General features: G+C 55.7%; 21 protein-coding genes and 1 long non-coding RNA gene across 29 annotated transcripts in view; 16 read left to right on the top strand and 6 right to left on the bottom strand.

Moving 5' to 3' along the window:
* Positions 1-13,231: 13,231 nt before the first annotated feature.
* On the bottom strand, positions 13,232-42,551 carry UBE2D2 (ubiquitin conjugating enzyme E2 D2). The gene is made up of 7 exons (XM_068417228.1): positions 42,260-42,551; positions 33,137-33,200; positions 28,816-28,847; positions 28,646-28,723; positions 28,452-28,557; positions 16,778-16,871; positions 13,232-14,885 (listed from the first exon to the last, which is right to left on the bottom strand). The coding sequence occupies exons 1-7, from the start codon at positions 42,281-42,283 to the stop codon at positions 14,840-14,842; spliced, it is 444 nt and encodes a 147-aa protein (XP_068273329.1). The 5' UTR covers positions 42,284-42,551; the 3' UTR covers positions 13,232-14,839.
* Positions 41,841-44,682, top strand: LOC137672809 (uncharacterized). Its single transcript, XR_011049649.1, has 3 exons — positions 41,841-41,964; positions 44,332-44,431; positions 44,550-44,682. It is a non-coding gene; the product is annotated as an uncharacterized lncRNA (long non-coding RNA).
* A 14,837-nt stretch (positions 44,683-59,519) lies between these two features.
* STING1 (stimulator of interferon response cGAMP interactor 1) lies at positions 59,520-65,991 on the top strand. The gene is made up of 7 exons (XM_068417236.1): positions 59,520-59,613; positions 59,926-60,170; positions 60,760-60,940; positions 61,825-61,933; positions 62,091-62,329; positions 64,024-64,210; positions 65,590-65,991. The coding sequence occupies exons 2-7, from the start codon at positions 59,926-59,928 to the stop codon at positions 65,781-65,783; spliced, it is 1,155 nt and encodes a 384-aa protein (XP_068273337.1). The 5' UTR covers positions 59,520-59,613; the 3' UTR covers positions 65,784-65,991.
* A 14,872-nt stretch (positions 65,992-80,863) lies between these two features.
* LOC137672821 (SLC35A4 upstream open reading frame protein) lies at positions 80,864-82,421 on the top strand. Its single transcript, XM_068417243.1, has 3 exons — positions 80,864-80,937; positions 81,036-81,134; positions 81,715-82,421. The coding sequence occupies exons 1-3, from the start codon at positions 80,923-80,925 to the stop codon at positions 81,910-81,912; spliced, it is 312 nt and encodes a 103-aa protein (XP_068273344.1). The 5' UTR covers positions 80,864-80,922; the 3' UTR covers positions 81,913-82,421.
* Positions 82,422-82,487: 66 nt separating this feature from the next.
* Positions 82,488-84,203, top strand: SLC35A4 (solute carrier family 35 member A4). The gene has a single exon (XM_068417241.1). The coding sequence runs from the start codon at positions 82,490-82,492 to the stop codon at positions 83,435-83,437; it is 948 nt and encodes a 315-aa protein (XP_068273342.1). The 5' UTR covers positions 82,488-82,489; the 3' UTR covers positions 83,438-84,203.
* A 7,916-nt stretch (positions 84,204-92,119) lies between these two features.
* Positions 92,120-94,471, bottom strand: CD14 (CD14 molecule). The gene is made up of 2 exons (XM_068417152.1): positions 94,405-94,471; positions 92,120-93,485 (listed from the first exon to the last, which is right to left on the bottom strand). Exon 2 carries the CDS (start codon positions 93,473-93,475, stop codon positions 92,120-92,122), a length of 1,356 nt encoding a protein of 451 aa, XP_068273253.1. The 5' UTR covers positions 93,476-93,485; positions 94,405-94,471.
* A 2,961-nt stretch (positions 94,472-97,432) lies between these two features.
* TMCO6 (transmembrane and coiled-coil domains 6) lies at positions 97,433-104,794 on the top strand. The gene is made up of 12 exons (XM_068417259.1): positions 97,433-97,517; positions 98,049-98,173; positions 98,418-98,527; positions 98,652-98,835; positions 100,283-100,387; positions 101,004-101,089; positions 101,661-101,777; positions 102,457-102,568; positions 102,657-102,831; positions 102,966-103,060; positions 103,618-103,785; positions 104,229-104,794. The coding sequence occupies exons 1-12, from the start codon at positions 97,433-97,435 to the stop codon at positions 104,391-104,393; spliced, it is 1,527 nt and encodes a 508-aa protein (XP_068273360.1). The 3' UTR covers positions 104,394-104,794.
* On the bottom strand, positions 104,746-106,442 carry NDUFA2 (NADH:ubiquinone oxidoreductase subunit A2). 2 transcript variants are annotated; one of them, XM_068417261.1, is made up of 3 exons: positions 106,311-106,442; positions 106,092-106,198; positions 104,746-104,911 (listed from the first exon to the last, which is right to left on the bottom strand). In XM_068417261.1, the coding sequence occupies exons 1-3, from the start codon at positions 106,415-106,417 to the stop codon at positions 104,820-104,822; spliced, it is 306 nt and encodes a 101-aa protein (XP_068273362.1). In that variant the 5' UTR covers positions 106,418-106,442; the 3' UTR covers positions 104,746-104,819. The 2 variants fall into 2 exon arrangements, with proteins under 2 accessions (XP_068273362.1, XP_068273361.1); XM_068417260.1 differs by having other exon boundaries at positions 106,097-106,198.
* A 116-nt stretch (positions 106,443-106,558) lies between these two features.
* On the top strand, positions 106,559-115,796 carry IK (IK cytokine). Its single transcript, XM_068417270.1, has 20 exons — positions 106,559-106,630; positions 107,277-107,343; positions 107,567-107,659; positions 108,134-108,193; positions 108,744-108,911; positions 108,996-109,110; positions 109,333-109,403; positions 109,516-109,562; positions 110,245-110,408; positions 110,513-110,621; positions 111,063-111,102; positions 111,505-111,724; positions 112,079-112,097; positions 112,588-112,668; positions 112,912-112,990; positions 113,525-113,582; positions 114,017-114,105; positions 114,413-114,521; positions 115,164-115,198; positions 115,557-115,796. The coding sequence occupies exons 1-20, from the start codon at positions 106,615-106,617 to the stop codon at positions 115,582-115,584; spliced, it is 1,668 nt and encodes a 555-aa protein (XP_068273371.1). The 5' UTR covers positions 106,559-106,614; the 3' UTR covers positions 115,585-115,796.
* Positions 115,797-117,299: 1,503 nt separating this feature from the next.
* WDR55 (WD repeat domain 55) lies at positions 117,300-119,342 on the top strand. 2 transcript variants are annotated; one of them, XM_068417238.1, is made up of 8 exons: positions 117,300-117,340; positions 117,413-117,555; positions 117,640-117,740; positions 117,808-117,895; positions 118,045-118,224; positions 118,338-118,437; positions 118,539-118,708; positions 118,873-119,342. In XM_068417238.1, exons 1-8 carry the CDS (start codon positions 117,323-117,325, stop codon positions 119,186-119,188), a joined length of 1,116 nt encoding a protein of 371 aa, XP_068273339.1. In that variant the 5' UTR covers positions 117,300-117,322; the 3' UTR covers positions 119,189-119,342. The 2 variants fall into 2 exon arrangements, with proteins under 2 accessions (XP_068273339.1, XP_068273338.1); XM_068417237.1 differs by lacking the exon at positions 117,300-117,340 and having other exon boundaries at positions 117,360-117,555.
* A 6,179-nt stretch (positions 119,343-125,521) lies between these two features.
* DND1 (DND microRNA-mediated repression inhibitor 1) lies at positions 125,522-129,550 on the bottom strand. 3 transcript variants are annotated; one of them, XM_068417226.1, is made up of 5 exons: positions 129,472-129,550; positions 127,982-128,099; positions 127,410-127,871; positions 126,303-126,701; positions 125,522-126,051 (listed from the first exon to the last, which is right to left on the bottom strand). In XM_068417226.1, the coding sequence occupies exons 1-5, from the start codon at positions 129,481-129,483 to the stop codon at positions 126,035-126,037; spliced, it is 1,008 nt and encodes a 335-aa protein (XP_068273327.1). In that variant the 5' UTR covers positions 129,484-129,550; the 3' UTR covers positions 125,522-126,034. The 3 variants fall into 3 exon arrangements, with proteins under 3 accessions (XP_068273327.1, XP_068273328.1, XP_068273326.1); XM_068417227.1 differs by having other exon boundaries at positions 125,522-126,701; positions 127,410-127,473; positions 127,570-127,871; XM_068417225.1 differs by having other exon boundaries at positions 125,522-126,701.
* A 382-nt stretch (positions 129,551-129,932) lies between these two features.
* LOC137672714 (histidine--tRNA ligase, cytoplasmic) lies at positions 129,933-144,516 on the bottom strand. 2 transcript variants are annotated; one of them, XM_068417115.1, is made up of 13 exons: positions 144,412-144,516; positions 143,500-143,589; positions 140,453-140,572; positions 140,172-140,267; positions 139,495-139,620; positions 137,337-137,444; positions 135,731-135,829; positions 133,746-133,839; positions 133,463-133,590; positions 133,119-133,361; positions 132,128-132,244; positions 131,319-131,465; positions 129,933-130,402 (listed from the first exon to the last, which is right to left on the bottom strand). In XM_068417115.1, the coding sequence occupies exons 1-13, from the start codon at positions 144,490-144,492 to the stop codon at positions 130,343-130,345; spliced, it is 1,509 nt and encodes a 502-aa protein (XP_068273216.1). In that variant the 5' UTR covers positions 144,493-144,516; the 3' UTR covers positions 129,933-130,342. The 2 variants fall into 2 exon arrangements, with proteins under 2 accessions (XP_068273216.1, XP_068273217.1); XM_068417116.1 differs by having other exon boundaries at positions 144,354-144,436.
* A 1,309-nt stretch (positions 144,517-145,825) lies between these two features.
* LOC137672770 (histidine--tRNA ligase, cytoplasmic-like) lies at positions 145,826-152,560 on the bottom strand. Of its 3 annotated transcripts, XM_068417161.1 has the most exons (12): positions 152,352-152,560; positions 152,136-152,255; positions 151,605-151,700; positions 149,895-150,020; positions 149,656-149,763; positions 149,399-149,497; positions 148,987-149,080; positions 148,704-148,831; positions 148,360-148,602; positions 147,447-147,563; positions 147,012-147,158; positions 145,826-146,622 (listed from the first exon to the last, which is right to left on the bottom strand). In XM_068417161.1, the coding sequence occupies exons 1-12, from the start codon at positions 152,547-152,549 to the stop codon at positions 146,566-146,568; spliced, it is 1,533 nt and encodes a 510-aa protein (XP_068273262.1). In that variant the 5' UTR covers positions 152,550-152,560; the 3' UTR covers positions 145,826-146,565. The 3 variants fall into 3 exon arrangements, with proteins under 3 accessions (XP_068273262.1, XP_068273263.1, XP_068273264.1); XM_068417162.1 differs by lacking the exon at positions 151,605-151,700; XM_068417163.1 differs by lacking the exons at positions 145,826-146,622; positions 147,012-147,158 and having other exon boundaries at positions 147,447-147,609.
* A 301-nt stretch (positions 152,561-152,861) lies between these two features.
* ZMAT2 (zinc finger matrin-type 2) lies at positions 152,862-163,765 on the top strand. The gene is made up of 6 exons (XM_068417251.1): positions 152,862-152,966; positions 156,597-156,690; positions 157,182-157,305; positions 159,052-159,125; positions 161,278-161,423; positions 162,944-163,765. Exons 1-6 carry the CDS (start codon positions 152,949-152,951, stop codon positions 163,085-163,087), a joined length of 600 nt encoding a protein of 199 aa, XP_068273352.1. The 5' UTR covers positions 152,862-152,948; the 3' UTR covers positions 163,088-163,765.
* A 10,025-nt stretch (positions 163,766-173,790) lies between these two features.
* LOC137672758 (protocadherin-10-like) lies at positions 173,791-178,198 on the top strand. The gene is made up of 4 exons (XM_068417151.1): positions 173,791-176,277; positions 177,453-177,511; positions 177,616-177,704; positions 177,948-178,198. Exons 1-4 carry the CDS (start codon positions 173,791-173,793, stop codon positions 178,196-178,198), a joined length of 2,886 nt encoding a protein of 961 aa, XP_068273252.1.
* An 18,888-nt stretch (positions 178,199-197,086) lies between these two features.
* On the top strand, positions 197,087-203,153 carry LOC137672757 (protocadherin alpha-3-like). Its single transcript, XM_068417150.1, has 5 exons — positions 197,087-197,128; positions 197,713-197,849; positions 197,904-198,017; positions 200,194-202,810; positions 203,112-203,153. Exons 1-5 carry the CDS (start codon positions 197,087-197,089, stop codon positions 203,151-203,153), a joined length of 2,952 nt encoding a protein of 983 aa, XP_068273251.1.
* A 4,795-nt stretch (positions 203,154-207,948) lies between these two features.
* LOC137672755 (protocadherin alpha-3-like) lies at positions 207,949-210,656 on the top strand. Its single transcript, XM_068417149.1, has one exon. The coding sequence runs from the start codon at positions 207,969-207,971 to the stop codon at positions 210,654-210,656; it is 2,688 nt and encodes an 895-aa protein (XP_068273250.1). The 5' UTR covers positions 207,949-207,968.
* Positions 210,657-216,228: 5,572 nt separating this feature from the next.
* Positions 216,229-218,828, top strand: LOC137672754 (protocadherin alpha-3-like). The gene has a single exon (XM_068417148.1). It carries the CDS (start codon positions 216,249-216,251, stop codon positions 218,826-218,828), a length of 2,580 nt encoding a protein of 859 aa, XP_068273249.1. The 5' UTR covers positions 216,229-216,248.
* A 2,588-nt stretch (positions 218,829-221,416) lies between these two features.
* Positions 221,417-227,970, top strand: LOC137672753 (protocadherin alpha-3-like). The gene is made up of 3 exons (XM_068417147.1): positions 221,417-221,866; positions 221,931-222,603; positions 227,909-227,970. Exons 1-3 carry the CDS (start codon positions 221,417-221,419, stop codon positions 227,968-227,970), a joined length of 1,185 nt encoding a protein of 394 aa, XP_068273248.1.
* Positions 227,971-228,477: 507 nt separating this feature from the next.
* On the top strand, positions 228,478-231,097 carry LOC137672752 (protocadherin alpha-2-like). Its single transcript, XM_068417146.1, is given in 3 exon segments — positions 228,478-229,991; positions 229,993-230,292; positions 230,294-231,097. Coding segments are annotated over 3 exon segments (2,595 nt in total). The 5' UTR covers positions 228,478-228,500.
* A 6,170-nt stretch (positions 231,098-237,267) lies between these two features.
* On the top strand, positions 237,268-239,940 carry LOC137672751 (protocadherin alpha-3-like). The gene has a single exon (XM_068417145.1). It carries the CDS (start codon positions 237,268-237,270, stop codon positions 239,938-239,940), a length of 2,673 nt encoding a protein of 890 aa, XP_068273246.1.
* A 5,751-nt stretch (positions 239,941-245,691) lies between these two features.
* LOC137672750 (protocadherin alpha-2-like) overlaps positions 245,692-247,042 on the top strand; it is a 2,670-nt gene continuing 1,319 nt past the window's right edge. The window contains exon 1 of the mRNA XM_068417144.1: positions 245,692-247,042. This exon is cut by the window's right edge and continues 1,319 nt beyond it. Coding sequence (XP_068273245.1) covers positions 245,692-247,042 — 1,351 coding nt within the window.

Genomic DNA, 247,042 nt, shown 5'->3' with positions numbered 1-247,042 from the left:
CATGCCCAGGCAGACAAGCCCATCTCCAGTCATCCAAAGGCAAGGCCCATCCCTGCTGCCCGTGCTGGGCCACCAGCGTGGCTAGCAGCTGTGCTCAGCACTGTGCAAAGCCCATGGGAGCATCCTAACCCTTCCCCTGCAGCTGCCCAGGGCGAGGGCTGGGTGGGACCACACAGGGACTATCATGCTGCCGGGGGAAGCGATGGTGGCTTCACCACAGGGTGGGCTGGAGCTCCAACAACTCCCTCCTTGTCCTAGATGGGGCCGGTGGCTGTTCCCCCTCCACTGGGCACAGAGCCCAGGGTGACGGCCCCCACACTGGGAGCCCCCACAGTCCCGCTCGCCTCTCCAGGAGGTCCCTGGCTGGGGGGACCTGCTCCCTGCCAGGGGACAAGGGCAGGCCCGGGGCTGGCGATGGGCAGCACCATCCACCCACGGCGTGGGGCCAGCCGTGCACACCCGCACCTGGGGACCCCGACTGAGGACGTGTGCTCTTGTCAGCAGATGCCTCTTTATTGGTTTTTTTCAGCCATGCCTGAAACTCAGCCCGGGCTATCAGGGAGATATTAAATTGCTGTTGGAAGCAACACCAGCGGGGCAGAAAAGCCGTGATGTGCTCTTCCCTCTTCCCACAAGGTCGAGCCAGCCAGCCCCGGGGGACGACGCGCTCGCCGCGTCCTTCCTGTAACGAGGATCACATGTCAGAGCCGAACGGAGCCTTGAGAAAATTAAACCCGTGAGCTCACCACCGGCCTGAGCGCAGGCGCCAGCCGTCCCTGTGGTCCCCGAGCCTGGCTTACCCGCGGTGCCAGCGCCGCGAAGGATGCCCACCTCCCCGGGGGACGGCAGCGGGCCCCACCGGTGTGCGTGCGGCTGGTGCGGGTGCGGGATGGAGGAGCTTTGAACCCCAGCATGCATCACTGGGGGATGGTGAAGGACCTTCCCATGGGAAGAAGCTGTCACCCCTGGCTGGCAAAGTCCCCTGAAGGCTTTCAGCCAGGTCTCCTGGAACCCAGGACTCTTGTCCTCTTGTCCTTGACTCCTGGACTCTTGTCCTTGCCAGAGCCATTCCCTACACCTGGAGATGTCCAAGCACATGGGTTGGGTTTCTTCCAGGGCAAGGTGAGTCCTGCTGCGTCATTCCTCTGTGACACAGGGGATGGATGCTGGACAGAGTCAGCAACACTGTCCCCAGCAGAGCTCGTGTGTGTGGGTGTCACTTGGAGAGTCCCCAGGGACCCCGAGCAAGGACCCTGAGCAACCCACACCTCTCAGTGATCTGGGACTGGCACCACAAGCAATGCTGGCTAGGGAAGCCAGGAGGGGCTGAGCCCGCGAGCATGGGAGCTGGGGATAGCCGGGCACCAGCCAAGCTGGTGAGAGGACCAAGGAGAGGACCAAGAGAGGACCACCCATGGGGCATGGCTGGAAAAAGCCCCGGGGCCCAGCTGGACCCGTTCCCAGGGCACCCTCCGCTCTCCCAGTGTTGCCCACACTCTCCAGCTTGGGGGAAGCTCAAACACAGCACAGTCCCGGTTTCCCCCTCCAGCCACTCGCTCCTTCATCACCCTCTTCCTCCTCACACCCACCCAGCTCTGCCCCATCCCAGACAGCCGGGAAGTGCCAGGGCTGGTGTTTCACGGCCACACTGGGCATCCCCAACGGGGAACAGGGCTTCACCGTACCCGTTGGCACAGCCCTGGGGACGCAGCCGGTCCCTGGCACATCCCACCCCAGCTTCACCAGTGGCCAGGGACCTGGCACCAGTGCACACACCCCCCCCCCCAAACCTCCTCTCCATGCCACCACAAGGACCCCCCACGTGCCCAGGCTCAGCAGCCGCCTCAGAGCCCTCGCCAGGGCCGCGGGGGCCACATCCAGCCCCAGCCCCTTGGCAGCCCCTGCCTGGGTCAGGGCTCAGCGCAGGGGGGGCCGTGGCGGGCAGGCTGTGGGCGGGCAGAGATGCTCCGGCAGCTGCCGCCGGCGCGGCTGGCAGATGCCCTTTGGCCAGGAGCAGCCAGGCTTTATTTCCAGCCCTGCCCAGAAAGAAAAAAAACCCCAAACCCCAAGGCCCATAACAAGCTGGCTGTAGCGAAGCGGCGCGGAGGCGGCAGATAAGAGGCTGGAGGCCTCACGGAGATGAAAGGCGATGGAAAGCGAGCTTCCCATCCCCTGCGGACAAAAGAGCTCCTAAAATATTAACGAGGCCCCCAAAGCCGGGTCCCCCGGCCCCCAACGCCGGCAGGAGCAGGCAGTACCCGCGCTGCTGGCCGAGGGGTCCCCGGGGGGACGGAGGTGCAGCGGGGAGCAGCGCAGGATGCTCGTTAATTACCTTCCGCGCTCGGCGCTGGCAAACGTGCCCCCCGCTTCCCTCGCCGCCCCGGGGGGCCACTGCGGCTCCGAGCCTGGGCGGGGGGACTGCTGCCTTCCCACTGGCTCGGCGTTTAAAGAGCACGTAGCAGGGGGCTGCGCTGGGGAAGGTGGCCCCTCGGTGCCATTTCGGTACCCTTGGGTACGGACACCTCGGGGGGAGCTGGGGGGAAATCTGGGGAGGGATTTACACACCGGCTCCATGGTGGGGAAAGGAGCAGGGGGACAGTGCTTGGTTCTGCTTTTTTTTTGTGTCTGTGAGTGGTTCGTGCAGACCCCAGGCTGGGGAGAGGGTCCCTGGGGTGGGGGAGTGGGGTGTCCTGTGGGAACAGCTCAGCCCTGAGTGCCACCCGCCCGCGCGGTGCTCATCCCACACCCGTGCTGCTCCTGGGGCTGTGCTCTCCTCCTGCCTGGTTCCCGGTGCCGGGACCCCGCTGCGCCGTTCAGCCCACGGACCCGGCCCCAGCGGCTGACTACGCCTCAGTCCCCACCGGTCCCCATCCTCCGGCCGAGCCACGCAGCCACGCACCCAGCTCCATCCCCAGGCGCTCACCCTGCTGCCCCTTGTCCCCAGCCCTGGCTCCAGCTCTGCTGCTGGAGGGGGACAGATGCTCGCAGGGTGCCACCATCCCGGCAGCCAGACCCAGCACCCCGGGGACTCGAGGTGACCCAGTGGCACAACGTCCCCCCAAGCCTCCCCCGGCCAACCCATCCCGTCCTGACTCCATGGCCCAGCCCAGGCAGAGCAAAGGCCTTTTGGCAAAGGATGTCAGGCTTCTCCCTGCAGGAAAGGGGGATATTTCTGCTGCTGGGTGCTGGCAGGGAGGAGGAGGGAGATAACACCAGCTCCCGTCGCTGGGTCCGGAAGCAGGTTCACACGCAGCCGTCAGATCGGGGGGGTTTGCATGGCACAGATGGCAGCCCAGGAATTTCAAAGCATCCCCCGTGTCACAGCAGCTGAACGGCTCGGCGGCCCCGGGCAGCTGCCGGAGGCGAGCTGAGCTGCCCCGGCATCCGGGACCAGGCTGCCAAGAGGAGGACACACGGCACAGCACGGCATGGCACAGCATCTCCGCACCGCACCCCAGGACCGCTGCCCGTGGTCCAGGGTGGGCAGCAGGCAGCCATGGGGGGGTAGCGGTGAGGCCATGGCAGCAGAGGGGGGACGTGGGGGCTCCGGCACCCACCAGCGAGAAGCCACGCACGCGGAAGGGCTCCCGCAAGGACTGGAGGGCACGACATGTGAGAGACAGCGGGAGCTAAATTTACACCGCCGCGAAGCGAGCTGCCTCCAAGGAGACGTGATCACGGGCTATAAATACCTGCGAGGAAACAACGGGGACAGGGGCGGTGAATTATTCACAGGCGCAAGATGGCAGGACACGGAGCGAGCCAGGCCAGGGAGGGGGAGGCAGGGCCATGGGGGCACCCCGGGCAGCAGCCCAGCCGCGGGGCGTCGGAGCAGCTGGGGCCAGGCCACCGCACGCGCCGGGAGCCGGCAGCTCCTCGGCAGAGGTGCAAGGGCCCTGGGAGGGTGTCCCATCCCCGGCTGCAGCCCAGCCCCGAGGTGGCTCCTGACAGCGGTGGCCACAGCAGATGGCCCGTGCCACGTCCTCGGCCCCAGGGTGCTGCGCTGGCTGCTGAGAGGAGGGGGGTGGACGGGCTGGGGGTGCTCCTGCCGGACAGGGGCTGGGGCCAGCATCCCCCATCCTGGCCTTGGGTCTGTCAGAGAGGACAGTGATAGGGTCACGGCCCAGCCCCCGTGCCAGGGGCACCCCCCGGTCTCCCCCGTGCCGCTCGGCGGGTCCCCCCGGTCACAGCAGCGGGACAAGCCCTCTGCATCTCCAGGAGACACCTGGGGGAGGATCTGGGGGCACTGGAGCATCACAGCACGCATCTGCTCTTCTGGGGGAGGGAAGGTCGCTTTTTATAATAATAATAAAAAATAATAACTAATTATAAAACTAATAATAACAGCAGCTTCCTCAATAAAAGGGGTTTCTGTGCCCTGCCCCGGGGCCGCCGGAGGGGACGGGGGGCGGACGGGCCGCGGGAGCCCCGCGGGTGCGGATGGGGATGGGGGGGGGTCCGGCTGGGCAGCGCTGCCTTCCCCGGGCCTTTGCTGCCCTCCCCCGGCAGCGCGGAGCATCGGTGCCCCGGTCCCGCCCGGGACAGCCCGGTCTCGCCGGCCGGGGAGGTGCGGGGGGTCCCGCTGCCCAGCCCTGCCCCGCTGCCGGGCGGAGGAGGGGGGAGGGATAACCCCCCCCCTCCTTGCTGGGGGGTATTGTCTAGTTTTGGCCCTGCTGGGGGGGTATTTCTTATTTTCAGCCGTATTTTTTATTTTATGCAACAGGCCCACGGGTGGGGTGGCCAGTCCCCAGCCGGGGCACCCCGCTGTCCCCCAGCCCCTTCCCCTCGTCCTCACCTTTCCCTGGCTCCCAGCATCCACACCCGTGGGAACCCCTGTGTACGCAGCTTCACAGCCTGGTTGGGGTGGGAAGGGACGTCTGGAGATCCCCCAGCCCAACCCCTGCCCAAGCAGGGTCACCCAGAGCACATTGCACAGGGTCGTGTCCAGGCGGGTTTGAATATCTCCAGAGAAGGAGACTCCCCCCCTCCCTGGGCAGCCTGTGCCAGGGCTCTGGCACCCTCACAGCAAAGAAGTTTCTCCTCATTTTCAGATGGAACTTCCCCTGTCTCAGTTTGTGCCCGTTGCCCCTTGTCCTGTCACTGGGCACCACTGAGAAGAGTTTGGCCCCATCCCCTTGACACCCCCCTGAGGTATCTGTAAGCATTGATCAGATCCCCCCTCAGGCTGCTCTTCTCCAGCTGAACAGCCCCAGCTCCCTCAGCCTCTCCTCGCAGCAGAGATGCTCCAGCCCTCTGACCATCTCCATACCCCTCCGCTGGACTCTCTCCAGTAGCTCCTGGTCTTTCTTGAACTGGGGGGCCCAGAACTGGACACAGTTACTCCAGGTGTGGCCTCACCAGGGCCGTGTAGAGGGGGAGGATAACCTCCCTCGACCTGTTGGCCACACTCTTCCTCACGCACCCCAGGACACCATTGGCGTTCCTGGCCACAAGGGCACATTGTTGGCTCATGGTGAACTTGTTGTCCACCAGATCTCCCAGGTCCTTCTCTGCAGAGCTGCTCTCCAGTAGATCAGCCCCAGCCTGTACTGGTGCATGGGGTTATTCCTCCCAAGGTGCAGGACTCTACACTTGCCGTTGCTGAACTTCACGAGGTTCCTCTCCGCCCAGCTCTCCAGCCTGTCCAGGTCACGCTGAATGACAGCACGGCCTGCTGGTGTATCGGCCACTCCTCCCAGTTTGGTGTCATCGGCAAACTTGCTGAGGGTAAGTTCCCTCGCAGCTGGAAAGCCCAAATCTGGCCCAACAAATCCCACCCAACTGACAAACACCCCTTCCCACCAGGGGCCAAGCTGCTTCCCCTCGTGTCCCCCCAGCCTCCCCTTCCTCCATCCTGCTTCCCCAGGGGCACTGCTGCAGGGGGAACTTTTGTCCCGCTACTCCCTGGCACTCATGGGGTTCCTCGGCCAAGGGTTCCTGGGGCCCTTGGCGAAGGTGTGACAGCCATCCAGCGTGTGACACCCCTGTTTGGAGCAGTATCCCTACTCTCCCCGCTGCAGGCAGCTGCCTAAGAGGTGCCCCAGCATCCTGCCTTCTCCTGGGCAAAGCCATGGGCAGCAAGGATGTGACACTCCTGCCTGGCCAGGGGCCGAGGGAGCTGTGAGCTCTGGGGCCAGCATGGGGCAGGGGCTTGTGCAACCCCAACCCCAGCCTGCTGAGCAGCTTGGCAAAGGCAGCACCAGCTCTGGCTCAGCCCCCCGGCCCTCGCAGGCTTCTTGGTCCTTCCTGGAGAAGCCCTCGAGCTTCCAGCAGCACCTGGGGACAGGCAGCCTCAGGGCAGGACGGATGGTTTCTCTTTGGAAGGAGTTTCTGGGTTGTGTTTTTCCTTGTGTGAAAGCTCAGTCTGGGCCATTTCGCTCCAGCTGGGAACCAGGGGCAGATGTGGTTTGGGGTCCAAGAAAGGAGCATGAATTCAGCAGATCCCCTATTTACACTGAGAGGTTCGAGGACTCCTGGTCTTGTCACTGGCTCCAACTCCTCTCCCAGCAAACAAAATGGCAACGAGTGTCACAGTCATGGGCTGATAGATGGGAATTTCAGACACTGCTAACGCAGCCAAGGGCTCGGGCAAGGGCTGGGACAAGCACAGCCCGGCAGAAAGTCAAGTTCACTGGGAGAAAAAGAGAAAAGAGACAGCAATAAAAAGGAGAAATGGGGCCAAACAGCCTGTAGGATTAACAATTTCATGCGGTTCATGGTAGGGCAACACAACTCACCTTGGTGGGGCAGGAGCACGTCACGACTGCCTGAAAGGAACCGGTCAAAGGAGGAGAGGTTCAAGTCCCACAGCGAAGCCCCTTTAGCTTTGCACCAACGGGGCCTCACCAACACCTCCCCGAGGCATGTCCTGTGTCACCTTCACACAGGCATGTGCCCTTAGCATGGGGCTCGAGGTGCTCCCAGGTCTGCCCCTCAATGGGGCTGAGCTGGGGCTGCATCAACTCCCAGACACCCAGCCAAGACCACCTCTCCTCTGGAGGAGGCACTGACATGGGGAAGTAGCACAAATAATCCTCTGGACGAGGAGTATGGTTTTCCTGATGGGTGTTTAGTCGTTTAGTGTAGCCAGCCAGTCCAGGGAAGTGATCGTCCCTCTGTACTCAGCACTGGTGAGGCCGCACCTTGAATCCTGTGTCCAGTTCTGGGCCCCGCACTTCAAGAAGGATGTTGAGGTGTTGGAGCGAGTCCAGAGGAGGGCAACCAAGCTGGGGAAGGGTCTGGAGGGTCTGACCTCCGAGGAACGGCTGAGGGAGCTGGGGGTGTTTAGCCTGGAGAAGAGGAGGCTCAGAGGTGACCTTAGTGCAGTCTACAACTACCTGAAGGGAGGTTGTAGTGCAGTGGGAGTCGGCCTCTTCTCCCAGGCAAACAGTGATAGGACAAGAGGACACAGCCTCAAGCTTCGCCAGGGGAGGTTCAGGTTGGACATTAGGAAGCATTTCTTCTCAGCAAGGGTCATTAGCCATTGGAAGGGGCTGCCCAAGGAGGTGGTGGAGTCACCATCTCTGGAGGGGTTTAAGAAAAGCCTGGACATGGCACTTAGTGCCCTGGTCTAGTTGCCATGGTGGTGTCAGGGCAATGGTTGGACTCCATGATCCCAGAGGGCTCTTCCAACCTCATTGACTCTGTGTGTCTTTTTGTTGAGTTGAGTCACTTGACCGAGGCAAGATTTGACGTGAGAAAAGATTTTAGCATTTCAACACAGAGGTAACAGCAGAGCGTCCGTGCTCACCTGCTGTGTGTCATCTCAGACTGCAGCATTCCAATGGTTACCCAACAAACCCAGTAACGTCCGCTTGTCAAAAGCCTGTCCTCCCATGAGGTGTCCAGCGTGAATGTGGAGAACTTCCTACAGCTTTTTCATCAGCATTTTCCAAGAAGGGTTTCCAAGTTGAAACACCGAGTGCTTTATGCTGGTATTTAGGGTTACAACAGGAAAAAAACTTACACGGAGCTTTATACAAGTGATAAATCCACCTGGGTCAGTCCAAGTCCCTAACTCAGCGAGATCAACACGCAGCACATGCTGCTCACAGCTCACCAGGGGCCACGGTGCCACGTCTGGGCGACACACGCGACCTTTATCTCGGTAGCCGAGTTGCTTTGCACCTGCTTAGTTACAGCAAACAGAGCGAGTATGTCCCAGCCGGCCGTCACTGCGCCGTCCTGCATCACCCACTCGCGCGTCTTCAACTGCTCTGCTCCGTTCCAGTTGTTTTCCTGAAAATCTGAGCTGTTATCCTGGTTCAGCCAAGGTGGGGTAAAGAAAAAAAGGGGCAAATCAAGGAAGCCATGCACGGAATTAACAGGAGGTCAGACAGAAAGGGTCATTAGCCATTGGAAGGGGCTGCCCAGGGAGGTGGTGGAGTCACCATCTCTGGAGGGGTTTAAGAAAAGCCTGGACATGGCACTTAGTGCCATGGTCTAGTTGCCATGGTGGTGTCAGGGCAATGGTTGGACTCGATGATCCCAGAGGGCTCTTCCAACCTGACTGATTCTGTGACACTTCAGAGCACCTCTCCATCCAGGCTGCTGAGCAGGAGGCAGATCAAAGTGAGGAAGCCATGGAACAGCCAAGGCACAGCCGTAAGGTACAACGATCATAGGATCATTGAGGTTGGAAAAGATGTTTTTCTTGAAGCTCTGGTGGCACCGAGTTATTTCTGTGCTCAACACAGCTCACACCAGGACCGCTGAATTTCCTGGTGCTGCTCCCAGGCACGGAGTGAGGGATGTGCACGGCTCCCTGCAGAAATGCAGGATTACTGAACCCCACGTTGAACCAGCAGTTCCCAGACCCCGCCAAAGAGCCACTGACAGCGTCACTGCATCAGCTCACAAAGCTCTAGGTCAAGATTAAGGAAAAAAATTGTACTCCCAAACTGCATGAGAGTTTTAATAAAACTTGCAGATACAAAGCAGGGAAATCAAATCTCCCAAGAACCACAGCTACTGGGGATGCCTCAGGAGGTGACCAGGGAGAGGATTTAGATACAAACCACCGCTTTTCTTTAAGGGAAAGGGCATCAGAAACCTCTGCAACGGTCCCTCCAGGTCCCCCTTTGCTCCATCAGACCAAGATCATCAAGTCCAACCATTAACGCAGCACTGCCCAGCCCACCACTAACCCATGTCCCTCAGCACCACATCTACACAGCTTTTAAATCCCTCCAGGGATGGGGACTCCACCACTGCCCTGGGCAGCCTGTTCATGAAAGGGCAAGAATTGTAAATGCATCTGATCCCCCCTCACCCCGAGATGCTTTGACCTAACTCCATGACAACAAAAACTAAATATTCTCACAGAGAGAAGAGGGACGCCGAGAGGTAGAAACCCAGCAAGAACGCAAAACCTGGGGATGCTAAATCGGAGGAAGAGTGACCCACAAGGGTAAGTCACGAGCTGTGGGAACCCCTGACCAGACAGCTCTGGTTTCCTCCGATGCCACACGTGCCTTGTGCTCTTGCACCAGAGCTGATCCCAGCTCTACAGAACAGCAAGCCCACCGAATCAAGGACACGGCTGTTCAAAGCACCAACCAGCTTGCTGTTACGTCACGGCTTCCAACAAGGAGGAGGACAGCGCCGGGCTTGGTGAGAGCAGATGCGTCTCTACCTCAAGAAGCAGGCAGAGGACCACCAAGGCTACCCAACATTGCCCACGAAGTACTGCCTGTGTTCAGCCAGCAAGCCAGGCTTCACGGGAAGTTAAAAAAGCCAAGATGAAGGTGACTGGAGATGGCTGAGCAGAGGACAGCACAGAACGGGATCATCGGGACGGAGGGAGAGAGTAGCCACAAGAGGAAAGAAAATAAAATGAGCCAAACAAAAAAAAAAATAGATAAAAGGCAGAGGGGAAGCAAAAAAGCAATCAAGGCACAGGAAGCTTGAGGGAATCATTTAATGGTGATCAACTTGCGACACGACAGCAGTACAGGTGGTGTTAGCACGGGTCTAGTCACACGCTCCCAGGCGAGGGCAGGGCGGCAACGGCTGCAGGAATCCCTCCCAAAGCCTCTGACCGCCCTTCCTCAGGCAGAGGTTGGTCTCCCCACATCCAGAAAGCTGGACAGCAGGTTTTTTTTCCTGCTTTTAACCTCCCCTCAGGTGCCCTCAACACATTTCTTATCCCTGCACATTCCCTGTAGGAAACAGCTTCTGCCAAACCCCAAAACAAGAAAGATTTCCAGCTTTGGTCACGACTTGCTCTAAGTCTACACAAAGGAGCCAAGGAATGGAAGGAAACAGTAATGGGGGGGGGATGTCAAACTCTTTTCTAGTGATCTGTAGGAGACAGAGGTAGGCTTCCCCAGTGTCGAAGGGATGAGAGCAAAGCTGCTCCAAGGATAAAGAGGACAGCCTTCCTTCTACTCAAATATACCATGGGGCTTTTATTCTTGCAGGAGGTGGCTTCCAAGCTCGGCCTGGGCAAGCTGGCATGCCTGGAGCCTAAGCCCAAGGGCTCCTCCCTCTGGAGTGGAAGCACTCAGCATGTTTTTTTGTGTTATCCTGGTTCTTCAGAGCAAGGTGACAGATGAAAAGCTTTAACTGCTTTGAGCAGTAGTTTTCTTCTGCACTTCCCACACGCTCAGGTGTTCTGCCACGTTCTCCCCAGCAAGAGCTGCTCGGGGCATGAGGAAAACTGTCTTTAACTGGGCAAAGTACTTCCCATCGTCCTTCCTTTAGGCTTCTGATCTTCCACCATACCTCAGACCTGGGAACAAGAACAGCTCTAGAGCCATTTTGCTGCTGTGAATAGCAAGAAGATGACTGAGACTGTCAGAAAACACAGCCAGGCATTTCTGTCAGCAGCTGCATCCAGCAGAAGCTCAGAAAGCCGCAGCAAGGGACAGGTTACAGTTTGCTTTACTGGGCACAGTAGGGACACAAGAGCATATCCAACTTAGTCCCACTTTTTTCTACATCATTCCATGTGTGCAGACTGACCAGAAGCGTCTGTAGATGCTTCAGTACGTAGCTTACTCGAAAGCATTGGCACAGCAAAGTAACCTCAACACAGAAAAACCTGAACCACCCTCACATGGCCAAAAGGCTTTTAAAAACATGCAGCAGCACATGCTACCGAAGGACAAGGTAGATATTTCGAGTACAGCAGAGAGGTCTCCAGTACTGCCCAGAACCAGCTCCATCCCAGTCCGTAGGTCCACAAAATGTTGGACTCTGAGCCACGGTAACGTCTAAGTGAACCAGCAGCTGCTGCACGCTGACAAGGGGCTACTCAGCGTTGAGCTGGAAGAGTTTCTGAAACACACCACATCGTGTTCTCTCGTATGTGTGCACAGCACACAAACAGCCCCTGGAAACTCCAGTTACGGACAAGAGACACTACAGCAGGTCCGTGTCCTGTCAAACAACGCCAGCTGCTCCACAGAGCCAGCGGCCGTAGAACATTGACACGCGGTACGGCTCGCTGAACGCAGAGTTACTCGTCCTCGTTTGCTCTGCTGCAGCGGACGGGCGCAGGTGAACACAAGCAATGCATCCAGGCACGGTGTTCCAGCTTTACGGCACTGCCAGAGCGGGAGGAATCTAAGCAGCCCAGCATTATTTTTTAATAAAATACATTTGCTTAGCACATGACAGGGGAAAAGGGAAATCGCACATACAGTCTGCATCCACAGAAGTCCCAGCGCAAAGCAAGCCATGCAAAGTGAAGCAGTTAACTTAAAACACTGAATCGATTAAAAAAATAAAAAGTTGGGGACTGAAAAAGTTCATGACATAAGCTCAGAGTTCCTAGAAAGGCAACAAGGAGAGCCCCCAGCTTCTTGTGCTGTTTTACATCAGAACACACAATACACAGCTTCAAAAGAGCAAGTCTCTAGTCCCATAAAAGGCTAAGCTGGATCAGGTTTTAAGATAAATCCTAGTGAAAAAGGCTCCTTCATCTAGTTCACTGTACAACCCTCAACAAATGGTCACTCCACACAGGGGACTGCACACGCACCCCCTAAGGACCACCAGATCAGCTTCTACTGTACCACTTTTGTCCTGCCATCAGCAACAAAGTCTGATCTGTTTGAACTCTTCATCACGAGTGTGAGGCAATCATCCCAACACAAGCAGATGTGTTAATGTAGTGTCTAAGCTCCAGTTGTTGGAACATTCAGGGCTCTGCTGTCTCTTACACGGCTGTATGTCACCTAGCATGTGGGACTTCTGCCCCATCAGAAAGGGAAACCATCATCCTCAGCTTCCACACTTGTTACTGCTCCCTTCTCTCTCCTGCCCAGGCCTGGGAGCTCGTCCAGTAACTGCCAACGCCAAAACCCAGCCAAATCTGCCACAAAAAACCTTCACAGGTGGCTCCCTCGTAAGCAGTTGATGGGAATCCCCAACAAGAGGATGCTGCAAGGGTTGCAGTCACTCCAACCCATCCTCGCTGTGCTTCTCAGAAAGTGACTATATGGTGACCTCACTGCAAAAACATGGGAGGACACCACCACCATCACAGAATCACAGAATCAACCAGGTTGGAAGAGCCCTCTGGGATCATCAGGTCCAACCATTGCCCTGACACCACCATGGCAACTAGACCAGGGCACTAAGTGCCATGTCCAGTCTTTTCTTAAACACATCCAGAGATGGTGACTCCACCACCTCCCTGGGCAGCCCCTGCCAATGGCTAATGACCCTTGCTGAGAACAAATGCTTCCTAATGTCCAACCTGAACCTCCCCTGGTGAAGCTTGAGGCTGTGTCCTCTTGTCCTATCGCTGGTTGCCCGGGAGAAGAGGCCGACTCCCACTTCACTACAACCTCCCTTCAGGTAGTTGTAGAATGCACTAAGGTCACCTCTGAGCCTCCTCTTCTCCAGGCTAAACACCCCCAGCTCCCTCAGCCGTTCCTCATAGGTCAGATGACCTACGACCCAACCCTACAACTGACCCAACAGCCAGTTCATATCCCTGCACACTGTATTTCTCCCCCTCCCAGCAGCTGCCAGCCCTACATTGTCACTCAGCCAGGAACCATCCTCCACTTCTTTCCCAGTGAAGCTCTGCTCCACCGCTTTGGAGCTGCCCCGTCCCCACACACCAGCACCACGTCGCTACTCTTCGTGCCTGCTGGAGGTGCACACGGATCCCAGTTTCACCTACAGCTCGCTGGAAGAGGACTCCAGAAACACTGCTAACATTTACATCCAGTGGTGCGGACACGAGGACACCGAGAGAGGAGACAAGCGGAACGGATTTAGACCAAAAGCAGTGGACATTTATTCCTCATTTGTGCAAGAGTGTAAAGATGCATTCGAAAAGGGATGGGACAGAGCTCTGCGGCTGCCGAGCTGGAGGCTACAGCCTCTCCTTCATAGTCGATGGCTTTGTTTACAGTTCTACTAAGAGGAGATAAACTTGCAGACTCACCTATTTCACACCAACGATGCTGGCAAATACACTTGTATACAAAGAAAAAGTTTCAAACTACATTTTTCCACTAGATTCAAGTGAAGACTTTGTTCAAAAAAAAAGACACATACAAGTACAATTTAAAACTGTATGAACATTTGCAAATGTTTAGTGCAAAGTAATTCTGTAAAAGCTACATTTTTATGAAAGTTTGTGCTGATGTGTTTGGTAGGGTGGGTTTGTTTTTTTTCCTTTTTACCCTTTTACATCCATTATTTTAGTTACATAAGGTTTCACTTACCTACAGTACATATGCATTGTGTTAGGTCCCATGCAAGTGGGAGTAATACTATTAGGCTTTGTAAAATGTCACTCAGATTCTCATTGAAGTAAACTGCTTATTTGGTTTAACAGTCAAGTTCCTGGCACACTACACATCCTGATTTCATGTAAGTGCTTAAGCTTACGTTTGTCCTGTTCAGGGGATGCAAATCAAACTCCTTCATCACTTCCAAATGCAACCAGTCGTGAATGCAAGAGTTGGAGAGAAATCCACCGTTAGTTTTAGCCTGTAACAAACTGCTCTGAAAATTAAAAGCCTATTCACACGAAGTTATATGTAATGACTGTAGTAATCAGTTTATTACACAGATTAATCATTCTTGAACGTACAAGCTCCAGGGGAGCAGTTGGGTCTTTAAATATACACAAGTTTTCTGTCAAATGGATTTTTACCCTTACATCCAGAAAGACCTAAGCAGTTAAAAAACTTAAGAAAATTAAGAGCTATTAGCTAGGTATTAACTGAGAAACCACATACAAACCAAAAAAAAAAAGTGTGAAGGAGGGGAGAGAGTTGAAACAAATCAACATCACTTGATGCACTAATAGCTCCAATCCATTTAAATGTTTACCAGTTAAACTTAGACCTTAAACACAGGATGCGGGTACAGTTTCTCTCATTGGTCATAACGTTTACCTAAGGTGTAGGTCCTTCAGAATAAAATGAATACAGAAACAGCTTCAAGTTCTTCACCTCGCTTTTCATAACTGTTATGAGTTTAAAAGGATTCCACTTAAAATCCTTCACGGATCAGCAACACTGTCCCTAGAAATACGAAATCCACCATGACTCTCCCATTCCCATTTTATTACCCAATTTAAACCAGCAAGGAATGCTTTTAGGCTCACAAAGTTATGACTGAAGAACCAGCTTTTCACACACACACTTCTCTGCTAGGAGTCAATGTTGGTACGGGGAAATACAGTATTTCTATTTTGTTGTTCCAAGTATGTACAACACGCAGCACTGCTGTATCAGGTAAACATGTGCACAGGGGAAGATGAGGCGTGGGCTCATAGAAAGCAGTCAAATGGAAATCAAAAGGACTTTCTCTTTCAGAGTTCCCCTATCTTTATTTGTAGAGGTTATCCATCCAATAATTTCTTTAATTACATCGCATACTTCTGAGTCCATTCCCGAGCTATTCTGTTGTACCTGTATGTAGAAAAAGAGGATTTACTTAACACAGCATCCAAAGAGTATTTCAACCCCAGCATTCTAGTCTACACATGGCACGAACTTACATTCTCTCCAGTAGTATGAATTTGTACAATTTAAGAGCAAACTGAAATATTAAGCAAACAGGGGAACCAAGAAAGCCCACAGTACTTCAGGGGAGAGAAATAACTAGTCATATTTCCAACAGGAATACAAGATCTTTGTGATTCAAGCCACAAAAGAGCTAGCACAGGTCTGCGGGGGAAGTATCGTCAGGAAGTCCTTACCTGCGCCTGCCCCAGCCCCAGCTGCTGCACCCCTGGGAAACTACTACTGCAGGGTTTGATTTTGGCATTCTGGAAAAAATAGATTGTGTCCCTCCCACCCCGTTCTTCTTCAGCCCTTAGGAAGTTCAGCCTGGTATCTGCCAGGCTGCCAAACCCTGACAGCCTTGTTTCACGCTACACATTGCATTTGGCTATTTCGATGACTATCAGAACACAAGGACTGGGCCACCAGAATTATTTTTTATCCTGAAGGCACAATATGCTCCTTTTTCCAAGCCACCTGTAGCTTCTGCATCCAAATACCCTCCACTGCTAGAGGAAGCTCAGGATACTTATGTAAAACAAAGCAGTCATTGCGATCAACAGTCCTGATTAAAGCTGTATTTCTGACAACAGAAGGCAAGCTGCTGTTCTACAGAATTTGTAGAAAAAGCGTAAGACTCTTAGAGCAAGAAGCTTCCTAGTTATGTACACCAACTAGGTCCTTGTGCTGGAATTTAGTCTGTAGACAATGTTCTTCACCTTAAAGAATCCGACAATCCACTCGTGAAGGCGAGAGCATTTGTTACTTCACTGTTCTGAGACTGCTCAAGAAGCAAGTCCAGTTATGTTTAAGCACAAAATTTATTTCCCTATTTTTGGAAAATATAGGAGAGTCCTGCACACATGAAGTGCAGTCACTGTCACCTGCATCTCCAAATACATACTGCTATTCTTGCAGCTCTCATTGCAAACAGGATGCATGAACTTCTCTAACACTGCTTCTCAAGTATGCAGTAGAGTAAGCAAGTTTGTGGATCATTTTCCCTTCCTTCCTATCTTGTTCTCACCAGCTGACCATGTAGCTTCAGAAATTAACACTACTGATCAGATCTGGAAGGGAACAGTGAGGTACGAAAGTGTTTACAATGGTCATTAAGCTGTTACTTTTAAAGAAAGCAATTTAAATCTTGTCATTACTGCTGGAGTTCTCTCCATTCTTGCTGTTTACTTCATAGAAGCTTGGAGTCCTCCCACCCCACCTCTACACCACTTGTTCTTCCCTTGCGTTGTCAAGTGAAGATGAAACAGGGTATTTTTGTCATTTCTTCACTTGTATGGCTCCATCAGCAACAGCTAGCACAGAAATGTTCTCCCATTAGAGTAACTTGTTCTCCCTCTGCTGGCTATCGAGAATTAAGGCAGGCAGCGAAGGCTCTCACAAGCTGGTCACATCCAACTTAAGGGCCGTAAGAAACAGATCTGCATTGTTCACATTTTCACCAGAACAAGAAAAATTTGTAACAGCTACAACACTAATGAAAGACCATTGTGGGGAATGAAAATGCAGTAACAAATCCACAAAAGCACCAGGCCTCTACACCCTTCACTTCTACTGGCATATGTACCTTTTTCCTACAGCAATGCAGTGCTGTTAAACCAGCTGTACTCTGTATCCCAGGAAAAAAACACCTCTAAGAAGACCCCAGTTAAATGAAACAGGCAAATCAAAGTTCACACTCTTTTCCAAGAAGGAGGTTCTCTCAGTTCCCCTTTACTATTCACGTGTGGATTCTGCTCTGTCAAGAATGTTACATGGTTTTTTTTGGCTTCCATACTCACTTTTCTCTATCTGTTTTGTAGATCCGTGCAATCTCAGGCACTAAAGGATCATCTGGATTGGGATCACACAACAGAGAACAAATGGACAAAAGTACTAGGGAGAGAAACAAAGACACTGAATTAGAGTTTAAGTGCAGCTGAAGACACCTGTAGAAGTCAGCCCACACATTCTTCCCCTCTAGCCATTAGTATTAGCATCAGTTTTTACAAATGCCCCAGAGCAGTAATCCCACATACTTCAGCCAAGTTATTTTGAACAAAACCTCTTACCATTTAACTACGCAACTCTGCATGACCACAAGTTTTTAAATACCACCACAACTGGTAACCTCCATGAACAGGTGTATCCAAGGCAGAAGTGTTTTATCTGAAACAATACCTGAAAGCCTTCTCAGAAAGCATCCCTGCTTTTGCACTTGAAATTCAGCTTTTCCCTAAACCAGACAGCGTCACTGTTAATGACTTGCAGAAGCACTGATCAAAAGTCAAACTGTAGACGGATCCAACTGAGATGAAGGAAGCATGAGCTGCTCACAGCTACTTAAGAGCTATTTTAAAAAAGTGCTTGTCTTGCAGAGAATTAAGGGGCTTTATCCAATTATTTTCTGAGCATGAGGAAGGTTGAGATGGATTAATTGTAGAATTGTATTCAAAATGAATCAACAAAGTGTAGCTTATTGCACTGATACCAGCCACAAAGCCCTGAACTTTCAAGTTTCACTATAAATACATGTTGTACGTATTCCAGAAGCCACATCTCACTCAGTGTAGTGTCAACCTTTATCCGTACAAGGAGTCAGGAGACGCCTGCAAAGCTACAAATAGCACGTGCATATTCCTACATTCACATCAAAGTAGAAGGGATGAGAAGTCAGTAATTTATAAGCAAAGCATATTGGGACAACACTACATGAGGCATGTCAAGGATGGCTTGCCCCCCCCCGCCCCAAGAAATGCCAAACATTCCTTGACATTGCTTACTCTCAGCCTGTTCTAATCAAACCACGCCACGCCGTATGTCCCTTCAGCAACAGCGGAGTTGTCACAGTGCAGCCTCCAAGCAAGCTGGAGATGACAGCAGTGAGAAGTTTGAAGGCACTAAACACAAATCTGTTCAAACTTCCATCAGTTGCTATTGTGTGTGGAGCAGGAGGCAGAGCTACCATGCTGAAAGACAGCAGCTGAACAGTGAAAGAGGAGAGCACGTGGTCCACTAGTGTTTGGTGGGGGGGAGGGGGGTGTTTGGTTGCTTGGGTTTGTTTAAGATAGTTTAAAACAGATCACAAAACAAAACAGCTGGATACAGCCAGAGAGAAAGAGGAAGACAGGTCTGATGTTTGATTTTGGTTGGAAAAGACCTTTAAGATCATCAAGTTCAACCGTTAGTCCAGCACTGCCAAGCCCACCACTAACCCATGTCCCTCAGCACCACATCTACTCATCTTTTCAATCCCTCCAGGGATGGTGACTCCACCACTGCCCTGGGCAGCCTGTTCCAATGCTTGAAAACCCTTTTGGGGAAGAAAGTGTTCCTGATCTCCAACCTAAACCTCCTCTGGCACAACTTGAGGCCATTTCCTCTCATCCTATTGCTTGTTACCTAGGAGAAGAGACCAACCCCCCCCTCACTACACCCTCCTTTCAGGCAGTTGTAGAGAGCGATCAGGTCTCCCCTCAGCCTCCTTTTCTCCAGGCTAAACACCCCCAGGTCCCTCAGCCGCTCCTCATCACACTTGTGCTCCAGACCCTTCACCAGCTCCGTCGCCCTTCTCTGGACTCACTCCAGCACCTCAAGGTCTTTCTTGTAGTGAGGGGCCCAGAACTGAACACAGGATTCGAGGTGCGGCCTCACCAGTGCTGAGTACAGGGGGACAATCCCTGCCCTAGTCCTGCTGGCCACACTAGTGCTGATACAAGCCAGGATGCTGGTGGCCTTCTTGGCCAATATTCATGTAAACTGGCAAAGATTTTTAAAGCAGGACAAAAGTGAAAGGTCTTAACTGAGCTACTTGCTCAGTGATGAGAACACCAAGCACGCAGAAACCCAATTAGTTCAGTTTTCCTACCTATTTCTGTAGACCCTTCACTAACAAATTATCATTTCAAGTTAAAAGCTTCTAGAACAAGTTTAGTAACAAACTGCTCCTGATTTAAGTGAACATATTTGTTGTTCTAGAATAAAGAACCATCTCTTCCTCCTGAACTGCTGTCCCTTAGCAAGGGACACAGCACTTGTAGTACCTGTAGCACTTTCCATCAGCTTCAGCACTGTTTCCACCCCACCATACACTGAGGAAAACTCACATTAGCATTCAGTAATGGGAATCTCTCTGCCACCTTACACCCAGCTGCTGCCGGCCAGTTTAGCTTCAAACACAGTCACCTCTCCAGTAGCTTCCTGTAGCTCATTCCTTTCTATTTGTCAGACCCCACTGCTCTGGCCACTGAAGTTTCTCCAGCTGGTAGGATGAGTAAAACAGCTAACATCTGTCCCCTCCCTTTAGCAGAAGCCACAGGAAATCCAATCCAAGTTTTCTGGTCAACTATTAAAACCACTCCCTCAAGTTTTATCTTACCACGGTCCTTTAATAGCCAAGGACTTGTTTTGAACAGGATGGCTCACCCTTCGTCAGCAGAACCAAGACACAAGTCTGTCCAGTCCTCTCTGCCTGCCTTCCCCAACCACCATAACACCCCAACACTCACGGTACAGGGTGGGAGTTCCTCCTCACACACCTCACCTCAGCCTTGCAAAAACCCCACCACCACCTGCTCCAAGCACCAGACAAAGGCAGGGTTCAGCTGTTGGTCAGCACGGGCACCAGGATAACCAGGGGGTTGCTTGGTGTCCTCCAGAGCAGCAGCAGCCCGACAGGCTGATGCTGCCCACAGGTCAGCTTTGGCTGGCAAGAAGCAAGTCTGCCTTGAACAGCACCTCCTTTGCTGAAAGGAAAGGGAGAGTTCACCCCATCCCAGTCTAGGAGTTCTAGTTCTAGGTTTAGAAGCTATCATCATGAGTGTATCATTGCTACTTGTTGGCCATTAAAAAAAAAAATCCCACACCACTAATACTCTTCAGTAAAGTGGTCTGTTAGAACACAATCAGTAGCTAAATGCTTCTCGTGATGAATTCTGGCAAATCTAGTCACTTCAAAAAAACAGTTCTAGATTTCATTCCTCAGCAGCTCATTTATCAGAAGTATTACTTCAAAAACCTTGAGTAAAATTGGACACAATTATTTAGCTTCAAGCTGCACCGCCACATTCAGCTGCTTTATTTTTGTAAGTCTTCATTAATCAAAACTATTCTCCATTATGTTTGCTCTTGCTGGCAACATCACATCTTTCGCCTTTATCTGTACAGCCTCAGCAAGAAAAACATTTTTAACTGAGTTATCTAAACCAGTTTAATTTTAATAGCCTGCTGAACCCAGCTATTAATTCAGGAAGTTTCTCTCAAGGTTTTCCATCAGAACACTGCATACATGCACATGTTACAGGCCAAAGTAAGCAGTCTCCAGACCACTACGAAAAACCTCTTGGAAAAATATACCTTCTTGAAGTTTAAGGAGCCAAGTGCAAGAGGAAAGAGGAAGTAATCCTTAAAAATGGCAGTTGTGTATAGGAGTTCTTTGATGCAGAGTAACTAATTAAACCAACACTGTGGAACAGAATCACCAGACCACCTTCTTCTGCAATCAAGTATTACTGCAACGAACTTCATAGCAAAGCCCTGAGATCTACTAGTCAAACAACTACAATTAGTAGAAGGCAATTAAAAGGTAGTTCACAAAATTCAAGTTTTGTAACCACAGAATCACGTTGAACAACTACACACGACAGGTAAGTGACATTGGTTTACACCCTGTCCTGCTCATCCTGCACGACCACAGGCAAAGCTGCTCCAGTGCTCTCATTCTCACAGCATTCCTTCTGGAGTCTTTCACTGACAGATACAGCAGTGGAAGTGTGCACTCCTCAGAATTTAAGTTTGGATTTTTGTCAGTAATAGCAAAAGGATAGATTTTACTTCCCGTTGATTCAAGGGGTTCAAATACGGAGTTACTTCTCATCCCTTCACTCTTAGCTCTCAAAGCAGTCCAGTCTGTAGCAAAACATTAAGCAGCTTAAAACAGTGTCAAGTTTAAAGCTCCCCTTCATTCAAAAACTGGCTTTGCTTCAGCTTGGTTTTATTCCACCAGCCACACAGTCTACTCAACTCCCATACTTCAACTGGGATCCCCATCTACTGCAGACAACAACAACTTACCCTTCAGTGGGCTTCCTACTGCTACGGACTAGCATGGACCAAGTACTTCACAACGACCAAGGCACTGGGAGAACCAAACTAACCAAGCAGAAAGACTGTTAACAAAGTGTTTCTAAAGAAGTAATGGGCCAAGCTTCCCTATAGAGCAGTGATACAAATGCACCCTCGTCAAGCAGAAGGATCACTTAGCATCACGAACGCTCCACCAGTGTGCTCTCTGAAGCAAAATGAGGTCTACTAGTGTAACACGGCACAACTCTGATCCAAGCTTCCACTGCAAGACCTCCCTTTACAGAGTACACAACACTCCAAAATTCAAGGACAATCTTTCTCCAGGCAGCTCCTCTGTGCAAAGGATCATGCCATCTACAGCTTGTCAACAAGTTTAGCTGCAGTTCATCACTGCATGACCCACCTCACCTTCTTGGCAGGTTTCTGTGCTGCGCTCTCACACCACTAAGTAGTTTGCCATTTCTGAGGAGCAATTTCATCTTCCTGGTTCTGCCACACCTCAGGTGGCAAGTGCAGGTATATGCTAATTCAATATGTAAACTCCACAGCTGGGCTTCTTCTGCTGTGAAGCAGCTCAGTCATTAGTCAGGACAATCCATGAAGTCAGCTCTCCACACATCCTTCCGGCACGAGCCAAATGAGCAACATGGACAACAACTTAAACCACCATCTGTCTGCTGGAGCATCTATTGGCCCACACAAATCTAAGAGGCATGTCAAGCTCCTGGAACTCAGGAGGTGAATAGACTCTTAAAAGCCACAAGCCCTCAGCTCCAGGAGGAGGGAATAAGCTCCACAGTCAGAAGAGAGACATCTTCCCTAGAGTGTAAACAGGAGAAGGAGAAGGTGCTACTAACTTACATATGGCAATTAGCTTCTGATGATGGTATAACAAAGTGCATCACGCAGCTATGACACAACCTTGCGTTTCCAGGGCATGCAGCTGTAGCTGAAAGTGGTCTTTAGGAGTCAGAAGCAGCTGTGTACGAGCCACAGTGTTTAACACACCTTTGCACACATTGTGTTCGTGTTCAAGTCAATGAGGCTAAGTTGATTTCTACACAAGCTCATCAGTCCAGGTCATCACTGAAAAACTCTATTTCACAGAATCACGGAATCAACCAGGTTGGAAGAGCCCTCTGGGATCATCGAGTCCAACCATTGCCCTGACACCACCATGGCAACTAGACCAGGGCACTAACTGCCATGTCCAGTCTTGTCTTAAACACATCCAGAGATGGTGACTTCACCACCTCCCTGGGCAGCCCCTTCCAATGGCTAATGACCCTTGCTGAGAAGAAATGCTTCCTAATGTCCAACCTGAACCTCCCCTGGCAAAGCTTGAGGCTGTGTCCTCTTGTCCTGTCGCTGGCTGCCTGGGAGAAGAGGCCGACTCCCACTTCACTACACCCTCCCTTCAGGTAGTTGTAGACTGCAATAAGGTCACCTCTGAGCCTCCTCTTCTCCAGGCTAAACACCCCCAGCTCCCTCAGCTGTTCCTCATAGGTCAGACCCTCCAGACCCTTCACCAGCTTGGTCGCCCTCCTCTGGACTCGCTCCAGCACCTCAACATCTTTCTTGAAGTGCGGGGCCCAGAACTGGACACAGCTTTTTTTTTTTTTAAGCCTTGTAAGGGCATGACATCAGACCCAAAAGCTACACCCTCTGGTTTCTTTAGATATCAGCACTGGAAAGGTTAGTACTAGTTCTGCCCTCTCACCCTGTACCAAGACAGTGATCTCAGTTACTCAAGAAGTGTAGATGCTTTTGATGCAGAAGCTGAGACACGCCAGGTAAGGCACTGACTTCCAAAAGCAGCTGGTTATCATCTCCACTTTCTCACTGCAGAAGTCACCTTCCAAACACAAAACTCAAAGCATTCCATTTGTTTACAAAGCCTGAATGGGTCTAATATCCATCACTTCCAGCTGTCCCCTTAACAGAGGGTACTAGCCACTACAGCTACTACTATTTTAAGTCTAGGTGGAACTGCAAAGAAAACTTGCTCCAGTAAAGCACTCACCTATGGGATACTTCAGGACAAGGAGAAACGACTGAGGAGCAAGGGAATCTCCAGTTGAATCACAGCAGGGAGATAAAAAGGTAATGAGCTACCCAAAAAAACCATCTTAACTGGTTGTGTTCTGATTCACCAGCTGTTTGGTGCAGTTACTGCTCTCTGAAGAGGATAGACAATTTAGAGTTCATCTAGGAGTAAAGGGTTTTCTTGGGCACCAAGCAGCTTAGGTCAAAAACAGATCACGAGTGAAAGCCTTAGCTCTCTCCTGCTATCTTAACCTTTGTAGTAAAGGCAAAGAGCACATTACTACATCAGTAGAATGAGGGGAATAGATAAGATGCCTTTTAAAGGAGAAGTTACACACAGTCAGATAAAACAGAGAAGCCTCAATTCTTGCACACCACGCCAGTATCATGAGCTCACAGCAATGGAAGCAGCCCATCCTGCCTGCTATGGCCCAGGTGAAGGACAAATATTATGCCAGCAAGTTCTTCCTATGGAAAGCAATTTGTCACCCTCCCGGAGCCCAGGCCACAGGCTTTGACAGTGCTGTGCTTTTTGATCCAGCTCATGCAGCCAAGTTTCTGAATATGAAAGTCAAATTTGTCAGCTCAGGCTTAATTCAGCTTGCTACTCTGGGGATTATGAAACATCTCTGCTAGCATAAATCTGAGCTTTGGACACATACCACTGCTGAGGAATTCTTAATTCCATTTCAGAGGCTTTATCCAGCTGTCCTGCTCCTCACACCAGCGAGGGCTCCTCCTTTGCTAATCATCAGCCTGATTGATAGCCAAAAGCCTCCACACTGAGGTCCATTACTACTTAGATCTCTATTCCTCAAAAACAGGAAGAAAGCTGACTCCTGGAAGGAGGGTTTGCCTATATAATCAACATGTTTGAGTTGCAGGCCCCAGACCCTTCAAGCTTTTGAGGCGCACAGTTGTCAGTAAGTTTTATCAGCACTGACAAACATTAAGCTTGTGGCATTAAAACACAACTGAAGACACTACTGCCCAGCAGGTTCGAGTGCTACCTTCCAACTGCCTGGCTTCTGACCTGTGTAAATTAAAGCAGCTCTGGACTATGCTCAAGTTAAATCCTGTTTCTTAACCATAGTCCCATTTCAAACCCTTCCAGCAATCTGACCTAGTCTCATGTACCTTTAAATCTGAGCAGTTTAAACTTCTTGCTTCAAAGCAACTTGAATTCCTGCTAAGTCAGTTCAACAATTTCTGGTGACAAAAGAAGAAAAGTTAAGTTTTGCCCAGTGTATCAGAGACTGGTTGAGGCTGGAAGGGAGCTCTGGAGATCATCCTGTCCAGCTGCCTTGCTCAGACAGGGCCACCTAGACCCATTGTCCACGACCACATCCAGGTGGCTTTTGAGTATCTCCAAGGATGAAGACTCCACAACCTCCCTGGGCAACCTGTGCCAGTGCTCAGCATTCTCACAGTAAAAAAAAAATGAGTTTTCTGACGTTCTCAGGGACCCTCCTGTGTTTCAGTTTGTACCCCTGGCCTCTTGTCCTCTCACTGGGAACCACTGAGAAGAGCCTGGCTCTGTCCTCTCTGCACCTTCCCTTCAGGTATTTATATCCACTGGTGAGATCCCCCTGAGCCTTCTCTTCTCCAGGCTGAAGAGTCCCAGCTATCTCAGCCTGTCCTCAGGAGATGCTCCAATCCCTTCATCATGTTCATGAACCTTCACTGGACTCTCTCCACTATGTCCATGCCTCTCTTGTTCTGGGGAGCCCAGCACTGGTCACAGTGCTCCACGTACAGCTGCACCAGTGCTGGGCAGAGGGGAAGGATCACCTTCCTGGACCTGCTGGCAACACTCCTCCTGGTGCAGCCTTCTTTGCAGCAAGGGCAACATCTGGGAAGTTACCCAAGTGGCTACATTCAAGTTGCCGAAGAGTTCAAATGCAAGAATGAAAGTTCCCCATCCAACCTTAACTCAGCACATAGGTAGAGACCGATCCACACTACATGATGAAGTCACATCCCTCCCACGTCGTTTGGTTAAGCACTACAACAGGCAAATTAAAAGCCCAGAGGATGATCAGAAACCAGCTTTATTCTCCCGTTTAAGACGACAGGGATTCTTATTTATGCAGACTTTGAGATAACGTTTTTAATTTAAGCCTGTGCATTCTGCCTGAGCTTTTGGAGTTTAAATTAACCACTAAGGTGTGTTTAAGACCGTATTTTGAGATTATTCTACAATATGTGTTCTTTAAGGAACACTTACTTCAGAATTACTAATACAAGCAAGTTAGCTCTTCTACTGAGACACTCAGTGTTGCTCTCTTAATTCTTCAGAACCTGTTTTAACAGGTCTAGGAGAGGCAAACATTTAGAAAGACAGAACACAAACCCAATATACTAGTCACCTCTACTATTGTAGACTTTACAAAGTTGCTTACAGAGGGAGAGAAACTTCCTTGTTTATTTAGTGGTCTGAAACAACACTGCTCCAACAGCCCCCACGCTCAGCCCTTCGCTATCTCACCCAGCAGAGAGGGCAGGCTCCCACACCAGATACTCCAGCTGCCCTCTGGAGCAGCCCACCATCATCCTCCAGAGTGCGAGGAGCCCAGACCCCCACCTTTGCAACTTAATTGGGATGACTAAGTAGCACTGACATGATTTTTCACAGTCTTTCCACCAAAAAGTGGCAGAAGGAAGTCACTGCACACCCCTTCACCCTTCCCCTTGCAGGGTAGGGTGAAAAATATGTTCATGTATCACCCATTAATTGCAACACAACATCCAGCTCATGTGAGCTGCTGACAATGTTGCCTACCAGATGCCTCGGGAGGAGGAAGCTGTGTATGATAAGCTGTTTCCTAGAAGAACTGCTTCTAGTCTTCCCTGATTTCACTATCAGTAAAGAAGTATACTTTATTATAGATGTGGTCTAGTCATCTGCTGACAGGTTTTAAAGTCAAACAGCTTGCTCTCAACAGCATCCCCTTTTAAAGGGTGGCACAATTTAGGGAATACTCTAAGAAACCTACACCACAAATATTACATTGCTGCTTTGGAAGGGACATAAGCTTCACGCTGAGTAACTTAACTCTTATTATCCACTTTTAATTACCTAACCCAACAGCTTTTCCTACAGCAACACATTTATTCTTTGAGAAGTCTATCAAAGAGTTACTAGAGAGCTGAAATAGCCCCAAAGTCTACAAAGACACAGTTCTAAACTGACTGAGAACAAGAGTTCCACCCTAAATGATTGAAGTTGCCTTTGTGGAATTTATTTCTACTGTTCAAGATGGGAATGTTTCTTTTAAGTATCAGCTCTTGCCTCTTACTAAGTTGAGCTCTGCTCTCTGACACGACATCCCTGCTATTTCCAAGGGAATTCTTCTGAATTTCTATGAAGTCACCTGTAAGAATTTCTTTTGCTGCCTTTAATTCCTTCATGAAATGAACACCAAGGGAACTCAGACAAGGTTGTTATCTCACTGGTTACATCTGTATGTGTTTCGTGCTGTATGTCAGAGTTTGTGCATTCATATGAACGCTTCTGTAATGAGTGAAAAGTAATTAGCCATACAAAGACACCTAATCTACAGCGTACTTTAAGAGGGAGATGGGGCGACAGAAGGGGTTGAGCAGCACAGAATGGCCACACTGATCCCATGGCTTACTCTAGCTAAGCCACAAAGATGCAGTTTGACGGGGATAAGAAAAAAGAAAAAAAAAGTTCAAGGTGGAGAACAGAAGGAGATGGAGATGTTAAGAGCATACCACAATTGTATTTGGGTTGCAAAATTAATGTTAAGATATACTTTGTGAGCAATGAGAGCTGACAGTCATTAATAAGCAGTCCACTGATGCCCTTAACTGGCCTCTTAAATTCTCTTCTTCATCTTTTTCCAACTGTCCTAATTCCAGTCTATCCTGCAGTATTTTCAAACCTGCCATCTATCACCCCACTGCCTATAGGGTCATTTTAGACTCTCTAAAACAAACAGAAGTAAAAGACCACGTCACATTATGCGTTCTCCCACTATAGTATTTTAACCAGTTACACAGCAATTTAATCAAAACACAATAGATGTCAGTCCTTAGCACTAACTTAGTACTTCCAACAGTAGCTAGCACTTGACTGAAAGCATTTGTAAGGAAAGCTGCATCAACCTGGCAATCATCTTCCCTTTACTGAATTAATTTCTTCAGTTCTTTCAACTCAGTGAGACTTTCAGCTTTGTGCACTTGCAGAGTCACTTCTGTCAAGGGACAAGCCAAGACACTGTTTTGCCTTTCCATTTGTTTCTAGATGCAGAAGCCTTTAGCTGGACAAAGGTAGGAACTTTTGTGAGTTCAGTAAAAGGGAGACAGTGATGATGTGCAAGGGAGAGGTACCAGGAGTCACCTGTCTGAACCAAAAGGTGTCTGGGAATATCCCATGCAGTTGGAGAGAAGAATTACAGGCAACTGGATGGCCTTATAGAGCTGGGACACAATGTGAAGGATGCTGTAGCTGAACAGGTGATATCTGCAGCATTTCACTACAAAGACAGTGTGAAGCTACAAAAATTGGATGGTCAGGACACAGTCCATGCACAGAAGAGACCAAAAATACTCTCAATTGCAATGGCTAGATCTACAAACCTTAGATCTACACTTTCAATAGCCAGAAAAATCAATAAAATTCAATCCTGGGTCTTCTTTCAAGGTGTTTAAAACATACTATTTGTATCACATAATATGAATACTGCTCTACCAAGCAAAGGACATATTCCAGTGGCCCACAAGCTAACACAGTTCACAGGGACCAAGATGTTTTTAGCTAAAAAGAAAAAAATTAAGATAGTGCAAGCTAGTTAAGTTTTAAAACACATTTTAGTAGTTAGTGTCATTGAGTTTTGTTAAAAAGTGACCAGCAGGGAGTTCTGATGTTCCCTTGAAAAAAGGACGACTTTTTTTTAAGGTTACAAAGAATCACAGCAGGTTTAACATTTTTTAAAGGCCACAGCTGTTTCCCTACATCTTTAATCGTTGTGCATCTTGAACATTGAAGTCTTCCATTGCCATGTACTAGGTTTAATTTTGTGGATTTTTTTTCTTTTGTACTAGAAGTGTTTAGACTCTGAGGTGAGGTGGCAAGACTTAAGTGTAGTAAGACTTATCTGATCCACTGGCAAAGCTGGACGGTCTCCCCGTGGTCACAGGGAAATGGGATGTCCAGAGCATCCTGTGCTCACAAACGGGCTGCGAGCCAGATGCAGAGACACAAGAGTGAAGCAGGGACCACAGAAATGGTTGACGCCAGGAATGCAGCAGTTTTTACATTCTAAATCCCAATCAGAAATTCATTTCAGCAGAGTAAAATTAAATGAGCATTGGAGGTACCTTTTGAAATAGTTAGTGCTGGGGACCACTGTGATCGTAGAATATCGAGACAAATGCTGCCATTACTGTTAATATTTGGATGATAGATTCTTGTTGTAAATGCAACCTGCAGAAGAAGGAAAATTTCAGTGTAGGCTCACAAATGTACATTACACCATCTGGTAATGAATAGATTTATGTTATAAGCCACTCACCTTAGGTGGTTTGAAGGGATAATCTGTTGGGAAGTGAATTGTCAAGAAAAATACTCCACCTTGATAGGGACTGTCATTCTGTTAATGAAAAAGAATCATTGCAGTTTGAGGAGTTATTACAGGACGACTAGTTATAAAAAGCTAGGAACATCAAATTCTCTCATACTTACTGGTCCCATTATTGTAGCTTGCCAGTGGAACACTGAAAAAAGAGAAAGATTTACTTCAGTTTGGAGAATTTCAAGTAATGAACTACTTACTTCCAGACAAAGCAGCACAGAAAAGCCTATTTTAAAAACAAAGCCTTCTGCAAGGCTGCAGGGAAGCAAGCCAAAAAATGAAACAGAGACAGAGCAAAGTACTCCGCACTCCACATCCACTTGGTCCCCACTTTGGGACTGCTGTGGTGCTGCACAGATGATGTGCCCTGCAAAAAATCCCATTACAGTAAAAATCCAGCTAGCTATAGTCAACATTTCAGACCCAACAAATGTATGAGCTCAATTTTGTAGTTTCCAATGAAGCACCTGAATCAAAGCCCAGGTTCCCATGACTGCCCTCTTAGAGCAAGGTACAGAATGAACTCATACCTTCCTTCCGTAGGATCTCGTCTACACAGTTAAATGGAGAGTAAGCCTAATGTATGTACCATATGTAAAGAGGTAACCTAAGCCAGTGCTATCTTGACTGAATGTTTAAGCTTAGTCTCCACAGAGGCCTCAAGATTTCATTAAAGCAGCAAAAAGCAATACAAGTCTTAAGAGAATGCAAGAATGACAGTCTGCTCAATACCTGGGAGCAGGAGGTGCTAGTACACACTTTAGGTTAAACAGACAAAAATCAAGTCTCACTCGTATGCGTCTGTCCAAGAAAACATCTTAATGTGGTAATGCAGAAAATTAGTGAAGAATGTCTTTATGCTGCAGAACGTAAGGAAAATTATCCAAGCTGTTAATCTGTATGATGCACATCAGGAAGTTGGAGGTTCCTGTGTTCTCCAAGGGCTGAACACCAGCCTGTGCAAAGAGCACCAGCTGAACAAATTATCTGTGAAACTACCATGGGAAGTTTCCCTCTGTGTAGGTGTCAGCTACGTCGTATCTTCAGAACTGGGAGCTGTACAGAAGACTCCAGTTGTGGCAAGGTAAGTCTTCAAAGACATAGAAGCTAAAGACACCTGCAGCTGCATACTTAAGTTGCAGCTTGTGCCTACAGCTTTCAAGACTACCTGTGCCAAAAGGAATTTGGCCCAGAGTGGCACTACCTCTTCTAACCTAGCGTGAGTAGTTTTTAATTACACATGGTACAGGCGTTACAGCTGGGACTGATCTCATACAAGGAGGAGAAAAAAAGCAAAGTGGGAGCAGCCCTGGCAAGGGGAGGTGAGGCAAGAAGAGTGTTTGGTTAGAGCAGCAGGTTTGTTACAAAGGGCATTACAGCTGGTAACACTAGATAGCACTTTGAGAAACTCTACACCCAGTGTAGAGTCAGGAAATCAAAGACAGTGGCTCCTGAGTCCATATGTAGTGTTCACCCATTTTCAGTTTCACAGAAGTCTGTATCGCCTGCAGTGGGACAGTGAAAACCCTCAAACAAGAGGACAAAGTGGCAGCAGAAACCCAGCAGTGAAGATGGCTAATCACAGAGAAACCATCAAGAATTTCACAGGAATCAGCAGATGCTGGTAAGAGTCACTGTGACTGCACTGGACCTTAACCTGCACACTGCCACACACTGAAAAGAGAAGCTGATACAACCAACCATTGCCTTAAACTCTACAGAAACCAGGAAGAAAAATGCTTTCACAGTGAATCTTAGCATTTTACAAACTAGAAGGGTGGGGTTTTTTTCTGGCTCCTACCCCAGCCCCAAGGAAAGTGCTTGTTTAACCTAAGCTTTAGATTCTCACAACATCCAGGACAAGTTTGATGAACTGAAAGATCTGTCACGCAGAGCTTACTTCAATTGATTCTTTACTTTGAAATCAGCCATTCAAAGTTATTTACTAAGCAGAGGAGCTGCTGACTTTCAGGTCGCTAAGCACAGGTAGCAACCAAGGCAGACCTGGAGCACAGGGACCTCAGAGAAGACACCTTTCTGTGACTGCCACTGCTATCCACTTACATACATCCAAAGTGTTGCTCTCAACAGTGGAAGTCTTCCATTAGAGGTCTTTCAGAAAGAAAGGTGGCATGAGGAGAAGGATTGAATATTACTGCTGAAGACAAAGCCTTAAAGTAACTTCTCATCATAACCATTCACGAACTTATGATACCACCTCCTCCACCAAACGACCTCCATCACCTCTGATATCCTTTGGAAACTATGAAGTAGTTTATCATGGCACAAATCACACTTGTAAATTTAAGGGCAGAAAAGCCTCAGACCGGCTCTACATCTTAGTAATTAATTTTCCATGAAACTACAAGCTTCTCTGAAATACTACTTTGAAAGCAGAAGTAAGTTGTGGAGTAACTAGAACAAGCTTGACACTACTGCTAAAAACCCTCAAACCAAGCACAGCTTTCACCTGTTTGAAAGCATTGCTCAACAGTAACATCTCCACTCATTTCTGTATTTCAATTCTCAGGTTTCAAGTGCTTTTTTAAATCTAGTCCTAGATTTCTATAGGAATGTGTAAGTTTCTACACACTTCAGTGCTTCTGAAGAGTTCAGAAATTACTCAGAAAGATCTTGGCAGCTAATTTTTTCCTTTTAGGAAGAATACCCAAGAGTTCTTAGCGCAGAGATGGAGGGTTTCCCTACTTCAATATCCCCTACCCACGAGCTTGGATGCTTCGCTGAACAGCACACTTAGAGAGCCCTCAGTGCACAGCAAGTTCAACAGGCATCCCAGCCAAAGCTTCCAAGTGCTCTTACGTAGCCTTTCCTACACGGCAGAGCTGCTACAAGAGAGTGTAAACACATTCCCTCATCTCAGGCATTTATGCATTAAATGGCAGTGCATTTAATGCACGCTGCAAGTACCTGAATTTACCCCAAGGCCCGTGGTAAAATTATAAAGCAAAACATGAACTTGCAAGTGTTCTTGTCTCATTGCAAACATCCTACTGCTCTTACTCACCTAAGCTATGACCAAGAGTTTAATGCTGCTATAAAAAAAAAGTGTAAAATCCTTTTTAATATGGAAAAGACTGTACAGCTTGCAAAACCACTGCAGTTTAAAGGCCTCTCACAGAAAACCACCATAAAGTACAGGGCAACAATTAAGTTGCCTTACTCACAGCTAATCAAAACAGACTGGGGACATTACCTAGAACTAAAATATAGAGGCACCTGTATAAACACCATTAAGTCAAGTCACATGATCTATCTTGCCCTCCTCGCTAGGTAAAAATACACGTGCTAGATGACAGCAGACCTTAGTGTAAAATGATGTTAAGACAAAAATTCAGGCTAGGACTTCAAAGAATAACTCCTTTTTCCCCTGCTTTAACACAGCTCCTTCAGCTTTGAAAAGGACAGAACAACAGCTCCAAATCACACACCAGGTGAACCACCTTGCACAGGAAAGATGGCCAGCTGATGTGTAGGCCAAAAAGATAGTCCTAGGCTATCCCCTGGCAGGGCCAACTGAAGTGAGAACAGTTTTTAAACATAACAGTACTGTGTGATTTAAGGATGCTCCACTGCACTTCTGCCCTCATACCTATGGCCAAATCAAGCGATGAGTTAGTCACGACAGCAGGATTCAGACATTCTGATTTTGCTTATTGAGAAAGCCACAAGTTAATATTCCAAACTGAGTGAAATCCTGCCTAAAAATAAAGAGCCAAACCTGGTTTTCAGTTCTTATACTCTGGTGTGCTCTATAATAGCACAAAACAGATTAAAGAACAACCACTGTTTCCAATGTTCCTATAACTCATTTGATAATAGTAACTATTAAACTTTTAACAAAATCTAACATTACTTCATGATTTAAGCTTTAATTTACCAACTAGTTTTCCTTCCATTCACATTTTAACCTCTTATCCCCAAGGACTACACGTAGCCCTCTTACAAAATGCAGTGTTAACCAACTCCTGTGTAAAATAGAGTTAACCCTGACCTTGCTGCACCAGCGCCTAGGATTAGGCATAGATTGTTTTACTTCTGCTGGACCATGTGACTACACTATATATAGTTTAGATATCTCAGTAGTTCAGAAAGCTTGTATGAAGCTGCTTGCTGCTTTGGCCACAGAGCTCCTGAAGTCTCCTAACTTCTGCAGACAGCACGCCCTACAAGAGGGCCAGAACAGTTACTTTGGAAGGTGTAACTTCAGGTGTCTTCAGTGCAGTCACCCAACCAACACAATGGGAGTGACAGATCTCCAGGGACACACAAGGAAAGTACTAAGGGACACAGAAGGGCAACAAATGGAAGAACCAAACGCAACAGAAGGGTTCTCGGTAAGGAACTGCATGTCCTGTTTTAGAAAGAAAAAAGTTAGAGAGTGCCAGTGTTTGCTGATAGCAGCATACTTACTGTCATCACCAACAGGCCCTGCTGAACACTGTGCTGGAGGATCACGTGCCAGATCGTTCAACTCCTAGAAAACAGGAACAGTTTATTTCATTTAACTTCAAATACAATCGTGTTATTGTTAAAAAAAGCTGCTAATAGCACTCTGGCTATCATTCTTGCTCATGAACACAACGCTCACAGCAGTGAAGTTTTCTGAAACCGCAAGAATGGCAACACCACAAAACTGATAGCCAGGACCCCAGAAAGCAAAGATGGATCTTAAATCCAGGTAACACGTATGGCACATGCACCAGTCACCTCTCCAGGTTTCCACACTCTCTTAGTCACAGCAATCCTCATCAAGTCATAGCATCTATCAGGGTTGCTTTCATTGATAGTAAAACTAAAGACATCCCAAGCATTACCAAGGCATTATACACTCCGCTCTCTCCAGGTCACAGCGAGATAAGATGGCCTCAATCCAACAACTCTCGGTATCAGCCTTATTTTATCCCCTGTATTGTAACAGCTCCCAGGTCGCTCCAGCTACAGTGATCTAGTTTATCACCTGAAGCCTGCAGTAGCCTTTCTGCAGTATACAAAACAATCATCTGTGGTTGTTTCACCTCCAGATGCACACACCAGTGACTACAAGTGGTTACATGGAATAAAACACAAGGCCTTCTGTACCTACAGAGCTGCTAGCCCATGAATGGAAATCCTCACTTTTCAAGTACCTCAGTCAAATTTTCCTCTGAAGAACTCCTCTTATGAGTGCCAGTTATGCTGGTTGAAGAGGGTGAGTGATTCAGAATACTTCTGAACGATATCAAGTTTCAATTTGAAACAGAATTTCAGCCCAGATCAGAAAGAGAGTCCACACTGTCAGCATGTGAGCAATCTGCTCAGGAAGTGGACATTGAGTGGGAAGGGCAAACAGAGTAAAACTTCAAGTCAAACTTTGCTATTTCTGGAGCAGCCGCTGACCTCCTTTGCATGACAGCCCCAAACACATTAACTTTTTCCTGTGCTAGCTCTGGTCTAGAAAGCTAAACATAAACACCAGACAACTGTTACGAGGACAACTAAATTGAGCGCTCAGGAAACCCTCCCATGCCGTCCCCAGCTCGCTGCACGTTCAGCTTTTCACCTCACAGCCTGCAACATTACCAGCAACAGTCCCCAGGGGACTTTCAGATACCAGATTTACCTGAAGCTTTTGATAGACAAAACATTTAAGGACAATGACCAAGACAAGCCGATTGCAGGAATGGAAAAGGTTGTCACTTAAGGGCCTTTTGTTATTTACAGGCAGTACATAAGCTCTCGGATAGATGATCTCTGGGAGTTCCAGCTTCTGCTTCTCATGAATTGGGAAGCCACCTCTAACTAAACCCTCTTCTGTTGCAACAGCAAAACGCTGCCTTCCACCAAACAAGCAAATCCCAGGATTCCTCCCTCGAGATGCAGTCCCCCAGAAGTCTTGCAGTGGAGGTACAAAGCTTCACATACCCTGGCTACTGTAAAGCATACACACATTTGGTTTTGCTCTCAGCAGCTCCCAACTTCTACAGAGCCCAGCTGAAAGCCTCCTGAGTCCACACCACAGACCACTGAAGCTTTCCTAGTGCTCCCACTGAGCTTCTTACAGTGCTGACCCAAGCAAACCTTCCTCCCACACTTTGTGCTTCCACATGGACTTGGACAGAGTAGCTATTGAGCACGCAGCACCTGCTGAAGAGCCTGCTCCCTCCTGAAGGTGGAGAGCACCTCCAGATATCCTCTGAAGGAGGAAAGCCCTTCAGAGTTGTCAGTTATGCACATCAGTTCAGAGTGGCCAACTTTACCAAGCGAGGACTCCCTCCTTACCTCCTGGTTGCAAGTATCAGCCAGCATGAAGGTCAGTAACACGCTCTCACTCCCCACCAGCACACATTAAATATGTGGGCTATCATCCCGAGCAACAGAATACTGCTCCACCCTAGAGAGCTGCCTGGACTGTACAAGTTTTCAGATAGCAACAGTCAAAAATACAGAGGGGCAGACAGCACCGTGCTCTGCTTCAGCATCAGCGAGCCAAGAGACACCCTGCGCAATCGGGGCGGCAAAGGAACGCGCAGCCACTTACACACAGCTTCATGGCACCCGAAGGCCCCGTGTGCTTCGTGGTCAGTCTAGTCACGGCTACAGAGAATGAGGTGAGACTCCACATGCACCAATTCAGAAAAACAGGAATACAGGTACTCTAAGGGTGTATAGAGGATGGTCCACCTGCAAATGCCATTTGACTCTAATCTTCTGGAAAAGACAACGCTACAGTACTCAAACCCCCAAACACACCTATTACAAAACCCCACATCTAAACCTTTCTTCCTTCTCATCCCCTTGCATAAATACGATGCAATCGCACTAGACTTGGAAGGAGTACAATGGGAAGAATCCACGGTTCCCATTAAGACCACAACCTACTATGGGTTATATTCAAGAACCTAGCGTGCACCTTCCCTACTACAGAGAGGAAATAGTTACAAACTATTGTTTGTAATAGTTACAAAGCTGCAGCTTGAGCACATGTTCTACCAGCTGGCAGAATGCACAGCTCCAGAGCTCTTCACCCTCCATCCCACTGCTCAAAAGTGCTGCTTCACCAAACGGGATAAAACCACACACCTTCAGGGATCCGAGGGAACACCACACACGAGGGAAGTCTCACAACAGGGGCAAAGGCAACAGTGAAGTTCAGTTAGTAGCAGCCCTGTTTCTCATCAAAATGCTACTTCTTTCTCTTCAATCTTCTGTTCCAGCTAGAAGGAATACTTTGGTTTTCTGAAGCCGTGTATAGTATCTCACTGGAAAGGGATGACTTATAATGAACCCTTATACCACTTGTCTCAGTGATGCAGCTGCCACCTAAGGCAGCGTTTCAGGTTCTGCTCTATAAATCCACAGATTGAAACATCCCAGATTAAAAGGCCCGTGTAAAAAGCAATGCACGAGCTCCTTGGGCTTGGAAAAACTTCACAACAGCTCTCAATTCAAGCCCCCACAAAACCTCCCAGCTTTTGTAGAACAGCAGCTCTGATAACGATGAGGAAGTTTAATCCCCACCAGGCACCTCTGGAGCACAGCCACTAGCTGCAGTAGTGTCGGTTGCCCCTGCACACTGGACAGGCTAACACACCACTGGATCTCTTGCAGGACACAGGTGATGGCTTTAACACACCACGCTCTTCAGGCTGCTGATACATTCGTGGGACTCCTGCTACTCACTGTCAGACCTGTAGACCCAAGTTTACAGACAGGAAGGGTAGCTACGTACGGCTGCATTTACCCAGGTACAAATGAGAGGAGCACGCGCTGCCGCAGCACAGGGCCAAGCTTCTGCACCTGTCCCAGAGGTTACTCTGCCTTTTGAAGGCTCCTGCACAGTTTCCAAGGTACTGCTAGCACAACACCAGACCTAGCGACGTCTTTGCTTCCAGACGTTGCTGAGGGAGACTGAGAAACAGCTGGTTTGTAACTCAGAACGAACAACTTGGGAGTTCACACAAAACTGGATTTTATAACACGTGGAGGATTCAATTACAGTTTGGTATCACCTACAAACCAGCCACTACTACACGTTCAGACCCCAAGCTGCAAGGCCTGCTGTACTCCCTTGTGATCTGGGGAGGCTTGGTGGTCAATGATCAAGTCTGATCTTGACAACACCGATTTTAAACCAAACCCTGAGGAAAGCTGTACCTGGTTACCATTTGAGACAGAAGGTTTTGCTTTAGGAACTTAGAAGTGAAGACTCGAGCAGCCTTGAGATGAAGTTCCAGTTTGAGTTACTCAGCTCCCAGGACGCTACCTCACCACAAACTGCCTTCAGCTGGAAAGCCAACGTACAGAACTTAAAAGTTTCTGCCATCTCCCCTACAGCAAAACACCCTTGGGGTTGGGCCCACTGCTGAGGATCACACCATTAACCTGACCCATCTTACAGCTGAAAGCATTAATTAGTTCCTCAGAACAAATGAGGAAGTGGAAGCATGACGCAAAGCAAGGTTCAAGGTGTCTTGCTTGCCCAAAGGCCAAGTTGTATGAAACTACTACTATTACATCCATGAACTAAAAAGTTTTGTAGCTTTCAGGATATCAAGTTTTACCTTCAAGTTTAACCCTGCACATGTATCAAGTTACAATTAGTTTTAATTGTAAACTCCAAAGACATTTGTTAGAGACGTTCAAATTTCTTCCTCTAGACAACAATTTCCTCCCCAGTCTAACATGTTCCTGGTAAAAACTGCTCTTGCCAGAAGATAAGACTAGTTGTAAGGATTAAGTTAATGCTAATACAGCCTTCAATAAGAATAACCAGCGTAACTGGCAACAGCAAGAAGCCAACCACGGGATTACACAGCCAGCGTCCTTTAGCAGTCAGTCCCAGCAGCCTGAACAAACCTCGGTACACAGCAGAGCTCCCCAAACACACTCTGACATCGATGTGTGCCCCCAAAGATTACCCCAAGCCCTTTCAGCCTGGACTCCAGGGTCTTTCCTCCCTACTGCAGTTTCAGCTTTAATTTACTCAGAGACCACACCATTACCTTCATTATAAGCCTAATGTTCACTTACAGCAGCAGCCGGACAGCATAACAAGCTGTTAATCTGACTTCAACAAGTTTCTTTGCCTGAAGCCCCGACCCCTTCTGTGACAGACAGTTCAGGGCTGTGTCACAAAATGGTGATTTAATCTGACCACAAAGGAACCTTCAGCCACTTCACCAAGAACTGTCAGCACCCTCAAACAGAGCAATACAGAACCAAGGCCCAAGTCACACAGACATCACCCTGCCCCACCTCAGCAGCAGGACCACAGCGCAGACGAGCAGAGGTCCAACGTGGGCATTAGGTTGGGCACAAGCCTGCGGCACGTTCCTTGGGCCAGCAGGTTCCACCTTCAGGGGTCACAGAAAGTCCTGCGTAGGGTGAGAGCCCACATCCACCACACATTTCACACAGCTCTGCTCTCTACTTGTCGAGCGGTCCCTCCGCAGGAGGTAGCACTCACATCTCCACACCAAGGGCAGCTCACCCATCCCCTATATCCATAGGTGCTCTCCTGTCTACAGGACTTTTGTGATTCCAGAGTATCTGTCATTCCAAAGCAACCTCTCCTTTAACAGGAGCACTTTAATCCTTTCCCTTTGACAGAATCTGCTTTTTTAATACTTGAAATGACTCAGATCCCCTGACTTTGACTTCTTACAAGACTCTGACAAAGTTAGAAGGCAAGGAGCTAAGTGAGTAGCATGGGAAAAGTCAAGCTGTAGGAGACACAGGAAGAACACCAAAACAAAGTGTAACTTCAGCAAGAACATCAAGGCCATGCGTAACCTCCTCCTGGTGTGCAATCTGAGTATCAGGAAAGCCCAGCGAGCAGGAGCTTAACCAGTGTCCTCCGTCCTGGTGCCACACAAGGTATTTCACACAGAGGGGCTGTGCTGGCAGCTCCACAACAGCAGCAAGAGGGACCAGAAGGACCGAGTCATTCCCACTGGCAGAACTGGTGGCACAGAAATATAACACAAGGTTTGCTCAGCACAGGTAGCACGGGTACAACTCTGAACAGCAATGCCACTCAAGGAGCCAGCAAGTCTAACGCATCCCACCGCAGGAGTGTTCATTTTGGCAGAAGCAATACTCGATCTCAGAAGGTCAAGCAGCTCTGGACTACAAGCAAGGCCATCATCTTCTGCAGCTGCCCAGGGACATCACTATGGAACACAGCTTAGTTCTGTGAAGTATTACCTGGTTTTTGGGCCTCTACATTCTAAGCAGTAGTAAGTCACCATCCCTCTGCTATAAGAAAATGTTTTACTTCAGGAGGGTTGAAGCGCAGCTTCCGTTTCCCTTCCCCCTCACTGTGGGCTCCATCAGGCAGTTCCTACAGGGGAACCCAAAAAAGACAACGAACTCACCTTCTACTTGCTCTCCCATTCAAAGCAACTCCACACAGCGTCCGACTTCCTCAGCTACAGGTAACGTATTTCCTAACACTAAGGGGCACAGATGGGGATGGGGCTGAATTCAAAGCGTTTCAGCTTAAACCTTACAATGGAAGCTGTTCATTATGGTCCTGCAGCATCACTCCTATCCTACCTCTGGATATCTTCACATTGCAGTTCTTATAATATATATGTGTATGATAAAATAGGTCATTGTTATATATATAAAAATAATAATTAAATTGTTATACTTCATTGTTACCCCTGTGCTTCACAGGGACTCTGGCTGGCACCACTGCCTACATCTAAACATTTCTCCCAAGAAGAGAGTTCCAAGCTTTGGACCCGCAAGCACCTAAGCACAACCGAAGAGCAGCACAGCCTGACAAGCTGCAGTGAATTACACAAGCAGCAATCTGATCGCAGCTCTCAAGTCTGAGCGTCTGCTCGAAGCCCAGCTGCTGCTTTGTGCGGACACGCTGCCCCGGCTCGAGGCGCCGGACAACCCCGAGAGCAGCCGTGTCACCAGAGACACGCCGGGACGGGCTGCGCAGGCTCTTGCGCTGCCTCACGCACCAGCAACAACTTACCCAGCTGCACACAACTTGTTCTGCCCCTCTTCCAGCCCAGAGGCCGTTTCAGGTAATGCTGTGACACTATCAAAGGTTTACTCTTGGGATTTTCTGCTTGTTTCCAAGTTCTCACCCCTGTGTTATCTCCAAAAAACTTTGGAGAAAACCTGGTGGTCGAGCATAAAACCCAAACTGCCCAACAGAGACCTGAACACTGATACAGAGAGCGATAATACCCTTTCAAAATGCCTCAGCAGCAGCTTTCCTTCCCATCGCTTCTTTGTACTCCACTCTGTTGGGATTATTTCTCCTTAATCCACGCTCCGCAGGCTTTTGTTCTTGCCACAAGGTGCAACAGCAAAGCTTGGAAACTTGCTGTTCTCCTCGTTATCCTGACAGGGATGGTCACTAAATGTAAGATGCTGCTGCTTTTCCCAGAGACCAGAATAAAAACAAGATGATATGAACCCTCTCCACAGGGCTTAGAATAGCTGCAGTGTAAACAACCAGTAATTCTTACTTAAGTAGTTGAGCGAGACAACCACAGTAACTCAAATTAAGAGTGCTCCTTTCTAGTCTGCAGCTTAACTCCCACCTAACTTTTAAACCCACTTTTTCTAGCAGTCCAGATGCTTTATTTCCCTTCACATACTTTGTTTCTGTTGGAAATGTTGCCTACAGTCCTGCCCTCTCCCTTCTCCTCAACAGCCACCACTCCTGCTCCACTGCAACCCTTGGTCCTTCGCAGAGCTCACCCACTCCACTGCTTTGGCGATGCTCTCGCTCCTTCCCAAGGCTTTAAAGCCTCCCGTAACCTTCCACAGCCCCCATTATCCCTCAGGATTCTTTATCTTTGAAAAGCAGCATGAAGAATCGCTCCGCAAGCACCCAGTGTTAACAAAGACTCGACACATCCAGCTCGTCTCCTGTTAAAAACCACACACTAGAAACACGAGGGCTCTGAAAGTGTAAAACCCTGAGCCTCGGCACTCACTAAACCACAACAACGCAGCGTTCCCCGAGCTCCCCGACAGAAGATACCCCCTCCCCACAAAAGCCACAGAACACGCCGTGGAACAGCCTTCACGTGGCATCGAGCATCACTAAAGTCACTGACAGGACGCTGCAGACAAGCGACGCTCGGCTGGAGCACAACTTTGTGTAACCCATCACCACACACTTATCTGTAAGTTTCAATACACTGAAGTTACAACCAAAATCCTTCCAAGCTCTACCTAATTCCACGAGCATACATAAGCCTTCAAGCTCTCTTCAATTTTCTTCTCCACCTTAGCTTTAATTTGATCAGTACGACACACGAAGCTTCGCAAAAACTTCAAGATAACCTACAACCAAAGCAAAGATGTTAACACGTAATCCAAACGACACTGCATGCATCACAAGACAGAGCCAGCAAACTCATCTTAAATGTTAGGCAGCAGGTTCACATCTGGTTCTAGACAAAAATTAGATGTACACAGTAATTGAGACCAGAAAGCCTCCGGGAGGACTGGCTTCTACACCTGGACCTTGCGTGGAGACTCCAAACTGACAGCTACGTGTTTTGCTGGGAAAAGGCTATAAATTCCCTGCCTGACTCACCAAGGTAATAAAAATGTACTTCAATAGTCCTCTCTTTCTTTTTCCTGGTAAAAGCTACTACGATGATCCAGCACAGGACGGTTTAAGACTCCAGGGGACTCAGCAGCGGCGTTTTGCTAAAGGCCAGGGCACCGAGTGCTGGGCTCCGGGAGCGGGGGGCACCTCGCGTGCCCTCCCCTACAAGCCCACCAGATGACTCGGGTCGCAGAGCGGCACCGGCTCCATTGAAACAACAAACCACGCTATTTTGGCTACTTGAAGGCGACAAGTTCGCCCCGCTGAGCGCTCCAGCGCCCGGCACCCAGCCCCTCGCTCCCCGAGGCTGGGGAAGAGCCTCCCCCCAGGAGGCTCCCAGCCGAGCCCCGCCACAGCCCCCAGCCCGGGCACCGTCCCCCCGGCGCGGGGCGTCCCCCGCTGCCCCCACGCCCCGAGCGGTTCCCGAGGGCGAGGACCACCCCCCCCCCCCCCCCCAAGGCCACAGCAGCTGCCGCCGGCTGCCGCCCGCCCCCGGGCCCGCCGCCCTGCCCCGCCGCCGGCGCCCCCTCGCGGTCCCCGGGCCCGGTCTCCGGGGCCACGTTGCCTCGGAGGGGCCCGGAGCCCCCGCGGGCCTCAGTCTCCCCCCACCGCGGGAACAACCCCCCGGGGACACGGGAGGTGCCCGCTGAGGAGGGACCTTCCCGGGGTGAGCGAACAAAGCGGCCCGGCACGCTGGGCCGCAGCCCCCGCTCCGGCAGCCGCGGCCCGGCCCGCACGGCCCAGGGAACTGCTGCTCCGCTCCCCAGGCCCGGCTGCCGCCGCTGCCTCGGCCCCTCAGCCGAGGCCGGCACCGGAGGGACCCCGCGGGGCCGGGGCCGGGCCCAGCGCGGCCCTTCCCTCCCTCCCGCCGGGCCCGGGGCGGCGGCGGCCCGCCCGGGTTACGTAAGGCGAGCGCGGCGGCGGGGCCGGGGCGGCGCGGGGCGGCGGGGCCCTGCCCTTACCTTGTGGATTCTCTTCAGCGCCATTGTGTGCGCGAGGGCGGCGAGGACGGGCGGGCGGGGAGGGGGCAGCCCGCGGGGGACTATTTTCCGAGGGGGTGGGGGGGGGGAAGGAGGAGCGCGGAGGTGGCGGCGCGCGGAAGCAGAGGGGAAGGGGGGAGGGGAAGGAGAGAGAGAGAAGGGGGGGAAGGGAAGGAGGAAGGGGAGGGGGCCCCCCCAGAAGGCGGCGGCGGAGGGGCGGGGGGGGCCTGCGGGCGGGCCGGGCTGGCGCGGGGCTGCCCTGCGGCGCCGCGGGGCTGGAGCTCTGGCTGCCGCTGCCGCAGCTCCTACCGCATCCCTCCGCCGCTTTATGCGCCGCCGCCTCCTCGCCGGCCTTCCGCGTATCACTCCGCCGCGTCTCCCTTTACCGCCGCCGTGCTCCCGGTGGGCCGCGGGGTTGGCGGGGCCGCGGCGGCTGCCGCGGCGCGGGCCGGAGCCGGGAGCGAAGCGGGGGGAGGCCCGGGCGAGGGAGAGGAGAAGCGGCGTGCGGCGGGGACTATTTGTGCTGCGGCCGCCGTGGAGAACTCTCCAGAAGGGGGAGGGGGAGAGCGCGGAAGGATACGGCAGCGGCCGTTGCGTGAGGGGCGGGCTGGCGGCCGGCGCGTGTGACGGCGGCTTCTCGCGAGAAGGCGGGACGCGAAGAAGTCCCGGCCGCGCCGCCGCTGTGGGGCCGGGCCGGGCCTCAGGCGGCACCGGTGGGCCCGGGGGGGCCCCGACGGCTCCTGTGCGGCGCTGCCAGCCCGGGGAGAGGGTGGCCGGCCCCCGGTGCCCGCGCTGAGGCCGCAGAAGCCCCGAAGCCCCTTCCCGGAGGAGGGCCGGGGCCTGTGGGGCTCCCCGGGGAGGCGGGGGCGGGCCCGGGACGGGCAGTGCCTGAGGGGACGCGTTAAGCGGCCTTGCGAGGGTGCCGGTGACACCCTGCACCTGCGGGGTGGCGCGGGGCTCTGCGTCCCTCACCGTGGGCAGCGGCACGGGGCTGGCGCATGGCAACCCCGCGTTAGGCCTGGGAGGGCTCAGGGACCAAGTTCACCGAGTAGATCACAGTGTGGCGGCGTAATAAAGGCTTGAACCATCGGTCAGACTTTATATAGCAAAAAAAACCCCTCAAATACCAGGGTCACGCAGCACAGCAAAACCACAGTGGCCAAGGGCTCCGGACCCGGCAGGCCAGCGGCGGCGTGGAGAGAGGCAAAGGCTCTCCAGCAGTGCCGGTGCCCACAGCCCCAGTGCCAGGGTCAGAAGAACAATTTATTTCCATCCAGCATCCCTATGGAGAGCACTGACAAAAGTACAGTTGTTCTCAGATGACTGAGCAGCTTGTATCAAAAAAAAATAAGTCATCAAATAATCCTTCTGATGGCTACCAAGCAGCTGAAGGGTTCTGCGGAGCTTCAGCGAACCTCCGAGCCCCGTAACCACGTCCTGTTTGTGTAGTGAACGATCACAGCGTGGATGGGCAATCGCTGTAAACAGCTCAGAAACGAAAGGGCAACCTCTCTTCAGGTCTGAATCATCAGAAACCGAGCAAACGAGGCCAGGAACGGGACACTGCCTGGGATGAGGGCTGCGTGCGCATGTTCAAACAAGGTAGCCATGCAGGGCAGTTCAGCCTAGCAACCAAACCACCCGCACGTACACAAACCCGTGGGACATCTTGTAAGACGTTTTAAAACCTACATCAAATTGGGAATCTCTTCTGTTGGTCCTGCTTCCCTTCCCATTGCCAGCTTTGGATCACGAATTGGGACTGGACGGTTGCCTCTCTGTCTTAGGCTTGTGGTGGCCAGTGCCCTGTGCTGTTTGCGTCCTTCCAAGTTGGCAGCCCTGCTACTGAGTCGAGTGAGAAAAATGCCAAAAGCATTTTTAATCAGGGTTGGAAGTCGTAAGACTTTTCAAGAAGGCATCAGGTTTTGTTCCTTTACAGGCACTCATACTTTCCTATGACGCCTGGTTTCCTATAGATTTCTCTCTTGTGTAATTAACATGTTTAGTGAATTATACTACAACTTTCTGTTATTGCCTGTGTTCTCCTCACCTAGTGCTGCAGCGGGGTTGTTTTCCACTGTTCTTGTCGATCCCACACCTCCTGTGCATCTCTTGGCAGAGAGGGATGAAAGGCTTGAACAGGAGACTTTAGAGGTAAGTAAAATACTCAACTCCAAGCAGCAAGCAGCAGCTCTGGCCTTGGAGCTCAGCTCCAAAACTTCCCCTGGGGTCACTGTGGTGATCTCCAGCAGCGCTTGCCCTGGCTTCTCAGGAGCCTGGGGACTGCTGCCTCTCAGCGACAGTTGTGGTCTCTTCTCATGCTGACTTTGCTGCCAGCCTTCCTGCAGCAACTCAAGATTCTGGTGGCTTTAGCATCGAGTGACTTTTGAATTAATCTCTCCTCCCTCCTCCACATTTGGTATAGAGAAAATAAATCACAGATTCATAAAAATGGTTTTCTGGCTTGTTTTTTTTTCAACTACTTTGGTTCATTTTGTAGCTTCTCGCTCTTTTCCCACTTTTCTGTTGCCTTGTGGGTTGCCAGACACCCCTTGATGGCAGGAGAGCAGACAACAACCCTACCCCTGCTCATGGCTCTGCCACCCCCAGCACAAGGGAGCCTGCTGTCCTTTGCCACACCAGTCTCCACCAGCATGGGGAGCAGGGAATGCTCAAATACTAATCCCAAGCTGTCCTGGTGGTAAGGTCCTCGCAGTCCTGGGTCAGAGGCAAAAATGCTTTTCATAGAATCATAGAATGTCAGGGGTTGGAAGGGATCTCTGGAGATCATCGAGTCCAACCCCCTGCCAGAGCAGGGCCAGTCTAGGGCAGGTTACACAGGAACGCATCCAGACGGGGCTTGAAAGTCTCCAGAGACGGAGACTCCACAACCTCTCTGGGGAGCCTGTGCCAGCGCTCTGTAACCCTCACAGTAAAGAAGTTCTTCCTCATGTTGAGGTTGAACTTCCTGGGCTCCAGCTTGCATCCATTGCCCCTGGTCCTATCGCAGGGCACAAGTGAGAAGAGGTTGCCCCTTTCCTCTTGACACCCAGCCCTCATATATTTATACACATTAATCAGATCCCCTCTCATTCTTCTCCAGGCTAAAAAGCCCCAGGTCTCTCAACCTGTCCTCATAAGGCAGGTGTTCCAGTCCCGTAATCATCCTTGTAGCCCTTTGTTGGACTCTGTCCAGCAGATCTCTGTCCCTCTTGAACTGGGGAGCCCAGAACTGAATGCAATGCTCCAGGTGAGGTCTCACCAGGGTAGAGTAGAGGGGGAGGAGGGCCTCCCTCGATCTGGGGACACACTCTTCTTAATGCACCCCAGGATACCATTGGCCTTCTTGGCCACAAGGGCACATTACTGTCCCATGGATAGCTTGTTGTCCACCAGGACTCCAAGGTCCTTCTCCACAGAGCTGCTCTCTAGCTTTTCTTCCACTCTTTTCTGCTTTCCTCTCCTGTTGCCCAGCCAACACCTGATCCCAGTCAGGCAGTCTGATTCCGCTTACTAGAAGTGACATCGCAAATTCCTCTTTACTAGATGCTCCCTTGGTCCAGTAGCTTTGCCCCTTGCCCAAACTTGGCCCATCTCTCGACAGGGCAAATGCCATGTCTGGAATTGCAATCATGGTGGTGACTGCTGGGCACAGGAGAGGCTCCTTCTCCTCGGCCATCTCTCTGGAAGAACCTTCTCTTGTTTCTGGGGCAGTTTTCAATATATCTTCAGGTCCTGTAAGGACTTCACTTCTCAGAGGTCTGCACATCAGCCAAGGCTAAAGTCATCTTTTCCCAGTATTCTCAGAAAAAAAAAAAGTGTTGGATTTTGTCCCCAAATTGGAAAATTATTTTTGGCTCACGGTAGCAACAGAAAGAGTCTGGATTGCTACTTTTTCCTTGTCAAGCTTCGAAAAGTCCTCTCTGAGTATTAAAGCCTTGTAAGGCTCAGTCCAGGGAATAAACGATTTTGAAAAGAGACAGGAAAGCAGTTTTGTTGTGGTTTTAATACCAGGGATAACTGTGATCTGCTGTTTCTTACCAGATGGATGTGAACTTCTCTAAGAGACAAGAAATGGAAGTAGAAGAGTAATTTTCATCACTGTTATTCACAAAGTCAGTCTCCTCAGAGCTGCTGAAAGGAAAATCTCAGCTGCAGCCTCTGAGGTTTGGCCTGTAGCTGTAAGTGGATGGGTGTTAACTTGCTGTAGGCTGTGGGGAATTGAAGACTGGGCCATGTCTTGTCCAGAAGGTATTTTCCTCAACATTCACAGTTAGGTCTTTGTCTGATGTGGCAATATTAAACACTTCCCACTGGAGCTCGGACATGTCTAAAAACGCCATGAGATGCAAGAAAAATCAGGCACAAATAAACCTAAGATGACAGGGAGCAGAGCCAGGGAACACCTGGCCCTGTTGAGCTTGAGGTCAGGGTTTCCCCTCCTGGCTTTTCGCCCCATCGCACTATGGTTTTTATGTCCTTTGTCTTCTCTTCCCCTTTGCTTTCTCTCTTTGCTGAGGTTTGTTGTTTAGATTTCTCCTTCCTGGTCCTCTCTGCAGCACTTTCTCACTGCCCGTCTCCCTGCGGTCTCTTGATTTCTACTTTCTCTTGTCAGGATTTCCTCATCCCACCTGCTGGCTTTCTCCCTTGCTTCTCTTCCACCTCGCCTGCGACTTTTGCAGGTGTCCTCTTGCATTTCTCAGTCTCTTCCCACCCCTGCACTGAACACGAAGACAGTGGGATTGACCCATATGCACTTTCCTGTATCCCATATCAGATTGTGTCCTGGTCCTCTTCTCCAAAATGATGACTTCTGGTCACCAGCACTGGAGAAGATGCTTTGGGCTGCATCTGCTCTGAAAATTTGCGGCTGTTCCCCATCCGCAGCAGCCCCTGCTGCAGAGAAAGTGTTGTTGTTAGGTAGATGCTGTCTCCCCATGCCAGCTGCTGCTGGCCCCTGATGCAGCACCCCACCACGGCATTTTAGATGTTCAACCTGCAGCTTTCTGCCTTCTCTTGGGGAGACAGCTGGTCCTGCAGACCCGGGGCGCTGGGGGATACTGTGGTCTCTTGTCCCAGGGGCACCACTGTGCTCTTAGCTTCTGTTCCAAAGAGAAGCACTGAGCGATCTGCTGTCTGTGCCTGCCAACATCGTTCCGTGCCAACATCACCCGCTACGAAACAGCAGAGCATCACTGGAGGAGTTAGCTGAGTCCTGCCTTATCCTCAGATGACTCCTGCCTCCAGGTTGCTCCAAGCCCCATCCAACCTGGCCTTGAACACTGCCAGGGAGGGGGCAGCCACAGCTTCTCTGGGCAACCTGGGCCAGGGTCTCACCACCCTCACAGTGAAGTTGTCTCAGGACTGCCCCTTTCCCAGAGCTCCAGGGGGTCTGGCATGTCCTTTGGGGCTGGAGAAACACTTCTGTGGAGTGCTTGGGAGGAAGGTGGGCAGGGAGGGCGTCAGCAGGCACTGCAGATGGCTCTCAGGGCAAAGTACTGGGTAGAGCAAAGCAGGGAGGTTTCCTGCACTGTGGGACCACCAAATGTCAGAGTTGCCCAGGCCTGACCTCCTCTTCTTCCACCTCCACATCCTGCGTGGGTGGAAAGTGAGGATGTTCGTGTGTGACTGCACAGCAGGTCCATCAGGCTGGAGGGTGCGCTGCAAGTCCTGTGCGTGCTCCTTGTGCCTGCAGAAGCTATCAGATCTTTAGCCAGACCACACTGGCTGGATGTGTTGGACCCAGCACACACACACACTCGTGGCTGGGATTTCCAAAGCCCCATCCAACACCACGGGATGTCCAAGGGCAGACTGCCCATCGTGCCCAAGATTCAGGATAATGTAACTTACTCCAGAGGAAAATCACAGAATCACAGAATGTTCGGGATTGGAATGGACCTCGAAAGATCATCTAGTCCAATCCCCCTGCCGGAACAGGATTGCCTAGACCATATCACACAGGGACGCATCCAGGCGGGTTTTGAATGTCTCCAGAGAAGGAGACTCCACAACCTCTCTGGGCAGCCTGTTCCAGTGTTCGGTCACCCTCACTGTAAAGAAGTTTTTCCTCATATTTATGTGGAACCTCCTGTGTTCCAGCTTGCACCCATTGCCCCTTGTCCTGTCAAGGGATGTCACTGAGAAGAGCCTGGCTCCATCCTCATGACACTTGCCCTTTACATATTTATAAACATTAATGAGGTCACCCCTCAGTCTCCTCTTCTCCAAGCTAAAGAGACCCAGCTCCCTCAGCCTCTCCTCATAAGGGAGATGTTCCACCCCCTTAATCATCTTCGTGGCTCTGCGCTGGACTCTCTCTAGCAGTTCCCTGTCCTTCTTGAACTGAGGGGCCCAGAACTGGACACAATATTCCAGATGCGGCCTCACCAGGACAGAGTAGAGGGGGAGGAGAACCTCTCTTGACCTGCTAACCACACCCCTTCTAATACACCCCAGGATGCCATTGGCCTTCTTGGCCACAAGGGCACACTGCTGGCTCATGGTCATCCTGCTGTCCACTAGGACCCCCAGGTCCCTTTCCCCTACACTGCTCTCCAACAGGTCTGTCCCCAACTTGTACTGGTACACGGGGTTGTTCTTGCCCAGATGCAGGACTCTACACTTGCCCTTGTTATATTTCATTAAATTTCTCCCCGCCCAACTCTCCAGCCTGTCCAGGTCTCTCTGAATGGCTGCGCAGCCTTCCGTTGTGTCAGCCACTCCTCCCAGTTTGGTGTCATCAGCGAACTTGCTGACAGTGCACTCTATTCCCTCATCCAAGTCATTAATGAATATATTGAATAGAACTGGTCCCAGTACCGACCCTTGAGGGACTCCACTAGATACAGGCCTCCAGCGGGACTCTGTCCCATTGACCACCACTCTCTGGCTTCTTTCCTTCAGCCAGTTCACAATCCACCTCACTACCCGATCATCCAGACCACACTCCCTCAGTTTAGCTGCGAGGATGCTGTGGGAGACCGTGTCAAACGCTTTACTGAAATCGAGATAGACACATCCACAGCTTTACCATCATCTATCCACCGGATTCTGTCACCTGCCCTTCTGAAGCTGCCCAGCAGCAGCAGGCTCTGCCGGGGCTTGCAGAGCATCTCCTCCCCACCTTCTCACCCCTCTTCGCCTGGGTAACAGGTGCCCAAAGTAGCTGCTGGAGCTGCTCACACAGATCCAGCATTTTCCTCTTCTGCAGAGGTGTGTAGAGGGGCTGGATTTGCAGAGGTAGCCCCCACCCAGCAGCACAAGTCCAGCACTGGCAAAACAAGGTGGAGGCTCTTTAGCAAACCCCACAGTGTCACATGCCCCTGCTCCAAAGTTATTTTCCATTTCTAGAGCCCTTTGCCCTGTGCTGAATGAATCAAACCCAGGGCTGTCACAATTTTAAAACCTAACAGAAGCAACTTTTGAAGTGACTTGCTCTTGTTCTCAGTTAAATGTGTTTAAGCCTAAGTTAGTCCAAGAAACTGAGATCTTTTTTCTTTAAATAAAGCAGGGGTTGGTGTCTTTTTGGTTTTTTTTAACTTAATGGATTTTTCTACAAGAAAAAGGGAAATTTCAGTGCAAAAAGTTTCAAACCTGCAAAAAAAGTATTGCCAGGTTTTACGGATTCAAAAAGCTCGTCTTGCTGTTTTGCTGATGTGGTTTTTATTTTTTTATATTTACTGCCCTGTCTTTTCCCAAACTCCAATTTTTTTTTGCAGGCTTTTGCTGGGTTTGGTGCAAATGTGGATGTAGCTCACAGCGCAGCCCCACAACCAGCTCCGAGCATGGGGGCACAGCGGGGACCTCAGCCTGCCACTGCCACCACGTGGGATGCAGGAGACAAACTTGAACACCAAGAATTTGCTTGACCACGACGGTCAAAAGCTTCCCCATCACTCAAGATCGGACTCATCCTCACCAGCTCCCCTCCTCGAGGCGCTTGTTTCTGGAGCGAACGATCCCAGAGCCTTACCCCACTTCAAGCTCGCGGCCAGGCTGATCCCAGCAAGAAGCTGGGGGATTGGCATCAGAGGAAGAGTATAAAAGAAGCCGGGGCAGACCCAGAGCTTCTAGTTCAGTCCCAGGCTGGGAAGCTGCTGAGCTCAGCGGGCATTGCAGAGGGATGTTGAGGACAATGGCAGGGCAGTCGCGGAACGGTTAAACATAGTGAAAGAGAAACAACAGGAGCTTTTCAGGCAGAAATCCAGGCAGTGCTGCCAGCTGCCAGCTATAGGCAGGCCCTGAATTGTTCATTCCAAAGTTCCCAGCTTGCTCAAAACTCCTGGGCAGTTTGGACTTCCATGGGTATTGGAGTGAGCATCCCAGCCATGCTGGTCAGCCTCCTTGTATCTCCATCATCTGCCATGGTAAATCAGAGACTTCCGTGTTATGCCCTGGGTCTACCTGTCTGTGCTGCGGGGATGGGCTCCTATAAATTTCTCCTCTCTGGCCACAAGACTGCCAATAAATCTCCCTTGGATGCATGTCCTGACAAAGAAGGTAACAATAAATTTCCTCTAAGTGATTGAGAGAGGAGGAACAAGGAAAGAAACAGGATATTCACACATCATTACATCTGTTTGCATGAGAAAAGAAAGCCTGGCAGTCAGGTTCTGGCCCCATTTTCCACCCAGCCATTGCCCCTTGCTCTCACCCCACAGGCTGCCCTGCTCACCCCCCTGCATGCCCACTGCCCTCCCAGTGCCACCCAGGCACTGCTGTGCTGGAGGTCCCCACTCACCCTCTGCACCTCCTCACCTCCAGACAGCATCTCCCCGCCATGGCCTCCTCCTTCCGCTTGGCAGCTCGCGGAGGAGATCCCTGGGAGCTGCAAGCACAGTTCCCACGCTGCTCCCTGCCACTTGCAATTCCCCAAAGTACTCTTTTCAGAGAGACAATGTCCCTCCGTACCACACACTCACCTTCTCATCTCTCCATCCCCAAGTTGTTTTATCCCCCTTTCATCCTCCTTGGCTGTAGGAATGCCAGTCTTCTAGGGTCAGCTGCCAGGTCTTCTTCGGTGCCTTTATAGCACTGCCCCAGGGGGATCTGGCCTCACTTGAGGTGCCTGTGCTGCCCTGTTGCACAGGACAGTCCCAGCAAGCCTGCTGGTGCAGAGGCAGGGGGAACACTGTCACAGAATCATAGAATCATCAAATCATAGAATTGATTTGGTTGGGAAGGACCTTTAAGATCATCAAGTCCGACCCTTAACCCAGCACTGCCAAGCCCACCACTAAGCCATGTCCCTCAGCACCACATCTACACGGCTTTTAAATCCCTCCAGGGATGGGGACTCCACCACTGCCCTGGGCAGCCTGTTCCAACGCTTGACAATCCTTTTGGTGAAGGAATCGTTCCTGATCTCCAATCTAAACCTGCCCTGGTGCAACTTGAGGCCATTTCCTGTCATCCTATCACTTGGGAGAAGAGACTGAGCCCCCCCTCGCTACACCCTCCTTTCAGGTAGTTGTAGAGAGCGATCAGGTCTCCCCTCAGCCTCCTTTTCTCCAGACTAAACCCCCCCAGGTCCCTCAGCCGCTCCTCATCACACTTGTGCTCCAGACCCTTCACCAGCTCCGTTGCCCTTCTCTGGACTCGCTCCAGCACCTCAAGGTCTTTCTTGTAGTGAGGGGCCCAAAACTGAACACAGGATTCGAGGTGCGGCCTCAGCAGAATCACAGAATGGTTTAGGTTAGAAGGGACCTTAAAGCCCATCTAGTTCCAACCCCCCTGCCATGGGCAGGGACACTTTTCAACTAGACCAGGTTGCTCAAAGCCCCATCCGACCTGTCCTTGAACACTGCCAGGGAGGGGGCAACTGAAAAGCATGCTCAGGCGAGGACCACTGTTTGCTCGAGGTCTCACACCCAGTTCAGAAGATGCTCTGTTGGCTCCTGTGGCTCCCAGTCGTGGGATCCTGTCTGCAAAGACTGTCCCCTCCCTTGCTGCAGAGGTAGGAGTCAAGAGGTCCCTGGGACTGCGGCACTGACCAGCCACTCGCTGTCAGCAAGCTTTTGGTGGCTCCATCCCCAAAGCCAGCTTTGCCTGTCCTGCAGGCTGGAAGATACCTGTCAATAAAACCCAAAAGTGACCCAAAGGCACGAGCGTACCCAGCCATTTAGTCCGTTGTAGTTTCACTTGTTCTCAGCTCAGCCCTCTCGGGTCCCCAGGGGACACGTGGTGGGAGGCCAGAGAACACACAGCCGGACACTTCCCTTTCCGCTGTCTCAGTGCCAGGGTGGCTGGTGACAAAGGGCAGGAAAATACGTGACTGTTGGAGGACAAGAGAGCAAGAGTACACGTGTGTGTGAGTGGAGGGGTCCCAGCAGGAGCCCCCCAGGGATCTGTGCTGAGAGCTGGGCAGCTTAACACACGTGACCTGGAAGAGCCAGTCCTGGAGGGGACCTGGAGGAGCTGTTCAAAGCATTTTGACCACCACAATCCAGTAGAAAACAGCATCTTTTCGAAGAACAACTGAGTATCTGAGATGCTTCAGCCTGGGAAAGAGAGGGATGACTGAGGTGTGAAGCCATCAGTGATCTGGGGAGGAGGAAAGGACTGGTTGTTCGTGTCTCTCCCAGCACAGGAACAGTGGCATCCCAAACAGCGCTAGCCTGTGACAGCTTCAAAACAAGTAAAAATGACTTCTCCACCCAACGTGTACTTGGGGCCTCAGTGCCACAGGGTACTGCGGGTGCTGACAGTTCACAGGGGATCAAAAGAAGACTGAATAAATCACAGATTGATCCACTAATGTTTATTAAATGCATAAAAACTCTCTCTTAGGAAGTTCTGGTGCCACCAAGGAAGGAAGAACCTTAATGGATAAGGGGCATGCAGCACTCAGAGCGGCCCCCCAGTCTGGGGATGGAGGGATGGTCCATGCTGCTGTCATTGCTGAGAGGTCACCGCCTGGGGTCAGGGCAAGGCAAACGACCTCTCAAGCTGGGCACATCCCTGGAAAGATGTCCCATCTCCACGTGGACTTTGTGAGCGAAGATCAGGACCCTGCATAATCTGGAGACAGAGGGGGTAATTACCAAATCCTTTGGCCAGGGCCCCTCCCTGGCTCCCCTGACTGTCACCTCTTCTGTCCCACAACAAAACCGCTTTGCTGGACGAGTGAGTGACAACTTGTGTGTGGGAGCTGGAGGAAGCAGCTCACCTGCTTCCGCAAGATTTTACCCAGCCCACGGATGGCTCCTCGCTGCGTCAGAAGGAGTGATCCGGTTCACACCCCCCAGCGCAACTCAGAATATTGCAGAGCACTTTCTTTTTGCTAGGGTGGACACTAAAGCAAGCCCTGTCCGCGTGCGGGACCTCTGAGGGCACGCTGCTGGTGCAACTGCAGCACTAAAACCACCAACCGCAGCACTTTTCAGCCAAGGGACCAAAGCCACTTTTAACACCACCCTGGCACCCGAACCCCGTCCCCACACACAGCCCAGTGTAAAGCCGTCACTGGGCAGGCTGCCTTCTGGCCGAAGCCAGCAGCTCTGCAGGGCAACAGCACATGATGCAACAAAGCAGCGAGCGGTCCTTTACCCAGGAGATACCAGGGAAAGCACCATGGTCCTGGCCTGGCTTTTGGTTGGGGACATGCCACATGCATCCAGCACCTGCTCCTAACCTTGCCCAGGGCCAGCGGCCAGGCCTAGCTCCTGGGTTAATCCACCCTTATACCTAAGGCATGTCATACAGAGCAGCCAGTGGGTCTCCAGAGGTGGGGGAGACTTCAGGCAAATTCACAGCATCCTGCTACCTGCAAGAGATCTCACCTCCTATCACTGCAGGATTTTTATATTCTTTTTCCAGGTTATTCCAAATTCTCAGGCATTTCACTGAGATCCTTTCCTGTCTAAACCAAGCCCTGGCTACAGCTGCCCACTCTGCCCATGGCTGTTGGGATGTCAAGAGAGGCTGATCCCTTCCCCAGCCCCAACCAGTACACCAAAGTCCTTCTAGAAACCAACCAAGTTACATTATGGGCCAGCTCAGCTCTTCTGCGTACTCCCAAGGGTGGAAGTTGTTGTGCTCTACATTAAGGAGAACCTTGAATGCATAGAAGTCAACTACAGTGATTGCGGAAGCCCTATCAAATGCCTCTGGGTCCAGATCAGAGGGGTCATCTCCAAGGGGGATCTTACAGTAGGCATCTGCTACTGACCTCCAAACCAAGATGATAAGGCCAATGAAGCAATATTTGGGTCACTTAAGGAAGCTTTGGGTCAACAGAACCTGGTTCTTATGGGTGACTTCAACTACCTGGACTTTTGTTGGAAGAACAGTACAGTTCCTGGCATGCGTAGTGGACTGCTTCCTCATACAAATGTTAGATGTGCCAACCAGGAATGAGGCACTGATGGACTTGCTACTCATAAACTAAGAAAACCTGCTTTGTAATCTCTCGGTTAGTGATAACCTTGGCTGCAGGGATTGCAATATTGTGGAGTCTGGGATCCTACTGAGCACACTGAAGGTTAGTACTAAGACAAAGGTTTTAGATTTTAGAAGAGCAAACTTCAGCTCGCTCAGAGCTCAATTGGGAGGAATTCCATGGGGAGCTTCCACGGAGGATAAAGGAGCTAGTGAGTGCTGGGAGTTTTTCAAGAACACTCTCCTGGAAGCACAAAAACAGTTCACCCCCTTTAAAGATAAGGGAAATAGGTGGAGGACCAAAATACTCCCTTGGCTTAACTGCAAGCTTCTGAGTCTGCTGAAAACCGAAAGAGAAATGTACCACAGATTGAAAAGCTGATTAATACCCTTTGAGAACTACAAGGGCATTGCCAGGGCATGCAGAGATGCAGTTAGAAAAGCGAAAACTCAGCTCGAATTGAAATGGGCCAGAGATGTCAAAAACTACGAGAAAGGGTTCTTCAGGTATGTAAACAAGCAGAAACAGAAGGAAAATATTGGCCCACTGTTAAACAGGAGAGGTGACTTAGTCAGCAACAATGCTGAAAAAGCAGAGGTTCTCAACACTTCCTTCACCTCTGTCTTTACCAGCACGTTGGGCCCCAGGCCTTGGGAACAAAAATCCAGGTTGATGCAAGAGTTGGGATGTGAACAGGAGCTTGACCCCCTACAAATCGATGGGCCCTGACCATATCCACCCAAGGGTGTTAAGAGAGGTGGCTAACATCGTTGCAGGCTGCTCTCCATAATCGTTGAGAAGTCATAGAGATTGGGGGACATCCCAGAAGACTGGAAGAAGGCTAATGTCACCCCCATCTACAAGAAGGGCTTAAAGAATGATCCAGGAAATTACAGGTCCATCAGTCTTACTTCAGTCCCTGAGAAAGTGATGGAACAAATCGTCCTGGGGGCTATCACAAGTCAAATGAAGCACATGACTGGGAAAAGCCAGCACGTATTCACCAAGGGCAAATCGTGCTTGACAGACCCGATCACCTTCTACCACAAAGTAACCTGCTCAGTTGATGAGGGGTGAGTGGTGAACATGGTCTACCTGGATTTCTCCAAGGCTTTTGATACAGTTTCCCACAGCCTTCTCCTAGAGAAACGGATGCATTACAGTCTAGACAAGTGGACTGTGCGGTGGGTGGGCAACTGGCTGACAGGCCGCAGTCAGAGGGTGATGGTAAATAGCTCCTTTTCAAACTGGCAACCTGTCACAAGGGGGGTCCCCAGGCATCAAATTGGGCCCAACACTGTTTAATTCATAAGTGATCTGTATGGTGGGATCAAGTGTACCCTGATGAAGTTTGCTGATGATACCAAACTGAGTTGGGAATTGGACACTTCGGAAGGGAGAGCCATCCTGCAGGAAGACCTGGATAGGTCTAACAAGAACCTTATGAAGTTCAACAAAGAGAAATGTAAGGTCTTGCACCCAGGAAAGCATAATCCAGGAGTGCAGCACAGGCTGGGATCTACCCAGCTGGGGAACAGCACTGTGGAAAGGGACCTGGGGGGTCCTGGTGGACAACAAGCTCAATGTGAGTGAACAGTGAGCTGCTGCGGCGAAGAAAGCCAACAGGAGGCTGGGTTGCATCAATGAGGGCATCACCAGCAGAGATAAAGAAGTCAGTATCCCACTCTACTCAGCGCTTGTCAGGCCACACCTGGAATACTGTGTTCAGTTTTGGTCCCCTCTATGCAAAAAAGATGTGGACAGGCAGGAGAGGATCCAGAGAAGGGCCACAAAGATGATCAATAACTGGGCAGCTTGTCATATGGGGAAAGGCTGAGAGCTGGGTTTGTTCAGCCTTGAGACAAGAAGGCTTAGGGGAGACCTTATCACCATGTTCCAGTATTTAAAGACTGGCTATAAAGATGGAGACTCCCTTTTTACAAGGGGTCACGTGGAAAAGACAAGGGGTAATGGGTACAAGTTCCTCCTGGGGAGACAGCAATTGGACACAAGAGGAAAATTTTCACAATGAGAACAATCAGCCACTGGAACAATGTCCCCAGGGAAGTGGTGGATTCCCCAACACTGGACACTTAAGATTCAGCTGGACAGGGTACTGGGCCATCTCGTCTAGACCATGCTTTTGCCAAGAAAGGTTGGACCAGATGATCCTTGAGGTCCCTTCCAACCTGATATTCTATGTTTCATATGATTCCATGATTCCCTGCCTTTGCAAGCACCTTTGCCAGCTCAGCATACAGATTAGTTCTTGCCGCGTTTGGACAGTCAGTTTGGACCACAAGCTCCTACATCTCCGTCCAGGTGTATACAAACAGAGCAGTTGCTCAGAGGGATGTCGTAGGGTCCTTGGGTGCCCAAAAAGGTGAGGCAGAGCAGGCTGCAGAGGCTGAGAACAGGCACCCAGCTAACACCCAGCCATGGAGCTGCCCTGGCCCTGGCCATCTCCACTCAGCAGCACAGCAGCAGTGTGGAAACCAGCAAGGCCAGGCTGGAGCGGGAGGTTAGTGCTAGCTCGTTCGGTGCTGATGAGTCAGTTACCCAGCAGGTGGCTGTGGACATCTCCAATAACATAATGGGGTGGTTTGGCTGGGATTTGTCTCCATCAGGAGTGTCCCACGGATGCATTGGTGGGACACTGCCCAAGACAGCACGTGGCCCAAGAGACAGGGCGTGGGGCAGGTGAGGATACCCTGTGCCACACATGGTGGTTTTCAGGAGTAAGCACCAGCTGACGCACACGCTGCTCTGTGGCTGGTAAAAGGCCACGGCACATGGTGCGTGAGGGGTTTGTGATGCCTGTCACACTAATGGTTTAGGAACCTCTAGGGTGAGAAACTACTACTCTCAGCGGGGTCTGCAGTGTAGGTGCGTTTTATAGATGGCTTTAGTTGATTTTGTTGCCCAACTACATCTCAAACAGAGGTGTCAGCACTAGCCTGGTTGGAAGTGCCACGGCACTGGTCTGGGGAGGTTGCTTGCCAGGTTTTTTTTATGCATCTAAAATCTTTTCGCATAGTGCATGACTTCTGGTTCCCTCCCCTTGAGGGAATAACAGCAAGCAGGGAAAAAGGGGACTTCAATCAACGCACCATCTGGAAATGCAAATTGTCGGCCAGACAACAGGCCAAGGAGGACAAAGCGGCAGCTTTGGTGCTCCTGCTTCTTGCTGGCTGTGCAGAGGTGCTGGGCAGACTGGGCTCTCCATTCGCAGGCAAGCTCAGATGTCACAGATGTCCAGCCTCTGCTGGAGACATTCAAATCTCATTCCTGGAGTTGAGGCTCGGCTCTTGGACCAGGCACCACAGCTCTGCTCCGAGCTGTGCACCACAAGCACGGCAGGGAGCCTGGAAAGGCTGGGGGGTGGCTGGGAGGATTGTTCTAGAGCAAAGTGGTGTGGAAGTGATGCAACGTAGTTGAGAGCATGGGAGCTCTCATTTTGTCCCCATCTGCAGCTGGCCTGCAAGCTGCTGATGCAATTCCTCTTTGCTCCAATCCTCACCTCCCTCCAGCCTTGTCACAGAATCACAGAATCACAGAATCGTTTTGGTTGGGAAGGACCTTTAAGATCACCAAGTCCAACCGTTAACCCAGCACTGCCAAGGCCACCACTAACCCATGTCCCTCAGCACCACATCTACACGCCTTTTAAACCCCTCCAGAGATGGGGACTCCACCACCTCCCTGGGCAGCCCCTTCCAGTGTCTAATGACCCTTGCTGAGAAGAAATGCTTCCTAATGTCCAACCTGAGCCTCCCCTGGCGAAGCTTGAGGCTGTGTCCTCTTGTCCTGTCGCTGGTTGCCTGGGAGAAGAGGCCGACTCCCACTGTGCTACAACCTCCCTTCAGGTAGTTGTAGACTGCACTAAGGTCACGTCTGAGCCTCCTCTTCTCCAGGCTAAACACCCCCAGCTCCCTCAGCCATTCCTCGTAGGTCAGACCCTCCAGACCCTTCCCCAGCTTGGTCGCCCTCCTCTGGACTCGCTCCAACACCTCAACATCTTTCTTGAAGTGCGGGGCCCAGAACTGGACACAGGATTCAAGGTGCGGCCTCACCAGTGCCGAGTCCAGAGGGACGATCACTTCCCCAGACCAGCTGGCTACACTATTCCTGATAGAGGCCAAGATGCTATTGGTCTTCTCGGCCACCTGGGCACACTGCTGGCTCATGTTCAGCCAACAGTCGATCAGCACCCCCAGGTCAAAGAAGGCCTTGAGTACCTCGGCTGCTCTTGGTCTGTGGTCACTAGGACCAGGGACCTGAGAGGGCTGAGGGCCTTCCTGGCCAGCAAGAGCCCCGCTACAGGAAGCCCCTGCTGTGTCACCAGTGCCCGTGGGCACTGCCGCCTGAGCCAGCATCTCCCAGAGCTGTGTGGGGTGGGAGGATCCAGGGTGCTGTGAGTCACCCTCTCTGCTGGAAGGAATTTGCTTCTGTTTCACTCCTGGAAACCTGCTGTACTTAATAAATTCAATCTTTGAAATCTGCTGCACTTAATAAATTAAATCTCTATAAATTCTGGTTTCCTTCCTCGTTCCAGCTCGGCTCCACCCCACGACGACCTGACAGATACGTTGGGGCTTTCCAGAGGTGTAAGCTCACGGATGTCGAAACCTGCCCCATCCACCCCGTGCTGCCCAGGCCCTGAATTTCCTGGGGCTGTGAGACCTCACCCATGCCCTGCGTGGGAGGGCTTTGGTGCTTTCTGGAAGCTGCCTGCAGCTGCAACAGCTGCTTTCGTTTTCATTTTCCTCAGTGCCGGGAACTGTGCGGCTCCACCCGTGGCACCAGAAGCCTGTATGGTGCAGGGGCTCCGGGTCTGTGTCTGCAGCAGCAGCCTCCCACAAGAGCTGTGGTGGCCAGGCTGGAGCACAGACCCCATTAACCTCAGCGCAGGAAACCCAGGCAGCGTCTGGGCTCGTGGCTCCTAACTGCTCCGGTGAGTGTGCCAAGAGGAGCGATGGCCCCGTGGCTGCGGAGCAGGGAGGGCTGGCGTAGGGTTGGCATTGATTTGGCAGTGGGGTGGCTAGCCAGGCTCTGTGTTGCCGAGCCCATTTGGGCACAGGGGGCAGCCCCAAGGGGGCCTGTGCAGCACACAAGGAACCTCTCCCGAGCAGCGTGCAAAGGAGGGGACGGCTCCGTTGCGTGCTTTGGGGTGCGCAGTGAGTGCTGCATGGGCATCCTCCTTCTCCACTCCCCACTATGGGCGCTGGGGATGACAATTGCTGCTGACCCCCCCTCTCTGCCACAGATGTCTCAGGAACCGCGGCGGCCGAGCCACCCCTCCGCCCTGCTCATCCCCAAGGCGCGGGGAGGGCGAGCGCAGCGTGCCGGGTACCTGCTCCTGGCCCTGTGCGCCGCAGCGCTGTACCTCACCGGGGAGCCCCTCGTGGCCATCGCCCGCGGCCTCACCTTCCACTTCGTGGCCCTGCAGATCGGGGTGCTGCTCAAGGGCGCCTGCTACCTGGCTGAGGAGATCTTCCACCTCCAATCCAGGTGAGCCAGCGGGGGGGAGGCTGTCCCCTGGGCTCCTGGGGCCACCCTGGGGACAAGGGCGTAGCAGCCTCTGGGTGTCGGGAGGGATCTGCTCCTTCTGTGGCAATGCTCTGCTGTGCCCTGGCAGCACACACTGCTCTCCATCAGCCTTGTGTCTTTCTCAGCTCCTCCTTCTCTCCCTTCTCCTGCCTGCCCAGCTCCCCTGTATGTCTATGGCCTTCTCCCTCTCCCCTCTGTGTAGCTCCCTAGTGTGCCCGTTACCTGGGGAGCAGATCTCAGCCCCCAGCCTTCCCCCACTGCCCAGTACCGGAGGGCACGGGGCTGTTGGAGATAACCTCCCCTTGCTGTCTAGGGCAACATTGCATCTGCTCCCCTCTGAGACCCATGGGTGCTGCAAGAAACCCAAGCCCTCTCCCAGCTGGGTGCTCCTGGGGTGCACTGAGCAGGGTCCCACAGGGCTCCCTGGCTCCACACTGCTCGAGAAGGTCAGCAGTGCTGGCAGGGAGTGGGGGCATTCCCTGGCCAGTGTCCCATGGGGATGGCAGGTGGGCAGCCGCCAGCCTGTCTCCTGTCTCCCTCTCCCACCCAGGCACCACGGCAGCTTCTGGAGGGCCCTGAGCACCTGCTTCCCCCTGCACTGGCACTGGCCCATGCTGCTCGCCTGTGGCTCAGCCTATATGGCTTTTCTGGATGGAGATGGGCACCCGCTCGGCCTCTACCTCGGCCTGGCCAGCCTGTGCCAGCTCCTCATCCTCGCTCTGGGGCTCCACGTAAGGCACCAACACCTCTAGCCTGGCATCCCGGGGAGCGCGGCAGCCCTGAGCGGTCGTGGGGGCACGTGGCCCAGCTCTGCACGCACAGCCCACCCACACACAGCCCTGCAGCGGGAGAAATGATCTCGTTATCTCCGCCCCGAAGAGCTGATCTCCTCGGCCCCACGCTGGCAGGAGGGCCAGGCTGCCTCTTAATGAGCACCGCCGCCCCGGGGTGCTGGCAGCAGCCCTGCTGCAGCCAGAGCCCGGCTGACACAGAACAGGGGTATTTTATATCTGTCAATCAAGCCAGTGCTTGGGGGGAAAGGGAGCCTGTGCGGTCTCCAAAGGGTTAATTATCAGGCGTGCTGTGGGTGGCAGAGCCAAGCTCCAGGTAGCTCTGCAGCGCTGGGAGGGCTCTGCTTTACCCCAGCAGAGCTGGAAGGGGAGAGGGGTCACGCAGACTACAGAAAGGTGCTTTGGGGAGGGCAGCCCTCAGGTGCCTGTGGGGTTTCAACACCCGTTTCCACCTAAATGAACACACAGAGCTGGCAGGGGGCACCGGTGGCCCTGGAAATCCCACCATGAGGTGCTAGGATGTCTCCTCCCGCATGCTGGAAGAACTGGGCAGATGCACACGCAATCCCAATGGAGGATGCAGCCAGAAAAGCGTCCAGCTCGCTCCAGCATCAGCTCCCTCATCTGCAGGGGCTGTGTGGGCTATCGAGGACTCTTGGCCGCACCACCAGTGTGGTGGTGGAAGGGGGCAGCAGGGTTGCTCACGCTCCAGAGCTCTTTGGAGAGGGCGGCTGCTCCCCAGTCCCTGTAGAGAACCAACTGTTGCAGAGGAGCCCAGGTGGCTGCTTTCATCACCGCTGCTCTGTCTTTCCTTCCCTCTGCAGAAGCCCTCAGCAGTGGAAGTGTCTGAGATATCTGAGAGGTCCAAGCAGAACGTCGCTCATGGGCTTGCCTGGTCTTTTTACGTTGGGTACCTAAAAATAGTCCTGCCACGTACGTAGTTGTTTCCCTGCATTATCGTGCCTACAGATAGAAATAGCTCCTAATAACAATCCTCCCACTTTTACAGCATTAGCAGGGAAACGAGGAGCAAGGTAGAAAGCAGCTGTGCTCACGCCAGGCGCCTCTGCCCGATGCTTTCTTCCACCAGGGGTGAAAAAGTCGATGGAGGAATTCAGCAGAGCCAACCCCAACATGCTGGTATGCAGGGAGACCTGGAAGCTTCACATCTTGGTCCCTCTGAACTGTGACATCTATGATGACCTGGAGAAAGCTGACAGCAATATCCAGTACCTGACAGACCTCGCTGAAACCACTGTGACCCGAGCTGGCATCAAAAAAAGGGTCTACAAACACAGCCTCTATGCAATCAGGGATGAAGACAACAAGGTATACTGAGCGCAGCATCGCCAGAGCAGTCAGCATGCATCAGCCCCAAGGTCTTCCTGGCCTCAGATCCTGGCCCAGAAGTGGCCATATGTGTAGAACAGTGTCCCCTCTCCTATAGATGCTCCCAGCTTTCAGCAGGCTTCCATGAGATGGAGAGGTCCTGACCGTGCTGGCTATCTGCACCCCTTCCTCCTGGCTGCCTCCTCCCAGGCTCGGCCCTTGCAGGGATGTTTGGCTCACTTAACCCCTCTTGGAGCTGATTTAAGTCCAGGAAACAGCAGAAGAAAAGCAGATGTGGGGTCCGTAGCATCACTTCCCATGGGACGAATGAGTATTTCCTTTTGTTGTGAAGAGGTGCTTGAAAATGTCTGTGTCGTTATATATCGTGACTCTCCCTCTCCCCCAGCCACCTCTTCTCCAGGCTGGCGAGCCCTAAATCTCTCCATCTCACATTGCATTCATCTCCTTCCACATCTCCAGGCAGATGGAGTAGGAAACACACTGGTCCTGCTGGCACGGCTGTGGACGGAGGCGTCGGCAGAGCGATGCTTCTCACCTGGCTCTCCCTAACTTGCCCTTTGATGGTGGCTGAGCACTGAGCTGCTGCTTTAAAGCGCTGCCTGCAGGGACTCCAGAGCCTCTTTCCTGGCCCTGCTCCTGGGGAAGTACAGCCAGGGTCGGGTTTTTCCTGCTCCGATGCACGCACTGATGCTGTGTTTCATCTGCCGGTCTCCTGCTGAGTCACTCGGCACCAAGTGAGCTCCAGCAGCTCTGCAGCCTGGACCTGTCTTGACCTGCTGCGTGCTGTCACTAAAACCTGTCCCTCAGCCTCCTGTCCAGTTGCTGGTGAACACATGCACACTAGCTCCCCTCCTTGGCATCTGCTCTGGGTCACTATGGCCACTGCCCCCCCCAAGGGTGGTAGCTCTTCCTGCTGCTCTGCGTTTACCCAGGGATCCCATCCCTCTTCCTTCTTTATTGAGTTTTATTGAACTTTCCAGTTTGCCCAGTGTAAGACTTACTGGTAACCCTGCTCCTCCTTGGAGTTTTTGTGGCCTTAACAAATCTCTCCTCATGTGTTTGATCAGCTTCCTTCTCACTGTGCATTCACCTTGCCAGCGTTTATCCTCTTCTCCATTCTCCTGCTCTCCATTAGGGTGCTCAGACTTCCCCTTCTTAGCCATTGGAAGGGGCTGCCCAGGGAGGTGGTGGAGTCACCATCTCTGGAGGGGTTTGAGAAAAGACTGGACATGGCACTTAGTGCCATGGTCTAGTTGACAGGGTGGTGTCAGGGCAACGGTTGGACTCGATGATCCCTGAGGTCTCTTCCAACCTGGTTGATTCTGTGATTCTGTGTGTGATTCTCTAGCAGAAAAGCCACCAAGAAGGTGTGATCAGACACGGGCAAGTTTGGGACTGCTGCCAAAGTCCCAAAAAAAGGCTGCACCCCGGGGCCCCACGGGAGGGAGGCAGCTTCGGGGCACGGCCGTACCTGCCTCCCTGCCAGGCCAGTGGCTTTTCCCCCGCTCAACCCAGGGCGGGGGGACACTGGGGCCAGAACCAGTGTCCCTGTCCCAGGGGTCCAGCACACAGCACCAGCGCAAGGCAGGCCATGGAGCTGCCGAGGGGTCTCAAGGGCTCTTGCCCAGCACCAGGGTCCTCCTGCCCCGTGTCTTTTTCTTCCGTCCCTGCAGCTCTGGCACTGCGCAGTGGAGTTTGCCACCCCGCTGCAGTCCCTCTACGCCATGTCCCAGGATGAGTGTGCTGCCTTCAGCCGGGAGGACCGCCTGGAGCAGGCCAAGCTTTTCTACAGGACGTTGGAGGAGATCCTGAAAGGCTCCAAGGAGTGCACGGGTACCTACCGGCTCATCGCGTACGAGGGTGAGTGAGGAGGGGCAGAGGGCAGGGTGGTTGTGCTCCCCCAGCCCCGTGAGTGACCTCGGATGAGGGCAAACAAGGGGAAGCAGGCAGGATCCGTGTAGCCCTTGGCTGATATCCCCACTCACACGGGCATGGGGGTCCCTGCCACGGTGGGAGGAAGGGGCTGCTTCCCGACACAGAAGGACTTCTTGCTGTGGGTCTCAGAGGAGTGGGGAGGGTGCTGGCAGAGCTGGTCCCTGTTGAAGTCCCCAGAGGCACCTGAGACATGCATTCTGTACTGGGCACTGGTGAGGCCATACCTTGAATCCTGTGTCCAGTTCTGGGCCCCACACTTCAAGAAAGATGTTGAGGTGTTGGAGCAAGTCCAGAGGAGGGCGACCAAGCTGGGGAAGGGTCTGGAGGGTCTGAGCTACGAGGAACGGCTGAGGGAGCTGGGGGTGTTTAGCCTGGAGAAGAGGAGGCTCAGAGGTGACCTTATTGCAGTCTACAACTACCTGAAGGGAGGTTGTAGTGAAGTGGGAGTCGGCCTCTTCTCCCAGGCAACCAGCGACAGGACAAGATGACACAGCCTCAAGCTTCGCCAGGGGAGGTTCAGGTTGGACATTAGGAAGCATTTCTTCTCAGCAAGGGTCATTAGCCATTGGAAGGGGCTGCCCAGGGAGGTGGTGGAGTCACCATCTCTGGAGGGGTTTAAGAAAAGACTGGACATGGCACTTAGTGCCATGGTCTAGTTGCCATGGTGGTGTCAGGGCAATGGTTGGACTCGATGATCCCAGAGGTCTCCTCCAACCTGATTGATTCTGTGATTCTTCAGCTGTGCAGCAGGAACGCTCCCTCGAGGATTAAATATAACAGCAGCTTCCAGGGGAAGGAGCAGCTCCCTTCGCTGCTGGTGTTCCTGGGAGAAGTGGCTGGGGCTGTCAAGCCCTCCCCAGTGCTGCCTCAGGGGCATTCCTCCTGACAGGGGACGAGGAGTGAGGCCATCCCTTCTTCCTTTCAATTTCCCTTCTCCTCACCTCTGCCAGAGCTTGACAACACCTTGCTGCTTCTCGCTGAAATGAATCTCGTTGTTTTTTCGAAGGAAATTCAGCGCTCTCCCTGACGGGGGAAGCATTTCTGTCCGGCGAGGGAGTTCCCATCACAACAAGCACTACTGGGAAACCAGCACATAGTGCCTGTATTTTACACTCCTTCCTGCACTTTGTGTTTTATTTTTTGCTTCTGGCATGCTGAAAGGGGGAAGTAAGAACCGTATTTTGACTTCTCAGGAAACTCTGCATATTTTGGGGCATCTCTCAGAGACTCTGCTCTGCTCCCTGCCCACACCCCTGCCTCGGGCCACACCAGTGAAGGTGGGTTTTGTCTTTCTTCTGTTCCAGAGTCGGGTGAAGCAGAGACCCACTTCTTGTCCAGAGAGATCCTCTGGCACCTCCGGCAGCAGCGTCACGAGGAGTACGCCGTGTGCGAGGGGAACCAGCTAAACAACCCGGCCACGACCCTCAGCTCAACAGAGCTCAACCTCCAGATAAGCGAGTCAGACCTGCCGCAGCCTCTGCGAAGCGATGGCTTCTGAAGCACCAGCGCTGCCCAGCCCCACACCGCTGCCTTGGGGCTCCCGTCCCCCTTCCCCAAGCCCCTTCTTCTTGCAGCAATCCCCAACCTCCTGCAGGAACTGGCCACCAAAACTTCCTGTGTGTCATGTTTACTGGAAACAGCAGACTCGAGTCATGGTCCTCTGACACACTTCCCATTTCTTTGTTATGTACATCTCGTCTATTAATCCGTGGGTGGGTTTTTTTAATCTGCTTTGATTCATATCATATATAGCATTTTTTTGGAGGTCTGTGTCTGGCGGAGTCCCTCAAGGGTCGGTACTGGGACCAGCACTATTCAATATATTCATTAATGACTTGGATGAGGGAATAGAGTGCACTGTCAGCAAGTTCGCTGATGACACCAAACTGGGAGGAGTGGCTGACACCCTGGAAGGCTGCGCAGCCATTCAGAGAGACCTGGACAGGCTGGAGAGTTGGGCGGGGAGAAATTTAATGAAATATAACAAGGGCAAGTGTAGAGTCCTGCATCTGGGCAAGAACAACCCCATGTATGAGTACAAGTTGGGGACAGACCTGTTGGAGAGCAGCGGAGGGGAAAGGGACCTGGGGGTCCTAGTGGACAGCAGGATGACCATGAGCCAGCAGTGTGCCCTTGTGGCCAAGAAGGCCAATGGCATCCTGGGGTGGATTAGAAGGGGTGTGGTTAGCAGGTCAAGAGAGGTTCTCCTCCCCCTCTACGCTGCCCTGGTGAGGCCGCATCTGGAATATTGTGTCCAGTTCTGGGCCCCTCAGTTCAAGAAGGACAGGGAACTGCTAGAGAGAGTCCAGCGCAGAGCCATGAAGATGATTAAGGGGGTGGAACATCTCCCTTATGAGGAGAGGCTGAGGGAGCTGGGTCTCTTTGGCTTGGAGAAGAGGAGACTGAGGGGTGACCTCATTAATGTTTATAAATATGTAAAGGGCAAGTGTCATGAGGATGGAGCCAGGCTCTTCTCAGTGACATCCACTGACAGGACAAGGGGCAATGGGTGCAAGCTGGAAAACAGGAGGTTCCACATAAATATGAGGAAAAACTTCTTTACAGTGAGGGTGACTGAACAGTGGAACAGGCTGCCCAGAGAGGTTGTGGAGTCTCCTTCTCTGGAGACATTCAAAACCCACCTGGACGCATTCCTGTGTGATATGGTCTAGGCAATCCTGCTCCGGCAGGGGGATTGGACTAGATGATCTTTCGAGGTCCCTTCCAATCCCGAACATTCTGTGATTCTGTGATTTTCCTCTGGAGTAAGTTACATTATCCTGAATCTTGGGCACGATGGGCAGTCTGCTCTTGGTCATCCTGTGGTGTTGGATGGGGCTTTCGAAATCCCAGCCACGAGTGTGTGTGTGTGCTGGGTCCAACACATCCAGCCAGCGTGGCCTGGCTAAAGATCTCATGGCTTCTGCAGGCACAAGGAGCACACGCAGGACTTGCAGGGTACCCTCCAGCCCGATGGACCCGCTGTGCAGTCACACACGAACATCCTCACTTTCCACCCACGCAGGATGTGGAGGTGGAAGAAGAGGAGGTCAGGCCTGGGGAACTCTGACATTCGGTGGTCCCACAGTGCAGGAAACCTCCCTGCTTTGCTCTATCCATACTTTGCCCTGAGAGCCATCTGCAGTGCCTGCTGACGCCCTCCCTGCCCACATTCCTCCCAAGCACTCCACAGAAGGGTTTCTCCGGCCCCAAAGGAGGTGCCAGACCCCCTGGAGCTCTGGGAAAGGGGCAGTCCTGAGACAACTTCACTGTGAGGGTGGTGAGACCCTGGCCCAGGTTGCCCAGAGAAGCTGTGGCTGCCCCCTCCCTGGCAGTGTTCAAGGCCAGGTTGGATGGGGCTTGGAGTAACCTGGTCTGGTGGAAGGTGTCCCTGCCTGTGGCAGGGGGTTGGAACTAGATGGTCTTTAAGGTCCCTTCCAACCCAAACCAGTCTGTGATTCTATGATTCTATGAACTTGCATGGGGTTTTTGGTGCAAGACGTGACATGTTGGGCTGCTCAGCCCTCCGTGCCCGGGGGTGAGGTACCCCCAACAAGCCCAGCAAGCCAGGCCCTCCCTGCCTACTCGGGCAGTGTGGTCAGGCAGAAGCAGGGCAGAGGATGTGCAGTGGGTCTGCTCAGTGTGGCTCTGAGACAGATGATTTCTTAGCTCTGCCCATCCAGGTGCTCCTCCAGAATCTGCCTGGAGATGCCTAGGCTGAAAAAGGGGCTGTACCCGTGCCAGCCCCAATGCCTGGGCACCCCATGTAAGGTCACACTTGCTGGAGAGACCCAGCTTGTGAGGGACGGAGCCTGCTCCCAAGGGACTGCCAGGGACAAGCAAGCAGCTGAGAAATAGAGTCCCCACGGTGGGCTGCTGCCAGGAGCCTTCTCAGCTGGGAAGACAGCAAGATCCCAAAGGTTCTCTGCATGACCTGGGCCGGCCACGGGGCAGGGGAGCCAGCCGGTCCCTCAGGCAACCAAGCACAAGTGATGCCGCATGGCCAGAGCTGTGTGCCGTGGGGCAGAATGGCGGCCCCAGGGCTTGTTGCTTGCCAGAGATCACGGCAGAGCTTTGCTGTGGTGCAGCTTGGCAAGGCCACGGAGCAGGGGCCAGAGCTGTGCACCCAGTGCTCCATGCCTCAGTTTCCCCTTTTGCCAAGAGCTGAAGGAGGATCCAGCCAGCCAGTTCTGCCTTGGGCAGGAAGCGGGGGCAGGAGTCAGCTCAGGTGGCTTGTTACCCACTGATGTTGCAGCATCCCTACCCTTTGGTCCCTCCCAACTCCCAGGACTTTGGCAAAAAGATGAGGTCCCTTGAGAGGTCCCAGGTGCTTGCCCTCAGCCTGAACTTCCAGCACCAGGGTCCAGACACAGCTGTGACCATCCTCTGGGCCAGCCACGGAGACCCCGAGGGGGCTGCAGTGTCCAGGGGCCCAGAGGAGGTGACCTGGCCATGCAGCTGAGGATGGAGACAAGAGTGCTGTGCCTGGCTCCCTCCTGGCTCTGCTCACAGCTTCCTGGGTGGCTTTGCCTGGAGGCAGACACACAAAAGCATCCTAGGGAGTGCTACTGCCTCTCTTGGTGGGTGCTGGTGAGTCTCCAGCTTAGCCAGCTTCCCTGCCACTGTTTTCCCAATGTGGTTAGGGTGCCTCAAGTCATAGAATCACAGAACAGTTTGGGTTGGAAGGGACCTTAAAGACCATGTAGTTCCAACACCCTGCCATGGGCAGGGACACCTTCCACCAGACCAGGTTGCTCCAAGCCCCATCCAACCTGGCCTTGAACCCTGCCAGGGAGGGGGCAGCCACAGCTTCTCTGGGCAACCTGGGCCAGGGTCTCACCACCCTCACAGCAAAGAATTTCTTCCTAATATCTCATCTCAATCTCCCCTCTTTCAGTTTAAAACCGTTCCCCCTCATCCTGTCAGTCCTCACCCAGGACAGAGAGATGCTGCTGGAAAGGGCTGGGTGGGTGCAGGCTGGGGCTGAGCTCCCACCCCGCTCCTGCCCTTGGCTGCCCAGCTCCTTTTACCCCAACACCTACATGTGCTTGCAGCTCCCACCCCGAAGATGCTGGATGCGCTTTCCTCTGCCCATGGCTCCCAAGGGAATGGTCATGCTCAGACAACTTGCACCTCCTTGAGCTGGGAAAAGCCACGGGCCAACGCTTCACCCTTCGGCAGGAAGACGGGTGCCCCAGGCAGACCCCCAGCCTGGGAGGCAGAGGTGCCTGGGGAGCAATCCTGAGACAAACTACACAGCTGGACAGTTATGTCCCTGCTTCTTCACACACCTGGTACCCCAGCTTTGGTGTGCGCGGGGCTCCCGGCAGGCGAGACGGCAGCTCCGATGGGCAACGTGGCACAGCGGCATACGCTGCTGGGAGCCTGGTGTAAGAGCAGCCTGCGCTGCCTCCCAGGGCAGCTCAAAGGGCTCTGGCGTGACAGTGCTGCTCCAGCCTTGTTTGCTCCACAAAGAGCTCGTCAGGCTCATCTGAGAGGCGTAGCCACGCTGCCCAGCATTCCCCTCTGAACAGGAGAAAAACCTGGGCGTGCCATTTCGAACAGCTGGATGAAAGCTTGGATGGCTGCAATCCTTTTGGGAAGAAGGCAGCCTGGAACACCCTCACCCTGCAGTCAGCTACAGAATCACAGAATCACAGAATCGTTTTGGTTGGAAAGGACCTTTAAGATCATCAAGTCCAACCGTTAACCCAGCACTGTCAAGGCCACCACTAAACCATGGCCCTCAGCACCACATCTACACGGCTTTTAAACCCCTCCAGAGATGGGGACTCCACCACCTCCCTGGGCAGCCCCTTCCAATGGCTAATGACCCTTGCTGAGAAGAAGTGCTTCCTAATGTCCAACCTGAACCTCCCCTGGCGAAGCTTGAGGCTGTGTCCTCTTGTCCTATCGCTGGTTGCCTGGGAGAAGAGGCCGACTCCCACTTCACTACAACCTCCCTTCAGGTAGTTGTAGACTGCACTAAGGTCACCTCTGAGCCTCCTCTTCTCCAGGCTAAACACCCCCAGCTCCCTCAGCTGTTCCTCGTAGGTCAGACCCTCCAGACCCTTCCCCAGCTTGGTTGCCCTCCTCTGGACTCGCTCCAACACCTCAACATCTTTCTTGAAGTGCGGGGCCCAGAACTGGACACAGGATTCGAGGTGCGGCCTCACCAGTGCTGAGTCCAGAGGGACGATCCCTTCCCTAGACGCCCGAGGAGCCAAGCGCTTCACAGCCACCCGAAGAGACTCGGCAGTGCTGTTAAGTCCAGCTGGCCCCCCGAGGCACAGAGAGCCTATAACCCGGCTCCTTAACCACCTTTGAAGGCTCTGGGATTCAAAAGGCCCCTAGGACCTGCTCGGGCTCCTGGGCAATAGGCAGCCCAGGGCCAGCAAGCACCTGGCCATCCCTCCCCTCACACAGTGCCGATGTGGCAAGGCTCCAGGGATGCCTGTGAGCCCCGTGAGCCCTGTAGGACAGCATTTGCTGGCCCTCACAGGCTGGTACCACTCTCTTGGCCTGGAAGTGCACTCTGTGCTTAGACCTTCTGCTCCCAGTGTGACCCCGAATAAAGAGGGATCAGCTACAGCGTATTCCTCTCTCATCTAAAGCCACTCATGGAACAGCTCCAGTTCCTTCCCTCTCTCCCCAGCTTTCCTTCCCAGGATAAAACTGCTCTTACCTGGCAGCTGCCCCTCAGCAAAGCACCCCAAGTGAACAGCAGGGCTCCACCTTTCATGCACACAGGAGAACACGATGGGAGATGCTTCTCCCCAGCTCCAGCCCAGCAAGCTTCCAGAGGAGATCTGGCTGTACGTTGGTCCCACTGGGACTGGGAATTGGAACCAGTTTCAGGATTCAGTAAAACCTTAATCTCCAGCCTAATCTGGGTGCTGCATCCGTGCAAAGACAAGAACGGACGCTGAAAGGGCTGTTAGGGGAGGGTTTGGGGCAGTAAAGGCCACTGCAAAGAGCCAGCTGCTCTCAGCCTGGTGGTCTGCAGGGGGGTCAGGGGTCTTTGCCGAGTGCCTGGTGCTGTGCTGGCCAGAGAGGGAGAGAGGAGAGCTGAGCTGCTGCAGGCGAGGGACCTCCTGCCCAGGGCAGCAGACGCACCTGACAGCACCTCCTGTTTCGGAGCAGCCTTCGAAGGGCACAGAGCAACCGCTGTGGGCACCTGCTGAAACCAGAGGTAAATGCACGGTGTCAGGGCTGAGCTCAGCAACGGGCACAGCCAGCAGCAGCTGCGCGAGCAGCAGAGCCAGCACCACCGCAGTCCCTGAGGGCTCGTGCCTTCAAACCCCCTGGGGATCTTCATGGGGCACGAACACCAGCTCCTTCCTGACACCCTGCTCCCTTCCCCTGTGGGCACTTCTTACCTTGCCCATCGCCGCCGTCAGTCCGGGTGGGCTGAGGATGGCTGATCAGCTCAGTCTGTATCAGCAAGGGACAGGTAGAGAGACAAGAGCAAGCCCAGAGGAAACCTGACAGCACAACCTTGTTCCAGCAGAAACCGCGCTGCCAGCCAAAGGCTCAGCTCCTGCCACGGCTCAAGGGCACAGCCAGGGCCAAGCCAACGGCAAGGTGACAGCCTTTGCTAGCAGGCTGAACCGCAGGCAGAGCTGGATCAGAGGCAGGAAAATCAAACCCCCAAAGTGGAAGCTGCTGCCCGAGCTGGCACACAGACGATAACCATGTTCCCCTTGAGCTTCCTGACAGCACGGATCAGCTCCGTTTTTGCGCTAATTGCAGCGTTCCGCATCAGCCCTGACTCAGGAGTCCCCAGTGGCTGGGGTGGCTGAAGGTGCCACAGGGTGTCAGCAGCGCAGACGCAGCCTGGCCCATGGCTGGCACGCACCAGCAGGGCATGGCATCCCCCCGCAGCGCCTTGCCTATCCCCAGAGCAAGCATAGAGCCACGGGGGTGTCTCATGGATGGGCTTGGTGCAGCAGTGAGAGGTGCCTGGCACTGCTCTTGCCCTGACTTTTCCTCTCTCCACTGCTTCTCCACTTGGTGAGGACGTGTGGGACAAGGAACTGGGCTTTCCAGCCAGCTCTGCAATGGGACTGCTGGGTCACAGAATCACAGAGTCAATCAGGTTGGAAGAGACCTCTGGGATCATCGAGTCCAACCGTTGCCCTGACACCACCATGGCAACTAGACCAGGGCACTAAGTGCCATGTCCAGTCTTGTCTTAAACCCCTCCAGAGATGGTGACTCCACCACCTCCCTGGGCAGCCCCTTCCAATGTCTAATAACCCTTTCTGAGAAGAAATGCTTCCTAATGTCCAACCTGAACCTCCCCTGGCGAAGCTTGAGGCCATGTCCTCTTGTCCTCTTGCCAGGGTCCCTGGCATCCTGACCTCAAAGAGCTAAAGACCAAGCCAGTCACAGCCCACCAGCCCCACCAGCAACAGGGTGGTCTTGCCAAACATTTTTGTCCAACACCTGGACTGCTCCATGGTCTGAGCAGCTCTTCCCTGCCCTCAGGATGAAGGCGAGGTTTTAGGGAGCAGGAGACCCACACCTGAGCCATAGGGAGCAGCAATGCCACCGTACCTCAGCGAGGTGAGCTGAGCAGGCCCAAGGTTCACCACCACCACCCAGTAACGACGAGGCAGATCCAAGGTTGAGCAGGGAGGTGGGTTCACAGTCAGGGTCCGAGTGAGCAAGGCACAGAGCCAGGCACAGCATGGCTGCACCCTCCCTCCGGCCCAGGCTGGGACAGGGCTAAGCTTGGATGCAGCAGGGACAAGGCTTCTTACAGCTCTTCCTCACATCTGAGCTGTTTTCCCATGAGATTTTGTTGGTGCCATTTGAGTGTAAATAAGCCCAGCTCCTGTTCATTCCCAACCACAGTTAGCCAGCTCGGCACTCCTTTCTGAGGCACACTTTGGTCTCTTCTCCTTGTGGGTGACCAGAAATCACTATTAACTGCCTGTGGTGATCCTGCTGCATACAGCAAAGTCAAGACTTATTTGTTAACCTCAGGGTGGCTGATATCACAGAATCACAGGATCAACCATGTTGGAAGAGCCCTCTGGGATCATCGAATCCAACCATTGCCCTGACACCACCATGTCAACTAGACCAGGGCACTAAGTGCCATGTCCAGGCTTTTCTTAAACACCTCCAGAGATGGTGAGTCCACCACCTCCCTGGACAGCCCCTTCCAATGGCTAATGACCCTTGCTGAAAAGAAATGTTTCCTAATGTCCAACCTGAACCTCCCCTGGCAAAGCTTGAGGCTGTGTCCTCTTGTCCTGTCGCTGGTTGCCTGGGAGAAGAGGCCGACTCCCACTGCGCTACAACCTCCCTTCATGTGAGTTGTCTCAAAGACCCATTGTGGAGCAGGTGCTTGGGCCTTTACCATGAACTTAGAAAAACTGATCTTCAGTTCTTCTGCAGGAGACGCATGTGCCTATTACAAGAGTGTCTACTCCTGCTCTTGTACATCTCCTTTACCTTGGATGAAAAGCCCTCAGTGCAGACTGACCTGCCATTTGCATGAGTACAACCACTGTCTGGGTCAGAGGGATGGGGAGGATGGAGGCAGCGTGCTCCCGAATTCTCGCCTTTTGGTTTGGGAATGGTGAATTTAGGATCTCTTTTTGTGGAGGTTGCATTCCCCTTACTGCCTTAAATCTCTCTGGAGGGATGTGTGTATTGAAGATCACTGTACTGGAAGTCCCGCGGATTTTCAGGATGACTCCAGCTACACAGACTAATATTTAAAGCACAACTATTGGTAATTAAAAGATGCCCTGGGCCAACCAGGTTCCTGGCTTCCTGATTCTTTGAATGGCACAAAAAAGTGCTGGAGCATCCGCAGAGAAACTTCCCTGCTGTTCTTTCTCCGCTGCTTTGGAGAATCAGGAATGGTCTCATCCCTCTGTTGGCAAATGTTTGCTTGGCGCGGGAGGATGGGGTTCGCTGCCACCACTGCGAGCCGCTCATCTCTGGGAGGGGGCACTGGTCTGGCCCTGCTGTTTGACCTCAGCAAACCTGGCCACCCATCTGGGCTCTGGTTCATATAAAACACAGTGAACTGTCACCTTTATTGCAGTCACCTGCTTTTTTTACATGCCCAGTTTCCACTTTGAATGTCTCATGAGTGAACATACCAATAAACTGGAGACATGTGCCTGCTTTCAGTGATCCCCTCAAACAGGAGGTGGTGCAGAACTGCAGTTCAACCTACCCTACCCAGGACCTGCATTCAGAGGAAGAAACTGTCGCTCATGTGGCGGATGCTCATGGGAAGCAGTATCAGAGCCACCCGTGGCCACGGGAGTGACGGTACCCAGTTCGCTGTGCCTCGGTGGCCCCCTGCTCTGGGATGCTTTCTGTCATCTGGCCCTTCCCGGTTAGCCAGGACTGATAATAAATAACAGAGAGCGGCTTAGCAAGCTCTTCCCCAGCTCCCTCAGTACCCTTGGGTGGAGACCGTCCGGTCCCATAGACTTGGGAGCGTCCAAGCAGCACAGCAAGTCACTAACTGCTTCCTCCTGAATTACTTGGGCCCTGAAGCCTTTGGGCAGAAACTTTCTGACTGTTTGAAAAGGTCAAATTATGGAGCCTTGCAAATGCAGGATGCCTCGGCATCTCAGAATCACAGAATCACAGAATGTTTGGGATTGGAAGGGACCTCGAAAGATCATCTAGTCCAATCCCCCTGCTGGAGCAGGATTACCTGGATCATGTCACACAGGAACGCTTCCAGGAGGGTTTTGAATGTCTCCAGAGAAGGAGACTCCACACCCTGTCTGGGCAGCCTGTTCCAGTGTTTGGGCACCCTCACCGTAAAGAAGTTTTCCCTCACATTTATGTGGAACCTCCTGTGTTCCAGCTTGCACCCGTTGCCCCTTGTCCTGTCAATGGATGTCACTGAGAAGAGCCTGGCTCCATCCTCATGACACTTGCCCTTTACATATTTATAAACATTAATGAGGTCACCGCTCAGCCTCCTCTTCTCCAAGCTAAAGAGACCCAGCTCCCTCAGCCTCTCCTCAGAAGGGAGATGTTCCACCCCCTTAATCATCTTCGTGGCTCTGCGCTGGACTCTCTCTAGCAGTTCCCTGTCCTTCTTGAACTGAGGGGCCCAGAACTGGACACAATATTCCAGATGCGGCCTCACCAGGGCAGAGTAGAGGGGGAGGAGAACCTCTCTTGACCTGCTAACCACCCCCCTTCTAATACACCCCAGGATGCCATTGGCCTTCTTGGCCACAAGGGCACACTGCTGGCTCATGGTCATCCTGCTGTCCACTAGGACCCCAGGTCCCTTTCCCCTGCACTGCTCTCCAACAGGTCTGTCCCCAACTTGTACTGGTACATGGGGCTGTACTCATACTTCTGGGGAGAAGCAGCCAAAGGTGACTGTTTCTGAAGCTTGACAATAGCTAAAAAGATTCATCAGGACCTACTTTTATTTGTCTCTTCACATCTTATATCCATGTATCACAGAATCAGAGAATCCCAGGCTGGTTGGGATTGGAAGGGGCCTCTGGAGATTATCTAGTCCAACCCCTGCCCAAGCAGGGTCACCCAGAGCACGTTGCACAGGGTCGCGTCCAGGTGGGTTTGAATATCTCCAGAGAAGGAGACTCCCCACCCTCCCTGGGCAGCCTGTGCCAGGGCTCTGGCACCCTCACAGTAAAGAAGTTTTTTCCTCATTTTCAGATGGAACTTCCCATGTTTCAGTTTGTGCCCGTTGCCCCTTGTCCTGTCACTGGGCACCACTGGGAAGAGCCTGGCCCCATCCCCTTGACACCCACCCCTCTAATTTCTAAAGAGCAGGTCAGTTTGGTTGATAACTGTGCAGGTCCAGAGCCAAGAACACCTTGTGAACGATGACCTTCACAACCAGCTTGGGCACTGGTGGTCACTTCACGAGGCTGAAATAAAACAAGCTGTTGGCAAATAGGTGTGTGCCCCAGCCAGGGAGGGTTGTGTGCTTCCATGGAGAAAAACACGCGTGTCCTCTGCTGCAGAACAGCGCTTGTGAGGTTGGGGATGGGAACACTTTCCATGAGGAAACAGCCACAGGAGGTGAGCAGCAATGACTGTTCCACAGTGCTATGCTGCCCTCGAGTGCTGCTTTTCAGCAACACCCATATTTTCAAACAGCCCGTGCTGAGTTGCTGTTTGTGGTTGTGCTCCAACAAAGGCCCTTGCAACCACATCGATTTTTTTTTTACCTCTCCTGTAGTAAAAATCCTGCTTGAAAAGTGGGTTTGAAGTGGCTGAGGAACACGGCAGGTTCGCTGAGATCACGCCTGGCTGTGGTTAAAGTTTGGCATCCCGCAAAGCAAGCTTTAAATCCTTGAGCCTCTGAATCCTGGTGTAGCATCCATGGGGGGAACATACACATAAAACCCAACACCCCAAATCTGAAGTAACCTGTAAGCCAAGCACCTGAAACACACATTTCTCACCGTTCCCCAGCCGTGCCCAATTCCCACGCTGAAAGTGCTGCGGTTTGTGTTTCGCTGGCACCTTCAACGGGTGCGCTCGATGGAGCGTGATCCCCAGCACAACTGTGCGGTGCTCGGGTCTTACAGAAAGGGGCACAAAGAAATGGAAAAACAACTTAAGGGCGCAAGCAAGGAAGAAGGGTTAGGCTCAGAGGTGACCTTAGTGCAGTCTACAACTACCTGAAGGGAGGTTGTAGTGAAGTGGGAGTCGGCCTCTTCTCCCAGGCAACCAGCGACAGGACAAGAGGACACAGCCTCAAGCTTCGCCAAGGGAGGTTCAGGTTGGACATTAGGAAGCCTTTCTTCTCAGCAAGGGTCATTAGCCATTGGAAGGGGCTGCCCAGGGAGGTGGGGGAGTCACCATCTCTGGAGGGGTTGAAGAAAAGCCTGGACATGGCACTTAGTGCACTGGTCTAGTTGACAGGGTGGTGTCAGGGCAATGGTTGGACTCGATGAGCCCAGAGGGCTCTTCCAACCCCATTGATTCTGTGATTCTGTTATTCTGTTATTTCTGAGTGCCAGTTTAGGGTCACACATGGCTCAGGGGCCCCTTCTTGTGCCCAGCTCTTTACTCAGCCAAGCCTCTGGTTAGCAAAGACAGAACTGCCAGCTCTAGCCTTTAGATAGTAACTACAAGGTGTTAGTTTTAAGGAGTCATTTTTGTTCTTTCCTCAATTTTGTTCTGACCTCTGAGGCTGGAGGCTGCGGTGAGAGCAGGAATCAGCCAGCACAGCCAACCTGCTGCTCCCATCACACCTGAGCATCCCCCCGCCCTTGTTTAGGCTGGGGTAGAGGTAATTTTCTTCTTAGTAGCTAGAATAGTGCTGTGGTTTGGATTTAGTGTGGGATTTTGGTGTGAGAAGAATGTTAATATACTGATGTTTTCAGTTGTTGCTAAGAAATCAAGGACTTTTCACTTCCCATGCTTTGCCAGTGAGCGGGTACACAAGAAGCTGTGAGGGAGCACAGCCAGAGCAACGGATCTAAACTGGCCACTGGGATATTCCATATCATGCAGCGTCGTGCTCAGTGTATGGATGAGGGTTGGCCGGGCAGTCGGCCTCTCTCTTTTCAGCATTGTGGTTTCAGGGTTTCTTTCCTACTTGTTTGTAGGTTCTATTATTATTATAATATTTTATTTCAATTACTAAGTTGTTTTTATCTCGACCCACAAGTCCCTTTACCTTTCCGATTCTCTCCTCCATTCTCCACGGCACAGGGGGATGTGAGCGAGCACCTGCGTGGTATCTCTCGTGACACCCCCTGCAGTGCTGCGTCCAGCTCTGGGCCCCCAACAGCAGAAGGACACGGAGCTGTTGGAGCGAGTCCAGAGGAGGCCACGAAGATGCTCAGAGGGCTGGAGCCCCTCTGCTATGGAGACAGGCTGAGAGAGTTGGGGCTGTTCAGCATGGAGAAGAGAAGGCTCCGGGGAGACCTTCTAGCACCTTCCAGCACCTGAAGGGGCTACAGGAAACCTGGAGAGGGACTTTTTACAAGGGCATGGAGTGACAGGATGAGGGGGAACGGTTTTAAACTGAAAGAGGGGAGATTGAGATGAGATATTAGGAAGAAATTCTTTGCTGTGAGGGTGGTGAGACCCTGGCCCAGGTTGCCCAGAGAAGCTGTGGCTGCCCCCTCCCTGGCAGTGTTCAAGGCCAGGTTGGATGGGGCTTGGAGCAACCTGGTCTGGTGGAAGGTGTCCCTGCCCATGGCAGGGGGTTGGAACTGGATGGGCTTTAAGGTCCCTTCCAACCCAAACCAGTCTGTGATTCTATGATTTAGCTGCCTGCTGGGTCAAACCACAACACCCCAGACCTGGCTGGGATGGCACGAAGCCGTTCAGGGCAGGAGTGACCTGGCTAACCATGGCAGACATGGATGCAGAGAGGATGCCCTGAGTCACCGTCTGTCCCCAGCCAAACAGCACTAACATCTGAGCTGCTTTGGACCACTGAGAAAAGAGGCCACAGTGCTGTCTGCACAAACACATCCTGCTCCTGAAAGGGAGAGGAAGAGGGGTTAATTAGGCTGGGACATGTTTTGTCTCTTTTTCCTGCTCTTGGTACTGCCCCTGAGCTGGACACAGCCCCCTGAGGCCAGACACCATAATCTCTGCCCTGAAATCAGTAGCAGGAGAGCGGAGGGGGACTGCCTCCACCCCTCGCTATTGAGAAAGGGCTGCCCTGTCTCCTGCATGGGCTGTGGGGACAGCGTGCTCTGCCTGGCCAGCCCTGTGGGGTGAATCCCCCCTCACCCGCTCTGGTGGTGCAAGGAATGCACGTCTGAGCTACCTTTGGGGCTTACCTTTAGTGGCCCTGGGCTTTCCTCTGCTGGCCTGGAGGGCCTGGGGGCACCACAGCACACACAGAGGGAGCGGGGTCCCCAGCTCGGCAGCCTCCCAGTGCTCCCCCTCTGAGGGGAAGATGGGTTCTCAAGAGGTGTAAATACCCTTTTACCCGAGAGGCGATCAAGTCAGAGTTGGTATTTATTAGAAGACCTTTGAGAAGATCCATTAGACCATTAAGCATTTGCTATTAACAAGCTCAAGCTGGTACCAACCACAGATAACCAGTCCCACGGTTCAGCCACCGACTCACAGGGGTCACTCACACTTGCTCAGGCAGCAACGGCTGGAAGCCGACCCCGGCTGCCCCCAGAGCACTGTTGCACTGACACACCAGAGGCCACCGGGAAGGTGCTCCTGATGTCCCTCAGGGGGGATCTTCTCTCATCAGATGCTTGTATAAAAACCTGTTGGGTGCAACAAGCCCATCCCGAGTTACCAACCCCCAGCTGACGCCTGCCTGTGCCAGAAGCATTGTGGCTCATCAGCTCCAGATTCAAACTCACTGCCAACCTGCAGCCTCTCACCAGTTCTGCCTTCAGCCACAGCTCCCTAAAACTTGTTGTCACCTCAGCTAACTTCTGAGCTACACTGAAAAGCCAAGGCACAACACTCGGAGGCACAAAGCACAAAGGCAGAGGAGGACTGAGGTTTCCATCATCTGGGATCCCACTTTCCTCCCTCTTCAGTTCAGGCAGGGGGAGAGCGAGAGGCAAGGCAGTGACCCAAAGGCTAAGCCCAGACTGCTCCTGTCCCCATCAATTATTGTGCAGCAGATGTGAAGTTCCCACAGTGATCTCTACTTGCCAGAACCATCCATGTGAGGCTGGCAGGGACATGCTGCTCCCACACCAGGCTGCAGTTTGTCCTTCACTAGCAGGCCAGAAACCAAAGGCAGCGATATCCCATCATCACCTCTTCCTTCCCCTTACAGGCCCTCCTGCTCATCTGCTGCTGCTCCCTCCCCAGACCTGACCAAACACCGTCAGGAGGTGTCCGTCCTGCTAGGCTGTGACTGGGAGCCCAAGGCAGAGCTGTGCCTGGGTGGGGAAAGAGGGCAGGCGGGGGAAGCAGAGGGACAGCAACACACAGGGCACCTCCAACACTGCAGCCAACCCCAGCATCACCTGGGACAAAGACAAGGGCGGTCCTGAACACGTACAGATGCTCTTCAGAGGCCCGACAGGCCACTGGGACGTCTCCCTGAGAGCGCCAGGGCGGGGAATGGCCCCAGCGCTCCCCAGGGAGGATGCTGGGCTGATCCCTGGACCTTTGCAACAGAAATGGCCACGCAAAGGGATCCCTCAGAGCACACGGACACACGCGTGTGCACCACCCTGTGCTGAAGGCCCCTGTGCCCCAGCCCTCCCAGGGCGGCGATCGCACACACGCCTCCAGCAGCTCCCACCCGAGCCGGGCCAGGGGCACACGCAGCTGCCGCCCGCGCCGCTCCCGGCCCGCCGAGGCCCGCGCTTCCCTCCCACATGCACGGGCCGAACAGCCACTCTCCGAGTCTCCTTCCCCAGCACCAGCCACCGCTCCCCGGGGCCGCGCCAGCAGCTGCCAGAGCTCCCCACGCCAGGGGCCGGGGAGGCGGCCGGGCCCTGCCCACCCCGGGGGCGGTCCCTGAGCTCCCGCAGCCCGGCGGGGCCGGTGCCGCCAGGAGGGACGCGCCGTCCCCGGCCAGGCCCTGCCCCGCCCCAAGATGGCGGCGGGAGGGGAGAGGAGGGGGAAGGGGCGCGTGGGGCGTCACGTGCCTCCCCGCGGGCCAATCAGCGGCGGGCGGCGCCTGCGCGGCGGGAAGCGCCTGCGCTAAGATGGCGGACGATAAGGTGAGCGGGGCGGCGGGCGGGCCGGGCCGCGGCGGGGGGAGCGGGGAGCGCTGCGCTGGCGCCCTGTCCCCAGGCATCAACCCGCGTGTGTCCCGCAGGACCCGCTGCCCAAGCTGAAGGACCTCGCCTTCCTGAAGGGCCAGCTGGAGAGCCTGCAGCGCAGGGTGGAGGACGAGGTGCACGCCGGCGTGGGGCAGGTAAGGGCGCTTCCCCGGCCTCCGCGGTGGCCTGCGGGGCTCGGTGTGCGGCGGTCACCCGTCGTGAGGGGGCTTCAAAAACAAATCTGCGGGTACCTCCCTGCTCCGCATTCTGGAGCACAAGTGTGATGGGGAGCGGCTGAGGGACCTGGGGGGGTTTAGCCTGGAGAAAAGGAGGCTGAGGAGAGACCTCCTCGCTCTCTACAACTGCCTGAAAGGAGGGTGTAGCGAGGTGGGGGTCGGTCTCTTCTCCCAGATAACAAGCGATGAGTTGAGAGAAAATGGCCTCAAGTTGTGCTGGGGAGGTTTAGATTGGAGATCAGGGAAAATTTCTTCCCCACAAGGGTTGTCAAGCCCTGGCACAGGCTGCCCAGGGCAGTGGTGGAGTCCCCATCCCTGGAGGGATTGAAAAGCCGTGTAGATGTGGTGCTGAGGGACATGGGTTAGTGGTGGCCTTGGCAGTGCTGGGTTAACGGTTGGACTTGGTGATCTTAAAGGTCCATCCCAACCAAATCAATTCTGTGATTCCCTGCACAAGCCCACCCTGCCTGGCGGCCTCACTCTTTGCTCTTCTCCGCAGGATGGCTCTCTGTTGGCCTCGCCCTTCCTCAAAGGCTTCCTGGCAGGCTACCTGGTAGCCAAACTTCGCTTCTCGGCCGTCCTGGGATTCGTGGCTGGGACCTGCACGGGGATATACGCCGCTCAGAATTACGCTGTCCCCAACGTTGAAAAGACAATCCGGGACTATTTCAGTTCGCTGAAAAAAGGTCGGGACTAGCAAGGAGCCCCTTGGCAGCGGTGACTGCAGGAACGGCCCTCCTTAGGTGGCAGGCGCAGAGGATTCCCAGGGCTTTCAGCAGCACGTCACGTGCACCGGCCTTTTCCACTGGAAAAGGGCGTTACACCATGTCACTGCGGGCCATCGGCGGGTCTGGTTGTGGGGTATTTATTAGAGCATCGTGACAGCAGCGATCGCTAACACACAGTAGCTTGGAAGCGTCAGTGCCCAACGGTTTGCCGGCTGCCTTTTCCCCTCACCTCTCTCCCCGTGCCCCTGCGGACTCAAAGGCTGCCTGTGGCACGGCAGCACGCTCCCCGCCTGCACGCCCTTCCGCCGAGCGCACGCTTTGCCCTAGGAACACGCTTTGTGTGGCTTCCTGGGGAGCCTTGTAGTTCTCTTCGTAACAAAAGACAAAACCATTCTCTTCCACTGCGTCAGAAATGTAGCAGGTAACATCCTGTTTTAATCAGGCTCATTAAATTCATGGTATTTGGTCTCTTCTTGAATGTTCTAGGGTGCAAGTCTGGCCTGTCTGCACTGGTAGCAGCTCGCCCTTGCTGGCTGCCTCCTGAAAATGGTGAGGTTTGGTAACGCTGCTGGCTCTGCAAACTGGGTGCTCCGGAGGGGCCTGTGGGGACTGATGCTGGCCTTGTCTGTAGCCATCTATGGCTCTCACGCTCCCCTCCTGACCCTGTGCAAGGTGGACGGGATGATCCCCTTCAACTCCACGTCCGTCGTGGTTCTTGTCGAGCTGACAAAGCTGGTGGTGTCCCTCGTGTTCCTGCTGACTTGGGACCGGGAGCTGCTGGGAGTCGCTGTGTCGTGGCACCACGTTGCCCCCTTCGCCCTCTCTGCCTTGCTCTACGCTGCCAACAACAACCTGGTGGTTCACATGCAGCTCTTCATGGATCCCAGCACCTACCAGGTCTTGAGTAACTTGAAGATCGTCAGCACCGCACTCCTGTACAGCCTCTTCCTGCGCCAAAGGCTCGGCGTGCGCAAGTGGCTGGCGCTCTTCCTGCTGGTGGCTGCTGGGGTGAGCTACAGCTGTGGGGGCCTGCAGGACCCTGGCAGCCCCTCCGAGATGCACCTGCACATCACGCTGGTGGGCTTGTTGCTCATCTCCGTGTACTGCCTGATATCAGGCTTGTCTGCTGTCTACACGGAAGCCATCCTGAAAACCCAGGCGCTGCCTCTCAGCCTTCAGAACCTCTTCCTTTACTTCTTCGGGGTCCTGCTCAACTTGATCGGCTACTTCTGGAGCAGCGCGGAGGGCGGTTTCTTGGAGGGCTTTTCCTCCTGGGTGCTAGTGGTTGTGCTCAGCCAGGCCTTGAACGGCTTGATCATGTCCGTGGTCATGAAGCACAGCAGTAACATCACCAGGCTCTTCGTGATCTCCTGCTCCATCCTGGTCAACGCCCTCCTGTCCGTCGCCCTCTTCAACTTGCAGCTCACCCTCCTCTTCTTCGTTGCCGTCTCGTGCATCGGCCTCGCTGTTCACTTGTACTATGGGGTCACGTAGCCGCTGCCTTCCTGCCCTGCGTGTGCCAGGGCAGCCCGTAGGCCTTCCTCAGGGGTGTTCGGTGCGTGTGCTGGGGCTGGTGGTGCTGCTCTGGCCGTCGGCCTCCCCACAGGGAGCTGTTACCGGGGCGGGGGGGGCACACAAGACTGGCAAAGGAGCCCCGGAGGAGGGGTGCTGAGGGGCAGAGCGCCCTGTCCCTGTTCCCAGGGGGAAGCTGGGCCCTGCCTCAGCCTGGCTGGGCTCCGTACCACGGGGTTCCTGCGGGAGCAGGAGGGTCCTGAGCGCCTCGTTAAGTGGCTTCCCCCATCTTCCTTGCACCAAAGAGCACACCCGTTCCTTGTGCCTGTAGCCGCTCCTGCAGTGGTCAGCCCCGCGCTGGCCTGATGCTGCTTCGACTCCTGTGGATGGTGCTTGCCTGTGGGAGGTGACCCCCTGAGCCCCCAGTGAGGTGGGGAAGAGGGTTTCTCCCTCCGGGTCTGTAGAGGTCCCAGCCATCTGCACGGGGCCGGGTGCTGCTGCCTGTGTTTCTCCCACCTCGCTGTGTTTTTCCAGCCCACCCCTTGCCCCAGCCCCTGGCTGAAGCGCTGCTGTCCTTAGGCCCCATTTCCCCTTCTCAGTCGTGTCGCTGCTCCCTGTGGAGCAGATGAGGAGGGAGGGTGGGAACTGTTCAACCTGCTCCCCAAAACGGGGACAGCACCCGAATTTGTACCGGTGCTGTGGCTGGTGAGCTCCTGGCTGGCAGAAGTCGCCGCTGGGGTAATTAAAGTTGCGGTTCAACAGCAGGCGTGTGTCTGTCCTCCCTGCAGGAAGGCATCTGTTGCGCTTGGCAGAGGTTTGGGGGCCAGGGGCGTGTCTGAGCCTGACGACACCCATCAGTGAAGGGGCACCTGCTTTATTCCATGTGGCAGCAGCCCAGCGGTCACCAGCCCTCCCACCGTGCCCAGTCTGCTCCTGGTGCAGGGCTGTGCCCCAGCCTGTGCTCCCACAGGCACATGCCCAGCGTCAGAACGGGGTTTTCCCTGTGGGGACAGAGGGGTGACGCGCTCCCCTCCTCCTGCCAGCTCCCAGGGCACAGCTCTCAGCAGGCAGAACGGGAGGCCTTGCCCTGGGTAACTTTCAGCTGGGGCTGGCCTGTCCCGTGGCATCGGGGCTGGTGGCTCACTCCAGCGAGCGGAGGTTGAGGTGGCAGGGGTCTGCAGACACCCCTCCCTGCTGCCCACCACCCTGGGGTGCTGGCTCAGGGCGTCTGTGTGGTGGCATCGGCTGAGCCCACCATCTGGCTTCCCGCAGCTGCCCGTTGTGCCCGGCGAGCTCCATGGCGTCCCGCTGCCTGCAGTCCAGCGCCTTCCTCTGCCAGGCCCTGCTGGTCCCCAGGCACCTGTGGGGATGCCTGGGGCTGCCTGGCACGGCCCTGGCAGCCCTGAGGTGCGTCCCCACCCCTCCCTGCCCACCTGCAGCACCTGCTGCCTGCGGGGCTGCCTCTCCTGGCTCTGCAGCAAGGCCTCCAGGTCCCCCTCCGCCGCCTCCTGCTCCCTCCTTGCTGCCTCCAGGCTCAGGCCCAGCGTGGCCACTGCCTGTTGCCAGCGAGCTGTGTCCCACTGCAGGGGACAGGGACAAGGACAGGGCAGCTCTGAGGTGTCTCTGCTCCCTGGGAAAGCAGAGCCAGGGTAGGAGGAGAGCCTGGAGCCCACGGTGATGGGCTCTCTTCCTGTGCCCACCTCCCTGGTTGCCTCCTGGCCTGGCGCTGCCCCGTCCCCAAGCTCTCGCTGGGGGAGCAGGCAGCGCTGAGCCTGCAGCCGCTGCCTCTGCGCCTCGGCCAGGGCGTGCTGGACCTCCAGGGATGGGCACGGCTGGCGCTGGCTCCCTGCCTGGCAGGGCGCAGAGCCGGCTCGGGCAGCCTGGGGACCTGGTGCAGGGGACTGCAGGCCCTGGGTGCTGCCCCTGCCCAGGGCTTCTCCTGCACCTGGGTTGTCCCTGGACGAGGGGGCCGTGGCCTGACCTGTGCCCACCGTGGCACTGGGCTGACACGTCTGACTTGTCCTGAGCACCTCGGCTGCTGTCTGCTTCTTCTCCCACCTTTGGCTCTTCAGCACCTGGAAAAAGGGGCTGGGGGTCCTTGCTGGGGTGCAGGAGACCTCGAGGCATGGCACAGCTCCACATCCCACCCCCACCGTCTCACCCCCCAGGCAGGCAGCCGCCAGCCCCTGCCCTCAGTGCCGGACGAGGGTCTTGACACCAGGACAGAGCCCAGACCTCATCCGACCCGGTGGGTTCCGTGCCATCCTGGTCCCGTCTGGTGCCCAGGGGCACTCCCCCACCTGCAGCTCCCGCAGGGCTCTCCGCAGCTGGGCCACGGCCACCTTCTGCTCGGCGAGGCCGGCTCCAGCCAGCAGCTCCGTCCGCAGCCCTCGGATCTCCCTTCGACGCGCCGCCACCTCTTGCGCTGGGTCCCAGCACGTGGCTGAGATGCTCTTGGCCAGCCCCTTCGCCCGCCGTGCCAGCCCCAGGGCTGCCAGGGTCTCTTCTCCCGAGGTGTCTGGGAGAGCAGCAAGCCCTGGGCAGGGGCCACGGGGGTCCACCAGGACAGGGACACCCCGGTGCCTGGCACAAAGGGCTGATGGGGGTGAGCGGAGCCGGTGTCCAGCTTCCACTGACTGCAGGTGTCCCTGGGCAGCGGCCAGGGACCGAGTGCCAGGTGTGGGGCAGGGTAGGGGGGACCCTCAGGGCAGGGGCACCCCAAAGCAGCGGCCCAGTCCCAGGGGCTACCTGGCAGCGTCACACAGAGCAGCAGGAACGTCAGGCTGTTCCCCTCCAGCAGCCGCTCGACGATCCAGGGCAGGCGGGCGGTGGCGGGCGGGGGGTGGCTGGCGGCCGGTGCCCTGCGTTTGGGGCGAGAGACACCCCGGGAAGGGGATGGGGCTGGGAGCCACGTGCCTGGGCGGGCTGAGCCCCCACCCACAAGAGCCCGAGGGTGGGTTAGCCACGCTGCAAGCCAGCCCACGTCCCTGAGGGGTGGTAGCAACCCCTCGGCTCCCAGTCAGGGGGGTCCGAGTCCCCCCTGCTTCACCTCTGGGTACCAAATCCCCCTTGACCCCGCAGGTGCCGGTGAGGGGACCTGGCTCAGCCGCAGCCTTGGTACGTACGGCTCGGGGCAGGGTCTGGGGGCCCCGGGGCACGCCAGGATCCTGAGAGCGGAGCGCTGGCGCCTGCCGCCCTCCAGCTCCCGCTCCACGGTGAGAGTGAAGAGGCTGCTGGTGCTGGGGAGAGGCGGGCGCGTGAGCGGGGCTGCAGCGGTGCCCGGAGCCGGCTCCAGCGCCCCGTGGCCCAATCCTTCCCAACCCCGTGGGATACTGGCCAAATCTCTCACCCCTGCGTGGCCGAGCGCCCGTCTGCGGGGGGCTGCAGCTCCAGGACGGCGCCCAGCGCCCAGGCGTAGACACTGATGGCAGCCTGGGCATCGGGCACGGCGATCTCCATTGCCCCCTCCGCCATCCTGGAAGCAGAGAGGAACGAGAGCGGGCAAGGAGGGTCACATCCACCCCCCGCCTGCATGCCTGGGCCCCCCTGAGGGATACTGCTGGCTGTCCTCTGGCTGGGCACCATGCTCCCTGCCCAGCCCAGCGCTCGATGCTGGGGTACCAACCCCCCAGGAGCAGCTGCCTGACCACGGGGCATCAGGTACCTACAGGCCCAGGGGCACGACATCCATCACTTGCAGGGCTCGGCCATCAGGACGGAGCAAGTCCCAGGCTTTATCGGGGGCGCAGACCTGGAACGGGGCTGCGTTAGGTGGGGGGGCAGAAAGAGGGGTCTGCTGGCATCACCAGGACACCCAGGTTGCTTGAGGCCATGCACAGTTAAGGGCTGGGAAGGGAGAGATCTCAGGGGCACTTCCAGCTTTTCCAGCCCCAGGGCCAGGGAAAGGCAGAGCCCTGTGCAGAGCTCAGCAGGTCCCTGGCAGCACCCCAGAGCCAAAGGGCAGTGCCCAGCCTGATGGCAGGAGCTGGCGTCGCTTCGGTGCCAACCAGGCACACACCGGCGGGACCTTCAGGCCACAGGGAGAGGTGGGTGGCAGGAAAAGCCCAGCCAGGCGGTGGGCAGGGAGGTGTTAGAATGCTCCCCCGTTCCCACCGTGCTGCAAGAGCCTGGGGGACACCCCATGGGCAGCCCGGGCTTCCCACGCCTGGGAAGTGCTGCGATGAGGTGAGAAAACCCGGGATCCAAAAGTCTCCAGCCCCTGGTCACCCTCCAGCATAGGGGATGGGGTGCCAGTACTGGGGCAATACGTGCCACTTGGCGCAGCAGGGTCCAGCCAGTGGCAGAGGGGGAGCTGGACCCTGACCCCAGGGCATCCTGGCCAGCCCTGCTCCTGCCCTACCTGGACCAGGCTGACGGTTTGCAGGCTCTGGGCATCTTCCCCCACAGCCTCCAGTTCTTGGAAGACAGTGTCAATCACCTGGGGACAAGTTGGTCAGGCTGGGAGCTCTTGGTTCTTGGCACCCGTGGCTGGGTCTCACACCAGTACCAGCAGGACTGGGGTCAGCTGGACGACCCAGGAGCCCAGCACCATGCAGTTGCACTGTCACCTCTCCCTGTCACCTCTCCCCTGCCATGCCCTGTGCCCTCACCTGCCAGACGATGCTCTGGAGCAGCAGCTGGGTCCCAGGGCCATGGGAGTCCCACAGCAGAAAGGACACGCTGTAGCCAAGGGGAACCAGGGCCAGCTGGGGTCTTGCCAACTCCAGGACCTTCTCCTGGTAGAAGAGACACAGCCAGCAGAGCAGGGATGGCATGGCACAGCCAGCATGGCACGGCACAGCCAGCATGGCATGGCACAGCCAGCATGGCACGGCACGGGCAGCGCGGTGCAGATGGCCCAGCACAGAGGGCATTGGCATGGATCGGGCAGCACAACACAGATGGTGTCATATGGGTAGCACAGCTCGGGTAGCCCAGTAGGATGGCACGGTGTAGATGCACAGCATGGATGGCATGGCATGGCATGGCACGGCATGGCACAGTGGTGCACAGCACGAGCAGTAAGGCAGAGACAGCACGGCACAGCATGGCAGCCACATGCCAGCACCCATGAGGACGCAGGGAGAAGGGGGGAGAAACACCAACAGAGCCACGCATAGGACCAAGCCCCTGGGTCCCCAGCACTGCCTGGGACACCTGAGGAGCTGGCAGTGGTGCCCAGTGCCCCCAGGACCACAGCTGGGCACCTCAGCCCACGGCTTGGGCCAGCACGTCCCTGGCTCATCTGGCTGGGGACAAGGGTGCAGAAGAAGGACGTGGGGCCCACAATACCTGTCCTGCATCCAAGCAGAAGACGCCATCGACAGTCAAGCAGCTGTCCTGGCACAAGGGAGGGAGGGTGATAATGTTCAGCTTTCCCCCATCCCAGTATGACCAGTGCAGGCTAAAGGAAGGACTGGGCACACTGGGATGGAGATGGCAGGAGTGGCATGGAGGGCCTGGCATGGGCAGGGGTGGGGGGAGACCCCCTCCCTTCCCCTGCTATCTCGTAACCCCCAGGAACCCCCCACAAGGGAGGGGCCCATAGGGGTGTAGGGCAGGATGAGCCCAAGAGCTCAGCACCCATCTGGGTCCCGAGCGCAGCAGGTGGCTGGGACAGGGCCCCCTGCTCCTGTCCTGTCCCATTGATGCCCACGTCCCTGCCACTCTCACCTGAACCTCCTTCCCAGCGAAGAGAAGCTGCAGGGGGTCTCCACTGCTGGCCACCCAGCTTTCCCCCAGCCCTGAAAACACTGAGTGTGGGGTGGTGTGGGGTGGTGTGGGGGGTGTCATCCCCACCTGCCCCAGCTCTGTCCCCTCCGGCAGCCTGGGGCCAGGTCGCAGGGCTTCACACCATCCCTGAGCCCTCCCGGTGCTCAGAGCCACCAGGGTGGGGAGGACACCCCCTCCCCATCACCACTGCCCAGGCCAGTCCTACCAGCATGGCCAGTGGTCCCAGTGCCACCATGGTTCCCTGGGGTGGGGGTTGGGGCTGAAGACCGGTGTCCCCAGCCCCAGCTCTACCTGCTGCCTGGTGGAGCCCCACGGCTGCTCGCACACACACGTCCTGCTCAGCCTGCCGGGACACGGGGCAGAGGGGGAGTGAGCCCTGGGGAGCTGGGCAGCGCCCGGCCATGCCACACCGAAGGCAGGGGACAGATCCCTCCAAACTGCCCTGCGATGTCCCCCACGATGGCACTCACCTCTACAGCGTCCATGGCTTGGTGCCGGCAGCCCTGGAGCTGCTGTTTGAGACGGGGCAGGGGATGGGGTTACCGGGGGGATCGTGTTCCCCTGCATTATTGATGGGTATCAGGCACGGTCGTGTGGGCAGAACCAGGCATGGACCAAGTCCAGCCCAGAGGCACCATGTCCTGGAGGCTGAGTGACACTGGCCAACGCATCAGCAGGGCCTTGGGAAGCAGGTGGGTGCTGGGACCCACCCACACCATTGGCGTGGGTGCTTAGCTCCAAGAGGGACATCTTAGGGACTGGCACTTAGTGCCATGGTCTAGTTGACATGGTGGTGTCAGGGCAATGGTTGGACTCGATGATCCCTGAGGTCTCTTCCAACCTGGTTGATTCTGTGATTCTGTGATCTTTGTAAGCCAGGGACAGGAGATGAGGGACCTTGGACTATCGTGAAGGTTTTTTCAAGACACCAAAGCAACCACAAAATCATACTTGTGGGGAGATCAGTCGGACCAAGAAAGCACAAAGGACCTGCTGAGGCTGAGGATCTCTGTGGTCTGTGGAAATGGAGACTGTGGGAGACAGGAGAGGTCCCAGGACAGCCCATGCCCCTTGTGTTTGGACAGGACCAGGCACAATGAGGAGATGCACACGTGTCCCTCCGTCTGCCACCGTTCCCCCTCCAGAAGGAGATCCCAGCGCTGCCCCTGCCTCCCCCAGCCCCTGCCTGCCCAAATGTCTTCAGGGTGAGGGTGATGCCAGGCTGGACATAAGCAAACGGAGCGAACAGCGCCTGGGGCTCCACCAGGAGCAGCGCCAGGGGTGGGTTCGTGCCTCACGTGGGGGCTGCTGAGGGAACTCTGAGACACGGGGACTTCTCCTTCCTCATCCATCAGACAGCAGCTGCTGCCCCCTGTTCCCAGGTCCAGCCAGCAGCAAGGCTGAGCACCAGGCCCCACGACGCAAGGGCAGACACCCGGTGTTACACACCCCCACGTGGGCCACCACACGCAGAGCAGAGCCTTCGCTAGCACCCGTCTGGCCACCAACAGCGCGGGCGGCACGGCCCCATCCCTCCCCTCCAGCTGCTCGGGGCTGGCATGGGCTGGTGGCACAACCCCACACCCTCGACCCACAGGCAGGCGCACACCCCGTGCCCTCCAAGGCGCAGCAGACCCCGAGCCCATCACGGACCCACGGCTGGACCCTGGGCCCTGTTTAGCCACTCTCTAGCTCCAACCCTGGGTCTTTCCACCCTCTGGTTTCCCACCCAGGGGCTAGTCCAGCCTGTGTTTGCTCGCAGGTCACATGTGCACAAACAGAACAGAGGGAGGTGACACAGAAATATCCAGGAACAGATTTTAATGAGAAGGCCGGACAGCCCACGGGGATGAGCGCAGGGCTGGGCCAGGTGAGCGCTGCCTACCACGAGCTGGGGGTGTTCAGCCTGGAGAAGAGGAGGCTCAGAGGTGACCTTAGTGCAGTCTACAACTACCTGAAGGGAGGTTGTAGCGCAGTGGGAGTCGGCCTCTTCTCCCAGGCAACCAGCGATAGGACAAGAGGACACAGCCTCAAGCTTGGCCAGGGGAGGTTCAGGTTGGACATTAGGAAGCATTTCTTCTCAGCAAGGGTCATTAGCCATTGGAAGGGGCTGCCCAGGGAGGTGGTGGAGTCACCATCTCTGGAGGGGTTTAAGAAAAGCCTGGACATGGCACTTAGTGCCATGGTCTAGTTGCCATGGTGGTGTCAGGGCAATGGCTGGACTCGATGATCCCAGAAGGCTCTTCCAACCTCATTGATTCTGTGATTCTGTGTGACCAGCTCCCTTCTTTCCCATCCCCCTTTTCCCATGCTTGTTCCTTCCCCACCCACCCATTGTGATCCTCCCTTTGATCCTTCCCATAAGCGTTCCCCAGTAAGTTGGCCATTCCCCCCATCTCCCTCAGCATCCCATAAACAATTCTCTCTTTCCTATGAGAAGTTTCCTGAATAACCCAGAATAAACCCGTTTTTCTTCTTACCAGTTAAAAAGTTTCTGGTTGAACCTCTTCAAGGTCATACTTGAGGGGTTCGTCCACAAGTGCTCTGAGGGCTCGGGTCTTGGTTGCTGTCTCTGTTACCTCCTGCTCGTTAGTGTTGGTGTACAGGGGTGTTTCATTTATTCATTTTCCTGTCTTTTGTGGTTTCTCTCTTGGACTTGGGCAGTTAGAGGTGGCCGTAAGGAAAACCCCTCTGGGAGGGTGCAGCCCTGGGACAGGGCTTTGCTCAGTGGTATCCCCAGAACTTGGACAGGCAAAGCCACAGCCACTGTGGGATAATGCTGGGGACAGTCCTGCTCCAGAGGGGAGCCTGGACTGGGGACACGGAGAGAGCCCCTCGCCAGCACTTGGGGGTCCTGTGAGTCTTCCCACGGAGCTCCTGGCCTTGCAGCCCCTGCGGGGGAGCGCTGGTGGGAACGGTCACACACCCCCTTCACAGCCTGCGGCAGGGCCGGGTGAGCCCGGGCCTGGATCTGAGCAGGCAGACGGCCCCGGCCACGCCAAGCAGGGCGAGGGCGATGCAGACAGGGGCGATCACCGCAGCGCTGTTACACTGCAGCACCGACACCGGCACGTCCTTCACCAGCCTGCCCTGGTAGCGAGGCGGGGAGTGACACGTGTAGCCCTGGGGCCAGCCCTGCCCAAGGTACCCCGTACCCGCCAGCGCCTGGAGCCCCCCGGCCCCGGAGCACGAGCAGTTGTAGGGGTTGCCAGCCGCAGCCACATCCCGCAGGTGCCCCAAGAGCTCCAGCTCATCCCACGGCAGCTCAGTAATTGAGTTGTTGTCCAGGTGGAGGGTGTCCAACAGGGGGTAATTCCTGAGGGAGGGGGCAGCCCGGAGGAGGTTTTGGCTCAGGAAGAGCTTCTTCAGGGAGCTGAGGGAGATGTCTACAGCACGGAGGTGGTTGCGGCTCACGTCTAACACTTCTAGACTGGGAGGCAGGGGTGTGAGGACTTCATCCAAGCCAGCATCGGACAAGTTAAAAATTCGGAGGGACACTGGCCACTGGCAGGAGGAGGATGCGTCTGCCAGGAGCTTGTTCTGGCTGAGATCCAGCTGCTGGAGCTCGCGCAGCAGCTGCACGCTTTCGCACACGCTGTGGTAGGATGTCAGGTTGTTGCGTCGCAGACTCAGTACCTGGAGCTGAGGGAAAGCCCCCTTGCAGAAGGCGGGCATCAAGCTCTCATCCCCAAGGCTGTTTTGTGCCACGTCCAGGGAGCGCAGAGCTCTGAACACCCTCCCGATGCCACAGGGCAGGCTGGTGACGTGGGAGCCAGTGACAGCCAGCTCCTGCAGGGTCTCCAGCCAGCTGCTCAGACTAGAGAAGTCCTGCTCACGGCCCGCCAGCGGGGCAGACGTCACGTTGTGGAAGCGCAAGGACACTATGGGCAAGTGCTGGTCGGCCATTTCATCCCAGTTGCCTCTTCCCTTGAAAATGCAGCTCTCAAACACCAGCTCTTCCACCTGGGTGTAGGAGAAGAACCTCAGGACTCGGGCGAGGAGTATCTCAGGCACCAGGAAATCACCAAAAATTATTTTCCTGATGATAAGGGAGCCCAGCATTTCAATGGTGGAGGGGTCCAGGTCGCTGATGGGGAAGGCTATGTATCTCTCCAGCTCTCCCCCCCGAAACTCCACGACGGAGGCCGCGAGGCACTGGACGATGCTGTGTACGCTTTCCTGGGTCAGGTTGTAGCACGCACAGTGCTCCGTGGTGCGATTGAAGAAACACCTGCCTTCTGCCTCCAGCAGCCCCAGCCCCAGGAGGAGGAGGACAGCCACGGTCATGGTGAACAACCTAGAAACAGGGAGAGCGACGCTGAAAGGCAGCACTCCTGTCGGGACCGCTCAGCTCCAGCCGACTGGAGGGGTGGCTTGGGCAGGGTCAGGCCCGGAGAGCCACCCCTCGGGGACACAGCGCTGCCCTCATCCCTCCTGTCCGACTGCCCTTCGTGGGGGTCCTGCGCACCCCGTCGGCACCCGCCTGGCTACTCAGCCATGACTCAGGGCAAAGCTCAGATCACCAGTGGAACACCCAAGTGCTACACCTGTGCCACCCGCCCCTCGGCAGGGAGTTGGTGGCACTGGGCTCACCCCACCCCAAAAGCAGGGCTTCAGCGAGGCGGGGTGGCTCCTCCTAAGGCAGCAGCCGCCGGGCTCTGCGCTCTCCTGCCCCGGCTGCCTTGCTGCAGGCTCCCGTTCCTCAGTGACCGGGAAATCCCACGGATCAGGAGAAACCAGAAATGTTGAGTTCCAGCGCGTGGAGCCAGACCGCGGGAGGGGACAGCCACAGCTCTGTTTGTCTCTCTGCACGGCGCGCACTGTAATCTGGGGCAGGAAATTGCAACAGAGGGCTTAATATTTTCCTTTTTCTCGCCCAGCAATTTGATTCATTACCAGCCTCCAAGGGCACGGTAGAAAATAATTCCTGAGGCTCTGTACGCATCCCTGTGAGCACTGAGTGTTGCTTTGCCATCCAGCTGCCGGGACAGTCTTACCAACAGGTTGCAAAGAAGCAGCAAGCAAAGAGTAAAGGCTCCTAAGAATGTGCTGACTCAGCTCTGTCCCAGCACCCGGCCGGGGTGGAGGCGAGGAGCCTTTGGGGGTCTCCAGCCCAGCCTCCTGTTCCCAGCAGGTCTGGTGCCGGCACTAGCCCGATCAGCCACAGCTTTTTCTGGCCGCGTCTCAAAACCCTCCGAGGCCGGAGCTCTCCCTACCTCTCTGTGCCGTTGCGGGGCTGCGCCACCCTCTCGGGGAGAAGCTCTTGTGCGAAGTGCCCCTCGCTGAAGGGGCAGCACGAAGCAGGTGTGGGTTTGTCCGGTGACTCAGCAGCCAGCTCACCCTGAAGTGTTCCCTTGCCCCACGGCTGCTTCCTCCAGCTGCTGCCAAACTCAGGGCTGAGGTGCCAAAGGCTCTGCAAGTGCTCAGCGCTCTCCTGCGCCTGATCCTCCCCTGCCTCCAGCCGCACGAGACCTCAGTGCCTGCAGGTGTCTTCCAGCTGCCGTTGGTGCTTCCGCAGCCCGTCCTGCCCGCGTTCAGATCCACGCAGGCAGGGCTGGCGGGCATCTGGAGGCAGCTCCCGGGCGCTGCCCTTGCTCCCGCTGCGTGACTTCCTCAGCAGGACGGCGCCGGCTGTGCCACGGGAAGCAACGCGCCCCGCAGCAACCGCCCAAGTCACTTCTGCTTCGCTTCCCTGCAGCGAGGGGCTCTTGCGGCTGCCCGCAGCTGCACCCTGGGAAGGGTTTTGGTCTAAGCGCCACTTGCTCACTTTCCTAGGAAGGATGAGGGAAGAGAGTGTGATCAAGGTGCCCTAAATGCGCTCTTGGGACCAGCCCAAACATACCTTTGCTTCCAGCTGCTCTGGGCTTGCTGTGCCTCAGAGCCCACTGGGTGCTGAGCACCCTGCGGAGGCAATGCAGAAGGGTACAGGACGGTCACACCCGGTATCCAAACCATCCCCAGTGGTCTGGGGGGTGCCTGTGTCCCAGGTGGGATGGGGATGAGACAAATTCCCATCCGCTGTGTGCGCAGCCCAATGCTGCGAAGGGCACTTCTTCCCTCAAGGTTGGCTGCCTTGGCAAGCTGGCTACTTGGCTTGGCCGAGGAACTCGCATCACTTGCCCCGTGCTCCTTTGGCAGCCAGTGGCTGTGCCTACACCAAGACGTTAATGCTCTCCGTCAGCAAGCAGAGACCACCTGGAAAGATCTGTCAGGGATTTTTTCTTCCCCAGGGATTTCTCTGCCTGTGTTGCATTTCAGAAAGGGTTTCAGAAAGGCAACGAAACTGCACGGCTAGAAGATGCAACTCCCAATTTGTTGTTGTTAATCATAGAATTGTTTTGGTTGGAAAGGACCTTTAAGATACAGAGACACACTCTCAGTGCGACAGCAGCTGGGGCAGGAGCTGCCTGTCCCACACTCTGGCACTGTGCTGCTGGGATGGGTGAAGGGAAGGTCTCCTTTTGGTCTTTACATCTACTGCAGCTTGTTTTCTTGTTCCTGGAGTCTCAGGTGGAGCACTGCACTGCTTTGCTGCCTTTCCTTGAGCAATTCCTTGTGCAGAGGGGTTCAGCAGTTCCATAATTCCTCTTCCCCATCCTTGGGTTACACGAAACTGCTGCTGGGTGCATCGTGGAAAAATCGTAGCAGCATTTCTGAGTTCTCCTCGCTGCTCCTTTCGGTGAGGTCAGCAGCTCCGTCTGGGCCTGGTACCTTTTAATTGCTCATTCCTGGCCACTCACTGCAAATTGGATGAAAAAAACGAGCTCTTCTGTCTCCTCGGTGGCCAGCCACACCCTGCTACAACAGCACGTGGCTTTGGAGCCATCTTTTGGGGGATGACATCCTCGCTCTCCTTGCCACCGTGGAAGATCCCAGGACACTCAGACCCGTTGTCTTACGTTTCTGGTGAGTCTCTGGGCTTTTTTTGGCTTCACCAACCACACAACCCAGCCCTGTGGGGGCAGAAACCTTGCCCGAGCCCGGAGGCTGGCCGGGTTCAGCCCTGCAAGGCCAGAGTGATACCAGACGGTTCGGTTTAGCAACGGTTTAGCAACGGTTTAGCAAGAGTAGGCCTCCGAGTAGGCTCTAAAAGTCCTGCTCTATGTTACCTTTACACAGAACTAGCTTTCCTGTCAGTAATTTTCCTTTTAGCCAGAATAATAGAGAATAACAATAGGTTCTGAAGCAAACTGCATGTTTTGTAGATAGAGTCTGCTTATGGGATTGATAACAAGGTTCTAGTAAATAATGATTCATGCTGTTTACGCTTAGTCTTAGAAAAACAAAGGTCTCTGCTAATTATAAAAGGGCCAAAAGACAAAACAAAACTGTAAAGAACAACTTTGTGATGTCTAAATTAACTTGATTCATAAACTCTTGTGTCAGAGGAGAGATAAGTTCAAAACGATATCTCCTTCTTGAGAACACATGTACTTGTAAACAAGAAGGCCTCGACCACGCTTGCGCAGAAGCACAATTAAGGGGGATTGCGACCACCAGCGACCCCGAGACCACCCAAGACCCCTTCCCCAATTTAGTACGCATGCGTAAAGACATTACGTAATGCATTACATGACGTATTATGTATAAGGTTTTTTTTTGGAATGGGTGGGCTTTTCTTGGAATTATGTATATAAGGAGCAGGCTTTTGTTCTTAGGTGTGCATGCTCGGAGGAGAGATCCCCCATGCACCCAGCGCTGCAATAAGCCAGTGTCGGCTTTCTAAACTATCATTTGGTTTGGAGAGTTTTCTTGGTTACTATTTTCCAGTAACAAGAGGAGTTCATCCTCTGGCCGGTTGCCCCCCACCACACACACTCGTGTCCGTGTCCCCGCGCTCAGGCCCCGCGCCCCGTCCCCGCAGCCAGTGCCGTGACCGCTGCCCGCACCCGAGGGGACACCCCGCGCTCCCCACGACCCAGCAGCGGGGCCGGCCGGGCTCCCCCCAGGCTGCAGCAGCAGGATGGTGTGTGGGGGTGCCCCAGCAGAGCCCCCGGGAAGGGCTGATCCTGGGCCTCCTGGGCTGGGAGCTGCGGAGGCAGGCGGGTGCCTGGGCCCTGGCCCCCGGGGCTCCCCGGGCTGCGGGCGGACAGCAGGGCCGCGGCCACCCTTCACAGGGCTGCCCGGGGACCAGGCAGCGGCAGCGGCAGCGGCAGCGGCGGCCCCGCCCCGGGCCCGCCCCGGCCCGGCCTCCTCCCCGCGGCCCTGTCCGCTCCGGCCCGGCTTCCTCCTTCCCCCGCCGCCATGTGGGCCCGGCGGCGCCGCGGGGCCGGGCCGAGCGGCCGCGGCGCGGAGGAGCTGCGGGCCCGGCGGCGGGAGCGAGAGGCAGGTGCGGGCCGGGGCCGGGGCCGGGGCCGGGGCCGGGGCCGAGGCGTCGGGCCCGGGCGGGTTTGTGGGTCCCCCCGTGGGTGGCGGGGCCATGGTGGGAGCCCCCGTGGGCGCCAGCTCTGCCCCACGGCGGGCCCCGAGCAGCGCCCCGGACTCCCATCGTGGGGGTGCGCAGGGTGCCTGGGGTGTCTGCGGGCTCCCTGCCCGCTCGGGGGAGCGTTTTACACCCTTTTTTCTTTTTAACCCACGTGGGTTTTCTGCCCTGGCTGCCCCGTTTCCTCAACCACCTCCCTGCGGGTTGGGTTTTCCTGGGTCTGGCCTAGGTAACACCAGCCTTGGGTCCCCCCCAGCGCGGCCGCTCTGCTCCTCACGCCTCTGTCCCGCTTTCACGCCGGTTTGCCCAGCTGTGGCTTCCTGCGTCCCACGAGGAGGCACCGGCAGCTTCTCCCTGTTAAAAGGAATAAGGCTCTCTGGCGGGATGGAGAAGCGTCCTGACCCAGGCAGGTGGTGACGGGGACCCATTCGATCGCAGCCCTCAGGAAAGCCCGGCGGCAGGAGCAGCTGGTCAGCAAGCGACTTCTGCGGGAGGACACCACAGCAGAGGAGGGTGGACAGGATGGAGCAGAGATCGTGCTGGATGCTCTTTCGGAGGATGAGGTGAAGAGCATGACATTCTCCATGGTGATGGGGGTCCCTGGGGTCTTCCCCAACCTCTAGGCACACGGAGGAGCCTGGGTGGAGGTGGGTTTGGGAGTGTTTTCTACTGCCAGACACGGTGAGAAACAGTAAAGTTCTTTGTGACCATCTTTGCGCCCTGGGTTTCTTTGCCCCCAGGATTAACAGGATGAAGTCTTAACCCTGGCACTGCTTGAAATTCACCCATCTCTTAATTTTCTGATAGGTTCTTGAGCTGCTCCGAGGCGTGCAGAGGGGTTCAGAGGACAGGAAAAGATCACTCAGCCGCCTCCGCTGGGCTCTGCAGAACAAGGAGACTCAGCAGAAGTTTGTCAGGTCAGCCCAGGTTTGGCACTGCGTGGCTGTTATCAAGGGCAAGTCCAGAGTAGCCCTTTATCTCGGTCGTTGTGTGGCAAGGGTGGGAAGGCAGAAGGTGACAGCACCGTTTGGGTTCCACCAGGCTGGACGGCAGCATCCGGACGCTCATCGGGCTCTTCACCAGCAGCCTGGCTGACATGCAGATGGAGGCAGCCCGCTGTCTCCACGAGCTCTCCCACTCCAGTGACCCTGCTGTGGCTGAGGCGTGTCTGCCGGTGACCTCCTATCTCCTCACCTACCTCTCGGGACACAGCGTTGAATTCACGGTAAGATCCGTGCTTGTGTTTGCCAGGACTCTGGCGCCTGATAATCCTTTGGTAGCGGTTGGGTGTTGACCTCTTTTGGCCAGCCTCAGCCTGACGTGGCTCACATAGGAGTGCTGGTGGGAAGGGGCCTTCTGGAAGTCTCTACTCCATCCTTCCCCTTGGAGCAGGACTGTCCCTGGTGCTAGCCCAGGGCAGCATGGATTGGCCTGGCCAAGTCTTGGAAATATGGACACCGCCTTCACTGTGCCCCATCCCAACACCAAGAGGAGTTTGGTTCTGTCATGTTTGCACCTCCCTCCAGGTGGCTGCACACTGCTCTTAAACCCTCCCAAGCCTCCTCCAGGCCAGGCAAATCCTCCTGCCGCAGCCCAGGACGCAGAGGTTTGCCCCATTTGCAATGGGTTCTTGGTCTTCAGCTCCAAGCTGTTTGGGGAAGCAGGGACTGCAGGCTGTGGGAGTTGGACTCCATCATCAGCCACGTGGTCTGGCCTCTTGACGCAGGCTGGGCCTGCACAGGAGGTACCTTGACGTCTGTGTGGTAGGTCAAGCAGAAATACTAGATGCAGGTCAGCTTAGGTGTTTTAAAGAATTTTGGACAAGTGAAAGATGCAGGCTGGGGTGCAGGGACAACTACTTCGTTAGCTTCCCTTCACACAACAAGCAGGCAGGTTTTGTCCAGGTCAGGAGGAAGAGCAGAGCGCCTGTGGCTCCAGGCTGTGCAGTTGGATTTGGGCGAAGCAGCAAACAGTTGGAGTAGCTCTGGGACGCCCCTGTCTTCTGCCAGCTGCCGAGCAATGCACCTTGTGCAGCGCTCCTTTGAGAAGCAGAGAGGATCAGAGCTAAGGGACGAGATGGGGAGCAGCCCCAGGTGATGATCACCCAGGATCAGAGCTAAGGGATGAGATGGGGAGCAGCCCCAGGTGATGATCACACAGACAGGATCAGAGCTAAGGGACAAGATGGGGAGCAACCCCAAGGTGATGATCACACAGACAGGATCAGAGCTAAGGGACAAGATGGGGAGCAACCCCAAGGTGATGATCACACAGGATCAGAGCTAAGGGATGAGATGGGGAGCAGCCCCAGGTGATGATCACCCAGGCAGGATCCAGGAGAATACTGTGGAATTAGAGGGGTCTCAGGGACATGCCATAGCAATAATTAGAAGCCTGAAAAACCTCCCAAGTAGAAGTGGTCAGATCCCAACCTGAGCCAGATAGAAAAAAGGATAAATTGAAGTTGATCCAGCTGGGAACAGGGTAGCTGGAGGGTCCAGCAGTATCCATCTACATTTACCCCTCTGAAGGCAGCTTCTGCCCCGCTCAGGGGAAGCGTGTGCCCTAGTCCGGGGGTGCAGGGACCTAGAGGCCTTGCTGGCTGCCCAGGCTGGCCAGGGTCCCACTGGGGAGTGTGCAGGAGGTGACCTGCTCTCTCGGGTGTGTTTCAGGAGCTGTGTCTGTACACGCTGGGGAACCTGGTAGTGGAAAGCAAAGCTGTGAGGAAGCAGCTTCTGCCTCAGGGCATCATTCCAGTGCTGGCATCCTGCATCCAGGTGGGTGAAATAGCTCAGCCCCGCTCTTGCCCTGCCCCAGAAGGACACCTTTTCTTATGCCCTCCAGACGCTGGCTGACAGCACTGAGTTACTCCTTCCAGCTGTGGCCATGGCAGAGACCCCACTGCAAAGGGCTGTTCCCATGTGGGTGAGGGTCTCTAATGGGCTCTCCTGCACTCCAGTTTTGGGGCTCAGGTCACCACCTTGTGCTCTTCTGCAGCTGAATCTCTCGCATCCCTAACTGGCTTGCCGATAAGCTGTCTGTAACACGGGGGGCTGGAGGCTTCTCCCCTCTGTACAGCTTGAGTCCAGCTGGCAAATGAGGCCAACACAGTGAGCAGGGCTGTCATGTGCAGATCTGAATGCCCCAAACAGCTCTGCTGCTGCGTTTGGGCTCCTGGAGCCCTACAGCTGCAGCCCCTCTGAATCCAGGGAGGGGGGACAGCTCAGCTTTGGTGTGGCCACAGCTTGCTCCATCCCTCCTGGTCCCTGCTGTGCCCCCTCTTCCCCAGGCACGGAGAGACTGCGCCGCTCAGCTGCGTGGTGTGGTGTTACCAGCACCCTGGGATCCCCTGGCCCTGTCACACAGGATTAGCTTTGTTCTGTTTGATTGCAGTCCCCGCACGAGGCTGTGCTGGAAGGTCTGGGCTACGTCCTCTCGCAGCTCCTCCAAGCCAAGGAAGCCCCCGCAGAGATCATACCGTGAGTCTGAGCCTCTTAACCCTGACTCAGGATGGGCCCCTGGGGCCTGGCGTGGTATTTGCATGCCAGGGACGATGACGCCTTTCCCATCCCAGTGATATTAATAGTTCAGAGCAGAATCCTACCAGACCGATGGAGGTTTTGTTGCAGATCAGGGCGCGGGGCCTCACTCTTTTCCCTCAGCCTCATCCGAGCAGACAGCTCTGGTATTTCGGTAAAGGACAGCGTTGAGCAGGGTGGGCTCGCAGGGAAATTCTGGCTGTATTCCTCCTGCGAAGGAAAAGGTCAGCTTGACAGCCCACAGTGCGAAAAATGTGACCCCAGCCAAGGTGTCCTGAGTGCCCCCAGGCCCTGCCATGGACAGGGAGAGCTTGTGCTGGGCCTTAGTGGTGCCTGAGGCTGCAGCCCCTAGGTAAGAATCTCTTCCAGGTGTGTTTTTGGAGCATGTGGCCCCCAGTGCTGGGGAGAGCAGCTCCCTGCTCGGTAGCCAGGGCTAGTGTCTCACTGTCAGTTGTCTGTCCTGCTTGTGCTCTGGCCTGTGCCTCCGTTAACTCTGCCCTTCTGACCTCAGCTTGGTCCTGGACTCTGTTCTCCCCCAGCACATGCTTCGACTGGTTTGCTCCGGCCTCAAGGCTGGGACAGGAGCAGCCGTGGAGTTCGCCTGGTGTCTCCACTACATCGTTTGTAGGTAAACGCGCTTTTCTCCTCATTTTGACTTCCCTGGGTGCAGCCAGAGAGGCACAAAGGCTCAGGGTCCTGCAAGGGGACCCGGATTGCCTCCCCTCACCCCTTTCCCTTGGGAAAGCAATTTCCCTGCCACCCTGGGCGTTCCCACTCTCGTATCTGAGCACACACGTGCTGTTTGCAGGATCACTGAGGTCCTTTACAGAGTGGTAACAGGTGATAAACCTGAGGACGCTGTTCCTAGTCCTCTGAAACCCCCCCCAGTCACCTCCCCGTGTCTGGAGTTGTTCCCTGCACTCCCCAAGACAATCCCCCTGAATCCTCCAGCTCCTGGGGTTTGGCCCAGTGTCACCTGGCCAGGCTGGCAGCTGCCAACCATCTCTGCCTGCCTTGGCGTGGTTGCTCCGGTGCCATCTCTTTCAGCAGCCCCAGCAGAGAGAAAGGAACCTGTGGGTACTCAAAGAAGGATCAGGGCTGTTTTTTCTGGACCCACGTAGATAATTCCAGTGGATGTGTTTGCCGAGGGCTTTTAAACTTCCTCATAAGCTCAGAGACAAGCTGCTATTCAAACATGAAATGAGCCCTGTGGCGGTTCAGGAGAGCCCTGTTGTTTGGTGGAAAACCTGCAGTGGTTTTCCCTGTCTGAGGGCCAAGAGCCACCACACTGTCCCTTCCCTTTGCAGCCACACAGCCAACGTGACACTGCTGTCCCTGGGGGCCCTGCCTGCTCTCACCTCGCTCTTGCTCGACCTGGCTTCTGAAGTCCCCCAAAACGCTCCTGAGGGCCTGGAGCTGGTAAGAGGGGGGCAGGGCGCTGGCTGTTCCCGGCATTGCCCTGGGGGTGGGGTCTGGCTAACAGCCTTTGCGTCTCCCACGACCCCAGCTCGTCTGCCCGGTGCTGCGGTGTCTCAGCAACCTGCTGGCGGAGGAGACGGGCTGCGAAGGCCAGATCCGGGACGAGCGCCTGCTCGTCGCCCTCTTCCTCCTCCTGCAGCGCTTCCTCCAGCAGCACCCCTTCATCGTACAGGAGGGTCTCTGGCTGCTCAACAACCTCACGGGTGAGCGTCCCGTGGGGCTGTCAGCAGAGCCAGAGCTGCTGCTGGGACCAGCCCTGAGTGCTGGCAGTCTCCTGGCGGCTCATCTAGAGACCTCCCTCAGAAACCTCGACATGTTCCTTCTCTGCCCACCCCAGCGGACGAGCCCTTCTTCTGCTCCGCTCTGCTCTCCCTGGACTTGCTCCCAGCCCTGCTGCAGCTCCTGCCCTGTTCCCCGATGGCCAGCGTGTTGGTAAGACCTGGCCTCCTGCCCCAGGGCTGGGGGGGAGCGCTGGGCTTTCAGGAATGTGAATCCTGCACGCAGGGTGTTCGAGTTGGAGGTTGGCTTCAGGCGGTAGCAACAGCTTGGCGGAAGGTCTCGTGTTGCACTAGAGTCACCATCCACCTCCCCTGAAGTCACTATGTCTGTATTTACCCGTGACAGTCTTGTCCCAGCACAAGAGGGGTCCCAAGGCAGGTGTTAGCTTGGGGCCAGGCCTGCCAGCACCTGCAGTGGGCCCAGGGAGGCTGCTGCCACCTTCTTTTGGAAGGCCCTAAAGCTTTACGGGGTCCTGGGGGGATGCCCTGCCAAGGGGTGGGTGGTACGGCTGCATCTGCTTGGCACGGGAACGAACAGTGCCTTGGGGTGGGGATGGAGAAGGCTTTGAAAGATCAAAATCCAGCCGGTCGGTGGACACGTGGCTTTGGGGAAGCGCCTGGCAGGACCTCCAGGGAGGACACAGAGTTCCTTGGAGCCCTCCTAAGCCTATCAGGCATCCGCTCACTCCCTCTCACGGCTTCTCCGCCCAGGTCCTGACCGTCCTGTGCAACGTCGCGGCGAAGGGCCCGGCCTACTGCCAGCAGCTGCACCGGCAGCCTGCCCTGCCCCGCCTGCTGCCCACCCTGGCGCTGCCCGACCCCGAGGTGGTGGGGCAGTGCCTCGAGCTGCTGCACCTCCTCTTCCTGCACTGGCCGGAGGTAAGAGCGGGGCGGGCCTGCTCCAGAGTCAAGCCCAAGATTGTAAAGCCAGGGATGGGGATTAGTATTATTATTATTTAAATACCACCTTCAGTCATTGCCACGCTAGCCCCTGACTCCTCAGCGCTCAGACACGGGCCTGAAGGGGGGCTCGTGTGATGCAGAGGGTGGAAGCCCTTCTTGTGTCTCTGGGGAGTTCCTTTTCATTGGCAATGACTGGTTTTGGGGCAGGTTCTGGGGGGATTCTTTTGATTCCGTTGTGCTTTCTTCAAGCTCTGCGCAGCCCTGGCCACCCATCAGCTCGGCTGGAGTTACCTGGCTTGGGACTGGAGGGTCTGGCAGGGCTCCGGGGGATTCCTTCAACCCCATTCCCAGTGGTGGCTCTGGGCAGACAGGATCAGCCGTAGCAGCCAGCCAGCTCTCACCCCTCTCCTCTCGCACAGGCTGCTGCTGACTTTGTCAGACAAGGCGGGCACCAGGCCCTCGAGCAGCACCAGAGCAGCCCAGAACTCCAGGAGCGGGCACGAGCGCTGCTGGACATGGTCGGGCAGCCCCTGGGAGCCTCCACCTTTAGTCCCTGCCACGCCACGTTGTCTGCCTTCTCCTAGGCCGCACCACCTCCCTTCCCTCCCGCTGCGCTCCGAGGAGGAGCGGTTCGTTCACCCTGTGCCTGGTCGGGGTCTGACCGCCAGCTGTAAGCCCCAGCGCTGGCTGCACAGGGATGCAAGACGGCTGTTCCCATCCTTGCCGTCACCTCGTGGCCACCAGCAGGCTGCCCCGGGCCTCCCCAGAGCTTGGTGCAGGGGCCGAGCTGAGCTGCAGCCCAGGCAGGGGGGCTCTTGATGCCAGGGAGGTGGCAGAGAAACCCCGGGGGATCGGCTGTTCCCCGACGGCAGCTCCTTTGGGCTTCAAATCCAACACGTGAAGCGCAGGGTAAGCACGCTGCGTTTATGCAATTGATAAGTTAAAGAGACACGTTTTATATTAAAGATCATCAGTCAAGTCTCCAGCACGGGCACATTTACTGTCTGTCGTCACGCCTTGCTTTTCACAACGTTCTCCAAGGCCTTGGCCACTTCGTCCACGGGGAGGTTGTTCAGCGGCACGCTCTTCTCCTTGCCAAACTCTGCAGGAAAGACAGAGGGTGAGAGAGGGAGAAGGTGCCTTGGTCCTTTTCTGGTGCAAAGGCAACCCAAAGCCCTGCTTTACATTGCCCAAGCGCCACTGGCGTCACAGCCCAGGCTCCCATCACCACCCTTTCGCACCCACCACTCCCCAGTGGGCCTCCCAGTGCCCAAGTTTCCACCTTCTCTTTATTCTCAGCCTTTCCCTTGGCCAGAAGCCAACGCAGCCTAACACGTTTCCTTGCCTCTTCTGGTTAACTTGTGCTGCGCAGCAGCTGGGCAGATGCCACCACCACATCCCCAAGCAACCTGGTGGCTTTCAGCCTGCTCACATCAAGGTGCTCACCAACACTTCAGTCAAATAGTGCTGAAAAACTTGCTGTCCCTACAGCAACCCCTACCCAGGGGTATATTTCCCTGCAAGTAGTGACAGGATGAGGGGGAATGGTTTCAAACTGAAAGAGGGGAGATTGAGAGGAGATATTGGGAAGAAATTCTTCGCTGTGAGGGTGGTGAGACCCTGGCCCAGGTTGCCCAGAGAAGCTGTGGCTGCCCCCTCCCTGGCAGTGGTCAAGGCCAGGTTGGATGGGGCTTGCAGCAACCTGGTCTGGTGGAAGGTGTCCCTGCCTGTAGCAGGGGGTTGAAACTAGATGGTCTTTAAGGTCCCTCCCAACCCAAACCAGTCTGATTCTGTGATAAGCCACAGACAAGAGACAGGCGCTATACCAGCAGGTTCTGCTGGCCCATGTGGTTGCACTGGGAAACTCGTGCTTACAGAGTCATTGCATCTTGAAAGAAAGTTTCTCAGTTACTTTTGTCCAGCCCAGATGGCATTAAGAAGAAAACAAAGCCTTTACAGAGGGGCTTTTCTGCTCCCTCCTTGGCGCTTCACTAAGAACACAGTGAAAACAAACTAAACCCAAAGGTTTTTCTGTGCAGGAATCCTGCAGGGGTGGAAGGTCACGGCCACACGCTGGAGCTGCAGGTCCTTTTGCCTCCCCCCGGGGCACGCAGCAGGAACACACTTCTCCGAAGCCCAGCCCCACCGTGCCCGGTGGACAGCTGCCCCCTCCCCACCACCAGCGTGGGGCCGAACCCCGGCTCTGCCGCGGGCCGCGGGGCTCCGGCGCTCGCTCCCAGCCGTCCTCGGGGGGCGGCTCCCGGCGGACACCCCGCACTCACCGTACCGAGCCCAGAGCTTGGGCTGGACCCCGGAGCACTCGCGGATCAGGATGGGCAAATCCGGGTTTGCCTTCTTCAGGGTCACGTAGTGCTGCTCGATGAAGTCTCTGCGGAGAGGAGGAGGAGCGGCGGGTCCCCGTGGCTGAGCCCGCCGGGACCGGGACCGGGGGGCCCGGGCAGGCCGGTACCTCGCTCCCCCCCGCCCCGGCCCCGGCTCACCTGACACCGCGGCTGCCCGCGGAGCGCTGGCACAGGTGGATGCGGAGCTCCCGCAGGCCGCGGCCCAGCCCGCCCCCGATGCCCCTCACGGCCGCCGCCGCCGCCATCTTGTCTCCGCTCCACACACCAACACGGGGGCGCGGCTTCGGCGCTCGCCAATCGCAGCGCCCGCCAATCACAGCACCCGCCAATCGCAGCGCCCGCTGCTAGCAGCGGACCAATCAGCGCGAGGGGCGGGCAGTCCTGCCGCGGGGTGTGCTGGGAAGGGGAGCGGCGGTGCCGGGGGGCTGCGGAGCGGGACGCGATGCCGGAACGCGACAGTGAGCGGGGCGGGGGGACACGGGGCGCCGCGGGGGGCTCCGGGGCACTGCGGGGGGCTCCGGGGCACCGCGGGGGCCGGGGCGTCCGCCCCTTAGGCGGGGGGTGCCGCGGCACCCGGGGGAGCTGGGGTGCGGCCCGGTGGGGGCGGGCGGTGTAGGCGCACCGCGGGTTTTGGGCACCGGGCTGCGGCGGGGGAGCGGGGGGACCCCCCGGGGGTCACGGGGACCCCCTGAGCCTGGTGAGAGGAGCAGCCCTTGCTGGGGGGACCTGCCGGGATGGGGCTCCGGGGCAGCCCAGGGGGGCGAGGGTACAACCCGGGGGGTGTGTGGGGGCGCGGGATGGGGCAGGGCCCTGCGGGGGGCGGAGGGGACGCGAGGGCGGTCCCGAGAGGGGGATCCCGGGCGTGGGGGTGTGGGGACACCCCACCCGGGGGCACAGTTACTCAGGTGAGAGGGCGGCAGGGTGACACCAGGACCCCCACGTCCCTTGTGCCCTGGTGAGGCCGCCCCGGGTGTCAGCGGCCTGGAGCGGTGGGTGGGTGGGTGTCCCCTGAGCAGGGACCGGGCTGGGGGGGACCGGGGAGGTGGGAGGGGGGTTGGAGCCGTGCGGGCAGGCTCTGAGCGCTCCCTCTCCTCCTGTCCCCAGCTGAGCTGTTCTCCAACCCTCTGGCCCCTGATGGCCACGACGTGGACGACTCGCACTCCTTCCACCAGTGAGTACGGCGCTGGGCCAGGCCCACAGAACCCCAGGCCGGTTCCCCTGTCTAGAGGGTGGGAGTGACTGGTGCAATGCAGCCTTCGGGCTCCCTGCACGGGGACCCCGTGTCCGGCTCCACCACGCAGGACGTGTTGGCAAACCCTCTGCCTCCTCGGAAGCCGTCAGGCCGCCGAAGCTCCCTGGGAGATGACGGTTTCTGTTTCCCCTCTCCCTCGCAGGTCCAAGCTGACCAATGAAGACTTCAGAAAGCTTCTCATGACCCCGCGGGCTGCGCCGACATCCGCGCCACCGTCCAAATCTCGCCACCATGAGTGAGTAGAACACCGTTTCGCAGGACTGTGGGACAAAGCACGGCTGCCTTCCCTCTGGGGCTCCCTTCCTGCCTGACTCTCTCCCCCTGCGCTCTGCAGTGGAGGATTTAAAGGGGCTTTTGCTACTGAGTGTGCAGACGGGGCCTGAGGAGCAGACCTTGGCCTTGCTTTGTGCTCAGGTCCATGTGTTAACTGGAGAAACAGGTGGGTCAGGACGGTGTTAAATAACAGAGCAAGTCTTGTATGGCTGTTAAGATGCTCTATGCAGGAGGCAGATTTTGGTTTTGTTCTGTGAAAATCGGTGCTTTCCCCTCTTCTCCCCGCTGACAGAGCGGACTTAGGGAGAAATGGGGCTGTGCTGTTCCCATCTTTGAGTATCTCGGTGCTCTGCTGTGTCTGAGGGACTGTTCTGTCGAGCTGCCCGTGTCTGTGTGGCTCTGCAGACTGTACGTGTGGTTTCTCGCCCTTTTCCAGGATGCCCCGGGAGTACAACGAAGATGAAGATCCAGCAGCTCGCAGAAGGAAGAAGAAAAGGTAAATGGGGAAAGCAATGCATCAGGGCTCATCTTCGGACCTCGTGTCCCTCCCCTGGAAGCAGCTTCTGAGCTCTTGGGCTACCAAAGAGGACCTTGAGTGGCCAGGATTAGATCGGGGCTTTGGAGCCGAGCAGAGTGAGGAGAGCTCAGACTGAGAACAGATGTGGGAGGGCAGCAGCAGGATGGGGGTGAAGCTTCACCTCCAGAGGAAGCAGGAGAGGCTCTGCAGGCATCTGGCAGAGCAGGGCAGTGGTGGAACATCTGTACTAGTGACTGCCTTTTGAGGCACATCTGGGCAGCAGGACTGCACTTGACCTTTTCCCTTTGGAAGGGAAGGCTGAGCTCCTCTTCGGAGAGCCTTGGTACAGCGGTTTCCTCTTCTCTGGTGTCCTCCGGGCATGTTGTGTCCCATGGTGCTTTAGTATGGTTTTTGGGCAAGGGGTGGGGAGCAGAACGGGCACGTGTGGGACCTCGGGGACTGTTACCTGACCGGTACATCAAACGTGTGAACGCGTCGCTCTAACACGGAGCTGTTTTTCCAACCCCAGTTATTACGCCAAGCTGCGGCAGCAGGAGATAGAGCGCGAGAGGGAGCTGGCTGAGAAGTACAGGGATCGAGCCAAGGAGAGGAGAGATGGTGTGAACAAGGACTACGAGGAAACGGAGCTGATCAGCACAACGGCCAACTACAGAGCTGTGGGGCCGACGGCAGAGGCGTACGTGAGCCCGCGGCACGGCCTGGCGTTGCCGGTCTGCTCCAGAGGGGCTGTCTCGTAACTGGCTCCGTTTTTGTTGCACAGGGATAAATCTGCTGCGGAGAAGAGGAGACAGTTGATCCAGGAGTCCAAGTTCTTGGGTGGTGACATGGAGCACACTCACTTGGTGAAGGGTCTGGACTTTGCGCTGTTGCAGAAGGTGAGAGCAGATACAGCCGTGCTGTCCGCTGCCACGGGCAGAGAGGGCGAGCAGAGGATCGTACTGGCCGCTTACGGGTGCTTCAGTCTTGTCAGTGTGGATTTCTCTGTCTGGGAGAGATTTAAGAAGGGTTGGGGGAGCTGGTGGAAGTGGGCTTACTGGTTCTGATGGGCAGCAGTGGCACGGGTTAGTCTCTAATGCATAAATTTACTCTGTGGCCAGGTACGGGCTGAGATTGCCAGCAAGGAGAAGGAGGAGGAGGAAATGATGGAGAAGCCCCAGAAAGAAACTAAGTGAGTGGTTGTGGATTTTGCTCTCCTGAGTGCAGCTGCCTCCCAGAGAGGAGGATGCAGAGGAGGCACACGCTCAGCGTGATACTTCTGTTTCTTTTCTGTTTCTGTTCAGGAAAGATGAAGATCCTGAGAATAAAATCGAATTTAAGACCCGGCTGGGTAAGACTGTGTGGATGTGGCTGTTCCCCACCTTGTGTTGTGCCATGAATGGGGGAGAAATCGTGGAGGGTGAATGGAGGAATGCAGGGTCTGACCTCCGAGGAACGGCTGAGGGAGCTGGGGGTGTTTAGCCTGGAGAAGAGGAGGCTCAGAGGTGACCTTAGTGCAGTCTACAACTACCTGAAGGGAGGTTGTAGCGCAGTGGGAGTTGGCCTCTTCTCCCAGGCAACCAGCGATAGGACAAGAGGACACAGCCTCAAGCTTCGCCAGGGGAGGGTCAGGTTGGACATTAGGAAGCATTTCTTCTCAGCAAGGGTCATTAGCCATTGGAAGGGGCTGCCCAGGGAGGTGGTGGAGTCACCATCTCTGGAGGGGTTGAAGAAAAGCCTGGACATGGCACTTAGTGCCCTGGTCTAGTTGACAGGGTGGTGTCAGGGCAATGGTTGGACTCGATGATCCCAGAGGGCTCTTCCAACCTGACTGATGCTGTGATTCTGTAATGAAAACCTTTAGTCATTGGAGGGGGAGAGTCTGAGGTGTAGGTGTCCAGAATTTGAGGGCTGGAGGAAACCTCTTACGAGGTGATTCTGATGTTTCTAATAAACTAAACGTGTTTCGCTGTGGGCTTGCCCGTTGCTCTTGTTGTCAGAGCAGCTCTCCCATGCGCTTCCTTCCCCTCCAGGGCGCAACATCTACCGCATTCTGTTCAAGAACAAGGCCTACGAGCGGAACGAGCTGTTCCTGCCGGGCAGGATGGCCTACGTGGTAGATCTGGACGACGAGTACGCCGACACCGACATCCCAACCACGCTGATACGGAGCAAGGCTGACTGCCCCACCATGGAGGTACCCAGCGAGCCTCCGGGCTTCTGAAGTGGCCCGAGCAGGTCTTGCCAGGAGGGGTTCTCTGACAAGGGGGTCATCTGCTTCCTGGGGGATTTCTCTTTCAGGCGCAGACCACGCTGACCACCAATGACATCGTCATCAGCAAACTGACGCAGATCCTCTCCTATCTCAGGCAAGGCACCCGCAACAAGAAGCTCAAGAAGAAAGACAAAGGTAGGAGCTGAAGTGAATCAGGTAGAAGGACTTGGTGCTGGAAGCAGATCCTGAGAGGAGGAGATGTGTGTTGGTTTGCTGCATTCCACGCTGCCATGAGGACAGGGATTTCCTATAGCTCCCCGAGCACTGCCTCCTGAAGGCAGGCTGTTGTGGTGGGACCACAGGGGACTGGCTGCTGAGAAATTACAGCTGCGAGGGTGGCTCGTGCTGCTCTGCTCTTCCTGGTTAAGGCCCAGTTCCTTGGGGAAATGTCCCCTGCTGGGGAGGGACATAGTGGCTTCTTGAGGTAGCTAGAGATGATGTGGTAACCGAAGAGGAAGTCAGGAGGACATCCTTCAGGTCACCACTTTTGGGGCTCAGAAGCCAGACTGGGGACAGGGAAACAGTGCAGGTGGCAGAGCGGATGATGTGCCTCTCGCTGCTCTTGTGTCCTTGCAGGGAAGCTGGATGAGAAGAAGCCCCCTGAAGCTGACATGAAGTAAGTCCCTCCCTGCCCACAGGCTGTGGGGTCACAGCTCTCTGCCTTAAGGAGTGTCTTCATTGTCCCAGTGGAGAGGGTTGGGTTTAGTGCCTCTGGAGTGAGCTGCCTCTTTGGCCCTGCGGTTTGTAGGACAAGGCTGGAGGCAAGCTCTGGTTTTTATTTAAGCTTGAGACAGGCGAGGGCTCTCTGTTGTCCTGATCTACCAGAAGCAGGTGCAGGCAGCAGCAGAGAGCAGAAATGCAGTGATCCCTCTGACAGATGTAGAAGCTGGTTCTAGTGGGCATCCATAGCTCTTGGTGTTGGTGCTGCGTGTTCCTTTCTTGGGTTCCAGCTCAAAGGGAGGTGGTTGTGGCCTCTTCTCTTGCACCCCCGTAACTGCAGGCTGTTTTCCACTTCTAGCATCTTTGAAGACATTGGGGATTATGTGCCCTCCACTGCGAAGATGCCACGGGAGAAGGAGCGGGAGAGGTACCGGGAGAGAGAGCGTGACAGGGACCGGGAGCGTGACAGGGACCGGGAACGTGACCGGGAGCGTGAGAGGGACAGGGAGCGTGACCGGGAGCGGGAGGAGGAAAAGAAGAGGCACAGCTACTTTGAGAAGCCCAAGGCTGACGACGAGGTGAGCCTCTGCTTGTAGAGCCTGGACTGTCCCACCTGATCTCTGCCTTTAAGGAGTGCCACTGTGGGGTTGGTGTGGTCACACTGGTGGCTTTGGGTGTCTCGTTGTGCTCCCACACACGCCAGCGTTCAGCTCCTGCTGAGCTCTGTCTCTCCAGCCAGGGGCTGGTGGGTGGTTGGGTGCTTGTCCTCTCCTGCAGCAAGGCAGGCAGGAGTAGCCCAAACCAGTAGCTTATGGGTCAGCTCTGGGCTTGCCAGAGACAGTCTTAAAGTGGAGCTGCGAGTCACGCAGCACTGTCACTTGCCTGCTCTCAGCCCTCCTGGGTGACACGGTGTCTCTCCCTCTTCTTTGCAGCCCACAGACGTGGACAAAGGTGAGTCAGGCGGTGTGGATGGTGAAGGAGGCTGGATGTTTGGGTGAGGCCGTACGGGGCTGCAAACTACAGAACTGCTTGGCTCGCTGGCCTGCCTCAGCTCCCTGCTCTCCCGGAGCCTGCTGTGACGGAGGGTATCACTTGCTGCGAGGGTTTGGGGTGAAGAGTCTTGTGCCTACAGGCTGGTGCGTGCCAGCCAAGGCCGAGTGTGTGTGCAGATCCTTCCGTGGCAGCAGACCAGCCCAAACAACCTTGTGTTGGCTGGAAGCTGGGGAGGATTCAGGGTCTCCTAGGCTCAGCCTGTGCTTGAACTGGTTTGCTGCTCCTCGGTGTTCTCCTCACCCCTCTTCTTCTACCTACCACATGCACCCTGTCCTTCTGCCTGTTACCCTGTCCCGATGAGCTGGTCATGACGAGCTGCCCAGCCCCATCTGTGTTGCAGTGAGCTGTTTCTCCCCCAAAACTCACCCTGCTGCTCTCTCTGCCCCAGGACCCGGCTCAGCCAAGGAGCTCATCAGGTCCATCAACGAGAAGTTTGCTGGAGCCACTGGCTGGGAAGGAGCAGAGGCATATCCTTTACTGTCTGAGCAGGCAGGCCTTGTGCGAGTGTGGCTCTGTGGCTGTCCTTCCTCCCTTGGGAAGGCTCTTCCTCCCCTAGCAGAGAAACAGTGCCCAACCCTTGCTGCTCCTATGCCAAATACAAGCTCTGCAGCCTCCGAGTCGGTTGTTAGGGCAGGAGGTGGCTCTTGGCTGGCTGCGTTCAGCCCTTAGCTGTAAGGCCACGTGGTGGTGCTTTCCTTGACTGTTGTCACATTGAAGAAGCCAGAAGACAAGAAGCAGCTGGGGGACTTCTTCGGCATGTCAAACAGCTACGCCGAGTGCTACCCCGCTACGTAAGGAAGCAGCGAGAAGCCGCGGGTTGGGAGCAGGGTGTGCTGAGGGGCTGCTGTTCTCTGGCGGTCAGAACTTGAACATCAGCCCCGCTGCTCGTTGGGAGGAGCGGGCTTGGCTTTGTCTGGGGTTGTAACCTCCTGTTAGAATGCTCCCCGAGTCCTTGGTTCTGTCAGACCTGGCTTCTTCCTACCTGGTCTCCTGCTATAAATGGCTACTTGGAGTCTGCTGCCCCTCAGTGCCAGGGAGAGGCAGAGGTGGCTGGGAGTCTGCCAGGTTCCCTGGTAATTCTCTGGCCACAAAGCAGTCCCTCGGCAGCAGAGGAAGAGCTTTCAGCCTGCAGAGTTGTCTTAGTGTTTGCTGTCTTGGATCCACGTGGGGTACAGCTCACCGCGGGGCCTGCAGTTGGAGGAACTTCTTTCTGCTCTGGGAACTGAGTGTGTTCAGTCTGAGGCCATGAGAGATGGCTCCAAGGTCCTAATCCACGTCCCGTGGGCTCGCTCCAAACCCTTTCCTTGCTCTGCTTTTCCTTACAGAATGGATGATATGGCCGTGGACAGCGACGAAGAGGTGGACTACAGCAAAATGGATCAGGTACGGCGTCAACCAGCTTTTAGGACCAGCCAGTGAACTAGGCATCAGTGCAGGCTGAGAGGATGCCGCTGGAGAGAAGCAGGCTTGTGCAGAGGGTGCCCTGGAGCTGGGTGTTGGATGTTGGTTTGGGGTCTGCTGATCTGCTGTGTGCCTGGGTCTGGTGAGATCTACCAGCCCAGGGAGCAAACCTGTGAGACTGGCACTTGACGAGGTGTGGAGGAGGTGTGCTAGCCCATCTCAGCTCCCTCTCTATAGAGTATCATGTCTGGGGCTTCTTGGGGAGGGGATCTTGTAGCCAAGGTCAGACTGGGTGGACAAGCCCATTGAACTGGGGCTGATGGGAGATTGAGATCTTGCCTGGGTGCGTGGGGCTGCGTGAGAAACCCTGGCCAGCGTCAGCAGAGGAGCTGCTCTGAGTCGTTCTTCTGGTGCAGGGTAACAAGAAAGGACCTCTGGGCCGCTGGGACTTCGACACCCAGGAGGAGTACAGCGAGTACATGAACAACAAAGAGGCTCTGCCCAAGTGAGTGCAGCCCTTGGGAGGGGCTGAGGAGGGATTCAGGGAGGGGGTGGCAGCGCTGGCCAAACCCAGGTCCTGGGGGAGCTTAAATCGAGAAGGGGGTTCCCCTGGTGAGGACACAGGCTGTGGGTCCTGGGCCTGGTGGCTTGTCTTTGCCCTCAGTGTCGCTCTCGAGGGCTCCTGCCCAGCCACTGCTGTGGGGGGCCCAGGCCGGCTCTGGGGTACGGGCTCATGGCGGGGGCAGGCGTGTCCGTGCCCAGGCAGGCTGGGGAGCACTGGGAGCACTGAGCTGCATCTCGCTTCTCCCCAGGGCGGCCTTCCAGTACGGCATCAAGATGTCCGAGGGACGCAAAACCCGTCGCTTCAAGGAGACGAACGACAAGGCGGAGCTGGACCGGCAGTGGAAGAAGATCAGTGCGGTGAGTGCCCGGTGCCGGGGTGTCCTGTGCCCAGGCCGTGAGCTGCCAGCGTAGCCCAGGAGAGCTCCCACCCAGTCCTGCCCTCTGTCCCGGGCACGGCCGGTTGGTGCGTGCAGCAGGGCTGGCTCTCTAGAAGCTGGGTTTGCTCCTTGGGAGAGCATCGGCCAAATGTTTGGGCCTTCAGGAGTGCAGAGGCAGCTGGAGCTGCGTTTGTGACTGTTGCCCTGGGAGCAGTCCCCATCAGGGGCTCTGCAGCAGATGAACGTGTCCAAACCCAGCAGCTCTGAGCCACCCAGAGGGGCTTGGAGGGGATCAGGCGTGTTCAGCAGCTCCCCGTTTCCTAACGGGCAGACCTGGGGAACTGTCATGGTGGGGTGAGCTGGCCACGAGCACCCCAGCAGTACGGGATGGGCTAGGGGAAGGTGAGAGCAGATGGTCCTTGCTGGCCAAAATGGAGCGAAGGGGGAACAGGCCCAGCTCCTCCAGCCTTGGGGCAGCTTGTGGGCAGCTTTAGCTCCCCTCAGCTTGCTCTGGCCTCGCTGCAGCTCTCCCCGGGTGTATCTTGCACCTTGCAGCCCTCCTGCTGTGCTTGGGGGCAGCTGGCTGCCCCGAGGGTAACAGGAGTTTGTGCTTTCTCTGCAGATCATCGAGAAGAGGAAGAAGTTGGAGGCTGATGGGTCAGTACTTTTGTCTTTCCTGCCACCTCCCCCAGGGGCTGCAGAGGGCAGGAAGGAGAGGGGAGAACGTTTGGGGCCCTCAAGGTTCTCCTGCCCTGCTGAGCTCAGCAGAGCCTGCAGGGCCCCTCTCCCCTGGGCCGTGGGTGGGTGCTGAGCCGACCCCAGGGCTGTGCTGGGGCTCCTCCTTGGCCAGGAGGTTCTGCCCCATCCAGCTGGGTGCCCTGAAGAGCTGTTGCCCCCCCCCCACCCCCTTCTGTGGGGTGAAACTGTGGACCTTGGTGCTGAGCTCTGGAGGGGAGAGGGACAGAGCTGCCTGCCCTGCATCCTCCCCTCCATCCTGCCCCTCTGTCTCTTCCAGGGTTGAGGTGAAACGGCCCAAGTACTGATGCCTCCAGTATCTGCTCCAGCTGCTGCCCTCCCGGAGCTTGCTGCTGTGCTCTCCCTGCCCCCCAGGCCGTCCGCTTTCTGCTCTGGGCTGGGCAGCAGGTGCCCCCCAGCCGTGCGCTGTGGGGCTGTGCCGAGGCTTCCCCCTCCCCTCTTTGCTGTAGAGCCCGTGATGTGTAAATGTTGGAGCCGGAATAAAACCACATTAAATTTGCCTGAAGGTGCGTTCGTGTGGGCAGAGAGAAGGGGCCTGGGCTGGGCTCAGAGCAGCGGGGGGCCAGGGTTCCTTCTCCCACCCAGCAGGCGTTCACGGGGTGAGCCCTGGCTAAGGATGCTGAGCGTGGGAGCCTTTTGGGGTGGGGGCAGCAGCCCCTGTCAAGCCCCAAATAAAATTAGCAAATAAACCTCTTTGGGGGAAATAATGGCAGCTGAGCAAGCTGAGGAAAGGGGCCCTGGTGTGGGGAACAGAGTCCTGCACCTCGGGAGGAATAACCCCACACACCAGTGCAGGCTGGGGGTGACCTGCTGGAGAGCAGCTCTGCAGAGAAGGACCTGGGTGTTCTGGGGGACAACAAGTTCCCCACGAGCGAACAATGTGCCCTTGGGGCCAAAAAGGACAATGGTACCTGGGGTGCATGAGGAAGAGTGTGGGCAGCAGGTCGAGGGAGGTTCTCCTGCCCCTCTACACAGCCCTGGTGAGGCCACACCTGGAGTAACTGTGGGCAGTTCTGGGCCCCCCAGTTCAAGAAAGACCAGGAGCTACTGGAGAGAGTCCAGCAGAGGGGTATGGAGATGGTCAGAGGGCTGGAGCATCTCTGCTGTGAGGAGAGGCTGAGGGAGCTGGGGCTGTTCAGCTGGAGAAGAGCAGACTGAGGGGGGATCTGATCAGTGCTCACAAATACCTTAGGGGGGGTGTCAAGGGGATGGGGCCAGACTCTTCTCAGTGGTGCCCAGTGCCAGGACAAGGGGCAACGGGCACAAACTGAGACATGGGAAGTTCCATCTGAATATGAGGGAGAACTTCTTTGCTGTGAGGGTGCCAGAGCCCTGGCACAGGCTGCCCAGGGAGGGGGGGAGTCTCCTTCTCTGGAGATATTCAAACCCGCCTGGACACGACCCTGTGCAACGGGTGACCCTGCTTGGGCAGGGTTGGGCTGGGGGATCTTCAGAGGCCCCTTCCAACCCCAGCCAGGCCGGGACTCTGTGAGTCTGTGAAGCTGCTGCCCCACAGCGCAGGAACCTGCTGCTTCCCCTCCGCGAGCTGCCGTCACGGCTGGCACCGTGGGGCTGCGGGTGGCACGGGAGCGGCCATCACCCCCGGCCGGCAGCAGGGTGGACACGATGGGGCCAGCAGCGAGCAGGCAAAGCTGGTCACAGCAGCGCGGGGCCAGCAGGGAGCCGGAGTAGCCCCTCTGGGCAAGCGTAGGGGTGCTGCTGGTGGCCACTGGCTGTGCTGGGGCCCTGGGTGATACGTGGTCTGCGGGGAGGCCGCGGGAGGAGCAAAAACGGGGCGAGCGGGACGAGGCTGGGGGCGAGCGGCGGCAAAATGGGCCAGAAGTGCCCGCGGTATCGAACCCCTGACGGGGCTCGCACGATAGCTGTGAGACACCGAAGGAACCGCTGGGCTATAGCCGGCCCACGGCGGGCGACCGCGCCGCGCGCCACTGGAGCTGCGCGAGCCGCCGCGGGGGGCGGGGCCATGCAAATGAGCCCCCGCGCCTGCGCACAGCGGGCACCGCCATGGCGGCGCCGGCGGAGGTGAGCGGGGTGGGGGGCAGCAGCATGGCCCCGGCCCCGCCGGCCCCGGCCCAGCGCCCCGCTCTCCCGCAGGGCTGCCCGGAGCCGGCGGGGCGGGAGCCGCGCCTGCGGGACACCCCGCCGGACATCTGCCTGGAGGCACCGGCCAACGCCATCGCCCTGCACCCGGCGCGGCCGCTGCTGGCGGCGGGGGACGTGGACGGCGACGTGTACGCGTGAGTGGGGCCGCGGGGGGGGGGGCACCGGGCCCGCCTGTCCCCCCCCGCGGGCCCCGGCCAGCCCCGACGCGCTGCCCGCAGGTACTCGTACTCCTGCACCGAGGGGGAGAACCGGCAGCTCTGGTCGTCGGGGCATCACCTCAAGTCGTGCCGGGACGTGGCCTTCAGCCCCGACGGGCAGAGTGAGTGCGGGGGGTCGGGGGGGCACCGGGGGAGGCCGGGGCGGGGGACGCTGACGCCGCTTCCCAGGGCTCTTCACCGTGTCCAAGGACAAGGCCATCCACGTCCTGACGGCGGAGGAGGGACGGCTGGAAACGCGCTTCCCCAAGGCCCACGGGTAGGGCTGCGCGGGGGGCTCGGCCCCGGGGCAGCCGCCCCTCCCCTCCCTGCCGGGGCCACGCAGGAGCATCGGCCCCGGCGCTCCAGGAGCCGTCGGCCCGCGGCGTGAGCCGTGACCGTGCCGGCGCGGGGCCGGCGTCTCCGCAGCTCGGCCCTCAACTGCGTGCTGCCCGTCGATGACCACGTCTTCGCCACGGGTGACGACGGCGGGGCGCTGAAGGTGTGGGACCTGCGCAAGGGGGACGCCGTCCTGGAGGCCCGTCAGCAGGAGGAGTACATCAGCGCGATGGCCGTGGACGGGAACGGGAAGATCCTGCTGACGGCCAGGTACCGGGGGCTACGTGACACTGGGGTCGGGCCCCCCCACGCAGGTCCTTCCCGTAGGGCTGGGGGAAGCGCCGTGTCCCGTGCCCAACACCTGCCCCTTCCGCCGCCCGCAGCGGTGATGGCACCCTGGGTGTCTTCAACGTGAAGAGGCGGCGCTTTGAGCTGCTCTCGGAGCCGCAGAACGGGGACCTGACGTCTGTCGTGCTGCTGAAGGTTGGTGCTGGGCCCTGCCGTGGAGCAGGAGCCTGCGGATCCCTCTCCACGCCCCAGGTTTCTTGGTCTGCCTCTGCCTCGCTGTCCTCCGTCTTGCCCAGAGGGGGAAGAAAGTGGCGTGTGGCTCCAGTGAAGGCACCATCTACCTCTTCAACTGGGACGGCTTCGGGGCCACCAGCGACCGCTTTGCTCTGAGGGCCGAGTCCGTCGACTGCATGGTGCCCGTCACGGACAGCATCGTGTGCGTGGGGTCCCTGGACGGAGTCATCAGGTCAGGGGGATGGCGTGGGGTGGGGAGGGTGTGGGACAAGATCAGGCAGGGACAAGGGGAGGGAGGGCACACCAAGGCTGTGCTGGTGTGGGTGGGTGGGCTCGTGGTGGACCAGGGCTCTGCCTCCTTGCAAGGACCTCACCGGGGCACCCCCCTGTCCCCAGGGCGGTGAACGTCCTGCCGAACCGGGTGCTGGGCTGCGTGGGGCAGCACGTGGGGGAGCCCATCGAGCAGCTGGCGGTGGCCCCGGGCGGGCAGCTCCTGGCCAGCTGCGCCCATGACCAGAAGGTGAAGTTCTGGGACGTCTCCTCTCTGGGACGGCTGGTGGTGGACGACTACCGGAAGAAGAAGAAGAAGGGGGGCCCGCTGCGGGCCCTCAGCAGCAAGGCGGCGGGCAGCGGGGAGGACTTCTTCGCCGATCTGCGGGACGAGGCCGAGCCCGAGGCGGCGGCGGGGAGCGACAGCGACGGCAGCGACTGAGGGGCTGGGGAGCGACGCTGGGGTTGGCCTGAGAGGCGGTTGCCCCACAGTGGGTCCCTCCTATGGGGTGGGCAGCGCTTATGGGGTGTCGGATGCCCAGGAGGGAGGAGCCCGGGGGTGGCCCCGTAAGGGGGGGGAGGTTGGAGACGGTGTGGCTGAGGGTCCTTGGGGGTGGGGGGTGTCTCTGGGATGGGGGGGACCTGGTGGGGGGTCCTTGGTGGGGAGGACTTGGCTAGGGGTGAGGGGGGCTGGGGGTGTCGGGGCTGAGGGTCCCTGGTATGTGGGGGGGTCCAGGGATGGGGGGATGTGGGTGAGGGGTTTGGGGAGGGGCTCATAACTGAGGATCCCCTGTGGATGGGGAGGGGGTGGCTCTGAGACAGGGGGGTTCCTGGTTTGGGGGGGGGGTGTCCAGAGATGAAGGGGGGGGCATGGTTGGAGGTCCGTGGTGGGGATGCAGCCCAGGGCAGGGATGTGGGGTGGGGGTGGAGGAGGCTGGTGTGTTTGGGGGTGCTGGGTTGCACGGTGGGCGTGAGGCGGGGCGTTGCTTGGGGGGGTGACAGGGAGTCCCGGGGTGCCTGGCCTGGGCAAAGGGGTCCATCCTCAGCTGGCTGAGCAGGCGTTGTCAGTTAGCCTTTGTTAATTAATGTAGACATCAGCTCTATTACAAATAAACCCAGTGCCTTCCAGTTCCCAGCGCCGGGTGCCGATGGTTTGCCTTACCCCAACCTCCATGGCCAGCGGGGCTCTGGGGACCGTGTGGGGACACAGGGGGTGGCGGTGGCCCTGGGGCGGGGACCCTGGGTCCGCGCATCGTGACTTGTGGTTGGCGTTAGGAGGGAGCCTGAGTTTCCCCCCGCTGCTGTGGGGGGCTGGGGGTGTCCTTGGGGGCCGGGTGGGTGGCCACGGGCAGAGCAGTGGGTGGCAGCTGGTCCCTGCTGGGCAGGGTGGCTGGTGGCCCAGGGGAGGCTGCAGGCAGCGTGGAACGGGGCAGGGGACTGGCACCACCTTCCCCTGCCACAGAGGAGCCTGTGGGCTGGGTGACATCTGGACCCGTGGAGTGGCCCTGGCCAGACAGCGCCCTGGGGCTGGGGAGCCAGATGTGCCCAGCTGTTGGGCATCTCCAGGTAAGTGAGGCTCCAGGTGCAGCAAGGGGGTCACCACCAGCACCCAGCTCTCCTGCCCAGGGACCAGACCCCGCCCCTTCCCTCGCAGCCCAGCCCTGGGTGGCATCGACCTTCTCGACTCAGCAAGGGCCACGTGGTTGATGGACAGAGAAGAGCACACAGCGCTGGTGTGAGCAGCTGAGAGCATCCAGCAGCTCTTCAACACCAAGTCCAACCTGTGCTGGTGCCATCAGGAGGCAGGGACCTTGTGAGACCATGGGTTAGAGGGTGGCAGGGGGTGGCCCACCTATCTCGCTGGCAGCCAACGGGCAGCACAGACCAGAAGGGCATGTGGGGCTGCAGTGTCCCATGCCACCTCATCCCCCCCACGTCTGGTTGAGGTCCTGGCCAAAGGCATGGCCACCTCTGACCTGAAGACCCCCAACTGTGTCCTCCTTGGTGGCAATGAGATGCCAGTGGGCCAAAAGGCCATTGAAACCCTTGGCGCCACCTCTGTGCACTGGGTGCCCAAAACCAATGTGTGGTCCCCAGGGCTCTCCAAGCTGGTACGTGCCCCCATCCCCCAGCTGGCACAGGAGATGTGGTTGGGGGTCCCACACGCTGCCCTTGCAGCCACTTCCTCAAGGGCAGCGTGGGGGGGTCCTGCACCCCCTGTCCCCATTGTGTCCCCTCCAGGGCCCGCAGTGCTGCACTCAGGCTGTCCCTGCAGCTCTACTCTGGGAAGGACAAGGAAGGTCTCCAGTCCACACCAGCATCCAGTTAGCCTGGTTGGGACCATTTGCCTGACCAACCTAGCGGCTTTCTGTGATGGAGTGACTACAGCAGTGGACAAGAGAAGAGCTACGGATGTCATCTGTCTGGACTTCTGTAGGACCTTTGAGACAGCCCCTCCACAATATCCTCTCTGCATTGGAGAGATATGGGTTTGATGGATGGGCTGTTCAGTGGATGAGGAATGGGCTGGATGGTCGCATCCAGAGGGTAGTGGTCAATGGCTCAATGTCCATATCAAGATCAGTGATGAGTGGTGTCCCTCAGAGGTCCATACTGGGACAAGTACTGCTCAGTGTCTTCACCACAACACAGACACTGGGATTGAGTGCCCCCTCAGCACATTTGCAGATGACACCTGAGTGGTGTGGTTGACACACCTGAGGGGCAGGATGCCATTCAGAGGGACCTGGACAAGCTTGAGAAGTGGGCCCATGTGAATCTCATGAGGTTCAACAAGACCAAGTGCAAGGTCCTGCACATGGGTCAGCGCAACCCCTGGTATCAATGCAGGCTGGGGGACGAAGGGATTGAGAGCAGCCCTGCAGAGAAGGACTTGGGGGTACTGATGGGTGAGAAGCTGGACATGAGCCAGCAATGTGCGCTCACAGCCCAGAAAGCAAATCATGTCCTGGGCTGCATCAGAAGAAGGTCGAGGGAGGTGATTCTGCCCCTCTACTGCGCCCTCACGAGACCCCACCTGGAGAACTGTGTCCAGCTCTGGGACCCCCAACAGAAGGACACAGAGCTGTTGGAGCGAGTCCAGAGGAGGCCACGGAGATGCTCAGAGGGCTGGAGCCCCCCTGCTATGGAGACAGGCTGAGAGAGCTGGGGCTGTTCAGCCTGGAGAAGAGAAGGCTCCGGGGAGACCTTCTAGCACCTTCCAGTACCTGAAGAGGGCTTACAAGAAAGGTGGGGACAGACTTCTTAGTAGGGCCTACTGCGACAGGGCAAGGGGGGATGGTTTTAAACTAAAAGAGGGGAGATTCAGACTGGATATAAGAAATATTTTACAATGAGGATGGTGAGACACTGGAGTAGATTGCCCAGAGAGGTGGTAGATGCCCCATCCCTGGAAACATTCAAGGTCAGGTTGGATGGGGCTCTGAGCAAACTGAGCTAGTGGAAGATGTCCCTGCTCACTGCCTTTAAAGGTCCTTTCCAACCCAAACCATTCTATCATTCTATGACAGACCGACCTGGCAACTAGTTTGTCCCCTGTCATCCTTGGTGGCCCCTGTGCTTGTTCTGTCTGGTTCCAGCTTGGCACCTCCTGCCAGGTCCTCAAGTGCCAGTGCCACTGCTTCGTTGCCTGCCTTGTCAACACCATCATGGTGTTGAACATGGGCAAGAACCTTCCAAATACAAGGTACTGACTTGGCAAGGGTGTGGAGGAACAGTTGAGCTGGGCCGTTCCCCTGCCCGCAGTCGTTCTTCAGCCATGTACGTGATGAGCGGCCCGATCTCTGCAGCTCCACGTCAGAGCATCAGCAGGAGAAGGATTTACATGCCAGCACCCAGCACAGCTCAGCTTTCCCTCTTGGCCCAAGGAGTCATCCAGCATCCCTGTCAGCAAGTACCAGACAGACATCTGTGGCCTCAAGGTGAAGAACGAGCAGATCATGCAGGACCTGTCCCTCTCCACCAACTCAGCTGAGGCACAGGGCCAGTGCACACCCTGAGTGGCCAGGACCACGAGCCACTGGTGCTCCCCAGTGTCAAGGCTCAAAGCAGGTCCCCAGTGCCATCCCAGGCCTGGCAATTGTGTCCCTAGGGAGCACCATCCTGCTGTGACTGTGCTGGTTTCCATCTTGCCTGCTCCCCATTGCCCTCCCATGTTGCACCTGGAAGGGAGGGTTGGACTTGGTGTTGGCACTGAAGATCTCCCGGATGCTCTTCTCCCGAGACCTTTCTCAGCCTGGTCTCCATTGCCTCAGACCCCTACGAGACCTGTGTCCACACCCATTCCACCATCAGCTGCACTGGTACATCTGCACATCAACATCTTCAAGGTAAGATGCTCCAGCCTTGGCCGTGGTAGCCTTGGGACTAGTCCTCTTGGATGTCAGTTCTGCTCAGTCCCCTCACCCCTTCCTCACCCTTCAGCTCTGATCTGCCCCGTGGAGTCTCTACCTCACAATTACCTCCATCCCGACTGCCATTGGGATTTCTCCTCCCTGTGGTCCAGGGCTGCTCTCAGCCCCAGTTCCCAACCCCTTGGGTGTTCTTCCAGGAGCTGGACTATGAGCAAATCTATTGGGCCATGCTGGTGTCCCCAGCCTTTTGATGGCTTTTGCTTCAGGTGGAAACCATCAGCAAGAGGATCAGGCAGCACCACCCCTTCACCACCACCAGCACCATCATCCAGCTGTATGTCCAGGCTCCTCCTGTGAAGAAGATGGAGCTATGATGTTTCTGTAGATACATCTTAAGATAGCTGTGAAGATCTGGTCTATCTGTATGCGGTGGGTGCTGCTGACCATGGATGCAGATGGGTGGGCTTCCCAGTGAGGGGGGTCCCTCTCTCCAGGGTGCTCACTGAGGCCAGGCTCCTGCCTCATTCCAGACTGTCTTAATGAAAAGACTCGGCTGCTTTGTGAGCTAGGGTGGCCCTTCTTCCAGCCCTGCTCATGGGCAATCACGATCTCCCACGTGATCCTGAGGCACACCAAGTCTGGGACACATCCCCAGGGCCAGCATAGCCCTTGAACCCTTCGGGGTGCCTCAAAAGGCACTAGTAGACCTTTGGGGGGCACGGAATGGCCCACAGAAGACCCAGAGGAGGGTGTCACAGGAAAAGGCATGTTGGAGCCCCTGCAGTGCAATGAGAGGCACTTTGAAGACACCAAAATTCACTCGGACACTCCTGTGGATGCACAGAGAGAGACGGTGAGGGTCCTGGCACACGTCAGGAGGGACGCACAGACCTCCAGGGAGTACAAAAAGGCACGTGGAGGCACCTGAGGGTGCATCAAAAGGCTCTTGGAGGATTCTCACGGGCACGTCCAAAAGGAACAAAGTGTGTCACTTGGTTGCTGCCAAAAGGGAGCTGGAGGGTCCAGATGCATGTCAGAAGGTACTGGTAGAGCTCTGGAAGCAGAGATAGACGCGCAGGGCCATTCAAGGTGCACCAAATGGACTCAGAGCCCCATGGGCCACATCCTAATGCTGTAGGAGGCCTTTGAGGCACTTCAAAAGGCACTGGTTGACCTGTGTTGAGCACAGAACGGCCCTTGGATGACACGTGAAGGCACTCAAAGACCTCTGAGAGCTCATCGAGAGGTGCTCATAGGAGCCTGGGGGACACCAAAAGGCCTTCAGAGAGACCTCAGGGAGAAGCTGGAGCCACAAAGCTCTGGGTGCCAGGGGCTGCTGCTTCCCACAGGAGCAAATGCTGTAGAGTCCTGCATCTGGGCAAGAACAACCCCATGTACCAGTATAAGTTGGGGACAGACCTGTTGGAGAGCAGTGGAGGGGAAAGGGACATGGGAGTCCTAGTGGACAGCAGGATGACCATGAGCCAGCAGTGTGCCCTTGTGGCCAAGAAGGCCAATGGCATCCTGGGGTGTATTAGAAGGGGTGTGGTCAGCAGGTCGAGAGAGGTTCTCCTCCCCCTCTACTCTGCCCTGGTGAGGCCACATCTGGAATATTGTGTCCAGTTCTGGGCCCCTCAGTTCAAGAAGGACAGGGAACTGCTAGAGAGAGTCCAGCGCAGAGCCACGGAGATGATTAAGGGAGTGGAACATCTCCCTTATGAGGAGAGGCTGAGGGAGCTGGGTCTCTTTAGCTTGGAGGAGAGGAGGCTGAGCGGTGACCTCATTAATGTTTATAAATATGTAAAGGGCAAGTGTCATGAGGATGGAGCCAGGCTCTTCTCAGTGACATCCCTTGACAGGACAAGGGGCAACAGGTGCAAGCTGGAACACAGGAGGTTCCACATAAATATGAGGAAAAACTTCTTTACAGTGAGGGTGACTGAACACTGGCACAGGCTGCCCAGAGAGGTGGTGGAGTCTCCTTCTCCGGAGACATTCAAAACCCTCCTGGACGCGTTCCTGTGTGACATGATCTGGGTAATCCTGCTCCGGCAGGGGGTTGGACTAGATGATCTTTCGAGGTCCCTTCCAATCCCTGACATTCTGTGATTCTGTGATTCAGGCTGTGGCTCTGGAGCCTGGAGGCTGCAGGATGGATCCAAGTCCCCCCCCCTCCCTTCTCCTGCCGCTGAAGAAGACAGGCTTCCTGGTGTGGGGGAGAGCACCGAGATGGTGCTTGGTCAGAGGGAGCTGAGGATGTGGGAGCGAAAGACACGACACAGACGGTGCTTTCCAGGTGACTTTAATCCCAACTGAACAGCAGCGGCCGGACCTCCTGGTCCCGGGGCATCATTCATGGCCAGCCGGGCACCCCCCGTCTGTCTCCCCGCGCCGCGCACTGCCCTGCGCCTCCCCGAGCCCGCAGACACTCCCCCGGGTAAAAAGCAGCTCCACCAGCCCCCGGGACATCCCCTGCTCACCAGGACGGTCCCCTGTCCTCAGCGGCCACTCCTCAGGACCAGGCGTGCCAGCTGCGGCCGCGCACAGGCCCCCAGTGAGCCCAGGCAGCCCCAAGGCCCCTCCGCCTCCCCGAGCAGCTGCTGCTTCTCCCACGACCTGCACCGGGCCCCTCCGCCACAGCAGGGCAACACAAACCAACTCAAAAGAAGCCAAACTCGGCACGTGAACCTACATCCCCAAAGAACAGAACCAGAACCATCCCCGAGGGCCAGCCGGGGACGGGGCAGCCGCCACGGCCCACGCCCGCAGCCCCGTCCTCCAGAGCCGGCTCTCAAAACAAACCCAAACGAACTCAAAGCAAAGCTGGAACAGGCCCAGGTCCCCCGCGGGGCTCGCCCACGCCGGCCCCGCGGCCGGCGGCTCAGGTTCAGCCGGTGGTCGGGGCAGGCCGCTGCCTACGTGGGCTGGCACCCTGCAGCGAGAGGAGAGCGTCGGGCCCTGCGCCGTGCTGGGGCAGCAGCACCCCAAACCCCCCTCCCCGCGCGTCCTCTGCTTCCAACCCGGAGCTCAGAGCCCCCGGGGTCACAGCTGGCAGGGGGGTGACAGGGTTTCAGCCCTGCCTGCCAGGCTGGGTGCCCCCACCACAGCTCCACGCTCCCAGGAGACGCCCCAGGACTTTGGGGAAGGCCGGGGGGTTGGCACCGACGCCGCGCGAGGACTCACCCAGCATCCGGAGAACCTGCAGTGCCACCGCCACCTTCGCCTCCTCGTGCCCGCTCTTGCCCGGCCCGTCCTGCCGCACCCACGTGAACCCGCTGAAGGGCACGGGGCAGCCCGGGATCACCACCCGGCACCAGAACCGCAGCCACCCGTTGGGGTTCGCCTGGACGCACTTGGTGAGGAACAGGGGGGTCCCCAGGCACCGCCTCTGGCACAGGGCGTTCAGACGGTCCAGGGTGTCGGGCAGCACCGGAGACAGGGGCGCCTGCTTGGGGACCCCCGGGCCCTTGCCCCCTCGCACCCAGCTGGGTGATGGCTTCTCCTTGCACGACTGCAGCTTCTGCTTCAGGTCGGGGTTCAGCCACTCCACCCTTGTCTCCACCCCATCAAGCCTCATGTTCCCTAGGAGAGACCGGCAGCAGCTGGCAGGAGACGCTCACCCACCAGCCCTCCCAGTATCACCCTATCCCACCCCGTCCCGTCCCCCAGCACCTGGCACAGTGACCCCCATGGGTGGTTTGGCACTGACCCACCGTGTACAAACTGTCCCCTGCCTCCAGGACCCCTCACCCAACTGCAGGGCAGTCGCTTCTCCATCTCCTGTCGCTACCAAGGTGGGCTCAGGGCTGGAAAGCTCAGGGGATTTTAGGGGCAGGGGCAAAGGCATCAAATGCTTCTCAGCTGGGGCAGAAACGGGTACAAATCAGGACTCTGGAGGCTCCGGTTGGATGTCTGGGAAATGTGTCCCATCAGAGGTTAGTGCTACCACAGGACAGGGCACTGATGGAAGGCATCTCCATTGGGAGGGTTTAAGAACTTGGTCAAAGCTGGGGATGCCCTGGCCTGCTACTGGTGATGCTCCTGCTCCGAGGAGGCAGCTGCCTGAAGACCTCCAGCGGTCTCTCTACCCCACCACCACTAGGTCTGCAGGAGGACTGCTGGGGATGAGCCCCACTGAGGACAGCTCAGGGGACACAGGGAGAGAACAAAGGATGTCTCAAGGCTGAAGTCACCCCGCAGCTGAGCCTGGAGATGGGATCAGTCCTTGCTTAGAGACACCAGGAAGACCAGCCCCAGCAGCATCCCACAGCACGCCCGCCTCCCGCTTACCTTCCATCAGGGTCTTCTTGGCCATGGCAGCAGCCTGGTGCGAGCTGTACTTCAGCACAGCGAGCTGGGCTGGTTTTTGGGAGGGGCTGGCGTAGAGGGTGATGCTGAGGACCCCCTCCGTGACCCGCCGCAGCGTGGCCTCCAGCTCCCGCTGGCTCACCGAGGCGGCCAGGCCGTCCACGCTCAGCTCACACTTCTCCGTGCTCCTGCACACCACGATGGCGCAGCCCTCCCGCACCTCGAAGTTGTGGAAGGCGGCGATGGCCTCCTTGGCGCTGCGCCGGTTGCTGTACTTGGCGTAGGCGAAGCCCCGGTTGAGCCCGCTGAAGGTCATCATGAGGCGAAACTCGTAGAGCTTGCCCACGCGCTGGAAGAGCGGGATCAAGGCGTTCTCGTACATGTCCTGCGGCAGCCTCCCGATGAACACCTCCGTGCCGGCCGGCGGGGGATCGCCCACCCAGCCTGCAGGCACACAGCGACGTGGTGAGGCCCACCTCGCCTCTGTGCCCACCACGCACCCTACGGGCCACGCTCCCAGGGCACCACGGCACAGAGATGCTCTTCTCACATACCTGGAGGGGGGCCACCGTATCGCCTCTGCCCGTTGATCTGCACCAGGTTGGTGCCGGTTTCTTTTGCCCAGGCGAGCAGGGCCATCTTATTGGCCTGGTTGATACTGTTGGTCCACGTCTGAGGAGGGACATGACGTTGGTGCTTGTCTGGGCAAAGAGTTTCCCACCTCCCAACTGGAGGCATCCCAACCCCATGAAGCAACTGGAAGGCCTGGCATCAGCCAGCACGTGGAGGAGCAAACGCTGAACCCCTCTGCCCTCAGGAAACCTGAGGAGCCTCCCAACACTGCACATCTAAAGGACAGCGATAGGAAAAGAGGACACAGCCTCAAGCTTCGCCAGGGGAGGGTCAGGTTGGACATGAGGAAGCATTTCTTCTCAGCAAGGGTCATTAGCCATTGGAAGGGGCTGCCCAGGGAGGTGGTGGAGTCACCATCTCTGGAGGTGTTTAAGAAAAGACTGGACATGGCACTTAGTGCCATGGTCTAGTTGACAGGGTGGTGTCAGGGCAATGGTTGGACTCGATGATCCCAGAAGTCTCTTCCAGCCTGACTGATTCTGTGATTCTGTGACTCCCCCTACCCTGCTCCTACCCTGCTCCACATGACTAAGTCCAGCAGCTTTGGTAGAGCACAAGGACACCAAGAGTTCCCCTAGGGATGCCTGCAAGGGCTTTGAAAGCCAAGACACAGGCAGCTGGCTGGCGCTGCAGGAGGGGGCTGGAGCACAGAGCCAAGGTGCCACATCACATCACGAAATCCCACACAGGTGGGAGCCCAAGGCAGCCAACTCTCTTCTTCTACTAGCAGCTCCTCAGGCTTCTGAGAACATCGAGGAGACACCAGGCTTGTGGTGACATCAGCAGCTTTTAGCTTATTAAGGACTGCAAAGCCTCATTAAAGCCTCGGAAACTGTACACTGAGGGGGATTAAAGCCATCCCAGCTCAGCCTGGCTGCCCCTCCTCCTCGTCCATCCCCAGGTGCATCACCAGGTGGTGGCACCTTTCTATCTCCAAGGGGTTTCATCTTTCCTGAAGATCAAAACCACCTGGGGATGAAGGTGGGGACCCATCCCTGCTGCGAGGGCACAGCAAGAACAGCCCCGCACACCCCAAAGCCTCCTGCCACGGCCCTGCGGCCCCCAGGTCTGAGCCCCAGCCCGGGGCACCTCCTTGTCCCCTGGGTCCGGGGGGAGGTACCTGGGCTCACGGCGGAGGCAGGACCCGGCTCTGCCCACAGCCCCCGCCGATTCGGGCTGACGGGGGGTCACCACCACCCCACGGGGCACCGGGACCGCCAGCCCCAGCTCACCGCGGGGGGAAGGGGTGGACTGGGGGCGGCCCCGCGCTGGGGACGGGGCTCGAGGGCTCCGGTCCCCGCCCGACGGCTCCCCAAGAGACACCCCGCCCCCCCGGAGCAGAGCCGAGCCCCGCACCGGGGCTCCCCACCCGCCCCCGGCCCCGCCATGCCGCCCCCCCGACGGCGCCCACCTCCGCCTCCATCGCCGCCGCCGCTGCTCCTCCTGCTCCTCCTCGCCGCCCGGGCCGGGCTCTGGAAGGTTCCACGGCCGCCGCTCCGCCCATGGCGCCGGGCCCGCTCCGCCCCGGGCGGGGCACGGGGGGACCCGCCGGCAGCGCCCGCCCCGGCGCCGGGCAGCGGCGACCACCCCCTGCGGCCCGTCCCCGGGAGGGGCCGGGGGTTTAAAACACCGCCTGGGGCCGGGGCACGACGCGTGGGGCAGCAGCGAGGGGAGCTGGGGGCGGAGGGCACCCCGCAGCCCCCCTTCACCCGGGGCGGGGGCCGGGGAGCCCACCCGGGGCTGCTGGGGAGCTCCGGGGGGCGGTGGGGCCTTGCAAGGAGGGAGCAGCGGGGCTGAAGAAATGGCCACGGTGCCATTTAAAAACCAGCAGGTGGGTAAATCCCTGCCCCGAGCGGAAAGTAAGGCCAGGAGTGACGGAGTGGGAGAGACATTTATTACGTTTTCACGTGCCGTTCCATTTTCCTCGGGATAAGGTCACCCCCCGCAGCCGGAGCAGAGAGACGGGGCGGGAGGTTTAGTCAAAGCGATGGGAACGAGAAGCTGCAGGCAAGACCCTGGGGCTCCACGTGTCACCGCCACGACGGCGGACGGAGGCCGGCGTGTGCCAGAGCCACCTGCAGAACATCTGTCCAGTGGCGGAGTCGAGGGCCGGGGCACGGCGGAGGAGTCGGTGCAGCCCCTCTGCTCCCGTGGGAAAGCGAGAGCACGAGACAAGAATAAATACAGGTTTCCAAGGGCTCCCCGCCCTGCTGCCGTGGGGCCTGGCGAGGGGAGGAAATCAGCCAGCATCCACCCAAGGAGCAGACGTGGCCGGAGGGGGGTCAAGGCCGGCTCGTTCGCATCCTGATCTCCTCAACCAGGTTCTCCCGGCGGACGTTGACCTGCGCAGGGAGAGCACAAAGCTGCCTCAGTACAACACAAGCAGCTGGACGTTATCGTGACCTGCTCTGGTCCCACAGGGACACCCCGCACCGCATTCGTGGCCCTGTGTCTCAGGAGGTGACAGCGTGGTGCTGTCACCGGTCCCTCTACGGGGACCAAGCAGGCTGCAGCACAGACAGAGCTGAGCCTGCAAACCTGCCAAGCCCTCTCCTGCCCACCAGCTGGGAGAGCGATGCTCTTCCCACTCTTTCCTACTGGTTCCAACGCCAACAGCAGTGCATAGATCAGCACTGGTTCCACTTATTCCAAGAGGGCATCTCCAGGACCCTCAGCAATGGTCCTGCACCTGGACAGACAGCATGAGCAGCCATACAGCCCACCAAATCACCCCTCCATGCTCCAGGCTCCTCAACTGAGAGTTCAAGGAGGCCACATGATGGGAAACTCTCCAGAGCTGGAGCCAACAGTGCTCCACAGCTCCAGGAAACTGCACAGGGCGAGAAACTGAAACATGAGGTGTTACAGGAGTCCCTGGAGAGACAACTGCTTGAAAAGATCTACGGAGGAAAATCCTGAGAACCTGGGGCTTGGTGGCAAACTGACACCAGGGCACACGCTCCACAGCATGTCAAGAGGGATTGAGGAAACTCACCTCACCCAGTCTCCAAAAGTGCACCCACAAAGCCACCACATCAGTCCACAGGCCTCACCTAGAGTCTGCCAGCCCTGGCTTGTGCCCCTCTACTGCGTGTGGAGAGCCTTCCCCTCGCCACACCTTCTGCATAAGCCCTTGCCATGGACAGCCTGATGGCACCACGGCGGAGTGGGCTACAGATGGGCCTGGAGGGCTGGCCTGAGCTGGGATGAAGGGTCAAGTAGCCAAACCCTCTTCCGCCAAGCTACCCCGGGCCTCACCTCCTCCCTGGTTGCCACGACCCGCAGCTTGACGACTCCATCCTTGAGCTCCTGCTCACCCACAATGGCAACAAGAGGGATGCCCGTGTCCTCGCAGTACTGCAGCTGATTGAGCAGCTTGGGGTTCTTCTTGTACAACACTTCTGCCTGGAAGAGAACCAGAGCACACCACCATGATCAGCACCGGCCTGTTCCTCTGCACCCCCTCAACCAGGCCAGTCTGCTCATTGCCGTCTGGTGAGCGTGGGGGAGAAGATGGGCTGATGGAGAAGACTGGGCATTACAGCTAACAAGGAATGCAACACAAGCCACTGCTTACCCTGGGAAAGCACCAGGCCGTTAGCTCTAGTGTCAGACCAGGGCTGACACCCGCGGCATCCCTACAGGATCAGGAGCCCAACAGAGCACCCAGGCCTTCTCCTCCACTCAGCCACGAGCCTGCCCCACAGCTTGCCTTTGGCCTGTAGAACAGCCCAGGCTCCTCCCTGGCCCCCCTCTCCCCTCCTTCCAAGGCTCTGGGGTTTGGTTTTCGTTTGCTTTCTGTTGGAAGCGCCTGCGTTGGGCATCTGTCCTGAGATAACGGACACAGAGCAGCTCCTGCAGCGTGACAGGGCTAACCAAGTCCCCCTGCCCAGCCCTTCCTGGAGAACACCCAATTCAGGACACCGAGAGGCTCCACACAGGAAGGCAGTCTGTTGCCCACCTTCTTCCTGTGACTCCTTCCTCCCAAAGCAAAGCCAGATCTGGTCCATTCCTAGCACAGAGAGTGGACCAGGCAGCTCCTGACTTTGCCATCACCTGGATCATACCTTGATTCCAGCATCCCACAGCTCGGAGATGAGCTTCAGCCGCTCTTCAAGGAGCTTCTTTTGGGCAGAGGCCACCAGCACTTGGGTCTCTGTTGTCCTGATCTTTTCCTCAGAGGCCTAGAAAGGGGACAAGACTCAAAAACTGCCATGGACATACAGAGATATTGTATGAGCAGGATGGTTCACCACCCCAGGCCCATCAACTGAGCGGTGAAGAGGATCAGGCTCAGCGAGATGAACGGCATAAACTGAGGAGAGTCAGGGAGGCCCCACAGACCCCCTCATGGAGCAGCAGCTCATCTTCTGGGATTGTTCCATGGTGGGGGCTGACACAGCCTCCTGCGCTGCAGGTGCACGCAGACTGTGCTGAGAATGAGCAATTTCTCTGCCAGCTTCTGCCTAGAGACTGTTCCTCCACACCCAAGAGCCTCCCGGAGATCTGCTCCAAGCAGGTCAGGAGAAGCAAGCCCAGGAGAAGCTGGCCAGAAGCAGCTGCCTGCTCTACAGCTGAGCTGGTAACTATGGGTTAGACTAACAGCAGCAAGGTGAGATGCTCCAGCACTGTCAGGAGCCACCTGCTCCCATGGCAGATGCTGGATACTCAAAAGTGGAGCAGCACTGCCTTGCCAAGGAGGACGTGGGGTCACAGGGATGCCCTATGCAGTGGGGAACACTAAGGCTCATGAGCTGGTACAGCTGAGGATTAAAATGCCCCTTCCAGCTGCAGCTGAACAAGCCACGTCTGAGGGCTGCTGGAAGAGGGGTCATGTCTGCATGGGAGCCCCAGAGATCATCTCCCAAGCCAGAGAAAACTAGAATTATGTCCTACTTCCAACTCATGCTGCAGGACACAGTAGAGGCCTGGCTGGCTTCTCCATCAAAGATGGCAGCAAGGAAGACTCACTTCAGCATCTGCTGGACTGAGGGTACGTGGGGAAGACGTAAATCCCTGCTCGCTCTTCATGCGTAGTTGAGCACCAAAGGCACCTACCTCCACTCTCTGCTCTAGGATGGAGAAGATCCGCTCGATCCCAATGCTGACCCCCACGCAGGGCACCTTCCGTCCCTTGGGATCAAACATCCCCACCAGCCCGTCGTAGCGGCCGCCTCCAGCCACGCTCCCGACGCTGACCGGCTCCTCCACGTGCTCGTTCTCCTGCTGCAGCAGCACAGCCTCAAAGATCACCCCCGTGTAATAGTCCAGGCCCCGCGCCAGGCTCAGGTCAAAAGAGATCTGTAGGACACGAGGGAAGCCCCGTCGCTGGGCGCACTCGGGGGGGCCCCGGCTGCCCGGCCACGAGGGCAGCACCCCCTCCTGCCTCTGCACCTCCTCACCTCCCCTGCGATGCCAAACAGCGTCAGGTACTCAAACAGCAGCTTCATGTCCCCCAGCCCCTCCTTGGCCAGCTTGTTCTGGGACAACTTGGCGTCCTGGAGAAGGCGCTCGATCAGGTCCAGGCCCCCTGTGGGAACGACCCGTGCCTCAGGGCTGCCAGGGCAGCAGCACCCGCAGCCATGGGCCCGCCCAGCCGTGTATGGGCCTTGCACCCCCCCATCGCCGGCCCTCCCTGCCTGGCCTGGAAGAACAAGGCCAAGGGCTCGACCCCCCGGTGCTCACCGTGAAGTTGGACATACTCCCCGATGCGATCCGCAGCCTCAGGAGACAGACCCTTCTCTCCTACCATCTCGCTCCTCACTTCTTCCCAGGGCATCTGCGAGGGGAGAGAAGAACATCAGCCCCTGCTCCAGGGACGTGGTCTCTCCTGCAGAAGGTCTCTGGTGCTCCTGCCCAATACAGATGAACAGACATATCTGCCCTCGACAGGCCTGGACACAGCAGAACCCCATCGGTGTCAGCGTGGTTGAGGTGCATGAGAGCCATACGGTCATAACTCCATTTCTTGTACCTCTGCTCAATGTTTGTATCCCAACCCTACAGTCAGCAAAGCTGCCCAAAACCTTGAAGCCCCAGGGCAAATACTTTGGTTTTGATTTCTGGCCAGAATTGAACATCAGTACTGTAAAAGCACCGAGTCTGAGAGACATCTTGCTGCTGTGGTTTCCTTGGTTAGGTACTTAGTCATAAATACCAGTCAAGAAAGCACTGCTAGTCACACCTACCACCTGGGAAGGGGTGAGGAGATGGCTGGTGATGCAAAAACCCAACCTAAGCAGAACACGCTGCAGTTTTCCTACTGACCAAGGGGTCAAAGAGAACCAGAGTCTTGACCACATCCAGTTGCACTGAGATAAATCGCAGCACTTCAGTACAAAAACAAGGAAATGATCCCACTCTAAAAAAGCCCAGTCCTCCCTTCCTCTTGCTTTTCCACACATACACAGCCCCAAAACCTACGCTTTGGTCATGCCTTTGCAACAGGGCTCACTGCTAACAGGGCTTTCGGTGAGCCTTCCTCTAGGTGACCTCACTCAACCGTCAGACGAGGCCTCCAAAGGAAGATGCAGTTCATCCGTGAGCAGAGCAACACAAACACACGCACACGAGACAAGGTACAAGGCTGCTTTGTTTAACAGGGGTTCACGGGGAGGTGAGGAGCACTCCTCTAAGCAGTCAGCCCGCAGTGTCCCCCACATGACTCTGAACACACACAGAACTTCACCTCCAAATTTTACTTCAGATCCCAAGCCAAAAAACCTGAGTTTTTAGATTGCACTTCATTTGAAGGTTCCTTTTCCTTAGCTATTAGTGGAAGAGTGTATACACATTTATAGACTGATCTCCAGTCTTGGCCTACAGTCAAGATAATCAGCTGCAAATAAAAAGTTGTACCTACACTGGCACCTTTCCCTCCTCCCAAAGGGCCACCTAAGGGCCTGAATCTCTCAGAGACCTTCCCAACAGCCAGTGCTCTCGTGGCAGCTTGCCGAGCACAAACCTGTGGGTACCTCCTGCCTTGTGTCTGACAGGAGCAGCTGCACGTGGAGGGGGCTGCTCTGCATCACACCAACCCTGAGTAAGGCAGACAAACAGCGATGTCTACACACAGCGTGTTTTATAAAAGTACCTGTGCTACATGCCCAAATCAGCAGAGGTGTGGATGAAGCGACCAGGAGACGTGGGATGGGCTACCATCATCTCACTGCACCAGGCAGAGATACTATGGCACTGAGCAGCTTGATCTGTCAAGATCCCTTCCAATCTGGGCTGGTTTATGATTCCAGGATACAACTGTGATTCCTCACAGCACCTGACTGAACTGGATGCATTTCAAAAGGCTTTTCAATGCCCTGGCCCCGTCTAGGGGCAGGTTTTCGTGATCCTGGTTCACAAGCAGCAGCAGCTTAAGGCAGCTAAAGTTTGGGATGTTGAACCTCCCATGTGAAGAGCATTTTTCTTTCCCTCCTTTCCATTTGTCAGGACCTCGTGGCATGCTGGAGGAGCAAGCATACAACCCAGTTTTGCTATGTGACTGCTATGCCCTGCGTGCCTCCCCTCCAGAGAACGCGGGGGGAACAAGAACAACTCCATGTTTATCAGCATTTTCCAGCCAGTTCTCATGGACCACAGTAAGAGCAGCCCAGAGGGAGAGACTCACTGACACTCCAGCAGGGGCAGTTGCAGCCCAGGGCTCCAGCCTGTACCTTATCCAGTTTGTCAACACTGGAGCAGATCGTTCGGAACTTGCTGTCTGGGACACCGCAAACTGCAAACATCCCATCGAGGATGCGCCGATCGTTGACCTGGGGGAGAGGGAGCAAGTCATTAACTATGAACTCAAACAGATGCTTCAGCTGTGCCCAGTTTCCCTCCTCTCTAGTTTTAAGCGTGGAAGAGAAACAAGCAGATGTCTGCCAAGATTTTTTGCTGTTTGCAATTTTTGTCTCTTCTCCATTCCAGGCAGCTCAGCTGCCTCTGCCCGCAGCAGGCCAGCTAGCACAACTGCCTCCTACCAAGCCTGGGTAGAGCTACCACATTCTCCTTCTAGAGCCACAGACACCTCCACTCAGAGCAGAAAAACCAACGGGGCCTGTGAGTTGTCTCATGTGGACACGTAAAAACAGCTCAGGAACAGACCACAGACTAAGGAGATGAATTCAGTGTGTTACCCTGCTCTCAGGGTAAGAACAAAGGGACATCTGATTATTTTAAAACCTCACTAAGGATTTTTTTTTTTTCCTTTGATAGTATAGTTTAATTATGCTCTGTAATAGTAGGTAACTGAGGCCAAAGGCTCAGCTGGATTCAACATTTCCATGAGTACTGAGAACATCTACAATTAAATGAGACAGAAGCAAAGACTGCTCAGGAGTTTGTAATCCTCCAGCACCCACATGAACCAGACAGCGGCTCATGGAAGACCAGAATAACTGCAGGCAGGTTATGCTGCTGTTCCCCGTTGCAGGGGTGTCTTCTCACCCTTTCACCACTGCCCACAGCAGCTGTACAGGCAGATCCTGCACACAGCTCTTCAGCTCATCCCAGACAGGTTCAAGGGCAGGAAACCAGCCCCCTGCCCAGTGGGGGCCGCACATAGGAACGCAACACCCAGCCCGCACTGCTCACCTCCCCTGCAAAGCCCAGCAACAACCCAGCTCTGGGTCCCCCTCAGAGATCCCACCACCCTCCTGCACATCAGGCACTCCTACCCATCGCTCTCCTACTGCTGTAGGCCCCTCCCCATCCTGCCTGACCTGCACACCCAGCACCTTTTGCTGCCACCCCAAGATAACAGAGGTGTTTTGAAGCAAACAGCAAGCTCAACCTACATACAGTAGGACACGACTCTTCTTCTGGAAGAGGCCTTAGCCCCAGAAAGGACTTGGTGGGAAGGCAGGAGCCTGCAGACAACACAGTACACACACCGAGCAGAAGTCCCTACTAAGGGGGCATCAGGAGCTGGGACAAGGGCAGGGATCCTTGGCCAGAGCCTGTGTTTCACTGCAGGCAGCAAATATGACAGCCGCCTGGTTAGTTGGCTGCTGGATGTTTTGTAGGGGACTGTGGTTAATGCTAGAGAGAACTCTGCTAACTGCAGCCTCAGGAAACCTCCGTGCATTCCCAGCTAAAGGCGAGTCTGAGCTGAGGTCCATCCTTCTAGCACAGACACCACGAGGAGGCACAGGCAGGATGAACTTCTGGATCAGGCCTCAGTGGGCGTTAGAGTAGGAACAGGGGCTGCTGTGTAACACCACAGGAACAATGACCACTGCTTCCCACCGTGGCACAGAGAATCCTGCCCTGTCTCACCTTAATGAGAAAGTCCCCGAGCTGCAGGTCACTCAGGATCTCGTGCACGATCTTCAGGCACTCAGCATCGGGAATCATCGGGTCGAACTGGCCGGCGATGTCAAAATCCTGGGGCACAGGAAAAGGCAGTGAGCAATTCACCACTGCTGGTGTGGCTGCAGCAATACAGCTTCAGCTCTGCTGTTAGCAGCACTTTGTTCACAAAAAGCAACAGAAATGGGATGTAAGGGAGCACGAGCCCTCGCCGATGGATCCAGAAGGGACAGGATGTGGGTTAGGACCCTCTGTCAAAGGCAGCAGTGGTCTTGTGTCCACTGCATCACAGAGGGTTTGTATACTGTGTCATGGCCAGACAGTTTGTGAGAAGCTGTTCTGCTTCTCCCTGCTTTCTGCTTCTGGAGGTGCCTGACCTGCTCCCTGCCTCTGACCCAGCTTTGAAAGAGAGATCCTTGAAAAACAACAAAAAGGAGAGAGCAGAGTGATCACCAGCAGTAAATAAACAGAACAAAGGAACCAGGAAGGGGAGGAAAAACTATTTGGTATGACCTAAATGCCAAAAGTTCCACCTCGATTCGTAGGATGTTCTTTTTTTAATAATACATATGCCAGTCAAGTCAGTGATGAGGGAAGAAGAGAAGAAAAGCAATCTCAGCTGAGGTAAAACCAAAGTTTCAACTGCCAAGACAGCAAAAGAAATGAGAAAGCTGAGTGCTCTCCACCAGAGATTAACAGATGAACCAGCATGTAGAACTAAAACCCAACAGCAAGATGTTTTAATAGGCTGGGACCCTGTGATTGGAAAATAGCAAAGACAACCTCAATAAAACACAGAAGCAACAAGAGATGTCTTATTCAGCTGCCATTTATCAATCCCCAAATGCAAAGACTTCAATGAGATTTTGAGTACAGGAATAATTTGAATGAAGTGGGTAAACTTCCACATGGCTTCACCAAGCTTCCTAAATAAATTGGGGCAATGGAGGAGGAAAGAGGTGAGATCACGTGAGCTAATCCCCGATCAGCTGAGTGCCAGAAAGGCTGATGCAATCCCCGTGGAAATTGGGCAAGGTCTGGTACAGACAGGGAAGTGCTGCTACCACTGTATGTGGCACAGGTGAAATCTCACTGAAAAAACCCAACCAAGGGCTGGTGAGTTATATTTAAGATGCACAAAAAGCTACAAGGCTGAGCAAAGAAGCAAAGCATCTCCAGGGAGAGAAGGTAACAGAGCCTGATTTTTGTGGCCTAAGGGAGGGGAAGATTTCTCTAAACATTTCCCAAATGTTTATCTGGGAAAGGGGAAGAATCCACATCAAGGGATGACAGCTGTCGTTTAAAGAGCTGCACTGGCACAGGGAGAAGTAAACTATCAGAACAATGAAGTTTAGCCTGGGTATTAGAAGACTCTTTCTAGCTATCCTAGGAGTGAGATCTTGGAAGAGTCTTTCAGATGACACAGCAGGCAAAGACCCCAAGCTGTCTGGAAATGGGAATTCACCGAGCTGGAAGGTATCCACAGGGGCTGTGTGATGAAACAGGAATATTCACAAACAGGAATTTGTTTGCAATATGAGGCCCTTGGGACTGCGTTAGTACAATGGAACAAAGCCGTTCCTCGGGGCTACCACACTTGTCTGAGAAAGCCACAAAGGAAATTGCTTTCTTACCTGTTCTGTAATGTGGCCTCTGGGTTTTTTCCTTCCTTTGAAATAAAGACTGACTAAGCACGGGACAGAAGTAGCATACGCTACGGCTGAGTTACTCGCTCACCTGGTTCATGTGTCCTGCTAACACACCCAGGAGTTCAGCTGGTGCCAGATTTGGGATCAGAAGGAAATTCTTCCTTCCTTTGGGATGGAGCAAGGAGCTGCCCTCCTCCACAGTGCGAACCAGGCCAGATACCTGGGGGCTGTGTTACGAAGTTCCCTGATACACCAGCGCCCTGTGTCACAGCCATCGTCCTCCCTCTCCCACTCAAGCTGGTTTTCACACCCATTAGGGCACACTAAGAAGATCAGTGTATCCTCCTGAGCTTTCCACAGCCACAGGGAAGGCCACTGCAGGGCAGCACAACCTTTAGTCCTACGTTTTTACGGTGCTACGTCCCCACAAGCGCTGCCCAGCCTACAGCTGCATCCCTGTCAACGGCCAGACTCACACACTGGTAGAACTCCCTGTAGCGGCCCCTGGTCATGGCCGGGTTGTCCCGCCTGTAGACCTTGGCGATGTGGTAGCGCTTGATGTTGGTGATCTTGTTCATGGCCAAATAGCGAGCGAAGGGCACCTGAGATGGTAGGGTTAAGGATGGCAAAGGGGAAGGAATCACCCCTCCCAGTTATCAGTCACAGACAGTGCTGGGTCCTCACTATCTCCCCAACACCCAGCACGGTGCAGCACACACCCGTGGGGCAAAGCAACTAAGAGACAGCTGGACTTGCCACAGCTCCCTAGGGTCTCCACAACTGTCCAAGACATTGCCCACACACGCTGCCATTAATTGTCCCTACAGGCATCTTCCAGCACCTCCTTAGGTTGGATCTCAGCCTCATGCAGGCTGTGTGGTGCAGCAGCCCAGCCTGGGCACTCAGCTGCAGGAGAAACCCCGCTCAGTACAGACCTTCCTTACCTCCACACACAAGCGTTACTTCACCAAACAGAAGATGTGTCCAGTAAATAACTCAGCAAAGGTTCTGCACCCACTGAGCCCCACTGCTCATGCTCTCCCTGCCGGTATGGGGTCAGAGCAAAGAGACTGTCCTCCCTCCTCCTCCCTTGCCCCCAAAAGGAGGGCAGCAAAGGTGACAAGAGCCCTCAGCACAGGCTGTGGCAGGATACTGTCAGGTCGTAGCGCAGGGACAGCAGCTCTCCTCCTTGATCTTTCAGATCGTAGATGAGCTTCGAGTCTTCGCCGTATTTCCCTGTCAGCGTTTCCTACAACGAAAGGACACACGAACAAACAGCATCTTCAGTGACAGGGGATCAGCCCTAGAGCACACAGAAAACAAGGGGAGAAAGGGAAGACACCTAGAAGATGGAAGAAGAAAACTCAGCCCTCAACACATCATATGCTTTCAACGCAGGGTCCTCACCAGCCAACGAGCTGTGTCCTCACTCACCTTCAGCTCAAACACCGGCGTGTCGATGACTTCTGCTCCGTGGCGCTTGAAGCAGGTGACGATCGCATCGAAGACTCTCTCACGAATGGCCATCTGCTTGGGGCTGTAGTCCCGCGTGCCCTGGGGTGAGACAAGGAAAAGAAAAGCAAAGGACACCTTGGGTTGGAGGCACAGGGTGGAGACAGAAGTGAGAAGCAATGTGAAGAAGCAATCATACTGCTACCAAAACCAGAGAGATCAGGTGCAGACACCAGATATTGGGAGAGGTGGTAAAAAGCAGCACTAAAAACCACTGGAAAACACCAGCACACAGCTCAGACGTGATCTGCCATGGTCTGCAGAGCTAAACCTAAGCCAGGACTTTCACATACAGGAAACAAAGGAGCTAACACAGACCCAGCATTCAGAGTTCAGTGCTTTCGAGCATGCCAGCGCAGCCAGGATCTGTCTGCAGCTCCGATTCAGACCTATTAGCCAGATCCCTGCACAACAAGCCACCCCGAGAGGTGGCATCAGAGGACAGGCACGCTTTGAAGCTGTGGGACAACCAGCAGCTCTACAATTTCCAAACACACAGAGAGAGAAATCATCTTCTCAAAGTGCAGCACCTGTGAAGTGCCCATTTACTGTTCACTGTGACGTGCTCCCTTTTAATTCCTTCGCTGTTAAGAGTCACTGAATTATTTCCATGACCACCTTTAGGCTCTCAGCAACATATAAATCACTGTTAATTAACTAGACCTCCCCCTTTCATTTTCTAGGGACTGGCAGTTAGGCAGGAGGAAGCAGAGAGCAGGCACTTTGCAACACCCCACCTGCAGGTCGCACAGAGGAGACGGCTCTCAGCAGTGCACTGACGTGGCTGAGACAGGCTGGGAACCCAAGCTGTGTTTCCCTGGACTGCAAAATCCTCTCTCCACGTCTTTAAACAGTGAAATATCCTTCCACTTTCCAGGTCTCACACCACGATTACATTTACCAAAACATACAGCAAAGGAAATGGACAAGGGAGACAGTTTTGAGACATTTCCTAAGTCAGTGGCATTAACATGAGCTGTGACCAACATTCGTAACAGTCTTCACTACACGGCATGGAAGTGCAGTCGGTCTCTGGTCAGCAGCTAGTGATGACACGTTCCAGTTACACAAAATATCAGCATAAATTCAGAAGTGTGGCCAGCAGATTGAGGGAGGGGATTCTGCCCCTCTACTCTGCTCTCCTGAGACCCCCCCTGCAGTGCTGCGTCCAGCTCTGGGGCCCCCAACAGAAGAAGGACACGGAGCTGTTGGAGCGAGTCCAGAGGAGGCCACGGAGATGCTCAGAGGGCTGGAGCCCCTCTGCTCTGGAGACAGGCTGAGAGAGTTGGGGCTGTTCAGCCTGGAGAAGAGAAGGCTCCGGGGAGACCTTCTAGTACCTTCCAGTACCTGAAGGGGCTACGGGAAAGCAGGAGAGGGGCTTTTTACAAGGGCATGGAGTGACAGGATGAGGGTTAACAGTTTTAAACTGAAAGAGGGGAGATTTAGATGAGATATTAGGAAGAAATTCTTTGTTGTGAGGGTGGTGAGACCCTGGCCCAGGTTGCCCAGAGAAGCTGTGGCTGCCCCCTCCCTGGCAGTGTTCAAGGCCAGGTTGGATGGGGCTGGGAGCAACCTGGTCTGGTGGAAGGTGTCCCTGCCTGTGGCAGGGGGTTGGAACTAGCTGGTCTTTAAGGTCCCTTCCAACCCAAACCAGTCTGTGATTCTATGAAATTGCATTATGGACACTATCCTCAGGGGCCTGGAGACTGAAAAGCTACCCCTGAAGGAAGGGTCCTTCTGCAAGACACAGAAATGTCAGCAGCTGGCCAGACCTGCACAGAAAACAGGACTACCCATCCCCACAGACTAAGGCAAGGTCAAAAGCCATGAGACCTTTCTCGCTCCCCACATTTCAACATGTGCTGAACGTTCCTGGCAAACACAGCCAGGCATTGGGGTTTCTTTGGCTGGCTTGTGCTTTGCAGCTCCCCCACAATGAGCCTCACACCAGCAAGAGCTGCACTTCACAGCACTCCGTGCTCACCCAACCTACCAGCAGCTTCATCCCCTCTGTCCAAGTTAACGGGGAACAGGATCAGCTTGAGGATCCTTGATCCATGAGAGCCACTTTCAGCAGGTACTAGTGGGGTCAGTGCTACAAGAGCTGAAGGGTCCTAACCCTAAACTCATCAGAGCAATACAAGTCATGACCTTACTTCAAATAGTGCAGTCCAAGCAGCTATCACAGAATCACAGAATAAACCAGGTTGGAAGAGACCTCTGGGATCATCGAGTCCAACCGTTGCCCTGACACCACCATGGCAACTAGACCAGGGCACTAAGTGCCATGTCCAGGCTTTTCTTAAACCCCTCCAGAGATGGTGACTCCACCACCTCCCTGGGCAGCCCCTTCCAGTGTCTAATGACCCTTGCTGAGAAGAAATGCTTCCTAATGTCCAACCTGAACCTCCCCTGGCAAAGCTTCAGGCTGTGTCCTCTTGTCCTGTCGCTGGTTGCCCAGGAGAAGAGGCCGACTCCCACTTCACTACACCCTCCCTTCAGGTAGTTGTAGACTGCACTAAGGTCACCTCTGAGCCTCCTCTTCTCCAGGCTAAACACCCCCAGCTCCCTCAGCCGTTCCTCGTAGGTCAGACCCTCCAGACCCTTCACCAGCTTGGTCGCCCTCCTCTGGACCTCAACATCTTAAACTATGACACCTCTCATGCTGGGCAGCTATGATAAAGCTTGACCAAAAGGGAATTTAATTTCCTGACCACACCAGCCAGTGGCTGGCTCGTCACGGAAGCACCACAAAGACTTCCAGTTAGTAGGGTATCTGGGTTGGATGCTGTCAGGAATGTTTTCACCCCTCTCTCCCCTGCTACTAAAATCAAAAAGGGAAACAGAAATGAGAACAAGGACAGGCAAGTCTGTGCTGAGATTCTGCACACACAGGTGGTGGGGGGTGCTGTGGGGGTGCACGGGACCAGGTCGTGCACACAGAGGCGTGCGCGTGCTGGGGAAGTTACCTTTGGGGTCTTGAGCACAAACTTGTGTTTCCCCTCATCTCCCCCCAGCTGCGCCTTCATCTCCAGCAGTTTCGCCACCTCCTTCGCAATCTGGGGAGGGAACACGGAGGGCGCTGGGGGTAAACCTTCCTGCCAGGCCCAGCCCACAGGCCTTCCCCAACACCTTCAGCCTCAGCATTCCCAGTACACCCAAACTCCTCAACCTCAACACAGCCACTATGCCCAGTCTCCCACAGCAACCCCCCGCCTCTCTCCAGTATTCCCCACTTCTGCTACAAGCACCCCAATCTCAGCACCCCAACACCCCCACCATTCTCCGACTCCCACAACCTCCATCACCCTCAACACCTGCCTCCCCAGACCCCCCCTCCAGTCCTACCACCCTCTGCAGCACCCTCAGGCCCAGCACCACCAGCTCCTGCTACGTGCACCCCAGCACCAGCAGTCTCCAGCATCCTTCTCCCACTTCTAACACCCATAAGCATCTGTCTCTCCACTCCAACACCAGTATCACCAGTTCCCACTCCCAGTCTCCCCTGCACCCTCTCCCCAGGCACCTCAGTCCCTCCGCTCTCCAGCCCAGCCCAGTACTCCCACCATCCCCAACACCCCTCTCCTCAATGCCACCACCCCTAACCCAGCAACACCTACACCAGTCCTCCCAGTCCCACACAGCACCCCCCCTAAGCCCAGCAACCCCAGCCACACCCCAATCACCTCAGCAGCCCTCTCTCCAGCCCCGCACCAGTACCCCCAGTTGCCCCCAAGCCCTTCTTTCCCATCCCAACATCCCCCGTCCCCTCTCCCCAGGCCATCTCCCCCCGCTCCCAGTCACACCAGTCTCCCAGTCATACCGGTGTCCCACTCCAACCCCTTCCCAGCCCCGCAGGCGGGTGTCGGGACCAGCCGCACCTCGTCAGGATCAGCCTTGTCCTGCTTCAGCCGCCGCACCGCCTCCGCCTGCGCCCGCACCGCTGCCTCCGCCGCCGCCATTGCCGGCCCGCGCCTGCGCGCTGCCGCCGCCGCACCCCCTCCCCCCCACTACGCCTGCGCGCTGCCGCCACAACACCCCCACTGCGCCTGCGCAACGGGGGTTGCGCCTGCGCAGTGCCGCGCCCGCGCGCCACCGCCCCTCACCGCAGCTCCCAGGCGAGCGCGGGGGCGGGCGGCGGCGTCGCGAAGCTCAAATAAACTCCCGAGGGTGCGGGTTTTTTGCGTTTGTTTTGGTTTAATAACGTGTTGGGTTCGCGTGGCGAGGGTTTGGGAGCGCGGGGCGGCGTCCGGCAGAACCTGGCCCCGTGTCCGATAGAGCCGGTGCTGCGGGATGGAGCCGCCGCTGGCCAAGGGCGAGCCCGTCAGCGGCAGTGGTGGGGCCGCTGTGATAACGTGTTTGAGAAGGGAGGGAAAAAACAACTGTGCAACTGCAGCTGAAGGGAGGAGTGAGAATATGAGGAAAACTTTGCCGTGAGGGTGGCAGAGCCCTGGCACAGGCTGCCCAGGGAGGGAGGAGTCTCCTTCTCTGGAGATATTCAAACCCGCCTGGACACGACCCTGTGCAATGTGCTCTGGGTGACCCTGCTTGGGCAGGGGTTGGGCTGGGGGATCTCCAGAGGTGCCTTCCCACCCCAACCAGTCTGGGATTCTGTAATATGTGAGGAACAACTTTGCAGGCACCAAGGTCAGTGAAGCAGGAAGGGGAGGAGGTGCTCCAGCCGCTGGAGCAGAGACTCCTCTGCAGCCCATGGTGAAGATGGGTGAGGGAGAATGTCCCTCTGCAGCCCGTGGAGGTCCACAGTGGAGCAGACATCCACCTGCAGCCCGTGGAGGACCCCATGCTGGAGCAGGTGAATGCCTGATGGAGGCTGTGACCCCATGGGAAGCCCACACTGGAGCAGGCTCCTGGCAGGACCTGTGGCCCTGTGGAGAGAGGAGCCCATGGTGGGTCAGGTTTGCTGGCAGGACTCGTGACCCCATGGGGGACCCATGCTGGAGCAGTCTGTTCCTGAAGGGCTGCACCCCATGGAAAGGCCTCATGCTGGAGCAATGAGTAAAGAACTTCCCAGGGGAAGGACCCATGTTCACGGAGGACTGTCTCCCATGGGAGGGACCCAACACTGGAGCAGGGGAAGAGTGTGAGAGGCTTCCCCCTGAGGAGGAAGGAACAGCAGAGACGTGTGATGAACTGACTGCAACCCCCATTCCCTGTACCCTTGCACTGTTGGGAAGGAGGAGGTAGAGAAAATCAGGAGTGAAATCGAGCCCAGGGACGAAGATAGGGGTGGGGGGAAGGTGTTTTTAAGATTTAGGTTTTATTTTTCATTATCCTACTCTGATTTGATTGGTAACAAATTACATTATTTTTTTTTCCCCAAGTTGAGTCTCTTTTGGTAGTTGCTGAGTGATCTCTCTCCCTGTCCTTATCTCGCCCGCGAGCCTTTCATTATATTTTCTCTCCCCCCTCCAGCTGAGGGAGGGGAGTGATAGAGCAGCTTTGGTGGGCACCTGGCGTCCAGCCAGGGTCAACCCACCACAAATATATAAAAGTCCAACATTCTTCCACACTGGCCCCAGACGGAGCCTACCCAACGGCAGAGCCTGGCTGCAGGCTGGCTCTTCCAGCCCTCAGAGGAGTGGGGTGGCCTTCCACTGCCACCCCCTCCCTACATCCTGAGCCTGCGGACACCCACCATGCCACAGATTCCCCCCGCCACTGCGGAGCTCGGCCTGATCCCGCTTGAGCTGCGCCATGTCCATTGTGCCCGTGCCACCACCATGGCCACCTACAGTGGATGCAAATGGCTGTACAGGTATTGCAATATTAGGAACCCATGAGCTTGACCCATCCTTCAGAGCAGTTAACTAGAAGGTTAACCTGGGCCATAACTTTTAAAACCCCCTTGCTCCTTTTTCCAAGCAGACACCCCACGTTGATGCTGCCTTAGCCCTGGCAGATGAGCCTCAGGCTAGTAGATGGTGACCAGACTTGAGCGGGACGTGAGTGGCTCGGAGCGCTGGAAGGTTCCAGCTGTACAGCAGTTCAGCCAAGCAGTTCTGGCCAGGAGAGTCCTAGGGCTCCAGCCGCCTTCTGATCTCATCAATCAGCTTTTCTCTTGGGATATCAACCTACAAAGCAAATCACAGAATCACAGAATCAGTCAGGTTGGAAGAGCCCTCTGGGATCATCGAGTCCAACCGTTGCCCTGACACCACCCTGTCAACTAGACCAGGGCACTAAGTGCCATGTCCAGGCTTTTCTTAAACCCCTCCAGAGATGGTGACTCCACCACCTCCCTGGAGAGGAGACAGCAGCGCTGGAACGCTGAGCAGAGCACGGTTCGATCCAGCCCTAAGGACTTGCTGTGGATCCCAGTGCAGTCTGTGCTGGTTTTCTGGAGCAGTTACTGGGCAGATCTGTGCTACAGCTCCCCAGAGGAGGGAAAGCCCAGAGCCTTCCAGTAATCACCAGATTTTTGGAAGCACTTTCGAAACCTGGTGTAAAAAGGCATTCTCACCTCCTCTCTTGTTGCCACATCCCGCAGCTTGACGACTCCGTCTGTCAGCTCTTGCTCCCCTACGATGGCAGCAAGGGGGATCCCCGTGTCCTCACAATACTGCAGCTGCTTCAGCAGTTTAGGATCTTTCTTGTACAGCATCTCTGCCTAGGAGGGAGCGGAGAAGGCGAATCATGAACACAGAATTTATTCTGGTGGATCTTGGAGCAAAACAGCCAGCACAGAACTCCACAGAAACCTCTGCCTCATTACTCCCGCAGCAAGCAGTTGCCTTTAGTGCTCTCAGCTGTCCTCCTTCTCTGCCTGCTAGATCTCGGACAGGCCCAGACCTTGAACAGACACACAACTAGTGGAGTTGATCTTGCTGAGCTACCGCTCCCTTCAGACTCACCCTCCCTCACCCATACCACCACCAAGCTCACATCTTGACTTTACCTTGATCCCTGCACCCCACAGCTCGGAGATTAGCTTCAGCCTCGCAGCGAGTAAGTGTTTCTGAGGTGTGGCCACCAGCACTTGTGTCTCAGTCGTTCGAACCTTCTCCCCAGACGCCTGCAGGGACAGACACGCTCGTGGGAGTGACCTGCCCTGAGGGAATCTGCAACAGAAGCTCATCTCACCTCATCTTCAGACCTTAACTGTTAGCTCCCCAGAACAAGCAGACTTAAAAGCTAACAGGCACCATTCAGTGAGCGCCACTGAGCAAGGCTGACCTTCCAGAAGCAAAAAGCACAGGTAAGACAGCCCGGGCAAGCTTAATGAGAGGGAATCTGCGTTCTGACACGCTACTTAATCATGTGCTGCTGTTTCCATGGGACCTTGGCCTGCCTTCCTCCCTCCCAGATGGGACCTGGACAGCTTCCCGGTGTCTCCTTTCATTCTTCAGGTACAAACACATTGCCTCAGCCTCACTGGCTATGAATCACCAGCTCAGAACTAAATGCAGTCACAGATTTCCTCACAGGCTTTCCCAGCGTGCTCGTTACAGAGCAAGAGCCAGAGCTGTTCCCGATTTAATCTCTTCACAGTCCCCAGGACAGAAAACTTCACAGACAAGACACAAGCAAAGTGACTGGGGCACAAAGCTCAGAGCCAGGACCGGAGCTCAGGGCCCACCTCTGACACTTCCTTGGCATCTGCTACAAAATGCTGCCCTCAGCTGCCCACGACTGCCACCTGACAGGCTGCAGGAGAGAAAGGGGCTGTCTTCTGTGCACCAACATTCAGGCGTGAAAGGATCCACCCTCTCCCCCAAAATCCTTTCCCCTTGAATGCTGTGGAGCTGTAGCAAATGATAGACGGCTTCCTAGAGCCCTTCCCCACGCCACGCACTGCCTGCAGCACCCACCTCCACTCTCTGCTCTAGGATGGAGAAGATCCGCTCGATCCCAATGCTGACCCCCACGCAGGGCACCTTCCGTCCCTTGGGATCAAACATCCCCACCAGCCCGTCGTAGCGGCCGCCTCCAGCCACGCTCCCAACGCTGACCGGCTCCTCCACGTGCTCGTTCTCCTGCTGCAGCAGCACAGCCTCAAAGATCACCCCCGTGTAATAGTCCAGGCCCCGCGCCAGGCTCAGGTCAAAAGAGATCTGTAGGACACGAGGGAAGCCCCGTCACTGGGCGCACTCGGGGGGGCCCAGGCTGCCCGGCCACGAGGGCAGCACCCCCTCCTGCCTCTGCACCTCCTCACCTCCCCTGCGATGCCAAACAGCGTCAGGTACTCAAACAGCAGCTTCATGTCCCCCAGCCCCTCCTTGGCCAGCTTGTTCTGGGACAACTTGGCGTCCTGGAGAAGGCGCTCGATCAGGTCCAGGCCCCCTGTGGGAACGAGCCGTGCCTCAGGGCTGCCAGGGCAGCAGCACCCGCAGCCATGGGCCCGCCCAGCCTTGTATGGGCCTCGCACCCCCCCATCGCCGGCCCTCCCTGCCTGGCCTGGAAGAACAAGGCCAAGGGCTGGACCCCCCAGTGCTCACCGTGAAGCTGGACGTACTCCCCGATGCGATCCGCAGCCTCAGGAGACAGACCCTTCTCTCCTACCATCTCGCTCTTCACATCCTCCCAGGGCATCTGCGAGGGGAAACAAGAACTTCTGCTGCTGCAGGAGACTCTCATCACCCGCTGTCTCCACCAGCCCACGTGCAGGCAGACAGCAGGCAGCAATCTCACTAGTGATCTGCGTCTTTCTCACAGGAATTGTTAACAGACACCACTGGAAACACCAGGCTTTATTCTTAACTACACCCCAAAGCTCCCCAAATCCTTCCCAAACACCGACGGCTTCGCCGCTATGAACCTCTTTATGATGAGAATGGCCACGACCCTGCCCAGCCCGAGACATCCACCCCCTCAGACTGGAAGCGATCTCCCCACGAGCACAGCTCTTACTTTGTCCAGCTTGTCCACGGTAGAGCACGTAGTTATGAACTTGCTCTCTGGGATGCCGCAGACGGCAAACACACCATTCAAAATCCGTCGGTCGTTGACCTGGGGGTGGGAGAGGCACGTTTAGCTCAGGGGAGAACCCCCCCGCCGCCGTTCCTTCTCGCACTCGGGGTGCAGGAAGCTGTTGGCGTTTCCTTGTGCCTCAATCCCACGGGAAGGGAAGGCGCCGAGGTGTGAAAACCGCTCGGCTCTAACCTCACCTTAATGAGAAAGTCCCCGAGCTGCAGGTCACTCAGGATCTCGTGCACGATCTTCAGGCACTCGGCATCGGGAATCATCGGGTCGAACTGGCCGGCGATGTCAAAGTCCTGGGGGCAGAAGAAGCGGCGGAGGCTCCTGGCACAGCTGAGGTGCTTCAGCTGCAGCAGCTGAAGGGAACCCAGTCGGTAAAACCCACCCCGGTCCCCGGCACGGTGTCGGTCCCCACCACAACACTCACACACTGGTAGAACTCCCTGTAGCGGCCCCTGGTCGTGGCCGGGTTGTCCCGCCTGTAGACCTTAGCGACGTGGTAGCGCTTCATGTTGGTGATCTTGTTCATGGCCAAATAGCGAGCGAAGGGCACCTGGGGGCCGAGGAGTTAAGGACGGGAACGTGGAGATCCCCTGAGCTGCAGAAAGCTGAACCTCAAAGCGCCCCGTCCCCCTTTTGCTCCCCGATCTCTAGGGAGATCATCGGCCCAGGCGGATGATGAACCACACCGAGCTTCTTCAACACCAGGACAACTCCATCTCACAGAATCACAGAATGTCAGGGAGTGGAAGGGACCTCAAAAGATCATCTAGTCCAATCCCCCTGCCGGAGCAGGATTACCTAGACCATATCACACAGGAACGCGTCCAGGCGGGTTTTGAATGTCTCCAGAGAAGGAGACTCCACACCCTCTCTGGGCAGCCTGTGCCAGTGTTCGGTCACCCTCACCGTAAAGAAGTTTTTCCTCACATTTATGTGGAACCTCCTGTGTTCCCGCTTGCACCCATTGCCCCTTGTCCTGTCAAGGGATGTCACTGAGAAGAGCCTGGCTCCATCCTCATGACACTTGCCCTTTACATATTTATAAACATTAATGAGGTCACCCCTCAGTCTCCTCTTCTCCAAGCTAAAGAGACCCAGCTCCCTCAGCCTCTCCTCAGAAGGGAGATGTTCCACCCCCTTAATCATCTTCGTGGCTCTGCGCTGGACTCTCTCTAGCAGTTCCCTGTCCTTCTTGAACTGAGGGGCCCAGAACTGGACACAATATTCCAGATGTGGCCTCACCAGGGCAGAGCAGAGGGGGAGCAGAACCTCTCTTGACCTGCTAACCACACCCCTTCTAATCCACCCCAGGAGGCCATTGGCCTTCTTGGCCACAAGGGCACACTGCTGGCTCATGGTCATCCTGCTGTCCACTAGGACCCCCAGGTCCCTTTCCCCTATGCTGCTCTCCAACAGCTCTGCCCCCAACTTGTACTGGTACATGGGGTTGTTCTTCTGTCCCAGATGCAGGACTCTACACTTGCCCTTGTTATATTTCATTAAATTTCTCCCCGCCCAACTCTCCAGCCTGTCCAGGTCTCTCTGAATGGCTGCGCAGCCTTCCGGCATCTCAGCCACTCCTCCCAGTTTGGTGTCATCATCTCCTTCTTCTGAACCACCATACGGCAACACCTCACAAACACAGACCTTTGCTGGGTCATTTCACCCTCTTATGGTGCGATCAGAGAATTCAATGTACAGCACAGACATATGGACGTGGAAGCAGAGCGCTTTTTTGGTGAGACATGAGGGTGGAGAAGGCCCTGAGCTCGACAACTGCTCTGGACCTGCAGCAAACACCACCGCTCTCTCGGAACAACTACCAAGGCACTGGAAAGGTGGTATGGGCAGGACAGGACCACACAGAAGGTGGAGACTGGAACTGGGAGGATGTAAAACCAGTTCCCTGGAGCATACTGGTGGCATGTCCACAGCCCACAGAAGAAAGGGCCACTTTGCTGCAGATCCTGGACTGGCCCTGGGGTGAGGTGGGGTCACACCGATGACAGCCAGGCCAGCTGGGGTGTCCACCACCCCGATGGGACCTGCAGGCAGAGCAGGGGTGACCAAACAAGGTCAAACCTCGCTGTGCCACCATCCCCTCCGCGAGAGCCGTGGGGCGGGCGCAGGATACGGTGAGGTCGTAGCGCAGGGCCAGCACCTCCCCTCCCTGGTCCTCCAGCTTGTAGATGAGCTTCACGTCCTCGCCGTACTTCCCCGTCAGCGTCTCCTGGGGAGAGGCGAGGGGGCTGGTGGGGTGGCGAAGGACCGGGGCGACTCTGGGGCGCAGAGTCCCCCGGGTCGAGGGACAGAGCACGGAGCTCGGCCCCCCTGGAGCCCCACAAGTCGAGCAGAGAGTTGGGGGGGACATGACCCCCCGCTGACCTGGGACAGAAGGGGGGTCCCCCCACACAGCAGGGACCCAAAAGGGACTGTCACGGCTGCCCCCCCACCCTGGGGGGATCCCCCAGCCCTGCCCCAAACCTGCCCCCTCAGCCCTGGGGAAAGGGGGGGGGCTCCCCAGAGCCGCAGGAGGGGGGGGGGACCCCACAGCCCCCCCCAGCCCCCCGGGGGAGCAGGGGGGGGTCCCACAGCCCCGGTGGGGGTCACTCCCCACAGCCTAAGGGGGACGGGTCCCCGAGGCCCCCCCCGGGCGCCGCCTCACCTGCAGCTCCAGCACGGGGGTGTCGATGGCGGCCGCCCCGTGCCGCTTGAAGCAGGCGACCACGGCGGCGAGGAGCCGGTCGCGGAGCGCCACGTGGGCGGGGGGGTGGTCGCGGGTGCCCTGGGCCGGGACGGAGAGCGGCCGTTAGCGGCGAGGACGGGGGGAAGCAACAACGCCCGGTAACACGCCGGGGCAGGCCCCGCTCCCCGCCGTTACCTTGGGCGTCTTCAGAGGCGGAGCCCGCCCGCCGCCGGCCGAGCCCGCCGCCGCCCGCGCCTGCCGGGACAGGAGGCCGCGGTCACCGACCGGCCCCGGCGGACGGAGCGGCCACGACCGGGAGAGGCTCCGCCAGCCCCCGGCGGGGCCGGCGGGCAGCAAACGCCGGGCGGCGGCGAGCGGGCCCAGCCGCACCATGGCCGGTACCGGGGAGACCGGAAGCGGCCGAGCCCCACGTGACCGCCCGGCGCCGCTGCCTCGCGGCGCTCTAGGCCAGAGCGGCGGACTCTCGGTGGTACTCGGGAGGACTGCCTCGCGGCGCTCTAGGCCAGAGCGGCGGACTCTCGGTGGTACTCGGGAGGACTGCCTCGCGGCGCTCTAGGCCAGAGCGGCGGACTCTCGGTGGTACTCGGGAGGACTGCCTCGCGGCGCTCTAGGCCAGAGCGGCGGACTCTCGGTGGTACTCGGGAGGACTGCCTCGCGGCGCTCTAGGCCAGAGCGGCGGACTCTCGGTGGTACTCGGGAGGACTGCCTCGCTTTACGGCCCGGGCGCCACCGCGCGACAGTTTCCGTTCCGTTGTCGCCCGCACCCTCAACATGGCGTCGGGCAGCGGGGTAGGTGCTGGCGGCGGCGCGGCCGCGCCCCGCGCTTTCTCTTTTGCTCGGTAGACCCTGGGCCGTGCCGGGGGGCCGCTCTGGAGGGGCAGGAGGAGGAGGAGGAGGAGGGAAGGGCCGCCCCGCTGCGGCTGGGCCTCGCTCGGGGCCTGCTGCCAGGCCGCGGGGTGAAGGACCCCGCGGGGGGGGGGAGCGACGTGGCGGGGCCGGGGGTGCCCGGGCGGGCAGGTGCCCGTGGGGAGGCCCCATCCCTGCTTTTCACAGCGCTGTGCCCTCTGTGTGCGGGCAGTGGGAAATTTGGGGCCCCCCGAGAGGCCCCGATGCCTTCAGGGCTAGAAGGGGGGTGGACCCCACCGCGATCTTCCCTCCCTAGGGCCGGGCCTCCCCCGTGGGAGCCCCTGTTTCAGTGAGGAGATCCGAACCTGCCCCAGCCCCCAGGGTGGGGGTGCCCACCCGCCTTCAGCCCCCCAGGGAGGACCAGCCGGTCCCAGGAGCCTCCTGGGGCTGGGCGATGGGGGGTGGAGGCAGCTCCCTCCTTCTCTTCTCCCTCTTGTCCTGCCCCGTTGCTTCTCGGCTCCTCTGGGAAGGGGCTGCCTGTTTCCCGGCTGGCTCTCACGCCGTGCTGCTACAGTCACTGCTTGCTGCCCTCTGCCCTGCGTGGAGAAACCGCCCTGTCTGTGACTGTGATTCTGGAGTCTCCAACAGCTCCCGTGTAACCTGATTATTTTATTGACGTTGCTTGGTTGGTGTGACATGGCACTGAGGTCTTTCTGCTTTTATGGATCCCGCAGGACTTGGTGTTGGGAATGCTGAGATGGGATGAGTGAGGTGGATGCCACTGGTGTAACGTGACTGGAGAACCAGTCCGGATTAAGCACCTCCAGTAATCAGCACTGCAGGGGCTGTGTGTTTCTGCTTTTGTGGCCAATCTTGCCTTACTCGAAGCCACTTGCTGAGAAGCGAGCAGTGCTGAGAGAGGTCAGGGAGCGGGATGTGCGCCCCGGAGTGAGCTGGGGCCTGTGGTTTATTCTCAGCTGCTGGCAGTTGCATTCATGTTGGATCAAGTCAGACTTGAGACATCTCTGGAGGGGTTTAAGAAAAGCCTGGACATGGCACTTAGTGCCCTGGTCTAGTTGCCATGGTGGTGTCAGGGCAATGGTTGGACTCGATGAGCCCAGAGGGCTCTTCCAACCTGATTGATTCTGTGAGTCTGTGATTCTTGTGTTATTTTATAGGCTTTGATGCTGATAGTGGGCAGATCGCTCGGTGTCCACCTCCAGAGGGAACAGGAGGCTGTGGGGCACAGTCTTTAATTATTGTTAGTTATTTGGGAAATACCCTCTGATACCCAAAGCAGTTCTTAAAAAAAGATTTTAGGGCTTGCAGCCACCCTTACCTCCACCAGGCCAGTTAAGAAAAGTTCCTTTGGATGGTGTCTACCCACAATCTTGGGTTTAAATTTTATCCCTGTGCCTGGACGAGGGAGACTGGTGAACGAGCTGCGAAAGACTCTGTCCCTTTTATTACAACAGGAGAATGAAGCAGCAAGTAAATCGCCTCCTCCCTGGGCTCCCACCAGCTGTGATTTGTGGTAATGCCCTGCTATGCAGGAGAGTGGAGATTCTGGAAAATAACCCCAAATGTTCATTTACACGCCGTGATATTTTCCTTTCTTTTGCTCAGGGTGGTTAATAAAACCTGTTGTGACATGCTGAAAGTGCTTAAGAAGCTCTGGGAATAAATGAGAATTTTGCTACGCCTCCCTAAGGCATTTTCACTCCTATCAGTGGTTGTTCGTTCCGTTTGAAGGATTGCCCGAGGAGAAAACTGTTAAACGACTGTGCTGCTGCTATAGCTTCAAATGGGATTTATTTCCTTTGGGTTGTGATTGGATTCTTGATTTGGCTGAACGGAGAAGGCGGTGGGGTGGGGAGGGGTCCTTTCCTGGAGGGGTTTTAAAATACATCCAGCCTTTTTTTTAATATGAAACTGAGAGCCTCTGGCTGCCGTGCCGAGTGAAATGCAGCTTTCCAGCCAGAGGAGAGTTGTCTTCTCAAGAAAGTAAAGAAGTGTCGGAGTTCTAAGCCGTGACCCATGGCAGATGCAGACAAGGAGACACTGGGAAGAGGCTGTGCTGGTCTGGTGAGAGTAGACGTGAATGGAAAAGGGATTCTCCTCCAGTCACTTCTGCCCTCAGCGTTGGTGACAAGCTAAAAATCCCTCCTGAAAAGAATCACAGACTCACAGAATCAACCAGGTTGGAAGAGCCCTCTGGGATCATCGAGTCCAACCGTTGCCCTGACACCACCATGGCAACTAGACCAGGGCACTAAGTGCCATGTCCAGGCTTTTCTTAAACCCCTCCAGAGATGGTGACTCCACCACGTCCCTGGGCAGCCCCTTCCAATGGCTAATGACCCTTGCTGAGAAGAAATGCTTCCTAATGTCCAACCTGAACCTCCCCTGGTGAAGCTTGAGGCTGTGTCCTCTTGTCCTGTCGCTGGTTGCCTGGGAGAAGAGGCCGACTCCCACTGCGCTACAACCTCCCTTCAGGTAGTTGTAGACTGCACTAAGGTCACCTCTGAGCTTCCTCTTCTCCAGGCTAAACACCCCCAGCTCCCTCAGCCGTTCCTCGTAGGTCAGACCCTCCAGACACAGAAGAGTCTTTGTATTCTTCAGTGCCACCTTCACCTGAATTCAGCTTCTCTTCCTGCAACTCACCCTGTTGTTGCCAGTGCAGAGTGCTCTGGGAGCTGCCGAGGGGCCCGTCCTCCTCAGAGGTGTTTCTTCCCTTCCCTGCCTGTCTGCAGGGTGAAGCTGCAGGAGCAGGACACCTTCCCGTGCCTTTCATACAGGTGCTTCCCCGGTCTCTCCACGCCGTGCTTTGCCAGATGGGCTTTCAGAGCTTTTTCTGGGTTGCTTGTACGTGTGTCTCGCTTGAAAAACCCGGACTGGTTCCTATGATTTCATAGCAAACCCGGGGCTTTGAGTCCTGTAATGCATAATCCTGCAGCTTTCTGTACTTGAACTGACAGAGGGGAGATGTCGATTAGATCTGAGGAGGAAATTCTTTGCTGTGAGGGTGGTGAGACCCTGGCCCAGGTTGCCCAGAGAAGCTGTGGCTGCCCCCTCCCTGGCAGTGTTCAAGGCCAGGTTGGATGGGGCTTGGAGCAACCTGGTCTGGTGGAAGGTGTCCCTGCCTGTGGTAGGGGGTTGGAGCTGGATGGGCTTTAAGGTCCCTTCCCATCCAAACCAGTCTGTGATTCTGTGCCTGCACAGTGTCTGTCAGGTGGCACTTCTGAGGTCTTAGATCAGTCGGCTGAAATCCCCTTTGTGTCTGGTTTTCAACGTGAAAGCCTGGGTGATTGTCTATTAAGATAAACTCATTAACCTTTCTCAGTGCTTTGAAATCCTTCTAGAAGAGGCAGGCAGAGGCATGCTGAGTGCTGTTCTCTTCAGCTACAGCCTTAATTCTGAGATATGAACACAGAGCACACGGGGCTATAACGTAGTGCCCCCAATTTACTGCTGTGGCCTCACAGGCCGAGTGATTCCACCTCTTCCCCCAGCCCCCCCTCAGCGCCAGTCAAACTGTACAATAAATGTTAATACACTTTATTTCCCTCTCAGACGAAGAACTTGGACTTCCGCCGAAAGTGGGACAAGGATGAATATGAGAAACTTGCAGAGAAGCGGCTCACAGAAGAGAGAGAAAAGAAAGATGGTGCGTAGTGTGCTGGCTGGAGGCAAGCTTTGCTCGTTTGGCAGTGAGTCACCCAAACCCTCGGAGCTTCACAGGGAGAGAAGTGAAATCCCAAAGGGAAACAGCAGCAGTTCAAGGCTGCCTTGCTCCGATCCTTTTTCCTCTGCTTGCCACTGAATAGATTTTTGTGACAAAAGTAATTACTGAGAACCTTTGCCTTTGCCTGCCTGTTCTTTGGGGAGGGAGGGGAGCAATCAGCCCCTGGAAACGAGGAGATCTCAGAGTATGACCCACATCAGAGCTGGAGAGGCCTCACAGATCTACCTGGTTCTAATCCAGGAAATAGTGAGGAGGAAATGATATTCTTTACTGATTTTAAAAAAAAAAGAAATGCAATTTCTGCAGGAATCAGGCAGTTCCCAGCAGGCCCCTCTTCATCAAGGGCAATGTGAAATCCAACGTGTCGAGCTTGACCTTTTCTGATAAACTGTTGGGTTTTTTGCATGTTTTAGGCAAACCAGCTCAGCCCGTCAAGAGGGAACTTCTGCGGCACCGAGACTACAAAGTGGACCTGGAATCGAAACTGGGGAAAACCATCGTCATCACCAAAACTACCCCTCAGTCGGAGATGGGAGGGTAGGTCCTGGGCTTGGTGTTGGGGTCTCAAGAGCTGTGCTGGGGGCTGTGATAGAGCAATGAGCCCTCACGGGGCACCGGGTGGTGATTTCCTCCTGTGTTTTGAGCCTGGTGCAACGGTGCTGCACACAATTACACCTAAACTGGGTCTTCTGGGGTAAGTATAGAACAGAGGCAGCAGGCTGAGCCCCTTCTGACGTTGTTACTTGACATCAGTGTTGCTCTGCTCTCCTGTAGAAAGGACTGAGGCAGAGCTCTGCTGCCTGCTTGGGTTTTGGCAGTCAGGAGCCCTGCTTGCAGTGAGACCCTCTCTGCTCTTGAATGGAGTTTCTGATTCAGATGTCTGTGTACTGGGAGTGGGAGAATAGAATCAGAGAATCATTTTGATTGGAAAAGACCTTTAAGATCATCGAGTCCAACCGTTAGTCCAGCACTGCCAAGCCCACCACTAACCCATGTCCCTCAGCACCACATCTACACGGCTTTTGAATCCCCCCAGGGATGGGGACTCCACCACTGCCCTGGGCAGCCTGTTCCAGTGCTTGACAACCCTTTCGGTGAATAAATTGTCCCTGATCTCCAATCTAAACCTCCCCTGGCACAACTTGAGGCCGTTTCCTCTCATCCTATCACTTGTTACCTGGGAGAAGAGACCGACCCCCCTCGCTGCACCCTCCTTTCAGGCAGTTGTAGAGAGTGAGAAGGTCTCCCCTCAGCCTCCTTTTCTCCAGGCTGAACACCCCCAGGTCCCTCAGCCGCTCCTCATCACACTTGTGCTCCAGACCCTTCACCAGCCCCGTTGCCCTTCTCTGGACTCGCTCCAGCACCTCAAGGTCTTTCTTGGAGTGAGGGGCCCAGAACTGACCCCAGGATTCGAGGTGCGGCCTCACCAGTGCTGAGTACAGGGGGACGATCCCTGCCCTAGTCCTGCTGGCCACACTGGTGCTGATATACAAGCCAGGATGCTGGTGGCCTTCTTGGCCACCTGAGCACACTGCTGGCTCATATTCAGAAGCATCCAGATACCTGTCCTTAAGTGGTATTTGGCCCCTGTTTGTGTGGATCATGTTTGGGCAAAGGCTGGAAGGATTCTTAGCTCATCCTAAGCCGTCCAGAGCCTGAAAAGAATGCCCTGAGTTTGTGCCATCTCAGGAGTAAGCCTGTTAGTATCTCACTGTCGGAGCCTAATAGTGCAGTGCCAGGGAGATGCGCAGCCCTCCCCAGCACCCAGGGGTGGAAGTGCAAGCCCTGGCTGGCTTTTTGCAGCAGCTCTGAAGCTGGGCAGAAAGCACTGCTGTGTAAAGCAGGGGGTTGCTGCTGCGAGGCCATAGGGATGGGAGAACTTACCTTGCAGTCTGGCAACCTGGGCTGCACGGCCAGCCCTGCCTTGGAGGAGGGCAGAGTGTCAGAGTCTGTCCCACCCTGTTGGCTGTGACTGGCAGGGGAAGATGCTGTGGCTGATGTGTTACAGATCAGCTCATGTCTTTCTGTCATCTGTGAGAGCGGCGTCAGCGTAAGGGTTGGTACCTCCAGTGTTAACACCTCTGTCAGTCTGGGGTGTGCCTTTGCACATGTCTTTTCACTGGGGCTCTCTGTGAGGGAAGTAGCTTCCCTCCTGCCCTGGAGAAAGGAGCCATGTCCCAAATGCTGTGCAGATTTCACATTTGAGATGATCTCAAATAGTTGTTCTGTGAGATGAGGTTTGTCTCATGCTGTGGCGTTAATGTGTTCTCTCTCTCCTGCCAGGTATTACTGTAACGTGTGTGACTGCGTGGTGAAAGACTCCATCAACTTCCTGGATCACATCAATGGCAAAAAGCGTAAGGATCCTTTTTGTGCTGTGTTGGAGGGTGGGTTGAGCTGGAGGCTGCTGCAGCGCCCGAGGCTGTGCCCTTCACACGTCACAGCTGTCAGAGCGCTGAACACCCGTACACTTGGAGATCAGGACAGAGGCAGTGTTTGCTCATGAGAGCTGCTGCCTTTATCTCCTGGCACCTTCTCCAGGGTGCCTTATTCCTGTGGAATAAGCCCAGCAGAAATAGTGATTGGTTTACTCTGCTCAGGGGGAAATATTTTCCCCACTCAGAGGATCTGCACTGCAGGAAGCCCAGGGTCAGCAGATCCTGATGTCTCCTCCGAAAATCTGGAGATGTGCTTTTTCACTGAACCAAAACCTTAAAGAAATTCTTAGATAAGTAAAAGGTATGTGACTGGCCCATTTTTGGATCAGAAGCTTCTCTTTATAGAAGTTGAATATGAAGCTCAAAACTAGCTGGTCCCTGAGCTCCAGAGCATGGATCAGAGTTTACAGGGATGGAGGCTGTAGTTTGCTGAGGATGAGCAGAAACAGGAGTGGGGCAGGATGATCCCAGAGTTGGGTCCAGCAGTGTGGTGGTGGTATTGTCCTGTACCTCTCTCTGGTTCTTCCTCTCCGTTGCTGTAATGATGCAGTTAACTTAGCCCAAGGTAAGACAAGAGAAAAGAATTCCCAGTTTATCAGTCTGTTCCCTTACTGTGTTTAACTTGAAGAGGACTGTACCCTCGTTGAGCTGACCCTCATTTCACAACCGTGGGCGTTGCTTCTCGGCATGTTCGGGGAGGGGGGAAAGCAGAAAAAGTGAAGGAGCAGCAGAATGCACTGACACACTCTTGGCACCTCGTTCTGCTCCTGAAGGTGATTTTGGCTCCCTGTGGAAGTCAACGAATGGCCCCTTTTCAGGAGAGCAGGGCTGTGGGCGATCCAGACGGGCGTGCGTGGCTGCCTGACCCTCTGAGAAATGGGGGGTTCAGAAGAGGCCTGAGGGCGAGTTTCCTGTAGCTGGGGAAACAAACCCCGGGGTGTTAAAGCCCTTGTGTTTAGGTGGGTGGGAGGAGGACGCTGAAGTGCTTTGTTTGACGTGTTGGGAGATCAGCTATAAATCCATATGAAAGAACTGGGAATCAAAACTCCTGGCGTGACTTTGTGCCTGTGCCTGAGTGAAGGGTTGAGCCAGGGTTGGAAAGTGGCTGGTGCATCATCTTCTGTACAGTCTGATTTACAGAGTAAGTTTGTGAGCTTGTGATCCGGTCCATAAATCTGGCTGAAACCTGCTGTGCTGACAGCCTCTTACTAGTTCCTGGTGCATAGTTTGAGCTTCCAAGTGCTACTGCATCCCTGGGACAAACCTGGGCACGGCTGCTGGAGCCAACAGGCTGGATCCACCAGGCAGTGTGGGCTGGAGACATCGCCAGGGATGGCTCCTTCACCCTGGGTTTGCTCCTGAGCTGAAACCTGGGAATCTGCTCTAAACAGGCGCTGAACCAGAGACCTGCCTTAATATTTCACGTCTCTGCTTCAGCTAGAAACATCCTGTGTGATCAGGATCTCTTACTGAGAGCCACTGATGTCTTGTTTAGCTTCTCCCACAGCTGAGAGATGCCAAGCTTACCAGTTTGGTTCTAGCCCCTTTTTCAACACTCCAACCCTTTTTTTTTTCCGCTGGTCCAAGATTAGATTTCCTGAAGCGTCAAAACACCACCATGATGGGGAGCATCCTAATAGGGAACCTTAAAAGAGTAGGCTGCGTCCTCCTTCTCGTTACAAGGTTGTTGTAGTCACTGGCTGCTTTACGTTGTGGTGTCCCCCTAAAGCCCATCCCCTCTGACCCAAGAAATCCCAGTCTGCGTAGGCATGTGGGACCAGATGAGGACAGAAAGCTCGTGCCTCTCTGCGGGAGGAGGCACTGCTGTGTCACGCTCCCCACGCTGGGTCTGTGTTACCTGGCACGTCTGTGGTGAGACGTGGTGTGGAGAGGAGAGCGTACGGCCTTGTGTGTGAGTGTAGTCTGGCCCTGGAAGCTGCTTTGAGGGGTGGATGGCAGGTAGGAAGAGGCTGCCATGCTGAGGTGTGTAAATTGGGGCTTGGGGACGGGGGCTACGCACAGATCTTCAAAGACTTACATGAACATGGCTGATTCCACTCCTGTTCTCCAGACCAGAGAAATCTGGGCATGTCCATGCGGGTGGAGCGCTCCACGCTGGACCAGGTGAAGAAACGCTTTGAGGTGAACAAGAAGAAGATGGAGGAGAAGCAGAAGGACTATGACTTTGAGGAGAGGATGAAGGAGCTCCGCGAGGAGGTGAGTCTGGGCAACGGCTGACGAAACCAAGCACCCCAGAAACATGTTTTGTGAGGAAATCAACCCTGGTTCCTAATCTTATTCTCCAGAAGCCTTGTTCTTGGTAGCACAGGCTGCTTGTCTGCTGCTGGGAGTGGGTTTTGTTTCTTTGTCGTTTGCTTTTTTTTTCTGCTGCTGTCCCTGGAAACCCCTTGCCCCTCTTTCTGTGTGAGGATAACTTTTGATGCTTCAGGTTTCCACTGAGAGCAGCACAGCCCTGATGATGCACCTGGTTTTTGTCTTCTGTTAGTTGTGTTGGAGCTTGTGTGCTCTGATAAGCAGATCTGTCTCTTTGTCCCATATCTTCCATGGTTCTTAGGATTGCTGGGATCCTTCTCCACGTGGCACGTTGCTTCTGTGCGGCTTCCCAGGTGTGGAAGGCTTTTGTGTGCTGTGGTGTGAGATGTGTGTGGAAGCAGTGAAAGAGAGCAGATGCCTCTCAAACCCAGGCTTAGGTGTCAGCTCCCTGACGTGAACATCAAGCTGATTTGAAAACCTGACAGAGTTCTGACAGTCGAGGAGCTTCTATACATGCTGCTTCTCCATCAGCAGCCACATAACACCCAAACCTTAATCGCTGCCCATCCGAGTCTCCCTGCCCGAGCACTGAGCTGTGCTTCGCCGCAGGGGTGCTCTGTTGGGGTGCACACGGAGCAACCCTGGGCTCTGCTCTCGAGCAGGCTCTGGTGCTGCTGAGCCTGATCTGTTTGGGGGGAGGTAGGAGACAGGTGCCCCAGCAGTGCAGAGAGGGCTGGGGGTTGAAAAGCAACTGCCAGTCAGTGTATGAAAACAAAGCAGCAGCAACTTTGAGCGTAGCTTTCTCCAGGGCACGGCTGTGTGCAGTCGCTGCGGCGCGGCGGACGGTGATGGGGATGGCAGGAGCAGTTGCTAAGCTGGGAGCTGAAGCCGTGCTTCTCTGTCGCCCGGTACAAGCCTGGCGCTGTTCCAGGGCTTGTGATCCTCGCAGAGCAAAACACTTTGATTAGAGCAGTGAAAACTCTTTGATGCCAAAACCCCCCCAAAGCTGCTCAGAGCTTCAGCTTCTGTTCCAGTGAGCGGCTGTCACTCTGCCAGGCTGAAAGCCACCAGGCAGCAACGTTCAGCGCCGCAGTCGCTGGAACAGAGCATCCTACGAGGGCAAGGCCTCCTGCTTTAAACAACCTCTTGCCTCAGCATTGATTCCAGACAAAACTTCTGACATTTGTTCAGAAGAGAGAGTTTTATAACACTTCTTTTTGGCTACATCTTGTGTGTGTGCCTCCTCTCTCGGGGTGGGGGGTGGAGTGGTCTGGAGACGGTGGGAAAGCTCCTCCTGGGAGACCAGAAGAGTAGTCCAGGATTTCTGCTGGCTATTTTATTTCCTCGGACACAGCTTGGGTGCTGTTGGTAGGACTTGGGTTAACTGTGCAGTGCTCGGTGTCTCAAAAGCTTACTTGGCTCAGGAGGTTCAAATTATTTTGCTGTTCTGTCCCTTGCTGCAGGAGGAGAAGGCCAAAGCCTACAAGAAGGAGAAGCAGAGAGAGAAGAAAAGGCGGGCAGAGGAAGATCTGACCTTTGAAGAGGATGATGAAATGGCAGCTGTGATGGGTTTCTCTGGCTTCGGCTCAACCAAAAAGAATCACTGAGCAGCTCTGGACTCTCCTCTTTCTTGAAACAGATTGTTTTTACCCAGGGGACTCTGGATAACTCTTAAAAGACTTGACTGAGGACTTGTATGTCAATCTCCCAGTAAAAGTTGGCTGGAGGAGTCGAAAAGTGATTCCATGCTCTACCTGTGCTGCAGAACAAGCTCTGCCTGTCATTAGCTTCCCGTCTCCTGTGTCCTAGATCCGGCTGCTCGTCACTGCTCTGTGGCCTCGTGCGTGCGGGGGAGTGTTCTGCTGGGTACGTTTTTGTGTCAGAGGGCCTGGGTCAGGATTAATCTAGTTGTCAACCAGACATCGTTGTTCCAGGCCCTAGTTCTGGTTATCACCCGGGCTGTGTTTGAGGCACAGGGAGTGATTCTGTCGCTTTTTGGCTCGTGTAACTGAGGGCAACGTGCCGCAGCGAGCGGTGTCGAGCGGGACAACCTGCATCTATGGCTTGTGCTGAGCAAGGGCTGGTGGCTGCATGGAGTCTGGGTCGCTCAAACTTTCCTGTGTATTTTATCTGCAAGGGATACTTCCCTGCTTTTCTTTGTGTTTCGTCCCATAACTTTGGTATCTCGAAGGCAGGGGAGAAATTTCTACCCGCGACTGATGTAGGATAGAGCGAGTGAAAGAAAGGTGTGTGCAATTTGCCAGAAATAAATTGTTTTAATGGGTCCTTTGGTGGGAGTTTGAGTCCTTCTTTAGTGTGAGAGCTTCTGCTTCCCACCGAGAAGAGCTGCTGATGCCTCCCGAGCTGCCCACAGCTGGTGGTGACCTGGGGACCTCGACAGAGAGGCAAAGGCAAAGCTTGTCACCCCCTCTCTCGGCTCAGCTGCCAGCTCCCCTGTGCAGGCAGTCGCTGGCATTCTTGGCTTTTTAGAGTCATTCTGGAGATGGGTGTAAGAATGTAGGAGGGGGAAGGAAGAGAGGGGAAGGGGAAGGGAAAGGGGAGGGGAGGACAGGACTGGGGACCTGCGTTTCCATTAGGCAATCCAAGAGCAGCCTGGGCTGCATTCCAGAATTTACCAGCTTTAGTGTATCAAGGGCCATTTTTTTTCCCGTCTGCTGCCTATCAGTGTCTTTTCACCTCTGCCCTCCCCTAAATCCGCTTCATTTCTGCTTTTATTTACCCCAGTCAGACCTTGTGTGACTCATTCCCATCCGCAGTCAGGATTTGTGTTTTGCGTGCCTGGGTTGTCGTAGCTCTGTCTCACTCTCTCTTTTTATGTCTATCGATGAGGTCCTTGCTCTTGCCCTTCTCCGTACTCCCGAGGAAGGCTGCGGTGTGTTTAGCCTGCTCTTTCTAATACATCTAGAACAAATCCTGTAATGCTTTACTGCTGTTTTTAATTCCTTAATCTTAGACTGCTGACAGCTTCATTGCCTCGGGTCTTTCCGCTTCAATTCAGATTATAATCCCCATTGAAGATGCTATTGAAATGATATATAGCCAGTCAGATACAGCTGTCCTTGGAGGTTTGACCCTTTTAACTTGGCAATCCTTTGGCTTCGGCGAGCGCTCTCAGAGCACACGAGCTGGAAAGGCCACTTTCATTCCAGCCACGTCCCCAGCGCTGTTCAGACTGCAGCACGTGGCCCTGGCTGAATGGGAGAGAGAAGCCGCTTGTGCTTTCGTGCCCTCCGGGGTGTGAAGGGGATGCTGCCGTGCTTTCATACGCATTCAAAGTTTTAGGACGTTTCAGAGATTTAGCAGCAGCCATTTTATCCCAGCCACCAGCTCTACAGAAAACCAGCCCCTCGCTGCTGCCTGAATTTGGTTTGGGCTTTTGGGGAAGGGGCAGGGGCTGCCCTGCACCCTCCTCCCTTTCACAGGTTGTGACTGTGGAGCCAGTGGCTCCTGCCTTGGTTTCCCCACGGAGCATCCCACCATCCTGGCGCACCCAGGGGTGAGGTGTGAAATGGGCAGCCCCTAAAAATCCTTCCTGGGGATGGCCGGGGCTGTTGGGCTGGAGCCTGACCTGGCCTGTCTGAGCGCCTCTGCCCACTGCTCTCCATCCTGGGAGAAATCCCTCCGTGGTACGGCGGCGTGAGAGGCAGCTTTTATTAACGAGATTCCTCTTTTGCTAAAAAGCCTGCGCTACCCAGACTCCCTCCCCAGGCCATCTGCATCCCCTGGGCTGAAGAACCCCCAGCATCTCCGTGCTGCTGCTGCTGCCGGTCCCAGTGCTGGGGCGGCTCTTTGTCTCGGCCGCTCGCTGGGAGCAGTGGTGTGTGCGGCAGCAGACACAAGCTCCTGCTGGATTCCCAGCAGCGGGAGCTGCCTCTAGCCAAGGATGAAAAGCTGGTTTCATGGGAGGAAATAATATTTAGAGAAGAGACAGATAACATTCTCTGCATCCACTGTGTTAACCCTTCGCTCCCACCGCTGCTTGGTGGGGTGTTAACCCTCTGCTCGCTGCCCCTGAGGCTGGAGCAGTGGTTCTCTGGGGCTTTTCATTAGCACTCCCCATCTCCACGCTGGATTGTGAGGCTGCTGGTGCTGGATGTGCCCGGGCATCATCCTGTGAGGGAGGACTGAAGCCTCGTGCAGGGGCTGAGCACCAACACCCAGCTGCTTTTCCCTTCCTTCAGAGGGGCCCGGGAGGCTGTTGGGCCTCCCCTCAACCCTGCCCTCTCCTGCTGGTCCTCCTTCCCCTCGCTCTCTTCAGATCCCGCTCAGGACTAGAGCAGCAGCAGCTGGATCCAGCCCAGCATTCCCACTGTCCCAGTAAAATGACTGGGATTGGGGACCTGGAGTGATTCTGGAGAAGAAGGGGTCCCCGCCTGGCCCCAAGCGTTACTGAGCCTTGGCCAGCTGAATCATTACCTGCTCCAGTGACTTTATTAGCAAAAAGACCCAGCTCTGTAGCGATTTATACCGGTTTTACATCCTGCCCTCCCCAAGGAGAGGTTTAAGAGCTTGGCAGGAGCTCCAGTCCTCCCACTGCTCAGGCCATAAGCTGCTGCTGCCCCAGTTAGGCAGCCGGTCTTGCCATTTGCCATCATTCAGCTGAACAACATCCATAGGCGAGAGCCCCAGAAACGCCCCCACCTCCTGCTTCGCTGTGACCTGGTACGGTGGTGCCGGGAGGAGGTACCACCACAACCCCGCTCTGCTGGGGATGGGCTGCCAGGGCTGCGACGCTCCTGGGTCTCCCATGTCAGCAGACCTTCTGCTGCGGCACCGTTCCACACAACCAGCCCTATGCCCCCCCCTGCAGCTCTAGGGACACCCAGTTTACTAAGTGCCACCCCGATCAGTCAACATTTGGCCCAACCCATAACCTGTCCTGCTTTCCTCACATGGGACAAGGTTAGGGTCGAGAGGAAAAGGGCCTCAAGTTGCCCCAGGGGAGGTTTAGATTGGAGATCAGGAACAATTTCTTCACCAAAAGGGTTGTCAAGCACTGGCACAGGCTGCCCAGGGCAGTGGTGGAGTCACCATCCCTGGGGGGATTTAAAAGACGAGTAGATGTGGTGCTGAGGGCCATGGGTTAGTGGTGGGCTTGGTAGTGTTGCGTTAATGGTTGGACTTGATGATCTTAAAGGTCCTTTCCAACGAAAATGATTCTATGATTCTAAGGTGTCCCCAGGGGAGAGCCCAGTCTGTGCAGGGCCAAAGGCCCAACCTCTGGTTGGAGCTGGTGTTTCCGCAGAAGGGAGCAGAAAGGGATGGGAAGCTGGAGTAGGGGAAGGTAGAGACTTGTGGGGGGGAGGTTCCTGGGCTGGGAGGTGTTTGCTTCCCATCTGGAGCTTGGATGGGAAACTTGGACACTTGTTTTCCAAAAAGGGCCAAGCAGGGAGCAGGGGACACCTACAGCGAAGTGGTGCTTGGCTTGGAGACCTCGGCAAGTGGGGCCACTCCCCACATGCTCAATACTCGAGGCTGAGCCAGGTCAGGCCACAGATGGGGCCAAGAGGGAACAAACAATGCTCTTGAGTGCTCCAAACTGGGAGGAAGGAAACAACTCCAGTGGCTCCCCCCATCCCTGTTGGGTCTGCTGCCGCAGCCAGGTTGGGCTGGAGGGTTGCTGGAAGGCTGGATGGTTTCTGCTGGGCTCGGTGGTGGGGCTCCTCAGCGAAGGGGAGGTATTTCTTTGTCACAAGCAAAGTAAAAAACCATCATCAGCCAGAGAACAAACAGCTCCAGGCTGGAGAAGGATCAGGGAGAGGGGGGAGCCGGGGAGGAGCGGGGGGAGCGTGGGGACAGGGGGTCCGCAGGAGGTTTGTCAGGGACTCAGGATCTCGGAGCAAATTTCTGCTGGTGGCTGCACACCAGTGGCACCGTGTCACCAACTCACGCCTGCGTCCCCGTCACCAGCTCCGCAGCGCTGAGCACCTTGGGGGGGTCAGGGCCACTCTGCGGAGGGCTGCGGGAATACGGTCCCTGCTCGGAGAGCGTGTGATGTGCCAGGCAGCCGGGGAGCCCTGGGGCACTGCCAGGCCTTTGTTCCTCCTTCTCTTTCTTTTCCACCTTCAGATCTTTTTTTTCCCCTCTGCTTCCAGCCTGCTGTGTGTGCAGCACTCCCCCCGCTTTCCACCCACAGTTCCTGTCTTGATTTTCCTTCCCCTCTACAAATACGTGTTCCTCAGGCTCCTTCTCCTCCCTGCCCAGCTCCCTCCATCACCGTTACCTCCCCAGATATGTTATTTTTTCCCTCCTTTGCCCCCTCTCCCTGTTTTCCCCCAGGCCCTCCTCGTCCCTTCCCCTGCCCGCTCCTCATCCCTTCCCTCCTGCCTCTCGGGCTCCCCTTCGCTCACTCTCTCTCTCCCTTTCTCTGACAGTTTGGGGGAAATCTGTCTGTGTCAACACACAAATTCCATTATTTATTGGCTGAGCGGAGCGAGGTCCTACACTCGTCTGTAATTGTCTGCAGATCAAAGCTCCCGCTGATGGCAGCTTTGCCTTCCCGCAGCAGAACACCACCCCCAGCCTCCACGCTCCCCATCCTCCCGGGGGAGTCGGGTGCGTGCGTGTCAACACCCTCCGTGACTGATCTCCCAGACAGAGAGGAAAGAAATAGGGCTGGTGGGGGAGAAAAGGGAGACCTGGAGGATCTGCGAAGCTCCCGGGAGCAGATGGGGATGTTGGGGGGGGTGTCTCAGGGGGCCACAGAGTCCCTGGCAGGGAATAGGGGAGGGTGGGAAGGTAGAGGTGGGGATGGGGACAGAGAAATGAAGTGAAAGAGGGGATGGGGAAGCAGGAAACATCCCCATATCTGTCCAGGGCTGGAAGAATTGCAATTTCTTCTCCAGAGATGCCTCTGTGGAAATCCAGGATGGCTCCCGAGAAGCAGATGGCTAAAAAACTGAAATGGGGACAAAGGAGAACGTGCCTCTTTCTATTCCCTCTGTAACCACCGACCTGGCCCAGCGATGTGAGACTTCAAAGTGAAATGCAGGCACCCACTTGCTGTTTGGGTGCTGATGCAAGGAGATGGGTGTGGGGAGAGGAGAAGGAAACGTCCACCCCAACTCCTGCCCCTTGGCCTCCTCGTTGGGGCCCCAGCTCCAACATTTCCAGCACGTCGTGAGAGGAGAGGGAGAAGAGAGGGAGAGGGAGAGGGAGAGGGAGAGGGAGAGGGAGAGGGAGAGGAGAGGAGAGGAGAGGAGAGGAGAGGAGAGGAGAGGAGAGGAGAGGAGAGGAGAGGAGAGGAGAGGAGAGGAGGGGAGGAGAGATTTCAATCTAAGCACAGGATCATGGAGCCCTGCCAAGTGTCAGAGTGATGTTTGGGCTCTGTCAGGGTCATAGCCCCTTCCCTGGAGCCCTTTGGGGCTGATGAGGTAATCCCTTGTGGCTACAGGACTTGCTTCTCACAGGAAAGAGCAGGTCACATTTCTTGTAGGATCACCCACGTGGAGGGGAGAGCTGCAGTGGTTTCTCTGCTGGAGGAGGTGAGGCCAATCGGAACCCACCTCCCCAGGGCCAGTCTTCCCATTTCATCAAGACACACTGGGGAACTTGGGCGTGGTGAATCCACATCTTCTGTTCCACAGGGTTCTGCAGACACCAAGAGACACAGACACCATCAACAGTTCTGAGAGCTCGATCCCCTCAATGCATGAAGCTGTCTGGCTCAAGCCATGGCTCTGCACGCCTTTAGCTGTCCTATTGTCCCCAGCTTTTCCTCCTTGTGACACCTCCCTGGCCGTACCACCAACCCTCTTCCAGCTTCTTTTTGCACAGAGTTCAGGCAGTTTCACTGACGCTTCTCCCTGTAAGCTATTTTTCCAAGCCTTAAATGGGTTTTTTTTAATCTTCTTTCAAAACTTCAGGCGCAGGCGCTGTGTGCAGTGCTCCAAGATCAGTCACGCTGGTGCCTGACAGAGGAGAGGTGTTACCTCTTCTCTCTCAAAGCCTCTGCTCTTCACCCATACAAGCATCACACAGTTGCCCACCCTTACTTTCCTGCTTGCTGACCCCCCCTCTTCCTTCTCAGTCCTTCCCAGAGGAGAGGAGACATTCCCACAGGACATTGTAGGGGAGAGCCTCTAAGAAGATGTCCAGGGCAGTACGAGTCCCAGCTCTCCAGGTAATGGGGACACAGCCCTTCTTCTGCTTTCGGTCCAAGGTCTCTTACTTCAGGAGGACCCAAGACACTTTCAAGACACCAGCCATGAAAGCAGCTCCCTTTGCAGGCTTGGGCTTGCAAGAAAATTCCCTGCCTCTGAAGCAGGAGCGGAGACATTGGCTTCCTGCAGCGAGTCTGTGTCCTACAGGGAGCCAGAACTGGCTCACCTAGGAGCTGAGCAGGACTGGCCCCTCATGTCCTCAAAATGCTTAAAACTAGATGGTGGCTTCAGAGGGTCTGCTCGGAGCTGAGCCTGTGTCTCAGCCTCCATCTATCCCAGGCAGAGCAGTTGGGGGATTTGTTCCTAAGTGTTGCTGGCCAAGAAAATCCAGTGTACTCTACTGGTAGCGGCCCTTGAGTTGGTCACCTCAGCTACTTCTTCTCAAGTACAAACCACACAGAACTTCAGGAGAACTTCACTGACACACCCTGGGTCTAAACCTGCCTGGTGCAAAAAGTCTACCTGCACTGCTGCCAGGGAATATGAGGGTGCTGAGCAACTCAAGCACCTTGCAGGACAGAGCCCACAGACTAGGACTTCCAGTCAGAATGGAACACCAGCATCCTTTGTTGCTCCACACCCCACCTCTGGGCAAGGTGTCTGTGAAAAGAAATGGCTCCTTGGCAAACAGGACACACATTCTTGAAACCAAGGCTCTCGGGGCAGCATCTCCCTCGCTTTGGTGACCACTTCACCTCTGCTCAGCTGTGGGTTGCTACAGGTTGGGGCCTTCCAGATCACACAGTGGTTTTGATCAGGTGGGGTCTCTGGAAGCCCTGGTGCATCCCTGCTCAGAGCAGGGCCAGTAGATCAGGTTGCTCAGGAGGACCTCCAAGGATGGTAATTCTGGCCCCAGACTGGTCCCTGTGCCAGTGTTTTACCACCCTCATGGTGAAGACTTTTTCCCTAATAGGTAAGAATTTCCCTTCTCCAGCTCATGCTTGTAGCTTCTCACCCTGTCCCTGTGCACCTCTGAAAGCAGGTTGGGCATGTTTAATGTTTTGTGACCCAGCACCCAAGCACAGGCAGTGCCCCACCAGCCCTGACAAACACACCGAGACGGCCACCAGCCCCTTCAGGGCCCTGGTTTTTCCTCCCGAGGGAAGGCAGGGAGCCAACGCTTCGGAGGGGCAGGAGCACTGCTCAGGGCATCCCACTGCACAGAGCTTTGCGGCTTCAAAGCCCGAGCCCGCAGCGCCTGACCCTGCACAGGCAACCCGGGACTGACTTACCAGCCGTGGGGCCAGGGCTGCTCTCATCTTCAGTCAGGAGCCCCCCCGCCTCCCACTGCGGTTGCCCTCTTGGGCGCTGCAAACTATAACTGCTCTGGCTTCGAGCAAGAAGGGAGCAGCAAGCCCACATGCACGGCTGGGCAGAAGGTGCCTTGGGGAGCTGGGGGAAGGGATGTGCGGGCTGGCAGGGACAGCACTTCCCGCAGACCCTTCTGCTGCCCCAGACCACAGCGGGCAGGAAAACGGAGTGAGGGTGGTGGCTGGGCAAGGGTTGGTGCCTGCAGGCAGCCGGGTGCTGGCCCCTCCACCCTTTGCTCTCCGCGTGGTTTTTCCAAGGCAGCTCAACCTGCGGCATCTCCTGCTACATCCCACCCTGATCTCTCTGGCTGGCCTTGCCAAGGCACATCAGTGCTGACCTGCGGCGTCCGGCCACCCGCCCGCCTGTGCCAAGACATCTCAGAGAGGCACCACACACACCCCCCCGGCTTCTTCTAGCTTCCAGCATCTTCCAAAAACAAGCTTCTAGCTGCGTCCTGATTCCTTACCCCAGGGCTGGCAGCTGAATGCTCCCCTGGGTCACAAGAGGGGACTTAAAATCTACAGGACATCAGACGGGGTGTTAGCCAGGGTGCTGCACTGTCCCCATGCCATATCCCCCATCCTGCTGTCCGCCCTCCTCTGCTATGCCCCGCCAAAAAACTCTTTTTGGGATCCCCCATCCTTCTGCAGCACGCCCAGCCTGTGCTATTTCCTTCAGGGAAGGGATCCTCGGAACAAGCCTGTGTCCTCTCTCAAGCCCCCCACTTTTGGTGCCCTGGTGTCGTGGAGGCTGGGGGGGGGGAGGGGGCAGAAAGGGACCTCAAGATTTGGGGAGGTGAGGAAAAGGAACAGGATGGAACTATGTCTTGACTTCCCTTAGGGGAGGGGAGCAATGGGGTGGGGGGATGGATCCCCCTCCAAGGAAGCAGCGATGGAGAGGGGCAGGGGGGGGGCACCGCCGAGCAGAGCTGGAATAGGGCCGGGCAGGGGTTCGGGGGGAGGGCACGGATCCTGCCGGGAGCGGGTTGTACCGGGGAGGGGGAAGAATGAATATTTTAATCTGAATCAAACAAAAGGGCGAGAGCCGCTCCGGGGATATTCCCGGAACGCACTTGGTCGGGGACGGGGAAGGACTTGGGGGGGGTAAACGAGACCCCCGAAAATCTCTGTGTCCAGTTTCCCCCCCCCCCGCCCAAATCCCCCTCTGGCCTGAGCGGAGCTCGGGGGGCTCCCGGAGCAACCCTACGCCCTCCATCCCCCCTCCGGGGTGCCAGCCCCGGGCAGGGCTGGGCGGTGATGCAGGGTGAGGAGTGGGGGGACAGAGCGGGGAGGGGGCGATGAGAAAGAAACGGGGCGGGGGGCGACAACGACGACGCCGGGGGTGGCCCCGCCGTGGGAGGTGGCGACCGGCGCTCCCGAGGCAGCCTGGGCTTCACTTACCGGGAGCCGTCCCGATTCCACCCGTGAGCGGCCAGAGCCCACGCGTGACCCCACCGGTGGCCCCACGAGCGCGACACGTCCCGCGGGGGTCTCGCTGCCCTCCCAGGGACCAACTCCCCTTTCCCCAGCCCGACAAAACCCTCCAGCCCCGCCGCCTCCTGCTTCCTCCCGTCTTCCCGGTCTCCCCTGGATCCTGCCTCCCACGCGGGTCCCCGTGGGGAGCGGGGAGGGGGGGGGCCGGCGGTTCCCTTCCCACCGGGGACCGGGAGGCAGAGACAAAGGCGGTGAAATATCACTGCACGGCTAAAGCCGCTCCGAGCCCTTAACGAGATCGTTAGGGGATTATCCGCGCCCTAAGCAGCCGCGGGGACGGGGCGGAGGGGGGCGGCCGGCCCGTCCCGTTACCGAGTGTCCGCGGTGACGGCACCGGTGGGAGGCGACGCGCGGAGCTGCCCGGGGGAGGCGGCGGCTGGAGCCGGGTCTGCGGGGAGAACGGATCGGCCGGCGGAGGGACCGTGATCGGTACTGAGGAGGGGAGGGGGGGTCGCAGGGGGCTCCGTCTGTCGCCCTCCGGGGGTCGGTGGGGACCCGAGGCTCGGTCCGCGTCCGCCTCCCGCGGGGGGCTGGAAAGTTTGTGCCCGCGGGGGGCAGCCACCGGTGGGGAGGGGACCGGTCCTCGGGTCTCCGGCGGGATCGTGCCCCGAGAGCCCGAGGGGGCTGGCACTGGGGTGCCCGTTGGGGGCCGGGATTAGGGGCGCGGGGCTGCGGGCAGGCGGGGGGTCGGGGGTGGGAGCAGGCAGGGAAAGGGGAGGGGAGGGGGGGTCTCTGTGCCTCCGCGCTGATGAGCTCAGCTTTATCCAGGGCTGTAATCCCCCCTGCTCCGGTAATTAAAAACTCCGCATTACAAGGAAAACGGTGTGCGGGGAAATGTAATCAAGTCTGGAGGGGCTTAACCATCTGGTAAAGGTTAGGACCGGCACGGCGGGGGGACGCGGCCGGTGGATTTGGCAGCCGCCACGATCCGGGCTCCTCTTAATCTACCGCGGGGACGAGCGCAGCATCTGCGGGGTAATACCGGTGCCCCGGGCAGCGATCGGTCTCACTGGAGCTCCCACCGCCGTTAACGGGACCTCCCCGGGGCTAGCCCACATCCCAGGTGGGTCCGGCTCCGGTCGACCGATTCTGGTGTGGCACCGGGGCTCGGATTGCGTCCCCTCCCCGGGGCCAGCAGGGAAAGGGTTAAGCGGCCGCCGGTAGCAGAGGCTCATCCCCCCCAGCTCCGGGCAAACTCCCCCCCTCCCCCCCGCCGCCCTCGGGAGCCCGAAACTCTTTGGAAGTGCAAGCGGCGAGCAAAGGCGAGGGGGGACGCGGCGGCGCGGGTGGGACCCCCCCCGTCCCCGGGAGGGCTGCGGGGCCATGGGGGCTTGGGCAGGCTCCGGGCGGGGGCAGCTCTTCCTCCTCTCCCTCCTCTTCCTCCTGCTGGCCGGATCCCCGGCCCCGCGGCCGGCGGGCGGGCAGCTGCGCTACGCCGTGCCGGAGGAGCTGGAGCACGGAGCCTTCGTGGCCAACCTGGGCGAGGACCTGGGGCTGGACGTGTCCACCCTGTCAGCGCGGCGGTTCCGCATCGTGTCGCGGGCCGGGGCCAGGCAGCACCTGGAGGTGAACCTGGAGAATGGGATCCTCTTCGTGAACGAGCGCATTGACCGGGAGGAGGTGTGTGAGGCCGGGGGGACCTGCCTGCTCCACCTGCAGCTCCTCGTGGAGAGCCCGCTGGAGCTCTACCGCGTCGAGGTGGAGGTGCTGGATATCAACGACCACGCACCCACCTTCCCCTGGCAAGAGTATGTGCTGGAGGTGGCCGAGTCCGCCGTGCTCGGTGCCCGCTTCCCTCTCGAGAGCGCCCAGGATCCTGACGTGGGCACCAACTCGGTGCACACCTACCGCCTCAGCCCCAACGGGTTCTTCTCGCTCGAGGTGCAGACACGCAGCGACGCCAGCAAGTTCGCAGAGCTGGTGCTGGAGCGCGCCCTTGACCGCGAGCAGCAACGGGCGCACCGGGTGCTGCTCACCGCTCTCGACGGCGGCGTCCCCGAGCGCTCGGGCACAGCTCACATCCTCGTCACAGTGCTGGACGCAAATGACAACGTGCCCACCTTTGACCAGCCCTCGTACGGCGTGAGCCTCCCTGAGGATGCCCCTGCCGGCACCCTGGTCATCCAGCTCAACGCCACTGACCCGGATGAGGGCTCCAACGGGGAGATCGAGTACTCCTTCAGCGGGCACGCACCACCGCGCGTCCGGGAGCTCTTCCACGTCGAGCCCCGGAGCGGGCGGGTGCTGCTGAAGGGCCCTCTGGACTACGAGCGGGCAAGCCTCCACGAGCTCTATGTGCAAGCCAAGGACCGCGGACCCTCGGCTGTGGCCGTGCACTGCCGGGTGCTTGTGCACCTCCTCGACGTGAACGACAACGCGCCAGAGGTGACCCTCACCTCTGTGTCCACGCCCGTGCTGGAGGATGCCCCACCAGGCACCGTCATTGCTGTCATCAGCGTTCTGGACCGGGACTCTGGGGACAACGGGCGTGTGAGCTGCGAGGTTGGCCCCGACGTACCCTTCGAGCTCCGCTCCTCCTTCCGCAACTACTACACGCTGGTCACCACACAGGCACTGGACCGGGAGGTTGTGCCCGAGTACAACGTAAGCATCACAGCACGGGACATGGGGTCCCCCACCCTGCTGACCCGCAGCACCCTCACCGTCCCGGTGTCCGATGTGAACGACAACGCCCCCCGCTTCCTCCAGCCCTCCTACAGCGTCTACGTGATGGAGAACAACGCGCCCGGTGCCTCCATCTGCTCTGTCAGCGCGTTGGACCCCGACTGCCAACAAAACGCCTACCTGTCCTACTCCATCGCTGATGGGCACATCCATGGTATGCCTGTGGGCACCTACGTGTCCATCAACTCGGACAGCGGGCACATGTACGCCCTGCGCTCCCTCGATTATGAGCAGATCCGCAGCTTCCAGATCCAGGTGCAAGCACAGGACGCAGGTTTCCCCCCACTCAGTGCCAACGTCACCGTCCACATCTTTGTGCTGGACCAGAATGACAATGCTCCGGTCATCGTTTCCCCCATGCCACGCAACGGCTCGGTGGCCACTGAGCTGGTGCCGCGATCAGCCAGGCCTGGCTACCTCGTGGGCACGGTGTCGGCGGTGGATGCGGATGCGGGGCTGAACTCCCGCCTCTCCTACCAGCTCCTCCAGGCCACTGACTTCACCCTCTTCAGCGTGGCACCAGACACGGGCGAGCTGCGCACCCTCCGCTCCTTTCTGGAGCAGGACGCAACCCAGCAGCGGCTGGTGGTGCAGGTGCGGGATGGGGGGCAGCCAGCCCTCTCTGCCACCGTGTCCCTCCTGCTTTCAGTGGTGGAGACCATGCCTCAGACTCTCTCAGACTTCAGCGAGTTCAGCCTCCCCCCGGAGGCCTCCTCATCCTCCCCACTCACCCTCTACCTCCTCATCTCCCTGGGCTCCATCTCCTTCACCTTCCTCCTCGCCATCCTCATCCTCACCGCCATTCGGTGCCGCGGAGAGCGGCGCTCCTGCCAAGGTGACGGCTGCTCGCTGCCCCGCTGCCACTGCTGCCCTGGGTCCAGACTCTCCTCTGACGGCCTGAAGACATCCAACCTGACGGCACAGCCCCCCGCAGGGACCACGGCTGCCACCTGCCTCGACGTGCCTGGGGGTGGCCCCCCAGGCTACTGCTACAAGGTCTGCCTTGGTCCTGAGTCTGCCCAGAGTGACTTCATGTTCCTCAAACCCTGCAGCCCACCCCGGAACAACGAGAAGGACCCCGGGAAGCGGTCCCAGCCGGGCAAGCATCTCCAGGTCTCCAAGCAGGTAACATCACGCTCGGCGGTGCTTAGCAGCGCTCCACGGGTCCCCCCAGTCCCCTCCCTCAGCCTCTGCCGTGAGGCACAGCTTTTCCCAGAGAATAATGGGCGCCTTTGATCAGTGCGGGGGAATTAGGAGCCGTCAGGCAGAGGGAAACTCTCCACCGAGCTTCCTGACGGGTCTAATTACTGGGAGAGCGTCAGGCTCAGCTGAGGCGAGAGGAAATCCCTTCCCACAGCCTTTTGCACCCATTAGAGACAACGGAGATGCTCTGGTGCCCCAGAGGGGTGGGATGGTGGGGGTGGCATCTCCTTGGGGTGGCATCTCCTTTGTGTGGGTGAGCATTTCACGCTGGGACAGCCTGATGGGAGTCCGCAGTGTCCCACTGCTGCACCTGGGGCTGGTCCTGGTCCCACCAGCACCACTCGTGTCCCCAGTTCTGACACCCAGGCCTGGCTGCTGCGCTGCGCCGGCGGGGAGGGAGTGGGGTCTTCAGGGCAGGATTTTGATGTCAACATTCGTTAGGTATTGAAATGAGGAAGGTCTAATTTTCCCGATGAAAGACTCTTTCCGAAACGCGATTACAAGTATGGAGGGTGATGAGGCGTTTAATCCACTTACGTTTGACTTTTAATAAACCAGCCCTTCCAAGGAGAGCCCAAGACTCGCTGCCAAGAGGCTCTCCCTGCGCATCTCCTTGCACCGCTGGACTCACTTCTCTAATACGTTAATAGGATTTTTCCCCTACTTGTTTGCAACCCCCCCGGGACATTGGGTGGGCAGCCAATTTCTGCTCCTCTCACCCTTTGGCGCCTCAGGCCTGGCCCGAGTTACTTTTGCATCTGCAAAAAAGGCTTTTTAAAATTAACAGAACTAGGAAAACCCCCCTCTCTCTCCCTGGAAGGACAGACCTTGACAATTAAACTCCCAGAGACAGAGAGCAAGCCCCAGACAAGCCCGATGTCTCAGGAGAGTGGGGAAGGTCCAGAAGGGAACAGGCTGCTTCAACGCTGCCTCAGTTTCCCTAAAATGGGAATGTGCTGCTTGCTTCTCCACAAAGGGGATGGAGAAAGAGGAGATGGGGTCCTGCATCCCCGGCTACTGAAGCCTTGTGCTGGCAGGGCTGGGCTGATTAACAGAGGGTCCCAGTAGCCAGCCTTGCCCTTCCCTGTGTTTTCCAGATCAAGCAGCCCAACATGGACTGGCTGCCTCCAAGCACGCAGCGACCTGCCCTGAAGAGGTACCAAATCCGGCACTGCGGGATCAGAGGGAGCGGGTGGAAGGGGGATGTGGGGACGGGGAGGTTATCTCAGATGCAGCTTTGAACTGGTCTCTTCTCTGTAGCTCCCAGAGCCTGGAGGACATCGGGGAAATCCGCAGAGCCCTCCAGAAGGAGCACGAGAGGCTGTGCACGCTGGTGACTCCTGTCTCTGGTTAGTATTGGGGTGTTGGGAAGACCAGACCTTCTTGTTGTTTGGTGGAGGTGCAGTGGGGGGGACACATCTCTGCTCCTAGCAGTGGCAGAGCTTTGTGGGGTGGAAGGGGTGTCCAGGCTCCAGAGGGGAGGTTGGTGACACATGGCCACAGCCTTGCACCCTGGGACGTGGGTGTGACTGTCCCACTGAGCTATGGATGTGACCTCCCCTGAGCCAGTCTCACACTCGTCTTTCCTCCAGAGTTTCAGAAGGCTTCGGCAGGAACCAACAGCATCTGGACACCCCAGTACAGCCCCTTGTACCCAGCCCTGGATTATCAACACAACGTCTACATCCCCGGCACCCCCACTCCGCTTTCCAGCAAAGACGGGCCCCTCTTCCCGGGCCGCGAGAACAAGAACAGCTTCTCCACCTTTGGCAAGAGGAAGAAGATGACAACTTACTGTGACATGCATGACAGTGTGGTTATCAACAACGACCTGAAACAGTGACCGGCGCTGGGCCTGGCTGGCTCTGCCCAAGGCCCTGGGAATCACTCGCATTGTTTCAGCGGCTACGTCCACCCGCGGCACGCAGCTCCATGTATGGACCACTCAGGACTCTGCCGGGCCGCTGAGATAGTGGCTCACCAGGGCGTGGGGAAAGGATTTAAGGAATAACAGACTGAGAAGTGATAGAGGTGGGCAGAAGGAGGGTGGGGGCATTTCTCCCACCTCATCCTGCAGAGCTGTGTTGGCAGCAGGTGCTGTTGGGGGGCCATATGATCAGATTGAAGCAAATCTGCCTTGAGTTTACCCATTCCCATGTCCCCTTAGGGACCATCCATCTCTATAAACATTGTCTCTTCCTTGTCTTGTCTGGCTGTGTGAATGTACTGAGCTGCATGCCTGTATTTCTGTCCCGGTAGGCATGGAAAATGTACACAGACCAAGCCTGGTTCAGTCCAGTCTGACCCTACATACTGGGGCAGTGACCGTTGCTCTGTCCCTGAGCTCCAGTGAGATGTGTTGCATGTCCAGAGCAGCCGTTGGTGCCTGGCTTCTCCGGGAAGTGAGCACAAAACCCAGCCATTATGGGTGCTTCCCTTCAAACCCTGACCTGACACGTGCAGGACTGGAGTCCCAAAGTCCAGGCCGCGGCCAGTCTTTGCTCTGGGAGCAGCAGGGGCTGGAGCACACACAGATTGGATGGCCAGAAGAGCTGTTAGCTTAAGCAGCAGAGAGATGCACAAGGTGAGGCCCTGCTGGGTAACTCTCTAGCCCAAGGCAACGTCATCTGAAAGACAGTTTCCAGCCGTTGGAGGGGCTCCATCACAGGTGACAGTCCTCTTCCCTCCTCCCCCTGCCCTCACACAGATCTCTCTTTTCCCCAAGTCCTGAACCCCTGGGGGAACCCCTGCACTGGGGATGCCACCTGCATAGGACAGACATCTCCCACCGTGTCCTGCTTCTCTTTGAGGACTTTTAGCTGGCTCTCAGGAGCCCTCATGGGCAGGACTCCAGCCCCAGAACAGTCTCTCCCCCTGCCCCGCTCACCCTACACCTGTCCACCCGGTCTGTCTGCCAGCATTGCCAATCGCTCCCGTCACGGGACAGTTCATTTCCAATCCATCTGTGCAGAACATGACAGCTCTTTCGAAACAGAGTTTGTTTCACAATGTCTGATTTGTACCAATAAATTGTATTTTAATAGCTGACCCTGGCTCCTGGCTGTCCCTGAGCTGCACATGACAGCAGGAATTGCTCCTCAGCTCTTGGAACGGGGCTCTCAGCTCCAGCATGTCCCTCTGGCCTCCTTAGTGGCTTGAGCAACCCAGGAGAGCTCAATTTATTCGCTTCACCAGGATGCTGGGGGATCAAGGCCCCCTTCCGTCTCTCCCTGGACTCAGGAGCACTTTGGGGTCATGGCCAGGAGAAGCCATGTGCTGGAGATGTCACAGATGACTCTGCTCCATGCTCCAGCTTGGGCAGAGTCTCTGCAGGGTTTTGCACCAAGGTGTGGGCATAAAGGGCTTTGAACTGCTGGGGAGAGGGGCTGGATCTGGCAGTAACGGCTTATTGTTGCTGTTGTTTGTCATTTTCTAGGGTTAATTAAGCTTTCCCCTGGATGGTCACCACCCACCAGCTTGCCTCAGGAGTCACAGAGGTAACCTGGGTGTGTGCCAGGTGTAGGGACCAACTGCCTGGGAAGAGGCAAGCCTGTATTTGCTGGTGGGATGACTCTTCACTTGATCTGGGAGGTGGTTCACCTTTGGATGAAGTCCTGAGATGGCCACGCTGTGGCTGTCCTTCTCTCACCCCCTGCTTGCTCAGTGGCTGGCTTGGGGAGGCTGCAATGCGGCTTTTGGGATTAACCCAGAAAAGACCTTGTCTACAAGTGGGTAACGTGCTCTTTAGTGGAAGCAGGGGGCAGGGAACACTCAAAGGGGTCCTGTGGGAGTCAGGGACCCAGGAGGACAGTGCTTTGGACATGAAAGGGACTTGGCTGCTTGTGGTGACTTCAGTCCCAGCTCACATCTGCCTGGCCGTCAGTAGATGAAATATTATTCCCTGTTGCAATTAGATGGTAGGATGAAGGATTTTATGCTGCTGAGTGCATTCTTTGATGGTCTCTGCAGAGTGTTAAGGGTAAAAAAAGAACCCCAAACAGCCACTACCTGAGACCCCTGCACAGCATTACCCTGTTTCACTGCTTCAAAAGAGAAAGTGAATTATGTTAAGTGATACAATAGAATTAATAACAGCCTCAAGAAGTAATAACTGCGTCAAATGGACTTGACTCCTGGTGGGGGCAGCAAGCATCTCCCTCTCCTGGATTAGCTCCGGCAATATCTTCCCTGCCATTTTCAGGTGGTGCTGGTCAGGCATAAGGAGAGGACTGCGCCCCTCTCCAGCGAGCCCACAGGGGCTCAGCCACAGCCCCCCTGCAGCAGGGTCAAGCCGTTGGTTGTGTTTTAGCTCACACAGCAAAAACACCCAGTACACATGAGGTATCCAGGATCTAAATGAGCACATGGAGCTGGCACTTTGTATCAGATTCCCAGGTGTGGCTTCCCAAAGGGAAATTGATCTCAAAATTGATCCCCAAAACCGTAGGCATTTGAAGGTGACACTTTGCATCCCTTTCTTTGGAAATTCATGGGGTTGAGCAACCAAGCAGCCAGCTTTTTCCACCTTCCCACGAGTGTGTCACTCTCCAGTGTATTTTATTGGTATCTTTAACCTCTACTACTAAGGCTCAACATCCAGTAAATTGCCTCCCTCTTCTCTCCATTACTCCTGGCCATCCTCAGCCCAGGAGATGAGATAGATACACACACACACACACTTTTCTGCACCTCTTACTGATCCCCAGGTTTGCATGGTCAGGTCAGGCTTCTTCCAAAAGACATTTGAGGGTCAACACAGTGCCCACCCAGGCCCCAACACCCCCCATTCCCTGAGGATCTCCTTTTGCTTAGTTGAAGGAAATCCTGTACTGACAAGAGTTCAGTTTCACTCTTTCTTCTCGACCAACATGTTGATAAAAAGGACAATAAAAAGGCACTTGCTTTAGGGGAGAGAGCACTTGCTTAAACCTAATTCAACCACACTACTATCCCTTCTTCAAAGGGCATGCCTGGTCAGAATCATCCATCTAATAGATGAGATCTCCTCTGAACATCTCCCACAGGGACAGGGTGTCATTAAAAATGCAAGACCTTTGCCCTACAACCAGTTATTTTTACAACTCTTCCTGTGCTTACACTCCTGCACAGTTCATGAGCATTAGCTGGTTTCTGTAGTCTGGTAATGCACTGGGCATGAGAGCCGCTTTGGAGACACACTCAACAGAACGCTCTCTATATGCACCTCTCATATGTTCCAGATCTCTCAGAGATCCAGAGGCAAATTTGGCTTTCAGGGACCTGCCAGCCACCTTGAGATTTGCTTCTACAACATTGGGAAAGTTGCCATGTGGTGCAGTTGGCTGCAAAATGCTGCAGGCCATGCTAGGCAGGCACATAGTGCTTCTGGGCACCAGCACAAATAGGGGAGGGTTTTGTGCTCCCGCTGTTGCTGAATAGACTCTTTGGGTGGAAATATTACTTATATCTCTGTGTAAGGACTTGAAAGCATGTACCAGAGAGACAAAATGAATCCAGAGGCAGAGAGAAAAGAGGCCAGAGAGAAAGGACCCAGAGGGGCTGGTGCTCAGCTCTACTCCAGTCTGCTACACATGGAGTCAAGTAGCAGCCAGTGAAGTCCCCACAAAACCTTGGCGAGGACACAGCACCCTGCATGCGGTCAGGTTAGGCTGGGTAGAGCCATGAATACAGGGGATCTCAGCTCCCCAGATGTGTCAGTGTCAGCAGGATAGAGCTAAAATCCATGGAGACCAGAGGGAGTCTGCGCATTGACCTTGGAGGGTTATGGATCCAGCCTGAAGTCTGTGGCACTCAGTGGTTAATTACAGTCTCCAAAGATGCTAGGACTTTGTTCTCCTCTTCTCTTCTCTTCTCTTCTCTTCTCTTCTCTTCTCTTCTCTTCTCTTCTCTTCTCTTCTCTCCCTTCCCTTCCCTTCCCCTCCCTTCCCTTCATCTCTTCTCCTCATCTCTCCTCTCCTCTCCTCTTCTTCTCTTCTTTCTCTTCTCTTTTTTTTCTCACTTGAAGTTGATGCTGGAATGAACACACCTTAATTCAGCCAGAACTGGTTCAAGGTCCAGCCTGATTTCTTTTCAAATTGCCTCAGTGTCTTAAATATCTCCCTGGACTCACCCTACAGAACAGTTTGCTGTTCTTGGCTGGATCCCCTCCTCCTGCTTCCTTTTTGATCTCTGTAGATGTTTTGTAGAAACAAATATCCTTTAGCTTTTGTCATAATAAGTTAGTCTCTGCCACACGGAAAAACAGTCTGCGTGATTGTCACGTGCTGATTTGCTCTGCTCCTTTGCACCTTTTCTTTTTTTCTACTGTTCTGAAAACATCAAATGCCAACTCCTCCGCAGAGATCAGATTAAGAGACAGGCCTGGGCTAAGCGAAGCTTTTGCTTCCCCAGTTTGCCTATAATGTGTTTTCTATCTAAGTGGTGGAAATGTCACTGACTCTGCAGCATTCACTCAAGTGGAATTAATGCTTCTAGTTAGTGATAATATGACTTAATCAGCTTAATTATTGTGAGACATAAGTAGACACCTTTGTGTATTGAATAACTTATGACGTACTGGACCAAAAAGCACGAATGAAGGCTTTGAATATAAATTAAATATGACCTCTAGTGCAGTCTGCACTTTGGCTAATGATTCATCTCCCATGAAACTCAACGATTTACAAATCTTACATTTGAATAAATGATACATTTTTGCATGTTTTAAACAATAGCAGTGATTTTTATTTCAGCCTTCGGAATTCAAAGTGTTTCTCCACTGCCAGGAAGCAGGGCAAACAAGTTCATGTTAAACGGATTGAAAAATAAAACATTTGTGCAGTCAACCATCAGAAATACATCCAGAGGATCTGCAGGCATTTGTGATGAGATATTTCTTTTAATTCGTTGCTAGGAATATCTGCAACAACAGGTGAAAAAATGCATCAGAAGGAATGAAGAGAGAGTGAAGATTCCCAGAAGGGTCACTAAGGTCTTCACAGCAAATCCGTTCATTTCAATAATGCCTACAACAGAAAATATCATTAAATACCTCCAGAAATGTCTTATCATACATTTTGCCTGCACAGAAAATAAATTGTACTCATACAAAGAAAAGAGAAGTGGGACAAGCAACCATCAATCAAGCAAATCATTATGAGCATTAGTAGGATTTCTGATAGGCCAAGACACAGAGACCCTGTGATAGCAGGCTGGTGTGAAATAGAAAAATTGGGGTTAAATTGCTGTGTGAACCCAGAGAAAAGATGAGCTGTCTGAATTTGTTCTGTTCTATTGCAATGAGTCACTGAATTTCTGTACCCAAATCTTCCCCTAAAAAGCACTGGAGTTCATTGTGGTGCAAACAGTAACACAGATCTCTACACAGGGATTTTTTTCAGCCCAAGTCTATCTGAAATTCAGAGGTTAGTTTAGACTCTAGCATGACAGCGAAGCCTGGCTGGTTTGATGAGTCTCCTCTTAAGTCCATGTCCGTATTTCTTGGTGTTTTAACTAACAGAAAGTTTTTTCATACAGCCAAGGGTGAGGGCTGAGGGCTGTAGGCTTAATTTTTCTGTCAAAGAGCTGCTGCTCTTTAGCACCCAGTTTATCACAGCTCTTGCTCTGCAGCTCTTCAGCCTGTACTGACTAAATCTCCAGAGCTCCCCTGAGCACAGATGGAACATATCCACCCAGGTATCTAAATGTAAGGAGTTTGACCTGGGGCTGAATCCCACCTGCAGAATCCATCTTGTCCCCAGTCTCCTCCTTGATCTTTCTTAAATACAATTTACCAGAAGTGGAAATAAAGCCCTATGTGCCCAGCACCTGTCAGTCAGTGACATTTTATCAGAGACCAGAAGAACAGATTTATTAATGGCTTTGAGTCTCCCCTGGAAGACCAAACTTCAGGAACGTAATCCTGAAATCAGTTCCTAAAACTAAAGCTTAATTTTTCTGTTGCCAGGAAGTGCAATGTTATATTCTGTTTGCTCACCTAAACCATCTTTTCTTCCTCTTAGTTTCCCCCTGCAAAATAGTCTGGTAGTTGCCCCAGTATGTAAGGAGATCTACAGCTGGGGTTGAATCCTTTTCCCATGTTCCCCAAGAGTCCTCTTGGCTGCTTGTGCCACATGACATGAGCCATTTGACTCCCTCAGTGCCTGTCAGATAGCACTCACTGTGATGGTCATGTTCCTTCGATATCTGAACAGACTTCAGCACGCTCCTCCTGTCGCTGTGGGGTCCACCCTCATGCCTGCTTTTCTGCCTCTCTTTTGGCTAAAGTTTTAGTATCAAGTTAGAGATCATTTAGACAAACTGGATGCCCACAAATCTATGGGCCCTGATGGGATGCATCCACGAGTGCTGAGGGAGCTGGCAGATGTTATTGCTAAGCCACTCTCCATCATCTTTGAAAGGTCATGGAGAACAGGAGAGGTGTCTGAGGACTGGAGGAAGGCCAGCGTTACTCCAGTGTTCAAAAAGGGCAAGAAGGAGGACCCAGGCAAATACAGGCCGGTCAGCCTCACCGCCATCCCTGGAAAGGTGATGGAACAGCTCATCCTGGATGCCATCTCTAAGCATGTGGAGGAAAAGAAGGTTATCAGGAGTAGTCAACATGGAGTCACCAAGGGGAAATCATGCTTGACTAATCTGATGGCCTTCTATGAGGACATGACCAGCTGGGGAGATGAGGGGAAAGCAGTGGATGTTGTTTACTTTGACTTCAGCAAGGCTTTTGACACTGTCTCCCGTAACATCCTCATAGGAAAGCTCAGGAAGTCTGGCATAGATGAGTGCACAGTGAGGTGGATCGAGAACTGGCTGAATGGCAGAGCTCAGAGGGTTGTGGTCAGCAGTGCTGAGTCTAGTTGGAGGTGTGTAGCTAGTGGTGTTCCCCAGGGGTCAGTACTGGGTCCAGTCCTGTTTAACTTATTCATCAATGACCTGGATGAAGGGACAGAGTGTACCCTCAGCAAGTTTGCTGATGACACCAAACTGGGAGGAGTGGCCGTGCTGCCAGTCAGCGTGACCTGGACAGGCTGGAAAGCTGGGCGGAGAGGAACTTCATGAAGTTCAACAAAGGCAAGTGTAGGGTCCTGCACCTCGGGAGGAATAACCCCATGCACCGGTACAGGCTGGGGGTTGACCTGCTAGAAAGCAGCTCTGTGGAGAAAGACCTGGGAGTTCTGGTGGGCAACAAGTTCACCATGAGCCAACAATGTGCCTTTGTGGCCAAGAAGGCCAATGGTACCTGGGGTGCATTAGGAAGAGTGTGGCCAGCAGGTCAAGGGAGGTTCTCCTCCCCCTCTACACTGCCCTAGTGAGGCCACTCACTCAAAACCTCCATGAAGATCCCATGCTGCAAACTGCCAAATCCCTGGTGAAATTGTGCCCCCTCCATGTTACCCACACGATGCACAACACCACCAGCACCCAACTGGGACAAAACCATCCTATCTGCTGTGCTTGTGTCTACTGAGCATTGTGGTGTTTGAAAACCAGGGTGGATCTAAGTGGGGTATAGGGTCTGACCAGCGAGACACTTCCAGTCTTGCAAGGAAGGAGTCAGAAGATCATTTCTGTGCCTCCTGTCTTGGAGACCAGTAGGGGCAAGTTACAGACTTTGTTTTAATGTGGTATCTTCTTTAAAAGGATAAAAAAGAAATTAAAAACTTGGATCTGAGCTGCAGGGACAAATCACAGCACAGAGCTTGAGAACACAGTGGAGACCCTCATGTCTTTCCCCAAGCCTTTCTGTCTAGTAAAGCACTGTACGTCTGCTGAAGGAATGAGGAAGGAAGACCACTCTGGGAGCCATTTGTGAAGAGCTTGATTCTGTTGGCATGGAGAATTTTCTTCATGAAGGACCTCTATATGCAAATGGAGATGGAGTAGGAAATGAGCCCAGCAAAAAAATCACATAAGTTTTTTGCTGACTGCAGGTGGAATTCAAGTGAAAAAGAGGGGAAAAAAAGAAGAAAGAAAAATGAAACAGCCTCCTCTCTGCATAGATTGCATTGCTGGAGAAGCTTTGCATCTTGCACGGTGTAACAGTTGTCTGCTCAGAGGTTCCTTCCCCGGGGACTTTGCCTGGGATAGTTTCATCCATTTATCCCCGACTCCTGGCATCTGCATAACACGCTCACAGAGAGAGTTATTAGTTTAATTTTCTTGTGAATTACAACAGGGGCAGAGAGAATTAGAGAAGACTCTTTTTTTTTTTTTTTTATTATCATTACTTTTTGTTTTCCAGTTGAGAGATTGTAAATGAGGCTATTCATCGTGCTAACATCAGTAGGGACCCAAACCCGAGCCTTTCTGGGGTAATTGGTTTCTGATGAGCAATCACTTGTGAAACCAATAGCAAAGGCAAGAAGTGAAATATAAATTCTCCCTTTACATGCCGAGCTTCTCATTAGGATTTTGTGTCTAGTTTCTTTCTGGGATTCAGTGGAAACGCCAAGAAGTGGTAAACAAAGCGGTGGACTAAGCCTGACAGGAGTTTGTATTAGCAAAAAAATCAGGAGGACAGCATTGCCCACTGTCCTTGGGAAGAGATAAAGCAGCTGCAGAATCCTCAAGCTACAGCTTTCCAGGGAGCCCTTTGGCCAAACCAAGGCCTTGGGCAGGAACCAGAGACACAGGATCTCATTGGCCTGTGTTTTCATGTGGGGTGGCCCTGGGTGCACCTCTGCCCAAAAGAGACCAAAAGGTTGAGGAAGACAGGGGACACGTGTCCATACTGCAAGTCTAACCAGGGTGGCTGATGGAAATTTGCAGTCCCTGGTACCTTGCAGTTTGCAAAATATAGTGGACCTTGTTATCTGGATTTGTTACGAGGGCTGAGACTGTGAGTCAGGCTTCAGTTATCTTTTTTTTTGTTGTTCTAAATGAGGAGGCTGCTAATCTGCACAAGCTCTTGTTTCCCTGACAAATGTCATGGTGCTTAAGGCTTGATTTATTTATTTATTTTTTTTGGTGGTAAATTAAGTATCAACCTAGACGCAGCTTTCACTGTTTTCTAGGTTGGGGTTGTGGGGCTGTCATTCATTGGCTTAACTGGATTGCTTGCTGCTTTATGGGTTTTTTTCAGTAAAATCTTTTGGCACGCATACAGCTGGTTGTTGCTTTAAAGATGAGCAGAGAACAGCAGGCTTGACAAAGACAGAGAACATTTTTAAGCTCCTGTACACAGAAAGACCTCCAAAACAAGAATGATGCAGACATCTCTCTGACAAAACAAACCAAGCAAAACTCTTCAAACAAATCCACTTTTTCAGCTTCCAAATGCTGAAAGCTGATCCCAGAGAAACAAAAGTGTGGAGTAAAATCTCTGATAGGACTCAGTCCTGGGCCACCTGCTTTGAGCAGAGGGGACTGGACTAGATGTTGCTCAGAGATCTCTTCCAAACGCAATTATTTTGGGATTCTGTGATCACAACCAGGCAGCTTATTCCTTTCCTTAACCCAAAAGAGATGGACATGTTGCTATGGCCACAGCAAGAAAGGAGACAATTCGGACATTTCCATATTTGCATCTCATTGGCTTACAACATACAGCTACTGGTCTGCGTAGCTGTCAAGCAGACCAGTTTATTTTTCTCTCATTTGGTGCCAAGCTTTCCAGGAGGCTCACAAAGCCTGGGTGTATCCTGTACTAACCATGCCTTGCTACCTGTTGCACACCAGTCAGTCTCTGCTGATTGCCCCGGCTTTTTGGCCTCCCACCTCAAACATCAGGCAACCTTGTAATTTTGGTACTGCTTGAGCAGAAGCAAGTGTCCTTCCATGACAATGCCCAGGATCATTCACCTAAGCTGAAACACTGAAAGTTTGGGGAGTATAAGGCATTGAGAAGAGAAGAGGTCTTAGCAAAGACTGTGATGTGACCTAGGAGAGACTGAAGAAGACCAGCTGGTCCCAGCAGTTTTCCAAACTGCCCAAGCCCCTGGAACCACTGGTGATGGTGGGGGCCTGTGTGAACTGCAGGAAGTTCAGCAGGGCCAAGTCCAAGGTCCTGCACATGCGTTAGGGCAATCCCAAGCACAAATACAGGCTGGGCAGAGAATGGATTGAGAGCAGCCCTGAGGAGAAGGGCTTGGGGGTGATGAGTGATGAGAAACTCAACATGAGCCGGCAATGTCCACTTGCAGACCAGAAAGCCAACCGTGTTCTGGGCTGCATCAAAAGAAGTGTGGCCAGCAGGTCGAGGGAGGGGATTGTCCCCATCTACTCCTCTCTCATGAGGCCCCACCTGCAGTGCTGTGTTCAGCCCTGGGGACCCCAACAGAAGAAGGACATGGAGCTATTGGAGCAAGTCCAGAGGAGGCCACAGAGATGTTACGAGGGCTGGAGCCCCTCTGCTATGGAGACAGGCTGAGAGAGTTGAGGCTGTTCAGCCTGGAGAAGAGAAGGCGCCAGGGAGAGCTTCTAGCACCTTCCAGTACCTGAAGGGGCTACAGGAAAGCTGGAGAGGGGCTTTTTACAAGGGCATGGAGTGACAGGACAAGGGGGAATGATTTTAAACTGAAAGAGGGGAGATTTAGATGAGATATGAGGAAGAAATTCTTTGCTGTGAGGGTAGTGAGACCCTGGCCCAGGTTGCCCAGAGAAGCTGTGGCTGCCCCCTCCCTGGCAGTGTTCAAGGCCAGGTTGGATGGGGCTTGGAGCAACCTGGTCTGGTGGAAGGTGTCCCTGCCTGTGGCAGGGGGTTGGAACCAGATGATCTTTAAGGTCCCTTCCAACTTAAACTGTTCTGTGATTCTATGATAATTCGATCCTTTCTGCCTGCAATGTGGGCAGAGGTTTGTACCAGATTTGTAACTCACAGAAAACTTGTGCGACGGGAGGTTTGTGTCTTCCTCTCAAACTGTAGAAGCACAGACCCCAGGGCCTGACCCTGCACCCTCATCACTACTGGTACCTGTTCAGAAATCTGTACAGGCAGAAGCAGGCTGCAGGTAATGAACATTTTTTCCTACTTCGTATAGCTGCTCCGTGAGCCCTGGTTCCCCACCTCTTTCGCTCTTCCCCAAACAGCTCCGCATGCCCTTGCTCTGGGGAGAGCTGAGGTTCCCAGCTGAGTTCTCTTCTGCCAGTACATGCTGGCTGATCTTTCAGAGCACGCTTCCATTTTGTCTTTATGGATGTGTCTGTCCTCCAAGTCACAAACAGTACGGCTGAGCCTTTCACTCTGAAGGCAATTGTGATGGAAAAAAGGGAGAAAATGCAGGAAGTGAATCCTTCTGACTTTTGGTTGGTTGGTTTTTTGTTTTGTTACAAGGTTCTACTTTGCAGCTGTGTTGTTTTGATATGCCTTGTATTTCCCTTTTTGTGAGTTTATTAGTGAGGAGGTTGGGACTGAAAATTAGCAAAACAGCAGCAGATTATGTCGTTACACATTCCTTTAAATGTGTGTGTTATTTAAAAAGATTTACTCACTGTGGTGACAATTTGTCAGGGGCATAAAGTGGTGAGTGATTGAAGAACATTCATCGACTCAGAAAACAATTTTCTTGCTGTTGCAGGTTTTGCTCATTCTCTGCTTTATTCTGTGACCCAGCCTAGGAAACTCGTTGAAGATGTATGTATTTGGGAGGTCTGTGAAAGAAAAAAAGGAGGTGGTGTCCAGGACCTGCACAGCTGGTGTGCAGAAAAAGAAAGTGAAAGAAAAAAATGATGGTGGGAGACCTGTCTAATGTAACAGCCCATGAGAATTTCTGCCATGGGGTAATATTTGTACTTGTTACCAAAAGAAGGAAGATGGTCAGAACGTTGAAAACTGGATTAAATAGCCACTATCTGACCAAAAACCCCGTACCAGCATTGGAATTTCCCTCTGTTCTCTTTCTGGTGGACGTTTCAGGGAATCTGTGGTATTAGGGGAACCTATGGATAGGAAGGAAAACTGGTGTGTAAGCAGCATGCAAGGTATTATATGGTTTTCACCCGAAATCACAAAGACCTCAGTTTCTGATAGCCCTTCACGTCATGCTCACTGGCCATCTTAACACATCCCCAGCCTTTACATCCTGATTCTCCTTTCCACAGCAAGCCTGGCTGGCATCATTTTATGCAGCTCTTCCCTCTTGCTGTAGAGCAAGGAGGAAGGAAGTCTTTTTCCTGCGACTGCATAATTCTCTCATCTTATTTACAGAGGCTGAAATAAAAGACACTCACCCCTGCACTAAATCTGTTGGGCATGGGGAGCGTGGTGAAGGCAAGGAAGTGGAATTATATTGCAAATGTCAGGAGCTATGAAAAATGTAACAGCCTTTAATATTCTTCTGCTGTTATTGCTGAGAGTGTCTCTCACCTGCGTTCACAGAAGGTGAAGTGCCTTTTACCGAGCCCAGCTGCCACTGAGCAGAAAAGATTTCCATGCTTCCTATTTTTATTTTAAAGCTACACTGTGGTGTATAATCCTGATTATAAATGCACTTTCCCTCCAAACTCACGCTTAAAACAATTAACCTGCAGCTTGAAGACTTAATTTAAGCCCTCGGCCTTTAAGGTTAACTCCTACATCATGCGTCACCAAACTTCTGCCTCCAATGTCCTGCTACTTATACCTTACAAGTGACTTTTACATCCCAAATGATAACCACAGCCCCTACCCTCCGTGATACCTACTGCTAACTGGTGCTGAGCCAGCTGCTTGGATGCTGCTCTGAAGATGTAAAACATTAACCGTGCAGCTCTCCATAGCTCTCTTTCCCGTGGGGTTGTGTTTCAAGGTAAATGGTTTGCATAAGGTCCCTCCGAGACCTGCCTTTAGTTTATTCAGGAGTATAAACAACCTGCTGCTTTTCTGCTTCTCCCTACAGAGCAAAGAAAAGCCCATTTTATACATTAAAATTGCACATAGTGTTGCTAAAAGGTCTGTGATGGCTTTTTCTGGAGCTCAGAGAATCTTATCTAGTTCCAGGAGGGGTTTCACAGGGCGTAAGCAGTTTTTCCCCATACATCCCCCTCCTCACTTAAGACCGGGAGGGAGACAGGGTCACTGGCCCTCAGCCGTACTGCCCAGGGCTGGGGAGTTTGTGCCAAGGGCAGTATCGTTTTTCTTCATGGGTTTGTTTTAATTTCACCTCGATACAGCGATCCCCACGGTTCGGAAAGCAGCTCTGGGCGGGGGAAACCTGGCTCTCTGCAACCCAATTAACACCACCCTGGGAAGCAATGGGTGTAAGTCCCGACTCCTGCTGTTTTACTAGGAGTCACGACATGTCGCTCCCTGCCAGGCACCAGCGAGGTGGGCTGCTAACGGGTGCCTCGGCTTCCAGCCCCGCTGTGGGGAGCAGCACCGGAGGGCCCCAACGGCTCGTCCATGCTGTGCCCGCGGGGAGTGGGGCGGCCCCGGCAGCACGCAGCGGTGGGTCTCTCCAAGACACGGGGGCTGGGAGGGCCAAATCAAGGTTGGCATCAGACCCTGTTCAGTTTTCGGATGCTTATACGCAGGATTGGGGCAGGGGACATACAAATTTCACCCTTTTCATCCTTGTCAGGTTGGTGCTGGCAAGGCACAAAGAGGAGCAGCAGAAGACAAATGAACAGCTCCCCCACGCCGGGATTTGAGCAATCAGGAAATATAATCTGAGCTGGAAAGTGCCCGAGCATCTGTTGGGTTATTAATAAATTGTATGCAATCTGTCCGGGATGAACCTCGGGACGGAGGGGAGCCATCTGCTCCCAAGCGGGAGCTCTAATGGTGTCTGGGGAATGAATTTAGCAAATGAAAGGCCATGGGATTGACCAGACCGGGGTGCCTGGTCTCTGCACAGCTTTTCCAGAGTGGGACAATACTGGTGCTCCACCCCCGGGACAGGATCCCACATGGATGAGCAGAGAACTGGGATTCAGGCCAAGCGTTGGGCATCATCTGTCCAGCCTCACAGGCTTGACCAGCCCCTGGGGAACTCGCCCTCTCTTTCAAGATCCTTTCCAGAAATCAAAGGGTCCTGGGCCAGGGAGAGCCCTGCTCCCAGGGGCTGCCTTGTGGCCGCACCCCTGGATGGGGAAGCCGATCTTGCGTGCCTTTCCTCTCGGTCGGTGCTAATTGCTGCCCATAAATGTTGTTCTCCACGTTTTATCCTCCACCTCTAACAGTGCTTGATGTTTTGTCGGAACAGCTGGCGAGGATTTCCAGCTCTGCTCCTCGCAGGACTGGGCAGCCTGAAGGGGCGGGCTGGGTGTAACGCGGTGGTTGCGCAGCGCTGTGGGGAAGGCAGCTCACCTCCAGCCCACCGCCAGGTCTCGGTACCTGCTATCCCCCGGGAAAAGGGGGACTTGTGGGGTGCTGCGAATGCCTAGATGTCAGTGTGGAATCAACTATCGGGGGCAACTTATTGAAACTCTTGGAGGCACACTTGTTGAAGGTAAAGTTATATCCGCATTTTACAGAACTAAGAAAGCGTCTAGGGTGGGACATGGTCAGTGCAACAGTTCCCCAGGCAACTGACCTGCATTCTTAGATGTTTGCACACTAAGGGAGCTTGGCGTGCTAACTCTGAGACAACGGAGGGTGGAATGGTGTGGAGATAACCGTGGACAGGCTCTGTTAACAAGGCAGGTATGAGAACTCCATGGTGCCTTGTAGCCGAAATTATACCCCGTTCCACCCAGAACAGAATCACAGAATCACAGAATCAGTCAGGTTGGAAGAGACCTCTGGGATCATCGAGTCCAACCGTTGCCCTGACACCACCCTGTCAACTAGACCAGGGCACTAAGTGCCATGTCCAGGCTTTTCTTCAACCCCTCCAGAGATGGTGACTCCACCACCTCCCTGGGCAGCCCCTTCCAATGGCTAATGACCCTTGCTGAAAAAGAAATTCTTCCTAATGTCCAACCTGAACCTCCCCTGGCGAAGCTTGAGGCTGTGTCCTCTTGTCCTATCGCTAGTTGCCCGGGAGAAGAGGCCAACTCCCACTTCACTACAACCTCCCTTCAGGTAGTTGTAGACTGCAATAAGGTCACCTCTGAGCCTCCTCTTCTCCAGGCTAAACAACCCCAGCTCCCTCAGCCGTTCCTCGTAGGTCAGACCCTCCAGACCCTTCACCAGCTTGGTCGCCCTCCTCTGGACTCGCTCCAACACCTCAACATCTTTCTTGAAGTGCGGGGCCCAGAACTGGACACAGGATTCAAGGTGCGGCCTCACCAGTGCTGAGTACAGAGGGACGATCACTTCCCCAGACCGGCTGGACACACTATTCCTAATAGAGGCCAGGATGCCATTGGCCTTCTTGGCCACCTGGGCACACTGCTGGCTCATGTTTAGCCGGCTGTCGATCAGCACCCCCAGGGCTCTTTCCGCCGGGCCGCTTTCTAACCACTCTTCCCCCAGCCTGTAGCACTGCATGGCGTTGTGGTGGCCGAAGTGTAAGACCCGGCACTTGTTCTTGTTGAACCTCACGCCGTTGGTCTCGGCCCATCTATCCAACCTGTCCAGATCCCTCTGTAGGGCCTTCCTACCCTCCAGCAGATCGACACTCCCACCCAGCTTGGTGTCATCTGCAAATTTGCTGAGGGTGCACTCAATCCCTACGTCTAGATCATCTATAAAGATATTGAACAGCACTGGCCCCAGAACTGAGCCCTGGGGAACACCGCTAGTGACCGGCCACCAGTTGGACTTTGCCCCATTCACCACCACTCTCTGGGCTCGGCCATCCAACGCTGGTCACTGAGCCAGTGATTGTAGCAAAATCATGTCCTGTGGATGAACTTCGTTCATTATAAGCTCATTATAACCCCAAAACACACCTCCATCCCAAAAGCTACCTGCCTGAGCATGCTCCCTGAATTTTTCTTAGTCTATACCTTGAAGTCAAAGCAAGAGAATTTTGCACCAGTCAAAAATAAAGGTATGTATGAATAGAGTCACTCAAGCTCCGCCTAAACATAACAAAATAGTAAAAAAACCCTTTAAGAAAGAGGCAAGGAGGGGAAGATACCATCACTAAGAAGTCAGGGAGGCATCACTATGGACTTCTGGGAGCAGTCGACGGGCTGAACCTCGTTGACTTTGGGATGCCTTTGGGTAAGATTTGTACACTTGGTTATACCAGGTGCTTCCCTGGGAAAATTAGAAATCAAACCTGTACTTATGATCATATTAGTAGCACTGTATAGTCATCCTGCAACATATATATGTTCATAGGTACCTCAGCGTGCTCTGCAGACAGTGTATTCATCACCAGCAATCTAAAAGAATCTGTATCTGTTGGTCAAATAAATTACCTTAATTGAGGAACAGGTCACGAGGCTTTTATTTCAGTGGACGTGCTCAGATTTATGGCACAATCTGGAACCAGTTAGTTCATCGACCACGACTGGGCCCCACACTGAGTGCATCCAGACCTGTGTTAGTTCAACACATCAGCTGTTGAACGCAGCCGGACTGATAGTGCCGATTTTGGCCTATTTCAGCCAAAATCCAAGCTGTCAAACCGGGCACCACTCAGAGGCTCAGCTCAGCCACCCCCAGCCCCTCTAATATTAGCCCTCCTAAACGCAACAGTCGGTTATATTAATTGAGGAAGGCTGGGGGTGTGCAGGGGTTATGACACCAGCTCTCATCGCGCGATGAAGAGCCAAAATGTTTATTGCTGGAGGATATCTCCCCCCGACCGTCGGGTGGGTCTGTGTTAGCAGACACGCTTTCCCTTAGACGAAGAAGCCAGGATCGCGCTGCCCGCGGGCACCGTGCCCCTAAAACACTTAAAACCGGGCTCCCAAAAACCCCGCTCCGGAGTAACTCGAGCCTAAATGAAGGCCAGCTCAGAATGAAACCTATCGCGACGGGACGGGTCTGGACAGCCCTGCCCCACGGGCGGCTGCGAGCGGGCAAAGCCCCCGCTCCCCCTTCAAGGGGATGAGCGAGACCCCGGACCCTCTCGGGGCGACAGCACCCGCTGCCGGCCCCCGCACGGGAACGCGGCCCCGCAGCTGCCGCCGAGGCGGGGCCGCCCGCTGGCCGCCCGCCGCTTCCGTGCCGCGCGCCGGGCACCGGGCGGAAACGCTGCCGGGTCCTTCCGGCGGCGGGGAGGAAACGGGGCCGGGCTCTGTGGGGCCCGGCTGGGATGGGGCGGCGGGGCCGTTCCCTCCCGAGGAGGGACGCGCTGGCCTGGGAGCGCTTGAGAAATAGCTGATTTTTTTAAAAAGCGGGACCGCTATTCGCTTGCCGCGGATGGCGCCGGGAGAGCCCGGCCGAGCCGGGAGCTGGGCCGCTCCCCGGGCGAACAGCGCCGGGCTCAAGGAGCCAGGCTCATCATCAGGCGCTTGGGCTTGTAGGGGAGAGCTGGGCGGCTTGGGGCCGGCAGCAGGGCGCCTGCGGGACCCTGCGACGAGTCCTGTCACCCTCCGGGGTGACACAGCCGGGGGCATCGCCGGCAGCTTCCCAAGGAACGCCGGGGGAGGGAGGCGCCGGCTCTGCCAGCGTCCCGAAGTCGGGTGGAAAGGGAGGGATATCGTGTCTGTCCCCTCCTCTCTCAGCCTGCCCGCCGCATATTCGGTAGTTGTTGAAGGTGATGTGCGGGAGCGAGGATTAAACCCCGCGGCGGTGAGTGCTCCGGCCGCTGAGCGACGAGGCCACCCCCTTCCCCGGCCCCTCCACGCGAATGCCCCGCTGAAGAACCGGTGGAGGACAGGCGGTCCCTCTCTCGGAGAATAGGGGACTCTTGAGTGGTGGCAGAGGCTGTTTTAAAAGGTTTCGGTCTCAGGAGGGCTTTGAAACCAGACCTCGACTTTTCTGTGCCGTGCTCTAACCGCTAAACTGCTTTAAAGAGGCTTTGCAGGAAGACAAACCCGACAATGTGAGCTCGGGGGTCTCCTGCCCTTCAGGAGGGGACGGGCTCTTCCTTCCAGATCCCCATCGACGGGAACAGTCGCCCTGTCCCTGCTGATGTGGAGCTGCTGTGCGGCACTTTCCACCTCAGGGATGGTAAAGCTGGAAGTGTCCCGTGTCACAGCAGCGATTCTGCTGGAGCTGCTGCTTTTCTCCCTCTTGCTGATTCTCCATTTTTTTGAGGGGTTTGCCAGCGGGCTGTGCTTGCTTTTCTAAGAATCCAGCGTTCACTCCGTGAACTCTGATGGGTGACCTGAACTTGGGATGTCGAATCTCGTGGTTATTTTTTGCAATAGTTTAACCAGGCTTTCACCCCTTCCTATCTAACGAAGGAGGCTCAGAGTAACACCCGGGCACTTTGATGGGCTGTCGGGGTGTAAAGGTGAGTAGCTTTTACTGAATTTTCTGTCCAGATTCTTTCTTGCTGTGGATCACCACTCCTCACGTCTTGCTGCTTAGTCAGAGGCACAGGGAGAGACTGACCAAGTAGGAAGTAGCTAAACTAAGCCTTCCACCAACTCGAGTGCTTTTTGTAGGATCATCTCAGCTTTTCCTTATGACCTTCATAGCTTCTCAATATAGATACAGGTGATATAAAAAGTAACTTAGTTGTACATCTGTGGTAGTAGTGCAATGCTACAATGCTTAAGGATTTGCCGATGCTACCCATTACCCTACTGCTACTCAGGTAGTAGCTGGATTTCATCAGAATGTGAGAATTTCACATGCACTGGATTTGAGTAAGCAAGAAACAACTCTTCCAACGTGTAGATTATCCTGGATTCTTCAACTGCATTTTACAGCAAGCTTAACTTAGTCCCTAGCACGGCTCTAAGATACTTGAAAATAAAATGTTGCTCTTTTTCCTGACATCGGCGTTATATTTTCATCCCTATGAATATGGCACGAAATATTCGTCCAGAGGAGATCTACTTATTCCAGGTAAGTGGATTAACTTAGTAAGTGGATAAATAGGGGAAAAACAAACCAACTTGTCCTGCTTAAACACCTCTCGTCCTGCGAGAGCATGATGAATTTGTTGACAGAAGATTTGTCCCAGCATCTGTTACTATCCACGAGTCAAGACAGCGATCTCTACCCAAACCTTTATTTCCTTTTGCTACACAAATTAAAACAGCCAGAAAACTCCAGGAAACTCAGAGGTCGGGAATGTGTCTCTAGATTAATTTGGCAAAAATCATGCCGTGTAGAATGTTACTCATCGGTCCTCTGTTATCAAAAAGATCAGTTCAGTCGCCTGCACCTGGGAAAAGTTAGCAAATGCTGTTCTACTTGATAGAATAGATTTGTCTCTGTCTGTTTGCCTGTGGTCTATGGTAATGACAGTGTGAGACTGCAGAAAATCCGTCTGTAGACCTAAACGATGGAAGAGAAGAACAAAACCTGTGTGGGCGTTATGAACGCGATAGGGATGTGCTAATGAGCTTAATAAGTCCGAGTCGCCGGCAGCAGCAGTGTCTGCCAGAGGCCCCTTTTGCCGTTTACACTGGGCTTCTCCGTTCGAGAGCAGCGCTGGAGGGAAAGACCACTCGTCATCTTCAAAGGCTGAATTTCGCCAAGGATTTGGGATACGAAACGTGATCTGTCTGAATGGCTTCCTCGGGAAGAAAACCCTGTCACTGGTCGGGATAACGAAATGCAGGTAAGTTACAAAGACGCAGTAGGAAGAATTCATCTTTGCGTTTTGATGGCATAGGCCATACAAAAATGGCATCAGGAACGGATCTGGAATCAAGGCATCATCGCTGTCCACGGAAAGCCTGACTATCTTCAGCGGCAGATTGCCGTATGAACTAGCGGCGCTATGGAGGTAAGTCGGGCAGGAATATAAAAAGGTGAGTGGGCACAATCGTGTTCAATAATCTTTTGAACTGTGGTTTGTGTACACGAGCTGCAGAGGTAAGGGCAGAAGTTGCTCTCATCCTTAGTCCCGACCCGGGGGGGCTGGGGTGCCTGCGGGAGCCCGGGGCAGATTATGGTGAACGCGGACGAGAGCTGTGTGGACAGGTGACAGATTTTGCCCTGAACCTTCAAATGGAGGTCGAAAATACTTCCACAGCCGCGCACCCGGCTTTGCCAGGACGAGGGGGAGCGGGGGACAGTGATATTTATTCCAGTATCCTGCGGTACCGACGAGCCTCCGGCAGAAGAGCACGAACGGAGAGGATAAATAGCGGAAAAACTCATCCCTGTCTCATTTAAAGGAAGGATCTCGCCCATGACACGGCTCTCTTCTTCTTCCTCCTAAGGGACTGAAGTCACCACGTGTATTGACCGCGTCTCCGCTCATCTCTGCCCTCCCATGTCCCCTTCCCCGGCTCCAAGTAGAGGGAAATGTGGGGTAACCTACGTTTCTCAGTCTACTCTCTTTCTGCGTCCCTTTTCCACTCAGCGTTTCATAGCAGGGTGGTCACTTGCGCTGTGAGCAGAGCTGATAGTTAACAGGGAGTATCTCCTGTGAAGGAGTTACCGCCGAACCGTTTAACCCTCCTATTCTCGCAGAGGGATGCTGTGGGGGGAACCCACCGACCGCGAGAAGGGGATCTGTTTCCCCGTTATCCCTTTTCCTTCTACCTTCAATCCTTACAAAACTTGCTCACAGCACCAGTGTGTGAACGCCCTCACCCCGACGGTCTGGGTACAAATCACTTCTAGATATATTTTGTTGCAAGAAATGTATCGAATTGCAGGTGGAACGCACATGTTTTCGGAAACACTTCAATTAAGCCTCAGGGTTTCTAATAGAGGAACCGCAATCAGGGTCGTCTTGGGACCTGGCCCATTAATTGAAAAATATGTTAAATAGAATTAATGTCAAGACCATTTCACTAGGAAAATAAGTGTGAAAAATTACTTTTGGGGCACTTGAGGTAATGACAGGGGCTACAAATCAAGATGAGTAGAGGCGAAATTAAACACCACTCCAACAGAAGAATAAAGCGCCCACAAGAAGATGTAAATGTCCGACGGGATTTTTCTGCCTGGTTTAACAGAACAAAATTCAGGCCCCCAAATCAGTCGTAATTAGCGAAAAGCACCGTGTTTCACACAAACTGGAAGAAGGGTGCTCTACGAAGAAGCTGGGGAGAATCATATGAACATCTAAACCAATACAAGGAAAATGCTGGCGGTAAGTATTGGGCAGCAAAGTGAGAAAGAATTGAAGTGCATGGAGTGGAAAATGACGAAGATGAAAGAAGTAAGGTAGAGAAAGGAAGGAAAGAAGAGCCGATAGAGGAGACGACCAGCACGCACCGACCTTACCTTCGAAACGCTGAAGGGAGCTGGTCCCTAAGAGCCCCCGCATTGGTTAGAGTACCGCGCTCCGGCGCTGATGCCCCGTAATTAGCGCTGATGCCCCTAATTAGCACTAATGGTTCCGTCTTTGACGGTCTCCGCCGCGGCGCCGGAGGCGAGTGGCGAGCTGCCAGCGGGGGTAAAGAAGAGAGAAGGATGGAAAGAGAGGGGAAAGGGGAGTGAAGAATCGGGGGCGGCAGGGCATGAATGAAAAGGAGAAGGAAGAAAAGAATGAAGAAAGAGGAAAGAGATGACATTAAATAGAAAAAAAAAAACGCAGAGAAACGCAGATAGAAAGAAACTATGAAAAAGTATTTGATGGAAGAAGAAAGGAAGAAAGAGTAAGAAGGAAAGCAAAGAATCAATGCAAGGAAGATGATAAAGAAGAAAGAGAAGGCAGAAAGAGAAAGCAGAGAGAGAAGGGAGAAAAGAAAGTAGAAAAAGAAGATTAAAAGTTGGAAAGAGAAAGGAAGAAAGAATAAGAAAGAAGGGAAGGAAGAAGGAAAGAAAGGACTGTATGAAAGCGAACAGCAAGCAAGGAAAAAGAAATAAGGAGGGTGAAAAAAAAAGAGAAAAAGAAAGAAGAGAAGGGCAGGAAGAGAAGATGAGCAGGACGGAGCCGGAAGCTCGGGTGAAGGCGATGGCGGGGAGCGTGCGAGGCGGCGGAGCAGCACACGGTGTCGCTGCAGGCTCAGAAACGGCGGCGGAGCGGCGAGGCGGCTCCGCCCCGGTGCGGCGGAGAGCCCGGCTGTGAGCGCGGGGGGGCGGCGCGGGGCGGGCAGGAGAGCCGGGCCGTGCGGGCGGGCGGCGGCGGCGGGGAGCCGTGCGGGGCCCGGGCGGGCGGCGGCGGCTATGGGCGTGTGTTGGGGGCCCGTGGTGCGGGTGCTGGTGCTGCAGGCGGCGTGGGCGCTGGGCGGCGGGCAGGTGCGGTACTCGGTGGCGGAGGAAGGCAAGGCCGGCACGGTGGTGGGCCGTCTGGCGCACGACCTGGGCCTGGAGGCGGGCGAGGCGGAGGCGCGTGGTCTGCGGCTGGTGGCGCAGGGCCGGCGGGCGAGCGTGGAGGTGAGCGGGGCGAGCGGGGCGCTGGTGGTGAGCTCGCGGCTGGACCGGGAGGAGCTGTGCGGGAAGAGCGCGCCGTGCGCCCTGCGGCTGGAGGTGCTGCTGGAGCGGCCGCTGCGCGTCTTCCACGTGGAGCTGGAGGTCACCGACATCAACGACAACGCCCCGTTCTTCCCCACCGCCCGCAAAAACCTCAGCATCGCGGAATCGTCGCTGCCGGGGTCTCGGTTCCCGCTGGAGGGCGCGTCGGACGCAGATGTGGGAGCCAATGCGCAGCTCTCCTATACCCTCAGCCCCAGCGAGCATTTTAAAATAGAAGAAGAAAACAGCAACTCGCGCAGTAAATCCCTGTTCCTGGTGCTCACGAAAGCGCTGGACCGCGAGACGCTGCCTGTGCACCGGTTGGTGGTGACGGCGAGTGACGGGGGCCGGCCGTCGCTGACGGGCACGATGGAGCTGGTGATCTCGGTGCTGGACGTGAACGACAACGCGCCCCAGTTCAACCAGTCGGTGTACAACGTACTTTTGCCCGAAGACGCCTTAAAAGGGACGCTGGTGGTGCGGGTGAACGCCACGGATCTGGACTTGGGAATATATGGAGAAGTGATTTACGAAATTGATACTTTTGTTCCTCCATCGTCCTCAGATGTGTTCAGCATCGATGCGCAAAGCGGCGAGATCAGACTGACGGGCGCCCTGGACTTTGAGACAGTTACTTTCTACGACCTACACGTTAAGGCGAAAGATAAAGCGTGGCCTCCGCTCTCGAGTCACTGCAAGGTGGTGGTGGAGGTGTTGGACGTGAACGACAACGCGCCGGAGGTGTGGGTGACGTCGCTGTCGGTGCCGGTGGCCGAGGACGCGTCGGTGGGGACGGTGGTGGCGCTGCTGAGCGTGCGGGACCGGGACTCGGGGGCGAACGGGCGGGTGCGGTGCGCGCTGTGGCCGGCGGCGCCGTTCGGGCTGGTGGCGACGTTGTCGGGCTCGTACTCGCTGGTGCTGCGGGAGGCGCTGGACCGGGAGCGGGTGTCGGAGTACGAGGTGGAGGTGCGGGCGGAGGACGGCGGGGCGCCGGCGCTGCGCGGGAGGCTTGCGGTGCGCGTGCCGGTGTCGGACGTGAACGACAACGCGCCGGCGTTCGCGCAGGCCGTGTACACGGTGCTGGCGCGGGAGAACAACGCGGCGGGCGCGGAGCTGGCGCGGGTGTGGGCGCGGGACCTGGACGAGGGGAGCAACGGGCGCGTGAGGTACTCGGTGTGGGAGGGCGGCGCGGGGGGCGCGTGGGCGGTGGGGGGGTGGCGGTCGGGGGCGGTGTCGAGCTACGTGTCGGTGGACGCGGAGAGCGGGCGTGTGTGGGCGCTGCGTGCGCTGGACTACGAGGAGGTGCAGGTGGTGCAGTTCGAGGTGCGTGCGGTGGACGCGGGGGAGCCGCCGCTGTGCGGCAACGCGACGGTGCAGCTGTTCGTGGTGGACGAGAACGACAACGCGCCGGCGCTGCTGCCGGGCGCGGGCGGCGTGGGGGGTGGCGGGGCGTCGGGGTGGTCGGGTCCGGAGTCGGGTGCGTTGTGGGCGTGGGCGGCGTGGGGGGCGCCGGCGGGGCAGGTGGTAGCGAAGATCCGCGCGGTGGACGCGGACTCGGGCTACAACGCGTGGCTGCGCTACGAGCTGTGGGAGCCGCGGGGCAAGGGCCCGTTCCGCGTGGGGCTGTACAGCGGCGAGGTGAGCACGGCGCGGGCGCTGGAGGAGGCGGACGGCCCGCGGCAGAGGCTGGTGATCGTGGTGCGGGACCACGGGGAGCCGTCGCGCTCGGCCACGGCCACGCTGAGCGTGTCGCTGGTGGAGGGCGCCGAGGCGGCGCTGGCGGCCGCGGGCTCGTCGGGGCCGGGGCTGCGGGCGGCGGCGGGCGCGGAGGGCGGCGCGGGGTCGTTGTCGTCGTCGTGGACGAACGTGTGGCTGGTGGTGGCGATCTGCGCGGTGTCGAGCGTGTTCGTGGTGGCGGTGGTGCTGTACGGGGCGTGGCGGTGGGCGCCGCGGGCGGGCGTGCTGTCGGGGCCCGGGCCGGCGACGCTGGTGTGCGCCAGCGAAGTGGGGAGCTGGTCGTACTCGCAGCGCCAGAGCCGGAGCCTGTGCGTGGCGGACGGCGCGGGCAAGAGCGACCTGATGGTTTTCAGCCCCAACTTGCCGCCGCCGCCGCCCGGCCCCGCGGCGAAGGAGACGCAGCCGGAGCCGCCCGCTCTCCTGGACACGGTCAGTGGCCCTCCCTGTCTCGCCTCTCGCCCCTTTCCCCTTTCTTGCCCTTCTCGCCCTCACTTATCACCCAGGATAGTGGGCAGGAGCTGTTGGGAGCCGGGCTCCTCCTGCGGGGCGTGAGGGCGGTGGGTGCTTGGCGGGTGCTTAAGCATGTTACCGGGACCTTTATATCTGCCTTGGCGTCCTTGCCGGAGCTGTTGGTGTGGGGGAGAACGAGATAAAGGTGTTGCCGCACCCCGCAGCAGTTGCCGCCTGCAGCTGAGGTTTGCTGTTGTGGGTGTGAGTTGTTCTCCCGCAGAATGCAATCCCTGCCGATGGCGATGAGAGGTTCAGGACATGAGCTGTGTGGACGGTGTTGCTTGCTGGTGTGTGGCATTTCCACCCGAGGCTGCTGAAGGGGTGGAAGTCCCCCATGCACTAGTTACTGCCTTATTACCGTTGCTGACTGCTGACCGTGCTGGTATCAGCTGTGGTTTCTTCTCAAGCAATCTGTTCCCCTCTCCTTTGATACTCCTTCACAAGATCTTGATTCAAGGTGACCATTGGACTTCAGGGCTTTCTCTCTCCATAGTGTAATTTCTCCATTTTGCTTGAACCACCAGAGTCAGTATGAAATTAGGGAAAGCGTGGCAGCCTTTTCCTATGTTCTTTTTCCAAGTATGTGGTAACCGTATTTGGTGGTATAAAGTGTGCAGGCAGAGGAGTGTGACCCAAGGTAGGCGTTAGAAACGGGAGCCTTCTTTTTATTTTCCTGATTCCCCTGTCCCCCAGCTTTCAGTCTCTTCCTGTCCGGAGAAGTGGGGTGATGTACGCTGGCCTCTTTCGATGTTCTTCTTGTATTTGAATGAGCAGCCCCATGCTCCAGAAGCTCTGGAAATCGTCCTTTTAGATAAACAAAGAAGCAAAACAAAACCAAGAAAATTCTCCTACACGGTCGATATCATCTGTTGCAGTGTGGTATTCATCAATGGTCGGGTTATTCTCTCTCAGCATGAAATCAATGCTATTGCCATTTAGAGCTGTTCCAACATCACCTTTAGAAAGAGCATTGCTCCCAGGACTGTAACATTTCCTTCTGAGAGAGGTGAAGCATTGCAGAACCTGAAGGGTCAGCTGCAGAGACTCTGCTGGACACCGTGTATGTGATCCCGTCTGTATGGTTTTTATGGTGCTGTCATTGTTGGGAAGGGTCTGCAAAAGCTGGAGTGAGCGCTGAGGTGGGAAAAGAAACTGGCATTTTCATGAAGGTGAATGTGGCACTGAGTAGGGCTTGGGTATCTGCCTATGTGAAGGGTGACCTTGAGCAGTGGAGGACTTGTCTGAGGGAACTGGAAATCCTTGGGAACACCATGGGCCATGTTGTAAGTAGATAGTAATAGGAGATGATCTGTTTGTCTTAAGAATGCATGTCCCAGAGTGGGGAGTGGAGGATGCCTAGAGAAAAGCATGAGGCAGGATGGGCACAGGGTGCTCCTGCCCAGGATCCTTTCCCAGGCTCCCAAGGGTCTGGAGTTGGAGGCCTTCTGGATCTTGAGATAGTGTGTGCTACTGAAATGCCCATACTGTCCTTTGAGGTTATGAATATCTCCCACCAGAGACAGTCCCTTGTGCTGCTGCTGCCTGATGAGTAATGTGTTGGTAAGAGGGGGTGACATGCAGACTGATGGACATTTTTTGGGTAACATTTTCACTGCTGTTTTGGGAAGGGTGTTGTGGGAGGGTGGTGCTTCAATCTGCTGTCCTTGTGAAGTGGGGGGCATATACAGGGGATTTCACTGTCGTTGGTGGTGTCATGATGGCAACCTCATCAGGCAGGATTTGTAAGGTCACGTGAGGAGGTGGGTGTAATCTTTGTACAGTCAACTTCCCCTACTTTGAACTTGCACAGGTGGCTGCAGTAGACATGGTGTGTTGTCATGTCGTCATTAACTCATAGAGAGACATGCACGTACACACCAGACCCTGCACAGCAGCACAGCTCTCGTTTTCTACGGTACAAATTCTCCCACCCACTTGATACCACGTGTGTTCTTGCTCTTCGGCATTTGGTGTGGTTTTGTGAAAGAATAAAATCCATGTGGACTGGGATCAGAGCTGTCACAGCTCTAATCACAGAATCTTTAAGAACTCTAATGTGCAGCTGTGTAGAGTTTCCACCTGAAATTGCTGAAAAGGTGCAAAGTATTTAGGGTGAAGTTGAGGCATCTGGGAAGCATCTGCCAGACAGTGAGTGGCTGTGCATCTGTCCATATGTTCTTTGTGCCGATCACGAGGGAAGGTGAGGATGTGTGAAGGTCTGGGTCATGCTTATCGCAGGGTTTGGAGAGCATGCTGGAGCATTTTCTTGTGGTGGAGCCATGTCTGAGTATTGTGGCAGTGATCCTGCAAGTAGCAGTGAGTAGGGCCTGGGTGTGCGTCACAGAGAGGGTGACCTTGAGCAGGGAAGGGTGTCACCTCAGGGAAATGGAGATGCTGGGCAGAACACGATCTGTATCATTGGGGAAGGACTGGAGAACGTCTGTTTAGCTGTGAAGATGCCATTTGCCATGGCGCAAGATAGAGGAAGCCAGTACAAAACCTCAGGAACCATCCCAGTGCACAGTGGTGCTTGCCCAGGATCCTCTCAGAACCTCCAGAAGTTCTGCATATCTTAGGGCACTGTTGCTCCTCATGGTATTACTGCTTGTGAAGACATCTGCCATGCATGGCTTTAATCTCTTGGTTTTGATGTGGAATGTTGTTTCTCAAACAGAAGCTTTTGCAAACTTGGATCATGCTTCCAGCCTTCACTGAACCCGTCCTTTGTGACCTCTCTGCTCTTAGTCTTGCTGGGGAGGGGAAGGAGTGGTCGCTGTATTCAAGATTTTGGCAAACCTTGCATTCCAATATGGTGGGTTGGGATCCTTTGGTTCTTTTTGCTCCTCTTAGCAAAACCTCACACTCTCTTCGTTTTTCCTCCTCTCACATCGGCAATGTGTTGGTAACAGTGGCTGAGATGGAGACTGCTGAATTTCTGTAGCTTTCAGGTCTCCTTCCTGCTTCCCCTGTGATAGAAGTGCGTCAGGGGCACTACACACTGTCCGCTTTTTGCAGAAAATGAGTAATTTTTTTTCTCTCCAGCTTCCCCAGAAACACTGACAATGTTAAGGGAACATATACTTTAAAACAAATCCCCCTGTCCTGAAAGTGTTTATTTTCTGAAGAAGCAATGAGTGATGCTGCAGGTAAGTCGTTCATAGGCAAAGTGGATGTGTTTGAGAGACAGAAGTTCTTTTGTTTCTGTTCAGTCGTGGTATCTTCATGTTGGATCGACCAAATGTTACCTGGATTGAAATGCCTGTAGGTTTGGAGCAGCAAAGCTCCGCTGCCTGCTCTCATTCCTTCCGTGCTGCTTCCAGGCACAGTGTGAGGGGATGGCAGCAAGGACAGATGGAGGAGGGACTGCAATGCATTTTGTGGAGTAGATGTGTTGGGAGTCAAGGGGACGTTCTCAATGAAAATGCTGTGGTGTAACCTTGGTGGCTTTTGTTTGGTGTGTGATGCATGGATCGTGCTAATGAGTGAGAGGTATTCCGTGGGGACTGATGCCCCTGGGTACAGAGGTTGTTGCTGTGTTGTTCCTGCGTTGCCTGCCTGCCTGAAAGGGGAAGCAAGAGCTTGCTGTTCAGTGTGCAGGTGGGAAATGAGTCAGGAAGAACAGCTTTTCCTCAAGGTACGTGAAGAGTGCTCGGGAGCCGTGTTTGCCCCGTGCTTTTTCAGCGTTCCTGGAGGATTCTCATGCTGCGCTGTGATGGGTCTGAGTTCTCGAATGAGAAACTCCCCTGTGTTATTTGGACTCTTTGGAGGCTGTTTTATTGGACGTCCGCGTATGTGGAGCTTGGGCTTGTGTTTCCAAAGGAAGAGAGAAAAGAAAGGAAGAAGGAAAGAGAAACGAGGAGCAAAAAAAAATAAGGAAAGGAAGGAATTGTTTGCAAGGAAGAAAGGAAGAAGGAAGGAAGAGGTGATTGAGGAGATTACCAGCATGTACCGATGTTGAATGGAGTTGAGGAACTCAGCATCCTCGGTACTCAGGGCCACTCTGCAAAAGTTGATGAAGAGTGGTGAGGAAGCGAATGAGAGCACATGCCAAAAGACATGTCCGTCCTTCATTGCGAGCGTGGTGTAGAGATTTGGAAAACATTTTGGTAAAGGAAAAAAAAAAAAAAAGAGACAAGAATGGGAACAGAAGAGGAGGGGAGGCAAAGATGGGACAGAGAAGAGAAGGAAAGAGAAGACATAAGGTAAGAGAACAAGAGAAGATAAGAGAGAAAGGGAGAGAAAAAGAATAGCAGAAAGAAAGGAAAAAGAAAGGAAGGACTCTATGCAAGTGAAAAGCAATCCAGCAAGAAAGAAAGAAAGAAAGAAGAGAAAGAGAGGCAAGAAGAGCCGACAGAGGAGAGGACCGGCACGCACCGACGTTACCTCTAGACGCTGACGGGAGCTGGTCCCTAAGAGCCTCCGCCTTGGTTAGAGTACCGCGCTGCGGCGCTGATCCCCCGTAAATAGCGTTGATGCCCCGTAATTACCACTGATTGCTCTATCTTTGATGGTGTCCGCCGCGGCGCCGGAGGCGAGTGTCGAGCTGCCAGCGGGAGTAAAGAATAGAAGGATGGAAAGAGAAGGGAAAGCGGAGTAAACAATCGGGGGCGGCAGGGCATGAATGAAAAGGAGAAGGAAGAGACGAAAGAAAAGGAAGAGAAGAAAGAGAAGGAGGAAACAGAAGAGAAGAAAGAAGATATAAAATAGAAAGAAAAGAAGAAGGAGAGAAACGCATAAAAAGGGATAAATAAAGGAAGAAAGAAAGAGGAAGAAGGAAAGAGCCAACAAGCAAGAGGAGGGGAGAAAAAGGAGAAGGGCAGAAGGAGAGGCGAGAGGAGATGAGCAGGACGGGGCCGGGGACGCGGGCGGTGTCGGGGAGCGTGCGAGGCGGCGGAGCAGCACACGGTGTCGCTGCAGGCTCAGAAACGGCGGCGGAGCGGCGAGGCGGCTCCGCCCCGGTGCGGCGGAGAGCCCGGCTGTGAGCGCGGGGGGGCGGCGCGGGGCGGGCAGGAGAGCCGGGGCGTGCGGGCGGGCGGCGGCGGGGAGCCGTGCGGGGCCCGGGCGGGCGGCGTGGGCCATGGGCGTGTGTTGGGGGCCCGTGGTGCGGGTGCTGGTGCTGCAGGCGGCGTGGGCGCTGGGCGGCGGGCAGGTGCGGTACTCGGTGGCGGAGGAAGGCAAGGCCGGCACGGTGGTGGGCCGTCTGGCGCACGACCTGGGCGTGGAGGCGGGCGAGGCGGAGGCGCGTGGTCTGCGGCTGGTGGCGCAGGGCCGGCGGGCGAGCGTGGAGGTGAGCGGGGCGAGCGGGGCGCTGGTGGTGAGCTCGCGGCTGGACCGGGAGGAGCTGTGCGGGAAGAGCGCGCCGTGCGCCCTGCGGCTGGAGGTGCTGCTGGAGCGGCCGCTGCGCGTCTTCCACGTGGAGCTGGAGGTCACCGACATCAACGACAACGCCCCGCTCTTCCCCGCCGCCCGCAAAAACCTCAGTATATCGGAGAACTCCCCTGCCGGGTCTCGGTTCCCGCTGGAGGGCGCGTCGGACGCAGATGTGGGAGCCAACGCGCAGCTCTCCTATACCCTCAGCCCCAGCGAGCATTTTACGCTGGATTTGCATCGCAGTGAAGAATACCGAGAATCCCTGTTCCTGGTGCTCACGAAAGCGCTGGACCGCGAGACGCTGCCTGTGCACCGGTTGGTGTTGACGGCGAGTGACGGTGGCCGGCCGTCGCTGACGGGCACGATGGAGCTGGTGATCTCGGTGCTGGATGCGAACGACAACGCGCCCCAGTTCAACCAGTCGGTGTATAAAGTGCAGCTGCCGGAGAACGCTGCAGAGGGGACGCTGGTGGTGCGGGTGAACGCCACGGATCCCGACGAGGGAAGCAATTGCGAAATTACGTTCGCTCTGATCAATACTTTTCCACCAAAGGCATTAAACCTTTTCATTTTAAAGCCGAAGACCGGGGAGATCCATCTCGCGGGCGCCCTGGACTTTGAAGAGGTCCGTTCCTATGAGATCGAAATCGAAGCGACAGATAAGGGGACACCCCCGCTGTCGGGTCACTGCAAGGTGGTGGTGGAGGTGTTGGACGTGAACGACAACGCGCCGGAGGTGTGGGTGACGTCGCTGTCGGTGCCGGTGGCGGAGGACGCGTCGGTGGGGACGGTGGTGGCGCTGCTGAGCGTGCGGGACCGGGACTCGGGGGCGAACGGGCAGGTGCGGTGCGCGCTGTGGCCGGCGGCGCCGTTCGGGCTGGTGGCGACGTTGTCGGGCTCGTACTCGCTGGTGCTGCGGGAGGCGCTGGACCGGGAGCGGGTGTCGGAGTACGAGGTGGAGGTGCGGGCGGAGGACGGCGGGGCACCGGCGCTGCGCGGGAGGCTTGCGGTGCGCGTGCCGGTGTCGGACGTGAACGACAACGCGCCGGCGTTCGCGCAGGCCGTGTACACGGTGCTGGCGCGGGAGAACAACGCGGCGGGCGCGGAGCTGGCGCGGGTGTGGGCGCGGGACCCGGACGAGGCGGGCAACGGGTGCGTGAGGTACTCGGTGTGGGAGGGCGGCGCGGGGGGCGCGTGGGCGGTGGGGGGGTGGCGTTCGGGGGCGGCGTCGAGCTACGTGTCGGTGGACGCGGAGAGCGGGCGTGTGTGGGCGCTGCGTGCGCTGGACTACGAGGAGGTGCAGGTGGTGCAGTTCGAGGTGCGTGCGGTGGACGCGGGGGAGCCGCCGCTGTGCGGCAACGCGACGGTGCAGCTGTTCGTGGTGGACGAGAACGACAACGCGCCGGCGCTGCTGCCGGGCGCGGGCGGCGTGGAGGGTGCCGGGGCGTCGGGGTGGTCGGGTCCGGAGTCGGGTGCGTTGTGGGCGTGGGCGGCGTGGGGGACGCCGGCGGGGCAGGTGGTGGCGAAGATCCGCGCGGTGGACGCGGACTCGGGCTACACGCGTTGGCTGCGCTACGAGCTGTGGGAGCCGCGGGGCAAGGGCCCGTTCCGCGTGGGGCTGTACAGCGGCGAGGTGAGCACGGCGCGGGCGCTGGAGGAGGCGGACGGCCCGCGGCAGAGGCTGGTGATCGTGGTGCGGGACCACGGGGAGCCGTCGCTCTCGGCCACGGCCACGCTGAGCGTGTCGCTGGTGGAGGGCGCCGAGGCGGCGCTGGCGGCCGCGGGCTCGTCGTGGTCGGGGCCGGGTCTGCGGGCGGCGGCGGGCGCGGAGGGCGGCGCGGGGGCGTCGTCGTCGTGGACGAACGTGTGGCTGGTGGTGGCGATCTGCGCGGTGTCGAGCGTGTTCGTGGTGGCGGTGGTGCTGTACGGGGCGTGGCGGTGGGCGCCGCGGGCGGGCGTGCTGTCGGGGCCCGGGCCGGCGACGCTGGTGTGCGCCAGCGAAGTGGGGAGCTGGTCGTACTCGCAGCGCCAGAGCCGGAGCCTGTGCGTGGCGGACGGCGCGGGCAAGAGCGACCTGATGGTTTTCAGCCCCAACTTGCCGCCGCCGCCGCCCGGCCCCGCGGCGAAGGAGACGCAGCCGGAGCCGCCCGCTCTCCTGGACACGGTCAGTGGCCCTCCCTCTCTCGCCTCTCCCTCCTCACCCCGCGACCCTTTCCCCCTTCTCGCCCTCACTTATCACCCGCCTCCTGGGCAGGCGCTGTTGGGAGCCGGGCTCTTCCCGTGGGGCGTGAGGGCGGTGGGTGCTTGGCGGGTGCCTAAGGATGGTAACGGGACCTTTGCATCTGCCTTGGCGTCCTTGCCGGAGCCCCGGGCTGTTTGTGTGGGGGGAAAGTAACTAAAGGTGTTGCCCGCAGCAGTTAAGGTCCGCAGCTGAGGTTTGCTGTTGTGGGTGTGAGTTGTTCTCCTGCAGAATGCAATCCCTGCCGATGGCGATGAGAGGTTCAGGACATGAGCTGTGTGGACAGTTTTGCTTGCTGGTGTGTGGCATTTCCACCCAAGGCTGCTGAAGGGGTGGAAGTCCCCCATGCACTAGTTAGTGCCTTATTACCGTTGCTGACTGCTGACCGTGCTGGTATCAGCTGTGGTTTCTTCTCAGGCAATCTGTTCCCCTCTCCTTTGATACTCCTTCACAAGATCTTGATTCAAGGTGACCATTGGACTTCAGGGCTTTCTCTCTCCATAGTGTAATTTCTCCATTTTGCTTGAACCACCAGAGTCAGTATGAAATTAGGGAAAGCGTGGCAGCCTTTTCCTATGTTCTTTTTCCAAGTATGTGGTAACCGTATTTGGTGGTATAAAGTGTGCAGGCAGAGGAGTGTGACCCAAGGTAGGCGTTAGAAACGGGAGCCTTCTTTTTATTTTCCTGATTCCCCTGTCCCCCAGCTTTCAGTCTCTTCCTGTCTGGAGAAGTGGCGTGATGTACGCTGGCCTCTTTCGATGTTCTTCTCGTATTTGAATGAGCAGCCCCATGCTCCAGAAGCTCTGGAAATCGTCCTTTTAGATAAACAAAGAAGCAAAACAAAACCAAGAAAATTCTCCTACACGGTCGATATCATCTGTTGCAGTGTGGTATTCATCAATGGTCGGGTTATTCTCTCTCAGCATGAAATCAATGCTATTGCCATTTAGAGCTGTCCCAACATCACCTTTAGAAAGAGCATCGCTCCCAGGACTGTAACATTTCCTTCTGAGAGGGGTGAAGCATTGCAGAACCTGAAGGGTCAGCTGCAGAGACTCTGCTGGACACCGTGTATGTGATCCCATCTGTATGGTTTTTATGGTGCTGTCATTGTTGGGAAGGGTCTGCAAAAGCTGGAGTGAGCGCTGAGGTGGGAAAAGAAACTGGCATTTTCATGAAGGTGAATGTGGCACTGAGTAGGGCTTGGGTATCTGCCTATGTGAAGGGTGACCTTGAGCAGTGGAGGACTTGTCTGAGGGAACTGGAAATCCTTGTGAACACCATGGGCCATGTTGTAAGTAGATAGTAATAGGAGATGATCTGTTTGTCTTAAGAATGCATGTCCCAGAGTGGGGAGTGGAGGATGCCTAGAGAAAAGCATGAGGCAGGATGGGCACAGGGTGCTCCTGCCCAGGATCCTTTCCCAGGCTCCCAAGGGTCTTGAGTTGGAGGCCTTCTGGATCTTGAGATAGTGTGTGCTACTGAAATGCCCATACTGTCCTTTGAGGTTATGAATATCTCCCACCAGAGACAGTCCCTTGTGCTGCTGCTGCCTGATGAGTAATGTGTTGGTAAGAGGGGGTGACATGCAGACTGATGGACATTTTTTGGGTAACATTTTCACTGCTGTTTTGGGAAGGGTGTTGTGGGAGGGTGGTGCTTCAATCTGCTGTCCTTGTGAAGTGGGGGGCATATACAGGGGATTTCACTGTCGTTGGTGGTGTCATGATGGCAACCTCATCAGGCAGGATTTGTAAGGTCACGTGAGGAGGTGGGTGTAATCTTTGTACAGTCAACTTCCCCTACTTTGAACTTGCACAGGTGGCTGCAGTAGACATGGTGTGTTGTCATGTCGTCATTAACTCATAGAGAGACATGCACGTACACACCAGACACTGCACAGCAGCACAGCTCTCATTTTCTACGGTACAAATTCTCCCACCCACTTGATACCACGTGTGTTCTTGCTCTTCGGCATTTGGTGTGGTTTTGTGAAAGAATAAAATCCATGTGGACTGGGATCAGAGCTGTCACAGCTCTAATCACAGAATCTTTAAGAACTCTAATGTGCAGCTGTGTAGAGTTTCCACCTGAAATTGCTGAAAAGGTGCAAAGTATTTAGGGTGAAGTTGAGGCATCTGGGAAGCATCAGCCAGACAGTGAGTGGCTGTGCATCTGTCCATATGTTCTTTGTGCCAATCACGAGGGAAGGTGAGGATGTGTGAAGGTCTGGGTCATGCTTATCGCAGGGTTTGGAGAGCATGCTGGAGCATTTTCTTGTGGTGGAGCAATGTCTGAGTATTGTGGCAGTGATCCTGCAAGTAGCAGTGAGTAGGGCCTGGGTGTGCGTCACAGAGAGGGTGACCTTGAGCAGGGAAGGGTGTCACCTCAGGGAAATGGAGATGCTGGGCAGAACACGATCTGTATCATTGGGGAAGGACTGGAGAAAGTCTGTTTAGCTGTGAAGAAGCCATTTGCCATGGCGCGAGATAGAGGAAGCCAGTACAAAACCTCAGGAACCATCCCAGTGCACAGTGGTGCTTGCCCAGGATCCTCTCAGAACCTCCAGAAGTTCTGCATATCTTAGGGCACTGTTGCTCCTCGTGGTATTACTGCTTGTGAAGACTTCTGCCATGCATGGCTTTAATCTCTTGGTTTTGATGTGGAATGTTGTTTCTCAAACAGAAGCTTTTCCAAACTTGGATCATGCTTCCAGCCTTCACTGAACCCGTCCTTTGTGACCTCTCTGCTCTTAGTCTTGCTAGGGAGGGGAAGGAGTGGTTGCTGTATTCAAGATTTTGGCAAACCTTGCATTCCAATATGGTGGGTTGGGATCCTTTGGTTTTCTTCTCTCCTCTTAGCAAAACCTCACACTCTCTTGGTTTTTCCTCCTCTCACATTGGCAATGTGTTGGTAACAGTGGCTGAGATGGAGACTGCTGAATTTCTGTAGCTTTCAGGTCTCCTTCCTGCTTCCCCTGTGATGGAAGTGCGTCAGGGTCACTACACACTGTCCGTTTTTTGCGGAAAATGAGTCATCTTTTTCTCTCCATCTTCCCCAGGAACACTGATAATGTTAAGGGAACACATCCTTTAAAACAAATCCCCTGTCCTGAAAATGTTTATTTTCTGAAGAAGCAACGAGTGATGCTACAGGTAAGTCGTTCATAGGCAAAGTGGATGTGTTTGAGAGACAGAAGTTCTTTTGTTTCTGTTCAGTGGCGGTATCTTCATGTTGGACCGACCAAACGTTGCCTGGATTGGAATGCCTGCAGGTTTGGAGCAGCAAAGCACCGCTGCCTGCTCTCGTTCCTTTCCTGCTGCTTCCAGGCACAGCATGAGTGGTGTCAGCAAGCACAGATGGAGGGGAGATCCCAACGCGTTTTGCATGGATGGAGGAGGGACCCCAATGCGTTTTGCATAGTGGATATGGTGGGTGTTGAGGAGATGTTCTCAGAGAAAATCCCGTGGTGTTACCTTCATGGCTTTGTTTGGCTGTGTGATGTGTGGATCATGTTGATGAAGGAGAGAGGTTTCATGAGGAATCATGCCCCTGGGTACTGAGGTTCTTGCTGTGTTGTCCTGGCATGAAAGGGGACTGAAAGGGGAAGCACAAGCTGCCATTCAGCGTGCAGATGGAGAGTGAGGCCAGAAGAACAGCTCTTTGTGGAGATACATGAAGAGTGCTCAGGAGTTGTGGTTGCCCTGTGCATTTTCAACCTTCGTGGAGGATTGGTGTGCTGAGCTGGGATGGGTTTGAGTTGCCGAATGGGAGACTCCCTTGCGTCAGTTGGAATCATTGGATGCTGTTTGCACAGATGTCGAAGTACATTTGGCTTGTGCTTATTTTTCCGAGGGTGGTGGATTGTTTTCCGCTGTAGCAGAGCTGTTCTTTGCCGTATGATTGCCTTGGTGTGTTACTTGCTGGGTCCTTGCAAGGACTGGGGGCTGAAGAGTGCGGTGTTCTTCCGGAAGGGAGGGGAGGGGAGGTGCAGGGTCAGTCTGTGTTGCCTAGACCAGAGGAAAGCAGGAAGGTTGTTCCTCATCCGGAGGCATGGAAGGTGGAAAGGAGGGGAATGAGAGCTCTTGCCAAAGGACATTTCCAAGCTTCGTGGTAAGTGTGGTGTAGTCGTGTGGAAACTATTTTGTTAAAGGGGAAAAAGAAGAGAAGAGACAAAGATGGAAGCAGAAGAGAACGGGAGGAAAGATTAGGGCAGGACAGAGCAGGAACAAAAAAGGAAGAGAAAGAAAAGGAGGAGGAAAGAGAAAAGAGAAAAGGAAGAAAAAGGAAAATCAGACGAAGGAGGAAGAGAGATCCAAAGTGAAAGGAAGAAGGAAAGAATGAGAAAGGAAGCAGGAAAGGAAGGAATCTATGCAAGGAAAAAGCAAGCAAGGGAGAAGGAAAGGAGGAAGAGGAAGGAAGGGAGGGAGGAAGGAAGGAACGAACAAACGAATGGTAGAGGAGATGACCAGCACGCACCAGCGTGTAATCTCTGCATGGTTAATGGAGTTGAGGAGCTCGGCATCCTTGGTGCTCTGTGACGCTGTGTAAGGCTTGGTGAAAAGTGGTGAGGAAGAGGAATGAGAGCTCTTGCCTGAGGGCATGTCCGTGCTCATGGCGGGTGTGATGTGGTCATACAGAAAACATGTTGGTAAAGGGAAGGAGAAAAGGGGAGGGCAGGAGAGGGATAAGAAGAGAAGGAGTAAGAGGATACAGAAGATAAGGAGGGTACAACAGGGAGAAAGAAAAGCAAACAAGTTCGAAGCAGGCAATAGAGAGGAAGAAGATAAAGGAAGAAACGATAAACAAGTTTTCTAGCATGGACCAACGCTATCACTGTACACGGAAAGGTGGTGAGGGAGAGAAATGAAGAATGAAAGAAAGAAGGAGGAAGAAGAAAGAAAAAAACGAGGAAGAAACTTAAGAAATGAAGCAAGTAATAAAGGAAGGAAGGTGACAAAGGAAAGAAAGAAAGGAAGAAACCATCCAGGAGATTACCAGGACACAGAGACTTTATCTCTGGGCGCTGAAGGGAGCTGGTCCCTAAGAGCCTCCGCCTTGGTTAGAGTACCGCGCTCTGGCGGTGATGGCCCCTAATTAGCGCTGATGGTCCCTAATTAGCGCTGCTGGCTCCGTGTTTGACAGTCTTCGCCGCGTCACCGGAGGTGAGTGGCGAGGTGCCAGCGTGGGTAAAGAAGAGAGAAGGATGAAAGAGAAGCGAAAGGAGTGTAAAGACTAAGGGCAGCAGGGCATGAATGAGAAGGAGAAGAAAGGGAAGGAAGGAAGGAAGGAAGAGAAGAAAACAGAGAGAGAAGAAGGAAGACAAGTAGCAAAAGAAGATAACAAAGTAGGAAAGACAAAGGAAGACAAGAATAAGAAAGAAGGGAAGGAAAGAGGAAAGAAACGAATGTATGAAAGCGAGCAGCAAGGAAGGAAAAAGAAATAAGGATGGCGAAAAAAGAAAAGAAGAAAAAGAAAACGGAGAAGGGCAGGAGAGAGGCGAGAGGAGATGAGCAGAACGGAGCCGGGGACGCGGGCAGTGGCGGGGAGCGTGCGAGGCGGCGGAGCAGCACACGGTGTCGCTGCAGGCTCAGAAACGGCGGCGGAGCGGCGAGGCGGCTCCGCCCCGGTGCGGCGGAGAGCCCGGCTGTGAGCGCGGGGGGGCGGCGCGGGGCGGGCAGGAGAGCCGGAGCGTGCGTGCGGGCGGCGGCGGGGAGCCGTGCGGGGCCCGGGCGGGCGGCGTGGGCCATGGGCGTGTGTTGGGGGCCCGTGGTGCGGGTGCTGGTGCTGCAGGCGGCGTGGGCGCTGGGCGGCGGGCAGGTGCGGTACTCGGTGGCGGAGGAAGGCAAGGCCGGCACGGTGGTGGGCCGTCTGGCGCACGACCTGGGCGTGGAGGCGGGCGAGGCGGAGGCGCGCGGGCTGCGGCTGGTGGCGCAGGGCCGGCGGGCGAGCGTGGAGGTGAGCGGGGCGAGCGGGGCGCTGGTGGTGAGCTCGCGGCTGGACCGGGAGGAGCTGTGCGGGAAGAGCGCGCCGTGCGCCCTGCGGCTGGAGGTGCTGCTGGAGCGGCCGCTGCGCGTCTTCCACGTGGAGCTGGAGGTCACCGACATCAACGACAACGCCCCGCTCTTCCCCGCCGCCCGCAAAAACCTCAGTATACCGGAGAACTCCCCTGCCGGGTCTCGGTTCCCGCTGGAGGGCGCGTCGGACGCAGATGTGGGAGCCAACGCGCAGCTCTCCTATACCCTCAGCCCCAGCGAGCACTTTACGCTGGATGTTAAATCCTCTGATGAAAATAGAAAATCTCTGTTCCTGGTGCTCACGAAAGCGCTGGACCGCGAGACGCTGCCTGTGCACCGGTTGGTGGTGACGGCGAGTGACGGGGGCCGGCCGTCGCTGACGGGCACGATGGAGCTGGTGATCTCGGTGCTGGATGCGAACGACAACGCGCCCCAGTTCAACCAGTCGGTGTATAAAGTGCAGCTGCCGGAGAGCGCTGCAGAGGGGACGCTGGTGGTGCGGGTGAACGCCACGGATCTGGACGAGGATCTTAATAAGGAGTTTTCTTACAGCATGATCAGTACGGTTCCTGCTGGTAACACAGATCTTTTCAACATTGATCCAAAGACGGGCGAGATCAGACTGACGGGCGCTCTGGACTTTGAAGAGGTCCGTCTACACGAGTTGCAAGTCGAAGCGAGAGACAAAGGGTGGCCCCCGCTGTCGGGTCACTGCAGCGTGGAGCTGGAGGTGTTGGACGTGAACGACAACGCGCCGGAGGTGTGGGTGACGTCGCTGTCGGTGCCGGTGGCGGAGGACGCGTCGGTGGGGACGGTGGTGGCGCTGCTGAGCGTGCGGGACCGGGACTCGGGGGCGAACGGGCGGGTGCGGTGCGCGCTGTGGCCGGCGGCGCCGTTCGGGCTGGTGGCGACGTTGTCGGGCTCGTACTCGCTGGTGCTGCTGGAGGCGCTGGACCGGGAGCGGGTGTCGGAGTACGAGGTGGAGGTGCGGGCGGAGGACGGCGGGGCGCCGGCGCTGCGCGGGAGGCTTGCGGTGCGCGTGCCGGTGTCGGACGTGAACGACAACGCGCCGGCGTTCGCGCAGGCCGTGTACACGGTGCTGGCGCGGGAGAACAACGCGGCGGGCGCGGAGCTGGCGCGGGTGTGGGCGCGGGACCCGGACGAGGCGGGCAACGGGCGCGTGAGGTACTCGGTGTGGGAGGGCGGCGCGGGGGGCGCGTGGGCGGTGGGGGGGTGGCGTTCGGGGGCGGCGTCGAGCTACGTGTCGGTGGACGCGGAGAGCGGGCGTGTGTGGGCGCTGCGTGCGCTGGACTACGAGGAGGTGCAGGTGGTGCAGTTCGAGGTGCGTGCGGTGGACGCGGGGGAGCCGCCGCTGTGCGGCAACGCGACGGTGCAGCTGTTCGTGGTGGACGAGAACGACAACGCGCCGGCGCTGCTGCCGGGCGCGGGCGGCGTGGGGGGTGGCGGGGCGTCGGAGTGGTCGGGTCCGGAGTCGGGTGCGTTGTGGGCGTGGGCGGCGTGGGGGACGCCGGCGGGGCAGGTGGTGGCGAAGATCCGCGCGGTGGACGCGGACTCGGGCTACAACGCGTGGCTGCGCTACGAGCTGTGGGAGCCGCGGGGCAAGGGCCCGTTCCGCGTGGGGCTGTACAGCGGCGAGGTGAGCACGGCGCGGGCGCTGGAGGAGGCGGACGGCCCGCGGCAGAGGCTGGTGATCGTGGTGCGGGACCACGGGGAGCCGTCGCGCTCGGCCACGGCCACGCTGAGCGTGTCGCTGGTGGAGGGCGCCGAGGCGGCGCTGGCGGCCGCGGGCTCGTCGTGGTCGGGGCCGGGGCTGCGGGCGGGGGAGGGCGGCGCGGGGGCGTCGTCGTGGACGAACGTGTGGCTGGTGGTGGCGATCTGCGCGGTGTCGAGCGTGTTCGTGGTGGCGGTGGTGCTGTACGGGGCGTGGCGGTGGGCGCCGCGGGCGGGCGTGCTGTCGGGGCCCGGGCCGGCGACGCTGGTGTGCGCCAGCGAAGTGGGGAGCTGGTCGTACTCGCAGCGCCAGAGCCGGAGCCTGTGCGTGGCGGACGGCGCGGGCAAGAGCGACCTGATGGTTTTCAGCCCCAACTTGCCGCCGCCGCCGCCCGGCCCCGCGGCGAAGGAGACGCAGCCGGAGCCGCCCGCTCTCCTGGACACGGTCAGTGGCCCTCCCTGTCTCGCCTCTCGCCCCATCCCCCGACACCCCTTCCCCTGCCCGCCCTTCTCGCCCTCACTTATCACCCGTCCCCTGGGCAGGCGCTGTTGGGAGCCGGGCTCCTCCCGCGGGGCGTGAGGGCGGTGGGTGCTCGGCGGGTGCTTAAGGATGTTACCGTGACCTTTGCATCTGCCTTGGCGTCCTTGCTGGAGCTGTTGGTGTGTGGGAAAACTAGATAAAGGTGTTACCGTACCCCGTAGCAGTTACCTCCTGCAGCTGAGGTTTGCTGTTGTGGGTGTGAGTTGTTCTCCCGCAGAATGCAATCCCTGCCGATGGCGATGAGAGGTGCCAGGACATGAGCTGTGTGGACGCTCTTGGTTGCTGGTGTGTGGCATTTCCAGCCGAGGCTGCTGAAGGGGTGCAAGACACGCAGGGTGTGGTGGTGACAGTCCCCCAGGCACTAGTTACTGCCTTGTTACCGTTGCTGGCTGCTGACTGTGCTGCTGTCAGCTGTGACTTATTATGGGAAACTCTGTCCTCCTCCTCTTTGATTCTCCTCTGTCAGAGATGTGATTCAAGGTGACAATTGGGACTTCAGGATTTTCTGTCCCCGTGGTGTAATTTCTCCATTTCTGTTGGCCCACTAGTGTCATTATGAAAGCAGGGAAGGCGTGGCAGCTTTCCCTATGTTCTTTTCTCAAGTTCCTTGTCACTGTAGTTCGTAGTATAAAGAGTTCAGGGAGAGGAGTGTGACCCAAGGTAGGTGTTAGAAAGGGGAATTTTCTTTTTCTTTTCCCACCCCCACCCAAACCATGATGTAGAGTGCTGTTCCTGGCTGGAGAAATGATGTGATATGATGTGTGCTGGCCTGCTTTGATAGTCTTTCAATATTACTGTCAGCAGCTTTATGGAAGCCCTGGAAAAACCCAAGTTGTCCTATACATTAGAGATCATCCATTACAGTGCTGTGCTTGTCAGCATTGGGGTTGTTCTCCCACAGAAGGAAATCAACGCCCGTTGCATTAGAGCTGTCCTGCCACCATCTCTACAAATAGCTGTGTAACATTTCAGATGTGTAACAGAGTTCCCACGTGTGTAACATTTCCATGTGAGAGCGCTGAAGCATTGCAAAACATGAAGGGTCAGTTCCAGAGAGTCTGCTGAACACAGTGGATATTATACTATCTGTCTATTTTTTTTATGGTGCTGTCATTGATGGGGAGGGTTGTGGACTTGTGTTCTGGGCTAGAGAAGCAGTGTGATGTAGCTGGCCTGTTATGATGTCCTTTCAATATTTGCATCAGCAGCCACGCCCTTACAAAAGCCCTGGAAGCTTTCTTTTGATCAAAACAAATGCAACAAACAAACAACAAAACCAAACAAAAATGCCCCTGACAACAAAATCCCAAACCCGAATTCCTCTACAGAGTCGATATCATCCATTACATTGGGGGTGCTTGTAAGCGTTTGAGTTGTTCTAACACAACATGAAATCAATGCCGTTGCCATTTAGAGCTGGTCTGACATCGCCTTTGGAAACATTGACTCTGCTGGACACGGTCTATATGAGACCATCTGTATGGTTCTTCTGTGGTGCTGTCATTGATGGGGAGGGTCTGCAAAAGCTGGAGTGAGCCCTTAGAAAAGTGTGGCATGTCACAGAGGTGAGTTTGGTAGTGGCACTGTGTGGGGCCTGACCATGTCATTATGTGAAGGGTGACCTTGAAGAGTGGGGAGACTTGTCTGCAGGAACTGAAAATCCTTGGGAAGACCATGGGCCATGTCATAAGAAGACAAGAATGGGAGATGATGTGCTTGTCTTGAGAACGCACGTCCTAGAGTGGGGAATGATGGATGCCTAGAGGAAAGCATGAGGCAGGATGGGCAGAGACTCTTCCTGCCGAGGAACCTTTCCGAGGCTCCAAGGGTCTGGAGTTGGAGGTCTTCGCGATGTTGAGATAGAACATGGTATTAAAGCTCCCACAATGTCTTTTGTGGATATGACTATGGCACCAGACAAAGTCCCTTGTGCTGCTGCCTGCCTGACGTAAGCAATGTGTGGATAAGAGGGGGTGACATGCAGAGTACTGAATACTGTCTGATGGACCTTTTCCCTCGTTTTGGGAAAGATGTTGTGGGAGGGTAGTGCTTCAACCTGCTGTCCTTGCGTGGTGGTGGGCATCTGTAGCATCTTCCTCAGCCATTGGTGTTGCCGTGATGGATCCTTGTGCCTCCTCAGGCAGGATTGATAAGGGCACATGAGGAGACGGGTATAATCTTTGTGCTCGTGACTTCCCTACATGTGCACTTGCACAGGTGGCCTCGGTAGAGATCCTCTGTCCTATTACACACGGCTCATTCTGATACACGCACGTACACGCCAAGCCCTACACAGCAGCCCAGCTCTGGTTTTCTATGGCACAAATTTTCCCACATAGTTGATACTGTGAGTGTGCTCATGCTTTAGCATATGGTGTGGTCCTCTTGAAGAATAAAATCCATGTGGACTGGGATCTGAACTGTCAGCTCTAATCACAGAATCTTAATGAACTCTAAAGTGCAGCTGTGTAGAGTTTCCACCTGAAACTGCTGAAAAGGTACAGTGTATTTAGGGTGAAGTTGAGGCATCTGGGAAGCATCTGCCAGATAGAGAGTGGCTTTGCATCCATCTGTACGTTCTTTGTGCCAATCACGAGGGAAGGTTAGGATGTGCAAAGGCCTGGGTCATGCTCCCGCACCTGCGCGGGAGGCTTGCGGTGCGCGTGCCGGTGTCGGACGTGAACGACAACGCGCCGGCGTTCGCGCAGGCCGTGTACACGGTGCTGGCGCGGGAGAACAACGCGGCGGGCGCGGAGCTGGCGCGGGTGTGGGCGCAGGACCCGGACGAGGCGGGCAACGGGCGCGTGAGGTACTCGGTGTGGGAGGGCGGCGCGGGGGGCGCGTGGGCGGTGGGGGGGTGGCGTTCGGGGGCGGCGTCGAGCTACGTGTCGGTGGACGCGGAGAGCGGGCGTGTGTGGGCGCTGCGTGCGCTGGACTACGAGGAGGTGCAGGTGGTGCAGTTCGAGGTGCGTGCGGTGGACGCGGGGGAGCCGCCGCTGTGCGGCAACGCGACGGTGCAGCTGTTCGTGGTGGACGAGAACGACAACGCGCCGGTGCTGCTGCCGGGCGCGGGCGGCGTGGGGGGTGGCGGGGCGTCGGGGTGGTCGGGTCCGGAGTCGGGGGCGTTGTGGGCGTGGGCAGCGTGGGGGGGCGCCGGCGGGGCAGGTGGTGGCGAAGATCCGCGCGGTGGACGCGGACTCGGGCTACAACGCGTGGCTGCGCTACGAGCTGTGGGAGCCGCGGGGCAAGGGCCCGTTCCGCGTGGGGCTGTACAGCGGCGAGGTGAGCACGGCGCGGGCGCTGGAGGAGGCGGACGGCCCGCGGCAGAGGCTGGTGATCGTGGTGCGGGACCACGGGGAGCCGTCGCGCTCGGCCACGGCCACGCTGAGCGTGTCGCTGGTGGAGGGCGCCGAGGCGGCGCTGGCGGCCGCGGGCTCGTCGGGGCCGGGGCTGCGGCCGGCGGCGGCGGGCGCGGAGGGCGGCGCGGGGGCTTTGTCGTCGTCGTGGACGAACGTGTGGCTGGTGGTGGCGATCTGCGCGGTGTCGAGCGTGTTCGTGGTGGCGGTGGTGCTGTACGGGGCGTGGCGGTGGGCGCCGCGGGCGGGCGTGCTGTCGGGGCCCGGGCCGGCGACGCTGGTGTGCGCCAGCGAAGTGGGGAGCTGGTCGTACTCGCAGCGCCAGAGCCGGAGCCTGTGCGTGGCGGACGGCGCGGGCAAGAGCGACCTGATGGTTTTCAGCCCCAACTTGCCGCCGCCGCCGCCCGGCCCCCGCGGCGAAGGAGACGCAGCCGGAGCCGCCCGCTCTCCTGGACACGGTCAGTGGCCCTCCCTCTCTCGCCTCTCGCCCCTTCCCCCTTCTCGCCCTCACTTATCACCCGCCCCCTGGGCAGGCGCTGTTTGGAGCCGGGCTCCTCCCGCGGGGCGTGAGGGCGGTGGGTGCTTGGCAAGTTCTTAAGGATGTTACCGGGACCTTTGCATCTGCCTTGGCGACCTTGCCGGAGCCCCGGGCTGTTTGTGTGGGGGAAGACTAACTAAAGGTGTTGCTGCGCCCCGCAGCAGTTAGGGTCCGCAGCTGAGGTTTGCTGTTGTGGGTGTGAGTTGTTCTCCCGCAGAATGCAATCCCTGCCGATGGCGATGAGAGGTGCCAGGACATGAGCTGTGTGGACGCTCTTGGTTGCTGGTGTGTGGCATTTCCACCCGAGCTTGCTGAAGGGGTGCAAGACAGGCAGGCTGTGGTGGTGACAGTCCCCCAGGCACTATTTACTGCTGTTTATTTTGCTGACTGCTGATTGTGCTGGTATCAGATGTGTTTTCTTGACAAAACTCTGTCCTCCTTCTCTTTCATTCACCTTTGCAAGGTGACAGTTGGGACTCCAGGGATTTCTCTCCACGTGCTGTAATTTCTCCATTTTTATTGGCCTACAGGAGTCAGTATGAAAGTAGTGAGGGCGTGGCAGACTTTTCCTATGTTTTTTCCCAAGTATGTTTTAACCATAGTTGGTAGTCTAAAGTGTCCAGGCAGAAGAGTGTTACCCAAGACAGGTGTTAGAAACAGGAGTTTTGTTTTATTGTCTTGTTTCCACCTTACCCCAGGTTTTGGTCTCTTGTTCCTGTCCAGAGCAGTGGCATGATGCATTCTGGCCTGTTTTGATGTTTTCTAATATTTGCATGAGCAGCCACACACTTACAGAAGCCCTGGAAATCTTTTTGGAAAAGCAGAAAACAAGCAAAACCAAACCAAACAAAAACTGCCCACCAAAACAAAACCCAAGGCAGATTCTCCTATACAGTCGATATTCTCCATTGCAGTGGGGTGCTCATCAGCAGTTGGGTTGTTCTCTCTCAGCATGAAATCAATGCTATTGCCATTTAGAGCTCTCCCAACATCACCTTTAGAAAGAGCATCACTCCTAGGTCTGCTACGTTTCCTTCTGAGAGAGGTGAAGCATTGCAGAACCTGAAGGGTCAGCTGCAGAGACTCTGCTGGACACCGTGTATGTGATCCCGTCTGTATGGTTTTTATGGTGCTGTCATTGCTGGGAAGGGTCTGCAAAAGCTGGAGTGAGCCCTGAGGTGGGAAAGGAAACTATGGTATGTTTATGAAGGTGAATGTGGCAGTGACACTGAGTAGGGCTTGGGTATCTGCTGATGTGAAAGGTGACCTTGAGCAGTGGAGGACTTGTCTGAGGGAACTGGAAATCCTTGGGAACACCATGGCCCATGTTGTAAGAAGATAAGAATGGGAGGTGATGTGCTTGTCTTGAGAATGCATGTCCTAGAGTGGGGAATGGAGGATGCGTAGAGGAAAGCAAGAGGCAGGATGGGCACGGAATGTTCTTGTCCAGGATCCTTTCCCAGGCTCCAAGGGTCTGGAGTTGGAGGCCTTCTGGATCTTGAGATAGCGTGTGGTACAGAAATGCCCACAATGTCCTTTGAGGTTATGAATATCTCCCACCAGAGTCAATCCCTTATGCTGCTGCCTGCCTGCAGTAGGCAATGTGTTGGTAAGAGGGGGTGAGATGCAGACCGCTGAGTATTTTCTGATGAACTTTTTCACTGCTGTATTGGAAAAGGTGGTGTGGGAGGGTAGTGCTTCAATCTGCTGTCCTTGTGCAGTGGTGGGCACCTACAGGAGGTTCCACAGCAGTTGGTGTTGCCATGATGGCAGCCTCATCAGCAGGATTTGTAAGGACACGTGAGGAGGTGGGTGTAATCTTTTTACACTTCACTTCCCCTACTTTGAACTTGCACAGGTGGCTGCAGTAGACATGGTGTGCTGTCATGTTGTCATTAACTCATTCAGATATGTGCACGTACACGCCAGACCCTGCACAGCAGCACAGCTCTGTTTTTTTATTATAGAAATTCTCTTACCCCGTTGCCATCGTGAGACTGCTTGCACTTCAGCATTTGGTGTGGTTTTAAATAAAGTCCATGTGGAGTGGGATCAGAGCTGTGACAGCTCTAGTCACAGAATCTTTAAGAACACTGATGTGCAGATCTGTGGTGTTTCCATCTGAGATTGCTGAAAAGGCAAAAACATTCATGGTGAAGTTCAGGCATCTGGGAAGAGCCTGCCAGACAGTGAGTGGCTGTGCATCCGTCCGTATGTTCTTTGTGCCAATCACGAGGGAAGGTTAGGATGTGCAAAGGCCTGGGTCATGCTCAGAGTGGGTTAAAGAGCTGGGGCATGTTCTTGTCATGGAGCAATGACTGGGTGTTGTGGCAGTGGTGCTCCTAGTGTTGTGGAGCAGGCCTGGGCCTTTGTCACTGGGATGGTGACTTCGAGTGGGGAAGAGTGTTGCCTGATGCAGATGGAGGTGCTGGGTAGAACATGGCCTGTGTCATTGGGGAAGGACTGGAGAATGTCTGTTTAGCTGTGGAGGTGCCATTTGCCAGGGCGTGAGATGCCAGTAGAAAACCCTGAGAAGAGGCCTGATGCAGAGCTGCCTGCTCCGGGTCCTCTCAGCACCTCCAGAAGTTCTGCACATCCTCGCACCCTTTTGTCCTCCATGGTGTTCCTGTGTGATGTGAAGACATCTGCCATAGGCTCATTTAATAATTTGCTCCTTAACGTGATATGTTGTTGGTCAAACAGAAGGCTTTTGAAATTTGGGTCACTTTGGCTGCCTTCTCTGAAGCTCTCCTCGGTCATCTCTTTGCTCATCACTCTCTTGCTGCTGGGGAGGGGAAGGACTCGTCTCCATATTCAGGATGTTGGCAAACCTGGTGTTTCAATGCAGTGGAATTGAATTCTTTAGTTTTCTTCTCTCAGAAAATATTCTCACCCTTTTGGTTTTTCATCTATCACATTGGCAATGTGTTGGTAACAGTGGATGAGATGCAGACAGAAGACTTTCCACAGCTGCCTGGTTGGAGAGCTTTGGGTCATTTTCCATCAGTGTGGGGGATGGCTTTTCCACTCCCCTGAGCTGAGGTTGACGTTGAGAGAATGTCCTTAGCTTTCAGGTCTCCCTCCTGCTTCCCCTCTGATAGAAGTGCGTAAGGGAGCACTACCCACTGTCCAGCGTTTTTGAAGCTTTTGCAGAATATGAGTAATTTTTTTCTGTTCAGATTGCTCAGAGATCTCTGATAATGTTAAGGGATAATGTCCTTTAAAACCAATTTTCCTGTCCTGAAAATGTTTCTTATTCTGAAGAAGCAGCGAGTGATGCTACAGGTAAGTCAATGATACCTAAAGAAGGTGTGTATGAGAGACAGATGTTCTTTTGTTCCTGTTCGTGGTATTTTCATAGTGGGTCGACCCAATGTTGCCTGATCGGAAGGCCTGTAGGTTTGGAGCAGCAACGAGCCACTGTGTGCTATTGTTCCTTTCCTGCTGCTTCCAGGCACAGCATGAGTGGGTGGCAGCAAGCATGGATGGAGGAGGGACCCCAATGCGTTTTGCAGAGTGGATATGTTGGGTGTTGAGGGGATGTTCTCAGTGAAAATGCCGTGGTGTTACCTTCATGGGTTTTGTTTGGCTGTGTGATGCGTGGGTCATGTTGATGAAGGAGAGAGATTTCCTGGGCACCGAGGTTCTTGCTGTGTTGTTTGGCAGTGCGTGGCTGCCGGAAAGAGAAAGCACGAGCTTGTCATTCAGTGTGGAGGTGGAAAATGAGGCCAGAAGAACAGCCCTTCATCGAGCCCCATGCTTCTTCAGCCTCTTTGGAGGATAGTCGTGCAGGGCTGTGATGGGTTTCAGCTGTCGAATGAAAGACTCTCTCGCGTTGGTTGGAGTCATTGGAGCCTGTTTGCAGAGATGTCGAAGTACCTGGAGCCTGGGCTTGTTTTTCGAAGGGTAGAGGATTCTGTTCTGCTGTAGCAGAGGTCTTATTTGCCCTGTGATTGCCTTGGTGTATTATTTGCTGGGTCCTTGCGAGGACTGTGGGCTGAACAGTGCGGTCTTCTTATAGATTGGAAGGGGAGGTGCAGGGGCAGTGTTTTTGTCTTGCCTAGACCGGAGGAAAGCAGGAAGGTTGTTCTAAATCCGGAGGAATGGAAGGCAGAAAGGAGGGGAATGAGAACTCCTGCCAAAGGGCATTTCCATGCATCAGGGTAAGTGCGGTGTAGTCGTGTGGAAACTATTTTGGTAAAGGGGAAAGAAACAGAAGAGACAAGGATGGAAGCAGAAGAGAACAGAAGGCAAGATTAGGGTAGGACAGAGCAGGAAAAAAAAGGAAGAGAAAGGAAAGGAGGAGGAAAGAAAAAAAGAGAAAAGGAAGAGAAAGGAAGAGAGGCCCAACGGGAAAGGAAGAAGGAAAAGAACAAGAAAGGAAGCAGGAAAGGAAGGAATATTTGCAAGGAAAAATGATGCAAGGGAGAAAGAAAGGAGGAAGAGGAACGAAGGGAGGGAGGAAGGAAGGGAAGAACAAACGAACGAATGAACGACAGAGGAGATTATCAGCATGCACCGACATTATCTCTGCGTGGTTAGTGGTTAATGGAGTTGAGGAGCTCGGCATCCTTGGTGCTCTGTGACGCTTGGTGAAAAGTGGTGAGGAAGAGGAATGAGAGCTCTTGCCTGAGGGCATGTCCGTGCTCCATGGCGGGTGTGATGTGGTCATGCAGAAAACATGTTGGTGAAGGGAAGGAGAAAAGGGGAGAGCAGGAGAGGGATAAGAAGAGAAGGAGTAAGAGGATACCGAAGATAAGGAAGGAGGGAACAACAGGGAGAAAGAAAAGCAAACAAGTTCGAAGCAAGCAACAGAGGGGAAGAAGATAAAGGAAGAAACGATAAACAAGTTTTCTAGCATGGACCAACGCTATCACTGTACGCAGAAAGGTGGTGAGGGAGAGAAATAAAGAAGGAAAGAAAGAAGGAGGAAGAAGAAAGAAAAAAACGAGGAAGAAACTTAAGAAATGAAGCAAGTAATAAAGGAAGGGAGGTGACAAAGGAAAGAAAGAAAGGAAGAAATCATACAGGAGATTACCAGGACACAGAGACTTTATCCCTGGACGCTGAAGGGAGCTGGTCTCTAAGAGCCTCCGCCTTGGTTAGAGTACCGCGCTCCGGCGGTGATGGTCCCTCATTAGCGCTGGTGGTCCCTCATTAGCGCTGGTGGTCCCTCATTAGCGCTGATGGTCCCTAATTAGCGCTGATGGCTCCGTGTTTGACAGTCTTCGCCGCGTCACCGGAGGTGAGTGGCGAGGTGCCAGCGTGGGTAAAGAAGAGAGAATGATGGAAAGAGAAGCGAAAGGAGTGTAAAGGGCGGCAGGGCATGAATGAAGAGGAGAAGGAAGAAAGAGAAGAAAGCAGAGAGAGAAGAAGGAAGACAAGTAGAAAAAGAAAGATAACAAAGTAGGAAAGACAAAGGAAGACAGAATAAGAAAGAAGGGAAGGAAGGAGGAAAGAAACGAATGTCTGAAAGCGAGCAGCAAGAAAGCAAGGAAAAAGAAATAAGGATGGCGAAAAAAGAAGAAAAGAAAAAGAAGAAAGAGGAGAAGGGCAGGAAGAGAGGCGAGAGGAGACGAGCAGGACGGGGCCGGGGACGCGGGCGGTGTCGGGGAGCGTGCGAGGCGGCGGAGCAGCACACGGTGTCGCTGCAGGCTCAGAAACGGCGGCGGAGCGGCGAGGCGGCTCCGCCCCGGTGCGGCGGAGAACCCGGCTGTGAGCGCGGGGGGGCGGCGCGGGGCGGGCAGGAGAGCCGGGGCGTGCGGGCGGGCGGCGGCGGCGGGGAGCCGTGCGGGGCCCGGGCGGGCGGCGTGGGCCATGGGCGTGTGTTGGGGGCCCGTGGTGCGGGTGCTGGTGCTGCAGGCGGCGTGGGCGCTGGGCGGCGGGCAGGTGCGGTACTCGGTGGCGGAGGAAGGCAAGGCCGGCACGGTGGTGGGCCGTGTGGCGCACGACCTGGGCCTGGAGGCGGGCGAGGCGGAGGCGCGTGGTCTGCGGCTGGTGGCGCAGGGCCGACGGGCGAGCGTGGAGGTGAGCGGGGCGAGCGGGGCGCTGGTGGTGAGCTCGCGGCTGGACCGGGAGGAGCTGTGCGGGAAGAGCGCGCCGTGCGCCCTGCGGCTGGAGGTGCTGCTGGAGCGGCCGCTGCGCGTCTTCCACGTGGAGCTGGAGGTCACCGACATCAACGACAACGCCCCGCTCTTCCCCGCCGCCCGCAAAAACCTCAGCATCGCGGAACTGTCGCTGCCGGGGTCTCGGTTCCCGCTGGAGGGCGCGTCGGACGCAGATGTGGGAGCCAACGCGCAGCTCTCCTATACCCTCAGCCCCAGCGAGCACTTCTCTCTGGATTTACAAAAATCGAATGATCGGAATATTGTACCCGATCTTGTTTTAACGAAATCTCTTGACCGCGAGACGCTGCCTGTGCACCGGTTGGTGGTGACGGCGAGTGACGGGGGCCGGCCGTCGCTGACGGGCACGATGGAGCTGGTAATCTCGGTGCTGGACGTGAACGACAACGCGCCCCAGTTCAACCAGTCGGTGTATAAAGTGCAGCTGCCGGAGAACGCTGCAGAGGGGACGCTGGTGGTGCGGGTGAACGCCACAGATCCGGACGAGGGACTTAGCAGTGAGGTAACCTACACGGCGACCAACTTCATTCCCCTCAGTGGAAGAGATGTGATTAGCGTGAATCCGAAGACGGGCGAGATCCGTCTCACGGGCGCCCTGGACTTTGAAGAAGTCACTGTATTTGATTTTCGTATTGAAGCGAGAGATAAGGGTACGCCTTCGCTGTCGGGTCACTGTAGCGTGGAGCTGGAGGTGTTGGACGTGAACGACAACGCGCCGGAGGTGTGGGTGACGTCGCTGTCGGTGCCGGTGGCGGAGGACGCGTCGGTGGGGACGGTGGTGGCGCTGCTGAGCGTGCGGGACCGGGACTCGGGGGCGAACGGGCGGGTGCGGTGCGCGCTGTGGCCGGCGGCGCCGTTCGGGCTGGTGGCGACGTTGTCGGGCTCGTACTCGCTGGTGCTGCGGGAGGCGCTGGACCGGGAGCGGGTGTCGGAGTACGAGGTGGAGGTGCGGGCGGAGGACGGCGGGGCACCGGCGCTGCGCGGGAGGCTTGCGGTGCGCGTGCCGGTGTCGGACGTGAACGACAACGCGCCGGCGTTCGCGCAGGCCGTGTACACGGTGCTGGCGCGGGAGAACAACGCGGCGGGCGCGGAGCTGGCGCGGGTGTGGGCGCGGGACCCGGACGAGGCGGGCAACGGGCGCGTGAGGTACTCGGTGTGGGAGGGTGGCGCGGGGGGGCGCGTGGGCGGTGGGGGGGTGGCGTTCGGGGGCGGCGTCGAGCTACGTGTCGGTGGACGCGGAGAGCGGGCGTGTGTGGGCGCTGCGTGCGCTGGACTACGAGGAGGTGCAGGTGGTGCAGTTCGAGGTGCGTGCGGTGGACGCGGGGGAGCCGCCGCTGTGCGGCAACGCGACGGTGCAGCTGTTCGTGGTGGACGAGAACGACAACGCGCCGGCGCTGCTGCCGGGCGCGGGCGGCGTGGGGGGTGGCGGGGCGTCGGAGTGGTCGGGTCCGGAGTCGGGTGCGTTGTGGGCGTGGGCGGCGTGGGGGGACGCCGGCGGGGCAGGTGGTGGCGAAGATCCGCGCGGTGGACGCGGACTCGGGCTACAACGCGTGGCTGCGCTACGAGCTGTGGGAGCCGCGGGGCAAGGGCCCGTTCCGCGTGGGGCTGTACAGCGGCGAGGTGAGCACGGCGCGGGCGCTGGAGGAGGCGGACGGCCCGCGGCAGCGGCTGGTGATCGTGGTGCGGGACCACGGGGAGCCGTCGCGCTCGGCCACGGCCACGCTGAGCGTGTCGCTGGTGGAGGGCGCCGAGGCGGCGCTGGCGGCCGCGGGCTCGTCGTGGTCGGGGCCGGGTCTGCGGGCGGCGGCGGGCGCGGAGGGCGGCGCGTTGGGTTCGTCGTCGTGGTGGACGAACGTGTGGCTGGTGGTGGCGATCTGCGCGGTGTCGAGCGTGTTCGTGGTGGCGGTGGTGCTGTACGGGGCGTGGCGGTGGGCGCCGCGGGCGGGCGTGCTGTCGGGGCCCGGGCCGGCGACGCTGGTGTGCGCCAGCGAAGTGGGGAGCTGGTCGTACTCGCAGCGCCAGAGCCGGAGCCTGTGCGTGGCGGACGGCGCGGGCAAGAGCGACCTGATGGTTTTCAGCCCCAACTTGCCGCCGCCGCCGCCCGGCCCCGCGGCGAAGGAGACGCAGCCGGAGCCGCCCGCTCTCCTGGACACGGTCAGTGGCCCTCCCTGTCTCGCCTCTCGCCCCATCCCCCGACACCCCTTCCCCTGCCCGCCCTTCTCGCCCTCACTTATCACCCGTCCCCTGGGCAGGCGCTGTTGGGAGCCGGGCTCCTCCCGCGGGGCGTGAGGGCGGTGGGTGCTCGGCGGGTGCTTAAGGATGTTACCGGGACCTTTGCATCTGCCTTGGCGTCCTTGCTGGAGCTGTTGGTGTGTGGGAAAACTAGATAAAGGTGTTACCGTACCCCGTAGCAGTTACCTCCTGCAGCTGAGGTTTGCTGTTGTGGGTGTGCGTTGTTCTCCCGCAGAATGCAATCCCTGCCGATGGCGATGAGAGGTGCCAGGACATGAGCTGTGTGGACGCTCTTGGTTGCTGGTGTGTGGCATTTCCAGCCGAGGCTGCTGAAGGGGTGCAAGACACGCAGGGTGTGGTGGTGACAGTCCCCCAGGCACTAGTTACTGCCTTGTTACCGTTGCTGGCTGCTGACTGTGCTGCTGTCAGCTGTGACTTATTATGGGAAACTCTGTCCTCCTCCTCTTTGATTCTCCTCTGTCAGAGATGTGATTCAAGGTGACAATTGGGACTTCAGGATTTTCTGTCCCCGTGGTGTAATTTCTCCATTTCTGTTGGCCCACTAGTGTCATTATGAAAGCAGGGAAGGCGTGGCAGCTTTCCCTATGTTCTTTTCTCAAGTTCCTTGTCACTGTAGTTCGTAGTATAAAGAGTTCAGGGAGAGGAGTGTGACCCAAGGTAGGTGTTAGAAAGGGGAATTTTCTTTTTCTTTTCCCACCCCCACGCAAACCATGATGTAGAGTGCTGTTCCTGGCTGGAGAAATGATGTGATATGATGTGTGCTGGCCTGCTTTGATAGTCTTTCAATATTACTGTCAGCAGCTTTATGGAAGCCCAGGAAAAACCCAAGTTGTCCTATACATTAGAGATCATCCATTACAGTGCTGTGCTTGTCAGCATTGGGGTTGTTCTCCCACAGAAGGAAATCAACGCCCGTTGCATTAGAGCTGTCCTGCCACCATCTCTACAAATAGCTGTGTAACATTTCAGATGTGTAACAGAGTTCCCACGTGTGTAACATTTCCATGTGAGAGCGAGGAAGCATTGCAAAACATGAAGGGTCAGTTCCACAGAGTCTGCTGAACACAGTGGATATTATACTATCTGTCTATTTTTTTATGGTGCTGTCATTGATGGGGAGGGTTGTGGACTTGTGTTCTGGGCTAGAGAAGCAGTGTGATGTAGCTGGCCTGTTATGATGTCCTTTCAATATTTGCATCAGCAGCCACGCCCTTACAAAAGCCCTGGAAGCTTTCTTTTGATCAAAACAAATGCAACAAACAAACAACAAAACCAAACAAAAATGCCCCTGACAACAAAATCCCAAACCCGAATTCCTCTACAGAGTCGATATCATCCATTACATTGGGGGTGCTTGTAAGCGTTTGAGTTGTTCTAACACAACATGAAATCAATGCCATTGCCATTTAGAGCTGGTCTGACATCGCCTTTGGAAACATTGACTCTGCTGGACACGGTCTATATGACACCATCTGTATGGTTCTTCTGTGGTGCTGTCATTGATGGGGAGGGTCTGCAAAAGCTGGAGTGAGCCCTTAGAAAAGTGTGGCATGTCAGAGAGCTGAATTTGGTAGTGGCACTGAGTGGGGCTTGACCATGTCCTTATGTGAAGGGTGACCTTGGAGAATGGGGAGACTTGTCTGCAGGAACTGGAAATCCTTGGAAAGACCATGGGCCATGTCATAAGAAGACAAGAATGGGAGATGATGTGCTTGTCTTGAGAACGCACGTCCTAGAGTGGGGAATGATGGATGCCTAGAGGAAAGCATGAGGCAGGATGGGCAGAGACTCTTCCTGCCGAGGATCCTTTCCCAGGCTCCAAGGGTCTGGAGTTGGAGGTCTTCCCGATGTTGAGATAGAACATGGTATTAAAGCTCCCACAATGTCTTTTGTGGATATGACTATGGCACCAGACAAAGTCCCTTGTGCTGCTGCCTGCCTGGCGTAAGCAATGTGTGGATAAGAGGGGGTGACATGCAGAGTACTGAATACTGTCTGATGGACCTTTTCCCTCGTTTTGGGAAAGATGTTGTGGGAGGGTAGTGCTTCAACCTGCTGTCCTTGCGTAGTGGTGGGCATCTGTAGCAGCTTCCTCAGCCACTGGTGTTGCCGTGATGGATCCTTGCGCTTACTCAGGCAGGATTGATAAGGGCACATGAGGAGACGGGTATAATCTTTGTGCTCCTGACTTCCCTACATGTGCACTTGCACAGGTGGCCTCGGTAGAGATGCTCTGTCCTATTACACATGGCTCATTCTGATACACGCACGTACACGCCAAGCCCTACACAGCAGCCCAGCTCTGGTTTCTATGGCACAAATTTTCCCATCCAGTTGATATTGTGAGTGCGCTTGTGCTTTTGGCATTTGGTGTGCTTCTCTTGAAGAATAAAATCCATGTTAACTGGGATCAAAGCTGTCACAGCTCTAATCACAGAATCTTAATGAACTCTAAGTGCAGCTGTGTAGAGTTTCCACCTGAAATTGCTGAAAAGGCACAGTGTATTTAGGGTGAAGTTGAGGCATCTGGGAAGCATCTGCCAGACAGAGAGTGGCTTTTCATCCATCTGTATGTTCTTTGTGCTGATCAAAAGGGAAGGTGAGGATGTGCAAAGGCCTGGGTCATGCTCAGAGTGGGTTAAAGAGCTGGGGCATGTTCTTGTCATGGAGCAATGACTGGGTGTAGTGGCAATGGTGCTCCTAGTGGTGTGGAGCAGGCCTGGGCATGTGTCACTGGGATGGTGACTTCGAGTGGGGAAGAGTGTTGCCTGATGCAGATGGAGGTGCTGGGTAGAACATGGTCTGTGTCATTGGGGAAGGACTGGAGAATGTCTGTTTAGCTGTGGAGGTGCCATTTGCCAGGGCGTGAGATGCCAGTAGAAAACCCTGAGAAGAGGCCTGATGCAGAGCTGCCTGCTCCGGGTCCTCTCAGCACCTCCAGAGGTTCTGCACATCCTCGCAGCCTTTTGTCCTCCATGGTGTTCCTGTGTGATGTGAAGACATCTGCCATAGGCTCATTTAATAATTTGCTCCTCAACGTGGTATGTTGTGGGTCAAACAAAGGCTTTTGAAATTTGGGTCACTTTGGCTGCCTTCTCTGATGCTCTCCTCGGTCATCTCTTTGCTCATGTCTCTCTTGCTGCAAGGGAGGGGAGGGAGTGGTCTCCGTATTCAGGACGCTGGCAGACCTGGTGTTTCAATACAGTGGAATGGGATCCTTTAATTTTCTTTTCTCAGCAAATATCCTCACCCTTTTGCGTTTTCATCTGTCACATTGGCAATGTGTTGGTAACAGTGGATGAGATGCAGACAGCAGAATTTTCAGAGCTGTCTGGTTGCAGAGCTTCGGGTCGTTTGCCGTCAGTGTGGGGGATGGCTTTTCCACTCCTCTGGGCTGAGGTTGACATTGAGAGAATATCCTTAGCTTTCAGGTCTCCCTCCTGCTTCCCCTCTGATAGAAGTGCGTAAGGGAGCACTACACACTGACCAGCGTTTTCGAGGCTTTTGCAGAATATGAGTCACTTGTTTCTGTTCAGATTGCTCAGAAATCTCTGATAATGGTAAGGCAAAATGTCCTTTAAAACCAATTTTCCTGTCCTGAAAATGTTTCTTATTCTGAAGAAGCAGCGAGTGATGCTACAGGTAAGTCAATGATACCTAAAGAAGGTGTTTATGAGAGACAGATGTTCTTTTGTTCCTGTTCAGTCGTGGTATCTTCATGTTGGATCGACCCAATGTTGCCTGGACTGAAATGCCTGTAGGTTTGGAGCAGCAAAGCACCGCTGCCTGCTCTCGTTCCTTTCCTGCTGCTTCCAGGCACAGCGTGAGTGGGTGGCAGCAAGCACGGATGGAGGAGGGACCCCAACGCATTTTGTGGAGTGGATATTTTGGGTGTTGAGGGGATGTTCTCAGTGAAAATCCCGTGGTGTTACCTTCATGGCTTTTGTTTGGCTGTGCGATGCGTGGATCATGTTGATGAAAGAGAGAGATTTCATGGGGACTAATGCTCCTGGGCACCGAGGTTGTTGTCGTGTTGTTCTGGCAGTGCATGCACGAGCTTGCCATTCAGTGTGCATGTGGAAAATGAGGCCAGAAGAACAGCCCTTCATCGAGCCCCATGCTTCTTCAGCCTCTTTGGAGGATTGTCGTGCAGGGCTGTGATGGGTTTGAGCTGTCGAATGAAAGACTCTCTCGCGTTTTTGGAGTCATTGGAGCCTGTTTGCAGAGATGTCGAAGTACCTGGAGCTTGGACTTGTTTTGCGAAGGGTAGAGGATTCTGTTCTTCTGTAGCACAGGTCTTATTTGCCCTATGATTGCCTTGGTGTGTTATTTGCTGGGTCCTTGCGAGGACTGCAGGCTGAACAGTGTGGTCTTCTTCCAGAAGGAAAGGGGAAGTGCAAGGGCAGTGTTTCTGTCTTGCCTAGACCAGAGGAAAGTAGGAAGGTTGTTCTCCATCTGGAGGGATGGAAGGCAGAAAGGAGGGGAATGAGAGCTGTTGCCAAAGGACATTTCCATGCTTCATGGTAAGTGTGGTGTAGTCATTTCATAACTATTTTGGTAAATGGGAAAGAAACAGAAGAGACAAGGATGGAAGCAGAAGAGAACAGGAGGCAAGATTAGGGCAGGACAGAGCAGGAAAGAAAAAGAAAGAAAGAAAAGGAGGAAGAAATGGAAAAGAGTAAGGGAAGAGAGAGGAAGAAAGGCCCAAAGGGAAAGGAAGAAGAAAAGAACGAGAAAGGAAGCAGGAAAGGAAGGAATCTAGGATGGGGTGGGGTGGGGTAAAGCAGGGCTGGTTCATAAGGCTTGGACGCGATATGGTTTTTTTTTTCCCAACCTTGCAAGGAAAAAGCAAGCAAGGGAGAAGGAAAGGAGGAAAGAAGGAAGGAAGGAACGAATGAACAAGCGAATGAGTGAATGATAAAGGAGATGACGAGCACGCACCAACGTGTTATCTCTGCATGGTTCATGGAGTTGAGGAGCTCGGCATCCTTGGTGCTCTGTGACGCTGTGTAAGGCTTGGTGAAAAGTGGTGAGGAAGAGGAATGAGAGCTCTTGCCTGAGGGCATGTCCGTGCTCCATGGCGGGTGTGATGTGGTCAAACAGAAAACATGTTGGTAAAGGGAAGGAGAATGGGAGGGCAGGAGAGGGATAAGAAGAGAAGGAATAACACGATACAGAGGAGAATCAAGGAAGGGTACAACAGGGAGAAAGAAAAGCAAACAGATACGAAGCAAGTAACTGAGGGAAAGGAGATAAAGAAAGGAAGAAACTATAAACAAGTTTTCTAGCATGGACCAACGCTTATCACTGTACACAGAAAGGTGGTGAGGGAGAGAAATGAGGAAGGAAAGAAAGAAAGAAAGAAAGAAAAAGTTCTGAAGAAACATCAGAAATGAAGCAAGTAATAAAGAAAGGAAGGGGACAAAGAAAAGAAAGAAAGGAAGAAATCATACAGGAGATTACCGGGACGCAACGACTTTATCTCTGGACGCTGAAGGGAGCTGGTCCCTAAGAGCCTCCGCCTTGGTTAGAGTACTGCGCTCCGGCGGTGATGCCCAGTAATTAGCGCTGATGGCCCCTAATTAGCGCTGATGGGCCCGTCTTTGACGGTCTCCGCCGCGGAGCCGGAGGCTAGTGGCGAGGTGCCACCGGGGGTAAAGGAGAGAGAAGGATGGAAAGAGAAGCGAAAGGAGTGTAAAGACTAAGGGTGGCAGGGCATGAATGAAAAGGAGAAGAAAGAGAAGAAAGAAAAGGAAGAGAAGAAAGCAGAGAGAGAAGAAGGAAGACAAGTAGAAAAAGAAGATAACAAAGTAGGAAAGAGAAAGAATAAGAAAGAAGGAAGAAGGAAAGAAAAGAATGTATGAAAGCGAGCAGCAAGCAAGGAAAAAGAAATAATGACGGCGAAAAAAAGAAGAAAATAAGAAGAAGAACGAGGAGAAGGGCAGAAGAAGAGGCGAGAGGAGATGAGCAGGACGGGGCCGGGGACGCGGGCGGTGTCGGGGAGCGTGCGAGGCGGCGGAGCAGCACACGGTGTCGCTGCAGGCTCAGAAACGGCGGCGGAGCGGCGAGGCGGCTCCGCCCCGGTGCGGCGGAGAGCCCGGGTGTGAGCGCGGGGGGGCGACGCGGGGCGGGCAGGAGAGCCGGGGCGTGCGTGCGTGCGGGCGGCGGCGGGGAGCCGTGCGGGGCCCGGGCGGGCGGCGTGGGCCATGGGCGTGTGTTGGGGGCCCGTGGTGCGGGTGCTGGTGCTGCAGGCGGCGTGGGCGCTGGGCGGCGGACAGGTGCGGTACTCGGTGGCGGAGGAAGGCAAGGCCGGCACGGTGGTGGGCCGTCTGGCGCCCGACCTGGGCCTGGAGGCGGGCGAGGTGGAGGCGCGTGGTCTGCGGCTGGTGGCGCAGGGCCGGCGGGCGAGCGTGGAGGTGAGCGGGGCGAGCGGGGCGCTGGTGGTGAGCTCGCGGCTGGACCGGGAGGAGCTGTGCGGGAAGAGCGCGCCGTGCGCCCTGCGGCTGGAGGTGCTGCTGGAGCGGCCGCTGCGCGTCTTCCACGTGGAGCTGGAGGTCACCGACATCAACGACAACGCCCCGTTCTTCCCCGCCGCCCGCAAAAACCTCAGTATGTCGGAGAACTCCCCTGCCGGGTCTCGGTTGCCGCTGGAGGGCGCGTCGGATGCAGATGTGGGAGCCAACGCGCAGCTCTCCTATACCCTCAGCCCCAGCGAGCATTTCCATCTGGATTTACAAAAAAACGAGGAGGACGGTGAGTCCTTATTCTTGGTGCTCACAAAATCTCTGGACCGCGAGACGCTGCCTGTGCACCGGTTGGTGGTGACGGCGAGTGACGGTGGCCGGCCGTCGCTGACGGGCACGATGGAGCTGGTGATCTCGGTGCTGGACGTGAACGACAACGCGCCCCAGTTCAACCAGTCGGTGTATAAAGTGCAGCTGCCGGAAAATACGGAACGGGGCACTTTAGTGATGAGAGTAAACGCCACAGATTTGGATGAGGGGACGAACAAGAATATCTCGTATTCTCTCCAGCACTTGTTCCCTCCGGATAGAAGAGACGTTTTCGGGATCGACAGAAAGAGCGGCGAGATTCGTCTCAGGGATGCCCTGGACTTTGAGGATGTTGGTCTCTATCGGCTGCAAGTGGATGCAACAGATCAGGGAAACCCGTCGCTGTCGGGTCACTGCAAGGTGGTGGTGGAGGTGTTGGACGTGAACGACAACGCGCCGGAGGTGTGGGTGACGTCGCTGTCGGTGCCGGTGGCGGAGGACGCGTCGGTGGGGACGGTGGTGGCGCTGCTGAGCGTGCGGGACCGGGACTCGGGGGCGAACGGGCGGGTGCGGTGCGCGCTGTGGCCGGCGGCGCCGTTCGGGCTGGTGGCGACGTTGTCGGGCTCGTACTCGCTGGTGCTGCGGGAGGCGCTGGACCGGGAGCGGGTGTCGGAGTACGAGGTGGAGGTGCGGGCGGAGGACGGCGGGGCGCCGGCGCTGCGCGGGAGGCTTGCGGTGCGCGTGCCGGTGTCGGACGTGAACGACAACGCGCCGGCGTTCGCGCAGGCCGTGTACACGGTGCTGGCGCGGGAGAACAACGCGGCGGGCGCGGAGCTGGCGCGGGTGTGGGCGCAGGACCCGGACGAGGCGGGCAACGGGCGCGTGAGGTACTCGGTGTGGGAGGGCGGCGCGGGGGGCGCGTGGGCGGTGGGGGGGTGGCGTTCGGGGGCGGCGTCGAGCTACGTGTCGGTGGACGCGGAGAGCGGGCGTGTGTGGGCGCTGCGTGCGCTGGACTACGAGGAGGTGCAGGTGGTGCAGTTCGAGGTGCGTGCGGTGGACGCGGGGGAGCCGCCGCTGTGCGGCAACGCGACGGTGCAGCTGTTCGTGGTGGACGAGAACGACAACGCGCCGGTGCTGCTGCCGGGCGCGGGCGGCGTGGGGGGTGGCGGGGCGTCGGGGTGGTCGGGTCCGGAGTCGGGGGCGTTGTGGGCGTGGGCAGCGTGGGGGGCGCCGGCGGGGCAGGTGGTGGCGAAGATCCGCGCGGTGGACGCGGACTCGGGCTACAACGCGTGGCTGCGCTACGAGCTGTGGGAGCCGCGGGGCAAGGGCCCGTTCCGCGTGGGGCTGTACAGCGGCGAGGTGAGCACGGCGCGGGCGCTGGAGGAGGCGGACGGCCCGCGGCAGAGGCTGGTGATCGTGGTGCGGGACCACGGGGAGCCGTCGCGCTCGGCCACGGCCACGCTGAGCGTGTCGCTGGTGGAGGGCGCCGAGGCGGCGCTGGCGGCCGCGGGCTCGTCGGGGCCGGGGCTGCGGCCGGCGGCGGCGGGCGCGGAGGGCGGCGCGGGGGCTTTGTCGTCGTGGTGGACGAACGTGTGGCTGGTGGTGGCGATCTGCGCGGTGTCGAGCGTGTTCGTGGTGGCGGTGGTGCTGTACGGGGCGTGGCGGTGGGCGCCGCGGGCGGGCGTGCTGTCGGGGCCCGGGCCGGCGACGCTGGTGTGCGCCAGCGAAGTGGGGAGCTGGTCGTACTCGCAGCGCCAGAGCCGGAGCCTGTGCGTGGCGGACGGCGCGGGCAAGAGCGACCTGATGGTTTTCAGCCCCAACTTGCCGCCGCCGCCGCCCGGCCCCGCGGCGAAGGAGACGCAGCCGGAGCCGCCCGCTCTCCTGGACACGGTCAGTGGCCCTCCCTCTCTCGCCTCTCGCCCCTTCCCCCTTCTCGCCCTCACTTATCACCCGCCCCCTGGGCAGGCGCTGTTTGGAGCCGGGCTCCTCCCGCGGGGCGTGAGGGCGGTGGGTGCTTGGCAAGTTCTTAAGGATGTTACCGGGACCTTTGCATCTGCCTTGGCGACCTTGCCGGAGCCCCGGGCTGTTTGTGTGGGGGAAGACTAACTAAAGGTGTTGCTGCGCCCCGCAGCAGTTAGGGTCCGCAGCTGAGGTTTGCTGTTGTGGGTGTGAGTTGTTCTCCCGCAGAATGCAATCCCTGCCGATGGCGATGAGAGGTGCCAGGACATGAGCTGTGTGGACGCTCTTGGTTGCTGGTGTGTGGCATTTCCACCCGAGCTTGCTGAAGGGGTGCAAGACAGGCAGGCTGTGGTGGTGACAGTCCCCCAGGCACTATTTACTGCTGTTTATTTTGCTGACTGCTGATTGTGCTGGTATCAGATGTGTTTTCTTGACAAAACTCTGTCCTCCTTCTCTTTCATTCACCTTTGCAAGGTGACAGTTGGGACTCCAGGGATTTCTCTCCACGTGCTGTAATTTCTCCATTTTTATTGGCCTACAGGAGTCAGTATGAAAGTAGTGAGGGCGTGGCAGACTTTTCCTATGTTTTTTCCCAAGTATGTTTTAACCATAGTTGGTAGTCTAAAGTGTCCAGGCAGAAGAGTGTTACCCAAGACAGGTGTTAGAAACAGGAGTTTTGTTTTTATTGTCTTGTTTCCACCTTACCCCAGGTTTTGGTCTCTTGTTCCTGTCCAGAGCAGTGGCATGATGCATTCTGGCCTGTTTTGATGTTTTCTAATATTTGCATGAGCAGCCACACACTTACAGAAGCCCTGGAAATCTTTTTGGAAAAGCAGAAAACAAGCAAAACCAAACCAAACAAAAACTGCCCACCAAAACAAAACCCAAGGCAGATTCTCCTATACAGTCGATATTCTCCATTGCAGTGGGGTGCTCATCAGCAGTTGGGTTGTTCTCTCTCAGCATGAAATCAATGCTATTGCCATTTAGAGCTCTCCCAACATCACCTTTAGAAAGAGCATCACTCCTAGGTCTGCTACGTTTCCTTCTGAGAGAGGTGAAGCATTGCAGAACCTGAAGGGTCAGCTGCAGAGACTCTGCTGGACACCGTGTATGTGATCCCGTCTGTATGGTTTTTATGGTGCTGTCATTGCTGGGAAGGGTCTGCAAAAGCTGGAGTGAGCCCTGAGGTGGGAAAGGAAACTATGGTATGTTTATGAAGGTGAATGTGGCAGTGACACTGAGTAGGGCTTGGGTATCTGCTGATGTGAAAGGTGACCTTGAGCAGTGGAGGACTTGTCTGAGGGAACTGGAAATCCTTGGGAACACCATGGCCCATGTTGTAAGAAGATAAGAATGGGAGGTGATGTGCTTGTCTTGAGAATGCATGTCCTAGAGTGGGGAATGGAGGATGCGTAGAGGAAAGCAAGAGGCAGGATGGGCACGGAATGTTCTTGTCCAGGATCCTTTCCCAGGCTCCAAGGGTCTGGAGTTGGAGGCCTTCTGGATCTTGAGATAGCGTGTGGTACAGAAATGCCCACAATGTCCTTTGAGGTTATGAATATCTCCCACCAGAGTCAATCCCTTATGCTGCTGCCTGCCTGCAGTAGGCAATGTGTTGGTAAGAGGGGGTGAGATGCAGACCGCTGAGTATTTTCTGATGAACTTTTTCACTGCTGTATTGGAAAAGGTGGTGTGGGAGGGTAGTGCTTCAATCTGCTGTCCTTGTGCAGTGGTGGGCACCTACAGGAGGTTCCACAGCAGTTGGTGTTGCCATGATGGCAGCCTCATCAGCAGGATTTGTAAGGACACGTGAGGAGGTGGGTGTAATCTTTTTACACTTCACTTCCCCTACTTTGAACTTGCACAGGTGGCTGCAGTAGACATGGTGTGCTGTCATGTTGTCATTAACTCATTCAGATATGTGCACGTACACGCCAGACCCTGCACAGCAGCACAGCTCTGTTTTTTTATTATAGAAATTCTCTTACCCCGTTGCCATCGTGAGACTGCTTGCACTTCAGCATTTGGTGTGGTTTTAAATAAAGTCCATGTGGAGTGGGATCAGAGCTGTGACAGCTCTAGTCACAGAATCTTTAAGAACACTGATGTGCAGATCTGTGGTGTTTCCATCTGAGATTGCTGAAAAGGCAAAAACATTCATGGTGAAGTTCAGGCATCTGGGAAGAGCCTGCCAGACAGTGAGTGGCTGTGCATCCGTCCGTATGTTCTTTGTGCCGATCATGAGGGAAGGTGAGGATGTGCGAAGGTCTGGGTCATGCTCAGAGTGGGGTTTAGAGCTGGAGCATGTTCTTGTGGTGGAGCAAAGTGTGAGTATTGTGGCAGTGATCCTGCAAGTGTCAGCGAGTAGGGCCTGGGTGTGTATCACAGGGAGGGTGACTTCAAGTAGGGAAGAGTGTTGCTCGCTGGAATTGGAGGTGCGGGGTACAACACTGTGTGTCATTGGGGAAGGACTGGAGAATGTCTGTTTAGCTGTGAAGATCCCATTTCCCAGGACGCAAGATAGAGGAAGCCAGTAGAAAACCTTGAGCAGAGTCCCAGTGCGCAGTGGTGCTTCCCCATGATCCTCTGAGGACCTCCAGAAGTTCTGCATATCTTAGGGTGCTGTTGTTCTTTGTGGTATTAGTGCTTGTGAAGACATCTGCCACGCATGCCTTTAATCGCTTGTTTATGGTGCGGAATGTTGTTGCTCAAACACAAATTTTCCAGATGTGGATCATAGATCCAGCCTTCCCTGAACCTGTCCTTGGTGACCTCTCTGCTCCTCTCTCTTGCTAGGGAGGGTAAGAAGTGGTCACCGTATTCAAGATGTTGGCAAACCTGGTGTTTCAGTACAGCAGAATGGGATCCTTTGGTTTTCTCCTCTCCTCTCACTAAAACTGCCCTGCCTTTTGTTTGATTTTTTTTCTTCTGTCACATTGGCAATGTGCTGGTAACAGTGGATGAGATGCCGATTGCTGGATTTTGGCAGCTGTAAGTTGGAAGTCATTTGGGCAATTTCCCATCAGTGTGGAGGATGGCTTTTCTGCTCTCCTGAGCTAGGTTTCCCATTGAGAGAATGTCCTTAGCTTTCAAGTGTCCTTCCTACTTCCCATGTGATGGAAGTGCATAAGAGGCACTGCACACTGTCCAGTTTTTGCAGAACATGAGTCATTTTTTTCTCTCCAGCTTCCCCAGAAATCTCTTGACAATGTTAAGGGAAAATATCCTTTAAAACCAATTCTCCTGTCCTGAAAATATTTCTTTCTGAAGAAGCAACCAATGATGCTACAGGTAAGTGGATGTGTTTGAGAGACAGATGTGCTTTTGTTCCTGTTCAGTTGAGATGTCTTTATGTTGGATTGACCGAATGTTGCCTGGATTGAAATGCCTGTAGGTTTGGAGCAGCAAATCACCACTGCCTGCTCTCGTTCCTTCCCTGCTGCTTCCCGGCACAGTGGGATTGGGTGGCAGTGAGGACAGATAGGGGAGGGACTTCAAGACCTTTCTGTGAGTGGATTCGTTGGGAGTTGAGGGGATATTCTCAGTGAAAATGTCGTAGTGTAACCTTCATGGACGCATATAGCGTACTAATGAGTGAGAGGTATTGCGTGGGGACTGATGCCCCTGGGCACCGAGGTTGTTGCTGTGTTGTTCCTGCGGTGCCTGCCTGCCTGCAAGGGGAAGCAAGAGCTTGCTGTTCAGTGTGCAGGTGGGAAATGAGTCAGGAAGAACAGCTTTTTCTCAAGGTATATGAAGAGTGCTTGGGAGCCGTGTTTGCCCCGTGCTTTTTCCACCTTCGTGGAGGATTGTCGTGCTGGGCTGTGATGGGTTTGAGTTCCCAAAGGAAAGCCCCCCCCAGGCGTTGTTTGGACTCTTTGGAACCTGTCCAAGCCCGTGGAGCTTTGGCTTGTGTTCCGAGGGTGGTGGATTCTGTTCTGCTGTAGCAGAGCTGGTCTTTGCCGTGTGATTGCCTTGGTGCGTTACTTGCTGGGTCCTTGAGAGGACTGGAGGCTGGAGTGTGGTGTTCTTCCAGAAGGGAGGGATGAGGAGGTGCAGGGGAGTCTGTCAGCTTGCATAAACTGGAGGAAAGCAGCGACTTTATTACTTGTCTGGAGGGATGGAAGGCAGAAGGGAAGAGGAATGAGGGCTTTTGACAAAGAGCATGTCTGTGCTTCATGTCGAGCGCGGTGTATCCGTGTAGAAAATCTTTTGGTAAAGGTGGAAAAGAACAAAAGAGACAAGGATGGAAGCAGAAGAGAAGAGGAGGGCAGCAGGGCAAGGCAAAAAAGGAAAAAGGAAGCAAAGGAAAAGAAGTAGGAAAGAGAAGAAAGATAAAAGGAAGAGAAAGGAAGAGAAAGGAAGAGATGAAAAAAGAAGAAGAGGAATAAAAAAGGAAGCAGGAAATTAAGGAGGAATGAAGGAGAAAGGAAGCAGGACTGTTTGCAAAGAAAAAAAGCAAGCAAGGAAGACAGAAGGACAAGGAAGGAAGGAAGGACGGCAGGCAGAGACGACAGAGGAGATTTCCAGCATGCAGTGGTATCTCTACATGCTGAATGGAGTTGAGGACCTCGGCATTCTCGGCACTGAGGGCCGCTGTGCAAGGCTTGATGAAAAGTGGTGAGGAAGAGGAACGAGAGCTCTTGCCTGAGGGCATGTCCGTGCTCCACGGCGAATTTGAGGTAGTCGTGTAGAAACCCTGTTGGTAAAGGAGACAAAGCAGAGGCAAAGAGGGAAGAAGAGAACGGGAGGGAAGGACAAGGAAGAGAGGAGAAGGAGAAAGAGGAGAAAGCAGGGAAGGAAGGAAGAAACAACACAAAGAAAGGCAAACAAGAACGATGCAAGCAATAGAAAGAAGATAAAATAAGAAACGATAAATGAGCTTACAAGCATGCACAGATGCTATCGCAGTACACAGGAAGGTGGTGAGGGAGAGAAAAAGAAAAGAAGAAATTAATGAAGAAATAAAAGAAGAAAGATTACAAAGAAGATAAAAAAGGAAGAAACCATAAAAGAGATGATCAGGTTGCAACAACATTATCTCGCAGAAGAATCGCAGAAGGAAAGGAAAAAGGTAAGGAAGGAATCCATGAAAGTAAGAAGGAAGGAAGGATAGACAAGGAAGAAAGAGACAGAAAAAGAAAGAGAGAAAGAAAGAACAATAGAGGAGATGACCAGCACGCACCGACGTTACCGCTAGACGCTGAAAGGAGCTGGTCCGCCTTGGTTAGAGTACCGCGCTCCGGCGGTGATTGCCCGTAATTAGCGCTGATGCCCCGTAATTAGCGCTGACAGGTCCGTCTTTGATCATGTCTGTCGCGGGGCCGGAGGCGAGTGGCGAGCTGCCAGGGGCGGTAAAAAAGAGAGAAGGATGGAAAGAGAAGGGAAAGGGAGTAAAGAATCCGGCAGGGCAGGGCATGAATGAAAAGAAGGAAGGTAAGAAGGAGACGGAACAGAAGAAAGAAGAAAGGGAAGAAAAATCGTAAGAAAGAAAGGAAGAAAGAGAGTAACAAAAAGAGAGAATTGAGGGAAGAAAGAATGAGAAATGAAGAAAGAGAAAAGAAGTAAAAGGAAGAAGAAAAGAGCAAACAAGCAAGGAAAAAAAATGAAAGAAGGAAAAAAAATGGAGAAGGGCAGGAAAGAGAGTCGAGAGGAGATGAGCAGGACGGAGCCGGGGACGCGGGCGGCGGCGGGGAGCGTGCGAGGCGGCGGAGCAGCACACGGTGTCGCTGCAGGCTCAGAAACGGCGGCGGAGCGGCGAGGCGGCTCCGCCCCGGTGCGGCGGAGAGCCCGGCTGTGAGCGCGGGGGGGCGGCGCGGGGCGGGCAGGAGAGCCGGGGCGTGCGGGCGGACGGCGGCAGCGGGGAGCCGTGCGGGGCCCGGGCGGGCGGCGTGGGCCATGGGCGTGTGTTGGGGGCCCGTGGTGCGGGTGCTGGTGCTGCAGGCGGCGTGGGCTCTGGGCGGCGGGCAGGTGCGGTACTCGGTGGCGGAGGAAGGCAAGGCCGGCACGGTGGTGGGCCGTCTGGCGCCCGACCTGGGCCTGGAGGCGGGCGAGGCGGAGGCGCGCGGGCTGCGGCTGGTGGCGCAGGGCCGGCGGGCGAGCGTGGAGGTGAGCGGGGCGAGCGGGGCGCTGGTGGTGAGCTCGCGGCTGGACCGGGAGGAGCTGTGCGGGAAGAGCGCGCCGTGCGCCCTGCGGCTGGAGGTGCTGCTGGAGCGGCCGCTGCGCGTCTTCCACGTGGAGCTGGAGGTCACCGACATCAACGACAACGCCCCGCTCTTCCCCGCCGCCCGCAAAAACCTCAGTATACCGGAGAACTCCCCTGCCGGGTCTCGGTTCCCGCTGGAGGGCGCGTCGGACGCAGATGTGGGAGCCAACGCGCAGCTCTCCTATACCCTCAGCCCCAGCGAGCACTTCTCTCTGGATTTGCATCGCAGTGAAGAATACCGGGAATCCCTGTTCCTGGTGCTCACGAAAGCGCTGGACCGCGAGACGCTGCCTGTGCACCGGTTGGTGTTGACGGCGAGTGACGGTGGCCGGCCGTCGCTGACGGGCACGATGGAGCTGGTGATCTCGGTGCTGGATGCGAACGACAACGCGCCCCAGTTCAACCAGTCGGTGTATAAAGTGCAGCTGCCGGAGAACGCTGCAGAGGGGACGCTGGTGGTGCGGGTGAACGCCACGGATCCCGACGAGGGAAGCAATTGCGAAATTACGTTCGCTCTGATCAAAACTTTTCCACCAAAGGCATTAAACCTTTTCATTTTAAAGCCGAAGACCGGGGAGATCCGTCTCGCGGGCGCCCTCGACTTCGAAGAGGTCCGTTCCTACGAGATCGAAATCGAAGCGAGAGATAAGGGGACACCCCCACTGTCGGGCCACTGCAAGGTGGTGGTGGAGGTGTTGGACGTGAACGACAACGCGCCGGAGGTGTGGGTGACGTCGCTGTCGGTGCCGGTGGCCGAGGACGCGTCGGTGGGGACGGTGGTGGCGCTGCTGAGCGTGCGGGACCGGGACTCGGGGGCGAACGGGCGGGTGCGGTGCGCGCTGTGGCCGGCGGCGCCGTTCGGGCTGGTGGCGACGTTGTCGGGCTCGTACTCGCTGGTGCTGCGGGAGGCGCTGGACCGGGAGCGGGTGTCGGAGTACGAGGTGGAGGTGCGGGCGGAGGACGGCGGGGCGCCGGCGCTGCGCGGGAGGCTTGCGGTGCGCGTGCCGGTGTCGGACGTGAACGACAACGCGCCGGCGTTCGCGC

The sequence above is a fragment of the Nyctibius grandis genome, chromosome 22 (assembly GCF_013368605.1).
Source record: "Nyctibius grandis isolate bNycGra1 chromosome 22, bNycGra1.pri, whole genome shotgun sequence".
NCBI classification, from domain to species: Eukaryota; Metazoa; Chordata; class Aves; order Nyctibiiformes; family Nyctibiidae; genus Nyctibius; species Nyctibius grandis.
This window is presented reverse-complemented; position numbering and strand designations above follow the sequence as displayed.

Coding starts and splice junctions, on each gene's coding strand:
- DND1 (XM_068417225.1), bottom strand. Junction 127,872..127,981: donor ATACGGTGGCCCCCCTCCAG/GTATGTGAGAAG, acceptor GTGTGCCTGCAG/GCTGGGTGGGCGATCCCCCG. Junction 126,702..127,409: donor CAAGAAGACCCTGATGGAAG/GTAAGCGGGAGG, acceptor GGTCTCTCCTAG/GGAACATGAGGCTTGATGGG.
- UBE2D2 (XM_068417228.1), bottom strand. CDS start 42,283: ATGGCGCTGAAGAGAATCCACAAG. Junction 28,558..28,645: donor ATCCCTTCAAACCACCTAAG/GTGAGTGGCTTA, acceptor CTTCTTCTGCAG/GTTGCATTTACAACAAGAAT. Junction 16,872..28,451: donor AGCACTAACTATTTCAAAAG/GTACCTCCAATG, acceptor TTCTCTCCCTAG/TACTTTTGTCCATTTGTTCT.
- LOC137672754 (XM_068417148.1), top strand. CDS start 216,249: ATGGGCGTGTGTTGGGGGCCCGTGGTGCGGGTGCTGGTGCTGCAGGCG.
- LOC137672714 (XM_068417115.1), bottom strand. CDS start 144,492: ATGGCGGCGGCGGAGGCAGCGGTGCGGGCGCAGGCGGAGGCGGTGCGG. Junction 140,573..143,499: donor TTGTGCTCAAGACCCCAAAG/GTAACTTCCCCA, acceptor GTCTCACCCCAG/GGCACGCGGGACTACAGCCC. Junction 131,466..132,127: donor TGTGGGATGCTGGAATCAAG/GTATGATCCAGG, acceptor GTTCTCTTCCAG/GCAGAAGTGTTGTACAAGAA.
- ZMAT2 (XM_068417251.1), top strand. Junction 157,306..159,051: donor CCTCAGTCGGAGATGGGAGG/GTAGGTCCTGGG, acceptor CTCTCCTGCCAG/GTATTACTGTAACGTGTGTG. Junction 159,126..161,277: donor TCACATCAATGGCAAAAAGC/GTAAGGATCCTT, acceptor CCTGTTCTCCAG/ACCAGAGAAATCTGGGCATG.
- LOC137672753 (XM_068417147.1), top strand. CDS start 221,417: ATGCTCCCGCACCTGCGCGGGAGGCTTGCGGTGCGCGTGCCGGTGTCG. Junction 221,867..221,930: donor TGCTGCCGGGCGCGGGCGGC/GTGGGGGGTGGC, acceptor GGGCGTGGGCAG/CGTGGGGGGGCGCCGGCGGG. Junction 222,604..227,908: donor CGCCCGCTCTCCTGGACACG/GTCAGTGGCCCT, acceptor CGTGTTTGACAG/TCTTCGCCGCGTCACCGGAG.
- LOC137672751 (XM_068417145.1), top strand. CDS start 237,268: ATGGGCGTGTGTTGGGGGCCCGTGGTGCGGGTGCTGGTGCTGCAGGCG.
- IK (XM_068417270.1), top strand. Junction 110,622..111,062: donor GCTCAAGAAGAAAGACAAAG/GTAGGAGCTGAA, acceptor GTGTCCTTGCAG/GGAAGCTGGATGAGAAGAAG. Junction 115,199..115,556: donor AAGAAGTTGGAGGCTGATGG/GTCAGTACTTTT, acceptor TGTCTCTTCCAG/GGTTGAGGTGAAACGGCCCA.
- CD14 (XM_068417152.1), bottom strand. CDS start 93,475: ATGACCGTGGCTGTCCTCCTCCTCCTGGGGCTGGGGCTGCTGGAGGCA.
- LOC137672755 (XM_068417149.1), top strand. CDS start 207,969: ATGGGCGTGTGTTGGGGGCCCGTGGTGCGGGTGCTGGTGCTGCAGGCG.
- TMCO6 (XM_068417259.1), top strand. CDS start 97,433: ATGTGGGCCCGGCGGCGCCGCGGGGCCGGGCCGAGCGGCCGCGGCGCG. Junction 101,090..101,660: donor GCCCCCGCAGAGATCATACC/GTGAGTCTGAGC, acceptor TTCTGACCTCAG/CTTGGTCCTGGACTCTGTTC. Junction 102,569..102,656: donor CTCCTGAGGGCCTGGAGCTG/GTAAGAGGGGGG, acceptor CCACGACCCCAG/CTCGTCTGCCCGGTGCTGCG.
- SLC35A4 (XM_068417241.1), top strand. CDS start 82,490: ATGGTGAGGTTTGGTAACGCTGCTGGCTCTGCAAACTGGGTGCTCCGG.
- LOC137672758 (XM_068417151.1), top strand. CDS start 173,791: ATGGGGGCTTGGGCAGGCTCCGGGCGGGGGCAGCTCTTCCTCCTCTCC. Junction 176,278..177,452: donor ATCTCCAGGTCTCCAAGCAG/GTAACATCACGC, acceptor TGTGTTTTCCAG/ATCAAGCAGCCCAACATGGA. Junction 177,705..177,947: donor GCTGGTGACTCCTGTCTCTG/GTTAGTATTGGG, acceptor TCTTTCCTCCAG/AGTTTCAGAAGGCTTCGGCA.
- LOC137672770 (XM_068417161.1), bottom strand. CDS start 152,549: ATGGTGCGGCTGGGCCCGCTCGCCGCCGCCCGGCGTTTGCTGCCCGCC. Junction 149,764..149,894: donor ACAGGGAGTTCTACCAGTGT/GTGAGTGTTGTG, acceptor TTCTGCCCCCAG/GACTTTGACATCGCCGGCCA. Junction 148,603..148,703: donor TGTTTGGCATCGCAGGGGAG/GTGAGGAGGTGC, acceptor CGTGTCCTACAG/ATCTCTTTTGACCTGAGCCT.
- LOC137672757 (XM_068417150.1), top strand. CDS start 197,087: ATGGCACGAAATATTCGTCCAGAGGAGATCTACTTATTCCAG. Junction 197,129..197,712: donor AGGAGATCTACTTATTCCAG/GTAAGTGGATTA, acceptor TCTCCGTTCGAG/AGCAGCGCTGGAGGGAAAGA. Junction 197,850..197,903: donor GTCGGGATAACGAAATGCAG/GTAAGTTACAAA, acceptor TTGATGGCATAG/GCCATACAAAAATGGCATCA.
- STING1 (XM_068417236.1), top strand. CDS start 59,926: ATGTCTCAGGAACCGCGGCGGCCGAGCCACCCCTCCGCCCTGCTCATC. Junction 60,171..60,759: donor ATCTTCCACCTCCAATCCAG/GTGAGCCAGCGG, acceptor TCTCCCACCCAG/GCACCACGGCAGCTTCTGGA. Junction 62,330..64,023: donor TCAGGGATGAAGACAACAAG/GTATACTGAGCG, acceptor CCGTCCCTGCAG/CTCTGGCACTGCGCAGTGGA.
- WDR55 (XM_068417237.1), top strand. CDS start 117,365: ATGGCCCCGGCCCCGCCGGCCCCGGCCCAGCGCCCCGCTCTCCCGCAG. Junction 117,741..117,807: donor CTTCAGCCCCGACGGGCAGA/GTGAGTGCGGGG, acceptor GCCGCTTCCCAG/GGCTCTTCACCGTGTCCAAG. Junction 118,225..118,337: donor AAGATCCTGCTGACGGCCAG/GTACCGGGGGCT, acceptor CGCCGCCCGCAG/CGGTGATGGCACCCTGGGTG.
- LOC137672821 (XM_068417243.1), top strand. Junction 81,135..81,714: donor TGCACGCCGGCGTGGGGCAG/GTAAGGGCGCTT, acceptor TCTTCTCCGCAG/GATGGCTCTCTGTTGGCCTC.
- NDUFA2 (XM_068417260.1), bottom strand. CDS start 106,417: ATGGCGGCGGCGGCGGCCGTGAGGGGCATCGGGGGCGGGCTGGGCCGC. Junction 106,199..106,310: donor GCGGGCAGCCGCGGTGTCAG/GTGAGCCGGGGC, acceptor TCCTCTCCGCAG/AGACTTCATCGAGCAGCACT. Junction 104,912..106,096: donor CAGCCCAAGCTCTGGGCTCG/GTACGGTGAGTG, acceptor TCTTTCCTGCAG/AGTTTGGCAAGGAGAAGAGC.